The sequence below is a fragment of the Tinamus guttatus genome, unplaced genomic scaffold (genome assembly GCF_059628265.1).
Source record: "Tinamus guttatus ecotype Peru unplaced genomic scaffold, ASM5962826v1 Tinamus_guttatus_pri_ptg000150l, whole genome shotgun sequence".
NCBI classification, from domain to species: domain Eukaryota; kingdom Metazoa; phylum Chordata; class Aves; order Tinamiformes; family Tinamidae; genus Tinamus; species Tinamus guttatus.
In genome coordinates, this window is record NW_028288684.1 from 15666742 (window position 1) to 15916033 (window position 249292).

The window sequence follows — 249292 nt, forward strand, 5'->3', positions numbered from 1 at the left end:
ACTCGTTTGGGTTTTTCCTGGCATACGCTTGTTTTAATTGGGATAGTAACTGTCTATCAATCAATCAGGCTTATTTCCAGTTTACTGCAGTTTAGAGTGACTTTTTAGCAGAGTTTTTCTGTGTCAATTAAATTTCCTGTGATCATAGAACAAAATACAAGAATCCCACTTAACTTTAGCTACCTACAGGGTAAACATCTACATTTGATCTAGTCATTCTGGGCCCTGTTTCAGTAGAATGAAACGAGCACTTTTCGGGTATGAATTTTCTGACCCCTTTTAGACGTCTGCTTTACAAAGATAAGAACTGCACCCTAGAAGAGCTCCTGTCCCTCCACTGGCTGTGAAGGAGTTCTAGGCAACTAATTCAGATATAGATGTTTACAACAAGGATTTTTCCATGTGCTCAGATGATTCCTACCTTCTGTGTTTGTGCAGTATTCCTATCTTCTTTATTGACATCTGATTTTCATGAGTAATTACTAATTGGATTGAAGCCCCTTTGAAACATGGCCACAGCATTTAATTGCAAAACAATACAGTTAGGCATATGGATCGTTCATGCAGGAGGAATTTGCATCATACCCAATAATAGTAACAGGGGTAATAAACAAAGGCCGTAACTTCAAAGGTATTGCAGGTTGCAGAGAAAAAAAAATAGATGGGAACTGTAGAAAATCAGCACTTTTCCAAGAGGTAGTTCAGCATCTTCCTGAATTAGGGTCTCATAAATTAGGAAACGCAGAGATAAACCCAGAGATCATAACTTTGCAAAGGGACAGCTTGCAAGCTTGCAAGGGCAGAGGGAAAGCTCTTCCAATGAGCGCCATCGGAAGCAAGGAGCATTGGACATGCTTCATGCCTACGTGATGCTAAATGGCATGTTTGTTATGAAAGCCAGAGCTATGCAGTGCGGGACTTCCCGGGGGACAGCGATGCCTCCTGCCTCATCATGGACTCAACCTACAGCAAAATCCATCCATGTGGGCCACCCGCCTTGCGCGGCTCTCAGGATGAGACAGTTCCGCTCCGTGCACATTTACAGCTCCATAAACGACAACAATACTAACAATTTACTAACTTCTGGTAAAGACCGGCTTCTGGGGAATTGCTGATCCCTCTATTTCTATGGGAAATAAATCTCCCTGGAAGTTCTGCTCCACCGCTTTCTGAACACATGAAAGCGCTGCTGAAATTCCTAATTGCAAATTAGACTTTTGACAAGGGAAGGCAGAGCAGACAGATTGAAATAGCCTTAAAGTGCTTTTTTCCTCCTGATGGCAGAAGAGTTCATAATCCAGACAAATGAACTGATTGTAACAAACAGCATTAAGGCAGCGCTCCGCAATGTTGTGTCTGGCAGCTGGTGGCCAGACACTCCAACATACTTAGCCAATTAGCACAGTCCCCTGTGCAGGCCAAAATGCACATTAAGAGTCACTGAGATGTAATCTGGGACATTTTGTGGTCCACATGCAGCAGCTTAGCCAGGTGGGCCAGAAAAGAGAGAATCTTAGTGGATGAGTTAGCTGGGGCTGCAATAAACTCGAGTCTGCTGGAAGTCAGTCTTTGTGTATCTTATTGGCCAAACCATTCCAATTGTACCTGAACTGTGTTTTCCTGAATTTATAGCATTTCAAGGAGAGTTTATAGGCACTTTTTTTGTGATTATTGATGCCTTTCTACACTTTCACAAATAATAATTTTACTGCAACTTTCAGAATATTCTTTGTTCTCCTGACACCATAATAGCTGTACTTAGTGGAATAATTATTCTTGGTATTTGTGCAGTGCCTCCCGTCAGCTTCCATGACAAGTTCCAGACATTAATGAGTTACATGTTTAATTTTCAAACTCAGTTCAAGTGACACAAGACCATCATTAAAAAATGCAGGCCCTTACCTGTGTTCTCTCCCTACAGATTAAGGCACTTAATTCTAGGCATAGATATCTGAAAACAAGCTGTGAGATTTGAGAGAGAGCTGGGAAGAGACTACATATCTCATGACACTTAGTCATGTATCCTCATCAGAAGACTATTTGACACCTTACACCTCAACAATCTGTAAAAAAGAAACATTTTTACACTGATATAACATGGGAGCGTTGGCTTGCTAACACATTGGCAGTAGCATAGTGGAAAATCTGGGAAAATCAGAGCAGCATTTTCTCTCCCAGATTGCCTACTTGGTTGTGGAGATGGGCTGTCTTGGATTTCTCTCTGTCCTCATGGAAAGAACCCAGACTGCCAACAACATTGGTAAACTTAGACTGTCTATTCCATGAGTACATAAATTTAATTTCAGGCCCGGGATTAAGGTGCCTTATTTTTGAAGTACACTCATGATGCATCTAAACCCTCAGAAGATACTGCTGCCCAGTACTTACCTGGGCAGTGTGACTCCACTTGCTGAACATCTCAGAGTTATTAATAAATTATACTTTCACAGCAGATATGAGGAAGCAGCAGTAAAATGCAAGGCCTTTGCTGAAAGAGAGGAAAATAGGATCCTGAAATGTTAACTTCCTTGACTCTTAATGTATTTCTGCCTAACATCTTGAACTTAGAACATTTCACATTTCCTGTTAAATCAAAAGCATTCTACCTGATTTTAGATGTGTGCATTGGAGTAGACAAGTTCTTCTCTAGAAACTCCTTTATCTTTTTCCATCAACTAGAAAGGATATGCAGGCAGATCAACTCAGATGCTTAGAGTTAAGTGAAATAAATACCAGTTGTGGAGTAGGAGAGAGGCCACAGCACTGCTGCAGATGCAGTCACAGACAGGAGAGAATAAAAGTGTGAGAATCACAGGTCTGAGGAGAATTCCCCAAAGAAACACCCCAGAGTATTCCATCCAATTTACATACTGTACTATGCTGAGATAAGGGCAGAGGAAAAAAAGGCTCCAGTCACTTCGCACACCACTGAAAGGAGGAACTTCAAAGGTTTGGCTGGGCTTCTCAGCTGTGGAAACGATAAAATGATCTGATCACACTTTTTAAACAAAATAATGGGTCCAAAACAGATGAAGAGGCAGTGAGAAGTCAGGTTTGGGAGTTTGGAGATATTCGTTTAATTCAGAGCTCAATCACTTCACCAGAAATATCTTCATTAAAGCCATTAGTATTTTTATAGTTCTTTTGAACATGTATCTGCAAAGCGATATATTTTAGGTATGTTTCTAATTTACATTATAAGCTAGCTTTAATGCAGTAGAAGAAAAGATACAGCAAAGGATTTTTCCCCTTTATATAACAAAACAAGTTTACTGATGCTTTCCAGGTGTTTGCCTCTGGCTGAAGTCAAGACCATCCGAAATAATGGGTTAACTCCATGTGAGAGAATTGCTCGAGAAAGGGGAACTTAGAGAAAAATAGAGCCTAACAGAAGTTATGGCATTACAGAGGCTTGCTTGAGGTGAGAGACAGTTACCACTTCCAAGATGGTTGGTATATGTGGAATCTGCTTCTCCACGATTCCCTTGGCAACATAATCCACCCTCCTAGCACAGCTAATAAGAGTAAACGAAGAGTGGAGCAGAATGGAGACACCATGGCCAAACTTTGTTGGCTTCCCTGCGAAGAGGATAACCTAATGGTGCCGTGCAGACGAGTGAATGGAGGGTGGAGTGGAGCGAGGATACCACGGCCAAACTCTGTTGTAGTCCCTGCAGAGGTGGCAACCTGGTGGTGTCGTGCAGCTCATAAGCCACATAGTGTGACGTCTGGTGCTGGGCCAACAACGGTGGCAGATCAGTCCCTTCCAATGGACCTTGTGTAAACTTCTCCTCCTTCTAATCCCATTATAATACCAATACACAACCCCATCCCAGAAGATACCCGCTTCCAAGGAACGACCACTCCTCACTGAGCATGGTCTCTAGATTTTTGATTAATTCAGAAGACTTTTTTAAATCAATGAATAACGAAAGTGAGTATGACTAGAGTCACTCAAGCTCCACCTAAATGTAAAAGAAAATATATAAAACGTGAACTAAGGAGGGATACACTAGGAAGGAAGAATGGGACGGAAAGAACATAGTAAGAGAAACTAAGGAAGAAGGAAGAGGAGAGAGGGAAGATTCCATCGTAACTTCTGGATCAGTTGACAGGCTGAACCCCTTTCCTCCCCTCGGGCCAGGACACTGCCTGAGGAGACTCCTCAAGATTGAGAGCCCTCTCCCATCTTCCGGATGAGGGATGATTGCTCATTTGTACACCAGGCACTAGCTAAGAACCCCACACTGTAGTAGAGAATTTCCTATACTGACATCCAAAACCTGTTTTCAAATATTGCACTTGAATAAATTGTGCTATTCGTGAACCCGACCACTTGCTTGAAGGCAATTGGACCTACGGTCGACAGACAATGGGTGAATCTGACACTGCCAGAGTTGAGCTTATAGTTGAACACACTATTTGGGAACTCGATTCGCTCCTAGGAACGAGATCTGTCCAACGGTCGGCAGACTGTTGGTGAATCCAATACTGTCAGAGTTGGGTGTATAGCTAACACAGTATTTGGTATCTCTATTAAGAGATGAGTCCAGCCGCCCCCAGTCCCTCTAACCTTTGAGGATCGGCTGGAACGCAAGAGGATTCATCCCTTACCAAATTTGCCACCTCCACCAAACTGCAACACTCCATTAGAGCTAGCCTTCATTTCACAGACCAGCAAACCAACCATCCGACTGGACTAAATTAAACGGAGATGGGCATCTCTTCATCCTTGATATTTGTTTCTTTGTGTCTTCCCATTATCTTACATACATTATGAAAACTTTTTGTTGTTGCTGAAACAATTAAGACCAACTCATACTTTGCTGTGACTGAGGAGGGATTTTACCCTACGTTGATTCACAGTTCCTAATACCCAGTCCAGGACTATCACGTTCTATCCACTTTTAAATGGGAATAAAGCAGATTCTTCCATTTCCTGGACATCTGCATCTACAGTGTATTAATTACTACATTGCTTAAAATCATACATAGAAATCATTGTTATTCTCTGTGCAATAAGTTGTCTTACCAATACCTTAAATTCTTTCCTTTTCCTCCAAGAGTTTGGCTAATACTGAAATCTCATCAAGATTTGAGCATATGGACACCTCAACTCTAGGTACTGCCTTGCAAACTGATGATAAAATGTTTGTATGACTGATGGTCGTTTTATCCAGGAATTTATTCTTGAAGAGTCTGTGCACTGCAAGGCACAGGCTTAGACAAGGCAATGCCTGCGAATGCCTCTGGAGCTGGTTTCATACAGCAAGGTACCTGCTGTTCTTTCTAGTTCTTTCATATGCAGAGGTCAATACTTTTGTAGAGATTATCCTTTCAAATCAATGCCGATTGACTTATACTCAGATGGGTTTACTCAAAGCCTAATGGTATTTGAAGCTGTAGGGGGAATTTATGTAAGCAGGGAATCCCATGTTCAAAGTTAGCCACTGGTATACATCCAGGCTCTAGGAAAGCATTTTACAAGCTCTTTTACTGTCTGCATATCGTAAAGAATGATAGGGGATTAGCAACATGCTGCGACAGCCCCTTCAGCAGGACAGTGCCATTAATCTCCTGATAGACGACTAGGACAGTCTTGTGTTAGGTTCCTCTAAAGCAGGTCCCAGCAGGACCCTGCACAGCGTCAGCTATTCTGAAGGCACAGGACTGGGTCTCAGTCTGGAGTGTATTAACTCGTATTTACTCATAATACTTGTCATAGCTCCTCTGCAAGCTTTGCAGTGTGGTGACTGAAGATGTAGTCAAGCATGTAAGTACTTGATTAACCTTAAATACTTAAATAGATTTGTTGACATCAGTAAGGCTAGCTGTATACTTAGAATTAAGAAAGTACTTGTATGCTACACAGATCTGTTAATTATCATTAAATACATGCAATAGACAAACAGAAACAAACGTGATAAGACCACAGAAATATTGAAAAAAAAAAAAAAACTCCTGGAACAATAAAAGCAAATCTAATTTTTGGTGCATCTTTAAAGTATGTATTTCAACATTCAGCTAAGAGAATGTTTGATTTTTATAGCAGAACAGGACAGATTCAACCCACAAATTAGAAAAACATTTAACATGCTCCCAAAATGTGTGTTTCCTACAGAAAAATTGAAATTCTGTATTAAGCACATGCCAAATGTAAGTTACAGAATACTGAAAAATCATAAGGCAAGGAGGCAGGTGCTGTTGCCCTTCACATGGAACAGGAAAATCCATTTCTTCCAAATAAAAAAATTAAACCTCTCCTAGTTTGCACTGGTTTTTGTTGTGTTTTGCTTTGCTCCTGAGCAGGATCAGGATCCCTCGCTAGGATTTCTTGCCTGCTCCAGGGCACTTGGTGGGACACTGTGGGGCTGCAAAGCGAAATGAGGCCCCAGCCTTGCGGGCTCCTGCCTTCCCTGTTGGAGTCTCGGTTGGGGAAATCTGTTCAAATGCAGAGGCTAAAAGTCTCCAGATGTGCCTGGGGTGATGCCAAAGCAGAGGAACTCCTATTGTTAGGCTTTTGATTAATGCCATGTGCTGTGGCAGCAATGATTTGCAGTGCATTTGCATTATTTATTCTCCTTGAAAAGTAACAAGAAAGGGCAAGTTTGGCTTTTTGTTTCCTTATCCCTGTACTGACAACTGCAAATCATTTGCAGAATGGGGAAATTACAGGGGGAGGCAGGAAGGGAGGCTGAGAGGGAGAAGATGTGCAGTGCAATACAGCCTGCATGATTTGCAATTTAGATTTTGTCGTATTGATTACAGTGCAATCCAGGGGAAAGGAAAAAAAAATATAATAAAAAAGCAGTTGGCAGGTCTCCGACTTCAAATATTTCCAAGATGATTATACATTTTATTAATCAAGGTCAAAGTAACCTCATTTGGCCAGTGTTAATGAAAACATAGGGTATGTGTTAACTAAAAATCACTTCAGCAAGGAAAATTGAAATCCATTAGAAGCCGGAGGAGAGCAGTGTTCAGTGCGTGGAATTCAGGTGCCATCTAGTGGGTACATGTCACGCTACAGAATGACACGGTCCCCCTTGTCCCTTGGCCTTGCATCCCCCCCTCTCTTTCACCCAACAGCAGCTCAAGCTCAGGAAAGCTTTTAAATACCTTTAACTTCGGCTTAAGAAGTCAAGAGGATCTGTGCGTTACACAATTGCTTTGCTTTCCTGAACTGGGCTTAGAGTTGCCTGTGGCAGTGTATTAACCATTTAATGCATAAATATTTGCACAAAATTCTCTTTACTGATAGAAGCACTAAAGAGTGAAGGGGATTTTGCAATACAAAGTAAGAAGTGCTTTTTGGAAACCAAACAAAATTGATGTCATGAAAACTTCTGCTGGGCAACTGGAAAAAAATAAAGGAAAAAGTAATCTTGAAATGCAATATGTTGTGTAGTGAGGGCAAAGAATCACTACAAGTCATGGTACTTGGGATTATGGACAGAAATAGCAAATAAAAAGGCTGAATAAAGCCCCAGTGTATCCCGGTTTTGGTTCACAGCTTGAGCCGTGCCCTGCAAAGCGCCCTGCAGCGCGGGGCATCTTGCCACTAACTGCACAGGCTTTGGAGCTGACCCTGGCCCACCTCCATATCCAGCTTTCCCGAGGAAGCGTCTTCCACATCTGATGACCCTGTGAGATTATTTTTCACTTCCTTTGCTTCTGCATAGCACCAGAACCAATAAAAATCAACCCAGATTATTAGTCCCTGATTTTACAGAGACCAAATGCTACCTGGATCTCTGCAATAAGAGTTTCTGCTGGGGGAGCTCCCAACGCATGGCCCAAACTCAAGGCAGCAGGGACACAGTGCGTGGGCATTGCCGGGCTTCTGGGGCCCTGGGTTAGCCTGAACCCAAGACTAGTCCATAAATTCAGCACAGGTCTGCTCTTCAGGCCCCTGCTCCCTTGCTTTGATCTGCTACAGAGCAAAGCTACCCTGCAGTTTAAATTAATTTATTTCCTATTGCATCAGATTAAGAGCACACATATGGCCAATTCCTGTCCCTCCCTCTCTCTTTTTCTATCTCTCACAGTTTGAGATTTATGGTTTAACAACCAGCCTTTTTTTGTTGTTTTTGCTTCCTTTTCAGTGTTAGTTTGTCCTTAAAGGGAGAAATTCTTAAACATTTTGTAAACAAATCTTACTGGTAATATCTAAAAGAATTACATTTTCCCTGAAATGGGAACAAAAAAGTTAACTAAACTGGCATGGACTGATCAACCATTTTACTGGATAATTTTGAAAGGTGTGATTTCTAAGCAAATGTTTTTAGAGTATGTTTCCATTAACCGATAGATAGAACCAACATTACTCTGAAGTACAGGACAGGGTGTTTTCTTTTTCAAAAATGTTAAGCGAATATGTTGATTTTTTTTTTGAAAACCTTCAACTTGAGGAGGTAATTTTAAGAGTTGGTTTTGACAAACCTTTGGTTTCGGATAAAGCAATCTATTAAATAGCTTCCAAACCTCTTCACTTCTTACCTTAATTTCAGTACTGTTTTATTTTTTTTAATCGAATCAGAATAAAAGAGCAAACCCAGTGATTTAGCAATTTCTGAGATCATGTTTGGCAAATCTAGAAATATATCTCTGCCCCAAAATATGATTGCTACATAATCTATAGTAAGTACACAAGATAAAGATAAATCAGTACCTGGCAACTGATAAGGAAGGGTTATCATTAAATTATCCTAGAGTAACTGTTCTTTCTCCTTTCCTCAAAAACAATTTTTAAAAACCTTTAAGAGCCTATTTCAAAAGACTGCCATTATAAAATACAACTTTCCAAGCTAAAACTCTCTTCAAATTCCTTCTCTATAGCCAATAAAACTACATACACTTAAAAGATAAAGATACGTTATGTCAGCCGATAGAAAAGGGGCTTGTTCTGGATCATTCCTCTGTTAGAGGAGAAAGGCAGAAACAGCCTAGGCACTGACCTGCCAAGGTGCCTATGGGAGAGGACAGAGTCCTGAATTTTGAAGTTCATGGGAGCTCTGCTTCTAGTAAGGGGTCTCATGGGCCTGGGAATGGAACCTATGTATTTTGCTACATTGCTTTGAATCAAGCAACACGCACCCTCACCCTCCTCGAATTATGGGTAAGCATGCAAAGGAAGCACGTCTGCTTTCTCCCTTCTCATACTCCATTTTTTTCTTTGCTTCCCTCTCCATTTCCCAGCTTTGGACCTTTGGTTTTGGGTCGAGAGCGGCATCCTCTGCTGTACCATGGCCCTTCTGCTCCTCTGCTCTCCCTGTCACGTGGAAATTCATTGTTACCCTTCTCTTAGTCCAGGGCACATTTCCACATTTTGGTTTCTGTGTGTTTGTTCCCTTTGCTCTCACATGCAAAGGGAAGCTCCTTCTCCCTCAAAAGACCAAAAGAAGCTCAGAATCTCAGAAGCATTTAATTTTACTGAAATTAATGATAATGGAGTCCCTTAATAGGACTTTGGGCCAGATGCACAAGGATTTCAAGTTGGAAATCAAGTCCCCACATGTGACTTCAGTGTCCAGCCACATTAACTTCTAGTTTTAAAAGTCAAAATCAAAACAAATGTGGAATGTGGAGTTTTCTGAAAAACAGCTCAGCTGCTTCAAACTAGGTTCTTGGAATACATGTCTTCAAAATGAATGGGAAGTGTAAGAATATACTACATGAGAGTTCATAGGTAACATGATCATAACATGCTTAATTCCTTTTGCCTCCATAGGAAAACAAAATTATTCTTCCTACAGAACTAATTCACAGGTTGTTGTTTTTTTTTTTTTGAGGTGAAAGTATCTGCAATTCCATTACAAAGACATTCAATTACAGACAGAAAATACTAGTTTCATAACATGTGAACAGGCTCATGACCACCTTCATTGCTATCATCTACGTACCAGATATTTCCACTACATTCATTCCCAAACTTGGAGTGTAAGTGCCAAAATGCCATGAAGAAGTGAGTTGTTATTTGGAGGGAGATGAGGAGCACAAAAGAGTAGCGGTCTTGAAAATCATTGGCACTGGGGTTATACAGTTTGGGGAGATGTGGGGTGACGGGGGTCAAAGCAGAAGTCCTGGACTTTTCAGCTTCACAGAGTTTCCTTCATTGCCTTCCTCAACCATAGGAAACAGCCAGAAAAGCAGGCGACCATCCCACCAACAAACATCACCTGAATAGAAGTTAACACAGTGTTCAGGTACAGGATCAACTGCAGATATATAGGAGAGTACATTGCTGAATTTTGCTGCTTGTTTTAACATAGCATTGTCAGCTTGCCCAAGATAAATTCTCTACAGGTCTAATAGAAGAACAAAACTGCAGCCAGTTTAGAGCATAAATCTCTCCAGATGCAGGAAATGTTATCAGCTCTAATCATTTCATCGTGTTCAAATAGAGTAAGTGGTCACTCTGGGCTTGCCTAAATGTGTATATGAAGCAAGTTTATTGTGGATGAAATCACCTCTATAAGCACGGGAGTTTTCTACTGTATGTATTTAATTTCCTTTAGGAGCTTCTCACAATGCATTTTACTTCCTTTAGCTCTCCAGCTAAAATGCTCAGATGCCAGTGTTTCCTAGTCACCTGGTACTGACAGAGGGAGAAGGGCATGATTTAATAACTAAATGCTAGAGAAATATTGTCTTTTGCCAAAATAACATGAGATTCCAAAGTTCTCTGGCATTTGATTCAGGGTGTTTACAAAAATGTGGTTCTGTGACCTTTTCTTATTATAGTATCATAAATAACTGGATGTGTCCTTCTGTTCCTTTCAGTTTCTGTCCACCCTCTGCCTCTTGCTTGATCATTAAATTGTGCATCTTGGGGAACAGAGACTATGTTTTTGCAACGATCAGCTAACACTGCAGGGCTATGTCTGAACCAGTAGATGTTTCTCTAATACAAGTAATGAATACTCGGAGTAGTAAGAGATTTGGAAGTGGAATACCACTTCTGTGCATGCCCTGCAAAGAGTTAAGATCAATCCATTATGTTTTTGGTTATACTAACACAAAAGGAAAACCCAGATCCAGCAATTAAGCAATTACATTCTAATCTTCTAATGTCCTGTGTTATTCTCTTTATGGATAATATTGATACTGTACAAATGTGATGCTTGGAATTTAATATGTAATTTTAGCCTTCATTTTTACTAACTTTAAATGTTACTTGATTAAATCTAATGGAGCCAACAATTACTACTCTAAGAGAAGGGCAATCTCAAAATATAGAGTAACAGTGAAATAGGCAGCTAGTATGAGGTTAAAAATTCGTATCTTGCATGATTCCATTTTTTTCACATAGAGGAAATTCATAGTTGTTTATCAGGAGAAAAGACATAGTTGTTTATCAGAAGCAATCATGAAAGTCTTAAGAAAGATTTTCATGATTTTCATTGTTTAAATTTTAATTTCACAATTATTTATGTAGCTCTTCTTTCAACTTGTGTGGAAGAGATTTCTCTTCTGAAATAAGAAATTTGTTTAAATTTTGTGGGATTTTTTTTTAAAAAAGCAGCAATCATAGATATTTAACAAGCTTTTTAGTAAGTCCACTTATCCCAAAAAGGGTAATGTAAGAGACATTCAGCTAATGAAAATTAGAGCTGGCATTAGTTTTAAAGTCCAGCTACTGGCAATCATCCACAGCTAATAAAAGGAACATTCTCAGCAATTCCTATCAATAACTTCTTTTTCCTCTCACAATATCCACATATGCTTAAAGATTAGCCATGTCAATTCTTAAACATCTTGTGTAGCTAAAATATAAAATGGCACTTAATGAACTATGTGCCCCTAGATCTAAATGGGAAAATATGCCACAAATGCTTAGATAACATCAGAAATAGAAAAGTCATGGGAAAGGAACTTAGAAACTACATTAGCTTAAGAAATCTAAGATAAAATCTAACTGAGGCCTCTAAGGAGCACACGTCACAGAAGCCTTTCACATGAACAGTTTATTTCATCCCTTGGCATTTGAAGGCAATTCACATGTGGATTGCTTATTTACTAAGTGGCAAATTTTTCAAGACTTCACCTGGCTGAAAATGCTGGTGCTTTGCAGTAGATACTATTTGGGATTGTGTGGAAAGGTGGCAGAGATTAGGATATTTTATGAGCTGCATACTCTCCAAGGAAGGAGGTTACTCCTCAACTTACTGTCCTTTGCTTTTGATAGTTTCAAGAGAGAATTTCAAGACAGACCATTTCTGTAATGCACTTGCACCTGAGTCAGCAGTTTTCCCCTTGGCCAACATCTCTCTCTGAGTATCATGGGGATGGGCTTGTTTGATCTCAGAGGCTCTTTCTGGAGAGAAAGGATGAGTGTGCAATAAACAGAAGGGGAATCTTCATGTAGAAAGCGCAGTAAAGGAAGAACAACACTGCTCCATCTAGTCTGCACAAACTCTGTACCTCTACTGAGTATATGGAATGAGTATATTTTGGTAAGAAAACTCCAAGATTATAATGTGTAAGACAAAACTTGTGCTTCAGAAAATACTTTTTGATTACTCACCTCGTATCAGCATGCCTCTCTTATCTACAACTTGGTTCTGGAGACTTTTGGATATACTGATACATAACATTAATAGCAGTGTTTTGCCTACCTGTCACCTGTTCAAAAACACACACAGACAATTGATGTGTTGATTTTTCAGGGTACAGTTATGTGGGTATGAAGCCAGTGGAAGACTTGCCATAGCAGCAGCAACAGATTAAGACCCAAAACACATAATCCTTGCACCACTGTTGTGATATCTGTATCTCTTCTGGTGCCAAGGACCTGAATATAAATAATAATCTTAGAAAAAAAACTTGAAGAGGAAGAATCATTAGCCCTGAGATCAGACAGTCCTTTATTCTGACTTTGTTATTATGCAAATGAAGTTAATAGATTTTTAACCTTTATAACTATTATATGCAAATCACCAGCTCTTTACAAACAAGATTGTGTCATCTTCACTCCCTCACTTCAGAAAGAAATAAACAGTACAGTAAGAGATGAGATATAGCAATGTAATTTATTTGCATATACTTTAAAATTCTGTTTGTACATGCAGCTGAGGTTAACCACTCAGATATTCATGTCATTATAGTTTAAGTAGTTGCTTTACTTTTTTGTTTTTTTTTTCTCTCCTTTTTTTGTTTTTCTTTTCTGATGTGAAAACCATGAGCAAATTAGAAATGCAAAGAAGCACACAGAAAGCAAGCTTTTAATACTTGTTTATCAAGCCAGGCCAAAAACAAAGGGTAAGTTTACATTTGAAAGGCTTTGCTGGTAAAGAGATTGTGGTATAGCAGTATGGCAAAAAGTTAGTGCAGATGCAACTAACAAGATCAGATAAATGCTTTGGCCACTGCAGTTTATTCTCAGCATTCCTTGTTTCTTCTGCCCCAGGTTAAATAAACCAGACTAGGTGAAACGCACGTGCTTGAGGCAATGTTAATAGTATGGCTGTTCTGGTCACACATCACAGCTCCTCATATTCTTCCTGGCAAGAGTTCATATTGTAGCTAGAGATCCATTGCCAACCAATTATATATGGTTCACGACAGAGCAAACAACCCCCTCCAAAGTAAGCTGTCAAAGCAACATCGAAATGAAGGTAAGAATCTTAGAAGTGAAATAAAATACTGCTGCTCTCAGTGTACATAAATCCTGACCTTCACTGCACAATTCTTGCAGCTGCTAATAAGTTATGCTTTGAACTGCTCTTGCTCCAAACGCAGCGCATCAGTGTGGTCCAGCTACGGCCTGCGCTATCTAAACATCGCTGGCCTGTGAAGAGGACCTTCCCAGCACGGGAAAGGAATGCCGTGCTGGCACGCCGGCAGCCCATAAACGTCAAATCCTATTTGCTCTTCAGCCTCCTATCTCAACACAGGAGATCGTAATTCATACCCTCATGCGAGTGTGAAAGACCAGGCTGTTTCTTAAATCTTACTTTGTTGTAAATGAAATAAATGGAGTTATACTTAAGTGGAATTGGAGTAAAGCATAAGCAATCTTTAAACAAGAAGTGATATCGAGCTTAACTACATGCCGCATTTTACTCTGCTACTATGAGGCTGTATATACTTCAGGCTCTGATGATAAATGATTGCAACTTCCACACACAAATGGCAAATTAAAATACACATTTTATCCGTTGTCATATCACAGGAACAACAAGAGTCCTAAAAGCACTGCAGACAAGGTAAATAACACACATTTTCCAGCAGTTGTGATCTACCAAGCACACACAAAAAAATTTGTATATGGAACATGATTTCAGAATCTCAGGAGACCAGAAAGCTCTCAGTATCTCAAAAACAGATTAAATGTTAACTCCATTGGACCTTTTTTGTGTGAAATTCACTCTGTGAAATTCAACCCTGTAAAAAGAGCCAGAATAAGGATTAAGGACCTCATAAACTCCATTTAAATCTTTAAAAAGGCTTCTGTGCAAGACCGAATTCTACTCTCTGAGAAAAGTTGTACTATTAACAATACTATGTCAAAAATGCGTTTAGAGTCAGCCTGAAAATTAGTGGGGGGGAAAAAATTGAAATTGGGGTGAAAATTCTTTAAAATGTGCATGGAACTAGAATCCTAAAACAGTTTGTTCTGATGAATTATGATTATAACCATTAAGGTCTGTTCATCTGCTGCTACTGGCTAAAAAGCAGTAGTAAAAATTGCAAGAATCTGGTCAAGGTCAGTCAGCAGCTGTGGGGGCTTCTGGGCAAACTTAGCATTTTCAGGAATTTTCTCTAAAATTAGGAAAATTTCCCCTCCATTAAAGAACAACATGATGCAGAAATGGAAGGCAATAGCCAGTCTTCTGTAATGTTCTTTCCATGAAGTTGTCACTTGGATGTGTTAAACAAAAAATAAAAAAAAAGAGAGAGAGAGAGAAGGGGGAAAAAAAAGAATAAAAGAATGAAAGAAAGCACACAAGTAAGGCAGAGTCTTACTTGGGGCCTCCTTATGAGTCCTAGCAGCTCTTTCTGGTGATAAAACAGTTATAATCTATCGTCAGTTTATTTTATGTCAATTTAGTGCATGAGCTAAGTGGCCCAGGGAGGTGCAGGAAGAGATAGTTCTTACCGTTCCTTTGCTGGTGAGCAGTGAAAAGGACAGTCCCTCCTCAAGACCTGGGATAGTAAACTGGTTTGTGCCCACTGAAAATTGATATCAAAAACATCAGAGCTTGTTGTTACTCATTCCTCAGCTAAACGTCTTGGTGTCAAACTTACCAACTGGCCATTACTGCTCTGAGAAGCTGGTGGTATCCATCGGAGAGAAAGGGACAGCTCGGAGGCCGTGCCAGCTCGGAGGCCGTGCCAGCTCCAGGCTGCTTACTTTCCCTTTCAAGTCTGAAACATTTAGGGACACTCCTCTTAAATAAGAGCAACAATAAACAAACAAAATGAAACCCTTTGCTTTCTTTTTTCTTTCACTTTTTCCTCTTTTCTTCTCTTTCTTTTTTCTTTAGCTGGGGTAGATTCCATTAGTTATTACTTGTGCCTGAGCCAGTGTAATGCTGTAATACTCACTATGCCTGGAACCATAAAGGGTCTCCACATGCTGCAGCGGCACATTAAGCAGCTGCTGGAAAATGAGGGTTCAGAGATTTCTGATGTTTTCCTGAGGGAAAGGAGCCCCTAGCAAGGGTCTGCTTTATGTACAGGGTGTCCGTATAATCCTGCATGTCACCGGTTCCTTTCTAGAATAGTTCAAGCTTTAACGACACTGCTCCACACAAGAGCAGCAGCAGCCACCCAAGAGATCGGATGCAGAGCAGTATAGCAAATACTAAACAGTTAAGTAGCGAGCTACAGAAGTGGTTACAGAAGAGCAACTTCTTAGACCAAAATTTCCATTATGTTCAATTATTTGTTATCCAAAATCACAGAGATTGGGGAACTGGGATATACCAGTAAAACAGAAATCTCGATATGCAGACTGGCTGAGGTGACGTGGGTAACCGTGCTGCGGGTTTTGTAGCACCGTCAACTACGGGTTTTGCTTCCTGCCTTTTGTCACTAGGTGGCGACACGAGAAGCCAGAATGGCGGCGAGGGACAGCCGGGGCCGTCACCTTCCGCCATGGCTTGAGGAAACCTTAAATCCTGGAAAAACCCTGTTCCGTTTATTTACTTGGGAATTCACTTATTAGGCTTTAAATTTAAAGCGATTTAAAGAAATGCCCAGGACTACGAGCTCCATAATGCAGTATAACAACTCTGGAGGTATAACTGTTTTATTGCTTGCAACACAACCATTTTGGGGGGAATTCAACCCAACACCTGCATGAGCTCCTCCACACCTCCCTAGGCTCACGGGAGCGATGTGAAAGCCAAACACTGCTATGCTGCTAATATGAGATGGCACAGCCCTTCATTTCCAGGTGCACCTTCTCATTTTGATCTAATTACCACCTACCTCCTCTTTAAGAAGTTTGTGGAGAGTTTAAGGAGCATCAGCAGCACAACTAAGATCGCGGTGACCTCCACCATGGGGCACAAGACTGCAACCTGAAGAAGGCAGAGCAAAAGAAATGCAAATCCAACACATGGCTTCGTTGCTTTTAATTAGAAATGCATCTATAAAATATCACCGTAGCAGAATCCAGCCCCCTCCTGCTCAAGGGACGTTTCAAGAGGACACAGAAGAGTGAGTCATAGCAGCTACTAATAGCGATGCCTACACCGTCCTCCCTGCTCCCCTGTGCTCGCTGTCTTGGAAGTGACCCCGTAAGAAGCGCCTCGCTGGACGTGGCCCGTGCCTTTGCCCTACGCGGGACGGAGACTCAAAAGAGCAGGGGGCCGACGATAGCTTGTTGGGGAAGCAAGACTCGAACCGGCGACCCCGACATCTCCAGCGCCGCGCACGCGCACAGACAGCGATACCCCGTGACGATGGCGGCGCGCCAGCACTTCCGTAAACACGCGGGCCACGCTGAGTGACGGGAGACGCAGCCAATGGCGACCCGAGGGGCGCTGGGGGGCGGGGCCTTTCCGGCGGCCCGGGCGCTAGACGGCGGGAGCCGTTAACGGCCACGAAGTAACGGCCGCGGCGAGGGTTGGGGAGGGGGCTGCGGGGCGACGATGGTGGCAGTAGCCGGGATAGGAGACGGGTGGGGGGTTCTGTGCAAGGGCTCTCTGCCCAGCTCCCGCCTCGGTGTGGGCTTACGGTGTTGGAGGGGACGCCGGGGTCTTTAGCTGCGCTTCAGTCCTGGCTTCCCTGGTTCCTTCGGGCTGGGGGTGAGCCCCTGTTCGTGCTTATACATGTTGTATTGTTTATGCTGCTTATGTTGCTCCTATGCTTGCTTTGGAGAAGGTGTGTGCTCCCCTGAAATGATGTGTGTTCAGCTCTGCTTGGTGTTGGTTTCTGCATGTGCATTTTGGTGTTGTTAATAGGTGTTTGTAATAAAAAAATGCCATTGCACTTCTTTAGAATAGTATGATAAAATAAGTACCTTGGTTTACCCGCTTATTTATATTCTGGTTTATTGTCACAGCTTCCCAATGGAGATAAAGGCAGCCATCAAAAGATATGAAACAAGGAGGAAGACAGGAGGGGCAGAACCACCATCCAAGTCCCGAGTTGACTGGAGACGCACTAAGCGGGAGATCATCTTGCTGGGCAGCGATGAAGAGTCCTCGTTTACCTCTGATGCTGAAGGATCTGCCACATCGGAAGAGGATGTAGATGAAAAAGATGAGATTGTTGTGATTAGTAACCTTTCAGATCATGAAGAGAAAAGCCATAACGGAGCTGTAACAGAGGATGCTGAGGATGAGCACATCACGCCTGGGAAGCGTAAAAGGTCAAGCGCTTCCGTACTGTATGACAGTGATGAAAGTGAGGACAGTGATATCCTTGTTAGAAAAGTTTTTGCCAAACGCCACTGTATAATGGATGAAGATGAGAGTTCTCAAGAACAGCAACCTGATAAAACCTGCCATGTAGAAAACATTTCTACTAATAGGAAACAGCAAGTGTTAGCAAAATTGAAAGAACTTGCAAGACAAAGAGCTTCTCAGGCATCCTCTAGTAGTGGATCTTCTGAGGTCTGCATTTTATCTTTGAAATTCATTTGGTGAAATTACTGAACATGGGGGAAGAAGACTGATAGATATCAGACTCTGGAATTTATTTTTTTGATAATAAATTAGAAAAATTCTTAAAATATAGTGGAATTAATTATATTAAGCTGATAAGAAAGCTGTCTGCTGACACTATTAACCTAAGTTTAGTTTTCATTATTGGAGATTTAAGATTTTCCTTGTATTTGCTGTTCATTCAGGTGATTTAGGCATTCAGATATAGGTACTTGTCTTCCTACACAGTCAGAAAAGAAGCACAGTTTTAACATTACTTCTTCCTTTTTCCACTAAGAAGAGACATAGGAAAGGTAAGTAAGATACCTGTAGCTTAGAGATCTCAGGGTACTTTAATTCCTACAGATAGATAGAAGGTACATTGAGATGAGTGGTTTAAAGCTGAAAGTAGTACAGAATTGTGTAATTTGGAGTTCTGTTGTTTCTTGTTTATTAAACAAGTGGAAGGTCAAAAACCTTGTCTAGTGTATAAAGTGCAAGTGCTGAAAATAATTTACTTTTGAAATCCTTTCTTAAATTCAATCAGGATTCAAATGCTGAAGTAGAAGAGGAACCACTCTCTCCTTTGCCCGTCACATCAACAGAAGGTAGTGAAGCTGACAATGATAGCATGAAAGATTTTATAGATGATGATGAAGAAGAGGAAGATGATGATGACACTGATGACATAAGGAATGAAAAACAGCCACAACAGAAAGAACTAAATCAAATATCAAATCGCCAGTTGCTGGAATACTACGTCCCACACTGTAAGGTTAAAATAAGTGGCAATTCAGTATTTTTATGTCAGTTGTATTGCTGTAAAACATATATTGTAAATACAAAAATAACACTGTGTAGGAGGGTATGGTATCTTAAAAGCAGGAATTCCTGGAAAGCTTTAATTTGTCTTGGGAATAATCTGCTTTTCATAGTAAACTTTTACAGCTCTTATAAGCCTTATTAAGGAAGGTTATAATTTACTGTGGGAGAGGTGGAATGAGGAAGGGGATTGGACACCTATGTTATTTTTATTTCCTGCAGTTATTTGAACAATTTATTCTTTTAGTGTTTTTTTTGATTATAAAAAATTCTTATTGTGCATTCCTTCAGTTGAAAGGGCACGTGTGACTTTAGGACATGTTGAGATTCTTTTAAGATCATTCAGGTGAAAAGTACTATTCAAAAACAGGATCTTAAAGAAGGATTTAGGTGTTGTATATTAAAGCTGTTTTGAAATCATTTTTTAGAAGATTTGAAAAAAAGAAATAAATTATTTTACAGTATTTTTACCACTGCTAACATTTTTGGTCTGACTTCTTTGCTTTCTTTCCAGTAACACGCTGTAGTCATTATGTACACTTCCAAAGAATAGTAAAGGCCTTCCTCATAAATGCTATTGATGATACTTTTCTGAGCTCATTATATGGTAAGTATATTGCATAAGATAATATAATAGTGCAGGTAAAGTTATATAGACACAGGCAGTTACTCTTGGAAAAGATGTGCCTCATGTTTAGAGTATGGGATTGTGAGCTCAAAGTCCTGCAGTCCGTTCTTAGTTTTTCCTGTGTAACCTTGGGAACATCTGTCTGAAATGGGAAGAGTAATCCTGAAAACATATATGGAGTTGATGTTTTTAGCCCAGAGGTTACTCTGAGACTTAAGGAAGTGTTTCTGTGTTACTGAGCCATAGAGACAGTTCCAGGGTGAAGGAACAGGTAATTTCAAAGTAAGTATCTCAGCCTTGCAGAGTTCAGCTGATTTCTCAGAATGTCACGTGCCTCATAGCTTTTTCTGCGTAATTTAATGGAAAGTCAATAATTATAGTTACAAAGATTACTAGGTATCTCAATTTGTTGCTTCTGAACATTTGTACTTCAAGATAAAGGAAATAAATTTTAGCTACAGTCAGGCCTCCTTGGCTTATTCTTGCTGAGGAGGTGTTTTTGGCATTTGACCTAGGGATGCTGAATGACAACTTCACACATATCTTCAAAAGCTCTGCAGAGATGGGATTAGTGAGGGGACTGTTAGTGTCATAATCAGCTGAATGCCAAAGAGAAGTTTTGGTGTTAGAAGGAGTAAGAGGTAATAGAGAAACTGAAGTACACAGTACAGACTTAAACAGTTCAGTAGTAACAGTTTGTTCTTGGAGTTTAAAATGTCTTTTACCTAACACTACTCTTTCTTTCAGGTAGGTGTTTATTTTTGTTTCTTTCTTTCTTTTGTTTTACTGAGTGAAAACAAGTTATAAAGAGTAATAAATAAATTTATCTATAAAGTCTTCTGGCTAGATTTCTGTTATAATAGCTTTTTTTTCTATTTCAAATTGTATCTGCTATACAGATATAGTTACAAGTAGCTGTTTTTATATAGCAAGGCGGACCACACGCTGGTGATCCTTCTGGTTTTTGGTTCTTTGAAGACAGCAGTGCTAAAAGGCTAGGGAGGGCAACTGACTTAATATGCACATCTGCGCATGGACTGTCCAGAGCTTCAGCATATTGATAAGAATCAGCCTAAACCAGTGAAACCTACTTAACTCCTGGAGTCTAGCACATATTTGAGAGACAGTCATGGAGTAATGATAATTTAAGTCATCTTCATGCTCATCCCTTAAGTATTTATGGTGCCTAATTGTAGGCATCTAATAGTGCTGCTGAAGGTCAAACTTAGTCTCTGTGTTTCCTACACGTGAAGAAAGAGAAAAGAGTTGTCAAAATTTCTTCTGGAAAGCAACTTGGAGCAGTTCATTTTCATTGACTGCAACATCTTACCTTGTAAATTATAAATACCCTTTAGAAACTGGGGAAAATCCAAGATCATTTTTTTTTCTGTGTTTTTGAATGACGTTGAATGAATGGTAATGCATTTGGGACGTCAGCCTTTCAGTTTGACGTGATTGTAGAGTTTATTCATGTATACTTTTTGATACAGACTTTAAAATACATTAATTTATTAAAGATTCATGAATCATTTAAAGGAACCATTCAGTGACAAAATATTCAAGTCTTTCCTAGTTCCTCATATTTAGAATCATAATGTCCCTGAAAATGTTTTTGGAGAAACATGTGCAATTGAAGATGGCCAGCAAATCAGTAATGACTCTCACTGAACAGATGGAACAAGACAAAAGAAGTATGCCCAGGATATGTTAACCTCACTTCATTATCTGGATGATCGTTTCATTCAGCCTCGTCTTGAGAACTTAATATCTAGAAGTCGCTGGAAAGATCGGTATAAGGTAGGTAGCTTTTGCTTTAGTCACCCAACTGTATTCTACATTGTAGTGTTACTGATAGAGATTCCCATGCGCATCCCTGATTTTCAGTAAAGGTACAGTAATCATCATAATTATTCATCCTTTTTTTAAAAAAATAGACTCATTTCTCCTTATGTTATGTAACTTTTTCTTATAAATATCAGAAATATTTTTATCAGAACTATTCTATGTGATTATAATCACATAAGCATTCATGTAACTGAGATTCTTTTCTCTATTACCTGTCTGCTTCTCCTGCTAATTTCAAGAGAGGTATTTTCTGAGATATTTGTGACTTACCATTATAACAAAACTGCTCTCCCCCAGCCCTGCCCCCAAAAGATAAATCAATATATTATGCACAGTATATTATAATGAACCTTTTACAACCTCAGAAAAAAATCTGAAGACAATATACAGTAATCTACTCATTGTATGTGAATTCATAAATAGTGTTTTAGCTGTGGTGATCTAAGGATCACTCTAGTAATGCAATACCGCTGGGATAGAGATGTGTATTGATGTGAGATAGGCCAGCTGATAAAGTTGCCAAAAAGAGAAAGAAAGAAAAGAGAAAGAAATATGCGGGTGCAGGAACCGTTTTATAGTTCTGGAGAAGAACGAATAAATTACATGAAGTAGAACTGGCTGCAGTGTTGGAAAATGACAGAAAAACTATACATTTGCAACTGTATTCCGAAAGACTTTACATTGGATTCCCTCCGGTCTCTCTTGTACTAATTTCTTGGGAATGAAGCATACTTACCAGCTTGTTCATGCATTTGTCAGTCTTTAACTTCAGAGATTCTTTAATATTATTTGAAATTTATTTTTCAGGAGCGTGTAGATTGTTACCCAGATGCTCACATAATCATGAAAAATCCCCAGTATACGTCTTGTCAGGCCTGTGAGTTGAATCGGTACTGCAAGTTCGATGTGTTCCTCTCTGGAAAGCTTTATAATAGTAGAACTTTGGAAGCAGATGACTTCATGTCACATGACAAACAGGTAACTTTAGACAAGAGTCCTATGTAATTATTTTTAAACTTTGTTTAGAGTTACAGAAAATCATACAAAAAAGAAATCTTATCAACACATACATAAATATATAACGTTAGAACTACGGGTTAAGTTACTGTACTTCCTTGTCTGAATTCCTAATTAGTTTTGAAATTTGAGGACTATTTTGCAGTTTTGCAAAGTAGTCTTTGATTTGGCTAGGGAAGTAGGTTATGAAGGAAGTTCCTATGAAGCACAGAAGGAAAAATAGGGGTGTTTCCCTGCATTCCCTTTATCCTGTGGAGAAGAGATTGGCAGAAGTATCCTATAATAAACATAACATTTACAGTGACCTTTCTTTTTGCCTTCATGACAATGACTGGGGTGCTGTTTCCTCCTCACTCTTGCCACTTAATGTTAGTACTGGTACAGCAAATGTACTTGCACTACAGGGAGTACAAGTTGCCGCAAGTACATCCAGCTGTGAGCTGAACCTTATGATAAAATAAAGGGTTTCAAAAATGCGATGGTGCTCATTGATAGCTATTGCCTTCAAATCAAAATTGACATTGCCTCCATTTTTCTTCTGGTTCAAATCTTCACTTGGAGTCTCATGTAGGGAAAGTCCCTGCATAAACAGCATCCTGCACACATACATGGCTCAGCATGCTTGTCCTTTGGGGTGCATGAGGAGGCCGTCAGAAATACCTGTAGGCCAGGCCACCAGCACACATGAAGATCCACGTATTAAATTAAGTTCTAATGCAAGCACTCATGAGTTAATTCTAAAGTAGGATTTTTGTCAGAGAACATTAATAGGGGATGCGTGTTTTAGCATACAAAAGAAACTGAGTGATGCTCTAAACATGCCAGGCACTCTTGGTTTTCACCAAATGCATGAGAAATGCTGTGGCTTTTTTTTTTATCCTAAATAGATCCCACCTCCTTTTGCCAGGACTTTGATGCTTTAAATCAGGCATGATATTTGCTTTTTCTAAGTATCAGAAGGCCATTTCATTTAAATATCACTGCAAAGCCCTTCACCTTTGTGTATGCCTTAAGGCTTTCCCAGCAGGAGACTTGCATTGATCAGCTTTCAGAAGCATTGCAGAACGCTTTTCATTGCTGCATTATCAGAAAAATTTGTCTAGTTTGGAAGACATTTCCATTTAGATAATCTTGCATCCTTCTCTCATTCAGTTGTCTTTACCAGGACATTGTGAATTATTTTTTTCTGAATGAAAAACATCTTTCGGGTTGTTAGTTAATGTTGCAGTAGGCAGTCATTTAAGTTAAATGACCAGTCAGTTTTGTTCTGTTTCATAACTAAGACTTCTGAAAGTCTTGAATTTTAAGACCTTGGGTGTTTTTAAGATTTAGGGATCTTTATTTCAAATATAAAGCTATCAGTAGTTGTAATGATTATGTGTGCATATGGCCTTCCTAGTTAATGTAATTCATGACCTGTCATGATAAACTCAAAATACACACAACTTGTCTGGGATAAAATATTGCCACAATTGTATTCCAAGTTGTTATCCAAGTTATTAGTTCCTTTCCTTTTAAGTAGGTGAAATGCTGTGCTTTGTGAGTAACAATTTTGTGAGTGCAACTGAAGTTCTTCATAGGGTTTGCTGGGGAGGGAGATAGGCAGGGGGAAATGAAGTGTCAGCACAAGATGTATTTCCAACGTGTTTTGGAATGGAATATAATAGTACTTCTTAAGTAACAGTAAGGTGGAACTCGCCTTAACTGAAGCTCAGGCTTGTTTGCATCCTTGTAAATATTCCAGCTAAGAGATCTGAGGGACATCAGTGTGATTATCGTTATGAAATTATATGAGCCTCTGTGTAATCCTCATTTAGAAAAATATATGCCATCTATTTTCCTGAAGAAATTACAAAAACTTCTGAGCACTATTTGCTCAGTCTGTTCTGATGACTCTGCATGTGCGTGGAAATTAATAGAGCTAGGATATCCTAGTAAGGCATTTCCCCGTATCTTTTGCAGGAAATCAGTAAATCTTTAGGACGGGGAGGGCATAGTGGCCTTGAAATTTTGCTAGTACTGACGTTGCAGTACATTGTATACATTGTATACATGTGTACAGTCATGATTCTTTCTTGCATGAGGGTCTCTAATGTAGTTCATTAATTTATAAATTAGATTTTCATGGGGAAGATGTGCCCCACTTAAGCATAAATAGTAAGTGAAATATCATAAAAATTTAATCTTCACCCAATTTCCAGTCTAATCCCAGATAGAACAGCAACAATCCACTCCCTGATTTCCAAGTTTTGTCCCGCATAAAGCATTGGCTCTTTTGTACTTTGAAAAAGTCTTGAAATGTCCTGTTGAATTTCGAGGTAACTTGCTAATTCATTTTTATTCTCTCTGAGAAAATGAGCTTTACCCCACCATCTAGGGGGATGGTGTGCCAGCTAGGTGCATACTTAGCACTGAGGCTGTAGAATAGGCCCAGAGGAGGGAGCAACTCTGCACTAATACTTAGTACTGGTTTTCTTATGTGACGTTCATACTCCTGTAATGACCTGTAATTTAGCCAGCTAAATCTACTGTTCTCAAGTAATATTTGAAGTTCTGCTGGCAATGCATTGCTCAGCTTGCCCTTCCAATTGAGAAAAGGGAATAAAAAACAAAGGGGGTAAGTGGAGCTACATGAAACTGGCACTTTCAGAAAATAATTAACTGAAAAGGAAAACAGTTCAGCATTGACGGGTCAAACTGAATGGAAATACATGGCTGGACTCTTGCTATTTTATTTGAAAACACTCAAGAGAAGTAGATGGGGAGAGAGCAAAAACAGACCTCCACTCCTTTTTTTCTGCCTAAAGTTTTCCTTTTCTCTCATCTCTGAAGTGCTCTGCGTTGCCAGTAGGCCTGAAGAGAAGCAGCTGTTCCAGTTTTGCTTCGGTTTCCAATGGCCATTGTGAGCACAGCTGCTGATTCCAATCCCTCCATGCTCCGAGAGAACTGAGCAGTTCAGTTATAGGTGCCCGTGAACTGTTCGGTGCCTGTTTCACCTGTACTGTGGCCAGTGCTTTCTGTTCTTCGTTTTCTATGGCCCTTTATATCTCTCCTTAAAGGACATGAATTCAGTCGCTGCATTCTGTACTACTGTCAGGCTTTGCTCCTGCATTCCATATGAAGTGATTTAACACAACTTTGGCTGGTGCAGCCAGCTTGAGTAGATAAGTTAAGCATTAGGATACAGTCACTGAGAAATGCAAAGGGAAAAAATTAGAATGAGTACAGTACTGAGATTCTTTCCAAAGCTGCATTCTGAAATAGTGTTGTATTTTTAGACAATCTTTCTTGCTCTAAAAGCACAATGCATAATAAGATTATACAGTACTTGACTATTTTTCCTCTGGCACGTTTCCAATCTGGAAACTCTTTACACCTACTCCATAAATAAATGATGAAACTCATTGCCACAGAATACTTTGGAAGCCAGAAGTACAAGTGGGTCCCAAAACAGCTTAGACAGGTTCTTGGAGAAGCTTCTTCCTTGCTGTGGAACATGATAGCCAGAATGATACAGAATGTCTAACCACTGAGTGCAAGTAGTATCCTGATCCCTCTGTGTTTGCCCTGCCTCTTGTACTTATTTCCCCAAGTATCTCCTGGTGGCTATTTTCAAAGAGAACTGAGCCAGGCAGCCTTTGAGTCTGATGTAGAATGGTAGCTCCTATTTTAGGTCAAATAATGTTCCAAATATCACACCTCATTGCTTGGGATAGTTAAGTTCTCAAATGCTCTATGAAACATCACAGATCAGTTGTTGATTCTTTGATTATTTGGAATGGTACTTCTGGAAATATGAATAAATCAAGGTTATGCATTGGTTGATAGGTCTTGCACCTCCCAAGTACCTGTAGCGGCAATCATTAGCCTTAGCTTTTCAGTTTAGGTGCAAGTGTAAAACAGGGCTGCATTTAAACATACATGTATATAATCATTAGAGTTTTGCAATAGTAGCAACTTCTCATCTTAAGCCAGTTTAATAGCTATTTTTGTTTAAGTGAGTGTTTCTATTGACTTCAGTGATGCTACACCTGTTTGTATCAGCTAGCTACTGCTTGATAGCAGTATTTATAGTATATAAATAGCATATTTAAGAATTGGTCAGGGTTCCATAAACTTGTAATTGTTAAGAAAATAGATACTGCTAGTGCACAAGTAGGCCACGTGTTTGGGGTGACTGCTTACTGATGGAAACATTTGGTCATGCATAACAAGCTTGCAGAAAATTAAAATACATTGATTACAATGTAACCTGCTCATAGCTTAAAAGATTTCTTACCTGCTAGGCTTTATTGTATTGTATCGATGGGTTAATGTAGTAACCAGTGCACCTCTGGGCCATTTACAGGGGACGAATTCCTCTGCTCATTTGCCACTGTATGTACTTAAACTTCCTTTCTTGTGGAAATGGCACAAAATTTATTTATCTGAAATGCAAGGTGGCCTTTAAGTACTGATGAACTTTGACTCCATTTCCCTCCCCATATCCCCAGTTTCACATATTCTTAGAGAAGACTTAAGATTGCAGAAGATTCTTGTAACCAATATATTACTAAATATTTTAAGGTAAAGACTTATCATTGCATTATATCTTTCTATAAAATATGAGTTTAATATATGTCCAAACACTTGCCTGCATTTAAGGTATTCTGGATTAAGTACCTACTCTAATCCATGCTCTGATTGTGTATTTACATGTTCTTTTACCATTTCTTTATCTAGAAACACTGTTATGAAGCAAACTGTTAAATAGAACAGTTCCATCTTCTGCATAAAGGTTGTGGAATTAAAACTGATTAAAGACTGGGAGGTGCAGAAGCTTTGGTTTCTGCAGCGTTTTTGACTAACTGTACATCATAGGCTGTTACAGACTAACACTTGAATAAACTTGTGTTTTCATCTTTTATTTTTATTAAAGCAAGACTGTATATTATTTAGTCTACCAAATGCTTGAGTTGGTGCTTTATATCCCTGGTTTTACCTGTAAAAGTATTACACGTAAAACCAAAATTATCAAATAATTCCTCTTCCTCTGCCTTAAAGGTATGCTAGTTTTATAAAATGCTTGTTGTTGCTGCTGTTGTTACAAAACTGCACCAGGAGACTGCAAAGATGAAAGACTACCAGTTATAAACACAATCGTGTAGAGGTTCTGCAAGAAAACAGTGCTGATAAGCTGCCATTGCATTAACTTGCCAGCTGTCTGCTTTTTCAAAAATAGTTCTGCATGACGGTGAAAACATGCTCTTACTCTGCTTTGTATGCACATTGTGTCATTCTGTTTATTTCATTGTTCAAAAAATATCTTACTAGAGGGACTTTAGCCATTCTTGAGATTGCCAAGATAACCACTGTTCTAAGAAAACGATTTGTTCACTTTGGTCTAGGTTTTGAGGGTTGGCACAGTCTGTGCGGATCGCACAAGAGTTTATCATAATCTGAAGCACTTCAAGTACAAGTTGTATGTGGATTGCAGCTCTGTTGCCGAGCTCGATGGTGTTGAGGATGAGCCAGTCAAAGACACAGTGGAGCGACTTTTCAGCCACCTGGAAGGCAGCGGGTGGATTCGGAAGGTATGACCGAGTGTTTGATGTTACTGATTTGTTATTTGATCCTTTTGCAGCAGGTAGGTAATAGGAAAAAAAAATCTGAGATAAAATTTCTGTTTTTTTTTTAATCAATCGGTTTTGAATTGTTAGGTTTTAGTAATTCAGTTAAGCCATCCAGCTCTGCTGGCCTACTCTCTCAAACAGCAGCATGCCCCTATTTTCCCATAAAGTTTGTTGACTTATTAATGCAGCTGCGCAGTCTCTGGCTGTGGCAGGCAGGCTGCTGTCACATTTGAAAGCAGCAACACGACAGACACAACTTGTAACTCACAACGATCAGAAAAATTTAACATGAGGCACAGCAAGAATGTTTTGCTCTGCTGTTTACATTTGAGTGTTTTCACTTACTCAAAAACACTTCATGAACTACTTGAAGACAACATGGAATACAGTTGCACGTAGCAAACGTGCATGTATCTCTGCTTCCGAACTGTTGTTGGCATTGCTGTTTATGTTTCAAAGAAAAACCAATTCCATTATTAAGCCTACATAAACTAATCTGGGATTTATTTTATTTGCAGAGATATGATGATCTTGAAAACTACATGAGTGATGCAGATGATTTCCAAGAAGAGAAAATGGATTGAGTAGTCAGGCAGCCCTTTGGAAGAGGTTTTGTAAAAATTTGAAAGGGCCATTTTATCTTCATGCACAGTGTCCATGCTTGATCTTCAAGATTCCTTTTAGGCTGTATTGTGCATAAATCTGAATGTCTGTAAATTACCTTTTAAGAATATGCTGTATCTCTTTTTTTCTTTCAAATTTGCCAATAATAACTTGAAATTTTACTGAATCCCTTCTTCTTGTATTAATGCACATCACTAATTTTCCTCTTTTTGCTAAAAATAGCATCCAAATATCTTTATCTGTGAAATAAAACTTCTGGCTATTTATGTGGAGCTGCATTGCAGAGAAAGGAGATGCTGAGACCTCTTGAATTAGGAGTTTATAGTACCATAAAACATGCGACTTGCATCTCATTTTCTCTGTGCATGCTATAAATTTGCAATCAAGTCCGAGCATTTAGAATGATGGTTATGACCCAGAGGACCCAAGTGTAAACCCTGGTTTCCCGTTTAGGAATCAATATGGACTGTTGCAAGGCAACAGAGGAAATACCCTGCAGTCCTGAGCGCATTTGTGGCACAAATAGTCTCCTCTTTTCTAGAGAGCAGGTGATGAGTCACATGCTGAGCATCGTGCAGACCGAGTGTGGCTTAGCCATCCCCATGAACACTTGAGCCTAATGGGATGTCCCTAGTAAGCAGCTGGGGCACCTTACTAAGATTTAAACATCAAACATTCTGACAGTAACTTGCAATAAAGGAAGAATTAAGAGAATGGATTAATGTAGTCATGCAAGATAAGCAGGAAATCTTCCAGTGTATCTTGACAACAGGAAGTAGGAGTTACTCAGGATCGTGATGCCTGGCCTACCTGAGTTGAATGATTTCAGAATCAGAGTTCTGGATATCATGGAAGTAGCTTTTTGAAGAGTTACAAAGAGTTAAGTGATTCGTTTGTTTGTTATGTGCTGTACATAAAGGTAATTAGAACCTAGATGAAGATTCAGGGTAAAAGGGTTTTGAATACAGTCCAGGGCTCTTCTTACCTCCTGCTGTATGCACATACACATATTACACTTTCGTGGCTGAGCAACTTGCTAAAAGGGAAAATACTGTTAGCACTGTAGATTTTTAGAAATTGCTCTTTAAGAAGGAAAGCTAATGGAGTCTATTTGCTTACTGATTTGTCGAAAAGAACATTGTTTGCTGATGGGCTAGGCAGCTACTGCCAGATGTATTGTGTAAAGGTAAAATTCTGGTGATTTTTTTTTCTCAGATCTGTAATTTAGATTTGCCATTCACTATCACTGTGTCAACTTTCACTGTGAGAAATGAAATACTTCTATATTTTTAAGAGGTTGAAATTCAATAGTGGATTTTTAAGATACTAGGGTGCGATAACATTGTCTGTCCTCCTTTTTATTAAATGCAGATTTTTTTTTATTACATACATAAGGTTTTCAAGCAAGGATGAAAAATCACAGCAAACAGATTGAGTCCCGCTCTCATGTAAAATTACATTAAAGACATTATTTCCATACCTTTATGGTTAGATATGTAAATATCTTAGAACTTTATGTATACCTATCTCCCTGGTTACCAACGCTGTAAGTAACTCTGTTTTTTTCTTTCACCGTCTGCTTCAGGAATGTTGGTGGAAGCACATCCATCAACTGAAATGTACTTGGGAATCCGTCTTGAGCACATCATCCCTAGGACAGCCGGAGGCCATTCAGGGCCCCCTTCAGTCTCCATATCTCCATAATATACTACATCCTTGATGGCTTCCCTGGAGTAACTTTATTCTTGCAAATTAAAACTGTTTTGAAGTGATTGGGTAGCACATACTGGAGTACTCTCTCAGGCATTCCCATCTAGTCTTCACTTCTGTTACCTTACGTAGTTTCTGAAAATTCTAGTGGAATGTATGATGCCTATTTTCCAATTTTGCTGTTGCAATGAGTAGTCAATTTCTTACCTCACAGTGTATGAACTGATTACCACCAAATAAAAAAATAAAAATAAAAGGAAAGATTTGGATTGCTGAGTAGTAATAAGAGTGAGAATGCATACATTTTGCTTGAAAGTTAAAACCAGCAAATTATTCTCATGACTAATTGCACTCATTCCTAGATATATACCACAGCCCATACCATGTTTCTCATCTCTTAACCTCCTCTTTGTTCAACTAAACAGTCTAAGCTACTTCCTTATTTCATATTCCTGCATGCACTTTTTTTTTAGATGTCACTTTTTTTTTTTTTTTTTCCCTCAGCAGATTCACTAATTTTGTCTATGGCATCACTGCTTGAACTAAGAAGGTGCCCAGAATTGACATTCACTGATTTCTATTTCAGTAGGAAACTGATATTTGATCTGGCCTGGCAGAGCCGTGACACAATATTTGTCTGTATAAAGGCTCACCTATTTTGGTGTCCTTCTCACTGAGATTAAAGGAAGTGGTAATATTTTTGTGGCTGTTGCTTTACCTGAAGAGTTTGCACAAGACAGAATGTGCAGGATCGTTGCATCATTTTACGTTCGTGCCTGTAAACAATTTTTACATTTCCTGTTGCAAAGAGCCACATAAGAAAAGGTTTGATTTTCAAGGACTGGAAATATTAATCCTTTAGTGCAAAGAGGACTCCTACCTAATCAGGCTTTGGGGTCCAACAGCAGAAAAATATTTTCAATTTCCATTCTGTGGAAATATCTAGTGGTGAGAGAAGTCACAAACCTGATCAGTCTTTTGCACTTCCTTTTCTAAATGAGAGACTTAAGAGCTGGAGTGAGGTGATCTTGTGTTTGGTCTGATAGGATACTTCAAACTGTCCTTAGCGTTGATTTTTCAATTAGTGACTCTAATTAAGATAAAGTACCTGTCTTACTGGGACAATGAAGAGAGATCAGTATTTGGTTAGAATTGGAGCCGATGATAAATGACCATATTCAGAAATTAACTGTAGTTCTTGTAATGTTTAAGTAGTCTGCTCTAGTTTAGGTGCTCTAACCTGACACTATGATAATAATAAAATTCACCTAAAAAGGTGTGTGTGTGCAAGATCAGTCCTCCTAAGGTGAGGTTCTCCTGGGAGGAAAGGCCTTTTTCAGCTTGCAGTCCGTGTCCAGTCCATTACAAGAAGGGACTTTTCTCTCCTTGCTCTCCATTTTTTCTTTCCTTGTCCTTCATCACTGGATCAAGAAGCCACATGGCAATCTTGGCTAGTAGTAGCTTGCTGATAGCATCGTTTTTTAGAAAGTGAAGGCTTCTCCTGTTTCCCAAAAGCAGCTATTTCTAGTACTTCACCAGGCAGTTACAGGCAATTCTCATGCTTTGCTCTGCTAATTGGCAACTTGAATAAAGGCCTGTAGTTTTACCCTTTTTTAAGACTTTCTGAATAAACAGAGTGAGTGTGAAGCTAAACACATGTAAATGCAGTATCACTCCAAGAGAAATACCCAGCACAAAACAAATGCTGATTCCATTTTGAGAAATACCTATTTCTAGTCTCTGTTTAGAGGTGAGATAGAAGAATGTAACGATCTGCCCATCAGGAAAAATATGAGAAATATGTGAAGTAGTATTTAAAAAAGCTGTTAATACCTCCCTCATTGGATACACTTCCTTGAATAGTTTATGTGAATTTTTGTATTCTGGCAATGAATGCAAAATGAGTATTTGTATTCAGGCAATGAATGATACAAATGTGTGCATATATATTCATAAGGTATTTATATAATATATATCATGATTATATATATTTATATGTGCTGTTGTTTGTAAAGTAGGATGGAGACAGGTTTTTTAGACCTCTGCAGAGTTCATATTCTTAATTAAAAAACTGCTCTATGTCCAAGATTGTTTATGTTACAGTTTACACACAGCAGAAATGCATGCCCCTTATGTCCAAAAGTCGAAACAAAAAGTCTGGCTCAGGGTAGACAGACTCTTTACTCCAAAGTTAATCAGTTTACCAGGCAAACTGCGTGCTGTGCTCTAACGGCATGCTTTGCTGGGAACACCACAGGAAATACATATTTTTATCTCTCTGAAATACATGTATTTATATCTCTAGCATTCAGGAGTTTTCTCGACAAAACTTTAAAAACTGATGGATGGATTTACTGTATTTCCACCTTGGAAACATGGGGGGCAGTGTTTGCTGTATATTGTGCGGCCAGGGACTTGCAGTGGAGCTCCCCGAACAGCTGTTTGTAGCCCTGAAACTCGTATATTAAACCACAAAACACGAGATGCTGTTTGGCAAAAGTGAATATTAAAAGTCTAAAGTTGAAATTTTTGTTGTTGTTGATGATGTTTTGAAGGATCATTCTCCATGTTGTAGAAAAGCTCGTGAGGGAGAATTTGCACAGCTGCCCCAGTATCTTCAGGAGCAGCACTGCTGCTTTCATACTCCCGCAGCAAGTTTGAAACTCCCAGCCAAAATTTTACCTGCAATGCTCTTTATTATCCAGGAGATTCGTGTTATAGCCTCATGTACGTTCTGTGCCCGACCCTCTTAGCTGCAGTAGGGGACCTGAGCTACAAAGCATGAATAAAAGCCCTAGAGAGGTTTGAAGCAAAGGTAACTTTGTCTATTATTTTACAAACATTAAAAAACCACATTTTTTCCAGCCGTGCCAGCCCATTGTTCCCAGCAGATGCACACTGCTGTTATATACTAAATAATAACCCACTCTTTGCTTGTGCAAAGTTAAACAAAAAATCCCCTTTTCCTGTTGCAGCACCGGCTGCCCCTGAGCACAGCGCATCCACGAGCCTGGCTCCAGCAGCCCTCGTCCCCCGCGTGGGCGTGGGTGTCTTTGCGGGACCGGCTGCGCTGCTCTGCTCACAGCCGCGGTTCCTGGAAGCCCCCGCGCGGCTCTTGCACAATCCCCCTCTTCGTCATGTTGCAAGAGAGGAGGGAGGACATTTCCCCTGTGTCCAGCACCGCGTATCCTGCATGTGTTTTAGCGGAACTTGAAAGAACGTCTCGTTTCTTTATTAGCCTGCGAAAGACTTGTGTGTGCATAACTTTGGAAGAGGGTGAAAGTAAAGGGTTTCATTAGTTCCTACTCGTTCACTATGGCACACGCAGAGGATTCTGGCTGCTCCCACAGCAGAACTGAGAGGATGAGGTTTTGCATGCACCTTGTCCCGGGCTGCAGGACCGTGCACAGTTTACATGAGGAGTGGCCGCTTGCTTGGCTAGTTTACTTCCAAGCGGCTACTGGGAATTCGGTAATGCATGCGGTAACACAGCACCGCTTTACCAAAGCCGGCCGGACCCTGCCTATTTTGCAGCCCCCCTCCAAGCCGGCTGCTCCCAGACCCCCGCCCGCCGCTCTCCGGCTGCTCCGGGGCCGGGCGCCGCAGCCGATCGCCCCGCTCCGCCGGCCGCAGGGGAGCCCGGGCTCGCGGGACGCGCGGCCGCCGCGGGGCGGGGACGGCGGGGACGCGCTGCCAGCCCGGCGGCACCCACGAGCGGGGACATCCCGGGGCTCCCGCGCGGCCGCTGGGCGGCTCCGCGGCGACACCCGCCCCCGCGCCGCGCTGCGCACCGAGCAGCGGCCGCGGCGCCGGCCCGCGCACGGCATGTACAAAAGCACAAAGGAGCGAAGCGGCCGGACCGCTCCGCGCGCAAAACGCTGCAAGTTTGTAAGTGCGACTCTCCGCTTGTAATTACTCTCTGAAGAGGGGCTGGCTTGGCGTTCATTGTTTTTTTATTATTGTTTTCCCTCCCTCTGTGCTTCTCTTGGAACTGCAGCGGAGCCGCGCGGCGCTGCGCCCGCCGCCGGGGTGCAGGAGCCCGGGGCCGCGGCGCGGAGCGCGAGAGCCGGGAGCGCCGCGCGCGGGGACTGCGATGTAGCGGGAGGCAGCGAGCAGAGCGGCCGGCACGACAGGAGCGAGCACAAAGACTCAGCGCACCCCGGCCTCTCTATCTGCACATTTTCCGAAGACTTTCTTTCTTTTTTTTTTTTAAGAGAGAGAGAAAAAAGAAATCACCCAACCTGAGAGATTTTCGGCTCGCCGGGGCCGTCGGCGCCGAGCCCCCGAGCGCGGCCGCTCGTCTCCTCGCATAAATTTTCACTTGGAGGACCCCCCCGGAGTAAAGCACCTCAGAGCGCTGCCGAGCGCGGCTGCTGCGAGGCGCCGCTCGCTCCGTCCCCCGTGTCCCCCCCGCGGCGGCGGCGCCCTCTGGCCCGCGGCCCCCCGCGCCGCCCCCGCCCCGCCCGCCCGGCCCATGGCGGCGCGGAGCTAGCGGCGGCCGGACGGCCCCTTCCCGCAGCGGCCGCGCTCCCCCGGCGCCGCCGAGGCCCAATTGCCGCCGGGGGGCCGGGTGGGGGTGGGCTGGGGGCGAGGGGCCGCCCCGCCGGCAGCGCCCGGGCTCGGCGTCCCGCCGCCGCCGCCCGCCCCCTCCATGTGGCAGTGAGCGGCGGGCAGCGGCGCCAGCATGGGGGACACGGCGCCCCCGCAGGCCGCGGGGCTCGGCGCCGGGCTGCTGGGGGGCGGCGCGGCGGCGCCCCGCGTGCACAGCGCCATCGTGGAGCGGCTGCGGGCCCGCATCGCCGTGTGCCGCCAGCACCACCTCAGCTGCGAGGGGCGCTACGAGCGGGGCCGCGCCGAGAGCTCCGACCGCGAGCGCGAGAGCACCCTGCAGCTCCTGCACCTCGTGCAGCAGGGACAGGGCGCGCGCAAGGGCGCCAAGCAGCCCAAGGGCGCCGCCGCCGCCGGCGCCAGCGCGGCCGCCCCCCCGGACTATCACCAGCACCAGCTGCTCGGCAACGGCGGCCTCAACGGCGAGCAGGCGGCGGGGGAGCAGCGCGCCTCGGCCCTGCTGGCGGTGAGTGAGCGGCGGCGCCCCCTGGCGGCGGGCAGCGCGGGGCGGCAGCGCGCGCCGCCATGTCGTGCTGCCCCCGGCCGGCAGGGACGGAGGGAGGGAGGGAGGGAGGGAGGTGCCCTCGGCCGTCCTGGAGGCGCCGCTGCGTTGTCTGCCCCAGGGCTCCTCGAGGGGCGCCCGGGCGCTGGGGCCTCGACGGCGCGTGCCCGAGTGGGCAGCAAAAGTAGCCCCAAAGTGGTGAAAGCCACCTTGGCCTATGGTGCTGCCCGCCGTGACGGCAGCCCCTGGGTCTCCTGAACCCACCCGGGTTCACGTGTGAGGTGGAGGGTGCTGATAGACAGGAGGCTCTGTCTGGTCCCGTCTATATCATCAGTGAGCGCAGAGTTGGGGTGGCTGGGGCGGCGGCATTGCGGCCGGTGCCTGAGTGTGAGTTTTACAGGTGCCACCTGTGTGGTGCCACCACGGAGAGGTTTGTGCAGCGAACGTATGGGAGCTTCCTAGATACTGCCACTTTGCAAGTGATACGCTGGCCCTTCCTGCCTGGAAATCGCCCTGAACGTGTCATACGAGGCGAAGTCTTTCCTCTCGTTGCTCTGCGATGAGCAGCCCGTGTCCTGGGCTGTTGAGGCGTGTGTTACACCGCGTTTCCTCCCAACTCTGGAAACACATGCAACGTATTAGGAGGAGCGGCTGCCTCCCCGTAGGCCAGGGGCTGTTATTTGAATGGCTGGAAATAGATCGTTCCCCCCACTCTCCAAACATATCCTAATCTCTATTAATGCTTGATTTATTCCAAACTGGGACCTTGGTGGTTGCCCCGCTCTCTGTGCACGGGAATTCACTTCAGTGCGTGGAGCTGAGTTTGGGGCCACATTACTCAGCATCGTGCGCGAGGGCGATGATGTAAGCGCTAATGCGATAACATTGTGTCCAAAGGGAGTTTAGACGCTTCGACCTGACTCAGTGTTCAGATTAAATCTCTCCGTGTTTCTCATCGCAATCAAGAAAGACATTATCTTATTTTTCCAGCATGTGTTAATGAAAGGTTTTGTACTTCTCTTGAAAGAAGAAAGGGCTTTGGCATAATAGTGCACATCTCAGAAAACTCTACTTTCTCAAATCACCAAACAGGCGTGTGTGGGGCTGTTTTTCTTGTTTGTTTTTGTTTTTTCTTTTTTTACTAGTTGTTACTATTATTATGAAATAGCTGGAGGCAGCTGTTTGAAAGTGCTAAACGAAACAACTCCAAAGAAAATACTAAAAGATTTCTATCTAGAAATGCAGAGCGTTTGTCGTCGTTCCTGCAATAGTGTAAAAGGCTGTTAACCTGCTCCTTGCTGGAACACGCCGTGCATGGCTTTAATCCCGCGCTGCGCCTTGTGTTGCCTCCCCTAATAACCCCGAACATACGTGTCTCTGGTGGGAGCAGGCTCCCAAAAAGTATCAGTGCTTTTCTGCGCACTGTTGTGTGGTAATCCTGCTGACAAGGTACGTGACTTCCCTGAGCATGATGCTGGGAGCCCTGAACCATATTTTGACACAGCAGAAGTGCTGGCTCATGAAGCGGTATTGTAATGGTATCACTGTACATCACTGATCCTCCCACTCTGCGCTTGACACAGGCATCCTTCGCTTGCTGCTTTGGTAGGACTGCCTAATTTAGGAACAGAAAGGCAGCAGTTGAAAGCCGCCACTCTTCGTAATGGAAGAACAGGTGCCCCTCTATCAGTTGTTCTCTAGATGGTTACTGCAAATATTAGAAATGAAAAAAACGTCACATAGTGTCTGAGGGGGCAGAATTCAGATGGTGGAGAGTCACAAGCACAACATTTTGGTTCTGCTCTTTAAAGTTCAGAGAGCAGTGATGGTCTGCTGAGGTCTTGCTTAGTTCCAGCCATAGCTGGAGAAGAAATTTTCTCCATCAGTTGCCCTGAGGATGAAAGAGTGAGGGCAAGGCAGAGCAATGGTCCTGCGGTCCTGTGCGTTGGAAGGGTATAGGGTGGAGAGCCATCTCCAAGGCAGCAGAAATACTGCTCTGCGGGGCTTTTCCTAAGAGGAAGCCCAGCAGAAGCCTTATCTGCACCGATGTTTATTGCCCCAGTTTCAAACCCTTTCCTCTGAGCAGATGGCAGGTGTGAGGCGGGCAGGGTCTGGAGCGAGACACGGGTCTGAGCAGCAGTTGTGGGAGGTGGAGCTCGGCCACAGGGAAGCACAGGGCAGGAGCATTGGTGTGCGCCTTGTGCTGAGCGTGTGAGATTGACCCCTCCCTGGCTGCACAGGGGGATTGTAGAGCTCCACCTGCCTTGCTGTGGCTCCACCAGTTTCGCAAATCTCTGTAAAGATAAAAGTGAAGAAAGTCCTAACTCTCTCCTGGGTGTTCTGGCTCTCAGGATGCTCTCTGTTTTGCAAAACTCAGGGCTGTCTCCATTTCCTTTCCTGAAAATACTCAGGTCCTTTCCTTGGCACATGCCCCCATGCTTGTCACAAGCGTGTCTGTGGTGCTTAGTGGTGTGGGAGAGAGCATTTACTTAGCAGGATTGAGGAACAAATATTTGGCACTCAATAACATTTGAAACAATGTTCACCTGAAAATATCAGGGAGCTTAAAGTGATAGTATGACACTGTTGATACTGTGTTTTGGTGATTATCTGTTCTCACCTCATGGTGTAACACTGAAGAGTTGTTGGAAGAGAGAGTTCTTAGTGGGGTTTGGTTGGGCTTAATTTGGCAGTGCTAGTTTGATTTTTGAGAAAGCAGTTTTGGCAGCAGCATTTGCTAACTGGGAAATGGAAACCAGCCTTGTTATCCGCACCAATGGATGGGTGCAACTGTGAGAGAAATGTCTTCAGCACAGTGCTAGGAGAGCTTTTTTACTGTCTACCTGTCTGCCTGCATTCCCCCAGAGCTGACATTTGTTTATTTACTTTTTTTTTTGTTTGTTACATTTGTGGAGTGGAGTGGAACAGATAAAACATTCTGTTTTTGTTTGTACATACATATATATGTATATGTATGCCCTCCAGCACTTAGCTGTTTGTATTGTTGATGTTATATATAAACAGTTAGCTCTGGAGAGCATTCCTCAATGGCTTAAGCATTGAGCTTGGAATACCAGAATTCTTGCACTGCAGTTTTAAATCCCTGGTTGGCCGATTTATTCTTCATTCTCCTGACAGAGGCCAAGTACCGTCCATTGCTCCACGGGACTTTCCGTTCCACGGGCACTGCTGCCTTGCTCTGCTCAGGCTCCCTCATTGCCACCCTCAGCGTGGTGTCGTCCTGGCACTGTGTTAAGTGATGTGTGTCATCAGTCACGGTGACTCGTTCTCCTTCCACTTGCCTAGGAGGGAGCTGCACAGAATTTATCATTGTAAGGATTGTCATTATTGTCAGTATTTAGAAGAGTGACTGTGAAATCAGCTTGTTTGCCAGATGTGAAATGAAAAGGGAAAACAGTCCTATAAAGACAATATAGCTGAGGAAGAGGGAAATGGATTAATGCCTCCTACTTTCCTGAAATCTCATCCACATCAGTACAAATCTGCAAGAGCACAGTTTCAATGTGCTTGTCCCAGGTCCCCGAGGACATCCCTGGAAGACAACAGAATTGCTCAGCTGGTGCTGAGAGCCAAGTTTGACTTATAAAACCTTAAATTAGGTGGTTATTTTGCGCAGTCTTTTAAATGAACATGGAGGCCCTGACTTTGTTTTCTAATAAGTGTTTTTATGAACCACACTGCACTTGCTGAGGTTTGGCCTGTCCTGTGGGTGAATGTTAAAGATCCTCAAGTATTTTAAAACATAAGGATCGCCCTGCAGTATCTCTGGCCTGAATTTGCATTTTCGCCCTCTCCCAGACTCTTGCCTTGCTGGCTAGCTGGATGCCAGGGCACGCTGCAGAAGTAGCTGCATTTTTCTGGTTCTGGATGCAGGTAACTTCAGGAAGCTCTTGGGAGCGAAGTGGACACGGCCACCAGCTGTGGGGTGAAGTGATGCTGCGGTGCAGTGAGGCAGCAGCCGAGCTGGGATGGTGTCTTTGAACCAAGAACTGAACAAAGCTGGGTGCCGAAGCGATGAGCAGTTCTGCTTGTGAGGCAGAGGAGCTGCTCCCGCAGGAGCAGAGCCAACTTCTCATCAAGTCGGTTTGCGTAGCTGAGCCAGAAAAGGGCACGTTCCCTTTGTGGGCAGAAAAGCTTTGATTTGGTGTCAAGGGCACATTTGGCCTGCTGGGAATCAAATCGCTTGCCACCTCTGAAGCTTTTAAACCTCTGGATATATAATGAAAGTTTCCTCAGCTCTGAACCAGTCTAACAGACTGTTTCCCCCTTCAAAGCTTCTGTAAGCGGTGAGCAGTGGAGCAGCTTGTCCGCACAGAGCTGATGCTCCACGAGGCCAGCCCGTTGGTCTGAACTTCCCAACTACTGCGACATACCCTCCGCTACGGCCCTCACGCCGCTGCAGCGCTCAGCTGGGTCCCGTTCTGGCGCGCGGCGGCAAAACGATGCAGCTTCTGTCTCTTCTGTGCTGAGAAGTGTGACCCCAGCAAAAATGCTGGCTGCACTGTAGGGAAATCTGAACCTTAGAAAGGTTTGTCTGAGTCAGAGAGACTGCTTTGCCGAAACTTTGATTTCTCTCAGTATCATTACTTGTGCTGCCAGGTTAGATTACCCCCCCAAAAAAGAAAAAAAAATAGGTTTAGTTGTTTAAATAAAGACTGTAACCTTTCTCTTCTTCTCTTCCTAACTGCTGGTAACGGTATTTTCTAACAACAGACCATCTCCGGAGGTCGTCTTCCTTGTCAGTTTGTTGGCTTATAGAAATGAAACTTCACCCACAACTAGTTACTGGGAAAGAAAAGCTCTGTCCTTTGTCGCTTTGGTGTGTTCGGTAGGGTAGCATCTCCATGGCCTCATTTATCCTGCGCCTCAGGCTCCTTCTTTGATGGAACTGCAATCACCCACCCAGCAGAAGAGCTGGCAGCCTCGGGGATGATGCAGGTCCTCTCCTCAGCTCTGCCAGCACCTTCTGCCTGACCTTGGGCCTGTCTCCTGCAGTGTCTCTGTTTCCCCTCTGCAGTATATTGAGCTTTTCAGACAGCACCATCTCGAAGCCTGGCACATGGGATGCTGCGTTCAGCTCAGCTTTACATGGCAATGACTTTACACCATCCCTGCTGGGGAGTTCAATAAGATGACTGATATTTCACAGGGCACACAGTCTTTTACACAGTACATGGAAGAGCTTTAACCCCATGGCTGCTCCAGAGAGAATAAAAAGGGGCAAGATCCTTGCTCTTCCTTTAGTGTCCATATGTTGGGGTTCCCTTATAGGATTCCCTGGCGATGACATTCCTAGCATCAGCGAGATGAACTCAGGGGTTCAGGACAAGTCAGTGCTTTTCACAGGTCTGATTTTGTGGGTGTAAACCTGGGAAAGATCTTACCCATTTCTTGGTGCTACAGTCTGGAACAGCGCTGAGCAGTGAAAGAAGCAGTGGGCTTGGCTGCAGTCTCAGAAGAAGACTTGGTGCCAGCAGAGATTTGGATTTTTTTTTAACTTCACAGTATTGAAAGACAGATTTTTTCTTTTTCTCTTTTTTTTTTCTTTTTTTTTTCAGATGAAAGCGTAAACTATTTATGTCCTAGGCTTCCAATGAAAAGCTTCCCATAAGCACTTGAGAAGCAACATGTGAATTTGTCATACCTTGTCAAGCTACTCCAAAGTAGTATTAGATGCAGGTGATCAATCCATAATTGTACTGAAGTGCCAACACTAACACATAACACAAAATACCTGCAACTCTCAAGCAAAAGTTCTTAGATGAGCGCACTGCAAACTCAAAGCTAAGTGTTTCTACTGTGGCTCTAGGATCTGTTCAGCAGATTACCCCTGTTATTGCACTTCCATAAATCTCAGTTTCCTCTATGAAAAATACTATTTATCACCTTTGTAAAGTGCATTGAGATCTGGTGGAGTTTTATGGCTTAAAAGCCAGATTCATTATTGATGGAGCCTAAGGCAGGATATTTGAAAGTTTGTTTTGGCAAAGCTGCAGGCAGTGTGTATGAGTTGATGGATTCTTCTTATTTGACTTCTGTGTTTTGAGCCTTTGAGGTGCACTCAAACCACCTTTTCAGCCGTTGTCCCACAGGTCTCAATCCTGGAAGTACAAACCCAAACGAGTCTTTCACATGAGTCCCAGAGCTGCGGCTTCATGTGAGGCACCATTTAGCCCAAGATTCACAGTGAAAGGGTAGGAGGTGGCAGTGCCTCTTATTGCGCAGTGGAAAGGCTGCTCCCAACCTTTCAGTCATTATCATCAATGCATGTTTCACATTTTCTTGCTTCACTCGCTCTTCATTCTGCGTTAGCTTTGACTCACATCAGTCTCCTGCTTGAGCTGGCTGCATCTGAGCACTGCATGTACTTGATGCACCAGCAAACTGGGACCAAAAGTGGGACAGGAACTGAGAGCACAAACCCAAGTCACCTGCTCTGCGCTGGGGCTGCAGCTGCGTGCCCAGCACTAGCAGGTGGGAGCCACCATGTCCCCCCATGTGTTTCCTTTCATTTGCTGAGATGACTGTACTGTAGTGACAGAGAGAGGGCTGTGCCTATAGCTCAGGGTGGGAGGGAGGTGACACAGAGATATTTCTTGATTAAATAACGTACAGAAACACACAATTCCAATGCAGTCATTGAAAGATTATCAATCCTAAAAAAAAAAAAAAAAAAAGAACCCACCAGCCTGTGGGTTGACATACAGACATTCCCATTTCTCTGGAGAAATTTGTTTTGTTCAGAAGTGGCTCCTGGAGCTATTTTTATCTGTGTCACTCAGCCATCCTTCTGATGTGCATTGAAACCCAGCTGAATCGAGGTGCAGAGAAATTAGCACCAATTAGAAACCCTCACGAAAGTACTTTTGGCACAGTGGGGAAGCAGCTCTTGCAAAGCCATTTGCCTGCTGCTGGAGCCTGCTGCTTACATTGCTGCAGACTGGGGAATCTGGCTGTAACCCCCTCCTTGGTCAGGTCTTGTCCTGGCAGATGAGATCCCCAAGAAGATTCATCCTGGCTGCCCTGTTCTGAAACAAAACCCGCTATTGTGCACTGGCCATCTCAGTGGCACCCGGGCTTTATTGCAGAGCTCTTGAGGCACCTCCCTGGGTAGGTGTTACACAAACACCCATTGAGAACCCTGCCCATCCCTGCATACCTTAGGGCTGGAGAGACAAGATAGACAAAGAATGGAAGGAGGAACAGAAGCACGGAAAGGTCGAGCGTCTTGCCCAAGGTCAAACAGCAGGTCAGTGGCAGAGCTGGGAACAGAGCCCAGATTTCCTGACTCCTAGTCCAGCACTCTATTAATCATCCCTTTGCTTTGTGTTCTGAGGCCTGTTACTGTCCATAGGAAATGTGAGGAAGACTTTCCGACAGCTTCGAAGTTGCCTCTTAGTTTTGGAAACTATTGATCGTCGATGCACTATTGAGATAGAGAGGTCGTGTACTGGACAGATGCACCAGGGGATTCAGAACTGAAGTGCCGCAGGTATCGGTTCTGTCCCAGGAGACTAAGAAGCCATAATTAATAATCCCAAGAGGTTTATTTAAACTTAGATTCTTTTTTTAAGCCTTTTCCCCCTACATTGTTTACAAACTCGTTTGTTTTTATAGAGTTACTCATCACAGTTAAATTCCTACATTGGTGTTTACCTTCTGAATTATTTTTTCCTTGAAAATAAGTTACAACAGTTATTTAGTTAGTGGAGCTTTTCTTCTTCGTGGAATTTACCAATGAACTTAGGAAAGAGTAGGAAAAGCAGAAGCTTAACAGCTAGGAGACACCTTCTTATTCTTGTTCATATTTATTTTCATTCCTCCCCACATGATATATTCAGCTTTCAAAATCTTCGAATGGAATTATCTTGATCACAAAGTAAATTATACCTGTGAGGTTTTGTTCTCCTAAAACTTCTGACTCGAGGCAAAACTCTGGCTACAGTGGTAATGACTTACCAGGAGTCTCTTGTAAACAATAGTATAATCGCTTTCTTATAGTCATGGCAACAGTGTTTAAGCGGTGAGCTGCCTGAACACAATGTGCACCGTCTCCCCTGAATAGCAGTTGCAGCTCTGAAGTGTGTGCTGCTCATTTTCAGAGGGCTCTGGAATATAAATTATTCAGCAAAACAACATGGCTTTGGAAAAGGTCTTTTAAAATTGGTGTGTTTTACACTAGCTGAAGAAGAATGTTTATCCGTGCTGATAAGGCTGTGGTTAATTACTGCCCTGAAGAGCGCTCTTTGGGCCTGATCCAGCCCCCTGAACGCAGGGGGTCTGCATGGAAGCTGTGCAGCCTGTCAGCAGGTAGTGGCTCTGGTGACATTTGCCATCATCAAAGGTGGGGGGTAGAATGGCTCAGGAGGGTCCGTGCCCTGTGCGCGAAGTGAGAGGAGGAATTAGCGAACAAGGGGCTCATTGCAGCACCGCTGATCCCAGGCTTGGCCCGCGGGATCACCTGGATCCTGCTCACAGGCTTGGGGAGGTACCTCGGAAAGTGGATGGGCTTCATGGGAAGCTTCAGAGTCAGGTTGTTGTCTCTGATTTTTCTGTTTATTTTATTCTTTGCCGCTGTCTCATTCACTAGACCTGGAGGAAAGACCTTGTTGGCAGCAGTTGTTGCTTTGGGATGAGTCATTCCTCCAGATTTCAGAAATGCCACCCCAGTGACAGTTGGCAAAAATGCTGCATGGGCTGTTCAGTTAATGTTTTTCACTTTGGAAATCAGACTTTTTTTTTTTTTTTTGGGGGATTCTGTTGCTTTAGAAACCATCTTTAGACACTGTAATTGATTTTCCTTTTCTTTCTTCCCCTTCCACTTTCCCATTCCCTTCCCCTGTCCTCTCTTCCTCTAATCCCTTTCCCCTTCCCCACTCCTTTCCACACTGCTAAGGTATCCGAACATCCAAGTTTTCAAAATCTTGCTTACAATCAGATCAGCTCCTCCTGAAACAGTCTTTTGGGAATACTATGTACCTGGCATTGGGGAATCTTGGCCTAATGCAGGATCAAGGGCTTTATTTCCAGTGATTCTTCTAGTTTTTAGTCACTAGTTTTGCTTTCCAAATGATTGTTTTTACTTTGCTTCTCTGAAAGCTTTTGACTCCACATCCTTCCAAGCTGGATACACTTGGTCTTCAACATGGGGCTGCCTACCTCTATGGCCCAGGTCCCGGAAATAGTTATGCATGTGCTTAATTGTGCACACATGGGTAATCGCATTGAAATCAAGATGTGTAGAATTAAGCAAGTCTAGAAGTATTTGCAGGTTTTGGTCTTTGTTTAGCAAACAGGCCCCAGGCTGGCTGAAGCTCGCTGTGTACAACAGGGAGAAGCTGAATTCAGAAGTAAGTAGCATATTAATTATCAATTGACTTATTTCCTTAGCAAAGCTAATTCTGCACTTTTAAAAACTACTTTCCATTCTTCCTGCAAATCCAATTGCCCTTCCTTTCACACTCATTTTTCCTCCTCGCTGCACAACTCCCAGCAGACCCGAGCTGCCAGCCACACGATCCGTTTTCATAATGAGCTGAGTTCCTGTGTTTCTTTTTTCCTACCAACTTTGTGTATTACCATTACGGTTCCTAGGACAGATTTTGGCCAGCTTTTAGGGAGAAAGAGAGTCACAGTGTTTCAGACCTTCATTTCCAAGTGCAGTATTAAATATAATCCTTGTAATTATAGCACTGCCACTTGGACTCTGTAGTCCGGGCTATGTCAATATGTCATCAAAAGCTCTCTTTTTCAGGAGCTGGAACTCAGTTATGTTGATTGAATTGAAATTTGATGGCCAGCAGCTGCAAACACACTTTGCCCCCACCCCTCCTCCTCCCTGCTTTTTTTCCCTTTTACCACAAAATCCTTTCACTTGCCTCTGAAGTCGGGGAGTTGCAGAACAGAGATAATGGCCGATTCCAAGCTATGTTTTTCCACTCTTTGGGTATGTTTTGCCAGCCCTTCGAGGGCGCCCTGTGGGCACGGGCTGCACAGTGTGCGGTGTAGGAATGTCCCCAAACCGCGTGGCACCCCCGGAGCTGGATGGTACTGCGCAAGACTGCCGAGGAAGCTGATGGACCTGCCAGGGTGTTTGTGCTCCTGGGGCTCTCGAGGGAGCAGAGCCGGGAGCACCGCGCTCCTCCCGCGGCCGTGGTCGCTCTCCGAACAGACCTGCCTATTCACGGCAGCGAAGGCGTCGGGACCAGGGTAATTCCCAGCAGCAGTTTGTACTGAAGGTTTAACACAAGCTTTTTTTAGCCCTAGGGGATTGAGCAAGGGAAAAAAAAAAAAGAAAGAAAAACTGGCATCCAGCAGTTGTATAACATGATCCTGTCGGTTTTGGTACTTAAAAAACAAAACAAAACCGCAGCATTCATAACCTGAGATACCCAGGTTTTAAAAAGTGCCACTTGCCAATACACAGTAACTACTTTTCATAAGCCCTCTAGTCTGTGTATTTACAGGTGGACCAGAATAGCTCAGCAGAATTTAATCCAGTCTGTTGAGTAAACAGTATGTACTGTTAAAACTTTCTATATATACCACCCATATGTAAGGCCTTTGCCATCCATATGTACTGCACACGATATGTCTGAGGGGCCCTGTCAGAGGCAGGATGGCTAATGAAGTCAATAATTCCCTCTCTGTACACATCTCTGGATATGTAGTTAATGCTGTCCAGCCCCCGCGGGGTAGCTCTGCGTTTGCCTGCCCGTTGCACTGGCAGTTGACCAGAGCTGTCCGTTCTGTGGCTCCAGGCGCGCTCACAGGAGGAGCCGTGCTCGGGTCTCACAGGCTGCCAGCAAAGCGTAGCCTCTTCCACACGGTTCGGAAGGGCTCTTCACCTCAACCGCCTGCCTCTTTTGGTCACAGAAGTCACATTCGTCCCTTACACAGCAGTAACGCCCTGTCCGCCATCCCCCTCCTCTACTTCCCAGCCCTATTAGTCATCGTCCTCCTCTGCAGTCACCCCTCTCACCTGGCCTGTCCTCCTCCCTCTTCTCCTTTCATGCTCCTCACACCGCCTCGGGATGTTGTTTTTCTGACTTGGAAGAAAGGGCCAGAGGGCCAGGCTAGGAGAGGGGCTGAACACATGGCCCCCATATGTTCTCCTGAGCTTCCCTCACATTGCAGCTCTAGCTGTCTCCCTGTCTTTGCTTCAGCTGAAAACATAGTGACCAGGAGCATATTCTCCCTCCTCTTGTTGGCTTTCTAAGGAGAAGGCTGAAAGGTCCTTCCTCCTTGTTGCCCAAAACTCAGAGCACACAGCTCTGGGAGCAGCCATAGGACCCGTGTGCTTGTCCCTGCAGGCCACGGACACTCAAAATCGAGGTGTGTGATTGTGAGCACTTGGGTGCCAATTCACTTAAAGAATATTTATGAAGTTACACATATGCTTAGATGCCTTTCAGTTTTAGGGCTGCTTACCTTACCTGGAACCCTATATTGGAGAAAAAAAAGCCTTATTGGCCTGATTCTGCAAATCCTTGAGAATATACCAAACTTTGAGAACAGAAGTATGTCCTTTGCCTTGTATTTCAAAACCTTTTTAGGTAGGGCAGTGTGGTGAGCCACATGAAGGCCAACGTGCTCATTTCTTCCATTGCTTCTTATGTTCTGGGCTTCAAATCCACAGTGTCTCTCACCTTCAGATGCGTTTTGGTAATGCTGCTGGCTAATGCCACCACAATGTTCTGTAATGTAGTTGTGTTGCATGTTCTGTGCTGTTTATTAAGAGAAGTTACAGGTAAGTGGTGAAAAATTAAGTCTTAGAAAGGAAATGATCCTACAAAATCAGTAGTATTTCTATGTCTGTATGATGATGAGCAGTATGGTTGGACCCTAGGACCCACAGATTACTATGCTGCATGCAGCCTGTGATCAGTCTGAGAGCAAGATCAAATCTAGCGCAAGTCTTTTTAACTTAAAACATCTAGGCATCTAATCTTCACTGTATTCAATTGGAACCAGTGGGAACTGGGCACCTAATTGGGTTTTTGGATCTCAGCCTAAAATCTCTGGAGTGCTCTGGAAAATTTATCCCTGGGAATTTTCACTTGAGTCGAGAATATAGGCTGGAGGCATTTCTCACAAAAGAAAAAAAAAAAAAAACCCTCAACATGTGACATCAGTGGATAGTCAGAGTCATCAACCAGTGCCAGAGGTCAAAGTATTCCTTCTATTTACCTAAGAAGTAGTTACCCATTTACTGTCTCAAATGATGCTTGTAGTGCTAACATGGCATTTTGGTTTGCTGTACAGCAATAACACTATTTTTAAATGCCTTATATAAAGCCTGGCCTTGTTGTTTCTTTAAAAGGCCTGTTCCCTTCACTAGTTTTGTGGTCTAGGAAAAATCGTAAACTGTGTGAGTAAAAGACTGTCCAGTCTCTTCTCTTGCTGATGATCCAAGTGTTGCTCCCACATCGGAGGTTGGTTTATTGTTTTATCAGTGCCCTCTTCTGCTTTTCCTCTGTTTTGGCTTTTATACTTCTAATACATTACTGAAAATCGTACTTAAAAAGTGAAATAAATATTTTTATTATTTATTTAAATAATTTTTATTTAAAAAAAGAGAGACTTACCTTTACACAACTCTAGATATGCCACAGACAGGCAGATTCCACCCAGGAAATCCAGTGTTTATGGTGGACCTGGGTGTCCCAGTGTTTCTCTGGTGCTTGGGCCTCAGTGCGTCCCAGCACGTTGCATCCATCAGTCTTAGTGCAGTGTTAGAGCACAGTGCTGGGAGCTGAGGGCGGAAGCAGAGCTGAAGAGAAGGGATGAAATTTTGCTCTCCGTGCCTGAGCATCTCTTTTAGTACAAAAATACGACCTGTAACTGTGGGTATAAGACAGATTCTGAGTGCGACGCTCCTGTTGGCACCTGCTCCCTGCGAGCACTTCAGGGAGGCGCCCCGAGCCGCCGCCTCACGCGGGAGCCTGTGGCGACATGTTGGGATTTAGCTGTTTCTGAAGCAGCCTCTTAGGGTACAAGATTACAGGAGCAATGGACTTGAAAGCAAAACAAAGCTGAGTGTTGCGAGACACATTTAAGTCCTGCATCATAACCTGTGCAGTGCTGGTCGCAGCCTCCTGTAACTCCCTCTTATCTAATCTAACGTATCAGTAGCTCTACTGCATTTATTACCTTGCTATCAGGGAACGACAGGAAGCAGACTGAGGCCTTGGTAAAAGCACAGGGCAGAGAGGCAAAAACGAGGCTCGCTGCTGAGCAAAGGTTGAAAGAGCTGCATGAGCAGGGCAGGAGCACTGCGGGCGGCAGAGCTGCCCCTCTCATAGATCTTAGGGGATCTCCAGGCTTTTGGGTGGCCAGGAGCTGGCCGCAGAGCCTCTTTGGTGGAGACTGTCGAGCAGGGCCTGGGTTGTTAGAAGGTGTGTCTGAGGCATTCCCCAGCGAAGTTCAAACTGAAGGCCATAGATCTGTGTTAATGACACCCCCGATCATTCCTTCAGCAGTATCACTGATGACCACATTCTTCTGAGCAGCTCCCGCTGTTTCTGCACCCCTGGATTTTATTCAGTTTGTTACCATCAGTGTTCATTACCAGCTAGTTTCACTTGCGGGTCTCTGTTGCAGCCAACCTCCCTGCTGCCTCCCTCTTTAATTTATTTGTCTGCTCTTAACTCGCAAAAGCATTTCCACTAATCCCTCTTACATAGCACAGTTGTTGAAGCAAAGGACTGTTCAGTTACTTTCCATAAGAAACTCTCTTTGGGGGTAAATGCTGGGAATGGAGCAGTCCTTTTACAGCAAGAGATTCGTCACCCTGTTGGGACAGGCCAGCATGCGAGTGCTCAGATGTGTGATTACAAGGGCCCAGGAAAGCCCTCGGGCTTTTTTAAACAGGGCACTGTCCTGCTGGGTCAGCACCAGAACAAGCAGGGGATCAGCCTGAAGCCATCCTGAAATCTTCCTGCTTTTTTGTCCACACGGAAAGTCATGGATTTAGTCCACCTTAGAAGGAGGCACAGGCTGGTGCTGTCCCATCTCACAAGCAGCAGATGTATAATCATAGAAACTGTCCTGAAGAAAAGAAAAAAGCAAAGTTTAACAGTGATAGTGAGCGCAGAGATGTTAACCAGCATGAGAGGTAACTGGGGCTGTTGTGGCTGACAGCATGGGACACCTCTGAGGTGAAGTAGTCAGGGCTGCACCGTAAAGGAGAGCAGTGTCATGAAGAACTTTGTGTTCATTTTCCAGTGTGGACTAAGGGATTTCTTGGCTTGCATAGAAACACTAGGAGGATGGTTGAGAAAGCTCTGCAGCAGAGAGTATGGGTATATGGTACTGCAAAGTGAAAGGTCTGCTGTTCTGACAGAGAATGGTTTTGCAGGTAGAACAGTCCACGTATGTAAAGGAGAAAGTGAAACCCTTGGCTAGGGCAAGGGTTGTATATCTGATCTCACAATTTTCTTCTGATTAACACGAGTGAGAGTAAGAGGAGAACCCGTACTGATAGCAGCAAGGTTGAAATTTCATCTCGGGTTAACAAGCCATTTGATCTTTGCTGTTGTGGTCTCACTGCAATCCAGTGATCGCCCCAGGCTGAGGCATCCCCATAGGGCTCATATCCTGAGGCTGTCTGTGCCTCCTACCAGTGGATCTGTAGCCCTGGAGGCTCTTGTGTTGGTGCATCATGCAGTGCCTGGAGTCCTACAGGGAATTACAACCCTATAGTGTTGCTGTGACAAGTACTGGGGTTGTGGTAGGTTTCTAGTGGAGACGGTGCCCATGTAGCCATTGAAGGAAACAGGACCAGGGCTGGGGTGATATTTTTTTTTTTTTTTTAGTCCTTAAACGAAGGAAAAAACATATTGACAATATTTTTCACAGCAGAATTCTGCTTGAGTTTTGTTCAGGTCATCAGTACATAATCAAAGTAGCCTCCTTTGTGTCCCTGTTCATGTTAACAGAGCTACTTGTGTGCTAACCACTGTTTTGATGACCACCAAATTCTAGAGGTCAGAGACTTCTAGAATTAAATTTATGAGCTACATAGTGTGGGCTAAAGAACTGGCGTTTTAGGGTAGGAGCTGAGAGGCTCATTTCCTCCCTGGATGAGCCACAGAAAAATGCATAAAACACGCTGGCCAGCAGGTTGTATTTTGGTACCTGAACTGTGCAGATGTGACCAAGCAGCTGTGTGGAAGCAATGTTAAAATGGTTAAATGCCATCACCGTGGCCTCATTGCTCTGCAGGCATCATGTAAAGCAGAGCAGGTGTCAAAGTGAGTTAAGCCCAGTGTTAGTTAAGGGTGTTCAGCTCTGCATGAGCCGTCACAGCTTCTACCTGAGCCACATGTCTGTCTATCTTACTCTTTCCTAAGGTATCTACTAGGCACACTGAAGTCTCTAGCCTAGGTTAGGACTAGTTAATCTAGTGGAGGGCATGATTTAGAGCAGAACATCTGCTTTAACTTGAACTGAAACCTGTGCAACTGAAGTGCTGTAAGTGCCCCCAAGTGCTTCCCACAAGTTGTATTTGCACCTTTCCCCACGAAGGATGACCTCTCCCACAGCTTGTCCAGGGCTAAAGAGTCCTGGAGAACCTCAGGGCAAGGGACCATGGCCTGCAGTTCCTCAGTCCCACATGTGTCAGTGAGGAAAGGGCAGCAGTGACAGGATTTTGCTGTGAGAAGTCACATCCTCGGGTCCCTGACCCAGTGACAAAGGTTTGTACCTTCAGGCAGGCTCACTCTAAGGCCTGAAATCATAGAGTTATGTAATCCTCAATTTAAGCATGAATGCTTGACATATTATTTGCATTTTGAACTTTTACTGGAGAGTTCATTTTTCAGATGTTATAAAAATAGCTAAATCATTTTGTAAAGCCTGAAAGACATTCTTTTGCACCAGGAAATAAATTGGAAATGGCTGTTTTGGGGCCAATTTATCTTCAAAATTTTTATTTTGTCCGCAAGAAAGTAGTTGGCCTATGGCATATCTAGGCTACAAAGCTTTCTGTTTTAACAAGACCCATAAAAGTAAACCCGTGAAATCATAGTCCTAACAAATTGTAATACTACTTATGTCAGGAAATCTATATCCTCTCCTAAATTTACACTAGTAGAGAAGTGCCCATGCTTTTACTCACTTTGTCACTTACGTCTTCAAATCATCCATGGCAGGGTAGCTTTCCTTGCATGTCATGATAGGTCTGCAGTGGGATAGTAAACCTGTGGACATCTTTCAATCCTTTAAAAATTTTAGATACTCTAGAAGTTCTTCAGTGCAGATGATGCTTCTTTTGTAGCTGATGTAAGTCTAGTGGCAATCAAATTGCTTTTCTTCAGATTTTGCAGACCCATCAGAAGTAGTCATCAGACCCTCATGCATCTGCTTGAATCATAGAATCATAAAATCATTACAGTTGGAAAAGACCTTCGAGATCATCTAGTCCAACCATAAGGCCTTTAACACCATGCCTGCTAAACTGTGTCCCTAGGTCTCTCATCTACACATTTCGTGAAAACCACTGGTTTCTGGAAAACTGCTAATCCCACAGTTTAAATAAGATTTCGGACTTTGGGCCTTATTTTCTCTTGCCTTGTAGCTTGTGGGGTCTTATGTAAGTGAGAGGAAAATGCTACCAGTTGAGAGTGGTGATCTTCAGTCCTGCTCCTGTCCCGTATGAACACAGGTGTCAGGGTCACCAGTGCAGAGCAGCAGCAGGATCCAGCGTAACTGCTGTCTCCCGTCTGGGGCCATGAGCAGTGCACAGGGCTGGGGAATGATCTCATTTGCAGCACCTCCGTCTGCTGTTTTCCCCTCAGAGTCAGACCCTGCCTTAGCAGGACTACACCAATAAATACAATGAGAATCAGGCCATTAGACATAGTAGAGTGACACATGGTCCTCGTGGGGTAAGTAAGTGACTCACTGAGCATCACACTCATGCTTTGTAATACTGTTTGCACCCCTGGTCAGACTCAGCCCTGTTTTCATTTTTGGGCATTTTATGCCTCATCCACACAGCAATAGCCTTTTCTTTTGAGCAGAAGTACACTGAGAAGTGTTGAGTGTTTCAATGCGTTTCCCACCCTTTGATCTCCCGTTAAGAGGGTAACAGGATCGCAGGCACTGTCTCCTTTCATGGCCCATAATTAGCCCAGGTCCAGGGGCTGGGTGCAGCGCTGTCCTTCCCGGTGCTGGGAAGGGAGAAGCAGGGTTAGAGCGATTGTTTGCTGTGTTGGTGACTGCGGGGTTGCCATGGAAAAGCTGGAGACTGGAGGGGAGTTTGTGTTTTGTTGGGCAGCGAGCCAACCTACTCTGACTTATTACAACTGTGTGAGTGAGCGAGCCATGCACAACTTTATCCCTCTGTAGCAATTCCAAGGCAAGGAGAAGGAAAAAATAACAATAGGACCGCTTTAATGAGGAGGAGTGCAGTGCATTTTGCTATGTTGAATTGCAATAAGTACAGGAGATGCAAATAATCTTTCGCTATTCTGATTTTTTTTTCCTCTTTTTTGGCAAAATGTGTCCACTCTCTTCTAAGGACTGAATTCAGAGCAGTGCAAATAATGAGACCTCAAGTAATCCTCCTGGAAGCTAACAGGGCTATTTAATTGGCTGTATCTTGTACAGAAAGGAGCATTTAGAGTTCTGCAGAGCCCAAGTCCATTAAAGTCTTTGATCTGTTCCAGAAGCAGAAGTGGAAACAGACTATACTGTTTTCATTATCTATCCTGAATGAAGTGCAAAAAGTAAATATATAGTGTAAACAGGGGAAAAATGAATCAAGGCCCTGATCCAGCAAGCTCTTTCTGCGTACCTTACTTCCCATACTTTGAGTAGTGCCGTTATTCCCTAGAGGGGGAATTAATCCTGATGCAGGCTTTTTACAGAGTACTTTCCATGGACAATTGCTTCTCCCAAAGCAGTTTACTGAAGCAGCTGGTCCCAGTCCTCGCGCTTTAGAGAAGGCAGAAGTGAGGCTGCAGGGCTTGCCGTGCTCTCCAGGAGACGAGGACCAGCCTGAACCCTGGTTATCTGCTGCCTTCTCACCCACTCCCTGCCCCAGGGATAGTTTTCTGATCTTTTCCCCCCCCCTTTCTCCCCCTCACCCCCCTTTTTTTTAAATCAAGATTTCTTACCGGACTGTTCAGTATTGTAACAGATGCACCTAGGAATGCTATTTTAACATGAGCTGCTCAGGGAAAGGTGTTGCAAATGTTCATCATAAATTATCACCTCACAAAGTCTGTTTTCCAAAAGAACAGGGAAAGCAGAGCGACTTTCTTTAGGATTTGATTGGGGAACACACAGGGAAATCTTGGCTCTGTGGCAGTCAGTAACAAACTTACACTGCTTGCAGCCCTCCTATGATCTTACCCAGGGATGGATCCTGAAAAAAAACCTCTTGACAGTATGAGACTCCTTGTATGAATAACAGTCAGCAGCACCACATTTACTTTCAGAGGCAGAAGACCGCCTGGATATATTACACTCACTTCTGTTAGGCTGATTTGCAGTATTTTGTGGTTAAGCTGGTAAGTCTGAGAAGCTTGGGGCAGATTTTGCTGACCTGGGAGGGGACAGAAACTCCTATTGATTTCCCTGTGATTTAGATAAGGTCGAAAGATTAGATACCACCACAGGATCCAACTATGGTTTGTTGATGAACATTGCATTTAACAGGGTGTATCTTGGGAGCTGATTTTCCAGCTCTTTTGGTGGCTGTGATGTCTGAAGTTTACCTCTGCTGTAACAAGAAGTGGACAAACTGTGTTTAAAATATAATGGGGCATATCAATTGCTGTAAATAATTCACATTCAACAGAGCTATGATGGTTCATGTCAGCAGAGGTTTAAATAGTTACTGCTTTAAAGCTGATAGTTTGCTCAAAAGGATGCATTTAGCCTGCCCTTTTTTTTTTTTTTTTGATCTGTACTACTAGTTGTGTTGTGACTTTGCTGGGTCAGTGCAGAAATTCATGTCCTCCCCACAGAGTTCTCGTAGCTATGTGTTCAGGGACACTCCAGATTAATGAGATCTGCAACATCTTTAATCTTTCCTTGAAGCCTGCTGTGCTTGGGATGCAGCATGTGATGAAGACCAAAAGTGAGGGACACGACAAATATATTAATGCAGGAAACTGAAACTGCTCTGTGATTCATCCCTGTAGTGCAAATAACCCTTTCTATAACCTCAGCTTCCTGATTCTTGTGTGGATGGGACCACATTTGCTGCTAGTGCAAGCTAGTGCAGCACTGCAGACGCCAGCCAAGACTCCAGGAGATAATTTGTTCCAAATCTTTTCAGCAGTAAAAACAAGGGCACACACCAGATGTAGATATATCTAAATGCAGCGAGGTCTTATGAAATGAAGGGATTGTTTTTAAGAGTTGATGAGCATGAAGACTGCGCTTCTTATTGACACTTGGAGTCAATTCCATCACTCTCTTCCAAAGGAAAAGTTTCTACCGAGTGCACAGTGGAAGTATCCACAAAGATGTTTATCTTTGCAGGAGTCATCCTTAAACTGAACCACGTTCTGCTAACGTGTGCTCTCACATGCTGCTTACAAACCTCCATCCGAGTAATGACTGTTATTGTGCTTCCAAGACCCATAACATTTCCCAGCTCTGCCTCCACTGAGCAGTGAATAGCTGGTGTAAACTGCAGCGGCAGCTTCTGGAGTCACATGTGCAGTGGTGTCAGAGAAATCTGGGAAGTCAGCTTCCGGAGCTCCTGCTTTATTTTCCTTACTCAAGGGAAAAATCGTCTTAGTAGCTATTGAGCCGGGCCTAGCTAAGGAGATGTCCAGCAGCAGGGCTCGCTCTGCAGCCTTACACCGCTTCCAGGCCCCCGGGTGCTGGGATCAATGGTGTTTATGTTCTTCCGCAAGCAGCAGGGAATGGAAGCGGCAGAACGGGGGTGAGGTGGGCAGCGAGGGGAAGGAAAGCTCTGCGCTCACTCCCCCCTCTGACCCCAGAGGATTCCCTCTGTTTGCTTTGGGCTGGTCTGTGCTTCAGGGTAGTGGGCAGACAGGAAGCTGTAAACTCACTTCAAGCCTAACTGCGTCCTCGCTCTGATGCCTTTTTTATTGGGTGGCAATGGATAAAGCTTTCCCTGTGCACACTGAAGTCCTCTCAGTATGTTTTACTGAAGTCTTCTCACTGAAGTCTTACCTTTTACCAGGTAAAAGCATTTGAGACTAGCCAACCAAGAAGGAAAGATCATGGTGAGGCAGAGACTTGTTGCAGAACCTGTAATTAGTACCCGTGTGCCTGTATTACAGCACAGGGTATGGAGGTGAGGGATGAGGAGATAACAGTATTCCCCAGCCCCATCCCCCAGGCCCCTGCCACGACAAACAGCTGCTCTGAACATCTGCAAGTGCTCCCCATTCCCTCGGTTATCTCCATACCCCTGGCCCAGCATGGTAAGGGTATTTGGCATTACAGGAAGAAGACCCATGTGTAGACCAAAGCTCCATAGATCCTGCCACATGCTTTACTCAAGGTATTGCAAAAACACCTGTTGAATTCAGTGGGTGCTATGCCAGGCTCACAATTCTTTACACAGTGTTAAAGCAGGCCCCCAATTAGAAGAGCACGAGAGCACAACATTAAGTTTAATTCATCCAAAATATGTTTTAAGTTGTTCTGAAAGTTAAGCACATTGGAAGTGATTTATAAGCCCCCTTTGCTCTCTCCAGATGAGTGACTTTTTGTGAAAGGCTGGTGCAGGAGCTGTCTGAGGGCCTGGGCGCAGGGTGCTGAGCACAAGCACAGCACCCGCGCGTGCCCGGCGGCGCCTGCTGCATGGGGCAGCTCTGCAGAGCGAGGGCAGGAGGGGAGGGCAGCAGACCACTGCAGCTGCTTGGGCTTCCCTGGCGAAAATGGCCTTAAAAGGACCAATAGACTGAGTGGGAGCAGCACAAAAAATAATTGCATTATGCTGCTTCGCTTACAACCTGTCCCTTGTTCACAAGCCCATCCGTGACTCAAGTGCCCCGCTGTAGCTTGAGCATGTGACAGCTAATAAATCCATTTATTGCGAGGGCTGCTTGTTTCAGCTTCGGAACTGAAAGTTCATCTGCAGGTGCAGCGGGGCTGTATATAGAAGCCGAATGCAGATTTACAGCTGTTGTGGCTTACTCCAGCCTCTGCTACAACAAATCATTTTGTTAGGAGAGAGGCTCTGCTGTTGGCCAACCAAGACGTGGTCAGGAATTCGAAATGCTGCTTTGTTAGTTTAAAAGAAGACAGTGCCTGAGATGTTAGGGTGGGCGTTTTTTAAAGATTTAGTGAAATCTGTCATAAATCAAACGCTGATGGAAACTGAACAGAATGTGCCTTCTCTTCCACTGTCATTTGCTATCTTCTCCCTCTCAGTTGTGAGGGTGAAGAGCAGAGTTTTAACGTGTTCAGCTCCCAAGGCCAGCTATTACTTCCTCCTGTGATCCTGTTTGATTTTCTGAATATGATTCAGTCCATTTTCTGCAAGAGTTCGGTGCAGGCTGAGCCTTTTCTCTGAGCTTCGCTCTGCAAGACAAAAAAACATATTGCTTCACAGGCGAAGCAGGCCTGCACAATAGAAGACTTCCTTACAGCGAGGCGCTGCCAAGTCTGTGCTCAGCCCTGCATGGAGTCATGTTACTCCTCAGCAAGGTCACACAGGCCTAAAATAATCACCGATGTTTATCTTTCCCAGAGGATATTAAGCGCCCCCAAACACCAAGGCAAGAAAATATATTAATCAAAAAAAAAAAAGGGTTAAAAATAGAGTTTGTGCCTCAGTTATCAGTAGCAGAAGAGCATGGAGAGTGTTACAGCTTGTGATATAACATGTGAAGTGCTGAGTTACGGCAGCAGTGGGGAAGAGCATTTCCTTTTTTCCCTGATGATACAGGGAACATTTACTTCTGTGTTTACCTAGGCATGTTTTTGTTATGCTCTCTATTTACCTAGTCTGCATTTCTCATCGGTAATGTGCACCTTGGCTTTGGGCAAGAAGAACTGGGAAGCCTGGGCTTGCTCTTCTTGCACTCCCCTCATTGGAGGAAGAGGCTGAGGAAGCTCCACTAGGGCAGCACTGTGGCTGCCCGTGGCCTCTCCGGAGGGTGTTTGCTTGCCCCCCGCTCTCCACAGGCCTCCAGCGTTGGCGGGAAGCCGTGGGCATGAGAGGCGCTTCTCCCGGCTCCCCGTGTCGTGTCAGCGTCGCTGCCGGCTCTCGCTGCGCCTCGAGGCGCGCGCAGGCGCCTGCTCCCCACACGGTGCTGGCAGCCACCCCGCGGCCGGGGCCTTGTCCCCTCTGAGCGCCGGCCGGGGCCTCTCCCGCACCAGGCTGTGCGGCGTGAGCGCGTGGGCCGAGGGGGCAGGCGGCATCTGCTCGCGGTTCCTTCCACCTTTGCAACCTCCTCTCGTGCACCCAGGAGTGAATCCGATTTAAAACTTTGAGGCTGATGAGGAAAACACTCTCTGAAGCAAGACACCTCTTACCCTGCTGAAGCGCAGGTTCCTGTCAGGGTCAGTGCTAAGATGTTGTTCAGTGAGCTAGAAAAGTCCCAAGTGACAGAACTTCTCTTGGGGTGCTGCATGCCAGAGTCAGGCCATCTTTTTTTTGAGATTCAGCCTTGATTTCATTCCTGCTTCGTTTTCCTCGTTGCATTTCCATAACTGATATTCAGAAGGACTCAGCTCCCGTTTTCTTTTGCATGTACAAGACATAGGCAGACGTAGGTAGCTGAAGGAGGCTAGAAAGTGGGCCCTAAATTCATCGCCTTTCTGATTGTTTTTCACACCCTTTAAACGCTTGCAGGCTGTTACCATGCAGGTTCTCTTCCCCAGTTATTTCTTGCCAGACTATCTGAACAACTCCTCTGTTTTCCCCGAAAATCACTTCTTGTTCCCTGGGCAGAACTGTCCGTCTGGCCATGAGGAAGTTGCAAGAGGCAGAGAGAAGGTGGCTTTTGGCCACCCTCTTCCTGCCTTTCCAAGGAACAGCCCCAGCCCTCTCATCCCATCCTTAGCCCCAGTTTAACGTCACCTCAAGGGCTGCCTGAAGTCTACAGGGCTACAGCTGCATGTGCTGAGCCTCAGCAAACTCACTACAGTGAGTGTAGTGCAGTGTGATGAGGATCCCCTCCCAGGGAACCGGCACCAGGGATGGAGCCGCTGGAGCCTGCGTTGTCCTTCCCTCCTGCAGCCGCTTGTGCCGCTCCTCCCGGCGCAGCGGCGCCCGCGACGCCGCTCGTCAGCGCCTCGGATTAACGAACCCGAGCACTAATGGCCTCCGGTCACCGACGCTGTGTCATGGGCCTCATTTCCAAACAGCAATTATTTTCCCTTTGCAACAAGTTGCCGTATGGGTACCTGAATTAAATTTCAGTTTCTTACACTTTCCTGACTGCAGCTTTTTTTCTGCTTGCAATATTTTTTCTCTGTTCTCATTTCATGCGGTTTCTCCCATTCTCTATTAGCACTTGGCAATTTGATTCCTGAGCTGTTTATTCCTTCTTTCAGATCACTAATAAGTACTAAATAAAATCCAACTTAACACACTGGTTCATGGATTGCCTCGCGGGGCAGAACTCATTACATTTACGTGATCATTAGCCTTTGGTTATGAACCTTCAGCCAGTTTTCAAACCACATCACAGTGGCTCTAATCTGGCGCACTGAATTATTTCTCCTCTAAGATTTTATCCATTGATAATAGTGTGTTTTTGACAAAAAGGAAGCACTTGATTTACATGTACGCTGCCTGTTTTTTTAGTTTCCTTTTCCCTCTAGATATTTAGCTAGTTAATATGTCTTGACATTAGTTTTATTATTTAATGTGAAGACTGGCTCCATATAAAAGATTATAATTACTAGGATCACTCTAGGATTAAAAGTAGCACTGTGCCTGCTTTCCTTTGGTCTTTTGCTTCCTCCCTGCTTCCACTTGCCTTTTAAAGAAAAATTTCAGTCTGTGACCCAATTTACGGTGCTGCTGAGCAAGACAGTTGGAACTGTGTTTGGCTCCAGCACTAGAGGATTGAAGACAAGAGATGCTTTTTAAGGCGTGGTTTAGAGTTCTCCTTGAATATTACCTAAGTTCTCCCTGTCTGGAAGATGGGACTACTTTGTGATCATCCTGGTGACCTGGATTCCAGTTTTGGCCTTATAGATTACTTGCTCATCATGTCAGAGCTAACTGTTAGGCCTGTTCCTAGGTCTGAAGGAGACTGAAGTGCTGAGGAAGCCAGGGTTATAGTCTGAAGTGATATGTGTCTTCTAAGGTCCACGTACATCTTTAAGAACTTTCTTCCTTGTAAGTATGGACAGCCTTTGACTGAGCCTGATGCTGTTATGTGTCATCATACTGGACAGGAGTCACTTTGGGGAAGAACAAATGTTCTCCCGTTCTGCCCAGATGTGACACAGGTACTCATTTTTATAGAGAACTTGTACAAACATGAACAAAACATCCAGGGCAGCAAGGAGGAGAGGCTCTGGTCAAAAATATCTTTGTCTGCATCAGGAAAAAAATACAGGCCCATAATTCACACAGCTACGGCCAAGTTCTCATTGGCTTTAGACACCTCTTGCTAAAAACTGGCTGGAGACAGCAGTTCTCACGTAGCCCAAGGAGTCCAAGGAGAGACATATGACGCTATCAGTGACATTTTAGCATAGTGCTATTTTCTTGAGCACAGAAACAGTTTATATCTGAGCTGGATGTAAAACATGCTTTGTTGGTGGCTGCAGGCTTGTTTCTTTGCCACAATTAGGGAGTGACTCTGGGTTTGAATGGTGACATGAGAAAGCATGATCTCTCCTTGTTCCTTAATGAGGCAGGAGCCAATCACATCATAAAGTCTCACAGGTTCAACTTGGTAAGGACATCTTACTGCACATGAAGCTATTGAGTCCTCCAGTGCCCTCCACTGAAGGCATCTGCAGCAGAGCTGGTCATCTTGGATACCTTTATGGTCCTTGAAGAAAAAATAAGCACATCTTTGGTAGGATTAGTTCTAAGAACGTCCAAAATAGTTCAGATAAATTGTGAAATGCTTACTCTTTTGCATTAAATAAATAAATAAATAAGTGTGTAGGGTGAATAGCGCCTTCCTAGAGCTCTATAAATCGCTGAAATATGTCCTGCCCCTCAGTTTTTGCCAGAGGGAGAGAAAAACAAATAAGAGCATTTAAAATAGCGTAGAAGTAAATGAGAAGTAAATGAGATGAGGTATTCCTGTAGAATAGGTCAAATAGGCTCTGATACAACCCTTGAGCTTTACTCTCCATACTGGGAACAGGTCCGTGTATAGGGTTTGGACCCAGCCAGTATATGTCCTCCAAAGCACACGGGCTGTCACCTACCTGGGCTTGTCTAGCGGTTCAGTGTGCCACCAGGCTTGGCCAGGCAAGCTCTCTGACAGCCCAAGGGACAGGAGATGGCTCAGAGCCACTTACCCCTGCAGGAAGGACCACTGGAGACACCCTTATGGTGATGTGACCCACAGGCTCCAGGGCTCCTGAGCTGCTCACTCTCTGCTGGCCACAGGGAGTGGAGGCCCCCATAGGGATTGGTTTGCCTGAATACATGAGGCAGGGCCCAAGATTCCAATGGTTCAGGAGCCCAACCCTGCCTTATAAGCCATTCCCACAGCTGGGGTGGTAAAAGGAGCAGGATAGGTAGGAAACTCGCTGCCCTGTGGCTGTTCATGAGCTGATACCTGAGGTAGTAAGTACCTAATTCAGGTACTCGGTATCCGCCTGTTTTAGACCCCTCTGTCACCTGCCTTTCCTAAATTTCTGTGCAGAGGAGCATCCACCCTAAGAAACAACATCAAGACTTCTTCAGCTATCCCACTGCTCTTTTGTGGGCACTTCTTCAGAGCTAGCGTGTGTTCAGGAAGGCAGCCTTGCCTCCGCCTTCTCCAGCAACATGGCATGTCGGCGACCCAGGATTTATTGAGAGTGTCTTGGACTTGGGCCTTGAATGCCCTGGTGTCCCCGTGACAGCTGTAGGAAAAGGGCCATCAAGAGAGGTCTGCAGGGCGGCTCTTGCTGTAGATGACTGAAGTGGTCAGGAGTGCTGGTTGATTAGAAACAGATTAAGGAAAAGGTGCTTTTTCTTCAAAGAGAGTTTGTTTAGGTCCTTTGGAACATCTCAGTGTTTTTCTGTTCCCTGCCAGGTTTTTAATGGTAGTAGTAAAGTATCATAATAGCAGTGTTGCCAGCTCTGTATGTTTTTATCATGAGCCAGTGCTTGATATTTTGCTTGAAGTCCTGGCTTCTAGAAACATTGGATTATGTGAGAATCTCTCTGCTGATTAAAAAACGAACAACAAAATTTCTAGTACTTTTGGTGTCAAAATAATGTTTGAAACATGACCCTGATTATATCCTAAGAAATCCAAAACCATATTTGGAATTGATTTTTATGTGCATGATTTTAAGAGAACTATTTGATTTTTTTCTTTTGGAGAGGGGGCAATATGATTATGATTATGATGAAACTTATGATTTTTGAATGCTTGGGGAGTGGTGTTACTACATTGGGAATACTGTGGATGCTTAGACTAAATCTGCAGAGTGATTTCTGACATGAAGATCTTGAGAGAATTAAAGCAAAAAAACCCAGAAGTTTAAAAATTGTAAAAAGTGGAGGGAAGATCCTGCTTTAAAAATGTATTAAACACCCTTTTTTGTTCTGTCTGAAAAGCAAAAGCATTGAGCAGGTCTCTGTCCCTATATGTGAATTTTGATGCTCTTTGGTACATATGGAGAATACTCGAGTTGACTGTGACTTGAACTTGGCTGAAAGAATGAATCTTGGGTCACTTTGGGGGTTGGTCATTTCTTAAAGACTGTATAAGTACAACTATTAATAGCATAACTCCTTACCAGTTAGACTGCAGAGCTAACACTCCCCTGTCTGGGAAACAGGCATAGTGTAGATTGGTGCTGTAGGATGCAGTGATTCACGTTTACGTGCCTTAGTTCCGGCTGAGGCTGTGAGCTGGACGTTTGCCTTGGACTCCCACCTCTAGAAGCCTACGGGCAGCACAAAAGGGACCAGAAGACAAAGAGGTCACGTGTGACATGGATGGGGCTGGTCATGTTCAGGTGCAAAACAGTGGTTTTTGAGGGCAACCGTACCTGTCCTTTGTAAAGCATCGGTTTTCAGTTTGTGGATTTCAACAAAGGCAGATGATGACAGGAATACTGAACTAGCTCCCTCAGAGAGCCCTGTAGCCACACACAGTGCCAGCACCTGATAGAGGATGCCACTCCCTGCAATGCCAGTGTTTTTGCAGAACACCTGGTAAATCTGGCATTCCTGCCATGCACGCAAGGACTGTTGGAAGGTCTTCTGTCTTTTATTCACTGGGAAAATATCCTCACTTGAGCAGCCTCCCTTCAGAATTACCCATAAGACAGGGATAAGGAGCATTTCCCTCGCTGAGAGCTCTACAGGCCTTTCAGATTTATTTGGTGAGCCACACATTTATAAAAACATGTCTTGGGTGCTTGCCAGTAATAATGTGAAAAATCACACGTGGGCTATAGCTCTTCCAGAGGCCTAATATTTTTTCCTCCAGTGTAATCAAAAGATACTGGCTTAATCCAGGATCCAAACTGTGTCCCTGATTACTTAATTTGATGGTCTTAGCTGGATGGCCCCTAGTTAAATGAGGTTGGCAACACTGGTGCCTGGTGTGAAATTTGTTAAGATGCTGGAAACAACTGTATCTAGGGGGAGTTTGAACTATGTGTTTTCCCCTCTCATCCCTTTCTTTTTCTTTATTTCATTTTACCTTTGATACTTTGGATAAAAATTAGCGAAAGAGAAAAAAGCAGAAAGGCAAGACTGTTCGATGCAGAATCACATTTGGGATCCGTGTATTTTGCTGTGTTGCTAACGGATGCGTTTCTGGTTGCTTAGCACAGGGCAGAAGCAGCTTTGCTCTAACTGGGTGCCCGAAGACACAGGGTGACGGCGAGAGCCAGGGGTGGCACAAGCCACCTCCTCCTGCTCTGGGCCGAGGCAGCAGAAGGTGTGAGGAAGGAGGCCACCTTCCCCTCAACCCATGTGCACAGCTCAGGTCAAGGGGCCGGATGGGTTTCTCCCGCTGAGGTACCCAGCTCTGGGGTGAGCTTGGGTGCTGAGGTGACTGCACGGGCGCTCTCACAGCTGGTAGGTGGGAACCATCCGCTTCAACCACATTTTGTCTTTCTGTGAGTTGTGCACTAGTGGGGCCAGGTTGTGTCATGTGGGCTTGCTGAGGTCTGCAAAGGAACCGGTCCTTTTGCACCTTTGCTTCAGGAGGCATAAGCTTCTGCCTCCCCTGTCTGGGGGCTTATTGTCATCAGCTATATAGTTACCTCAAATATTTTTCATTGGGTTGAATTGGACAACAAATGCAAGAATTAGGAGTTAGGGCAAGGGTGTGCATGTATACATACCGATAGGGTATGATTGTGCTTCATTTTTTCAGAAAAGCAGGCAAATAAAGTTTTTCTGATAAAAGAGGAGTACAGGGCACACTAAGATCAGAAGAGCTTTGTGGTGGGACTTTCAGGTACCAAGGTGCACAGGTTCTTGATCCTGCCCTGCTCTGCACACTGTAATCAGTCAGAGCATGGGCTGTGACATGACTCCCCTACCGCTCATGGGAGGGAAATTTCCATCTGGATACCTTGTGCCCCTCTTGATGCCCAGGTCCCATGCGGAGTAAACCACAGATCTACTTTTTGACCGCCATGCTCTGTCCGGGAGGCTCTCCTTTTCCTTGAGTGTGTAAGCACCGGAGAAAACATAACCTGTATGTCACGTATGACATCAGACAACTCTTCCCAATCAAATTTGCATCCGGAGTACTTATTTAGCAAGAACACCGTTTCCACATTTGTTGCTGATGGCCAGTGTTGCTAGCAGAGCACTGTGTCCTTTCCATACCCAGGAAGGAAATTGTACCTGTACTTAGGCCTGCGGTTTGCCATTTTGCAGGAATGGAATCAACAGGCGGGAGCCTTTGCTGAATGTGGGCTAAAATTCAGGAGGACCAGCCACTGCTAAAGACTTAGGGCAGTAAGAGATACAGTCTTCAGTTTTCAAATAGGTGCCAGCATTCGTGAATAGTCCATATTACTTGTTTGTACTGATTTCTGTCTTGAGAATACTAAGAAAATCCTCAGTGGGGATCCTGCAGCAATCAGATAGGGAGAGTAGATTTCCATCCCATCCGAAGCAAAACATCCCTATCCAATCCATGTTCCTAAAATCACTCCTAGTTAGCAGGGCTTTCAAGCATATGTTTAAGGGAGTTTTTAAGACTTTGCAGCACAGAAATGCTCTTTGCTGAATCAGAGCCTGGATCCTTTAAGAGTGCTGCCTTTCTGTGTGAGACTCAGATTCAAAAATGTAAATGAGAAAAGTCTTTCTGTTGCTGCTTTTTTTGGAGAGATTCTCTTCCTACTCTGACATTTTTGGTAGCTAACTGACAATTAGCAGCTGAGGTGTTTATTGTTTATTATTCCCTGCTTTTTCTTTCTGTTGTAAGAATGATTCAAAGTTAAATCTTAAGGATCGTACCTCCTTGTTTACCAATGCTGATCGGTTTCTGCCTGGAATGGAAATGATTAAATCATATAAGAAAGGATCATGCTTGCTGCTTATTCTCTGGCATCATATATGGAAAAATATTGCAGTTAGTTGAATTGTCAAGTTGAAATTAGCCTTTAAAGGAAAACAAAACAGAAGGGAATTGTGCAAGTGGGTTCATTATCAGAACAAGAAGTGAGTGGTGAAGAGGGAGAGAAGACGACTGAGTTCATGTTCCTTCAGATAAATTTATCAGTCTTTATGGATGCATGAAAAGAAAATTATGGCTACCTATAAAGGTCTAATTAGGGCATCTAGTGTAAATTCTCTGCAGCTAATCTGGTACAGTTCATAAAAAGCTAACAATAAAAACATAATGATGTGTTGCATTAAATGGGCAATCTTCAGCAAATGGAGCTAAATTAAAAAAAGGTCTATTGGAAAAGTAGATTCTTTATAGGCCTTAAATTGAGGATAACTCATTAAATACACAGCATGTTCTTCTGTTTAGCCCAACAGTGACTAATGTATACTAGATGTGCATTCCTGGTAATGTTGTCGTCCTTGGGATAGTCCAGATTTCTGGTAAAACCGTGCAAGTCACCACGAGCACCTGGAGAACAGTTTCATTTTTAATCCTTCTCCACAAGTCAGAACTTCATCCTGTAACCCGTGTCCTGTGGGGCAGCATTTCTTGGTTCTAGCAATCCCAGTTAGGGCAATTTCTGTGACCAGAGCTTCACACATAAACCTAGAGAGGAGACATCTGAGTAGTTGGCAATGGTGTAAGTTAAAAATCTTGTATAAAACCTCAGTTCTAGCTGAAAGGAGAAATCCATCACCAGCCATTTGAGAAAGTTCACTGTAAAATGTCATCTCTCGGTAGCCTCCAAAGGCAAAGGCAGTGTGAACAGAAGGAAAATGCATTTATTCAAAGTGCTGTCCAAAAGCTAATTTTTCTCACTCATTCTTTGACCACACCATCATCTTTTCAGTCTCCATGATCGACTGCCCCTGCTCGCACCACACATAAGCTGCTGTCTTTACTTCAAGGTGTCTCATGTCAGTGCCTGTCTGCCCTGATCTCGCTGCCCTGAGTGCTCCGTGATGGCAACTGCCTTTGCCCAGTAACTGCATTTTCAGGAAAGTCTCTGTGTAGTTTTTGCGAAGTTTTAAAATGGTCCAAACAATAACTTACTTAATTTTCTCCCTTTACCATCAAACCTTCTGTAAAGCTCTCCCAGGCAGATGCTGACACCCCTGGGGCAGCCCAAGACCCCGTTGCGCTCTGGTCTCCTCCTCGTCCTTCCTCAGCTGCTCTTTGCAGCCTGCCTGCCTTCATCATCCTCACGAGAGGCTGTAAGGTAGCCAGGGAGGGACAATTTCTGAGAGGCTGCTGCTTCATGAGCAGCTTTCTTATCTGATAGCATAGTCTAAATAAGAAGTGGCAAATAATCCATAAAACAGCAGGAGTTGATGGGGGTGGGAAGGCTCTCAGGTGCGTAAGGGCTGCAGGTCCTGGGGCCTCTCTGCAGCTCTTGGGCTTCCACGGCGCTTCCTGGGATGCAGGTCTGTGCCACGGAGAGAAAGCAGCTCCATTCCTGCCTCTCTGAGCGCGACCAGGGCAAACAGGAAAAACTGCAAGGGCCCAGCATGCCGTCTGGGTGGTGTTCCCCGCCGGGCCTGTCACTGCGTGCAAAAATACAGCAATCAGCTAGCTACAAGGTGTAAAACTAGAGGTGAGTAGAGTCTTTCAAAAAGAAAGTAGCAGTTTTGTGCCTACGTTAACTAGCTCTTATCCTTTTCTCTGTAAAAGAAACAGACTTAGCAGTTCTGTTTACATCCCCGTCCCAGTAGGCCATTTTAGCAGAGGTCCCAGCCTCCCTGCTGTGACTGCCAACTTAAAGAATTTTTGCAGACGATTGGTCTAATTGGTTGTAAAATAAACTATTTCAAAGGCCTGGCACTTCTTACATGTGGCACTTCTGTGTCTAATGTGTTCTTGATGTATTTGCTGGTGGAGAAAAATGTTGCTGTACATGTGTGTGCTGGAAAGCTGTAAACTGTTTTTCCTTTTTTTGTTTCTGTTTGTCTTGGTTTGCAAATATTAAGCAGCCGTAGTTCTCAGTATGGACAAATGTGCTGCAAATGCCACTCAGCTGAGGAGAGCATAGCTGCTCTTCAATTATTAAAAGCATATGCAGGGGAACAAACTGCACAGCGAGTTTCAGAAGGAAGGTTTGCAGCAGATGCACGAGCCCTTGTGGGCAGAGGTTTAGGTAACAGAAATACTGATGTTTCAGAATACGTACAGCGAAATCCCCAGAGATGAGGAGGGCTCAAAGTTGGCACGATCATCAAAATACTACCCTGTATTTCCAAGAGGCTGTCTCTTAAATGCCATGGAGCCCAGTGCTTCCAGTGACTGCGTGACAGGAGTGGAGTTTCTTGTGTGTTTGGATTGGCCTGAAGACAGACTCTGTCCATACTGGTTGTGAATGAGTGTGATCTCTAGGTATTTTGATTTAGAGAGATTTTTCTCACCCTATGCGTATACTCCTGTAATGCTCTTCAAATCCTAGCGGAAATGCAGTTAATTCTGTGAACCTAGCACTTCTGCCAATACTAAGCTCTGGAAGAGGTGCAGAGATAAGGGAGAACGAGGGAGCAGCTGCATTGCCACCCTCAACCTCTGTGATTTCTTTTTAGCAGTCTCCTTGTGAGAAAGGAAAGGAATGAACTTTGAGAATAAACATCTGCCTCAAACCCAGCACTCCCAGCAGCCCAAATGGGCATCCTGGAGGCTATAACTTAAAATTTTAGCCATCAGTTGGGTTGTTCAGAACAGCTTCAGAGAGGGAGTCATACAGCCAGTTCTCTCAGCTCCCTGCGAAAATCCTGGCCAGAAACCCAGGAGATGCCCGTGGCTTCTGCAGAATCATCTGGAATTGGATGCCGGGCATCGCTTGCCCATCCCACCGTGTGTCCCCAGGAGCATTTGTCTTTCAGCAGAAAGCCCGCGGTGGAAGCGGGCAGCAGGCCGTCCTCCGGCTGCAAGGCACGCTCCGACCACACACTGGGATCAGGAACCTCCCGGCCGCGTACGCACGGGCACATCGACAGGCGCTGGGTGTCTCTGGGGGGGGACTGAGTGGTTTTGTTGTTTGTGGGAGTGAAAATAGTCAAGCGACCTCCTTCAGCCCTGAGTCGCGGAGGACGTGTTTAGGTTGGCTCCATGGCACAGCTCTATCTGCAGATTTCCTTACTTTTGTCAGCCTGGGTCACAACCTGCATGTTTAAATGTGCAGGAGGGACTGTTCATGTCCACGAGAGCCATTCGTAAGCCTTTTTCTTCTCTTGTCTTACCAAGTATTTAGAAAAGTAATGTAGTTTAAGGAAGGCCTAGCATCAGGATATTCAAATCCTCTGGCACGATCAAATGGATAAAGTAAATATTTCCATACCTTATTAATCAGGAGAGTCCCAGATCCTTGGCAGTTGACTCGGCAGTGACATTCCCTTCATGTGCCTCCTGCAAGAGGCTAATTCACACGTATGCGTGATCTTCAGGAAAGATTTCCAGCGTGTGTTTAGAGGCTTTCTGGAGAGCCTCAAATGTTTCCTTTTGCCAAAGGGACTGTGTGCTGCTCTCACACTGTGGAGCAGGAAGGTTCGTGGGGCTCTGCAGAGCTGCCCTTGCAGGAGGGAGCTCCCTTCCTTGAGGCTGGGCTTCTGCTTGCTGGGCGCTGGGCACGTCTCTTCTACACAGACCTGGGCCAGACCCACCTTCTGCCTCTGCTTCAGCCTTTCCAGAAGGGCTTCCAAACCCTTCCTCATTCCTGGGGCTGGAGCAGCCTTAGGGGCGCAATACAACCTTCATCCCAAGGTCTACAGAAAAGATTTCTTTCATGCATCATGCATTTTTCTAGAAACATTTCCAGACCCAGCCAGACCGCTTAGGCCCAAGGGGTTATATGGACATAATTTCATTTATTCAAGTCTCAGCGAGTATAACATTTTCAGCTCTTTATCCATTTTTGGGTGCCACTTGCACCAGGAATCTGTGGGGTCTTGAACATCAGTTTTGACATGAAATTAACCAGAATCAATAACAAGCAAGTAATAAAGGGGTCATCTTCAGGCAAGTGCAAGATGCACTTAGTCATGATTCAAACCACCTGCTAGCCAGGGCTAGCGTAATCCAGCACATGGTGTAGCCAGTGAAGAGAAACTGGAAAAGCGCACCAGTTGTGGTTGGTGGCTTATTAAAAATCCCAGCTCCTTTTAGGCATATTCTGGACAGCCTTAAGCTTGCTCCACTCGTGTTCTCGACCATCTAAACACCACCTGACCAAGATTGCAGGGTTTCTTAGTTCCCGTACAATGCCAGAATGTCCTATATGAACATGTCATATATTAATTGTCAGGATCCAGGCAGTGAAGAAAGTGAGCAACGTGAGCTCCTCTCTTGACCTTAGACGCCCCAGTGTGCTATATTAGACACCTAGAGTAGATGTTCTCCCCAAAATATTTACCAAAAATAAGTAGCCTTTTTAATGAGAACGTCATGTACAAATACCAGAAGCTGCTCGCCTTTCCCAGAGGAACCACTGGAAGCTGTTGACTGTGCTGGTCCACTTCCAGAACTGAACGAGAATTGGGCTGTGCAGTCCCATCCAATGCTGGTGCTCCCGCAGCCAGGTGGCCTGTGCGTGGTGCCGAGTCACGGCAGCTCTGCATGGGATGCTCCTATGCTCTCGCTTACCAGGCTTTGCCAGGGCTGTTCTGTCACAGACCAGAGCTATTCCAGCAAGCTGGGTTTTATTGTCTTACTTGCAGATTGTGTGGACTATTATTCACAGGGAAAATATTTATCTTGTTTTTCCCAATCTCATTTTCTTCACCTGCCAAATTGCCTCACCCTTTCCAACTCCTTCTAATGCCCATGAAGATCCCATTGTATCATTTTAGTCCATTCCGTCAGCTGAAGAATGTATTGGATTGGGCTGGTCTGGCTTTATTGCCAACTATGACAGCTTATTTAAATGTCTGCTAGTATCCTTGGGACACTATAATGCTCTAATCTTAACCCAAATGGCATCAGACTTCTGGCATGGTTCCACCATAGTCAATGTCATTATCAGCAAAAAGATTTACTCCATAATGACCAGCTTCATCTCGTTTCTGCACTGAGTTTATATATTCATGATAGCCAGTTCTAACAATACTCATTTGTTTGGTCAACTGACAGCCCCTGAAAGAAAATGATAAAATAAAAACTTCAGTCTTGTTTTAAAATATTTGACCCCACCATGGTGGTAGCAGAAAAAAAATGTGAAGTTTTCTTCAATGTGTTTTGCAGCTTCAGAAAACTGATAGTGACCAAATGTTAGGTTATTTTATTATTTTCTTTTTTAAATCTCCTGCTTTTTCATTATTTTAGTCGGTCTCATGCTCTCACAGTCCAATTCGTGCATTTAAAACCCTGTAGTTTTACAGTAATACATTTAATTAACTTTATAGCTTATTTTAAAACATCACTTTTACAAATTATGAATCTAGGCCAGCTGCCAGATATTAGCAATATATGGTTATTTCGTGATAAAAACTTGCTGTCATTGAAGAAGATTTATGGTTACAACAAGATACGAACTGATAGGAGTTTGAATCCAGCCCATGCAATAGCAGGATTTATGGGCAGTTTCCTCCTTTTAATCAGCGATTAGAGGAGGAATGTGCTGCATTTGAACCAGTCGGTGCGAACCACGTTTGTGGGAGCTCCTCATTTGAAGTGACTGGGATGAGTTACAACCTTCATCTAACGACTTCAGCCAATTCCCCTGGGAACTGAGCGAGGCTCTGTTGTCTGATCTTCCAAAACGTCTGCTCTAACATAGCTTGGAGCGGTGCCGGTCACAGCGCTCGGGGGGTCACAGCGGTACCGGTCACAGCGCTCAGGGGTGCTGAGCCCCCTTGGTACCCATTGGCTTTGACTCGAGTTGCTCAGCACCTCTGAGAAGTCAGGCCATGCAGACGTGAAAAAAATGAAATAAATGAAACCCAAACTAGCTCATGCATTGGTTACCTACATGCACAAAGCAAACTGGTTCTGGCCTCTCATGTTCCGGGTTTAGCTGCTGTTCTTGGAGCAGCTGGTGGGCTGGGAAGTGATGGGGCCTGAGCCAAGAAGTGGAGAGGAAGCCAAGAGATGTTCTGAGGGCAGAGTCCGCTTTCCCATTCCTTGTCTTGGGATAGAGGTATAGAAAAGCTGGGACCTGAGAGAGAGGTTGAACAGTGTAAATTAAACAGGACCCTGCACTGCAACACAGGGTCAATAGAGCAACAGAGCTCGAGAAGCAATAGAGCTTGAGAAGCTTGTGAAGCAAATGCCATAAATGAATGGGAGTGGAGCTTTGACTTGGTTATGGGAGAGAGACTTGATGAACACACTGAAAACACAAGGAGGTGAGATAACGATCGACCGAAATGGGGGCACGTTCTGGCCCGGCAGCTAAGCAGGACTCCAGCCGTGGCTTTAACGGAGCTCCGCAGCCAGGACAGAGGCTGAGGGAAGGACATCCCTGGGGGATGTGCGTGACGGGCAGGAGCTGGTGACATCTGTGCTCAGTGACACTCAGCTTTGTTGCATTCTCCTGAGTGAAGTTTGATGTTTTTTTGGCTGCTACAGAGATTTGCAGGGGAACATTCTGGAACCCTGTCTATCCCTTTGCTTCCCTCAGCTCTCCCCATCCCTTACTTGTGCCCCTGCCTCCATCTCCTGCTGCCAGCTTTGCGAGAGCGAAGTCTCCTGCGCTGCTCCCAGCAGGGCACATCCAGTCTCTGGACGGTCCGGTTGTCCAAGGTCTGCAGGGAACCACAAGGGGAAGCAAAGAAGGATTTTGATGGCAGGGAGAAGAGCAAGTGGTGGTAAGGGAGAGAAAAAAATGCATTTGAAAGACGGGAGAGGACCAGGAAGACGCAGCCACATGAAGAGAATATTTTGTCTTAAGCAATGTTTACCACAGTGCTCATTAGCTCCGAAGTATGACAGAGAGGAAATCTCTGAGCAGTGTTATAAACACATCTCCCAGGCCTGCTTATACACAGACACACACATAAACGGCTCAGGTTTCATTCCTGTGGATTATTATTATATCGCCGCAACCTTGAACTATATTTATAGTCATGTAAGCTGCCGAGCTGCAGACTTGCTCCTTGTTTTTTCCTGGTTACAGGGAGCACGGCCTGGAGGGGTGATCAGAGGTCTGCATTTCCATAGCTCTGACAAGGATCCCTTGTTATTTTTTAATATGAGTGATCTATCTCAGGCATTGACATTCAGATTTTTCTTTTGATTCGGGAGGTCCTCACCAGTTTTCGGTGCAGATGAGATTACTGCTATAAACCTCTCAGGAATGGCCTGGCTTTTCTCAGTTGCCCTGTACAAATGCACGGGAAGTAGTGCTCACCCCAGCAAGTGGGAAGCCCTTGATCCAGGGTGAGGCTCTCACCCTGCTACCATCATGCTCTGCCTTGAGCAGAGTCTCGTTTTGTAAAAGTTCATTTGAGGCCTAGGGACACCACAGAAAGCCATGACCCAGTATGACTTTATAGCCTTCCAGCTCCCTGTGCTTTCTCTATCACCAGCCCCTTAATCCCTGTTCTAGATCTCCCTCTAAATGAGAAGGCTGCAGAAGCCAGTTCTTCCTATGATCGTTTTTATCAGGCTTGTGACATGGGGTCATGCCGTTTTTATAAGTTCTCTTATCTCTGATGGCAACAGAAAAGCATTCACACAATTAGTTGATTACACACAGTTCTGTTCTGGGGGTGTTTTTTGATTTTTTATAGCTTTCTGATACAAATAATTTGCTCCTTTTAAATTTTCTTTCTCCTCAGCATTTGTTACATCCCTAACCTTAGGGGCTGCTCTGAAGTATAGAGGTCTTTCCTTTTTCAGCACATTCCTGTCCTCCACTGTATAAGTCCGCGAGCCAAAAGATGATGTGATGCTGGCAGGCGGCTTTTTATGTTGAAAGTGTGCATTGTGCTCAGGCTCCTTCCCCCGGAGTCCTCTTTGTGCGCTCTGTGCAATGATGAAATCACTGATCGTAACTCAGCAGCTAATTAGAATGATGATAACACCTTATCCTTGGCGGCTCGCCAGCTTCCAGCACTGCAGCGGCAGTCACGCCGTGGCGGGTAGGCCTGTTTCAACCACCGGGCTCTCGAGTCCCACGGCTACTCGAGGAGGGTAGGACTCGGCCCACCTCTCCTGCTTGTGTCCTCCCTCCTGTGCTGGGAACCCTGTGGCCGGTGCAGCTTGTCCCTGGTCCGTGGCACACGCAGGGATCGCAGCGGGATCACAGCGACGTTGCGCTGCTGTGAGAGGGAGCACCCTGGGGGATGCACAAGCCTCAGGCTCCTTCTAGGTCACGTCTTACAACATGTCCCCATGAAGTCTACGTTCTTGCACAGAGGGATTAGAAATCAGAGGGTGTCCCTCCCTGGGGCAGAGGAGAGCTTGGAAAGAGAAACACCGTGACTTCAGACCTACAAGTCCAATAAAATACCTTCTTCCTCCATTACAATTTCTTAAAAAAAAAAAAAAAAAAAAAACTTTTTGAGACAGTTTCTGATCACAATTTTGGGGGGTGGGAGGAGAGAGGGGAAGGTCCGAGTCACAATTTCTGAGCTCTCAGCTCTTCCATAATGCTTCATCACAAAGGTTCTTGAAGTGTTTCAGGGATATGACTGAATTAAATGTTACCACTTCCTCCTCAGGCCAGGAAAACCGTTGCTGAGTTCATTCACAAATGAAATGGAGAAGTTGTATGGGTCAGTTTTCTAGTTTGGATACTTCATGTTAGATACCAAAACCACCATAAAGTATCAAAATGTTTACAGTGCATTTATCTATCTTTCTGTTGTCACAGGAACAAAGAGTTAGCTGAAATAACTCTAGTTTAACCAGACTATGAGTGAAGTAAGTTGCTCACTTCTGACCTGGAAACTCCAGACACCTCCTCTGCTGTCCGCAGAAATGTCCCTGAAAGACTGTAGAGGAAGCAGCTCTGCTGGTGTTTTGTGCTAGAGAGAAGTCCTCCTGCAGTCCAAAGCAGAAACATCCTTGCTCTCTCCATCCTTCCCCCTGTCCACCGTGTCCAAGGCTATGGCAAAAGCATCTTTAGGGAGATGCTGGAGCCTGCCGGGCACCTCCTGCTCCACACACCTTTTCCTGGAGTCTTTCACTCCATCTGTGTCTTGGAGCTCCTGCATTGAAGGAGATGACCCAGGCCAGGAGCAGGACAAAGCAAAGTCTGGGTTTTGAAGTGCCAGGTAACCGAATTTCTTTGAGACAGCGATAAGCAAGAGATGTGTCGCAGGAGTCTTGTCTATCTGTCCTGTAAAACATCTGGATAAAGGAGGATTATCTGCATCCACACACACCACCTATGAGACTTGCCAAGCGATGTCTTGGATGTAGTGAGACTGGTGGGAATCCACACGAATCCGGTCCAAGTTCAGTGAGTTATGCTGTGCTTGTGCTGAGGACCAGAGACCTGTCCTCATCACATCAGGGGACATCAGGGATGGTGAACGCAGACCTGCTGAACCTCATCCAGGGCTGCCTGGGGGCGTTCCTGGAGCCGCCTGTGGGGTCAGCCTGGGCTGTGGAGCCATGGGGACCACCAGCTGAGCCGCTGCTCCCCAGAGAGAAGGTTCCGTTTGGGCACCTCCAGCTTCCCTGCCTGGACCTGCCCCAGCTCTTCCGGGGCACCTCTCAGAAGAGTGTGAAAATCTGTGCTCACTAACTGCAGAAGGAGCGTTCTGGGTCCGCAGGATGAGGCACAGACCGTGGCTGGTGTGCAAGACCTCCTGAAGCGGCTGCACGCTCCTCCTCTGGAGCAGCTCTGGCGGCAGCGGTGTGCAAACACGGGGCTGTGACAGTGGCACTTTAAAGGCACTGCAGGTATCCTCAGGGCTCTGGGTTAAAGACTGTTTTGCCTGTGTGTCCTGACTATCTGAGCAGAAAAGTTGGCTTAGCTTGTAAATGTGACTTCATAGAAACATGGCAAAAGACAGAGATACCTTAAGCCAGTAAATGTTTCCAGATGGGGGCATTTCTGGTGAACTTTTTACTCCTGCCTCTAAATGAGGCACTGTTAGCATTTTACAAAGATTGAACAGATTTGAGCATTAGGGTGAAGTGTAGTAGGATTCTTTCTTTTCCTTTCTGCCTTTTTCTTCTTTTTCTTTTTCTTTTTCTTTTTCTTTTTCTTTTTCTTTTTCTTTTTCTTTTTCTTTTTCTTTTTCTTTTTCTTTTTCTTTTTCTTTTTCTTTTTCTTTTTCTTTTTCTTTTTCTTTTTCTTTTTCTTTTTTTTTCTTCTTCTCTTTCTTTTCCTTTTTCTCTCCCTTTTACTTTTACTTTTTCTCTTTCATTTTCTCTTTCTTTTCCTTTTTCTCTTTCTTTTACTTTTTCTTTTTCTCTTCCTTTTTCTCTCTCTTTTACTTTTTCTTTTTCTCTTTCTCTTTCTTTTCCTTTTCCTTTTCTCTCTGTATTTTTTTCCCTTTCTTAAAGCAAGATAGATAAGAAAAGAGGGAGGGCAGTATTTCCTTACACTTCTTTAAAATATAGCTTAATATATTCTTAGAAGCCTGTAAGCAGAGGCAAAAGAGAGAGCAAGTTTTGACAGCAATAGCAATGAGCTAGTGGAACATCTTGAAAGGAACTAGTCTTGTCTTAGGAAATTAATAAGACATGTGGGTAATTGTTAAAAACCCCGAGAAAAGTGTTTGTGTTTCTCAAGTAAAGCAATACTGCAGGAGGAAGTTTACAAAAGCTAAGAGTAGTAGTATCCGTGACTGTAATCTGGTCTAGGAAATTATTAGTTCTAAGTATGCTGGAAGGAATTAAGACCAAACAAGGGTTTTTAGTTTAGAATCTGAGTCTTTGATGCTTTATGAGAGTAATTTTATTTCATCAAATGGGTCCAAGGGATAGGAACCGTGGTCCATAAATATCACCAATCCACATCATTAAAATACCCTCAATCTTTACTTTTTTCGTCCTTCTTTTGCAGTGCTAATATTCTTTGGACATTAGAGGCCTACAGCTGAATCAGCAGGGAGATTGATTTCTCCCTCTGCCTTTAGAAGAGAGAAAGAAGGTCCCTTTGGGTCAGGGTTAAGGGCTTGGAAGGGGCCTAATGGGAAAGTTCATCTCACAGCTGCCAGCGGTATATAGTACCAGGCGCATGGATAACAACAGGATGTGGGTTTTGAGCACTGTCAGCTCCTTCATGATATATTTCTTTTTAATTTTCTCCTTTTAAAATAATACACCAGCAAAGAACATTCTTTATTATCATAACAAAATCTCTGCTCCACTAACTCTGAGACGTTCCTAATTGTTTTCAATCTGTCAGGAGTGCTTTCTGTTTGCATTTCTGCAACCACTCAAGAGATTGCTGTAAAGAAAACAAACAAAAAAAACGGCCTGGGCTGACTCAGGGGCTGGGTAATGGGTTAGAGCACTTTCACCTCTCCCTCACTGCCTCTGAGCAGGAACCAAAAGCTCACTGGGTTGGTACCAACTCCTCTGCAGCGCTTGAGGAGCAGCTCGGCTACAGGCAGCTTCAGGCTGTTGTTAGCCTGTGAAAAGACCAAATAGACGCAGCCAAAGTCTGTGAGTGAAAATGAGATCTGATGGGGGTAAAAGATGTGAGGAAAAATAAAGCATTTACACCGATGTGGATATGGAAAATGAAGGGGAAGTGTCAGTGCAGCTCTTCCCTCTCTCACCATGTCACCAGGGCTATGGGTGACAAACAGCAGTGCTTGCACTTGCCTTTCCAGCAGGGGAAAATGCACCTGACGTAACTTTTCACACCGTTTCATAAAGTGATCTCATTAATGTGAAGGCAGGATGACTTCTGGGAACAGTCATACCCTGACCTGTGGATATGGATATAAGCAGGCACTGGGGAGCAGGCGCAGAGCCGCGTAACTGCGGCCTGTGCAGGAGCTGCAGCGGTGCCTGCCCGAGCGGCGCGGCGTGGGAGCCTGGCGCTGCGCGGAGCCCCTGCTGCCCCTCGCAGACATCTGCCCGGGAGTTTTCCCAGCATCATTCCCTGTGCGCTGGCTGCTGCCTCCTGCCGCAGAGCCCTCATCCTGTTTCCACTTTTGGTATTGCAGCAGGAGGGATGAGCCCCACTCCATGGGGAGGCTCCTTTGGATCCCAGGCTGTAAGAACAAGAGACACCTTGAAGAGTTGCAGAGCTAGGAAGAGGGCAAAGAGCTACCACATACAGCTACTGGGTTGGGCACTGAAGGCGGCATTCCCATTGCCTGCTGGAAGTGCTGGATTTATGCCATGTCAGTACCACTCCATTAGTTGAATAGTGACCTGTGGTCTATCTGCAGGTGGCTTGGATCTTCCCTTGAGCTTGGCACTGGCCCATAACCCTAGAGGAACCCAAACCCTGACCTGGTAGATACTGAAGGCAACAAGAAAAACAGAGGGGCTGTGGATCGAGTCCATGCAGAAGGAAGAGGGGAAGGAAAATGAAGACAGGACTGGGCACTTAGCCCCTCGGTCACGTCTTGGCACTGCCACCACGGGTTGCATGGGCCCATTTTCCCATGATGTTGGCCATCAGGGCTCCAGATGTCTCTGAGTACACAGGGAGCTGAAGAAGAGTCAGGGCTTGTTTTGCACACATGAACAAGAGAAGCAGAACCACAGGGACCCTCTATCCATATATTTGGAAGGCACGCGGCACCCTGGCATTTGCTGTACCCTGAGCTGCTGCCAGCTGGCGATCCCGAGAAGTCCTCACAAGAACTCACAAGACTGCAGCCACCCCTGGAGCAAGGTCTGGTTAAAGAGCAGGTCAGTACAGAGTACCCCAAGGCACGGGCCTGAGTCAGGCAGCCTTTAAATGATGGGTGGAAAGGCCTGTGCTGGAAATGCCACCTTGCTGGTTTGAGAGTTGGCTCATTTCTTGCTGTTGTCCTTCTCCAAGCACGCTTGGGGCACTCCGTGTGGCTTGCTTCGGCTGCGTGCCCCCCTGGAAAACAGAGGCATTTGTCTTTCATACCTTGCCCCATCAGAGAGATAGAGAAGATGATGCATAATAACCAGTTTACAGGGCTCATGGTTCCATGCATGAGAAACTTCAAAAGCTTCAGCTTGGAAGGACACAAAACATCTTTGGGAATCCCGCTTGGTCTTAGTACTTGAAGCTCGGAGTGAGAGAAAACATGAGGTTGCAATTCACCCTTGCTGCATGGGGATGGCCTAGGAGTGTTTTTGTGGGATGCACATGCTTTCCCACCTGTTTTGCACCAGGATAAGGGATTCTGCTCAAGGCAGCGCAGCAGCTAGGACTGTGCTTTCCCACAGGAAGCGCTGGACACAGAGATAAGCTCCTCCACATTAACACTCAGATAACAGCAAGTCTCTAGTAAGCAGGAACAGGAGGCACGGCAGCCGCAGGAGCCATGTGGGGGCTTTGGCTCATCTATGATTAAGAAGTGATACTGCTGCCCCTCTCACCTTCTTGGGAGAGGAGAGAGATCCCCTTGTCAGGAAGGTCTTTGCAACTTGGTCCTCGCAGCACTCCTTGACAGGCTCTGCTCTGTGCTGCAGCCTGACACACAGCACAGCTGCGGAGGGCAGAGCAGCAGATGAGCTCTGAAACAAAGCAGAAAGTGTGTTCTCATGCAAACCTCATTAATAATGGAGAGCGAGTGAGGAGAAATGCTAAATATAAATGATATTCCTTGTTTTGGGAGGAGAGGGAACATGCTGCACCACTGCAAAGAGGCAAAGGGAAGGACAAAGCCTCGCAGAGTTTAGGTTGCCCCCATAATACCCCAGAACTTAGGGTGTTACACAGTGATGCAAGATTTAACCAGGCAGTGGGATGACAGACATCACTAACAAATAAACAAAGGAATCCCTTGTAAATTGAGATTTTTACTGTCTCAGTCTCTCTCTTTTTTTTTTTTTTCTATTTCAGTTCATAATATGCGTTTTGTTTGTTTGTTACAGCTGACTCTCCAGAGAATGCAAATTCCTGCCAAAATGATAATGTGTTTTCTCAGGTTCAAGTGAATGGGTCTGTTCACGGAGACATGCTATCAGCAATGACTTTGGCCCAGCAAGTCACTCATTATTTTGGGCCACTGGGCTGTGTTCTGGCCCGGTGGCCCAATTAGGTGTTTTAAAGGTGCAGGTAGTTGTACATGGAGAGCATCGTGTTCCTCTGCCCATAAATCCCTGCCACAGCGTGATTATGAAAGACCTCCGAAGTTTGCAGTCCACACGTTCCTTCTCTTTTGTGCTCACCATTAATCTCAGAAATGCATACGAAATTGATTTCCTTTTCATGACATTGTTTTCAAATGACTCTTCTGTTTTCTTCTGCTTCGTTTTTGGCAATCTCAGTGGCTTTGGAGTTACAGGGAGTATAATTCCAAGCTTCTCGGAATGTTTCAGTGCTGAAGTTGCCAGCGCCTGCTCCCTCCCGCGTTGCCTCGGTCATGGGTGTACTGAGGAGGCCACAAATACCAGGGTGCTAAAACTCATTACCAGAATTATGGCTCCCAAACCATCATAAAATGAGATCTGTCAGGGTTTACGGAAGGAGAACCAAAAGCAGCACGTGGCACCTAACTCGGGCAGTCTTGCGGCGAGGGGTTTTACTACTAAATCTAGTGAGCGAACCCTGAAGGCTCGGTGGGTTTAATGCACTTGTCACCAGCAGAGCTCCCAAACACTAAAACTCTCCGTGCTCCCCGGAACTCTCCGACTCTGGTCGGCTGCGAGCAGCAAGATTACGAGCAGGGAGGGGGAAAAATGCAGCCACATTCCTTTCGCACTCCCACTCGCCTCTGAGGTTCTTCCACTTCCTTCCTATGGCTTTTTTTAGAACTGTAGTGTTTTTCTCACGTCCGGCAACAAAGGATGTTTTGTGCTGCTGCTGAGGTTGTTGGTTTCTTTCTATTTTTTTTCTCCTCTCTTTTAAACTTCAGATGCAGCTCTTGTGTTTGAAAATACTGCTCATGTTTGTGTGGGAGCACAGCTTCTTTTGCTGTCTGATACCTTCTAAGCCTGATCAAATGCTGGGAATTTGTTTGTTTGGTTAAATTCTCCCATCAGAGTCGACATTTGTATTTTCCTGGGACTGTCTTATTTACTTGTTAAAAGCCCCTGTGTTGCAATGCCAAAGGTAGAAGGAAATTCTGGAGCTTTCAGTGGTGTCTCTGTCCTGTTACTGAATAGGAAGTGGAATCGCTCTGGGATTGCTGTGGTGTAGCTGAGAGCAAAGCATGGTGCATAAACTGGCTAATATCAAACACATAGCTTGTAAACCCCCACGGCTCCTGTGGGTTTTCTAGTAAGAAATCCAAAGAGGGAAAGAGGAGGAGCTGAGCAGTCACAAAATCTCATCTCCAGCCTGTAGGTGCTAGAGTCAACTCCCCCTTTTGTGATGGAGTCACATCATGAAATCACAGTGGAGAAATGCATACAGGTTTACACCTTTGGGGTTTGATACATCCATGTCCCCTTTCACTATAGCTGGGTCATTGTCATGGTCATAAATTAGCTGTGGACATACATTTACATTACTCACTTTCAGGAAGTGAAACTCCAAACATCAGCCATCACTGTGTCAGGGACCCTGCATATTGGATATTCAGGCATTCAGTGTTTTCAATTTATTATAATTTGTAGGCAGCTAGATAAGGTGGGGGAAAAGCCCATAGGCAGCCTGGAATTGTGTCATAAATCTCTGAAAGCTCTAACATAATCTTTAAGCCTACCCTCAGATCCTCAGACAGGGAGCGTGAGTTACGCAGTGGGCCTGATGTTGACCTTTAGCTCAGCACTGTTGGTTTGGCTTCTGCGGGAGTCAGTGCATAATCATCTTGTAAAGAAAGTATTCAGCTCGGTGAAAAAGCAATGAACGGATCTGCAGTGCTCGCTTCATTTCAGAACTCAGGATGAAACTAGGAGAAAAGAGGGGCGCCTGCTTCTTCACTGCCTTATGTGAGAGTTCCTCCTGGTTTGTCTAAGTGTGGTAGCATTGGGTACCATGCACTCACACACAGGAGACTCCTTTACGCTGCATGTGCTGCATTCCTTAATTAAACTATATTCATGGCCAACTTAACTTGCTGGGTGTTTTTCTAGATTTCAATGCAATGCAAGTATTAGGTCTCTACAGTAGCGTCAGCAAAATTCAGGATCCTGTTGGAATTCATGCAGAGTTGGCTCTGATTAAGAAAAGTATTTAATTTTTCCTCTCATTGCGTTTCTGGATTCCTATCACTGCCGCCAGGATTTTATGCCCCAACTTATTGCAAAGGCCTTGCAGAGTGTTGGAGCTAACTCCGGCTGCCATGACCCCTTGGGTGTGCTCCAGAAAATCAGTGTTGCACACACGAATGAGGGGAGCACCTGCACAGACCCTGGATGTGCCCCTGCTTCTCTGGCAGCTCTGCTGTCACTCCGCCTCCTGGCTGCCCCTAGCTTTAGGTGGAGGCAGAAACGTCCGTACCAGCCTAGCTCTGAAGGATGGTGGTGCTCCGGGGATTCCTGCTGCAGCGCTTTTCGGCTCTTGCACGGTCTTGATGCCCCCCAACAGGGTCACCCCCTAGGTGACCCTGCGTGTTCAGGGGGGTTGGACTAGATGACCTCTAGAGGTCCCTTCCAACCTTAAGCATTCTATGATTCTGTGATTTCCCCCTTCCTCCTAGATTATGCCTCCCAGAAAGCAAAATATACAATGGCCACAGGCATCCTAGCCCAGCTTGCAACCTAGGACTGAGGCTGAAGAGTGGAGGTTGTTTCAGGCTAGGATGCCACGCAGTGAACTGGAAAGCCTTTTACCTGTTTTCTTCTGTCGCAAGGGCTGTGACTCTGGCAGAATCAAATACCCGGGGTGGTGATACCTTAAACAAGCACAGCTGTTTGCCAAAAGTGAGTCAGAGTCTTCCATCCGGTTTGGCTAACATGAGCTAGCAAACCTCAACCTTGTCCTTGGTGTAGGTACAGCCCTTAGGAACGCTCTTGGGAAGCAGCTTTAGCTAACAAAGGGGTGGGTAAGAGTACGACCAAGTTAACGGTGATGTCAGACGTCCACAGTGCGGCCGGGCCGACACTGCCACATGTCAGCAGAAGCTGGTTTTGTCCCTGCAGTTGGTCGTGTCATAACAGTTTGATGAAAAGTCTCAGCCAACTTTTCCATGCCCTGAATAGACTCATATCCCCGAGCTGTCAGCTGATGTTTTCCAAGGCAGCGAGCACCGCGCCTCGCGGCAGGAGGCCGTGGTGCCCGGCGCGAGCAGCCCCTGCGCTGGGCCGCACAGGGCAGCGCGGCCGCCGCGGCGCTCGCTCACACAGAGGAGCTCAGCGCTGTCAGCGCGGCCTGAGGAGACGCCTGCTAGAAACCACGTCTGCAGCCAGGCCACTTCGCTACTCAGGATAACGCCAAAAATAGGTAACGCTCGCTGGCGCTTCATCTTCGAGGAGAGAAATACCCTTAACTACTTGTCCAAATAGCAACTTGCAGTCAGAGCAAAACGGAGCGGGAGGCTGTGGCTGTGCTGGGGGCCTTTTCCTTGCTCCTGTGCCGCGTCCCATCACCGCAGCCCATAGCCACCCTGGACAGCAGGCACGTAGGGTGTGCTGGTAGCCTGGCATTGCTTTTGATATTGCTGTAGTGCTGTTGGTTTGCACTTATTTCCATGGCATTAGAAAAAAATGCAACTGAAATCTCCATCCTGTGATGCTGTTGCTTGCAATCCTTTTTCCAAGAGAAGTAGGTGTTGCACGTGCCCAATATCCCCGGCTGGCACCTGGCTGCTTCCCCAGTGCCAGACCTCATGCTGCATTTCCTGCTATCAAGAGGTTGATACCTTTATGGGAGTGTGGCACGATGTAAAGCTATGCACCTAAATTGTCCCTTGCGGTAAATGTGTCCTTTTCTGAGCAGAAAGGAGGTCTCCTGCTCCAGGCTGTCCCCATCCCTCTCTGTGGGAATGAAAAGATAAGCCAAACACAGCTACTGCGCAATAGGGGGGATCTCCGGAAAGTGGACACCTTGAGAAGTGGCGTATTGGCAGAAGTCGCTTAAGGGGGAGATTGTTGGCTCCCAAGATGAAGTAAACAACCTTAGAAGAAATGATAGTCTGTTCCACCAAATAATCCACCAAATTTCAGCTCCTTCATGCATGAGATTGCTGCACTTGACAGTCAAACAGGGACCCTTTCATACTTAAAAATAGAAAAAGCAATTAATTTTTGGAGTCAATATAAGCCCTGAGTTGGCCCAGTGGCACAGCAGTGTCTGTGCTGATCGGATGGCACAGGGGCTTTGCAGCACATGTGCCCCGGGGCTGTGGCTGCAGAGAGGCCCTGTGCTAGTGCAAAGCAGGATCACGGCTTGCGGCAGCTGGGCCTGCAGTAGCAAAAAGTGAGGGCAACCTGTGAAAGCCCCGAAATCGCTCAACTGAATCAGCATAACTATGCTTCAGTCAAAGGCCTTGCTCTGCGTTTACGTGTGCTCCTGTCAAAGTGCCCTCTTGGTTCTGATTCCCACTGCTGGCGCCCGCGCGCACAGGGACCTGGTGAGTCAGGGCCAGACCTTGGTTTCCTGCCTGGCGGTGCAAGTGCTGCCTGTGAGGTTACAGGGCTGGGTGTTTTGGGTCGGTGTGGGGTGAAGCAGTGCACGCCGAAGTGGGTTCATCTTTCTGTGTCTGCGTGTTTACCCATGTGAGACAGTGACAGAGCTTCTGGGTTGGCCAGATTTGCAGAAGGTGCTTGGCAGCATCTGTCCTGCGGTGGCTCTGAGCACGTTGGCCATCTGGCACTGAAACGAGGAATGCTCTGGCCGGGGAGCTCTCCATATCCTCCAGAAAAAGGAAAAATAGATATATATCTTTTTTTCTATAGACTCCAATTTTGACAATTTACTAGACAAAACCTGTTGTCTTCAGTGAGCACCGTAGCGAGACGATGAAATCCAGCCCCCCCCAGCACTCAGCTCTGCTGCAGGACACCCGTACCTGCCTGCCGGCCTGCGCCGCTACCACAGCGTGAGCCTGGGGCGAGTGACAGGAGAAGCGGGTCGAGCCGAGGAGGCTGCGGGCGGAAGAGGGGGTTGGTGCTCGGCCCGAGCAGAGGAGGAACCTTGGAAGTGCAGGCGCTGGGCGGCCGCCTCGGCCTAGCACAGACACCACACAGGACTTCCACTGCACTCGCAGTAAGGAAGGCCGTTCCTGGAGTGACCCGCTCGTCCTGACAGCAGCACAGTTTGCTTGAAATATGTACCCAGAAAAGTAAAAGAAGAAAGGAGGAACTTGTACGACAGGCCTGGGACCGGCTGGTCTCACTGCCTCCTCTCCCCTGCCCAAACTGGTAATTCACAGCAAAAGCGCGGTCCAGACGCTTGGCGGCTGCGCTTTTAACCGGATCAAAAGGGTAATTATGCAGGGTGGAATTCTCTGAGCACAAAACCCCGTGTAATCCTCCGGACATAAAGAGCGGGCTGTGTGTGTGTCGGCCGAAGGCGCAGGCCGGCCGCGCGGGCAGCAGCGGGACAGCCCGGCCGCCGCTTCCTCAGCCACCCGCGCCTATCGGGCTGCCAGGAGGATGCGGAGATCCTGTTTCCCTGCGTGCTGCGAGGATGAGGGGAGATTCCACTAAAAAGAGCTCTCGGCTCATTCATCCTGGAACGTGAACTTTATTTATAGAAGCATCAGCCACCCCCACCCCATGCCCTAGTAACAAGGAAGGGAGCTCCACAGTTTATACCGAGAAACACAGCAAGGTGATGGATTTCACCAGCAGATTTTTGGGTTTTTTTCTGAGTTTCTTTGCACAGGCTGCCCAGAGAGGTTGTGGAGTCTCCTTCTCTGGAGATCTTCCAAACCCACCTGGATGCCACCCTGTGCCCCGTGCTCTAAGTGTCACTTCTGGAGCAGGGGGTTGGACTAGATGATCTCTGGATCATCCAGATCTTCCAGCCTCAACCATTCTGTGACTCTGTGACTCTGTGCTCGTCCCATCTCAGCTCTGTGGATTGGACATCCAGAGCCTTGTGCAGCTGCTGTGGTGGTTTCTGTGCCTGCTCCTCGTCACTCAGTTGAGCAGCTGTCTCCAGAGGAGGGCTCTGCAAAGCCCCCCAGGTCATGGGTGAGGGGCCATGTTAGGCTGCAAGGTTGTAAGGAGCTGGGGTCCCTCCTCAATGTGCAAGAGATTTCTGCTCAGGACCTCGGCACCATGGGCTGCAGTTTGGCCTTGAAAACTGTGGAGTCGCAGGGCTTTTCTTCCACGTCACGGTCCTCCAAGTCCAAAGCTCTCATTGTGTGGGATTACTGCAGGGTGAATAGACTGATGCGCTCTGGCTAACCTGTCCTGCCTCCCTGGCCCGCAGAGGCTCATGGCCACTGGAAAGCCCTGGGGCTCATCGTGCCCGTTCCCTCCTGATGGCTCACCTGAGGTGAGCTCACCCTGCCTGGGTGCACGCCACCGACCATCCTGCTTCATCCCGCACGTATGGCCTCTCTCGTCCAGGCTATTCCACACCTGTCTGTGCACTCAGGCACCTAGGATGAGCTTCTGGGACCAAGATCACGCACGTAATTGAAGCCTTATATAATGATATGGAGTTTTGGGTTGGTCTTGAGCTAAGAAAGCCACCCTTTTCACTATGTCACCGCCTACAGTTGGCCTTATCCCCTCATTTCATCTGCTTGTCTTCATCTGGTCATTTCTTAAACTAGCCACTGGCTCAGATGAGTATCATTAAGATGCTGTTGATTGCTTGGTGGTCCTCAGTGTGCCGTCTTCATCCGTTTTTCTTATCTCTTTCTACTTGCAGCTGTGGATTATCTGGTTTGTTTTTGTTAATAGGAGACAGATGGGATTTGGGTGTCGAGTTGCAATTCTGAAGTGTAGGAGTTTCATAGCCTTTTTTAAAATGCATGGTATTAAAGATGATTTAAAATGAAATTACTTTCTGGCATTTAACAATTGGTGAAACAAAGTAGATATGCATGCTGGATAGAGAGGCTAGAAGTGGGTAATTTAGTGGTCTGAGCACTCAGCTCTGAACCCCAGGCTGAAATAATCACATCTGGTGCAAAAGGCCAGATTCCTTTGGGCTCTAAATCTCCTATATTTGCTCTGGCACCATTCAGGGTTCAGTCCAGTAGTCTGCATTGCCTCTTTCAATCAGGTGAAATACAGCGTGGGAACAGTAGGAAAAGAGAAATGCTGGTGGATAGGTACGTCCAGGACCTTGTGCTTTAGACAGATCATGTACTGTGGAGTTTTATTAAGTCAGTCTCTTGGGTGAGTCTTTAGAATTGAGCAAGAGGGGTTTCTGGAAGAGGGACCAAATGTGTTCTTCAACCTTACAGGACAGTTCTTTGCCCTGGCACAATCATATTGCTGAACCAGAGACTGTATTCTTGTATTTAATAATTCTAATGGACTCGCCCTCCAAAAATTTATCTAATTGCTTTTGTAAACTTTCGGCCTCTGCAGCAGTTGATGGCCACTGTTCAGTTTGCACTGGAGGAAAAGTACTTACTTTGGTTCCTTTGAAACTTCCTGCTTGCTAATTGCATGTACTGTCTGTTTTGGGGAAATGCAGGGTGGGAGAATCCAAGCTTGCTGGGTTGCAGGCAGGGCTGTGAGGTGCACACAACGGGGATGCTTCACCCCGTGCATTTACTGCCTGGTTCGACCTCCTGCTCTTACCACCATTTAATGAAGCATGGTCCTCTTCCCAGCAGCATCCAGGCTGCCAAGCCCCAGTGCCAGACCTCATGCTGCATTTGAGCAGGGGAGCCAGCAGGGACTTGGGCTCCTGGATGGTGCCTAGCTCTAGGTGACAGTCTTGTGGCCTGATGCACCAGACACGTTCTCATCTTGGTGTCTATCTATCTACTTAATAGTGCCCTGATCATTTTTGGAAATATGCACTCCACTTCTTACTGTGTCCAAGGGATGCCCTGTAAACCCTGGGAGTATTTTATCCTACAAAAATACCATCAGATTATACTGGCAAAGTCCTCCTGGTGTGGACATATCTAGCAAAGCTGCACTCATATTGTAAAACCGCTTTCCACGAGGAAAACAAGTTCTGCAGCTAGAAGCAAGGATTTGTCACTGCAATTGCACCCGTGCTAGAAACTGCTGGCTCAGGCCATGGCTGGAGGGAGCTCTTATCTCCCTGGTCTGGGAAAGCAGGTGAATAGCGAGGTGGCCAAGTTTGCTATTGACAGCAAGCCATTGAGAGTAATAAGGAAGAAAGTTGACTGCAAAAACTTGCAGAAGGAACTCGCTGTGGTTGAGAGTGAGGCAATAAAATAGCCAATGAGGTTAATATAGATAAATATGATGTACCCAACATGTGAAAAACTCTGAAGTTCAGGTGTCATTGATAGATTCTGCACTAGCCATTGCTATTCAGGAGCGAGCTCCTGGAGCTGTAACAGCTCTGTGAAAACAGCAGCCTGTTCTTCAGCAGCAGTGAAAAACAAATCCAGCGTCAAAAGCTATTGGGAAAAGAGAACAAAACAGCGCCGTGAGAATCCGTGATGCTCAGTTCCGCCTTTCCTTCTCAGAAAGGATATATTTGAAATTAAAAGGGAATTTGCAAGGAAATTCCAAGGTATGAGACAACCTCAGGATGACGGGAGCTTTCCAGTTAGAAAGAGGAATGCCTGAAAGATGTGGCAGGAGTCTTGAAAATTATGAATGCCCTAGAGCGAGGCGGCAGGAAACAATTTGGGCTCTTTCTTTCAATACAAGACCATGGGGACATCACGTAGAGCGAGGAAGCGCGGGGCTCGGGGCGCGCAGAGCGAGCGGCGCTTCCCGCGGTGCCTCGCGCGGCCGTTGAGCCCGCGCCACGCTGTGCATGCTAAAGACCTGCAAGTTAAAAAGCAATTAAACATATCACAGGGAGAAAAATCCGTCGACAGCTACTCAATGCAAACACTCCACCTCTGTCACAGGAAATTCCTGAGCTAAAATAGCTAGTGGAGAACAAAAAGGACTTATTTCTGTGAGTTTACCCCATTCCCATCCTCTTCATTGTGCACCTGCTGTCAGCACAAGCTGGAACCCAGGCACAGGACTAGATGAAACTTTGGACCTGCCCACTGCAGGAATTGTGGCCTTCTTGACAGGCATAACCCCCAGCTTATATCATTTTTCCTCGGACATAATGCTGGGATTGTGAGCTAAAACCATAATGTGGCAAGGAATCAAAGTGAGGTTATCCTGCAAGGAAATAAGAACTGTACTTCAAAAAAAGTAAATGCATTAAAATAAAAATAAGAAAAAAAAAAAAAAAAAAGCACGCACTGGAAAACTTGGGAATCAAAAAAGAAAGTCACTTGAGCTTTGGAAAAGTGTCATGTAGGTATCCCGAGGTGTTTTCAGCTCCTGTCTGTCCTCAGACGGCATCGTCCCATGCGTAGATAAATGACCAAATAGCCGAGGTCTGAGACCCCAGCGAAAGGAAGAGAGGGCAGCATGGAAGCTATCGCACATCCATAAAATAACCTGGAAGCGGGGCGGGGAGGTGGCGTGTTTCACTGAGAAACTGCGCGCTTTATCCGAGGGAAGGCTCCTCGAATGCTTGTTATTTTAACAAAGACTTTTTCTGTCGTGAACAAGAGAAGCAGATGTTTAAAAGACGGACAGGAAGTGGCTGTGACAAATGAAAGGATTTTTGATTGAATTCATGAGCTGTGTTTCCTGCCAGTAATTCATTCAACTCCAGGCTAGATCAAAACATAATATTATGGTTTAATCACTGTGCTTTTTAACACGAAGCCAGAATACACAAGTTCTTGATGCTGCAGGTAAAAACCCATTAGTATAGTTGGCTCAGGGGCTTTTTAAAATTCATTATTCATTGCTTTCTTCTTTCTTTTAAGCAGATAAGTTGTCTCTCAGCAAACACCTAAGAGCCTCCCGGGGCGCGGTGGGGCGCTTGCACCAGCGTGTGTGGGAAGGGCAAAGCGCTTCCCGGGAATGGCAGATGGAATAACCCTGTGCAGAAGAGCAGCGCGGCCTCGGCCAGGGCTGGACACAGCTCAGCTTCCTGCACGGCGCTGAGCATTACAGCAAGCTGGTTTTCCATGGGGGAAAAAAAAGGCCTGGCATAAGGATTTTTTTTCCCTCTGCAGAGAGAAAATCAGTGTTGAGTGTGTGCGGACAGGCGCACGTGTGTTAATTGGGATGCTTTCTGCCTCTTGCCCTTCCTCCTAATGAATTCTGTTTGTTTACGGCCTCAAGGAAAGCCTGTCACTAGAAATTTCCTTCTGAGTTTTCAGCTTGGAGATTTCACAACCGCAGAGCCATTGCAACACAGAGATAAACAAGCCGAGGGAGGCAGCTCTGGAGAATTGAGGCTTCTCTTTTTCACCATTTAGCGAAGTAAATAGTTACCAAATGTGCTGGGGGATAGAGAACTTCATCCCTATCTGCAGCAAGTATTTTAAAAGTGTTCTTTTTTTTTTTTTTTTTGCTAGCCAGAGAGCAGGAACAGGAGTTGTTTTGAACAGCTTGTAACACACCCCAAAAAGGGTCAAACCTTGGGTTAGGACTCCTGGGACACAGCGCAGGCTGTGTGGGAACTGCGGAAACCAAGAAGAGGGGTTGCCAAAGTTGCAAAAAGTGAAGTGTCCTGGATAGTCATAGTCCTGGATCTGTCCATTCCCAGGCAGTCTGTAGCAGTGACGGGATCTGTGCGGATCCCCCTGGCCAGGAGGAAGGGGAGGATGCCGAAAGCAGCTTCCTGCAGGGATGCATCAGGGATGCTCCACAGGTGACATGACTTGGGGTGTCTCCTCCACGTGCCTTGATCCTTGAATAAAGTGCAGTGTCCATGGACCTGCCGTGATAAGCAGGCAGTCTTTCTCACCTACATTTAATCCGCTGTAAAGGTTGTGCAAGAAACCGTCTCACTAGATAAATATCCCAGAGGAAACTGTGGGATCACGATTTCCAGCGTGCTCCGGGGTGATACAGATAAAAGGCTGTAACGTGGATAGCACAGGGAGCAATGCCAGGGCACGGAGTTTAGTTGCTGAGGGAAAAGTACAGCTTTGGAGAGCTCAGAACTTTTTACAAATTATTTGTGAGATGTAGCAAGTGGTTTTGGCCATGGAAAGGCAAAAAGAAAATATCCTGACATTTTCAAAATAATTGATTTTTTTTTAATTAGGAAACAAAATTTTGTTCTGAAATTTGTCTTAAATTGTAATTTCAAAGAGCAGTAAGATGAAATAATCCAAGGAAATAAAACTGCTTTATTTTAAGTTGAATGAAGTTTTCTTTCTGTTTGACCCAAATTGAATAGGATTTTTCATTTATTTGAAAGGAAAGCAAAAAAAGAGTGTGGACTATCAAAATCAAAAAAAACAGAGTTGTATAGTGAACAAAACATTAAAATTGTTTATGTTTTTCTGTTTGTCTGAGTGTGCAGTTTGGTTACTGACACCAGGAAACATCAGACATGGTTAATCTTTGGGGGTCAGATCCCAAAGTTGTGCAGGGAAGACACATAACGTGTTTAAGGAACATCTACAATAGAACAACTGAGCTGAGATTGAAACACAGGGAAACAAAATGCCCCTTCCCTCTGCTGAGTGTTGGAAAAGAGAGGTGAAACCTCCCCAGTTCCGCTGCCCACCTGCTACATGTGAGCGGGAGAGGACGTGGAGCAGCATCCGCTGGCTTGATTCTTCCCGGCTCCCGACCGTCCAGCATTTCCATCGTCAGGACTTTCGCCCGCCATGCAACTGCTCCTTGGTAAACATTTTACTTGTTAAATGTCAGTTGTTGCTTATAATTTAATTGCTCTGGAGTTTCAGCAAGCGGCTCCTCATTCACAGCAAATTGGCATTTTGTACATTCAAGACCGGGCTATTAACTGCACAATAGAGAGGCTGGATTTCTGTAAATATTGAGATTTGGTAATTATAACTTGGCAGCTATTAACATTCCCCTGCAGATAAGCACTTCAGCTGCTGAATCTGCTGTGGACAAAGCTCGTTCCGTGGGACACGTGTTACCAGCCCGTGGCAGAGGCTCTTGCTACCATATTCCATTAACACCGCGCTAGGGAGACGAGTGCTGATGCACCGCAGTGAAAACGTGCCCCAAAGTGCAGCAAATGGGCACCGAAGGCAGGGCCACGCCAGGGCAGAACCTAAGAAAATGAGAGTCAAATTCAAGAGCAGACAAAAACCACGCAGCTTGGCCTCCATGGCAGTCAGGATCAGAGAGGAAGAGGCATTCTTAGATCTTAACAAGGGAAATGATGGCTTCGGAGAAGTTCCCCCGGCTGCAGGAGGGCCCGGGTTTGCTCTGGTTGCCAGCAGGGTGTTAAATGGGCCAGCACCCACTGCTGCCTGACTTGTCCCCGCCGCGGCGGCCGCAGCGCCGTCCCTGGGGCTGCGTGACGTGTGGGGCTGCGTGACGTGTGGGGCTGCGTGACGTGTGGGGCTGCATGACGTGTGGGGCAGCGCTCCGCGGAACGGCGCCGTGACGCGCAGCGATTTGTGCGCTTCGCTGCGGGACGTGCTCGCCAGGAACAAAACGTGACCAACGTGTGTGAATGAGTGAAAGCGCTGCGGGGACAGCGAGGGGAAAAACGCCCAACGACTGTTTTCTAGCCATATGTGAACAGCGCTTCACCGCGTAGGGGTGGGGGTACCACAGTGTTGTCTGATAGCGGTGCTGCAGCAGAAGAAGCCCTCGCAGGTAGGGTTGCTGGGGCGCAATGGCCAGTGCACGTGGGCTTTAAGAATTAATTATTCTACAGACTGGTGTCAGTCTACGACCCTTCCCGCGTGTGCTCCATCACTGTCGTTAGTGAGGATGTCACGTACGTGACACACGACATTAAAACTGAGCTATCCAGTGGGTATAACGTGCCACAAAGAGCAAATGTATCCTTGAAGTCCTGTGATAAACCTGTGTGGAACTACTGTTTCCACAGCACTGTGGTTTGTAGGCAACAGTTCTAAAATCAACATGGGTATCCTTTGTATCAGCCTGGCAAGATTTCTCTGCTGTCTGCCTGCGTGTGCACACTGATTTCTAAAGGAAAAAGAGGCTGCATGTTTTCCAGAGTTTTTAAAATGCTCAGGAGTTTTTGGACAAAAGAGATTGCCTATCAAGTTCTGATACTGCTTTCATTGGGAAAGGCTTTTTGGTCAAAAAATGTTATTTCTGGTCACCCAGGGGGATGCACCAACCCAAAACACGGAAGGTACAAGTTCCTGCTCCAGCTTAGTAGATTCTGCCTCCTTCTGAGCACATGGCCGGGGTCGGAAGCTCCTGCAAGCAGGGCTTGGCTGCAGTTCCCTGTGCCAGGTTTGTTGGGATGGGAGTGTGCTCTCCAACACGTGCTTCCAGTTTCCAGTGGCCGACAAGAGGCTTTAGTTAACCATATGCACAGATGCTTGTATTAAACATATTAAAGTAATAGCCCCACAATCTCCAACATCAGACCTGCCAGACAGCAGCAATTTTAAGACACGTGCACTGTGCTGTTCTCGCACGGGATTTTTGTCAGAGCCATTTTCTGATCAGTCAAACCGTGTGAGTGTTTTTCTCATTCTGCTACTAAAGCAGCTTGTTACCTTTTTCTCATCTATTTGCATCATAGAGGAAAAGTAACTGGTGCATCTGGGCATTATTGCAGAAATAGCTCAACTGAAGCCTTCATGTGGTAGTTACAGCCTACACTGCGCCGAAGCCTCGTAGATACGTGTGTCCCTGAGCACGTGCCGTTGTCCCCTGGCCACTGGCCTTTTGGGGGAGGATGCAGTGTAATAAGCCAACCATGGGTGACCTGTGCTGTGTACGTGCAGTAACTACAAAGATCTAGAAACCTTCCCATCCCAGCGGAAAAACAGCTGCATGCCCCGGTGTAAAACGGACCGGCGGTTCGTTTTCCAAACGCCTTGTTTTTCCTGGGAATTCACTTAGCCTGTGTGTGACAACTTGCTTCTGGTCTTTTGCAGCTGCAAGGAGACACCAAACCGAAATAGCTCCTTTTCACTGTTTTGTTGGTGCTGTCTGCTAAATAGCAACACATGACGGCTGGTGCGCCGCAGAAGCCAGTAACCTAATGTGAAGCGTGACTGCAGGCTCCGGCAGCACCCGGCGCCGTCTGACGGAGGGCGAGAGAGGACAGGGAACCCGAGACCTCGGATGGCTCTGTGGGAGCGACGGGGCGCGTGTCTGTGGCGAGAACCGGCACCGTGAGCACCTCGGCGTCTCCCCGGGCAGGGCCGGCCGTCCTGCTGCAGCCTCGGCCTCGCGGGCAGCAGACGTGGGGGCCTCGTGGGCTGCGGGAACGGGGTGGCCTGTGGCTCTCCGAGCCCGCTGCCCTTCACCCCCACTGCGGAAGGGCCACACGAGGCCACGTCGGCACCTTCCGCATCGCGGGGATCACGAGAATTGAGAGCTCCAAGGCTAAGGAGCCTTGGAGCAGATTTCCAGCCAGGGAGGTCATCCCTTTGCCGTGGCAGTGCTGGAGCCCAGCAGGGCCATCAGACATCCACCCCTCCAAGCTCACACGGTACTCTTCTTCTCTCTATGCATGGTATTTTTCAGCTATTTCTATCTGAAAACTGCTCAATGTCCAGTCCCACAATGAGTTTCAGGGCAAGTCGCCCTGCTGGCAACTCATGGCTCTTCTATAGCTCCCGGTGTGTTGATTCCCAGGGCTCACCATGAGCAGAGTGGGGTTTTCCGGAGGTGAAGCTCATCCTCTGTGCTCCGTGCTATGCCGAACCCTGCAACTTCTTGAAATTCAGGTTCAAGCTCCAAATTCAAGAAGCTCCTCTGTATAATTCAGGATAGTGGCAGATTGTGTCTGATTCTACCTGATTCTACCTGTCTAAAGGAAGGAGAATAGAGGTGGTTCCCATGTACTTGTCCTACCTCTGATCAGTACTGAACAACAGATGACCAGTAATAGTGAAGGAGAGGCTCATAATGGTCTTACCCAGGATTTAGGGAAAATCCAAAATGGAAATTTAGTCATGGCAAAGGCAAAAGTTGCCTTTGTAGAAGGCAGCAGGAGGAGTGGTAGCCAGAGCAGTGTTAGCACTGTCCTTTGCAAGCACAACACCAGTTGAATATCCAACTTTATTTCCACGGCCACAGAGTCCCATTTCTGATTCTTTTCTTTCTTTTCAGATCAGGGAAAAACACGTCCTTTTGGGCTTGACTGAAATGGAGCGATCTGTTCATTTAGCTGCTGAGAAGGGAAATTAACTTCATTCTTATCCGTCTACCTTATTAGCGCAAATATTGCAGCAGCATTATCCCCTTGCACATACCCCCCTGTACAGTACAGCCTTTTAATTGTCTGGCTAATTGTTTGGCCTCCGCGCTGCCTATTTCCGATTGTCTAATTCTCATTAGAGTGCCAGCTGACATGAGTCCTCCAAAGCTTCTTTTAGCTGCTTTTAACCACTTCTGCTCTAATTTGGTGGTGCTGAAAGCACTTGCAGAAAGGCACGCAACAGTATGAAGCACAGCACAAATGTTTTTCTTCTCTAATGCATCCAGTGCTGTAAATCTTGGCCATAAAGAGATTAGATGCTGGTTGAAATGTGTGTCTCCCCACAGAGGCACTGTGCTGTTCTGAGTGTTCAGGCGTGTGTGAGGTACGTGGACTGAAAATCTCTTGATCTGAAATGTCTCCTTCTGAAACCAATGGGCTTTTTTTGCCTTGTGAATAAGGAATGAATCATGGTGGCAGGATGCAAGCCTTCAGCTAGAGAAAGGGTCACTCCATGTTACAGTATTTGTTGTTAATCCTTCATTAACCATTTCTGAGGACAATCTATCAAGCCTGAATGAGAAAAAAGTCCGGAGTTCACACTCTGATCTCCCTGGCCATGCAGGCTATTATGGCCATTTTGTTCGCTCCTGGATATTTCTGTACCCCTTTCAGAATTTGCCCTCATCCATAGCCACAGTCAGAATATTTTTCTATTGCCCAGCCCTTCAGTTATCTCCTTTGAACGGCCCTCAGGATCCTACTGCATCATCTGAGGCTCTCACAGAGCCTTGGCCAAAGCTTGTCTCATGTTGCCACCAATCTGGCCAAACACAAATAGGTGGGAAAGACCAGTAATTAAGTTGTATAAGGAGCATAACTGCTGTTCAATGTTAACTAGCTTGGTCCTGAGGAGGAAGGTTCTGAGGTTCCCATTCAATTTTTGCAGGAGTTGGTGGGGCAGGACTCCGTGAGAGTCATGTTCCCCACCACTGCCTCGCTGAGTGGGAGGTGAGAAAATGTGTCCTTGCAAGGTTATCTATCTGTGGTGTTTGCTAGCCTAAAACATAACAGGGGCTCAAAATGGGTTTTAAGATGTTTGAGGAACCTCAAAGCTTGGCAGGCTGAAGCCTGCCTTGCTCCACCAGCCCCTCCAAGGCTGCTCAGGAAGCAGATGGGCAGCGACCTGGGAGGCCCTGGCAGCCCCCCTGCCACCTCAGCATCCCAGACACCTGCACCTGAGACACCTCTCCCCCAATATCCACGGGACATTACATTTTAAACTTTAAATTTCGAAAGCATCACATTTAGGGATTTCCAAAGAAAACACCCTGAGATTGCAGTTTGGCAGAAAAAAAAAAAAAAAAAGCTTCATTCAAGGATTTTCGTCTTGATTCTTGGAGAAAAAGGTTGGGAGGAGTCAGGTATGGAGCTCATGAACTCCGGGATGTTCTCCCAGCCAGCCCAAGGACTCGTGTGCTGTGTTCTCCTCCCAAACATCACCGTCCCCCAAGACATGTTAACTGCCCATTACAACACTAGCTGCAGCCAAAGTTGTTAATTATATTTTTCTGCCAGCAAGGGCAACTAAACCATATGTCTGTCATATACAACTTCTGTTTATATCTTGTTCTAAGACTGTAGTAGCAAAATTTTACATCAACAATTTCTTCTTGTGTGAAAGATAAAAGGTGGAGGGAAAGAAGTCTCCCATCTTGCAGCTTGATGATCCTGTCCTAAAAACCGCTCCTGGAGACTACAGTCAGAGCAGTCATGGCTCAAACAGCAGTGCAGGCTGGCAACTCTTCTTCTCATGCAGGGATGGGTTATTTCCTAAGATTTTCAATACCATTTCCATGGCCCTGAAGGGCATCATATTCTAAGCATCCTTTTAAAAATACTTAATTTTGCCACATATTTCTCTTTCCTGCTTTCCTAGTTGCTAGAAGAGTATAGTGTTTTCTGCTGATCTTTCCCCTGTGTCATGGCAGAGGGTACCAACTTACTGGTGTCTCCGTCAGCTGTGAACACAGATGGAGTTTATGGTTCTATAGGTTGTAACTGTTTTAACAATATGGCAAATCTCAGCTGCAAAATCTCCCTTTAAGCTACTACTTCTCCCGGAACTGCCTACTTTGCAACGTCTGCTTCCCATGAAACAAGAATCCTAGATTTAGTGAGTTAATGCTTTTGTAGTGCTTGATGTTGATTGGACGCTTGCCTGAAGGTTATGCTTGCTTGGATCTTAACCCTCACGTGAGCCCCGTCCTTTCCCATCCTTACAGAGTCTGCATGCTCTACCACTCCCCGTATCCCACACAGAGGTGAGTTAAGAAGCCGCAGTGTCTGTTTACATTGTGCTTATTTCTTAGATTTGTGCCTGTATTTAAACTTCTGCCTAACCACTTTTAGGTCTCATAGCCCTTTTGACTTTTTTTACTTTACTTTTTGTAGATTTTTATTTTATTGGCTATAACTCAGTTCTCCAGTCTGTATTTTTCAAATATCACAAGTACAGGATAAATTTTTCTTCTTAGCCTGTCTTCCTAAGGAAACAATTCCTATCCAATCATGTTTCTTGTCTGTAATAACTTCTGGGCAATTCCAGCCAAATTTGATAGAGGGTTAAAGGCCTTCAACACATTAAGCTCCTGAGGCTTCCGTAAAAGTCTGTCTGCTTTGAGGAGAGAAGCAGAAAAAACACCTGCATTGAGGGAAAGGCAGCTGTCACTCAGATCTCTATGAGCTTGGGTAGTAGCAGACGACTGGCCAGCAGCAATCTGTGCCCCGAAACAGACCGGGAACATGGGAGGGAGGTGAACTGCTGGATGGCAGTAGGAACTGTGAGGACACTGGACACTTCTTTCAAGAAACTGGACTTCACCAGACCCTTGCTCATTAGATGACTTTTATTAAATAGAAAGGCTAAACAAAATTTTCCTTGATTTTGTCTTTTTCCCTGATTTTGTCATTTCTTTTTAAGCCTACACTTCTGAAAACAGGAGTCTAAGGTTAGAACAGTTTCCCCAAAAGTTTCTGAGACTCAAACTCCCAGCAGCTCTTACTGAAATTAATGGGAGCTGCTGCTGCTTCCAAAAATAAGAACATGTTGCCAGTTGTGCAGTTGCAGATATCTAAATATAAGCTATGGGTTTTAAGCCTACATCTATGTCTCAGCGCTTCAGAATAAGTGGCCTGATTTTTATAGCTACTGAACAGCCTGACTGAAGTCAAGGGACTTACCAGATATACAGATCTGACTGTATTTAGAAGTCAAGGAGGAGAAATTTAGGCCCACAGATTGGAGCACCCTTGCCTTATACCTGCGAGGAAGGGTTTTCAAAGCATTTGGCCTTGCCATACGTGATCTTATTGAAGTCGCTGGGATCCCGAGGGAAAGAGTTAAGGCAACACAAAGTACTTCAGAAGGCTCCCGTCTCAGCATGTACATCTGTGTTGGAGACAGATACTGGAATAAAAAATACTTTGCAGGTGCAACACAGCCAGATGAGCGTGGTGGAAGAAACCATAGATTTTAGATTCCTTGGGCTGGAGCAGTGGCACTCACCGCTTAATGCTACACACATACCAGGGGCTTTTTTGTATTTATTTTCCCCGGGTGCGTTGTTGTTTTAAGGAGAGGAAGCAAACACAGAGCTCTTGGCTTGCCGAGCAGCAGCAGGCCCTGCTCGCGCTTCGCTCGCCGACTCACAACCCGCTCCGTAGACTCGGGCGCCTGCCCGCGCCGGCCTCCGCTTCAATGGGGCTTTGTGCGCCGAGCAGCCTGCCATGGGCTGCCTTTAACCCCTTCCTAGGGTTTGTTTAGGCACGGAGTAAAGAAATGGGAGAGGTTAGAGGTTTTTCAAAAGGAAGCTGATCTTCACAGAATCACAGAATGGTTGAGGTTGGAAGGGACCTCTAGAGATCATCCAGTCCAACCCCCCCTGCTCCAGCAGGGACACCCAAAGCACGGGGCACAGGGTGGCATCCAGGTGGGTTTGGAAGATCTCCAGAGAAGGAGACTCCACAGCCTCCCTGGGCAGCCTGTTCCAGTGCTCTGTCACCCTCATGTCACCCTCATCTTAAGCATTAAAAAGCTGGGCCTACCGTAGCACCAGCCACCATGGCTGCCAGAGTAACGTGGGAGAAGTGCCACTGTGGCACTGGAGAAGGCAGGATTTATTTGATGGGAAGTAGGTGATTTATCACCTTTCGCTTGACAGCCACAGGATTAAACATCCTATCGAGTCGGAGGTGGCTGCCTGTAAGGAGATTTACCTGTTAATACACCCCCCGGAGTGAAACAGTCTGGATTTAATAAAGAAGGCAGATTTACCACAAGCAAATGAGAGGCTACAGAGGCCCACATGATTAAGTGGCAAAATGGAGGTGGAAACTGGGCGGAAATTAGGTGAAACACGAGGGAACGACAGCTCCAAAGTATGGACTGAAAAGCAGAAGAGGCTAAAACACCTGGATGAGAGCCTTGATAGGCTCTTAGGTGTTAAGTGGCAGCTGAAATATTGTTAAGATACCCTTATATAGCATTGACCTGGAGTCTTTGCTTGCCCTCCACTGGAAAAAGTGCCAAAACATTGCCAAAAGTTCCCAGTGCTATTTGTGGAAATAAGATAAAATTAAAGCCAGGTTTGGGGCAAGCAAAACCTGCTTGTTCCAGAGCTGTAAAACAGAAACCCTGGTTTGGATTAAAAACCCGTGGGATCTGCATCTTCTGAGCTCGTGATAGAGCAGCTCATGGACCAGGGTTCCCGCCCGTGGGTCTTGGTGCCTCGGTGAGCTGCTGGCAGCTCTCGGCGATGGCAGCGCTGTGCAGAGCTTGTGCTCTGTGTGTTTGTTTAAACCCGACAAAAAGTCAGGCCTTTAATCTGCAACAGTTTATTTGAACAGGCTTGGGAGACAAGGTTAGTGCTGTTGTTCAAAAACCCTGTAACTGAAAAGCATATGCTGAAGACTCATGGATGTATCTCCATCTCAATACTTGAAGATCTACATGTAAAACACTTGACGTAGGGAGATAAAACCATGTCCACACATCAAAGAGCTGATTTCAAGGTCAGATTCCCCAAAACGTACTCTGAAAAAATACCTGGAAGTTTATACAGACACAGAGCTCAAACAGAAGACCTTACATGGCAAGGCCCGCGTCCCGCATGGTTGTGTACCCGGGACTCTGCATGTGCAAGCTGGGAGAGACCTGTCCCTTAGCCGAGGTCGCGTGTGTGCAGGCTCAGAGAACACATCTCCTCCTTCCAGAGGAGGTGCTGTCTTCCAAAATCTGGCCTTAATTTTAGGCCAATTTACTGCGTCAGCCAAATGAACCTGCGAAACATATGGTGCAAATAACGTTCGCCTAAGTGGACTGCACAGCTCAGGTTTGATTTGTGACTTTTCCTCACATTCCCGTTCATGTGGGAGTCCGTGCTGGGCCCTAAACCGGAGCCCACGGAAGGCGTCTGCAGCTGCCTTTCATCACGGCCACGGCTGCAGACAGATTCCGGCGGCTGGGCCATCGCCGGGGCTACCGTGGAGCGCCCGGCACCGTGAGCGGCGCGGGAGCGGGACTCGGGCTCCGCTCGCGCCCCTCTGACACAGACATGGCAGCTCCCCGCAGAAATTGAGTCTGGGGAGAAGAGAAGAGAGAGAGAGATGGAGAGAGAAGGGAAAAAAAAAAAAACACGATGGAGATTTGGTAGTGGATTTTAAATCACATTTAGACACAAATCCTTCGAGTTCACAATTTCCATAGATTACTGGCATCTGTGGACCCCAGATAGCCTGTAATCACTAAGATTTTTCTAATCTTCCTATGGAAGGTTTTCAAAGGAAGTATTGAATTACACCAATTCTTAGCAGGGCTGGGTTTTAACTTGCGAGAAAGTGCTTTAAACCCAGATGCATACATTAGTGCCGGGGCTATGAAGTAAGGGTGTAAGGCTTGTAACTTCCACACATCCCGATGTGTAATTTGTTATCCGGACAATAAAACTTTGCAGGAGACACGTGCTCAGCTGCACCTAGCAGTGCATGTATTGCAAACATCAGGGTGTTCTGGTCATCTCCGGACCCTCTGTGCGCAGTGGTTAGAGTCGTTCCTCTGCTCCTCACCGCCTTCACGGTGAGCAGAGCTTCTTGCCGTTGCCCTCATTCCAGTCGCCCTTACATGAAGGTAAAGCAGAGTTGTTCCACTGAGCACTCTGGCTGGGTGTGGGAAGCCTGTGCGAGACGGAAATCCCCGCTTGCTGTATCTGGTTCATCATTGATACATTAAAATGAACGGAATTACACCAGGGATTATGCTGTCCCCATTTGGGTTTTTACGCCTGGTGACTCCTCGACTTTAAAGGGTATCAAATTTGCGCCTTCCATACGGGGTTGCACAGCTGAATGCTTTTGCTCCAGAGTGCAGGGATTAAATAGACAATTGAGGTTTCTCGGAGAGGATGCAGAAAATGTAGATCAAAACGAGAGGCCCCGAGACTGTCTGCAGTGCTGACAGGCCGTAGAATACGCGGTGCTCGTGCTGAGCGGCCCCGCAGCGCTCCGGCAACGTGGGGCTCTGCGAGCACCCAAGGGAGAGCCGGGCACAGCACGGAGAGCGCCCCTGGGAGCGCCTGCTGGCTCCGTGTGGGACCGGGAGCAATGATCGATGGCCCACGGCGGGCAGGGGGACAGTCCTGCCGCGGCAGGAGCCGTGCGCGGGGCCTCTGCCTTGCTCAGCCCTCCCTCTGCCATGGAGCCGGCCGGGGCAGCGCTTGCCCTTGCGTCGCGTTTCGACACTTGGGAAGCTTTAGGGGCCTGGCATGAAAACATGAAGGAATCCAAGGCAATGCTGCGTCTGCCCTGGGCAGAAAAGCGCTGGGAGGAGGGACCTGACCTTGAGGACAAATTCGTGTTGCACGGTGCTGTCTCCTGATCCAAATGGTCTGATTTGCCATATGTAAACGTGTCTGTTACCTGCTCAGAAACCAGTCACTATTTTTTTTTCTTCTTTCCTTTTTTTTTTTTTTTTTTTCATGACAATGCAAGTTTCGGCTTTGGGTTTACTTAGGGGAAAAAAAGCCTTTTTGGTTTCACTTGGTTTGGGGTTTTTGTTTGTTTTGGAATAGCACTGCTTCCCGGCAAGGGACCACAGAAATTCATTCTCCACAGCTGTGTGAAAGCCAAGCTGTGCAGGGAAAACCTGTTCCAAGCACTTGCTGGTGTTCATGCTGGCCCTGCTTTACATAGTGGAACAGGCACAGCAGTTACATCGGACAGTGACAGTGGCTTGTTGCATCAGTGAGACACGGTTTAGGAAGCTGAGTTTATTTTCTTCTACTGTGTGCAAGGTTAACAAGGTGACACCATCACTCTGGCCCATACTAGATTCCCCAAGGTGCCGCAGACCTGGGCTTGGGCATCTTCTCCATCCTCCTGCCTTTAGGATGTGGGTGTCTGTGTTTGCATGAACACAGGAAGGCGGTTGTTGCTTGAGATGTGAGTGGGTCAGGCCTCGTTCTCCTCTGTGCCCCAAGGAAAGCTTGGGCTGCCTTTGTGTGCAGTTAGCTCTCTCTACTGTCAAAATACTTTGTCTTACGTGAGCTGGGTTTGAAGCAATGCAAACTGCCTACTGGCACATAGGTCCTGCTTTAACCAACTTGCCAAAACTTACAGGAAGGGTTAAGCCTTTCTGTATTAAGTCTGTGTAACATGCCTGTGTTCCTGCTTGGCTGAAGCCATGAAGCCAACTTCTGCCCACAGGTTGCCCTTTTACCTGGGAATCATAGAAGTGACCTCACAGCACTGATGTAGGGCATGGAACCTCCTCGAAAAGCAGTCAGAAGTTTGAGGACATGTTGCACATCCCATTTCCTTCAGGTGGGACCAGACTGGAGGTCTGGGAGGGAGCTCAGGACCTCTGACAGTCGAACCACCAGTTGTCCTATGGAAAAGCATCCTGCTGCATTTCTTGCCATCTTCTTGGTATGTGGCTTCTTCACTAACGTCTTCGTATCAGCCTCTCCAAGAACACCAGACAGACCTAAGCAGGCAGGAACCCATATGCTTGTCCAGATTGTTTGTGTAGCTTGAGGGCACACGCTCTCCAGGACACGTTTTTAGAGAGTAACTTCTGTCTCACAGGCTGGATTCCTTCGCTAATATCTCCCTGCTCTGTGGATCTTCTCCTTTTCACCTCCTCTCTGTTTTCTCCTTGCTGTCAGTGGATCAGCAGGACTCAGAACTTGAGCTGGATCTCATCCACTCAGTTTGGAGAGACACAGGGCTCTCCACATCTGTGTGTGCTGTCCAAAACCACTCTTCAGCTATAGAAAAGAAACATGGAAGAGCAGCCTATGTACATGCAACAATACATGCAGCAAGGATAGCAGCAGGACTGATAGAGCTGCCCATGATGTCATGGGTTTGTACAGACCTTTGTCTCTCAGCTCAGACTAGATTCATGACTTAAATGAGTGCTTTATGTTGATTTACTGGAGATTCACTTACAAATACAATAGGACCATGAAATATGGGTATCCTCAAGGAGATTATTCTTCAGAGAGGGTTTGTTTTCTCCATCTCTTACCTTTCTGAGCTTAAACCCAATGATTTAGTATCTGAGAACTAGCAGGGGATGACAGTGCTCCTGATTTTTCCCTGACATACGCTATGGTGAATTAATAATAATTCTGTGGAAAGTAGTGAAATGGTAATAAGCAGGATAAATCTTGGTGAATAAGCAATGTCTGAATGCAAGTCCCATTTATTTTTCATAGCACTTAGGCAAAAACTTATTGTGCACGGCAATTTTTACTTGAATCTAGTTGGAGAGATGCTGCTTCTGTGGTCAGAGTTGGGCCTAAACTGTTCTGCCTGAAGCCACAGCACCTTAGCTGAGGTGTGGAGTTCTCCATATGCACACATGTTTTTAGCCTGGAGCCAATGTAAAGTACTTTTAGATTTACTTTAACCCCCATTAATTACTGGCTAAACTAGGACAAATTACCTTGCTGCAGGCTTCTGATACGTGCAAGGTGAGTCACCATGCCTCAGCTGATGACATGCTTAGAAGGATTCATCTCTAGATCATGATCCCAAACACAGTGTGCAAATTCCTCCTTTACTCAGTGGAGATGTAGGCAATACAGTGATGAAGCCCAGGTTACTGCCAGCTGTCTGAAAGCCTTTTCCTATACTGGATTAGGGTTCTGTTAACCTGTCTCACAAGTTGTTGTGCCTGTTAGAGCCTGCGCAAAATCTGAGTTATTCATTTGTGGTGCATAGAGTGGTGCTTAACTTCCACTGGGGATATTTATTCAGCAAGTCTCTGTATAGCTTAGATAAGGATATCAAAGTACTCTGAGATCTTCAGATGCAAAGTACCGTGTTAGGACGCGCTCTTAACTTCTGTATGAGCTGTTTTTGAAGGCTGCCTGCTCACAGTGCTGTGTGGCTTTGGGGCCAAGACTGCAAGATGCTGAGCAGCCTTCATTGACTCACTGGCCAGAATGAATCAGACATACTGGAAGAATGCAGCATTTCATAAGATTATACCCATACTGGTCTGTTGTCTATTTACTGTCATTATCCTGTCCTAGAGAGACTTAATTTTGTGTCATAGGAATAGAACTGCTAGGATCCTTCATTTACAGACAAAGTGTGGAGACCGAGAGACCCAGCACCACAAAAGGATTTGAAGCCCTTGCTCTAAGCAAAATCAAGGAGTCACAGGCATAAGAACCATCGCAGATCTGAGTCAGAGACATTAGGGCTACATCTATATTAGTAAAGCAAACATGGGAAAGGAACTTACCAAGGCACTGGAGCATGACTGTCTGTACAAAAGTGATTATCTGTTTGAAAGGCCCATGGCCAATTTCTGTCTCAGAACAACTCAAACTGTCCCCAAATATTTCCCAGATACAGTCCAGCCATGTATGTAGGTCAGGGGCATTCCCAACAGACAATGTGAATGTATGTTCAAACCCTATTTTGGGTGTGTTGTTGGCATCAAGACGAGAGAAAATCCCAGGGATGTTCAATTTTCCTGTATTTTCTTCTTACGGTATGTGGCTCACCTGTGAAGTCACACAAAGAGTTGGGATAGAGCTAGAAATGAGATGAGACCTCCTGCCTTCTAAGTCTTCACGGTAACAGCAGTTTAGTGCAGTCACAGTCAGCTGAAACAAGAGCAAACAAGGGGCTGGAGAAAGCCGTGGTACCACCTCACCATGGAGAGAAGTGCAGGGCAGTCGTGGGCAACGTGGTGTGGATCCATGTTGGTGTGTACCCAGCTTACCTCCCCGTATTACTGCGTCTGCCGTAGAGGACTGGCTGCCAGTTATTATTCTGTGTGAAGAAAATCCCTGGGAAGCTCGCATGGAAAGGGTGATATTTGACCTCTTCCATGTATTATTTTTCTAATAGAGAATTATCATTTTGTTTAGTGCTGTACAGCCCTGGTGGACACAGACTTTCCCATAGGCTCAGCTTCAGTGATGGGGGATCATTTTCTGAGCCTGCCATTTCCAGTGCACACACAATTCATAAAATTTCCCGTTTTAATATGGAGAAATTCAAATAAAAACCCTTAAAGGAGAAAAGCACGGTCCATCTCCAAAGAACTGTGCCATGTCCTTCCATTCAGTGGCTAATGATGGAGTGCCTTAAACCTCATCCCTTGGTATCATTTGGATCCCTGACAGCTCCACTCTCTCATGGGATGAGTAAATATCAGTCTGTTCCCAGGAAGATTAACTGGTAAAATGATGGAGGAAAAAAAGGAAAAAAAAAAAAAAAAAGCTTTTCAGCATGCTGCACTTAGACTGCCCTCCAAACTTCCTTTAGACTCTGCCTGGCTTTGTTTTTAAGGTACTTTAATTTGCTTATGTTCACAAGATCTTGAAGTGATTTTTTAAAAAGGCCCATTTTTCCTCTCCAAAGCAGCTAATTTAAGATGGGATTTAGCACTTTGATTAAAATGCTTTAGTCTGCTGTGGAAAGAAGCTGTTAAAACTACTATCTATTATAAACGCTGCTCGGAACAGCACAGAGTGCATCTTGCCTGAGTTAAGTCAGAGCCCTCTGTATTTGAGTGTTGAAGAAGTGTGGAGCAGCAGGAAGGGATTAAAGCAATCCCGGCCCAGAGCGACCCCATGAACTTCAGTAAGGGCAGATTTCTACTCAGCATCACTTAGAAGGGGAGTTCATTTTAGACATGAGAAATGTGGATATTTAGCTTGGATACTTACTAGAGTCCCGCTACAGTCAGCGGAGAGAGTCAGGCTTGTGCAGAAAGCCACCGTCCTGGCCACTCACCCTTGGACGGGTGGTATTTGCCTTGGGAAATATCCCCATCTTCCCCTCCGCTGCAGGTCAGCAGCCTGGGGAAAAGGTGGTGTTTGCCCTCCCACACTGCTGCCCGCAGGGCTCTTCAGCTGCGGAAGAGGGAACTGCACAGGCAGGAGGACAAGGTGCAAAGCTCAACGCAGGCCTCTCTCAAGGCTTCTTTGGCGTCGGAGGCTTCCAAGAGGCTGCTCGTCCCTGTGCCACAGCTGGGTCTGCCTCTCCCTGGCTCCTCTCCATGCTGGAGCGCTGGCTGGCGTGTCCCACGCTGTGGCCGAGGGAGGCTGTGGCTGGTCACAGGGAGCCTTCTCGGGGACCTCCTGGTTTCTTGGCCGGCCTGGGGTGGTCTCCGCAGCTCTCCACTGGTGTGGTCCCTCACGGCCTCTCCTACACGTTCAAACATCGGGCACTTGGGCTGCCTTTTGCCCTTGGCTCTAAGGCTCAGTTCACTGCTGCTGGTGCTATGGAGACCTGAAGCACCAGGGAACCAAAGGGCGTCATTGCACTTGGCTTTCCTTTTATATTGCTGCAGCGTGCAGCAAAAGCTCAGGATCCAGCCTTGTAGACTGAGATTTTTAACTGTGTTGCACTGAAGATGGATTAAAATAGACATTTAGAATATAGTGCAGTGATTTACAGCATCTGACTCTCTACAGGCTTCTGAGATTCAGTTTATATAACAGATGCTCTACATACGCAGGCTAATCCCTGCCATTGACACTGGCTGAGGACTGTTTATTTCATTACCCAAACATGATCATGTCAGGCTCCCACTTCCCCTGGTCTTTTTATCCAAGGAATACAAAGCACTCTGCTAATGTTAATGAGTTAATCAGTGTGGCACCACTCTATAAGAGCAGGTTTGCCCAAACATAAAGCAAGTTCTTAGGAGAACCTAAAAAACCTACCCACGTTCAGGCTGTATGAGCTGGGGTTGAATTAGAAATCTCATCATCTACCTTGCCCTGAGTTCTTAGGAACTGCCTCACCTAAACTGATACAACTGCACACACAAAAATGGCTCTGTGGATTTCTTTCCGTCTTTCTGTCTTTCTGTCTTTTGTTTTTGCTTTTTAGTGTAGTGCTACTACTGTTTGGGGGATCATTTTTCATCTAATAGGTCAGGACTTTGCAGTTGTAGCTAGCTGGGGCCTGGCTCCCTAAGCACCAAGCTGAGTCATTTCTTCTCGGGTTTCTGCTCAGGGTGACACGCGTAGTTTTGCTTTTGAGATACGTAAACCACTTAGAGATTCAGGCGATGCTGGGCTTTGAGGGCAGTGGAGAGGAAAAAGGGGGCTTGGGCTTTCACTTAGGATCTAAGCTTTGGGTCAGGTAGGAAATGAATTTTATGGTTTCAGGAAATTCATGGGTGTGAGAAGGGGAGGTTCTGGGATTAAGCGTGCACTTCGTGCTCATTAAGTGGAGCACGCACATCTGCTGTTCAGAGCGGGCAGGGACATGGTTGCCAACATCTTGCTTCCTTTCTTGCTTGTGTTTCTTCAGTGCAGCGGATGGCTTAAAATTGCACATTGAAAACCCAAGCCCACGCTAAGCAGAGCGCTCCCTGCTCATGGCGAAGGTATTTAACGCAGGTTGGGAGGAAGCTCCGCACACAGGAGGCTTTCCCGACCCGCCGTGCGGGCGCGGGACGGCAGGCGCCCTCCTGGCAGCCCTTACGGTGCCTGTTGTAGCTCGCTCCTTCCCACTGCTGCAGCAGAGATGGAGTGTTGCAAAACCAAGGGCACATCCTACAGCTGCAAGGAGTATTCCGCCCGCTGGGCACCCGTGCACCGCTCTGGCAAAACACTTAAGCATGTGCTTAAGTGTAGTGTGTAAGTTTATCGGCCTCAGTATTGCCGCTCAGCTAGAACCACGGAAGATAGGACTGGAAAGGACCTCAAGCTTCAACTCCAGCTATTCTCATCTTGCCTCAAGGCTGGATCAGCACCCTGTAAATCAGGTGTCGGTGCAGCCTGTTCCTGCAAACCTCCAGTAGTGAGATTCCTCGTGCTCCAAAGGCAGCTCGTTCGAGGGTACTTAGTGCTAAGCACATGTTTCAGTCCTTTGGTGGCTTGGGACCAAATTCAAATAAATTATAGGATATTACATTTCAGAGAGTAATTTTATGAGTGGTTTTACTGATTCGTTTATTTCACATGGAAACATGGCTCTTAGCACTGGTGGTTCAGAGCTGTTCAATTTTAGGGGTGTTTTTTCCGGGTATCCTGCATTTACCTTTAGCAAAAGGCACGGCGGATGACAGAAAAAGCAGCATTAATATCTGAAGTGCTTATGACACACATAAGTATAAGCTTTATAATAAGGTCTTGCCGTGTCTGGTAGTTTTACTGCAGCAACTTCCTGGACTGCACTCAGAAATTAAGTAAATTTGAGGTAGTTGAAAAAACGATGGGTGTGTTCAGTAAGAGGGAATCTAATGGTTTTCAGTAATTCTTTCATGCACTATATGCAATTATTTTGCAAGAGAGCTGGTTACATGCCGAAGGTAGAAAATGCCCTTTTAGGCAGAAAGGGGCTTCATTTACTTCAAGTGAATCACATTTTCTGTTATCCTGCTGTATTGCATTGTTCTGTAATGCACATGGGCACTATTCGGCACAAAAAATTGCAATATTCACGAGGAGAATTCTTTGCACTGAGTTAGGCTGGGAGCTCATTGCTGCTCAGAGCCGCAGGAGGGAGGCTGTGACGCCTCCCGGCAGGACGCAGGCAGCCGCAGCTCCACGTTTGTCCCAGGGCCGCTCCGTGGCGGAGCAAAGCCGAATCTCTGCCCGTCCCCTCCCTTGCTGGGCTGCAGCAGAGCCGGCAGCGCCCGCCAGCAGCAGCGACTTGGTGGTTGCACCGTGATGAGCCCAGATAGCGCCTCTAGTCTGGGCACCCCGCTCTGGCCTGGTCTGCACACTGTGGGATACAGGCCTAGCCCTTGCGTGCCCACAGGTGCCCCCCACACTGACACTCCAGACTGCCTTCTCCATGCCTGGCTCGCAGGCCTGGCAGGAGGCGGTGTGGAGGCCGCCAGCGCGGACAGGCTGGGCCTGGTCCGCCCCATCCTGTCTTTCCCGCTGGCAAGGGCACTCCTGCCCCTGCTGAGCACAGAAACGGGTCTGACACGCGTGGCGGGGCCCGGGCAGCCGGGGTTTGTCCTGGTTCAGGCTGCAGTGCTTAGGCACCCCCGGAGAGCTCTGCTCTCCAGATCTGTGTATCTTATCATACTTTTTGCCATCTCTTGACCATCCTTTTGACTCCCTTCCTCTGCACCACACTCCTCCTAAATAAACAGCCTGCCCCTGATGGATTTCCCTCACTGGTCTCAGTTTTGCTGCAGCTGTACCGGGATCTGTTGTTCGCCTGGGCTCTAACACTTGCGCCCATTGGCTGAATGCTTGTCATGTCTTTCTTTCATCCCTATCACATCTACGGGGATTCGGGCACTTACTAATACATAAAAAACAGCTTTGCATGCCTTGAACAAGGACTTAACCAAGACAAGCACCATTTGCAGGAGGGAGAAGCTGGACAGCAAAATTCAGCCCAGGTTGTAAAATTGCTGCAAACTGGTAGCCAAAGGGTGCAAATCCCTGCCAGCTCCTCCTGACCCCGAGAGAAGCTGGAGGCCAGAGCAGTCCACGCGTGCTGGCGTAGGGACTGGCAGTGTCCCTAAGCGCGCTCCTAGGAGGAGACCAGGCTTTTGGGTGCTCCCCGAGGGACACTGAGCCTCGTGTGCATGAGCGGGCTTCCAACAGCCCTCCTAGCTACAAGCTCAGCAGAAATGAGCATCATATCACAGCGTGAAAGGGGCAGTGTCCCCCCTCGCACATGCCCCATGTCCTTTTGCACCGAGGCAGAGCAGGCAGCAGAAGTCTGGAAATCGCACTGATAGAAAGGCTGCAAGCCAAGGTAGATCATGGAGCCATTGCTTGATGCACCAAGCCAAGCTTTGCTCAACTCGGGATTTGTCATAGCCTCTAGAAAATGACTCATTTATTTTTTCCACTCCTTTAAAGAACTCACTGGAGTACATTCCTGCAGCTCGTTTTGGCCAGATTTTTCCCAAGATTGTTTACAGGTCATTTTTTGGCTTGCTGCACGCTTTGGTAAACTGTGATGTCGTTTTGGGCAGCGGCAGGTGAAATACTGAGGAGGGCAAAAAACGAGCACTTGTGGAGGAGCTCTCTGCAGCCTTGTTGCTTAGGCAGGCATGTGGTACGTCTAAAAATAACAGCTAATGGAATGGGGAGCCAGCAAGATCTGTTGATTTATAATGGCTTTTTCCTGGTTTATTGCTTGAGTGCCCTGCCCACTGAAATTTGACATTGCCGCCAGACTGCCATTAGATAATAAGCAAACGCTCTCCTCTTCGCTCGCGTGTAGCCCTCCGAATTTCTTGGCATGGCCGCTCATTTCATGGCCGTTCTCCTCTAATATCATCCGGGAGAATTAGAAAGATGACTTCTGAACTAATTAAAGCATCTTGTTCCCTTCCGACGATAGTTAAATTGCGGATAGCTGTATGGGAGATGCACATACAGACACAACACAGAGCTAACAAATGCACTTCGGCTGGATTTGCATTTCATTTTAGATTTGAGTTTTTGTCATTGGTTTGTGTCAAAAAACACAAAGATACTAAAATGTAGGTGTCCAGACTTTCTTCCTTTCCCATTTCAGAATTAATCCTTGAGTTGTCTTCAGAAAGAATTTTGTCACTGGTAAAACAGAAACATGTGAGTCTATTGATCTCTTTGTATATTTTTATTTTTAAAGGCGCAGAAGATCATACAATGCGAAAGTAATATTTATACGGTTTGTAGAAAATAAATCTATTTTATCACTGCAATAAAAAAGGAGCCAGATGTTTAGGGGAGCACGTTTCATATGGAAGAGGCTTAAAGTTGTGGAACTTGCTAAAACCATGCAAAGCTGCAATTATGGAGAAAACAGGAAGACAGCTTCCTCCCTGAACGTACACCATTTCCCAGGGAGGAAGCAGGGCTTTTTTTCCGTGCTCTTTGTTGATTTTGAAGCAGAGAGACAACTATTAAGTCATGACCAAAAAAGGCTTATGCTACCCATGACATCAGTGGTAAAACCAGCCCCCTTCCCTCCTCGCAGCAACTCTAACTGCATTTTTGAGAGACTTCTGCTTCCCCTGTAAAAAGGTGGAAGATGCATTAGTATCTTTGTTTTATGCCCAATATTAATGTCAGGATACTAGCACTGAGTGTATTTCCAGCTTCCCAGAAAGCTGAGGTGCCAACAAAATTCCCATGGAACAAAACAGTTCTCACCGGTGCCTTGTTAATTAGTATATTTTATTTCACTTCAAGACCCAAATCCTTGCTGTGCTGAGCTGTGTCCAGCCATGTCCCCAAGTGTCCCGCGCTGCTGCCTGACTTGGGTGGGAGTCTGCCTTTAATCTGGTGATGGGGAATCATTCAGGAGCGCAGAGAGTTTATTGCCTAAAGTGTGGCTTCACATGGGCAAAAATGCATATGTAACCCACAGAGGTCATGTATTTGTATTTAACGGGGGGCGAAGGATGCCTGTAGGTGTTGCAGGAGAGCAGAGGCGGTGCCCTGTCCTTCCAAGGAGCTGTGAGCTCCTCCACCAAGCTCTTGTAGCGAGAGCAAGGTTGGCTGGTGAGGGACCCTGTTGTCAGCACTTGCGGCTTAATGCTAAAGCCCACAGAATTTGTATTCAATCCCTAAGGTAATACAATGACAAGCTAAGACTTTGAATTCTCAAAATGCACTAAATACTTTGTAGTGCATTAAACACATAGGTGATGCTGTGCCTTTATCTGACTTCTGTTATTCTCGTTAGTCTCCTGTTATCTAATCAGAGGATGCCATGGGTAGGTGTGATCCGCAAAGGACGTCTGCTTTTTAAAAATCCTAACTACATAAACTGGGATTGGCACTTGCACTTACAGATGATTTCTGTGAGTGTAGATGTAGGTTTTGAGCAGAGAAAGGATGCCAAGTATGACCTAAACTTTGTGCAGCTATATCCCAGGAGGCTAATAAGGATCCCACGTGGGTTGTCTTGCAGCTACCTCTCATGTTTTTGCATATTTTTGTGACTTTGGGGACTGAATTCTTTGCCTTATGAGTGCTTGCAGTTGCCCGTGCATTTCCTGTCCTGCATTCCAGCTTGGCAATTCTGACTACACATTTGGAAGAGGAAAAAATTTCCCGGTTTATATCCCATGTGCAAATGTGCATGTGTGCATATATGTAGACTGAATTGCAGACATTTCTTAAGATTTCTGCATCACAATTTCAAGGCTCACATCTTGGGCAAAAGTCATATTTGCCAATTATTTGTTCCACAGATTCTTTCCTTTGGACCTTTCAACCCTGCCCTTCACTCGTCCAGGGCCTCCTGTGTTTCCTGGGCTCCCCATGGGAGCCATGGCCTGACCGAGAAGGCCCCTAACGCACAACACGAGTGGGGAGAAAGGGAGAGAGGTGTTTCCTGAGGCTTGGAGGGACCGACATGCAGTTGGTGAGAGTAATGTGACCACAGCAGAGAGAAGCAGATGGGTGAAAACAATACAAGCCTGAAAAGGTACAATGGTATTTTTTGAATGATGCAGTCGCGAGGGGAGGCGTCGCTTCAAGAGTCTCCAGCAGTGGCATCTGACTTTCTTCTGTCCTCCACCTGGGACAGACACACACAGGGAAGTCTCCTGAGATACACAAAGCTCTTACAGTTCACCTGAAATCTTTGGGCTCCCTGTAGGTGGGTCTGGGCAATAGTAACCACAAAGGTGAAACGGGCTGATCCAAGAGGCCTTGCAAGCGGTCGTTGCAGGAAAGGCTGCTGTGTTTGTGGCCTGGAAAGGGGCCAGCAGGAAGTGTCATCAACCTCAACTCAATTTAACGAAGAACGTTTTTTGTTTCTAACTCCTTTTATCGCACCAAACCAGTTAGTTTCCTGGGATTTGGAATGAGTGCGGCAGCCCTGTATTGTAAGTTTTGACAGTCCTTTTAGTACCCTCTAACAGGCTTAAGAGATAGGCCTGCAAAGCAACCCATACGACATCCTCTGGAGCACAGGGCTTCAAAGCAAAAAGATTCCCCCTTTCCCTCCTCCCGCTCCCCTCTCAAAATGCAGCACTTGGATGACTTTAGCATTATAGATTTTGCAGTTGCAAGGGATAAAAAATGCTTAAACTTAAAATGAAGCAAGCAATATTTTCAAGATCAACCAAATGTTTTGTGAAACAGTGAAAGGAAAAGGTTTAACATCTTTAGAATCAAGAAGTTCAAAACTGTGAAGTTTCCCAGTGGGAAAACTCATTTATAAGATGCTCACCTGTACTCCTTCCTGTGTGGCTTAGTTCTCAATACTGTGCAACAGAAGCAAATTCCTTCTGAGCTTTCCTTTTCTTGCCCCACCATCTCTGCCTTCCCCAGGCTACATTATGAATCCGTAATGTAGCTTAGCAGATAGATATTCATATTTTAAGTTTATGTATTATAAAATATTACCATCTTAACTAGCCAAATTTTGCTGATAGTATTTATCAAATTGGCTGTGCATGGAATTGGAATTCAAAAATAAATTCAGAAGACCATGATGCTGATTTGCATGTTATGAGTTGAATGTGCCTGATATTTCAGGAAAATAGTGTCAAAACTAATGAATAAATTAAAGTTGATTGATGCATTAAACAATAGGAGCACTACCTTTAGGAACTGAACGGAACATTGTTTTAGGCCATCTTGTCCTTCAGTTCAGAGCTAGTGGATCTTATCCTTTTGCATGTAGTTTTTATGCCTAGATTAGAGAGGAAAACTTGCCCTATGTTGTTTTATTCTGAAGTAGGTGCTTTAAGTGAACTAATTATTGAATGGAACTTAACTGAAGAAACAGAGAGGAAGAAGAAGTGTTTTCTGCACCTGCAGAACAAGTTGCAGCTGTCAAAAGCTAATTCAGCACTTCAGCAAATTCTTGTTCCAGGTGCCTAGCCAGTAATTTCCCCTAATTCTGTTGTTTTGCTTCTTAAAAATATCAGTAACAACATGGACTGCTTTACTGTATTTTGAGAAATAATTAAATTTTTAATTGAATTTTTGAAGTATCCAGAAGCCTCCTGACTATGATATATAGATATAGATAAAATGAAAAAACAAAATTCACAAATGTCATTTGTTTTATTGGAGAGAATTCAGATGACAGTTTGCAGAACATGCCCCTCACTACCTAATCTAAAAGTGACTCCTAAATGCAGATTTTTCTTTGCATTTTTTTAGTAAGAAATCATGAACCCACCTGCACAAGACAACATCCAGCATGGTTCACCTCACTGTACACGGGAATATCCCTAGAGGTAACAAGTAAAAGATCCATCTCATGTGGTGGTCTGTGACTAGCAATGCCCAGTAATAGACATTTAGAGAAAAGTGAAAGAAATTCACACCCGGCAGATGGTCCTGCTTCTCAATACTCACCAACTTACCAAGACCAGACGCAGTCACCACTGAAACAGTCCTCTATGAACTTGTCCATTCACTCCTTGAACCCACTTCTGCTTTTGGCAGTAAGTTGTCATTCAGTTATGTACACAGTTTGATTTATGAGCAAGATGACCAAAATGGTGCAAAATAAACATGGCAAATTTCTGCTTTTCACAATGTTATTAAGAGATTTTGGATGTCAGTGAAGGATTTGCGTTAATTTCAGTGGGGGTCATAACATGATCTGAGGATGGCATTTGACTGTGAGGAAGGCTGTGTATCTGTGCCAGGAACCTTTGGTCATTTTGAAATCTTTTTATCAGTAATGCCCTTCTCTGAGTCTGATGGTGAATTTTCCAGCATTATTCCTGTTCTAGCTGGTGCATCAAGCACAGAGAGTACAAACGGAAGGACTGAGGAGCCGAATTTCCCTCTTTATGTATGGAAGAATTACAGCAAAGGAAAACTCTTATTCCCCTGTGCTATGAAACCTAGAGTCTACAGAGCAGCTCAAAGCACAAAATTTGGACCACAGTCTAAAATTTCCTCAAATCCAAACTTTAAGCAAAGCTTTTGGTTTAGGTTTACGTTCTACATCTGGGTCTCTTGCTCCAAGTACTGTCAACACCATCCCCAGTAAGCAAAAGGCAAGGAGCTGAGGATCGCCCGGCATTTGTAGCACAGTTAATTACTCACATAACACATAATGACTTCCTGACATTCAGCAAGAAGGCCAAATGTAGCGAGTACAACAACTAGACTCTCCTTAACTGCAGCTGAAAGAGGAAGGGAGGAATGCGTCTTCCTCCCTCAGCTTGTTGGAAAAAAAAAAAGTTTTGTGCATGGAATCGGAGCTGTGGGACGGAGAACAAACGAGATCAAATATGGAATCAAGAAATTACATTTGATCCATTTTTTCCAAAGCGTCCTGCTGAATTAGGACTCAGCTTGCACGCCTGAGTCTCTAATCACCTGGTGTGACACCTGCCTGGGGACAGCCTATTGCCCTTGCAGTGGAGCCCAGGGATCAGCAACAAGGGGAAAGTGCTGCATATCCTGGTTTTACCTCGGTGTGATGTCAGGAGAGGCAGTGGTGTTCACTCAGAGAGCTTGGAAGCACTCCTAGAGCTTCGCTGATGCCCTTTGGCACTCCCGTGCCACGTTCAGCAGCGTTGAAATTACACAACTGCTCAGAAGTTCCTGGGAAGGACAGAAGAGGCAGTTGGACAGGCAAGTAGCAGAGTTACATAAACTATTCCAGTGAGAGACAGGCTGAAGAAGTGATTTTTGAATGTTTTTGACTTAGGTACATAAACTGGCTGTGCATGAGAACCAGCAGGAGTAAATTTAAAGCTGCTAATGTGAGGGTAAAAGGTAAGACGAAGAATTCTTGTACCCAAAGAAGTCCTTGGTTGTTATGGGAAAGTCCCTGGTTCTTATGGGAAAAAGACTCATCGCTTTGAGCAAAGGAAGGTCAGTCGCAGAAAAAGGGAGTACCTTTTGTTAAAGAATTACTGCTCTTTCTGCTGAAGGGAAGAATGTATTTTTCTAAAAGGTCAAATAATTGGCCTTTGCAGTTATATATCAGTGAACATCGGGGGTAGTTATGGAATGGGGTTTCATGTTGGCCTGCCCAGATTTTCTTGAAGACCTTTATTTTTTTTTAGTAGCTAAGGAAAATAAGTTTTGCAGCCCAGGAACAGCTCAACAGTTCCTTTCCGACAGTACAAAAAATGCACTGAAATCAGTGGGGGTTCTGGCTGAGAGAGGAGCAGAATTCCTTTGTGAGCTTCTTAGCCCCGTACAACCCCCGGCGTATAACGTGCTGCAAATCTGTGCTCGGGGAGTCGAGGGCATGGAGGGGACTCCATGCTTCACGTGCAGATCCTGGACCACGGGGGGTGGGACGTGATGGTCTGCACAGACTAATGATCTTTCCCGTGCTCTGGAAGCCTGTTCTCACACTGGTGCCCCACAGTTTTTCCCACTGCACCTACTCGGGAGTGTCGGTTGGCACCAGAGTGGAGGGGTCGCCTGTAAATTCAGATTTATGCAGATTTAACAACCATGGAAGGATACAGTGATTTCAAGCGCTGTCGCACACCGACCGCAAAGAGCAGCTCTGCCCATGGCCTGCATGGGGAAGGGATGGAGTCCAACCCCATGTTGCTCTTGGCGTTGAGCCCATGTACGGGGAGCGGCGAGAACTTATCCCACATTTAATATCTTAAATGTTACAGGCAGTGTTACAGCGCAGTCAACATCGATTGGAAAAGGAGGAAGACAGCTGAAGAAAAGGCGCATTGACAGTAAGCGCTGCGAGCCCTCGCTGGGGCTTACGGAGAGGAATTCCCTCCGTTTTTGGCCAGGTGGAGGGAGTTTCAGCACCATAAGAGCCCCCATGCAAACGTCTGCGCTGCGCACGCTGTAGGATGCAAGGATGTGGCTGAATTCCAAGAGGAGTTTGCTTTGTGGCTGTCGATACAGCCCCTTGATTCATTGCTGGGTTTCTTTCTTTCTTTCTTTCTTGACTTGTTGTTTGAAACACATGTGCAAACTGGCCAGAGTTTTGCTTTTCGTACTGTTCAAGGATCATCAGAACACAAAGTGCTGTCTCATGAGTTTTGCCGACCCAACTGCCTTCCAGAAAGTTGCTCACATCTGATTTTGTTTCCTCTGCCCACTCTCTGTAGACAACCAAGTTTCCAGTGTCATTTGCCTCCTACGCACGCTCATTAACCCATTTCCCTCCACCTCCAATCCTACAATGCCCAATTTATCCAATTAATGGTAGGAAATAAGTGGGGTTTTCATGACAAGGGTGTGAAGTTCCGTCTGACACTTTGGATCTTTCCAGAGAACAATGCTCCCTCAATAATTATGTTCAGATGACCATTAAGTCAGTGCTGCCACAGTCCTCCCTTCAGTTTTAATGAATATAATAAACAGGAATGAACCTCTGCTATCTGCAGCTGCTGCCATTGTCTGTGAACTTTGTGTTGCTTCGAATAAGTTTATTTTAGCTTTAAACCTTTTTCAAACAATGTACAGCATGAGGGTGAAAAAAAAAGTTCCTTGGTGCCTGTTTTGTCAGCTCTCTCCTTATCCAGATGTTTTTGGCATGAGAAATCCTATAGTGCAATTAAAATGAAGTCTCATTTCCAGGCGTGTTTTGGGAGCAGGACCCCAGTAAAGTCACAGGGGTCTGAAAGTGCTCTGAAAGTCATATTCTGGAGCTCAAAGTCTCTCCTCGGTCGTATCACCAAATCCCAGCTCAGACAGAGGCCGTGTATCAGTGTAACTGAGTGCAGGCTTTGCAGTTCCACTCAGACAAGGAGAAAATCCTGGCCTGACAGTCTCCTTGTTTGGGGAAATCTCTTAAGCTTTTTAAAATGTCCATCTATCCCAATAATGCTTAGCACCTAGGAGCCTTCCTCTGAAGGTTTCAGAGCACTTTATGCACATTTTCAGCACTAGGAATATAAATCCATGAGGCTGCGATCCTGAGAGTCATGGAGCCATGGTGCCTGTTCCTTGCTCTAACCACTAACATTTACCTGACAGCACATTACAGATGGACAAATATTTATTCTCATCTCATCAGAACTGATTCTTACCTTGTGTAAGAACTTACCCTTTGATTTATTTTATTAATTATTCAGACAGAAGCAGTGCTGTATATACTATCTTTAGTCACCATAGGGAAGTTCAGTTGTTCTTCCCTAGATGTTTTGTTATGGATGTGGGCATCTGTGGGAGTTCTAAAAAGTTCTGAACGCTGGAAACATTTATTTTAACATTATTATTATGTACATACAGCTTTTTCAGCCCTATGATTGTGTCAGCAAATAAAATTTAAAAGCCAAATTTAGGAACTTAGAACTTGCTGAAGAAATTCACTTGGGGCTAAAAGTTGGCTTTTCAGGCAGTTCTGTGGGAGTTAGCCAATCTCTTTGAATTTCTTGTCTTTTATTGGCTTTGAGTCACAATGTTATTGAAACACGAGTTTCCCATTTTCTATTTAAAACCTGATCTGTTGTCTTCCCACCCATAAAATAAGGCAGCACTAATTGTTAATGTTTGATAGAGTAGTAGTTATCTGTTTCTTATTCACGGGTAGAAGGTTGGTCAGCAGCAGACTGACTAACTGAACAACAAAATCCACACTGCACAGTCTTACTTAGTTTTTTTTTGCCTCATTAACATGTCTGATAACTCTTTGCTGTGGGAGTTTTTTATATCATTTCCTCAGTGCTGGTCAAAAACATGGTAGGGCACTTTGGGAATGTATTAATTGGCAGAAGGGACACTATGTATGCAAAGCATTGTCACTAACTGTTTTTGTCTTGCACATGCACAGCTGATAAAAATCCAAGTGGTTTCACCTACAAATGAAAGTCTTAGTTTATTTTACTCTTATTTGGTTGATTTACATTTTTTTCCTGTTTTTATATCTAAAGTGCTCAAGATACTCTGTAGCTTCTTTCACCAGAAGTGTTTCAAGGGTAAAATTAAGTCTCACAACAGCCCTGGGTGGCAGATTTTCAAATCACCAGTTTTAATGAAAAATACGCTGGTATTATATACCATAAGTAGGTAGCTGTGTTTGCATTAGCTATGTTTACATTACTGCAGGACTGCACATTGGTTTATACTAAAGTACTTTGAAAACCTCATACTTTTTTTTGTTGTTTAGAGCTGACATCAAAGCAGGTTCTGGTTGGCAGTCTATAAGGTTTTTCATTTTCCCATCATGGAACTGTTTGAAATATCTTTGGATTTTGATGAAGAGGTGTTCAGAGGGGATTCGGTCCTCTTGTGGTTTCTGGGAAATTTCAGGTTTATCCCCAAAATCCCTTTGATAGTTTCTGCCAGAATATGCCCTTCTTTTTCCTTTCCATACAACCCAGCCTACCTAGGTCTGAAGCTCAGGGATGGTCTCCTCTCGAGGAAACCCTCAGCTGTTTGCTCAGGGAACCGAGGGCACATCTGCACACTCTTGTGCTTTCACGGGGATCCATGAAAACAGATTTTGGGTTGCGTCAGCTCTGTAGCTGGCAAGGGTTGTTCCTAGGGCTCGAACTCTTGCTTACCGTGGCACAAGCTTTTATTGACCCAAAATGGAATCTCTCATGGGGAAAGTCTGTGTTTTGGGAATAGGCCTTTGGCGAGCGTCAGCAGCAAGGGCAAGATGCGCAGGGCTGGAGGCAGCCCAAACCTGCTGAAGGACAAGGGAGCCCAGGAAAGCTCCTGGATCCCACCAAGCCTATGGGGAAGGCTCCAAAAATGTAGCCAATAGTGAAACACCATGGAGCAACCCCTAGTCCCAGAGGGAACTCTTCCTTCTGCTTTAGTCTTTTGCTTAAAGAAAAAGAAACCCTCGGGGTAGTGACTTTTCAGCACTAGCCGACCTGCTCTTTCTGGACTGTATTACCAGAACCTAACATACTGGGATCAATACCCTGATGGCATTTTCTGATTCTATTGAAAAATGTACCCCCTCGGTTGTCTCTTCCCAAGCTGAAAATCCTTAGCCTTATTCCTTCCTTTTTTGTCCCCCCCTTGTTGCCCTTCCTTACATCCATGTCTCAATATTGATCCTTTTTGGTCCTCTCCATCCCCCAGCTCCTTCCCTCATGGAGCGAGGGAAGGAACGACTTCCTGCAACATGTTACTCTCCAAAAGTAATTCCTGACTGTGTTTCTGTCAATCTGGTGGATATTTCACACACCGTCTTCTCTTGTAGTTAGGAGAGGGAAATAATTTAGAACAGCTTAGCCTGTTAACACAGTTAAATCATCATGACTTAAGGCTGCTCGCTGTTGCCCATCACCTCCTGCCTGGGCACCTCAGCTCTCCTCCTGGTACCAACTTGGGCAGTGCAACTGGTTCAAGCATTGGCGCAGGGAGCTCAGAGAGGCTGTCTGAGGTAGATGATGAAAACTCAACTTCAAAATGGGCTGCTTCGGTGAAGCATTTACCCGTGGCTATTTCCTGAGATTTTAGAAGAAGGCGGCCAGCAGTATTTGGTACCCACTAATTAGATGCAGTTTGAACTATGTTGTGGTAATGTAGTGAAAATCTGGCCCCTGCTGTGACATCTGCAGTCAGACAAATGACATCACCCAGCCTCTGGTCAAAGCCTCTGTTTTCAGCTAAAACACTGTAAGGGCTTTTCAAAAACACAGATATGTATGAAAGAGTGATTCCTATTTCTTCCGTCAGGTGTTTAAAACAGAGCTGAGAAATGAATCCTTTTTTTTCCCCACAAATATGACCTTACGGACTTTATTTATTTATATGATTGCTTTAAAAAGCAAGACACTGCTAATTCTGTTGAGGCATTCCATGCTTAAAAATGCACAAGAAACTTCCCTGTAAAAATTACCAGATGCAAAGATATGATAGTTCTTTGCTCTAGGGCACATGAGCTCTTCTTCCTAATGTACATGTTAATTAAATACACCAACATAAACCTTGCATTTATTATATTATGATAGAAAGCAAGGTAATATCAGGTTCACAGGTTGGTATTTTTTTTATGATGCCCTTTTCAAAAGCATAACTTAAATGATCTCAGCTTCTTACACTCCTAAAAGGAACAGCATGTGCTGAAAAGAAGATAGGACTCGGGAATTTTGCAGCATTATCAGAGGAAGTGGAATAACCCTCCTCACCATCCAGGCTTAGATAAATCCATCCATGAGGGTTTAGGACTAAAAAATTGTCAAAAGGCTGAGAAATTGTGACAACCAAATGGATGTCGAATTTTAGAGTGAAATCACACATTCCGTGAATTAGAGATCTATAAATAGTTTTTTAAGGCCTCAAGAATTATTAAAAGATAGTTCAGCATCTGATTATGCGATTCTTCAAGAAATCCCAACTGATAAATGGCTTGTTTTGGACCACAGGGCAGAATCAGAGGCAATACATTTCACAGATGTGTCATCACCCTTTGTAAACGCGTTAGCAGAGGGCACTGCCTTGCGGGCGGCCGTCGGTGCCTGGCGAGGGTGGCGCATGGCGGGGCCTCCACACGGAGCCGCGCAGTCTGCTGCCTCACCACACGCTGCCTCACAGCGCCGGCTCCCGCAGCCCTGCTCCCCGGTGCGCTGGATAGACGGTGGCTCTCACAGAAACCCCTATCACCCTGCCCTGTAGAAGGCTCCCCACTTCTCCTACCAGTAGTCCTAATCCCTTCCTTACACAGCAAGCCTGGCGCGTCTCACTGCAGATCCCATGGAGCACGTTCAAGCATTGTTCCGAGCTGGAAGCTGCCTCCAATTAACCCAGCTGCACCTCCTTATTAGGAGCGGAGAATCAACTGCAGTTAGGCGTGACGCTAACCACAACACTCCCATCTGCCATCAGCCAGAGAATTTGGTGTGTCCTAGCCACTTTGGCTCAACAGCCAACTGGACTCCCCTTCAACAAGATTTAACCTCCTCCAGGCTAGCTCTGGGAGCAGGTTTTGTTTCCTAAAGGTGTAAAGAGCAATTTGGATTTAGAGGCTTGTAGCAAAATCTTGATGACACCAAGGCAATCTAGGTACCCAACCAAGACCTTTTTTAAAGACCAAGTGCACTGAAGCCTGTCACCAAAATACAAGAGTTCAGCACCTCTTTGGGTGCTCTGGTACAACCCAGAGTTCTCCCATTTGCATTGCAGCTTCCCATATCTTTTTGAAGTCCACTGCTATGTGCCTGATGGTTGCTATTCTTGACTCCTATCCAACTTAGCAGAAATCGTTGGGGAACAGTATCTAAGAGGCAAGCTGAGTACAGCCACCTCTTCTGGCACTAAGACTGAACCCAGCTTAGTCTGTGCACCAGCACCACCAACTCCAGGGCAGCTGAACCCAGTGGGCTGGGAGCAGGGGCTGGCTGAGCGGCATGTACAATACTGCTGCTCCAGAGGTTAAGTTTTTGACCCAGGGGGTATGCAGGCAGCTGGCTGTGCTGAATTACCGCTGCACACATCACCAGATATAGGAGTCAAAGCTGGAAGCCCCTTTGCAAACAAGACCTCAGCTTCCACAGCACTCGGTGGTTTTTATAATGTCAAACTCAGACCACTTGGCTGGGGCTCAGAAGAGAGGCCTCCTGCTCATCACACATGTACTTGCTTCCTCCGGGGGCATCGCCAGAGCACTCCCAGTATGTGCTCCCTGTCCCAGCTAACGTGCATGGCTCACTTGCTGGAAAACTCATCTCGGAGACAGCAAAAACCTGCTGGCGGGGCACTTGCGGGAAAATAACTCATGCTGTGTGCCTCCAGCAGGCATCTGGCTACATAGGACTGGCCTCTTTAAAGGAAATAAACCATAGAAGCAGCTTTTAACCTAGGGGTTCCTTGCCTAGAAGGGTCACATCATACCTGTGCAATCCACTACTGGCTCCTGTGGCCAAGGTTTATCTTTTGCAGGCACCATGTCCTGTCCCGGGAAAGGGACCATCAGCAGCGCAGAGGTAACTGCAGACCGGGTGTTCAGGCAGGGCTCAGCATCCCTCTCTGCACAGAGAAGCTGGAAAGCACATGAAAACGAATTACTCAGATTTTCCCATCTGTGCACATGTGCTTAGCTGGTGTTAAATTATCAGTGTAAAGGCCTAGTAGCTTGGTAATGTACACACACAGAAAGATTCCCACAGATTTTCCCTTCTTTTTTTTTTCTTTTTTTTTATTGAAGCCAGCTGAGTAAATTCATAGGAAGTTGTAACAGGACAAGTGAAATGTATACCCACATTCCCTGGGAATCCAAATGCCTTTAACACATACTGTATTTCATGTGAAATTTATTTTAGAAGACACCAGAACAACATAACTTTTTCATCGCTGTGTTTTAAAGCTATCGCTTTTGAAGAAAATAAGGTGACATGAAGAAAAAAAAAAACTTAAAAATCCCAGAACTTGATACTCTCCTCCCACACTCTAAGGGAAGAGATTAACTTCTCACTTTTTCTGGGTCACTTTCAAATTTATTACTAATTACAGAATAACTTTAAAATGTAGCCCCAATTTAAACTACTGTGAGTGTAAAGCAGCTGGAATGACTTAATTTACTTTGGAGTTCAGTGATGTCTTGTACTAATTCTCTATTTAGTCTCAAAAATCATTGCAATCACTTTTCACTTAAATAAAAAAAATATTTCTGTCTGTGGAAGGAAAGCACCAGCTGAGTATCGTGGGATCTGGGGCCATTTCTTGAGGGGCAGGGAGGAAAAACTGCTGTGTGCTGCTGGGCTGTGTGCCCGCAACACTGCTGGCTCCGTCCACCCTGGCCATGGCAGATGGTCTTTGGGGTATCGCCCTGGTTGTAACTAACTAACTCATCCGTGGTGGCTTAGAGGAGCCAGCTGTGACTCTGGTCCTGCGCATGTATCTGCTGGTTGCCCATATGTGGATCCATGAAACTGTAATGTCCTCAGATCCATCAGTGTGGGCCTAGTAGTTGGTCCGTGCTGATCTGTGCGGTTACTTGGGAAGTTTGGTAGTTGGCTGTGGTTTGCTGCTTCAGGCATTTGTGAGTCTTCGGTTCCACACCAGCATTTGCCCAGTTTCTACCCCTCCTCTGCTGTCTTTTTGTTCAGCCTTATAAAAATCTGGGAGCCAGACCTCCCGCTTGCTCGAGTCCCAGACTGATTTATGCTATCCGAGGGATCTGAAGGTCTCGGCAGTCAGTTCCCCATTTGTAAAATAAACTGAGCTGAGCTTAATGAGATTCTTTGAGATGACTTTGGTGAGCTCTGCGTCAGGCACAATAACGCATCGCCCACAGGAACGACACGATGGGCTGTCTGTGCTCTGCTCGGCTGGGTGCTGTGGCCTGCGCAAGCACAAAGATGAAGTAGTAATAACTGATGTGAGGAAGAATTGTGGAAATAGCATCTCTTTGCAGCCAGCACTGCCTGATCTTACCTTGTTTTTGTAAAGTGGATAAAAGCTCAGGAGGGATGAGCCTTATCCTTCTATCGGAAGTAATTGCTGTGACCTAAAGAAGGATGCGATTCTGGGTTTTCGAGAAACAGTTTCTGTATTGACTCTGAAATTAGGTGATTTATTACTCAAACTAGACGATAAATACATGATAACTGAGGACGCTATTTAATACTGTAGAAGCTGCTTCTGCAAAATTTTGCTCACGAATCACTGTGCTGACTTCTGTGGAATTTCTTGCATGAGTAACCTCTGCAGGGCTGGCTTCCACATGTTTAGCAGGGTGCCACATTTGCTCAAGTGCACGTACAATGGAAGGAAATGTCCCTCTTTGCACAGAAAGCTAGATCAGTTCACCAGTTGTCATTGGACTGCAGGCCTCTCTCAGGTGAACTGGAGCAAGGACAAACTTGAGCAGTGCTAAGAGTTCAGGCTTTGAGGTCTGGAGGTACTCAGCAAACATAGCTTTTGTTGGCGGGTTCGGTAAACACAGATCTGACCCCTCCTCCCACACCTTGTCCTTCATCAGTGCTATTGCTTAATGTGAAGCCTGATTTTGAAATCGCCACTTTCTTCCAAATGAGCTCAGTCCCAGCAGGCTGGTCATCGCATATGTATCCAGCAAGGATTCCCTGCTGCCTTTTGTTTAACTCCCTAAAAAAAAATCCACACATTATAATCAAGGAAAAATTACAGTGGTATGCAGACTTTTTATCTGTAAAGTAACCATGTTTCTTTGCAGTAGCTGAGGTTCATTTCTGGAGGCTAAGATATGTTGTTTATGATTCTAGTAAGAGTCCGAGTTGCCAGGAAGATCTGCCTCTTATATTTGCTCTCTCATACTCTAAGGCAGTGAGTTTTCACAAGGACCATGGGGAATTAAGCCTCCAGATCTAGCAAAGACTCCCATGCTTAAGTCATTAAGCAGAGCGTGGGGTTTCTGCACATGGTCACACTCACAGCCCTGTGGAGAAAAAGCATTTTCTGTTCTCTAGAAAAAGTCTTGCTCACTTGGGCAAACTGTGGTGGTCGCTGGCATTGGATGGATTCCTTGTGCAGGGAAGAGATGAGCACATGGATGAGAAACCAGGTCTTTGGTAATCAGATTTTCTAGTAGTAGGATTAATGCTCTTCTCCTTGGTTTTACCCCTATGCCAGCTCTTTCCATAACGCCCATTCCCTGCTCTTCCCACACTCGCTCCTAGCAGGTTGTTCTGCACTCTATTTCCTGGGGCCAAGCAGGACTTTAATGCCTGGTGAGGGGACTCGGTCCCAGGCTGATGAGAAGAAAATGCCAGAAATAGTAGCTTCTGCTGGAATTTGCTGATTCCACAAAGCTGAGATTTCTCGTGGAGACTCTTGGATTTCAGCGGAGCTCTGAGGGAGCGTGGTGGCCTCCTGCCTTCTCCCCTTTCATCCCCTGCTTTGTCAGCATCCTGGACAGAGCTGGGGCTCCAGGGCTATCTGAGGCCATGACTCCAGGCCAGCTTCCTAGCCAGCCCGCACGCCCTTTCCTGGAGCTGCTGGAAAAGTGCAGCCTTCCCTTCCAAATCCCTCATGGAACCCAATGTCCCAAGACCAAATCCCGCCCCCGGGCTGTCCGCACCTCTCCACACATCACAGAGCGCGAGGGCCTGTCAGCTCCTCTGTGCGGCTCGGCCCAGCGCTCAGCAACTCCCCTCAGTTGCGGGGCAGGCGATGCGTGCTCGTCCCACAGCTCTCGCTGCTTCTTCATCCCGCACCTCCTGCTGCTTGTGGAAACCCCTCCACAGGCCATTTTGTGGAATATCTGGGAATATCTGTGGCTGCAGCCACTCCACTCCCTGCCTCTCCAGCTTGGAAGAAACAAGTGTTGTGGGTCCCAGAAACATTTCCCTCCTCCCTTCTTCAACCATCCCTTTGAGTGAGGCAAGATGATCAAGCATTAGAGGGCAGCTGTAAAAAACAGGCTGAATAACGTCAAGCTTGGGAGTTACTGATTTTTTTCCTTTCTTAAAGGGGTCACCGATCCCTCTATCTGCATTCGCATCCCTGGGAGAAGCCATCTGGGATGGCCGAGATCCCCAGCAAGGAGCGGTGCCCGGTCGCTGGCGCCGGGAGCCGCGCGTGCAGCGTTTGCTCTTGGTGCGTTGCTTTTCAAACAGCACTTGCTTCCCTCTGCCAAACACTAGCAACAGAGAAGGTCACGGGGCTGATTATATTGGCTACATACAGGCAGCATTCGAGCTTCCCAGCAGAGCGCTGTCAGGGCAGTTCAGGCCTGACCAGGACTCCCCTGAGCTAAATCTGTCATTTATGCTTAGTTTTCTATCCATGAAAAATATTTACTAGGGTTTGAGTTAAAGTTGCCAGATAAAGCCATTGTTCTATCCAATAGCCTTGTAGTTCACAGAGCTTCCTGGGATGCAAACCGAGATATTTGTCCTAAAACATTCATGGCATTCGGTAAAACAAAATCTCCCTAGAACTGCAGAGAAGCAGAAATCCTCAGGTGCTCCCTGTCTAGTTTAATAACATCATCACGGAGGTTTCTTGGCTTGTCTTGTTCCTGAAGTGAAACATGCCAAAATACTAATGACAAGGGATTTTTAAAGAGTCAGTGATTTGTTACACTGAAAACTGGACAAGGGAGGAAGACGACAGTTTTGGAAAGCTCATGCAGACTGCCAGCCTCCCTCCAGGTTTTAGCTGAGACCTTGTAAAAATGGACTGTCAAGGTTATCAACATGTGGACAATAAACAGCTCAGGAATGCAAGGTTTTGTGGGGAAGATAGAGCTCTAAAATGTTTGCAGGGAAGGCCCTGGAGGAGGCTAGGTTTTAAACCTTCCGAAGATTAGCAACCATAGCAATATTTATTATTTACATGTAGCTACCAACCCACCTTATTTTACAAAGGAGAAATCATTTATCAAGAATTTGAATGAATGAAACAATGAAACAAAAACTCACTTATAGATGGCTCCGATCAAAGACTCACAAAACATTGCATTTCTGAGGACACTGCCTAAATCTGGCCTAGGACCATGGCAGTGCAGTTGAAATCTGTGACTATGTTTGTCTAAAGGTTTTAATAATCTCTGGTGAGACTTGCTGGCATGGTGAGATGTTATTCTATGATGGGGGGAGGTTGCCTGGAGCAGGCTCCACAGAAGGGGGCATCTTCTCCCACAGCCCCAGTGCACAGCCCTGATGCCCCTGCTGAGGGTGAGCTCGGTCTATACTACCAGACTTAAAGGAGGATGGCCAAAGCACCGCTCCATATTCCTGTCCATCAGCTGGTGCAATGATGGTCACCTCCAGGAAAAGGGTGAGGTGAAAAAGATACTCTTTCCTTACATAGCCACAGCAAGATTCATGAGAGCCCATCTAGCAAGCTGTCAGTGCCAGAGGTTCATGGTATAAATAGGACCATGGAGAATTCTAGCTTGAAAACATTTTATTTCAACCGTTACAAGCCTATGCTTTGTCTATCAAAACCACTTTAAGAACATATAGAGAGTTAGGTTTCTTTCTTCTTTTTTCTTTCCTTTCTTTTGCCCTGTGACATGTTTGTACTGAGATCACCTTCTAGGCATCTTGTATTAAAATATATGTGACAAGCACCAGATCCACTTTCATGCAGCTGTGCAGTATGTTATTTTTCATGCTAATGCACTATTACAATTCTACTGAATACAGTTATCTAGAGATGAAATTCACCACATCTTCATTGTGTTCTTTGGCTATCAGGTCAAGAGCGACAGGCAGGACAAAGTGAAGCTCGTGTGTCAGCTGTTCATGTTGCCTTCATAAAACATGGTCGTCATATTCAGGGAGGAACTTTTGCCCCATCTGACCTAATGATTATTGTTTTCCTGTTAGCACATCTGACCACTTCATCAAGATTTAAGACTAAGCAAACTCTTATTACATGAGAAAGAGTCACTGCCTGCCACCAGGAGATGATTTAATGTTATGTGATATACAACCTTACTCTATGCCCCCCTACTGTTTTCCATACAAAAATCATTCTCCAACTTGCTTTGCTGTCAGGTTTCACCTAGGAGAAAATTTGAGACACTGACTACAGCAATGACAGCAACCAGAAGTAATGATTAAAGGCCTCCTTGTGCCTGATAGTGGTGGGGGAAACAGGCTTATGAAAGCACATTTAGATTGCGCTTACCCCACACTCAGGAGCTGAGTTCTGCCTCAGAACATGTGCATGTAGTATCCATGAGACCTGCATGTGTAAGTCACTAAACCAGCCCCAAATCAAGAGTTGTGCCATTGAAACAGGTATAATATAAAACTGTATGGCTGCAATTTGAAAGATTTCAACTGTGATAACAATTTGGCATGTCTAAAGCAAAATTCATTTAGTCCTGCCTACAGTAAAGTGCAGTTAGCCCCTTTTGCAGGAGGGAGAAATGTCAGAAATCCCTTTCTTAATAGTAGTTACACAGTCCAGCTTCATGCAAAAGAAAATACTGGCTTCAGTCAAGTAACAGGTACCAGTGCACTCTTCCAAATAGCTTTTAGAAAGGCACAGGAAGCTTTTAGTGTTGCAAAAAGGAATCAGAGCATCAACATAAAAGCATTTCAGCCTGTCACCCATATGTCAAATCCGTCTTATAACTGCAGGTTTCATTACTGCTGTCTGAGGTAAGACCTGCCACCATGTCTGGTGTCCTTCCTCTATCGTCGGCTGCTTAGCTTCTCCGTGTATGAACCAAAGCTGGATTCCATTGAGGCGAGAGATTTGAAATTATATTCACAGATTGTGACCTTTGAAGAGGAATCATTACTCTCTAAGGTTTGCCCCTTCCCCACTTACAGACCTTTCATGGAAAAGAATATCTTCACATTTTCTCCACCTTCTGCAGGAGAAAATTCATCTTCCATTGCTTGCACTGCTGAGGAGTTGCTTTGTTATTTTTCAGGTATCAGGGGATACGTTTGCATCTTGTTCTTTTCTTGATCTCTCATGGCTTAACAGTGATAAACACAGACAGTGACAACTATTCTATGACTTCTGAATATGCTAGAAGATGCCTTGTAAGTTTATTTACTTGATAAAAAATCATGTCTTATCCATTAGTTAATTATTTGAGAATGTCACAATAATAAACTTCGGCTTCTTAACCTTTTCCAAAAATGATGCCAAGACCAAATCCTGAGGCTGCTTTCTAGCTACTGATTAGTAGCTATAAATCTGACCTTTTCTTTCTGTACAGAAAACAGAGATGGTTATACAGCTCCCCATACGGTTACAGTCAGTTTGATTACAGCTGCACCTTTCTTTCTAAGTAACTCTAGTCCTTGGGTTTCATTTTCTGTCGTCGTCTTTTTTTTTTTTTTTCTTTGAAGAAAGATGTGGACCTGAGCTAGATTTTGAAAATTTCAAAACGTCAATATTACTCACAAATTTTGGGGGAAGGATACTTGTTTTCCTGAACTTTCCTGAACAATTGCATGTTCATTGCTGTCCTATCTGGCCACCTTTCTGCAGTGTGTTGTAAAAGAGGCTTGTGCCTCATCTGTTGTGTCAGCCTCTTCTGGAAAAAGAGTGTGTCACTAATTGAGAATTTGGGTGGCAGTTTAACTGTGTGTTTATTAAAAGGCACAAGCCAATATGAGCATTAAACATCCTTCCAAGATTAGTTTGAAGAATTATGACTTGCATATGGACCAGAAAAAAGTGGTGAAGTGAGTAATATTCCCTAATTCCTGGGAGAGTGTACAGCATTGTATGGACTGGAGCTGGAGTACGCTCTCGTCTGGCTCAGCTGAGCTGCTGTGAGGAGCTCTGTCTTGCTTGTCAGGAGGGTTCAGTTTCACTGCGGACCCACACTCCACGCAAAGCTGCTCTGCCAGGTAGAGCTGGCAGCAACAACTGCTGTGAAGAGCTTTGTTTATTGCATCGTTGTGCTCTAATGGTTACTCAGCCTCAAAATTTTGTGTTCTTCAAGAGTGATGGGGTTTGGGACTGTCATTCAAAATTTGTTAGAATAAGTGATGTCATTTTCATGCCAGTTTAGCTGATGCCAATGAGGATGTTCCAAGAATTGTTGCATGTCTTGTGTGTTTTACAACATAAAGGTGATCTCTTTACATTATTATCCCCCTGCCATGGTTTCAGAAACACTGTCTTCTTTCTAAGGTGTTCAGAATCATCTGCTTAGCATTGAGCTGATAACAGCACTTGGAGGTTGCCTGGAAATTAACTCTTTTGGGGTTAATGTTTAGCACACAGGTTGCCTTGTCAAAGCCTCTTCTCAGACACAGTGGCTTTGGTACAGCGTGTCTTGGCAGACCTTGGCAAAGAAGCTGAAAGATCAGAGCCTGGCCCAGCCGCTGCCCTTCTCAGAGGCTGAGTTTTACAAAAGTTCAGGTGCTGCCAGAAAAAGCTGTGCAGAGGCTGAAGTATCGCCCGCTTCCAGCTCTTTGCTAACCCCTCTCCCACGATTACTGACCCAGCACTGCCAGTGCTAAGAGCTCCCCGCAGTTAATAAGTGCTTCCTAATGTTCCTTTCTGCTAGCTCTGTGGTGAAGATGCGAGTTTATAGATGGGGGAAAAAAGAAAAGCTGGTGGCAGCATCTTGAAACTACTGCTAGCATTTGCTAAGTGCATGTGACTCAAAGCCTTCTGGCTCTTAAATCGCATACAGCGAGTTAGCACGATTTCTGAAATGCTGAGCTGCCCCCACGGACATCAGTGGAAATTCACAGTTTGCATTTTTCTGTACTAAAACAAATGACAAGAGCCTTGTCTCTAAGTGCAGCAAATACGGAATTACTCACCAATTTTCACAATGCAATTGCTTCTCAGTTAATCAAATCTCCTGGAAAGGCTTTGGGTAGTTCTTCTACAGCTATAGCTAATGAAGTCACTTGTGTGTTATCAATAGCTTTTGGTCCGTAACGCATTTTGACAGCGAGTAGGGTCTCAGATGCTCTGTGGGGTGAAGGAAGCTTGTGACCTGCCTTTGGAGTTTGGAGCTAAAACACTCCTGTACTGCGGGAGTGACAGAGCGAGTCCCCGTTGTATTTGTGTACAAGCAAAAAGTCCTTAAAGAGAGTGCTCTGCCGCAGAGGAAGTCAGTGAAGTTCTCCCTGGAACGTGAGTAATGAATCTTGGCTGGGATGAGCAGCTTGGAGCCACAGTTCTGCAAAAATTGCAAATCCCCCAGGGAAGCACTGTAGCATGGAGGCCTGCAAGTAATGGATTACAATAATCCCGCCAGGAAGCGATAATGGCATGCATAAATATTTGCCTTAGTTGATTGCAAATTATGTCAGTTACCCTCCTTCCTAAAAGATGTTTGTCACTGTCACGAGCCGTTAGCATTCTCTAAATGCTTTACCAGCCCCGGTGTCACTCAAAGTGAGGACTTCATCCCTACCAAACACCATCAAAGCGCCTGAACGGGAGCAGGATTTTTTCCTAGTATTTTTAGTCTGTTGCCTAAAAACAAAACCCCGCGGTTTTGAACTTCCTGAACGAAAGTGAGCATGGGGTGAAATCCTAGCCCCATGGAAGGCAGTGTCCCGCTGGAAGTTTAAATAAGCTTCATTCCCTAATGAAAAAAGGGCTGGATTCTGCTGTCCTGCGCGTGGCCACCCCATGCCTGAAGCGCTGTGGCCCCGCAGAGCCCCGCAGAACACAGGGCCTGCCCCGTGGCTGGGCTCGAGCCGGGCTCCCGGCGGCACCCGCACGTTCCCGGGGGAGCCCCGTCAAGCCGGGCTAGCTCGCAGCCTTTCACATCCCGCGGATTCCAGGAGGGATTAAGTCCTCACTGTCAGTCTGGTGAAGCAAGCTGAAACTCAGCTGAAGTTTTAAAGAGGAAAAGAAAAGAGATCCAGCCGTCTTCAGCAGAGGGAGCAGACGAGGAGAGAAAGGGATTTAGAACAGAAGCGCAGCTAGGAATCAATGGGGCTTTTATGGCATTCCTCCTCATTTATCTATAAATCCCATTCTCTCAGCTCTTTAGGCCTTATCTTCACACAGAAGCTGAATTAGTTTTATTTTGTAAACCAATTTAGGAAAGCTGGTGCAAAGCCCTGTGTAGACACTCATATTTTGGGTTAAGAGTTTCTGTAGAGGTTTAGCTGGCACCTGAAACAAAACAGCAGTGAGAGTGGTACCATTTGGGCTTATCTGGAGGGAAGATAAAGTGAGATAACTAAAATGTGAATTTAAAGTGTCTGAGGCAAAACCTATTAAACCCCTGGGAGGATGCTTTTATTCAGACATAAAGGAGTCTTTAGTTTGCTTGATTCATTCCTAAAGCAAATTACAGTTACTCTATTTCTGAATCAAACCTTCCATATAAGGGTTTAATGTGCTTTAACTAATCTACTTTAAATTCACATCTGTAATTTGGCTTAGTTTCCTGTGTATACAAACCTTTTGTGTGTAGTCCAGGCCTGATCTGTTGGAGGAGGAACAAGAAGACAAGGAAATTTCCTCACTACGCTATGTGATAATAAGTTCTAAATTTCTCAATTAAAGAAAAAAATGAAATAAAAGGGCCAGGTTGCTCTAGAGTGTCAGTTAGATAAATTCTTGCAACCCTCCCAATTTACACGTCTTGAAGAGTCCCCCCTTTGCCTGTGGTTTGCATTTCTCTTTGCACGTATTCCCCGGAGGGCCTGGTTTGGGGTGCCTTCCCTCCCTCGCTGTAGCTTGGGGTTTTCACAGACAAGATCTGCAGTCCCGACAGCAGAAACACCTTTGTGATCTATTCTCTGTCCTCGGAAATCTCAGCAAAGGGTTTCTTGTCCTCTCCCAACCCCAGCTGTGCTACCTCAGGCCAGTTTTGCCACGAGCTGTGAAGTGCTGGCCCTGGCTTGCGACCTGCCTCGTGCTCCTGCGAGCGCTTCATTTCCAGCTCCTCAGAGCTGCTGGCGGCGGCTCGCGGCGCTTGTGCTCTGTGAACTTTCGCTTTCACCACGTTCTCAATGACAGGATGTGGTTTTCTGTGCAAATGTAAGTGAGAGGAGGATCTGGACCCATAGGTTTTTTGCCCACTTTTAAATACTCCAGGGTCTTTGGCTGGTATAGGTTTTATGGTATTTTTGTTGCTGTTGTCTGTGCTGCTGCTGAGGTGATGACTGAAAGCTCATCAGGATGTTCCCTGCTCCCTAGGGATTAACCCATCCGTCCTGAGAAATGTGCACTTACCAAGGCTTCCTCTCTGTGACGCCGATTATTGGAAAGTCTTACAGGAAAAGGTGCAAACAAACAAACTAAATAACCCTCGGGGTAGGCGATTCTGAAAGAACTTGCCATGAGGAACCTTGCACTGAATGTGTTAACATGAACCCGCATTTGTTCATTCTCTGGTGTCACAGTAGAATTAAGCAAAATTCAGCTTGCTGAGGCAATTGCTGTGGAATATTCCACACAGGGAAATACCAGGACTTGATTCTGTCCTTTGTTACAGCTTAGGAGAATGAGAAGTAAACAGTAAGAAACAAAATAAGGTATGAGGAGGCAATCCAACATTTGGTATTCTTCTCATTCCAAGTGAACTTTACATTTTTTACGTTTTAAAAATTTTACATTTTCCTTTATATATAAATATATGTATGTATGTATAAACAAGTAGATTGTGTTTTTCCACTACTCTCTCCTCTCTTTCTTTCTCTCTGTTTTGGGTTTCCATGACATATTGTCATGGGGGTAATCTGAACACTTTAAGCGATGGAAATAACACATATCGCTGGTGACCGGCTTCCTCTTTGAACAGTTATTGTTGATTTTTTACATTTTTGGAGATGCTTGTTTTTATGGCCGATGGCTGCACCCCTATCATGCGGTATAGAAGAGTGACATGTGTTTGTGGCTCTGATGTCCCAGAGAGACCATCCCACAGAGTTGCTCCATCCCACACCAAAGCCTGTACCTGGCATGGACGGACCTTACCTTTGCTATGGGCATCTGCATTGGGCACAGCAGTGACATTTTGGGGATTCTGGTCCATGTTATTCAAACACCTTATCTTAATGGTTGACCCATTGATTTTGACTTGCTGGTCTCTTTAAAAGCTTGCAGCATGTTTCCTTTTCTGTCTCTTATCCCTGACTCGGAATTTGATGTTGTGCCCCGTGACATCACCAATAACTTGTTTTGGTAGTATATGTACTTATTCCTCTAAAATTTTTCAAGCAGATATTCTGCAAAGACAGTCACCGTTTTACTCCCAAAGCAGTGCAACAGGGCACTGCAGCAGGGAGAATCACCAATATCCATGGAGTTAGGTGTAAGTCCATGGGGGAGAGGCGCCTGCCTGCTGTCAACGAAGTACCATGGGGTTTCCACACAAGATTGCAAGATAGGTATATGTCTGTTAAGAAAGTTTGATGAGTGCAGATATGGGTGAGTCAGCACTGAAAGACTCTGTTAAATCAAAGTTCGTGTCAAAACCTTTGAAATGCAGATAGCTTCTCAGGGAAGAACACTGATAAAAATATATACATGAAACCTTTGCAGCACGCAAAGAGATTGTGCCAGTTTATGTCACTGTCCTGGACTATATTGGACAGGTAATTTTGGCCACTGCTTGACAGTGCCAGTCCACGGCACATCCCTTTCCAAGTGGAGTTGGACAGCCTCAGTGTTTTACCTTAGGATCCCCACTCCACTGCTAAAACATTGGAGGAAATCCTTGTGCTCCAGTCTCTGTTTCCCTGGCGCAGAAATGGGGCTGAGATGTTGGGTCTGCGAGATGGGTTTCATGTTCCGAGAGAAGGTTCCTGCTGCTTGGCCGCTGCGTGGGACTCACTCCCATGGAGATCTGGGGAGCATCAACGAGCAGCGTTTGCCAAAAGGGAGCTGGGGACAGCCCTGCTGTGGCTGATTTAACACCTGCACGTTCCCAGAGCTGGCAGTCAAGGGCTGCATGGCCTGGAGCGGGGGAGAACGTCTATTTTTTGTTGCCAAACTTGTAAGCGCAAATAGATTTGGGGGTTTTGCTTTGCTTTGCCCAGACATTCTGTAGTTAACTTTCCTGCTTGCCACGCAGATCATGACCTTTTCAGCCTCTAATTAAATACAAGTGATACAAAATACAGATTGGGCAGGATTTGCAGGTGCTGTAAGTCAGGATAAACCCGTAAAGCCAATGATTAGGCCCATCATATGTGTAAAGAAATAGTCAAATATGTTCTTATCAGGAAAGATGACCTAAAGTGTCATGATTCACTAGGATATTATTTCCACTGCAATCATTTATAGTTAAACCACTATCACCAAGTTAGAGTAACATGAGTGTAAAATAGTTTTCTTTGCATTGTCCTGTCGAACTGTAATGATATCTTAAGTGCACATACATCATGGGTTGAACCAAAAGAGCAGTCTTTTCATGTGATCTTTAGTCAAGATAATTTTGCAACATCCCAGTCTTTGTATTGCGATATTTTAATTACTATTTACTTTCCTTAATTACTGTTTTCCTTGCTAATTCTAAATACACATTTCCGCTCTATCTCAAGGTTTTGAGGTGTTTTCCAAATAGTCCGGTATCAAGGAACATTTACAGGCTTGTATTTAGACTTCCTCTGCTTTACTGAAACCTGCACAGCTCCAAGGCCAAAGCTTTGGCTGTGTCTTGTACGTAGTTAGTTGATTTTTTTTTAAGGTATAAGCTAATCTTATAGGAAATAAGTCTGTGATAAAAATGAAAATCTTATCAGAAACATATGTTTGGATTTGGTTGAAAGATGAAGAAGAACAATTTGAAGCTAATAAATGAAACTTCTTCTTGTCTTTATTTTTCCTTTTTTTTCCTTCAATTCTCTTTGCTCTTTTTTTTTTTTCTTCTGCCATCTTACCTCTATAAAATTCAGTGAGATGAAACTTTTAAGGACCAAAAGCCTTTCTATTTCATTTTGGAAATGAAACGGAAAGCAGTTAGGAGGTTTCATTTTCCTTTTGCAATAAAAGACAACAATCCATATATCAGATATTTTTGAGCAAAAGTTTTTTTTTTTTTTTTTTTTTTTTAAAAAAGACAGTTTATGTACTCCCAATGAAATAATTCACTGCTCCATGAAATTAGAGTGTTCTATTCTCCTGGAAGTTACAAAAATCAGTCTTGAATCTCACATTCATAAATACTACAGGTAGCAGTCTGGACAAGACAAAGGATGCATTAACGCAGTTAATTTCCATCACAGTGGGTAAGGTGGAGGCGTATGGAGGATATGAGTTGTGCAGGGCATTAAGAACACGGACAAGAAATGTGAACTCCGATTACTATTTCCTAGAAAGGAATTACAGAAAACATGCTACTGCTGGGATTCAGGATGACTCAGTTGCCTCACTTATTACATTAGCTGATCTCCATTAATGGGAGATACTTTGGTACGAGGCAGAGAACTGTGTGGATTTTGAGTGCGGACCCTCTTTCCTACAAGAGCTGTCTAAGTACAATCCTCACCTACATGTGAGCTATTAACTTCTCATCGCCCCTCCTTATCTTGTCAGTTGAAGAGCCACGGCATTGCAATGGCTCTCAAGTTACAGATAAGATTTCACCACTTAGAAAATGCATACATTTGTCAGGAATATCATGGAGGTGAGATACCAACAGGGTACTAATGGCCCTAGTTCTGTAATATTTTGCAGGATATCTTCTATTTGAAAACCCAAGGCACGTAAAACGAAGGACACCTTCAACACTGTGCCTAGTGAGGAAGAACTGCACTTGTTGAAGTGTATGAAGTGAGATGGAGAAGGGTAGTGTTGGTGGGGCTCTGACGAGCAGAAATGCAAGCGGCCAGGCTATGTCTGCATTGGCAGGCAGCGTGGTAGGACAGGAGGGCTCTGAAGGGTAAAGCAGTAGGTCCCATGGGCCTTCTGCCTACCTTCAGCTGTTCTGGGGCATTTTAGATGTGCCTCTCCAGTGCCTTTTGAGTTTGTTTCACTGAAAAGGACCTGGTCTATGTGCTCTGGGACCACTGCATGATGTGAAATAAACTGTGCGCAGTGGGACAAGTGCTTCAGAAGCACTCACCTAACCTGAACTAGAACGGTGATATCAGTGTCCCCTCCTTTCACAGAAAACTCTGCAGGTCGGTGGGCAGCAGCAGAGCAGAGCAATCCGCTGGGGCTTCCAGATTCCCAACCTGACAGCTCCCTCCCAAGTCTTTCGTTGCCTTCCAGGGAAAAAAGCTGCTTCATATCATTCAGACAATACTGACCAGCATCCTCACTTGTTGCACGTGTTGTTAACGGTGCTGTAACAGTGCACTGGGGAATGACGGACCGCTTTCAGGACAAGTGGAGCTTGAGTCAGCTTTGCTGATACTGTAGCACTGAGCCCAAGCTTTGAAGGATGGGCTTGGAAAGGTCTTGATGGTAAACTTTCTCACAAGATTTATCACCAACTTTGCCTCTTGTCCCAGCTGGAAATTCTGCGAGAACATCTTATCTGGGCGTGCTTTGTCACTCTCAGTTTTCAAATAGAAACAGAAAGAGGGAAAACATTTATTCCAACATTAGAGAGTTTCAAAAAATAGTCCATTAAATTGGATCATGAAACAAAACGAAAATTCAGGGGCTTTTGTTTTATTAGAATTGACTCACCCAATATTCTACAGAATGGCATCTGAAAGTTGCAGAAATAAAAGAGAGCAAAGCAGTCTCTGTCAGCTAGCTTCTCTCCTTGCTGTATCAGTTATTTGTTACAGTACGCTGTCTTGAATTTTGTCTAGTATTTTGTCAGTCTAGTTCTACCTCTAACCAGGGAGTCTTCATCTGCTTCCCAGAGAGACAACAGTGCAGCTTCCAGATTCCAGTGTAGATTCCAGGTAATACTCTATTTCCAAGGCGTTTTTATTAGCTGGACACCTTTATTCAGTCCCCAGGCAGCCTGTACACGGTTAACTCCCAGTGCTTCCCCATGCACTGGTCCTTCCATCAGCCTGATCACTTTTTCGGTTTCCTTGCGAGCTTCGCTAAGTCCCTGGTGCTGAGGCCCTCGGCACGCAGCGTGGCCTCCCACACGCTCACGTTAGAGCCGTTTATGAGCATGTCATAAACGGGAATTTAGCTTTAGATATAAGTAAAGTCTTGAGTGACCTTAAAGGTGCACTTCCAATACTGATCCTGCTAAGGGCAACTATTAATTTCCAGCCTGGTATCTTGCGTATTGTTCTCCTATAGTTTCCCTTTAGCCTTTTAACAGTAGCCCTCAATTATCCACAGATCGTATATGATGAATAAAAGGCTCCTCTCTTCACCCTAACCGCGGGCTCTGTAAGCCTAAGCTGGAGTCTCGCAATGAAGCTGGGACCTTTTTTGCCTACACATCATTCCCATGAATCCTATTTCAGCCTGAACTCTACTATCAATACAATTAAAGTGAATTTGAGCTGGCGTGTAAAGTTTTCAAAAGTGCTTACATGACCTTAGAGGCTGAGTCTTATTTTCAGAAGTGTCTTGGTATGCTCAGGAACCTAAGCAAATTGATTCTCTATTAAATTTGTGCTCCCTTAAGATTTAAGTGCTTTTGAAAATGGAAGTTAGGGCTCCTTAGGCACTTCAGGCATTTCTGACGAGATTGCTGATGTTATTTAAGCAGAAATGTATCAGCCCTCATTTGGCACAGGAGCAATGGGAAAGTCCCACGTTAGTTTTTCAGACTGCAGTTTGAGTTTATGGGGGAAATGCTCCAAACGCTTATCCTGGAAACTAACAAAAGTTGATCTTGAAAGCAGGGAGAGGGAATAAATCTGAAACTCTTGAGTTCTGTCTTAAATATAGTCTCACTCGTCATGGCTGAGACACACTCTGCTGGAAGTGCAGCTGCTGTAAATCACCATTCGGGGACAGTTGCTCAAACTGAAGAAGTGACAGGATGTAGTAACAAATAAAATACTCCATTATACTAGAGCACATTTTACTTGAATTTCTGGTATTTTTACTAGATAAAGCAACATGTTTTTGCTGTAATGGGCTACTTCTCTTTGTGGTTCCTAAATTATAAATATTTATATTAAATATGAAGTCCTTAAAATATGGAAAAAAATACATAGGCATGAAATAGCAGTGTTCCTAGTGATTTACTCCTGTTTGCCTCGGGTTTTGCCTGGGAATATTATTGTGTCCTGAAACTGAGGTCAAGAGAGGTTTCTACCCCCAAGATTTACAGTATGTCAACTAAAAAGACTCTGTTCCTCAATCAAAACAGATTTTTTAAAAAATTTCTTTCTGTACCTCTATCATGTTTACTATGATTCTTCATGGTCTATCAGAAATATATTCAGGTATATCTCATCTGAGAATGTCATTCGCAAATAGGTATTGACACGCTGCTGGATGAACCACAAAAACTGCACTGGGAACAACCATTAGCCCAGCTGGGGAGATGAATCTCCTGCAAGAAGCTGGCGATTCCCTTCGAATTAGAACAGAGTTCATCGGTGCTGTGAGTGATTATGTTTGAGGGAGATTCACATGCGAACTTGAGCTGCGCAGTATCTGACACTCCTCGAGAAAAGCAGCGAGTCCTTCAGCAACCCAGCCATATGAAGAACTACATCATTTTAAACATATTTTGTTTCCTTTTGCCTCAGATTTTTAATTACGCTCTCGTCCCTGATATCAGCTCAGACATATGGAGAGCGAGTCGCAGAGGTCTAGAGCAGCAACGGTGCAGAGCCTGGAAGGAGTGCGCGCTGCCTTACTTTTGTAGTCAGTGATCAATTCATTGAAGCGATGGTTCAAAACGAGAAACTTATTTTTAGATTTCTCTCTCTGCTTGCTTAAACACGGTTCTGATCTCATGGGGCAGCATCTTTGGCTGTGGCTGAGAGCTGGTGGGACTGCGGGAGCTGGAGCACTTCACTGATATCCTGTCTGGGAGGGGATGAGAGGGGATGACGGCAGGAATGCAGTGGGGCACCAGCCACGGGGGAACTTGTCCTCCAGCCTTTGGGGTCTGTATGCTTGAGATCCACACGCTTGGGCAGTGTGGAGGAGCCAGCTGCTCGCTTGTGCCGTCGGCATCGTCGGACTCTTCACCAATGCACATACCTTGTGCCGAGTGGTGCTCGGTGTGGTTTTGTAATTAGGCATATTTAACTGTGCCTGGTTTTACTGCTGTAGGAAGAATCTCATTTGTCAGCAGTTTTAAGCTTTGCCAAATAAAGGCTATTGGCAAACTGCATTGAGCGCTCTGATAATAACCCAACTTTAGAAAACACACACCCTGCTGTGCTGTATTCAAGTCATGGTGCTGTTGAAATTAAAAGGGGAGACAATGCATGCTTTCAAAAACTAGAGGTTCTTTGTATTCTAATAAAAGCCTAAATTAATGTTTTAAAAGGTTATTGCTATTTTTTACCAGTTAGCTGGCACTGTGTATAAATCGTATTTAGGCAAGGTCCTACATTATTTCACTGTTTTTCACACATCAGCCAGTATCATACTGCCATGGATAATCAGTTCCTGAAATTCATTAGTCCAAGCCCTTAAATCCCTTTTGTTTAGTTTTAATAGTAGGGTATTTCTGCATGTGTGTGGAATCTAATATATGATGTACTTTCTGACAACACCAACAGGGACCACAAATATTTCTTACATAACCTAAAGGACATATGTTTGGCTTATGGCAAAAATAACCTCATCATTGCTGTATTTCAGGTTGAGGTGTCCATGTGAGGTCCTTTTATAAGAGCAGAGTAATAGGAACTACGTATAATTTAATCTCGTTGGGTTTTAATACATTTCCTTCAGCTTTTAAAGAGTGCTCTAGGAAATGGAAAAACACACAGCCACCTATGAAATTCTGTGACACTGATGCAGTCAGGCTATAAAGCATTCTTTGCATCTTAATTGCATTTTATACAGCCGTATAACCTTGTGTAATTCTTAGCTCCACAATCCCGAGCTCCAGGTCCTGCTCTGGCAGCCGAGGCGGCTCGCGGCGGCCGTGTGGGCAGCGCCGAGGAGCTCCACGCGCTGCCCTTTGCAGACAAACAATTTGTCCTGTCCCGGTCTCTCGAAATCCTCGTCTGGACTCGCGTCGGCAACGGTCGCGATGTGACTGGTGGCCTCTCGAAGGGCAGAGCTGCTCTGTGGAGCGCTGGCTGCCTGAACGACTTGTTCGGTTTGACTCGTGCCTGACTCCGACTCACCCTTCAGGCAGCAGCAGCAGAGGAAGCACCGCCACGGTGCGAGCTCGCCAGCACTGATGCTGCCGTGTTTGGCTTCCTATCCATTCAGAACACTTTTGAGCTCTTGTAGTGCTGAAGTTCGGTGGTAGTTTTTGCTTTGGAGGCAATTTCCACAAAATATGTTCTTTTCAATGAATTGCCATTTCTGCAAGGGAAAAAAATCTTCTGCGCCAAGGCTTTCTAACTACTCATATCTTGTCCCACAATTTTTTGGAACCCCATGGGTTAATTTCCATTAGTTTCCACTGAACCTCATGGGTTAATCTGCATTAAAGTCAATAGGACCACCCTCTGCAGGAGGGACTTTTACAGCCTTTTTTAGAGAACAAAAATAAAGAGGAGCTGACTTTGGCCCAAAGGGATTAATTGGTGCCTTTATTTCATTAGATTATTTAAAGCAAAGATCTCATTAAACTTTTATTGGAATAATGTTAGGCAAGGTCTACAAACTGCAGTTGCTGAGAAGAAATGAGAGGTCAGCAGATTACCAGATGATAACAAAAAACAGTGTTAAATTCTAAGAGAATGGGAGTGAAGGGAGAATAAAAGTGCACACTGGAGATTTGGGACCTTTCGGTTCTCCATTTTTCAATTTTTCTGGATATGTAGGCACTGATTCACCACGTGGTCTGTGTAATATCTGTTGAGATGAGGAGACTTTCAGGAGCTGAGGGCTCACAAAGCTCGAGTGTCAAAATCAGATGAGGTTACTCTTGTGGTTGATCGCTGAAGCTGCTTGGCTCTCTCTGGCCTAATTAGCTGCAGTGTCAGCGATGATTTATGTTCCCTTACTTCACCCTCTTGAAACGTCTCCATGTGCTCGTGCAGCAATAATGGATTGCTCTTGGCACCCCAAAGTGACTGCATGCACGTTGGGGTGAGACCAGGACAATGTGGCAGCACAGAAGAGAGGGCAGAATAAACTGGAACTTCTCGTGCTTTGTGTGCCTCACAGCCTTCACACTCCTAAAACTGTCTCTTGGTATTTATTTTGTACTAGACATTCAATTAGAGAGCATGTAAGTTGGTTTAGCCTAAGGAAGGGATGAATGAATGGTGGTGGCCTGTTTATTCTTGGATAGTTTGGGTCCAACCTCCATGCTGCCTGGACCTGGGTACAACATTCTTTGGACTAAGCGGGGTCCCACTCCATGCACACGACCTTCTGGGCTCTCTGTTGCCATCAGAGGACAGTCCCACAACACAGCTCTGTACAGTCAGATGAAAATGCAGCCTGCACTGATGCAGGAGGACACGTCAGCCAGAGGACACTGCTGGCAGCTGAGGTGCCTGGGTTTCTGTCCCCATCCCACCACACACAGCTGCATAGTGAGGTCGCTCCTCTTCTCCTTACCTTCCTTCCAAAGGGAGTCCAGGAAAAAACACCAGTGCCCTGGGAGGGTCATGCACAGCAGTATGACCACTTTCAGCGGCTGATAAATCAGAATCATTTCCCAGCATAACCACAACCGAAGACGACTGGTCTCCTACCCTTACTGGCTAGAAACAGGACCTGGCCAGCTAGTCCTCCGAGGCTTTACCAGCTCCCTCCCTTACGGCTTAGCCATCCTATGGATTCTTCTATAAAGCCTCCTGATTTCTGCAGCCACCAGCCCTCTGCGCACCAGCCAGAGCCATGCTGTGATTCTTAGCCAGGGGAATACTCCTATTTCTGTTTGCTTTTCTGTGTTCTTGCATTGCACTGCAAATGCTGATGGTGGTTTTTCCCTCAAGATTATAAATACTAACAAAAGCACACTGAAATCATCCAGCTCTTACAAGTTAGCACTTCTTGGCCATTTTTTTTTTCTGTAAGTTAGGTTAGAATCAGCACTTGAAATTTGGCAACTGCTAAAGACCTGTGTAGTATCACTGGAAAAGGAATAAAGTAGTCATCAAGAAAGGCAGGAAAATCTGACCTCTATCAACCAACACCTCTCTGCAGCCTGTAAGTGCAGAGTGCTCAGACTCTTGATTAAGTTACCGCAACTTAAATAATTATGGTTTTCTGAATACCAGTGGTAACTGTCCATATGTCCATGCTCCATTCATGACAGATAAGTGACTTAGCAGAATCTCTATCATTGAAAAATACAACTAAGTTTAAGATAAGTTGAATTATATCCTATTTGCTAGGGTCTGGGAGTACATGCAGGCACAAAGACACAGCAGCTCTTACAGAGAGTTACCATGACTGAGCTGAGACACCAACATGCCAAGCTATGCGAGCTGAATTGTGAGTCTGAACTCATATGCATTTATTCTACTGGAGAAGAACCAGCACAGCTGAAATGGGTTTCACTACATTGAAAAAGCTAGTCCTGAATATAATTGTGGCATCTCATAGCTCGGTTTGTTTATTTTATCAGAGATAAGGACGAGGACCAACTTTGTCAGTCTGTAGGTTCCTGCATGAGATACAGGAGATGGATAAGCAAGCCCTTCAGTCACACAGACAAAACTAGAAGAGGCTTTAATGTCTGGAAGCTGAAGTTAGACAAATCAGTCTACAGATTAGGTGCCGTTGTTTTTAACAGTGAAGAAAATAACTGGCCCCTGGAGCACCTAATCAGTTAAAATAGGAATATATTGAGAGAAGCCCATATGGCGCTTACTGTGCAGGGAGTCAGCTTGGATAGCTAATGGTGTCTGTATATACGTAAATATTGACCTTTATGAATCAACCAGTGAATGTGTATTGACAGAGGGTCAGACTCTTAGTTGAATTATAATGAAGTGCAACTCCATTAACTTTAGCTGCTCTGTCTCACGTATCTAGCTCTCTCTCTCCCATGGTTATTTACAGTTTGGGTCTTCAGGGACCGACTTGTTTATGCTGCTGTCTTTTAAAAATGATCCTGTCTTTGATTTTGGTCCTGCTTAACCTGGAGTGAAGCAGTGGAATTTGCAAGCTAACACACAGTGTGTTCTCAGAAACATGTATGCGTGGTGATTAGCTGTATGGAAGGCTCACACAGTTCACTCGAAAAGCTTTTTTTTTCTACCAGTCCATTGTGCATGATCAGTATTTGCCTCTCTTCCAGGATTTTGCATTATGCAAGGAAATAGTAGAAGCCATTTTTAATAAGTTTGAATAAATACAAGTGTTCAAGCTTTGGATTTTATGCTGGAAGGTTTTTACCCAGAACTTGAGACAGCCCAGCACAAGGAGTGGGAATGGTTTGGCCCAAAGCTCCTGCACATTTGCTATTGCAGTGCACTGCACTGGTAAACCATTATTTGCACAAGGCCCATGGGCAGAACTTCATTTTCCAAGCAGAAGGTGAACTAACAGTTCTTGCCTTGCTCGTCCAGATTGGGGGACTGTTGGAGGGCTCTGCACACTGTGGAGCAGACAGGCGAAGGGCAGCTCTGACATTTCCCTCTGCTCCTTTTTCCCTTGGTTAAGGAAGCACAGTGTTCAGGAGGCAGTTCCTGAGTGTTGCCAACTTCAGTCATTCTGAAATCATGAACTGGACCTGCAAAATCATTTGTCCCAAATCTAAAAAGTATTAGGGCTGCTTGTTACATTTTTAGCTCTGTATCTTGCATCCCAGACTGTAAGAGTTTTGGGTGCCTTCATTTCCTGTTTTACAAATTAAACAGGTTGTAGTTTCACAGTGAGTGGCAGTTTCATCAACTTCTGCATTTGGCCCAATTGGTAGCAATTAGGAACACATCCATAGGTTGCAGCTTCATCTTGGTCCCTTAGCTGTAGTTTTGGTCCCAGGCCTGGCTTGTGGAATGTTTAGGTTTATAACCAGTCTATAGAGATTGTAAAGAGACATCTTGTGTAGAGTTAATGCACTTTCTAGAATGTTTCAGTCAGTCAGAATTTCAAAGACAGTAAAAAGCCCTACTTAGTGTGTTCATAAATAGCATTAGAATTGCCATTTTGCCATTTTGCTATTATGAATCATTAGACACAAGTAATGCAATGCCCATTAGATCATCTAATTCTGCTCCCAATCCATGTCAGATTGTTCGCTACAAATATTTTCCTCGTATGAGGTCTCGCGCTCAGTTTACTACGCAGTAGAATTTCCACTGCTTCCCTTGGAAGAGAGTGGATCAAGAATACTAGGAAACATCAAATCACATCGAATAGGTCATTCCAGACTGTAAATAAACAAGGCTAAAAATACTTTGAGGAGCATGGACGGTGGAAAACTTCCACTTCCAAAAAACCAAGAAAACAGATATTCTAAGAGAACCTTGTATATCCTTGTACCGGCATGGTTTTTTCTTTGTCAGAGACTTTTATATGAAATACAGAGGAGAAGGAATACACTAGAAGCTCACAATAGTGGTTTCTCTTGCAGAGCTGGAAGATTAAGCAGATGTGTAGTTCTGCTGCTTGTTTACATGTCATCCTCCCTTATTGGCAAATAATTACAAGCAGAATCAAATGATATATATCTGCTGTGCTGAACTCCGCTGCTCCGATTTAGTTACACTAAGCATGGATGTTTGGAGTCGGAGTTTTAAAACTGCCAGGCGCCAAATGGCATGCTTCATATTAGCCTGCAGTTCTGTACCCAATTTGCATTCAGTTATGCAAATTAAACATTTGACTTGAGTAATCACACACAAATCAGCATGTCTGATCATTTGCACACATGCTTATTCACTTCATTTGCTCAAATAAAATATACACTCAAGCTGTGCAGGCAGCTTAGTCCCTAACCATTCTGGTAACCAATCTCAGTCTCTCTGTGTTTCTACTGATAATGTTGTTTTTTAATAGGGCATCTTCAAGCAGTTAGTGATACAGACACCCTTGACCAAAATCACCACCATGTATTTTTGCATGGCTTTAGATGTACTTTAGATGTGTTTAGCCAATGATGTATGTGAGTTTGCCTGAATATACATGAAAAGTTGAATACATGCACATTTCCTAAAGCTGGCCTTCAGCTGAGTTCCTGGTGGTGGCTCGTTAGAAGTAGGTAGGAAAAAATTACCTTTAGGTCTAGTTACGTATGCTTGCAGAACCTAACGGGATTTGGACAGTTTAAGCAAAAAATGCATCTACACATACACTAGCTAGAAATTGAAAATTTTAACATTTTCCTGCAGTAAAAGAAATAATAAATATAATAACTTATATGCATAAGTAATGATCCCATATTCCATCTGTCAGCAGCATTCCTCCTTTCCATGAGGTTGCAATAATATGGATTGCTATCTGACAAAAGAAGATCAGCTTTTGGAAGAAAAGTGAAATTATTTAGGGAAATGAAGCAGAAAGGGGGAGTTCAAAATATTTCAAACACATTCAGTTCTTCTGAGTAAACTGCCTGCACAGGCCCAGGAAACTGCCTTGATCTGCTAGTGCTCAACGAACATCTCATCTGTGAAAAATGGACTTGATAACCAAAGTCGTTTGAAAATATAATAATGTTGTTATTTCTTTGTATGCAAAATTGGAATATAACCAGTTCCTGTAAGTTAAATAAATATGCAGGTTAGAAATTAATACAAAAGAAAAATCCAAATAAAATATTATCATTCTTCTGAGGTGAAGAAATTACGATACAAGACACAGCAAATGTGTCACCGTAGGGACATATCGCTACCATCCATGCGGGTGACGCAGTGCCTGGGCAGCCTGGCCACGTGGGGACCTCTGAAGCTCTCTGGAGGCTCCTGGCCATAGGTAGGACATTTCTTAACCGCATGTAAAATTCTACACGCCTGGGGATGGCTCAAGTACTTAAACTGAAAGGACCCCCGTACCAAGTTACATGAAGCCGAAGTCCATCTGGAAGTGTGGCAGGGCTGAGAGTGCTGCTTCTCCATCTGACCTAGAATCCAACTGGGGGAAAGTCTAGAAGCCTTTGGCACCCAAGGAAAAGGCCTCTCCAGCATCAGCAATGTCGGGGAGGCTCCGCACTGAGAATTTTGTGGAGAAGCTGGAATGAATGACAGCTTCTGTGGGGATGAAATGTGATAATCTTAGGCTCTAACTTTGCAGCCAACATGTTGGGGATTCAAGGTCTTTTTGTGGCATATTAAGCATAGGAAACAGATCAGCTCGCAGTGCTGCTGCTGCAAAGAGGTGATTCCTCTGCCTTGGCCATAAGGCCTCATCCAAAGCTGGCTAAATTGATCAGGAAACTCTCACTGACTTCACTTTTGTAGAAATCCTGAACCTTCACTTTTCAAAACCTGGGAATACAGCTAGGAATAGGAGCATAAATATGCGTTTTAAAATGCCCTGTCCCGCACTATAAAGTGCACTATAGTGCTATCCTACCCCATCTTGGTATGTTTTTAAAAGCTGGCACAGCTTTTTGTTCCATTGATAGGTTAGGATTCTGCCTGTTGCAGCCAAACGAGTTGCTCCGCTTCCTCAGTTTTAGTGAAGAAAAATAATCTTTATCTTGTTTGTGCTTTTATTTAAAGGAAAGTTTTATCTTGTCAATATATAGTGGTTGGAGAAAATAAAATTGTTTCTTAGATCTCCCATTCCCTGCTTCCAGTTCAGGATTACACAATTACAACTAAATCATTTGGTGTTCTCAAAACTGAGAGTTAAATCACACTGGGAGTAAAAACTGAGCCCCGCTGGGATTTCCGATAATAACATGTCCATCAGTTTGAATAGATCTCACCCAAGGGAAATAACATTCCAGCTTATTTGGAAAGACATAGATGTCCAAGTTATCTCTTCGACATCAAGACTGTCGCATCCTGAACTCGGCCTCTGATCCGTGCAGGTCTTGCTTCTGAACGATGTGTGCTTGTGTTTTCTAGCTGTTCGTTTCAGCAATGCGATGAGTTAATCTGGGCTCAGTCAAGAGAAAAAGAGTTTGGAAGCTTTCTTTTAGATTGTATGTATGTGAATCGCAGAATCACAGAGTGGTTGAGGTTGGGTGGGACCTCTAGAGATCGTCTAGTGCAAGCCCCATGCTCAAGCAGGGACACCTAGAGCATGTGTGCTAAGGCGAGCTAAAAGGAGCCTCTGTGCCTGCCTTGGGACACTTCTAAGGCCGTATGTTTTACACAGCAGTGCCCAAAAGTAGGCATGGAAGGCCCTATTTTAGTATCTTCAACCTTTCGAAGCCACCTATTTGATTCTGTTGTTCCAAAAGTTGGGACACTTTGTCTCCATCAGAAGCCATTTCTTATAGGCACCCATCTAACTCAGAGACCCAAAATGAGTGAAGGACCCAAATGAGTTGGTTCCCTCAACGGCAAAAACAAATATCCACTAACTGGCTTCTTTGTCTGCAGGAACAGATCCCTTCACAGCATGTGTTAGTGTTTGTTAGTGCTATATTGCACCAATACCAGATTCCACCAGGCGAAAGACCCATTTCCATAGCTCCTATATGAACATATAAAAATGCCATTTGCAGGCCAGAAGGCAAGAAACTGAAAAAAAAAAAATCTTGTATTCCTTTCTGTTGTATTTTCTAAATGTTCAGTCTGAGATTGGAAGTAGTCTGAAACAAACAGAGCTAGCAAAAAAAAAATCATATATGCACACAGATGTTGTGATTTAAGAATTCAGAGTCATCATAAATTAAGAAAATGAGAGGCTAGGCCAGTTAAGACCTTAATCTATTTAATTGGTGGTTTTATGGAAGTTGTTCCTTTCCTTTGACTGTCCCTGTTGTCCTTCTCCGTACTTTTCTCATTCTCTTATGTTCTTTGGGAGATAGCGGGCTGGATTTAGCAGTGGCAGCACGATGTTTCTTTGCATTGGTCTCCTTCTCCTTTCTAATAACTCGTGGCTCTTGGCTTGCTCTCCTGACCACTTCTGAGCACTGACATGGTGTTTACAGCACCGCCTGTTCTGACCTTGGGGTCTCATTCCCCCATTACTGTATATGAAATAAGGACTGTTCGCCGTGTGCTTGACTTCGTATTTGTCTGTATTGAATTTCATCTGCTGTTTTATCACCTAGTGCCTGGAAACCTCCCTTTGCTGTGCAAACCAATATTGTATGCTTATCCGTGCGTTCTGCATTTTAACCAACAATGTGAAGAATTTCCTTCTTGCCCCACAACAATTTCTTTAGTTTCTTTAAAAATCTTTGGCAACTGACCTTGCTGAGCACCCTTTGGCACACGTTTTCCATTAAGCTGTGGGAAGTGAATTCTCCTTGTTCGTACGCGTGCTCTCTCCTTCAGAAAACCATACAAGAGTTGGGAAGTACAATTTTCCTTTACAAAAGTTGAGCTGACTCTCTCCAGTATGTCATATTTGTCCAGGTGTCACTTAATGCTATCCTTTAGGTTTTCTTCTTTTACATATTTTGCCTGGTATAAACATTTTCCCAAGAACTTTTTTAAATATTGGTGCCATATCTGTCATCTTCCAGCTTGCTGATGGCAGGATCAGCCAAAAGCTGCACACTACAGTTTGTACTTCAATTAAGATAAAACTAGAAAAATATGGATATGTCCCCTGGAAAAGAGTTATTTTTGAAGGATTCTGATTTATTAGGCATTTTAGTTTCCTGCTAACACCAGCCCATAACATTTAGTGGTTAACTGCTGAGGTATCGTTCGCAGTTTGACACATTTCACGATAAAGGGCACTTTGCCAGGCTGACCTCTGATGAAGGCACTGGCAAGCTTGGAAGGAAATGATGAACTCAAAAAGGGACAGTAAACTTGAAACAAAGCTAAATAAAAGCTAGCATAAAATAGAAAACTTGGAAAGACGCAAAATGCAACACTCAGTTTGATTTTGAGTCATTCTCATCATTTTTCCATTTCAAAAACGTCGTTCTTCTCAGCGAAAGCACAACTTTGCTGTAAATGTTTCTGCCACTGTTAGAAGGGAGTTTGTAGGAAAGCAGCATGTTCAGCAGTATCTATTACTCATCATGGATGTTGCATATTTAAACTGACGTAGGACTGTGCTACAAAGGCTGGAAACATTAAATAACATGCAAGTCTGCATTTCCTTGTGAACATGATTGCCTGACCTCTACAACAGATGCAATTTTCCAAGATTTTCTTAACAAAAGCAGTGATATTAGTTTACTGCATTGTGTAAATGTATTCAAGCTTTGGCACTAGCGTGTACACAGCATTCCCTTTTGTTCCCGTGCAGTTTGAGCCTTTACTTAAGCCACACTATTTTAGATCCAAAAGGAATGGCACAAACTACATGTTCCACCAGATCAACCACACAGATCAATCAGACTAATACAGAATTGCAGTTCCTTATTCTAAGAATACATGTTGGTGTGCAGTCACGTGGCTGGGCCAGCTCCTCTTTTGGACTGTTGTTTATGAAGGAAGGCTGCTATAAGGTCATACGACTAGCATCCCCACGGGACAGTAAATAGCATTGCAGACTGTATACTGTTAATTATTAAACATGTCTTCAGATGAGTGTTTTGAACGGAACTGTCTCATCTTTCACAGATAAATAGTGAAGATGACTCAAAAGCTTTTATGCTCCACATCATCCAAGGTAATTTACCTCTTGTAATGGAGACAGTAAAGAAGGAGAGAGTAAAAAGAAGCCTGACTTGGTACAGATTTGAGTCCTTTGTCCCTTGCCATTCCCTGTTGTTATCAACCAGTGCACAGCCAGCTCCTTCCATATCCTGCAATATGCTCGCCAGGCAAAAGACATCAGATACCAGCTAGGGTAATTTGTAAACATGCCAGTTGGGTGGCCTGTCTCTGCCAGACAAATAGGCTGGATTGTCCCAATGCTCCCTTCTCTGTGCCCCAGATTGGGTTTCCTCGTCTTCCCAGCCACTGATTTTCACACAGTGTGCAAAAACTTTGTTTCGCTGAGATTTCTGCCAGTCTGTCAAATCTGCTAGGAATTGGTCTAGCATTGTTAGGGCAAGGAGGGAAAAGCTGCAAAGACCTTGAGCAAGCAGAGCTCAAATGGCACAGTGCGCTTCCACGCCAACTGTCCCTGGGAATCAAATGTCCTCTATATTAATCGCCCAGGTAGGAACATGCTGCTTTTATATAACTGAATTGAATATATAGCTGAATATTAGCTGAATTTATCCTGCAAAGATTCCTTGAAGACAAACTGCCTCACATGTGAGCTGCTCCTTAGAACCTGAGGCCATGAAGACCTCAGAATTGTCCAAATTATAGGATATGGAGCTGGGATGATTTAAGGGTTAAGTCCCTCTGAAAAGTGAGATGTTGGATCCCATAGTAGACTGATGTTTATGCAGGAGCAAAAGAGCATCTGAGATAAAGAAAACAGGCAGCAGAGGCTGTTCAGAGAGTAGGGAACAGTGCTGAAAATCTGCAGTCCTTCCAGGTGTGTGGGTATCTCGCTGCCTCTACAATGAAAACAGAGAATTAACCATTCTAGGCCTGCCATGCTTTATTCTTTTGCCTAATTCATTCCCCTTTCTTCTTTAGTTCTATGAGGTGTCTCTGGGGAGCTCTTTCTCCATTGTTTTCAGTTCCCTTAATATTCCTCTGTCTAAATTATTCAGTATCTTTCTCACTCTCCTAATTCTCTCAGATGGGTCATTGCCTCTTCTAAAACCTTTACATTGTTCCTTTCCTCCCTTGTCCAGCCTTCTCTCTTCTGCTTGCTTTTCTTTCATTTAATTTCCTTCTTTCCTTCCCCATCTCCCTGTTGTCCCTGAATTCATGCTTTTTAAAAATGTGCGTCAATCATGTTGGTCAGAAAAGAAAGTGGAGGCAAACAGGACTAGTGAGTAGGTACCTTGTAATCCAGCCTGTGGTCTTTCAGGAGAACAGGTGCTAAATTTTGGTACTTAATCCGCATTGATTTCGAGTAGAATTTAGGGACCTAAATTGCTCTGAGTATCCTTTCCCAGGTCAGCATTATTATCTGCCCCATATCACTTCCACTTAGAAGGCCCAACAGCGAGGTCCAACAACAAAAATTAAGCCATTAATGACAGAACTGGCCAGTGAATGTGAGCATGATCTCATCATCTACTGCCTAACTAAGCAGCAGTCATGTTGATTGACAGGGATGTTTTATGCTTCAAACCATGATGAAAAGGTGTTGGGAAAAGAAACTGAGAGGAGAAAAGGACAGAGCAATTTGCAAACCTAGACACTCTGGCGATGTAGGACTGCCAGTTTGTGGGTTGCCCAAATTCACCAAGCTCTCAGGACAATTAAGTCTCCAGTACATTCATCTTCCTTTTACCCTCTGCAACATTACTGCAGGGAGAACTGAAGAAAACTGTGATTAGAAACACAGATTTTCCAGCTCCTTTTGTAGTAATGACCCACTTAGCAAATGATACAATCAGGGTATTTACTCTTTTTTTTGCTGCTTCCAGTAAAGGATGTTCAAAAGCAAAATGCCCATTCATTGAACTTCCCAGTGCCCAACTCACCCAGCACAAAGCGGCTAATCTTGTCCCCAGCAATCCTATTTGTTCAGGTGCAAAGCTAGTGCCCGCTGTAGCTACCAATCTAAATACAGATGTGGGACCTGAAAAGGAAAAAAGAAGACAATTTCTGACAAGCCATAGTGAGCCCAAGCAAGCTTCAAGCAAATTAATTGTGGAACAACACAGTGTACAATTTTGGCCTCCTAAAATGGAACATATTCCTTATAAAATGGGCATGCTGTGCAGCACTCTGACATTTCCAAGTGAAACAATAGGACCACTAGAATGGAAAGTCTGCAGGAACGGCAGACAAGGAAAGGAAGTTTAGGTTGAACAAAGGTTTTGTTCATTTTTACAGCCCCTACAGGAAAGGCAGCGCAGTACAGAAGCTGTTAATGATGGGCTGGATTGGATGGTCGAGCCCAGTGCCAAGATCTAAATGTGTTTTTACTCCAACCTCCTCCCCAGCTGTCCAGTTACCCCACAGAATTCCCAGCTGGTGTGAACCCGGGGGGCTTCTTGGACCAGCTTGGGAAGGATGGGGCAGTCCTGTCTGCACTCGCGCTCCTCGTTCTCGCTTGATAGACGCAACCCTCTCGCATGAAGCAGCAGAGCATTAAGCGCTGCCTGCACAACCAGCAAGTTGACCTAAACTCTTGGGCTCTAGGAAGTAGCTGTGCTCTGCTGAGGGCTTGCGCAGGTAACTATGGTAACTCTCCTTCTCCGTTAGGCTTTGAACGAACTGTTCTTAAGTGAAAACAGTTTCAGCCTTCCATTGCTGTTTAATAAATAATCTGCCAGCGGAGGAGAATTCAGGCTCGGAAAAGCTGTGCTTCCTTTCAGCTAGGCATTACTGTGAGCAGGGAAATGCAAAAGTAAAACTCAGCAAGCCACTTTGCAAAATTTCCATGACATGACTTTGTTCCTGCAGCGTGTAAACAGATCACTCACGCACACCCCCACGGCTCCGCGCGGGGTGCAGGACTCGGCGACGCGCTCCTCGGCGCTGCCTTCTGAGCCGGTAGACGCAGAACTGCAGCTCGTGATCTGCTTTTGCTGCTAATCTCTCTGTTGTACTCGAAGTCATTTCTAAGCGGTATGTCATCACTTTAGGTCTACATGAGCAAGATGAGACGTTTCTTTGTATTAGGTTCAGATGGAAAGAAAGGGAGAGCCACTGAGTGGCGTGTTCTGAGATTTGTCATTTGGGACTAACAGAGCGAGATTCAACCTGCGTGGTTCTGTGATATGTCAAAGTGCATCAGGGTCAGAGCATAACACTGCACAGTTCCTGAGTGGGAATGATGTTTACAGGCTTTTCTTTTGCAAGTTCGAGTTCTGCCAGGGACATTACATGAGAACTTACAATTTGTTCTTTATAACTAAGAGCCGTTTTGAACGGTGGCCAGGCAGCTTGGGCCAGGTTCTTCTTTTAGACTCTGATGCAGCAAAGTTCTTCAGCAAGTAGCAGCCTTGGGGCCTGATAGGAGTTTTCCGTTGACCTCGGTAGGATTTGGTTTAATGGGACATCTCATAGGCCTGGCATTGGCTGCCTTGGAAGCCTCGGTTCTCCTGCCCCTCTGCAGTGGGGTGAAGGGGAGCTGGCAGAAGCAGCAAGGCCTTGCCATGGGAGCTTGTCCAAGTGCTGTGAACTCTAATCAAGACATCACTATTCCATTTTGCACATGGCTGTATGACCTTTCATTCATAGGTGTAGAAAAAATAATAGAATAAAAGTGTTGATGGATAGGTCAATGAAAGGTTCAGGGGGAGAGGGGGGCTCTGTTACTTGGACCTTTTCCATGAAGAGGGAGTAGATATTACAGATGTTTAATGAGGACACATCTAAGCATTTTGAAATTTCACTTCAGCCTAGTTTCCTGCCCTGCAAGAAGAGCCCTCAGCCCACCTGTGACCTCCTTGTCCTCTGGTCGAGGACACGCTCAGTGCAGGGAAGGCAGAAGTGCTGAGGACCACAGCAGGCCCTCGCTTCCACCACTGCCATCTCACTGTGCGAGCGCGGTCCACGCTTGCCTGCCAACACGCACCGGGCTCTGCCAGCACAAACAGTGGCAGAGGGCCACGGGGCTGCAGCTCCGTTTGGGAAGAGAGAAACAGTACAGGATCAGTTTGGTCCAGAAGGAGCATGGAAGTAGCCAAAGGGGAGTTGTCACCAAGGTGAAGAGAGGACCTGCCGAAACAAAACCCAAGTGAAGGGGACGTCTAAGGAAGCCATGTGCTACCTACTCAAAACCCCCAAACTATTACTCAGAAGAGGTCCTCTGCCCCATCCCATCTGTGTTTGCCAAGGACAGGCCAGATCCTGCATGCAACATTAGAGACAGCAGGTCCATAGACACTGCCTGGTTCTCTATGAGGCTGGGACGCAAAGTAATTAAAAATAACTTCTTTTGTCACTACCCAAATAACTCAGAAGGGCTGAATGACTGTAATCCTATTTGGCTTTTTGTCATTCTAAGTGTTGCTATTACCAGGCTGCAGTTTTGTGATTTGTGGGGAGCAAATTCCCCTCCAAAGGGTCAGGCCAGAAGAAAGCCCTGGTGCCCAGGGCCTGGCCCAGGTCCCCTCCAGCTGGGACACAACAGCTGGGTGCTGCTGTGGGGCTGGGGCCACCTTCCACCATGAGACCTGCCTGCGACAAAGAGGTAAAGATTTATCGCTGCTTTTATCAGCGTTTGGGCACAGCGGATCTTTTTAGGTGAGATAAAGTTTCCTTTTTAAAAAAAAAAAAGAAAAAGAGAGGAAGGAAAGGGGAAGAGATTCAGAGCCTAAGAATCCTAACACTTAGGTGTCTTAATTAAAGGTAAACTTTTGCTTTGGGACGCCTGTGGTTAGAGCTGCAGGCAGAGACCTGACAGAGAGAAAAAAAGGAAAAAAGGCTCTTTTTTTTTTTTTTTTGCCAAGCATTCAGTTTGGCCTCAGTCTGAAATGGCTTTGAAACTGCAGACACCTTCATGTAAATGTTCTTAATAAAAAAAAAATCCACTGCAGGACATTTGTAATCCCTCTGATTTAGATGTTTTAATAATGTGTGAGTTTATCTTGGAACATGGTGGCTGACCTGGAATTAGAAATATGACTCTGCCAACAGAAGACTAAGATCTCAGACAGAAGACTTAAAATAATAGTATAATATGTATGTGTTCATACACTCACACACATATATACATGTGCTGTATAAACACATTTATAAAATAGTCACAAACTCTCTTTAAAAAATATTTTGACCCAATTAAAGCTACAGGTAATACTTGATTGGGTTAGACACTACAGACTAGTATCCATGATATATTCATTTCTTATGCTGCTGGAATTAATTGGGTATTTCAACTTAATTATCTTAGTCAATAGCACTTTCAGTGAAGTGTCTTAAGTGTTCATTGAATTTACTGTAAATTTAATAAGGCAGCGGTTGCATATTAAAGCTCTTAAGCATCTGGATGGGCTGCAAAGTCCATCTCTTGGGTAACTGGGGCCTGATCCAAGACACACTGATGTCTTTCTGTTGATTTCCAATCTGGACACCGGCTCCTTGGGGAGAAGGGAGATGTGCTGCAGAGAGTGAAGTCAAACGCCCTTGGCTGTGAGCTTCCTAGCTGGCGTGTGCAAGAGAGAATTTTTGAAGATGCCATTCTTTTCTGCAGACACCTTCATAAAGCCGCAATGGCAGGAAGAATGATCCATGACTCAGGGCTTGGTGATTGTTTATTATGGGGCTGATCCCTTTGGTTATGATTTAAAGTGAAATTTCAGGAGGTTCATCACAGCCTGGGAAGGGAGGCCAGGAGCAGGGTCACACCTAGAAGAAAAGTAAAACAAACACATCAGTCTCTGAAGCCTCCTGCAACTGAGTGACATATTTTGCCCCTACTACAAAGTCTGTCAGAGCTGGTGATCCTCCCTACACCTCCTATGAGTCATTGTCATGCCTTGGGTCAGAAAGCCAGTCTACAGGTTTCAGATCACTAACATGCTGGGGACCACAAAGAGGCAACTAGCACGTATGACTGGTGTCTCTCCTCAGATTTGGGAGGACTTCTTAAATGGCAGAATGAACAGTTTAGGTTGTGTGATACGACATAATGCCTGTGATAGCAGAGGCCTAGACGTTCTGGCCAGAGGACCTCTCCACCCTGTATTCCTGCACCATCCTTACTTGCTACAAAGGCTTTACCACTCGTGAAGCACCACAGTGTCGAGATTGCAAATATTTTATAGACACGCTACTGCCTAAAAATACAGGCAGGCACCCAGGGCGGGTTCCAAAAACAGCTGTTTCAGAGTGGTCCAGAAAGACATCTACCAAAATCCTCTAATGACATAGAGCCTCATGACACAGACCACATGGCTTGGAGGAATGAGAAGAACTGGGGACAGAAGAGGTGGCTGTAGGCAGAGGATAATGAGCCAGGCACCACAGCTCTGCTGTGGGATGGGCAGGAGGAGAGTGCAGTGAGAAGTCCTGGAGAAGCCCAACAGTGTGGGCCATGGTAGCCCCCATTGCTTGCTTATTTCTCAGGGTGGGCTGGCAGTTGAGATCCTTGGGAGGGTCCTGGACTCATCTTAATTATTAACATCTCTGTTGCCATGTAAAAGGTAGGTTTTGGTAACCAAGCAAAGGAGTATCTTGGAAAAGCACAGTGCATCCTGCAGCGAGACATGCAGCATCCAAGCCTCGGTGTGCTGGTGCACAGGCAGCCTCGTGCCTCCCGGTAGCACAGTCCCATACCCCAGGCTGCTCTTAAAAATAAAGCAGGATCCAGCGTATGGACCAAAAGTCGAGGGAATTTCTTCTGTAAAAAGTAGGCAAAAGGCAGCAGGGGATGAATAAGCTACCTGACAGCTGGCAGACGTGCAGGCTGTCTGCCATAGATGGTAATAGAGGCATGGCAACATTATGGCATCTAAAGTCAGAAAAGCAATAAAATACTTTTAACCTCTGCTATCCAGGAAAACAGATCGGGACTTCTGCTGCTCTTGGTATAGAGGAGTCTCCACAATGCCTGGAGCAGACAACCGCTCCAGAGAGCTCTGCTGAGCCGTGTGTGGGAATGAGGGCTAGGAGAACCTGGGTTCGTTCTGTATTTGTACTAATTATGCATCCAGTTTGAAAAATTTTGTTACTGTTGTTGTTCTAATGATATGGTTATCGCTGCTGCTATTTTCTTAACGCACGGAGGGAGCCTGGACAGCCGCTCTTTATTTCTTATGTGAATGCAAGCTGTGCTTAGATTTTTGTGGAGATCAGACACCAGACACATTCCTGCATTCTTGTCCGATGTTCAATATTTTTCCATGAGTCAAGGAGAACAAGAATGGGCATATTGTGCAAATGCAAAACTCTGCCTTTTTAAACTGACACGACGGATTTCAGCCCTGCCTCTTTGTCTCTCTCCTCAGAGCAGGGGCTTTTCAGCCTGCCAGATTCTGTTACTTGCTATCTTTGAAAACAGAGGGAGGGAAAAGTCAGCCCTTGTTAATTCACAGTCCCAGCCACCTAAGCTGCTGTATGCTGGGGGACTGCTTTTTTTGCTCCTCGCAGACAGCGAAGAGCTGTTGCTTTCCTGCCAGCTCCGTTGTGTTCTCTTAGTAGAAGACTGCGGCACTAGAGGCACTTCAAACAGAAGTACAGAGCCTGTTGCAATAAGCCATCCAACAAAAGTTCCTGCTGGAATCCACCCTTCCAGTAAGTGCTGCTTCCTAATCCAGATTTCAGGCTTCAGGACTGGTTCATAATAGCACATTGATACAGGTCAGGGTAGCTGCATCGGTTTACAGCAACAGAAAAATTGGCTCACACTTATGTCAGGCGTCTGTGCAGATTCACAGAGAAGGACATTTATGCAGGCAAATATTAGCATATACAGGGTCCATGGAATTTGAATTCCACTTAGGGAGAGTGGCAAAGCACTTTTCTACCTCTGTTTTTCGAAGTGCTTGTGAGAGTTGCCTGATTGATGAGGCCTAAAGACTTAACTCATCCGTGCCTGCCAGAGCAGTAACTGCCCTGGAGACCATCTACTCCGATGTACTCCACATCCCAAGGAAAACTGCGCGACCTGCCTTTCCAAGGGATTTCGTTAAATACTGGCCACAGTGGAGCTAATTCTGTGTGCAAAATCAGATTTTTTTTTCTAGATAGAGATCACTTAGACCTTTTGCAGATATATTAACTGGCCATAATATGTTTTTTTCCACACAATAAATGGAAATAAGCATATAGCTAACAGAGCAGGGCTAGTCTAGGTAACGTGCAGTCAGAGTGTCCCTGAAGTGCTGTGATAATCCTCACTTTCTGATCAGGCTTTCAGCGAGGGGGAAGTTGGTGAGTGCCTTCTGTGCACATTTGACCCAGAGCTTCCTTGCCAAAGCTCATGAAAGAAAGGGGAGCACACAAAGGAGGGAAGGAACTAATTAGCAGCAAGAATGAGGTAGTCGTTTGTCCACCAGCAACATATCTTCTACCTCCAGAGTTTCATATATGGCAGTTTGCTGTGCAGCCCTTTGTGTCTAGTTGCACTTTACTAACGCTGTAAAGGTGAAAGGTTTTACATTAATTATTAAAATGAAAAATGTTTTTTTTTTCAGATTGATGCTTTCTAAAATATATTAGGTTCTTCATTTCAACACCTAAATAAATGCCTGCTTTTCAGAGGTGCTGAGCACGCATCCATGTCTTTTGGAATTTGGCTGGAAAACAGGGCTCGTTGTTAACGTGTTTGACAGTGTCTAAATGCTTGAAGAGTGTTTTTCTGAAAAATACATAGAGATGAAATCCTTGTCACAGAACCTGCTCTCTCAAGTGGAGTGAGACAAAGCCCAGTGAAGTCACTTTGTAGATGTGGATATATATCAACAGACTTTAGATCAAGCTTAAAGAAAGATATCATTTACCAAACCTGCTTATCTGATGCAAAATTGATTTTGCTTGGTCAACCCTTTGATTGTTTATATCAATTAGAGCTACTGACCTGATGCTTTCCCTGAAGGGTTCTGCATAAAAAGAGAGATTGGCATTTCTCATGTGCATTGTCATTTATGTTTTTCATCTCCTCCTCCTCCCTTCCTAGATGCAATCTGGAGGCAAGTCAGATTTAACTATTTGCTCCATGCACGTTACATTCAAAGCTTTTCAGTTAGGTATTGCTGGACAACCAGGTTTGACTTAGGGGTGCCCAACAAAAGAATGAGATGCAGTGAACAGCAGCTCCCAAAAAGTTACCAACTAGAGACATATAAGGAAAAAAATGAAAAATTAGAACAGGGACCAGAGAGGCTGTGAAGTATCCAGCCTTAGAGGTATTCAAAACCTGCTTGGACAAAACTCTGAGCGACTGCAACCCGATGTAACGTTGAAGCTATCTCTACTTTCAGCACAGTTTGGACCATGTCCTGAGTGATGTCCTGAGGTCCCTTCATGCCTACATCATTTTATGATTCTAAAAGTCTTCTAAGGAACTCTCTGCTAAGGACCTTGTCACAATACTTTTGTTTCTGTGAATAACATAGAAAATAGACAAGAATCAAGTGAGCTCTCTTTTTGTACTATTAGTGGTCTGCAGAGATGGAATTTAGGAGACCCGGCTATATAAAGCAAAGGGTTTCTACTGCACGACTCTTGGTGTGGGGGTTGTTTCCAGGGGCACATATGGACATCTGCGGAGCAGCTGAACAGATCTGCTTCCGCCCACCTTCAGTGCGTCATCAAGGTGTAGGCTAAAACGGTGATGCAACACCAAAGCTCTGTTGTAGTCAAGGGACCCTTCAGAGGACATGAGAGGAAGATGACTCAACTGAGTCATTTGTACAGCGCAGCCAAAGGAACGCTGTTTCTTGTGACTGTCGCGGTACCTGTGCCAAGTCTTGCAGCAGTGCGCTCCTTTGTCACAAGAGCTGTGTCAGGAAGGAGATGCTATTCCACTCAGCTGCTGCTGAATAGGCCATTTTTTCCTTTTGAAGTCCAAAGCTAGAAATTCACTGTATATGTGGGCCTTAGGAGGCCAGTTGTGGAGGGCTGAGAATGGCTGTTATGTTTTAGAGGCCTAGAAATGCTAATTTTTCAATGTTGTTCCTATTTACAAGAATCTACCCCACATACAATTGATACATTTATGAAATAAAGTACATAGAAAACATCAAGTATAATGAATCCATTTCTGTCCCCAAAACACCTGGAAGTGTTCTAGCATCCCTTGGGAGTTGTTTGGGGGTGCAGCCTTACCCAGAACTAGCTGAGTCAGCTTCCTCAGCTGCTTAGTGTCCCACTGTGTCTCAGTGGGACTCAGTGACGAGTCTGAGACCACTGATCCCTGTGAAGAAAGTATAGTTGGGGTGAAGGCTTTCACTGCAAAGGCTCTTAGGAGATGGGAAGGCTGCAGAGCCGTAGCCGCTGCAGCAGCGCTTCATCACAGAAGGCCAGGAGGCCTTGCTCTCCTCTCCTTTCTGTACCTCTCCTCAATCCATGTGAGGAACACCGGTGCTCAGGGCGCTGTCTGGAGACACTCCAGCTGTCTCCTGCAGACAGGCAAAGCGCCCCCTTGTCCCTTCCCTGTAACACACATAGTCATCACCTATTTTTCCTACCTATCCAGTGACCAATATAACACTGTTTCAGTTATCAAAAATCATCAAATAATATGATGACAGCATCTGGTCCAGAGCTGCATGAACACTGTTACAGCAGCATGTCTGTGAAATGCCCAGTAGTGACCACTGGCCTTTGCATATAAAAACCTCTGGGTTTACATTTGTCAGGCATTCGTTTCCCACCCCACTTCCACAGGTCAAGAACCCTTGCTTTTGTCAAAGCAAGAACTTTTTGCAAAAGCCAAGCTTTTGCTAATGTTATGTGCTGTTAAATGTTTTCTTTCCAAATATGTGAGAGAATGAAAGGCAGAAAACTTGTGTTTGCTTTCTTCAAAGCCCTCTCCATTCATTTGACAAGTAGCAAACATCTTTCACTTCCCATCTGCACTCCTCTTGTCATGTCTCACCTTCCTTTTAAGCAGCATCCTGTAACCTGTCTTGTACCTGTTTGTTTGTTTGTATGTTTGTTTATTTGTTCTTCCTTGAAAGTGTCCTTTTCTTACCCCGACTACTCCTGGTCCCTTCTGTCCACACTGACTTTCTTCCTGCTCCTGGATCATTCCTTGCTAAGTGGTTAATTCTTTCCAAATATTTTTATTTACCTTCTCTGGCCATTTTCTTGTTTTTATATTCTTTCAAAGTTCTCTTAAAATATTATCAAGACACTACTCAAAGAAAGGCCAGCTGATGGAAAATCCACTGAGTGACAACATGTTCAAGAGAATAAGGCACTCAGGGTTCCCATAATCTACTAATGATGTCTCACTGTCTCAAACTGCTTTTTATGATTCATTGCTATTTTGTGATTCTAGTTGTGTTTTCAGACTAAAATGGAAATTCAGAAGTTAATAGTAATATGATAGTAGGTGATAAGGCTTCCATTTTTGCAGTTTTCTTTGAGACTTCTAAAGTATAGGAACTGCAGGTGTTACAAAACAAGACCTTTTCTAATCCTTTGTGGCAGCTCATCAGTAGTAATGAAAAATATTTCAGGGAAGGATACACAGTTGCTAGGTCTGCAAGTACCAACCACCTCTTTTTCCTTCTTGCCTCTTGCTTCCCTAGCCACCATTATTCTTAAGCCAACTACTATTAACTGTAGACTGATTTGGATGTTTATCATTTCACATCCCCTTCTCAATATTTTGTTATCACCACCTATCATAAGTCTTCATCTTCCCATTTCCAAACAAATGTCCAGTCCCTCTTTGAATCTTGCTGAGCTCTGGATCTCTGCCATGTAGTTCCACAGACTCTACTGGTGTTGAAAGAAAAAGGTTATTCTTTGATTGGGATTGAATTTACTGCTGTTCAAATTTACTAAATATCATCTTGATCTGTAGTTAGGAGACAAACAGAAGATCCTGGGGTTTATTCTTTAGATTTACTTCTATAAAATTCTGTTTTATATGTCCCTTCCATTGTCTAGTCTCTTCATAGAATAATCCTTTATGCTCTTAAATCATTGTTGTCTCCAAAATACAGTAATGTTTTTGCCTGTTCTGCTTGTACAGGTCAAATTCTTGTTCAGGGGCATTTGGCTGGTCTTGTCATTGCTGGTTTAAACTCAAGTATTTGAAAATGTGTATTTAGTACTGCTATTAACTTCAGTCCTTCTTAACAGGGTGAATGTGCATGCTGGGGAGACAGAGGACCATACAGGCCCAACTAAGTCATCAAACAAGGGAATGCAGCTCACCCGAATTCCTCTCTAGATGTGCTCTTTTACCACAGGTCCTAATTTAGGACTTGGTCCTAAGTTTCACTTCTCCATCAGAGATTTTGTCAAAGGATCAGGATTCCTTCCCCCTAACAAGAAGACATTTTTTTTGTAGCTGTCTTAGCTGTTGTTGACTTAGCCCAAGGAGTGGTGGAAGGCACTTCTTCAAGCTGGCCTATCTTGACCTGTCTGCTTGAGCCTGTTTGATACTGAAAGCATGACTAGGTTATATGTTGAAGGGATAGATCTTTTTTTCTAGTCGACAAGCGATGACTGTATCTCCTGTGAACTGTAACTCACCCTGCAGAAGACCCCAAGGCCAAACAGTTGGCGTTAGTGTCCTGTGTGACTCATGTTGATTTGCAGGAAGAGCAAAACAGTCTAAATATTTCCTTGTTTTCCAAGGGTTGGATGTCTGCTGTCTTCCTCTGTTGACTGAACATTTGAAACATAGTGCTGCAGAGGAGATGGTGCTTAGACAGGTAATAAAAACCCACGTGTGGGCATGGATGTGTGCTGTAATGAAGCTACAAAAGCCTCTGCACAGCGAGCTCGGAAGGGATGCTGGGCAGAAAACTAAGACCAGACTGCACTCAGCAGTCTTTCCTTAGGTGAAATCTGCTATGCCATTGATCTCTAAAAGGCAAATCAAATAACAGCAGCCACATTTTTACGGATTAGGAGCTTCCTGTGCAAGACAGTATGTGTTTTTAATACTTTAAGCTGACTTATGAAACTGGTAAACAATGTGGAGGGTGGTGTTGGATGACCTCTTTTACATGCCTGATCATCCTGTCAACATTTATAATGCATTTGATATTTCCTCCTCATCAGCACAGGATCAGTTAAGCAGTCGCATTTCCCAAAGCTCAGGTTGCATTATGCTTTGTTCCACATTTCATGGTAATAAACGTTGACATAAATTTCTGTAGTTTTCACATAAAGTGATTGTTAATTTATTCATGGTTGAAAAGGATCTAAAAAAAAGGAGAAAAGAGATTTCTCTAGAAGACAAATACACAGCTTGCAGGATAAGAAATATAGATCTTTCATGCCTATTTGTTTTGCACACGGTAATGACTGTTACATTATGATTAGCAATCTTGACCTAGTTAAAGTGCTATTGTTTCTCTGTGTTCCTATTCTTCTAAAAGACTGTGGCTAGACATGGTATTTTATAATCCATCAGATGTAAAATCTGCATAAAAAATATAATTATTGTGCTTCAGCAACTTGGACCAAAGCCCTGATGTTATATTTCTAGGCAGCACACTGTGAATAATATAGATACATTTTTAGGTTGGTCTGTTCATTTGGCAAGATATGCTGTTTTTCCATAAGCCAAGGTAAATTGTGGGATTTCTAACATACTGATTACTATTCCAATCTTGTTCTCCTGCTAATGAGAATTAAGTGGATACTCTTCAGCCAAGCAACATCCTTATTTGTTACTACAATTTCAGATTTAGTGGCACCTATTACAGTAAACAAGGAGAAAAACTTGTATTACCTCTTAGTCACCCTTACTGACAGCGGTGTTTATGCTTAAGGAGCAACCAGAACACGATGCCTTGCAGAGACACCAAGTCTCTGCCCCAAAGCGCAAGGAGGGAGGTGGGAAGGTTGGGGTTGTGCAGAACAAAATCTGAACGACAGCCCCAAGCCACCCTGGCTCCACACGAGCCTCCGAGCAGGCAGCTTTTGGGACCACAGAGAAGAGACACCTGGAGCTGATTCTATGCAAAGCAGCTGGGGCAGGAAACAGCACTTCCTACCCTTGCGTAATGCAGGGCCCTGCTGTGACCAGAGCCCGTACCTGCACAGCTCATGGACCTCACCACCTCTTCGTGCTGCTCTCCATTGCTTGCTAAGTCTAGGGCTTCGGTCCCGTATGAAAAAGTAATGTTTTTTCCAAGATCAGCTTCCTCCAGCAGATTGGACTTGCTGAACTCGCAGTGCTAAAATCTCTCTGAAGGCAAGTGTTTCACTTGGGTTTTCAGCTGCATCAGGTGGAAGTTGCAAATCGAAACAAAAGATTAAAAATAAATATCCTTGGCTTTGTGTTCAGTGCAGCAGAGCCAGGCTGGGGTGCCTCCTGCCCTTACTCAGAGTAAGAGCCTGCTAATTAAATCTTCAGAAAAAACAGGAGAGCAAAGCAGCTGCTGCTGTAGCTCCGAGTCACACAGCTCTGCTCTGTGGACAGGGAAGAGTGGGAACTGCCAAAGCCGGCAGATGATTTCAGTAGCTGTGTGGAAGGGATGGTGGTGGGAAGCTCTGTTGCTTGCACCCAACCAAGCTATAAGCGTGTCTGTAGCAAGAAATGACCTGTGAGGAGGCACATGCAATTGCAGCTTTGGGAGAGGGGAAGCATCAAGTCTAGATTTTTAGACCAGGAGAGAGATGTCCAGGACAGAGGCAAGGCTGTACTCAAGGACCAAACCCATGCAGAGAGGTGTCCCTGGCATGGCTCGATTCCTGGTCCTGGAGCAGGTGGCGTGGCAGGAGGTGGACAGCGAGAGTGGAAACCACTGTCTGATCAACAAGAGCCGCCGTCATCCAGGTTCGGCCCCTGCTGCTTTGGGTGGCTCCGTGGGAGCAGGTCTGGCTAGGCCTGCCCTGCCTGCAGCTCAGGCCTTCCACGGTGCTTTCAGAGCATAAATAAGAAGCAGCATTCAGCATGTTTTCCTCCTTTGGAACAAAATCCTTTTTTTTTCCTCCTTTTTTTTTTTTTTGGAAACTTTCATAGTTTGCATATTTTGGGTATTTTTCATATAATTCCTTTGCCTCTTCCCCTCCCCAGGCACATGAAGGATTTTGTTTACAGTGCAGCCATAGATACAATCAGCACACATTGTGAGAAAGTCTCGGAAGTCCAAAAGGGACCTTTTAAACTGAATTTGATGGCTGCTTTTATAGTATAAGCATAAAATCCAAAGCATTTCTTCTTTTTTTAACATCAGGAGTGTTCCTCCGCGTGAATTGCTACAGCAGGGCCCACCTCGCAGGCAAAGCTTGAGAAGTGATTTGGGTTTAAGCTGCCGCACTCTGCAGCTCAGGCTGCTGCAATGCATAGCCCGGCATCGCCTCCTTCTACATCCTCAGCTCATTGGAGACTTGAAACTCTGGCCCTCTGATATTTCCCCTTAATGCAAGAAATAAAGCAACTTCTAAGTGAAGTCCAATAGAGGAAGCACACAAAAATAAGATTTTCAGTGATACTGACACAAAATAGTCCTTTATCTTTTGCCCCAGTGGCAGCCAAATTCTTTCCTTGGCCATATAGTCCCTGTGGAAATCTGCAAAGGTAACTGTTAGAGGTGGGACAGAGAACTGATAAAAATATTTTTAATTTTGGAAATGAGTGTGGGAGGGGAATCCTAAATTTCTCATTGACAAATCGTGCTCTTGCAGGGAAAAAATGAAAAGAAAAAGAAAAGAAAAGAAAAGAAAAGAAAAGAAAAGAAAAGAAAAGAAAAGAAAAGAAAAGAAAAGAAAAGAAAAAAGTTTCTTTCCATTTTCTGAAAAAAAGCTTTTGAAAAAGGAAAACTTAAATAATCCTTAGCAAAATCATCTAGCTTTACATTCAGTAAAAAAAAAAAAAAGACCAAAAAGGAAGGTGAAGTAAATGAGCTGGAGTTTTGCCAAAAAAGATAAATGGTTTGATAGCAGGTTTTGATGAGCCCAGGTTATTGGCTTGGTGAACTCCTGCTGATTTGCACTGGTGTTGGGGGCCCTAGCGAAGAGGCTGTCTCTCTTAACTCCCTTTTAAGATTCAGAATAAGTCTTCAATAGGAATTAACTGTCCTTTGGCGCAGGACTTAGCATCACACTGTGCCATTTAAACCTGTCCTCTCTGGAGCGCTGCTCTCCGTTGCTAACGCCCCGGAGCAGTTTGTGCAGCAGCAGCCCCGCGATGTCCCACTAACGGGATCTCCGCGGTTTCAGATTAGTTAGATGAACTTCAGCAAAGCGATGCATCCAGCACTTCCCCGCTCTCAGTGCATGAGTGCGTGCTGACTCACAGAAGCCTCTTTATCAGAAGGTCTTACAGTGATGCAGCCTGCCAGGAAAAGCATGTATTCTTTGACGGTTCATAAAGCTCTGCCTACCTCCTGCGGGTCGGAGCTGTGCACGGAGGACTTCTTCCTCTCCTGGTTACTGTCGTGTCACACATTTCCCATCACAGGTAGAGTCTTTCAGTATTACACAGTTCAAGTGGCACAAGTCCCTTTGAGCTAAGGAAAGTGCCCGTGTGTAACGTGGAACCTGTGCTCTACATTTACTGACCCAGATCAATCCTGGCTTGCAAATTTGGAATAGATGGAGCTTGAAATCTGGCAAGCTCTTTTCTTCCCCTCTGAAGAGGGTATGCTTTGCCTGGGGAAGAGGACTTTGAATGCTGAAAAAGTTACCAGCAGCTTAAAAATATGCTAGAAAGCTGTAGAGATTTGAGCGATCAAACCCTATTCAGTTCCCTCCTGAAGATAAAGTGGGCACAATATGCAGATGCCACTGCCTTGTACAAGGCCAGTTTTAGATGAAAGAGCAAGTCAGACAGGCTCATGGGTGTTGCTCGTCTCACTGGAACGAACACAGACCAGTCCACCAGCAACCACCCGTGCATCTGCCACTGTGTCGGCAGAGGCAGGGAGAGGAGACTCCATCGCTGTGCGCTGCTCACATCCTTCCCATGGGCTCTCCTCCCCATCCCTGCCTAGTGAGGAGATAAGGGCCTAGCTAGCAACCTCCATGAAGTCCTCTGCGAGGCTCATGCACATTTACAGCTCTGCTCTTCGTGCATCTTTCTTTTTAAGATGGAGATATCTACTGACCAAGGTGTTGTCAGTGTTCAGAAGCCAGTGTTTGCAAGGAGCAATGCAAAATGCAATGCAAGGAGTAATGCAAAAAGTCAGAACTTGTTGCTTCTTCATAAATCCACAGTGCTCTTTTTGGTGGGCTTTTTAGCAGAGTACAAGTAGTGAAAGTGCCCCAGTCCTCCAGTCCATGTTCTAGACCCAGCATCAGCATCGGAGGGTGGCAGGGAAGGAGTGCGGGAAGAGTCTTGGCCACGGGAAGGTCGAGACCTTGGTGTTTACACTGCCTCTGCTGCTGACTGGGCATGACATTATATAATAAGTTTGTGCCTCACCCATCTCTGCTTGCAGTTAGTTAAAATACAGTTAGTTCAGATGCAGAAGTAAAATAGCTACCATGCACAATGTTGTGTGACATCTGCATTTTTAATTTCATCAGAAAACCTCATGCAGATGCTTTGGAAATGTGAAGACATTTTAAACAGCTCCCTCTGATTCAAAATGTCAACCAAAAGCAAAATCAGCTCAGAAAGGCATATTAACCACACAGAACGCATACATGCAGAGGATATATATTATTCATTACCTGTTCAGCCTTGCTGTCAGCAGCATATCTGAAAGCCAAATGTGCTGCGAATTGGTGTATTCTCATGATTGGGGACTTCCCCATTTCCCAGGAAGATGAATTTGGGGGCATGAGAATGACTTCTAATAAACACAGTGATAGCAGCGATGATGGTAAACGGAAGTGCAGCTTACCTTTTCCTCCCTCCTCCCCCGAAGGAAAGTACAGTGACTCATGTGTCAGAAGGAACACGCTAACCAAAAGACAGTCCATGCAGTTTGTAAATGTCCACTAAAAAACCCTCCCCTGGGACAGCTAATGACAATTAGTCACTCTTGAAGGCACAGGGTCTGTGGGCTTCTACAGATCGGCAGCAACAGGTTCGTCATTTAAAACGAAAACATGAGTCTCTAATATGAAAGGTACCCTGGAAACTGCATTTGAGATACGAGATGAGTTTTTCTGTCCCTGAGAAATGATAAGCCTTTGCTCTGAGGGGGAAAATCAGTAACCTACTGATGCAATGGAATGCATCAGTATTAGTGCATGGTTGTGGACTGAGGAAATACATACTTGCTTATCAAGCCCTTCTCAAGCAACTTGCAGGTATTCGCTCTAGAATGAAAGTGTTTACACATGGAGTTACCCTGGAAGAGCTCTCATATATACATATGTACATATATATATATATATATATATATGTGTGTGTAGAGGGAGAGAGAGGGACATGCCTGAAGGACATAGTTCATAACTGACAGTCATATGCCTGTGGACTTCTCTACATGAAACAACGTAATATAAATAATGTGATTTTGAGGTCTCATAAATCACCACAAATCACCCTTCTTCCCATAATATGAAACCTGGCATCCTCTAACATTTCCTCTGCTCCGCCACATTGTCCCAAGATCCCGTAATCGCAGCAGGCACGGATTCCTCAGTGATACCCCCAGGTGCTGTCAGGTGGTGGGGCCCCGTTGCCTCCTCAGTCCGGGCAGTGCCGCACGAGTGAGTAAAAGGCAGCAGAGGAGCAGGATTTCCTGTTGGAGTTTCCTGACACTGCTCACGACTGGGTGCAGCTGAAACAGCAACAGTGCGTGTGTATTTAACCAGATCTGCATTCGTGTGCATTTGCTATGCCTAGTTTGGGGCATGAGTCTTTCATGTAGAGGGCTAAAGATATGACAGGTGTGTTTGTTTTTAGGTGATTTTTTTTTATGAACTATGCTTTTGAAATTCAAAGTGACTTTACTGGAGGGTATATGAACGGAGTCCAATTTTTCCAGCTCCCGGAACTGCGCCGTTGTTTTCTGTGGGCAGGAGGAATCTGCGGGCACAACCGTGGTGGGTGAGTCTGCACAGGATGGACAGGGCTGTGAGCCTGAGTAGACCCACAAGGCTGTGAGTAGATGAAAGTATCACTGTAAATATTCAGGGAAAAGGAAATAGAGTTATGTTTTTCAGGGTAGTGCTGCATATACTATATGTTTCATAGCAGATGTTTCAGAATTGAAACAATTAGGGCCTAATGTATTAATAGATGTATCTGGAAAATAACCCAGCAGTATATCATGGATGAGCTGATACCAGCTGATATGGCTCCAGTGGATTCTTTTCAAGATTTGAACATACTTTTACTGATCTCCAGCCAGTATAAACCTTGATGAGAGCAGGATGCCTAGATCTCATGCATATCTTTGCAACTTCTCTTACAATCTTTGGACTGTACAGTCAAAAATGGCCTTTTGAATCAGATCCCAAAATCACTGAAGTGGTTCCTGTAGCACGGATAGGTACAAGGGCAGATTTCATGACTTCATTAGCCTTCAATGTCTTGAAAATACTTTAGATCCATTTCTGGTGCACTTAGATGGGAGGGTGATATGTCCTAGGCTTTGCCAGCTATGGGTACAACCACCTGCATGGGCAGGGAAAAGGGGACCCTTGAGCTATGATCAACAGTAGTCAGTCAGTGCTGCCATAAAAATGTTGTCCCGTAGCCACTGCGGCAAGGATGGTGGTGGTGGGGAGATTAGAATGAGATGTCTTGTTACCACATGTCTCATTACAGCTTTGTTCAGTTCCATTGACACTGGTTCATTGACTTGTTCTACCTCAAATAGCTTTCTATACTGTATTAACTTGCTTATTAACTTTTTTGCTGCCATTCAGAGGGACTGATACAGGATGGAGAGTTAGGCAGAGAGGAAACTCATGAGGTTCAACAAGGACAAGTGCATGGTCCTGCACCTGGGCAGGAATGACCCCAGGTACCAGTACAGATTAGGAGTTGACCTGCTGGAAAGTAGCTCTGCAGAGAGGGATTTGGGAGTCCTGGTTGACAAGTTATGCGTGAGGCAGCAATGTGCCCTCGTGGCCAAGAAGGCCAGTGGGATCCTGGCCTGCATGAGGAGGAGCGTTGCCAGCAGGTCAAGGGAGGGGATCCTGCCCCTCTCCTCAGCTCTGGTGAGGCCGCACCTGGAGTATTGAGTGCAGTTCTGGGCTCCCCAGGACAAGAGGAATATTGAGCTTCTAGAGAGGGTGCAGCGGAGAGCAACGAAGATGATTAAGGGACTGGAGCATCTATCGTGTGAGGAAAGACTAAGCGAGCTGGGCCTGTTTAGTCTGGAGAAGAGAAGACTGAGAGGAGATTTGATCAACATGTTCAAGTACCTGAGGGATAAATAGGGAGGACCGGGCCAGGCTCTTCTCCAGTGACAAGACATGGGGTAATGGGTGTAAGTTGAAACACAAGAAGTTCCACCTCCCTGTGAGGAAGAACTTCTTTCCTGTGAGGACGACAGAGCACTGGAACAGGCTGCCCAGAGAGGTTGTGGAGTCTCCTTCTTTGGAGATCTTCAAAACCCACTTGGACGCAGTCCTGTGCCACGTGCTCTAGGTGACCCTGTGTGTGCAGGGAGGTTGGACTAGATGATCTCTAGAGGTCCATTCCGACCTCAACCACGCTGTGATTTTGTGAATTTGCCAGTTCCTTCCATAAGCATCAAATAGCTTGGCTCTTCAGAGTCATCTAATGATTTTCTCTCTACTTCTTTCAGCTCCAAGGCTCCTTGAAGAGAAAGTTGGTGGTCAATCTGTCACCTGTCAACAACAAGAGGCCCAATGGTGTTTCAGAGAGCTCTTTCCTTGACATTAAGAGGATAAGAGTGGGTGATAATCTCTCAATGGGACAAGGTGGACATCATGTTAACAATTGCCAAAGCCAGTCAATGTCAGGAACTATGCCTATGGGGCAAGGAACACAAAGAAAGGCTAGCAACCTAGCAAATAATACACATCCTAGTGGGAATGGTATATTTAATATGGCTTTGAAAGAGGTAAAAAAAGAACCAGGAGAAACCATGTCCTGCAGCAAACATTTAGATGGCCAGCTGTCCCATGAGAACGTGTTCCCTAACAGATATGGGGAAGACTCAGGGGAGCAAATGATGGATCCAGAGCTTCAGGAACTATTTAATGAACTGACTAACATATCAGTGCCACCAATGAGTGATCTTGAGCTGGAAAATATGATAAATGCCACCATAAAACAAGACGAGCCATTCAACATTGACCTTGGGCAGCAGAACCAGAGGGGCCCTGTGAGACCTCTGCAGATGGAGAAGATGGTTATAAAGAGTGAATATGCACCAGGCATGAATCAGGCACCTGTGGGCTCCCCACAGATGAGGCCTTCTTCTACAGGTCCAGCCTTCACTATGGCCACCGCTGCCATGTCCACCTCCTCACCCATCCCTTCTGTGCCTCAGACTCAAACACAAGTATCACAGGTTTCTTCTGTGTCCAGTCGGCCATTGCCTAACTGGCAAGAGGTGTCTCATGCACAGCAGCTCAAACAGATAGCAGCCAACCGGCAGCAGCATGCCTTGATTCAGCAGCAACAGCAGCAGCAAAACCAGACAGCCAATTGGTCCACCTTGTCTCCATCTGGACCTTCTCCTGGACCCTTTGTGCAGGAGAAAATCCCCAGTCCTTCCTTTCGTCAGCAGCAGTTCAGCCCACAAAACTCAGCAATGCTCGGGGTACCAGTGAATGGAAATCAGTCAAAAGGGATGAACAACTATGTTTATAAAACAACAGCTCCCCAGAGCAATCCCATGGACATAATCATGCAACAGAAGCCTCAGGACCTCAACAGAAACTTTATCAACAGTGCTCAGCCACCACTAGAGCAGCATCATGGCAACACAAAGCCTTTATTTCATTTTAACTCAGAGCAAACAAACCAGCAGATGCCTTCGGTTTTGGGTTCCCAAAGCAAACCTACCCTTCTGCACTACACGCAGCAGACCCAGAGCTCAGCCCCAGTACAACAGCCGCAGCAACAGCCACAACAACAACCACAGCCACAACCTTCTCAGCCTCTCCCAAACCAACCTCTTCAAAGACCACCCAATGTACCCCTAGCCATGCAGCAAAAAATGATGCTTCAGAAAATGCAGCAAAGCCAGCAAATCTCAGGTTTGCAGTATCCAGTCTCTCAGCAGCATAGACAGGTAAGACAAGTTTCTCCTCATTTGTAATAGAATCATTCCAGTGTGGAAGCAGAAATGTTTTTCCTCCAGGAAATGTGCAGTTGTGGCAAATAATGACCATCTTGGGATATGCTTCTTCAGGGCTGGTGATGCCATGTTTAGAAAGTACTTTGTCATAGTTGGTGGTGACATATTTAGTGTTTTTTGAGGTTTATCATGAATGCACACTAAAAAGAATCTAAAGAAAGGCATGTCCACAACACTGTTTTTTCTTTAGCCAGTGGAAGGAATATGCTACCACAGGAAGGTGAGATAATAGGGCAAAGATAAGATTATTTTGCAATCTTATCTAAATTTTCTATCTTACAAAATTTTAGGCTGTTTTGAATGGCAAAATTTTAACATATTCTTGTATAATCTAAGGTTGTGTATTTTACACCATTAATTTCTATGCCATCATTTTCCTTAGGGAGGCAAGGTTAGGAAATTATGCTTTTAGGTATCTTTTGACTCACATGACAAAAATACCGTTTTCACATTTGTTATCTGTTTGGCAAAGAAAAACTAAGACTTATCTATGAGCTTCATAAACACTCATCACTTCTGGGAATATTCTGTGGACAAAATACATGCTTAGATATGAAGGTGAAGGCTGTCACAGATGCATCTACAGTTATGTAACACGTGGCCAGTGCCCACGGTTTCATCATGAGACACAGTGCTCTGCCATGGTGGTTGTAGCTCAGTTATGCTACAGAAGGTCACTAGTGTGTCCACATCCTAAGTTTCAGACCTCCCAATTGAAGGTGAGATATGTAATCTCTCTGTAACGCAAGAACTCAGAAACTAGAAAAAATGTGAAAAAAAAAGAATGGAAGAAAAAAAGAATAGTATATTTTATCCTGTTTAAGCTAATCTTGAAACTTTTGGTGGGGCTTTGTTCAAATCATTTGATGGCATAGAATGACAATAGAGGTATACAGATCATTCCTGAATTTCGTTTATATCAAAAAGAACTACTGAAACTACTGAAAAATGAAACCCTAAATCTTCCCCTGAAAAGCAACATTGTGAATGAGTCATTCAGAGCTGGATTTTCTTGGCCAAACTGGGCGAACAACATAAAGTCTTTAAAAACATAAAGTAAATATAGTTGTACACATGGAAACCTTTCTCTGTTTAACTATTTTAGATTCCCTGATTAACTAACCGTAGATCTCTCCAACAAATAATTCCTTTTTCAGAGATCTCAGCAGGTGCCACATTTAGGCAGTTTGGGTGAGGAGGGGTTGCTGTGTGGGAAGGGGCTGCAGAACAAGCAGCCGTGGGAAGCAAGCAGAGCCTTACTGTTTCACAGGAGGCCTTTCTGGCTATTCCTTACTCTTCTGGGGCCACTGTGTACTGTCTTCTTAGGAGCATTTCCCCCATTTGCTTAGTAGACTGGCAGGCAGATGTATTTTAGCAGTTCCTTCAGCCATAGTGAAGCTTCCAGCAATCTGTCAGCACAGGAGAGACAGGCAGAACTTCTGCAAACTACTGTTTTTCTGAAAAATATGCAAGGTCACATTCTGGAAGGCAATAAAAACACTGCTTGAGGCAGTGTCAGTTCCATGCTCTGTGGAACTCTTGCACTGCAGCTCAGGGAGGTGAGCCACCAAGATGGTACTTGGCAACATGGCCACGGTAGTACTTGCAATATTTATTGAGAGTGTAGTGGGATCTCTCACCTGTGCAGCCACACGATTTTTTGGATCTTAGGACCTTAGGTGAGATTCTTAGGAAACTTCCCCTAAATGAACTTTGCTGAGTGCCAAACTTCAGATATTACACAAAGGAGGGACTTCTGCCTATCATCATGGACTTCAAGTAGCTTTCCAGAGTCACCCACCATCTCACACCACTTCCCAGTTCAGTCTGCAGGATGTGGCTATCCTGACCCACAGCATAGCTGTGAAGCTTGAAAGCTTGTAGACAGAGATTACAGGGATTTTGCAGCAAAAGCACTGTTGTTATGCTTTCTAGAAAGGTAACTGGATTTTTTAAGATCCTTACCAGCTGCTCCAGAGTTCTGCTGAAATGTAGGAAATCAGGCAAGTCTCTCAGTAGTGTGCCGTAGCCGCAGGAACAATATTTAGTAATATAGATGGTCTGTAAATTGCAAGATTTTGGATTGATTTGAACATGATTATTCACCTGGCCACATTTATGAATTCTGTGAACTCTATTAATAGAGTCTACCTATGCGGCTGCAGGAGCATGTCCAACTTCTAGTCAGGGCTTGCATGTCCACCTTGTAAGTATCTTCACCTTGGCACTTGGAGCACCAGGGAGGGCAGCATTTGCCATGGTAATGGAAATCCTGAGAGTCTCAGGAAGTCTGAGAGGTGTGCAAAAGTCTGTTATATCTGCAGTCCTGGCTTCACCAAGACACCTGCCAAGATCCATCCTAATGAAAAACTCCTATAATCTAATTTATATAGGCACTGAACCCACATTCAAGTTACAACGTGGATATCATTTCAAATTGGTTTCTGATATGTTCACTTTGCAATGAGGGTACATGTAAAATCTGTGAAGTAGAGTCAGGTTCTGATGATTCTCCTGTTTCATCCCACCCTTACCAAACTTGCAGGTTCTGACCGCTTCACTTCCCACTTGCCTCCAATTCTGTCAAGTCCACATGTACAAAATATCTATATATGAGATCAGCCCTGTCCCACCTGACTTGCTCCCCTCTTAGTCACCTCAGATAACAGCCTTACCTGGTGTCTGAATATCAAAGTTCATCTGAATTTTGAGGAACCTCAGATGAAATATGGATGTGGCACGATTTGGAGAAAAATCCAGACCTTGCACTAATCTGAGATGCCATCAAGGAGAATGGCTAGTGCAGTCAACTGAACAGGGTATCCTATTTTAGCTAGGTTTTGGTACACTGCTCTATGATATGGCTATTAGCCAGGCATTATTAGTGCCCCAAGTACAGAGCTCTCTTCCTCATAGATCCACTCTGAATGCTAAATTAGTCCTTAACATTGTCATGCCAATAACAATAACTAAGGGCAAAGTAAGCTAATAGGTCAATAGGTCAAGACTTGCTCATTTCAGCAATGAGGACATCACAACATCACCTTCTTTAACCTGCACCCTCTTCTTTCCTAGAGCATAGGAATAACCCCAGACACCAGTACAGGCTGGGGACTGACCTTCTGGAGAGCAGCTCTGCAGAGAGGGACCTGGGTGTCATGGTGGATGACAAGTTGACCAAGAGGCAGCAGTGTGCCCTCGTGGCCAAGAAGGCCAATGGGATCCTGGGGTGCATTAAGAAGAGCGTCTCCAGCAGGTCGAGGGAGGTGATCCTGCCCCTCTACTCAGCCCTAGTGAGGCCGCATCTGGAGTATTGTGTCCAGTTCTGGGCTCCACAGTACAAGAGGGATGTGGAGCTGCTGGAGAGAGTCCAGCGCAGGGCCACAAGGATGATCAGGGGCCTGGAACATCTGCCCTACGAGGAGAGGCTGAGGGAGCTGGGCCTGTTCAGCCTGGAGAAGAGAAGGCTGAGAGGGGATCTGATCAGTGTCTATAAGTACCTCAAGGGAGGGAATGCAGAGGATGGTGCTGGCCTCTTTTCACTGGTGGCCACCAACAGAACTAAGGGTAATGGCCACAAACTGAAGTACCAAAAGTTCCGCATGAACTTAAGGAAAAATTTTTTAACAGTGAGGGTGACAGAGCCCTGGAACAGGCTGCCCAGAGAGGTTGTGGAGTCTCCTTCTCTGGAGATCTTCCAAACCTGCTTGGACGCAGTCCTGTGCCACGTGCTCTGGGTGACCCTGCGTGTGCAAGGGGGTTGGACTAGATGACCTCTAGAGGTGCCTTCCAACCTTAGCATTCTATGATTCTATGATCCTACAGTCTCCTACCTCTGAGGAGTTCTGCTCATCATTAACAGTGATACATGATTAATTACCAGCATTTACTAATTAACCTCATGATTAATATTTATTTTACTCATGCCCTGTTTTTTTTCATGAGGAATCTGGATTTGATTCTGCTAGATATCGCTAAACTCCTTCTCAGATCCCAGATTCATCTGGAATACAAGGACCATTTAAGAGCAGGCTGGAATGCTTTGTCTATAAAATCACATTTTTAGATGAACAAGCCCACTCTCAGGATTTCTATTCCTTAAGCTTTAAGATAGCCAAAAAGCATTTGAACTTGACTGTGTTTATGAGTCCAGGATTGCTAAATGAAAATGTAGGACTTATAATTTTTCTGCTTGTCACAATCACTTTGTATCAAATTGGAGGGAGTTTGTAGTGGGATTTGCTAATTAGATGTCTTTTGCCTGTAGGGAAAAATCATAAAAATGATGGAAATCATCTTGGCTTCCTGGAAGAAGGTTGAATTGAATGAGGGTTCTGTTCGCTTCTGGGTTTTATTCTTCATTGTTGTGGGCAAGATTAACCTTTCCATTGTCTCCCAGAATGCAACATATGCAGAGTCACAGAAAAATTCTTACAACTTCAGTATTCTCTTTGTTTAGAACCTCCAAATTCTGCTCTGTTCAAATGAGGTTTTCAGTGCAGAACCTGAGAATTTGTGACTGTGTGTGAGGAGAAGCCTGAAGTCTAACTTTCTCTCCTCAGAGAAACATAATACAGTCAATGAAAGATGATTCTGAAGTAAGACAAGGTTTTTGAAAAAAAAAATGGTGGTTTTGACTAGCATAAGAAATTCTGCACATATTTTAAAAGCGTTTGATCAGCCATGTGACTTGCTCAATATGATTCATCAGCCTTCTATCAAGGAGAAGTCAGAAAAAGAAATGCCAGTATCTACCAAATAAAATATTATTCATCCCCTTCTGTTTTTGACCTAAAGCCAAATTAAACTCAGAGGTTTCAAGCTGACTTTCTCTACACATTTTTTTATCCAAATTCATTCACACAAGGGAGGGGAGAAAAGAAGGCTGAGCTTATGAGAGCAGGAACCCTAATGGTTTGAGGCCCCATATCTAGTTCATGTAGACATCTGTCCATGGGCCACAAAAGCCATATTTAGTCTCAGTTTTGGGAATCAGCATAAGGGAAGGGAATCATGAGAACTTCAGCCCCCCCCACTTTGCCTGAACAGCCAGTGGTCCCTGGTTTAAAGCACTGCTGTAGTATCTGTAGTAACAAACAACTGTGTTTCCCTGTACGGAGTTCAGGGCCTTGTCTATCCTTGTTCTTTCCTAATCTGTTTGAGGATGGGATCATCTCTCCTTTTTTATTTCCTCTCTCTATTTTTTTTTCTCCCGAAGAATCCACGAATGTGACACAATTAGTTGCAATTTGGGGCATTTTTGCCCTTACTTGCCCTGATTGGGACATGCCCTAGATCATTTTCTTCACCAGGTACTAACAGGCTCCTTAAAAATCTAACCAGTCTTTCTCCCTGCTGAGCTCTGAGCAATCCCTTCCCCAGTACTATCTCCAGGCACAAATATCCCACACTTGGCTCTTGCTTCATGCGCTCCCATAGCAAGGCTTGATGCTTGCAGCATGTGGCGGATGCTTCACAACTAAGTGAAGCAGCGTGTCCACGTGTGGCCACACAGCTGGAGAGAGGTGGTGGGGCAGCACTGCCCTACGCATGAGCCACTGCACGGGGCTCGTGCTCAGAGGAGATCCAGCCCCCTCCATTACATCAGCCCTTTCAGATGCCCAGAAAAAATCAGAGCTTAACTGATATATATGCATCACTCTTAATATCTCCAAGGGATACAGATGGTAGTTCAGCTAACCTGGCAACTCTGCGAAAATGCTGAAACAGATTCTCATCTTACCCAGGGTAATTTCATTTATTTCAGTAGGAAGTAAGTGGACTTGCAGCAGCATAGTAAGCAGCAGGATATGGTATTTTACCTTTTTTTTTTAAAGCACAGGTTGCATTCAGTTTTTATAAAAAACATATGTTAAACTGTCAGGTGGTTAATGTGCCACACAAGGAAGAAGCATGAGGAACAAAATTGTTAACGGCTTCTTTGAAAGCGCAGCTAGCAAGACTCTTGTTATCTTTCACTGCTGAGTGATAGCTTACATTTCTAATTCAATCCCTAAAATTTCTCAAAGAAAATGTGGCTGCCTTGAATGATTCACATGAAAACAGCATTTTTGTACACCACTGTGTTTAACACTAAAGCAGAAAAGATCCCATTTTGGTGAGGCAACCTCTATGTTTTCAGGCGTGAAGGAATTATTTTGCAAATACTTGTGAGGGAAAGAGAAAACCTAGAGTGACTTGTAGTAATTGGTACAAACCAAGATTAAAATTTGACTTAGATCACAAATAACAACGATTCCAGACCTTTGGAATCTGTAATAATAGAAACTGTTCCATAGTGTAAGAAAATAGCAATGTGACCTTTCTTTCAACGCTCACTATAAAAATAATATTTGGATGACAGCTTTTCTTGATAGCTCCATTTTGGTTGCATTCCTTCATGCAGTAGGTTCTGTTTTAAATGTTCTGACTAAAAGTATGAATATGTCCCAATAACTGCCATCAGTTGCATGATTATAGATGATTTACAAACATGAAATCAAAGAAAAAAATGTCATAAGTTCATGTACTGTTATGGTGAATAGTAGTCTTGGTTTCTTGGTCATGACTTATGCCATTCATGTTCGGTTTGCTAAATGAAATATATAGACAATCATACTGTGGACATTCAGCTCCCTGCACACGTTGTAATTCAGAGGCTTAGAGACATGACCACTTCTGTGGAATTTCCTAAACTTTTTGCATACAAGTAATTACACTAGTAGAATAGTAGAGTATTAGCTACTTAGGTCAAACCCCTCCCTGCTCAAGATTTGGGGATATGTAGATAGTCTCTGTTTTCCCATTTGGGTGCTTTTTGAAGATACTTCTGTGATACAAAACACCATTTCAGTTGTGTGGATATGTGCTGAGCTAAGACCAGTTAACTTGAAGGCTTATTTATTATTAATTTGTATTGTGAGATTTCCTGGAAGATCCACTGGCAGAGCAAAATGTCATTCTGTGAAGAACTGCACAGACTTGGATTAGAAATGTCTCTGGTCTCAAAGGGACAATGCTGAGCCAGCTTCTGTGAGAATCAAGGTAAAGATGAGCTTTACAGAGGCCTTTGAAGAACATTGGTTTCCACTCACCAGGGCTAGAAAAGTTGGCTTCAGAGGTGCAGTGTTCAGGAGGCACTTCATAAGCCAGTAAGTTAGCTTGGCCATGAGGAAGCAACCTGTTGGAGACAGGATGGTCAGTAAGAGTGCTAACTGCTTCAGCCATCTGATTGTACTTCACTGGCACCACTAAGCAAGAGACCTTGGGTAAGGAAGCAGAGGGACAGACAAAGTGCCTGATGCATATGTATGACAATGTGGTCTCAAGGGGGAAGGGAGAGGTGAGATGGGCAGTGCTGATGGCTGAATTTACAGTTTTGGGGTAGTGGGGTAAAGTAGCAAGTCATCATCAAAGACAGGATATGAGCTTGCATTTATAGGATTAACCAGAACAGTGGTGCAAAAGGACAAGTTTGGGACAGAAAACTGAACATGTAATGCTGACTAGGAGGTAGGGATGTTTCCTTTTGAGTTCTCTGCTGTTGCCTTTCTGTAGTCTTGGGCAAGTCAGTCTGCCTTAACCTGTGGTCTTGACTCTAAAACTGGGCTGTCCATGATGGCTTCTTACCTGGGTGCAGTGAGGATTACCAGTACTGCTCTGTGAGCCTCTGAGGGCAGAGTTGAGGCCTGAGTCAACTTCCTGCAGGGATTTTGGAAAGGCAGCCTGGAAAAACAATATAATTCCACAGTCATTTGGACCTGGCACGGTAAAAAGCCCTTTCCTGTAAGTTTTTGCTTGTTTGTAGGCAATTTATGAATACCTCAAGAAGTCAAGGAACAACAAAAAAAAAAAATTAACAAGCCCTACCTCTCATTTTCTCTTCCTACAGTCTTTCTATTATTTTAAACCTAAATCCCTGAAGTCCTTAAGAACAAACCCCAATAATTTCTCTCTCCAGGGATTCAAAATGAAAGAATACTTTAATGACAAATACTTGTTCCTTCATTCAGCCAGTTTTACTACTGGTGTTTTTATGGTAAGAATCTGCCCCAGGCTACAGATGACTGTTAATAAGACAGTAACAGACATAGTAATGTTACTTTAATAAGAGTTTTCATGGGTGAATTTACCATTTATATCTGATGCTGATCCAGAAAATTGGCCAGATGCTCCCACAGAACTAGTCCAGAACCATCTGCCTGCTTCATTTGCTGCATGCCTGTTTCTGATAATGTACACACACAGTATAAGAGACAGCTTTTGCCTTGAAAAATTTATAATTCAAATAAGCAAAAGCTTGAGAGGAAGGGAATGTTATTTTTTTATATATGTTACTATTTTATATATTGTTATATATTTTGGGAAGGAAAGAAGGAAAATCTCATCCACAGCCATTACAACCAATTCATTAGAGATATTGGATAAGGACATAAGTACATACTTGCCATCACGAGAAATCTTCTAAGTCTGGATTGAACCAAACTCAACTGTTGGCCTCAGAGTGGGTGTATCCCAGGATTGTGCTTGAATTTGTCGCCCTCGCTCTGCTCATTTCAACCTGGCTGCTGTCTGCTCCAGAGACTTTCATTTGAGAGCCTTCTTGATCAACTTCTCACCTATGGCGCCTACCACACTTAGCCTTAACACCCTTAGCCCCCCAGAACCTCTAGAGCGCCATGAATTGTTGGTACCTCTTACCCCATTCATACCTCTAAATTGAAGGCAAACAGGACATTTGGGTGCACCCACCAGCTTGCTAACACACAACACACCTGTGCTTGTGTGTTTATGCACTGGCTTTATCTTAGGTTGCACCTGGTCACCTTGTACATGGTAAAGAGTTTAGATCTCGAGGGCATCCTCACACCACGCTTTAAAGGTAGAGCAGTTCAACCCCACGGAGTTGTGTTGTCTCCAAGCGGGTCTTGTCACTTCTCAGTCTCCTTTCATAAGGCTCAGTTATATCAGGCTCCAGCTAGAAATCAGAGGGTGGCTGAGTTGAAACACAGGAAGTTCCGTCTCCATGTGAGGAAGAACTTCTTTCCTGTGAGGGTGACAGAGTCCTGGAACAGGCTGCCCAGAGAGGTTGTGGAGTCTCCTTTCCTGGAGATTCCAAACCCACCTGGATGCCACCCTGTGCCCCGTGCTCTGGGTGTCCCTGCTGGAGCAGAGGGGTTGGACTAGATGATGTCTAGAGGCCCCTTCCAACCTCAGCCGTTCTGCCTCAAATAGTTCTTTCCCCAAGAAAGCCAAACAGCTTTCATGGACCCTTTAAGAGCAGTATTTAGCCCTGACATAGCTGTGAAGACGTATTAGTTGGGTGATTTTCCCATTTCATGGGAAGAGTTGATGGGTTATCTATCTGGCTTGTCCACATTGTATTGTCAGTCAGTAGAAAACACATAAATAAGGTAACAGAAGGAATATTCACTACACTCCTTCATAGCAGTTATCTGTATTCAGTGTTAAAGCCCTAAGCGTCATATGTAGCCCATGAGGAAAGCGCAGTTCAGTGTGCGCACATGCATGAGGAGCAAACTTCTTGCATAAAGCTCTCAGTTCCCATTACACCAGCTGTGCTGCCATGTCTGAGATAAATTCACAGATTCGAATTACTGTGGATTGCACTGTGTGACAGTATGTCAAAGGAAGTCCTGACTGAGGCCTTCAACTTGACATTGCCCAGAGCTGTAAGCAAGGGGCAATGCATGGCTGGACTTCTTCCAGGGCAGAGTGGGAGAATGTGCGTCACACAGCTGTGCTCCGTGCCTCCCTGGGGCATCCTGACTCCTTCCTGCTGGTTGGATAAGGACCCAGCACTCGGCAGCCCTACTGATGAGCATGGACTACTCACTGCTCCCTTGAACCGGACTGCTGAGAAATCTCACCCAAAGTGCAGCAAGCAGCAGCCACACTGCTGAGAGCAGAGAGGGAGCAGAAAGTTTAGTATAAGAGAAGAGGTGCCAGGCTGGAATATATCCAGAGGAGGAAGGATGTGATAGAGGTAGACAGAGTCTGGGAGAAGAGGTGGTAAAGAATAAAATGTAGGAGAGATGAGGGTCTGAAGACAGGAGGAGGTTTAGGAGACAACAGTAATACAGAGTGCAGGTTAGGACTGGGTGAGGTTGAATAAGAACATTGTGTGTATATGTATGTGCATATATACTTCTGTGTGTCTATGCACATAAACACATATATAGCCCTTGCAAAGGAGGAGGGGAAAAATGCTAACCCCCCAAAAAGCAACCGCTTCTCAATCCCGTAAGTGAAATATGTGAAGGGACATGAAAGTCTTGGAAATGCAGCCTTCCAGATCTATGTTACTCAGAGTCCTTGAATATGTAACTCAAAGGATATGCTAAATATTTAGCCTACACTGTTGATCCTGCCAGTCTCTGTCAGTCAGGGAAATAGAATCACCAGTATATTTTGCCCCCTGGAAAAAAATAACACATCCTGTTCTCTGCTCTTCTTCCTTCAGGGGAACCTGCAGTCCTTCCACGAACCCCAGGCTGGAAGTATAACTTTATATATTTAATAACCAAAATGTAGTTTCTTCTTGTTTTACATAAGTTGCTCATTGAGTCATATGAGGAAGAAAGATGTGGACTATGTGCTCCTCTACGGCCTTCATAAAAAGCTGTGTAGTCCACCTCAGCAGATAAGTTTCCCATGCTCGATTGGTACCAAAATACATGTGATGACTAAATCCAAAAGGCAGGTGGCCTTGATACCTCCAATTTGGTTCTCATCCTGCATTGAGTAAGGAAATACCCATGCAAGACCTATAGTTGATGTATGCCTGTTCTCAGCATTGCTCAGAAACCCTATAAGGGATTGAACCAGCCTTCTTCCTCCACTACAAATTCCAAGATATGAAAAAAAGAAAAGGTGTTTCTGGGGAGCCAGTTTATTCTGCAACCTGTAACAGGGAGAGGTACTCTGAGGTCTTTTCTTAGTTCTGTGAAGATGGGCTAGATTTGCTCACAGTCTTTTGTTTTTCCAGTCCTTTCTATAATTTGCAGTGGTTGCAAGCTGGGCCACAGCCTCGCTCCAAGTGAATGATGAATGACTGAAGGATTTAGTGCTTTGGTTCTGGTATAGAAGACCATCCAACTTTATCCATTGCAGAGCTAGACTTCTGCAAATGACTGTAAGCTGCAATCCCAGCTAACACAGGCTTTCCTGGGATAACTCCAGTCTTGTCTGGTTTTAGCTGGAATGGAAAAGATATAAAAAAGAAAGAATGGCTTTTTTTTTTCACTGGAACTACTAAAAGACATGAGAAGACATGGGGATTAGCAGAAGAATTAAGAACTTCACAATCTAAGTGCAAAACAGAGTGGGAGGAGGAATGATGGGAGTCAGTTCTGGCTATCCATCCTTAATACAAAACTGTCTGCTCTTTCCCAGGCTATACTTCACTGTCATATACTTGCAAATTCACTCCAGGAATGAAAACAGACTAACTTTAAGTTTGTTCCCAAAGCTGCAAATTTGTCCCTGCTGGGTGTTAATTTAACTGCTTCCAGGGCACCAGGATGTCTACTAGTGTTCGCTTTTCTTTCTTTCTTCTTTTTTTTTCACACATCTGGTCCTGTGAAAACTTCCAAGGCATCACACAGAAGCGTGATGAATTGACCACTTTTAACCCTTTCTGTAGCATGCCAAATAAGATGTGCATCAAGCTCGCTCTCCTTCTCAAGCTTCCTCCTCCTATAGCAAGGTCTACCTGCCTTAAAATCATAGAATCCTTAAGGCTGGAAGGGACCTTTAGAGATCATCTAGTCCAACCCCCCTGCACACGCAAGGTCTCCTAAAGCAAGTGGCACAGGACTGCATCCAAGCAGGCCTTGAAATCTTAGATTCTCAAACTTGCCCCGCATCCTCAGCCTACTCACCAGAAGCCTAACTTCACTCTTGTGGATCTTTTGACCATTTCACAGGATGGTAATTGAGGCTTTCTTCAGCTCAATCATTCTCTGTTTTTTTTTGTTCTGTGAACAAACTTGACCAACCAGTAATAATCAAACTTCAAAAAATTTCCAGCAGGAAGAGGCACATTTGGAGGAGGGACTTTTTTTTTTCAAAATATTTCTTTTTTTCTCTTGCTTTCATCTGGTGTTACCACTTCCTAGCAGGGAGGACATTCAGTACAGCAGTTTTGCTCACATTATGGCAAGTGATGGCCTTTTCCTGTTGATTTTCTATTGTTTCATTTGTTCATTAATGGCTGCATTAACTCTTTATATGCTGCACTGGCTGAACCACAGTTCAAATCCAGTAGATTCAAAATGATTGGTCTCTTGTTTCCAGTCATGACTGTGGTATTTTATCTTATTTTTGCTACTCTGCCTTCTATTGAATGACTCACTTGTGTTAACAGTTCACTTGTTTCACTAACATATACCTATCAATAGCATAAATACTACCTTTTTCACGTTTGGCTGGGATTTTTCAAAAAAACACAAAGATATTTGGCACCTTAATTTCTCTTCCATTTGCCACATGCACAGTCTTTGATTTGACATCTTCTCTTCTTCATGTAGGCTCTCAGTCCTGGATTTTATTTTTAAAAGAAGCAAATAACCCTCGCTCCACAAATTACAGGCCTCTGATAAACATGAGATCTACTTCATAGGTTAAGTACAGCCGTGTTACCAAAGTCTTGTTTCTTATTCCAAATGCTGTCGGGGCAGCCTTTTTTTCAGAAGCTGCACTTTTCTGTGGGCCCAGGCCAGCCTGCAGGGGGGCCTCTGTGAAGTGTGGGAGCAGTTCTTCAAAATGGTTTTCCATAGCCATATGTATGCTGCACTAAAAACATCTTTTAGGATTTTTAATCCTGGCCGAAGTGCTTTCTGGATTGTTGGACTCGCCACCTGAACATACTAATGAAATTTGGTCTGTGGTTTGTGGAGATGCAATCATCTCACTATTAAGTCTGAGCTTTTTAAAGCTGCATAATAAGACTTGTATGTCCATAGCCAAATTATTTATGCAGATCCAGAGAAAGTCCAAAAAATATACAGCTTTAACATTTCCACCCCTAGTTCATTCTGACAAGTTTTCCAATCAGTGCACCTAGTAACCATCTTTGAAACTGGCCATAAATAAATTTAGACTGGAAATTAACAGCACATTTCCAGCAATTGGAGAAATTATTTTCTGGAATTAGTAAGGAAGGTAGCCTTGGCCTCAAACCTGAATGGTTTTTTGATAAAATTTAGAATAAATTTGAGATGATGTGTGATAACAAGGCATTAGACTAAAATATGGGATCTTCTTCTACTCTTCTGCTTTCATAGGACAGAGTACTCTTGCCATGACCTCGTGTGGCTCTTCTTTGAAGAAACAGCATGGGGAGCTGTGTAGGCCACCAGTGATCACAGCTGAGTAAATGACATAGCGAGGGAGGCTGCATGGACTTTCAGACATTTAGATGTTGCATTCAGTTAAATATATATTGGCTACTCTTTCTGTCAGTTCTGGTGGTATATTTTTTCAATCTTACAAAGAATCCAAAGTGAACCAAAGCCCAAAAGTTATTTGGTATATGAATTGTATATAAAAATGCATATGGATCCTTAATTAAAGTCAAGCTGCAGAAAAAAATAAATAAAAAGGCTGAAAGGCCAGTAAGATCACAGTGCTTTGTACCAGTGCATAGAGAAACATTTGGACTGTTTGTTTTGAGCACAATGTTAATGAATTATTTTAATCATCTTCATTACAGTCTTTCAAGCAGAGGAGACTACTATGTAAAACCAAGCCAAACAAAAATAACATAGAAAACCCAGAGGCAATGATGAGGTTACTAATTAGATAACTTTGTCTTGATATTTGCATTTCAGCCTATGGATCTGAACTCTCGGGGCAAGAAGAGAGCAAATGGCCACTGCCCTGGGTCCGCTAGAATGACATTTTCAAGGTGCCTCTTGGTCTCTTGCATTCCCCTGGCTTAACAGGGTGAGAAAACCCTCATGGCAGCCTTGATTGGGTTCCTCCCAAATCTTTCTTATATCTCCCTGGTCTTCATGTGGCAGCAAAACAATGCCAGAGCTGAGATTATGCTACAAATGTTACCAAATTGTAGGAATTACATAGAAGGCACATATTTTATGTTGTCTTAGTTTCATAACTTCTACCACTACTGTCTCAACACTACCACTCGTGTGTAACATCTGGTTTAGCTTTTCTTATTGCACTTTTGTAACTATGTACCAAATGCAAATTTTTAATCCTAGCTGCTAATTCATCTATACTGCTTCTGTAGCATGAGTAGTTTTTAACCATTCTTTAAAGATTAAAAAATGGAGAAAGTGAGACCAACCTTTTTTTTAGCACAGCTAATCAAGTTAAAACAAAAAAAATAGTTCATCTAAATAGGTGCTCTGATATATATTGGTTGCATTGAGAAGAGATGTAATAGTGCAATCCTTCTAGAAAACAGTTCATTCATTTAGATGTCTAAGTACAGCTGTAATTTTAGTCTCACAAAAAAAAGGATGGTTTGATTTAGAATTAGTATAAACTTTGAAGTTTCTTTAAATTTTTCAAATGAAAATTGTTTTACCTAGCAGTCCAATCAAAATTCATATAGGAAAAGGTTCCTACGAATGTTAGTGGACATTTTCAGCCTTTTTAAAGACATTTTTTATTTCATCACCCAAAGTGGTCAGAATTTCATTTCATTAATATTTATATCTATAAAGCAGTTTAAGAATTCACAGGTTTACTCTTCACGCTGAGCAAGCCTGCACGTGTCAATACTCATGAGTGATCGGAATGGGTTCGTGTTTGCTGCATAGCTTCCTAACACTTCACAGAACGCCAAACAGCTGTAAGCATTTTTCAAATGTAGATCACAGGAGAAATTGATTTCACACCATGACTTCTACATTTTCATCTCAGCTACTTTATATATGTCCATGTATGCAGAGGTAAATACATTTTCATGTATGACTTGATGTGAAGGGCAGCCTTGTACTACTGCAATGGTTAGACAAAATACTGTTCCTGACTGGTATTTTGCATAAGCAGCATTAACTAAAGGTACATTTTAAAATTGTAAATTTCAGAATAATACTTAAAAGATTAGGCAAATCAGCTGTGTTCATCCACATTAAATCTAAACTCTCTTTTCTTGTCCATCAGTTCAGACGGACAAGACAAGACACTAAGGTCCTGTGAGAAATAGAGTGCAAGGGGGTAAAAAGAAACAAATGAAGTCTACATCCCTGAAATACACTTACTGCGTTTGCTCAAAAAGGCAAAGTGAATGCTAGGAACTACTCAGGTGACCTGTGGGGAGCACATATGTATGCATATGTAAATATATACATACATACAGCGTAATACTGCTGTACAGTTAGTGGGTTTGCATCCTGAATAGTACCTGCAATCTACTCACCCATCTCCTATCAGGTGTGGAAGGGAAGAAGTAGTGTCTTAAAATTAATCTCAGACTCTTCAGACAACTAGAAGGAGATAGGAGAGGATAAATCATGGATGATTTGAGGAAGGTGAATAAGGAAGAATTAATCACTGTTTCTCCTAACATGAAACTAGAAGGCACGTAATGAAGTCAAAAGGCATCAAAACGAACAGGAGACCCTGCTGTTTCTGATAGGCACAGTGCTCGGCAGCAGTGAGTCCCTTGGTAAGTGCTCCCAGGTGTTGGGTTTAAGAAGATGCCTCTTGTTCCCAACACGTGAGAGAACTTCTTGTGGAAGTCACTGCTGCAGAGCATTGTTTAGGCATGGATGCATCAACAAGGGATGGGGCAAGTTCAGAAGATGTGTTTGCCCCTGTGGCACCCAACACTGTGATCTGGAGGCAAACTCTCCTTCCAAAAATCCTTAAATTGTGGAAGATATATGAGAAGAAGTAGTAGCCTATGGAGGGTCTGTTACTATAATCTATATCTGAATCTCCTCTTGGTTGTTTTAAAGATAGATTTGCTCAAAGAGTCAGATTCTTTGGCCTGGTCACTCCACTTCTTCCAATGTTCTCCTGAAAGAAATATACTCAGAAATTAATTTTTGAATACGTGTACATGCAGTTTCCTGGCCTTGCTGAAGAATATTTCTCTCCACATCACTAACTCCATTACATACTGGCAGGAAGACCAAACCCTGGGCTGTTACCACTGTAGCACACAGTTCTGTCTGCAGCCACAGTAGTGAAAAGGATTAGTGAAGTGTAGTAGCAAAAAAGATTAGTGAAGAGTAGTAGCAAAAGATTTTTAATACAGGAAAGACCAGAAAGGGTGTCTGCTTTGGGGGAGCTCAGCTTAGCTTTGTCTCCATTGCTGAAATTTAGGATCCTGTGGCCTACTTGCCCCTCACTGCAGCAGGGTTTTTCCAATGTCTCCATTTTTTTCAATGATCTCTGGTTTTGCTCCAGGAGCCCTGGGCCAGTCAGAATGGATCGAGCATTCGCCTTTCAGCTGCAAGAGTGGGCACAAGGACGTAATTGTGAGCTGTGCCTGCTGAAAACAGGGGTTTTGAAGGTGGCAACACTACGAGGGGGGACTGAGCACCTCCCAGCAATTCCTGCTGCAATACATGCGCCTGTTGTGGCTGCCTTCTAGGTGAGCTTAATGACCACTTTCATGTGATGGCAGAAACATCCTGAGGAACACCAGCAGTGGAAGGGAAATGATGATTTTCAGCCATTTATAACCGATCCAAACTGGAATGGCATTTCATGGAGAAGCCAAAAGCAATAGCGTTAAGCTACTAGACTAGCTGACTTCCAAAGGCTTCCTGCAAACAATGGAGGAAATGAGATTTCCAAAATAATTATTGCAAAATTCTTTTCAAATAGTGTGTGTAAAGCCCCCTTAGCACTGATGCCTGATTTTCCTATTAGGATTCCTGCTTTTGAGGAGTAGTAGAGTGATCTGTAGAAACTGTGACAGTGATGCTAGTTTACTCCTTCCTGCTATTGCAAGTTCCTAGGCAAAAGCTTTGGATCTGATTCTTATTGGAGCTAAGATCATTTTGCATCATAAGGACCATAGAAAATAGCATTTAATAGAAGCAGAATTTAATTACTAATTCAGGTCTATTTGGTGTAACAGGGACTTGATGTGAATAAAAATCAGGGTTTAGGTGTTCCAAGGGCTCCTTAAAAGGGAGAAAACAATGTGCAAAGTAAACTCAGTTATTAATTCAAGAGCAGTGCGAGCAGCAGTGGCACTGAAGAAACCCGATATATCCATCAATCAACACTGTGGAGCCCTGTTTGTTTGCATTAGTTAGAGTGTGATGAATAGGTCCTCTGTGTAAAACGTTCAGCTACGCTGCGAGAGGGTAATAAATTATGTTTGTTAATTTTATATGCCATATGTATAAAAATCGCTAAAATTTGTTAATACACTGTAAGGGTGACAGAAACCTCTGGTCCTGCAGGAACCTTAGCTCAGTGCTGTTCCATGTCCACGAGCGAAGGCCCTTCTGGTGTTCCCTGGGTTTCAGGGAATATGATATGCACTGACTGGAGGGAGAGTTTCACCTGCAGTTCTTTCTGTCATGCAATTACGCCGTTGTGTGATTCGGTTCACATTTTTACACCCCCTTTTGTGCAAGTCAAGGCCAAGTGAAGGTGAGTTCAGCCTCAATCATGCAACTGTACAAACTGCAGTTGTTTTTTAGAAATCCTTCCTCCCCAGATAAGCCGGTTTCTGTTGTCTGGTGTATGCTCTGAAACACTACAAAGTCGGTAATGACTAAACAGCACAGACAGAAGTATGTAAGAGTATTTTTTAAAGCATCGTCTCAGAGGAGAAGGAGAGCTTGAGAAACTGCATGGCTTTCCAGAAGCTTGCTTTACGGCAGCGTTTGTTTCTCAAGTCAGGGCAGCGAGGAAATGAGTCTAATGCATGAGAATGTTGCCATGTTATTAAACGGTGGTGTAAAAGCCGTGCATGCTTTCATGGGAATGAGGGCCTGTGCCAAAACTGAGATGCCTAAGTTCTCCCGCGGGAATGCATCCGAGCTTGAGAGGAACAGAGGAAGTTGCTGTGAAGCAGAAAAGATTGGGGATTTGTGTCAGTGTGTGTTTGCAAGGAAAACTGCGCCTTTGCCTGCCTGTGTAACGGGTGTTGCGTGGCCACAGGGACCACGCAGCACCCGCGTCCTCGTGCGCCGCGCGGCGCCCCGACTGCTCCCCACGTCCAGCACCTCCTGCTTTAACACCTGGGTGCAAACCCAGGGCACTGGCACGGCTGCCGGGGCCGGCACGCACGAGGCAGTAACGTAGAGCAAATTGGCTGGACCCTGCCGGAAAAAAGCCAGGAAGGCTTCACTGCTGGCAGCAGATGCCAGCACTGGGCCCCTACAACCAGTCTCTGCATTAGAAATGAATGTAAAAATAAAAGTAGCTTTTGTTTGACTTGTTAAATACAAATCATTTCAAACCCCCATCAGCAAAAAGTAATTTTTTCTTCCGTAGCTATTTTTATTTTATCGGAAAAGAGGAGAGCTCATTAACTCTAGAGTTTTGAACTGTAGTTTAATAGAATGCAGGCTAATACAGTTCATTAAAATACGCGTGTTTGATGTTGGAGGTAATGTTTGCACAAATCCCCAGGGAGATGATATTGTTGAGCTAAAATGGTGTTTTTCACAGCCAAATGGCATAATCTCATTACCAAAGTTTTGTGATCAAGATGAAAGGTTCACTTAGTAATTGCAGGGGATAAACACTTATTTTTTTCTCTACATTTGCCCTTATTACTCACACATAACATATTCAATAAGGATTGTTGCATTTTCTTCATTTCTCTTGCTCACCTTCCTTACCACCCACTTTGTTTATGATTCACCAATAATTTCTATGGACCGGATGTAAAGAAGAAAGCAAATTTCTGTTAGCCTGTTATTCTGTTTGCTTATTGCAGGAAAAAAAATCATTAAGAGATGCATTTGTTAGCATGTAGCCTGGAGATGCACAATTTGCTCAGATGGGACAAAATTTTCTTATTCTGAAATTCTTTCTTTTCCCCTGATTTTCCTGCAGTGTCTAAGTGCAGCACACTCTCTTCTAATTGGTGACCCCACATACATGTTCAAGGAAAGATGCAGAGCCCGTGCAGCAAATGGAAACTCTGCTTTTCTTGGTTCCCGTCAGAGCCTTGGAAATACCCATCTGTGGACTCCCAAGCATCTGATCTCATGCTGAAAACATGGTTTGAGAGATTTGAAGGGGGAAGAGCACATGTGCTTGGAAAGTATAGCACTGGTAGGCATTCCTCTGGCCACGGGGTCTTTGGAGTGGGGCAGGAGTCCCTACCTCGCTCACAGACTATGAGAAAAATTCTTTTTTGCCCTTAGTTCAAGTATTTCTGTAACAGCAATTGGGACAGCCCTTAGGCTCTTGCGAAGAATTTTGAAATGCAACAGCAATGCAGTCGAATTATTAGACCCCAGTGTGATCTGGTGGGTATTGAGCATATCTGGATCTACTGACAGGCTTGGTTCAGAATGCAAGACAAATTGCACTGTGCTTTTTTGTGCTGCTTCATGGCTAGCAAGACACATTTGTCTATGAGGCCTTTAAATCAGGACCTTATAACATTCCCCTGTCCCAAATGAATATATGCTCTTTGGGGGTGAGCAATGTGTTAATCTTTTCTAATTTAGCTATCCTGTATCTATTGCATTCACAAACATAATTACAACAGGACTGTTTCTTCTCCCATAGATGCAGATGGCATAAGGCCAGCTGCAGCTGCATCATTTGCAGCACAGTGATCATGTATTTTGGGAAAAATTAAAGGCCTTAAGTTCATGGAAGACACACAAAAGGGAGGTGTTGGTTATCTGAGGAGTGGGAGTAGAATGAGGCCTGAAATAATTGGGTTCTCTCTCTTTTGCAATGTGATCCCCTCTTCATCATGAAAATTCATAATTTTCATGCTTTTTTAAAGAAAAATCATCATGAAGGTAAATTTGATTCGCTTTTAGAGTCGATAGCCACTAGAGATGTGAGAAAAATTCAGACACAAAAACTCTCCACCTAATGGAAAATTTCATTTTTTTCCTGGAGAAAAGGCATATTTCCTTTCTTCCTCCGAGAGCCCTTTTTCATCTTGGCAATAGCTGCAAACTCCAAGCTTCACGTAAGCGATCCACACTTGTTGCTGTCATGATTTAAAGTCGTGGCTCGGGGACATGCCTGACTAACTCCTCGTTGATGCTGCCATAGGGACTGTGTCAAAGGACAGTAAATTAGCCATAGAAATCACTGTTCCTCAGCTCTAAGGTGGCCTGGACAGCTGTGCCAGGTGTTGGTGGCACGGCAGTGCCAGCTTAGGAGGAAGTATTTCCTGCCATCCCTTCTCTTTCCCACCGTTGGCAGCACTGGATGAACCCTGGTGTGGATACATCCATGCTGACAGAAGGGCGTTATCACCAGCTCCGTTCATGCCATCCAGTCGTGTCAGGACTCATGTCAGGACTCCTGTCCTGGGCTCCTGTCCCAGCCAAGGGCTCCTGTCAACATACAGTGCGTCCCCACCAGGGACGTATCTGCTGTGATGGGAACTTTGTGGTGTGGACAAGCCTGGTCTCCTCTCACTATCCTAGAGGATCTTGAGAGCATTAGCTGTTTGGATTCACCCTCTTAAGAGAGGTTTTTACGGAGCAGAGGGATTTGAAGGTGCCGTAGCTCAAACCCAGCCACAACTGACAAGGACTGTTTTTAAGATGCCCCCCCCCACAGTTTGCTGTGGTCCGACAAGGTGCAATGAGCCATCTTCTCCATGCCAGCCAGACCTACCATGTGTCCCTCACAACTCTGTGCGGCGCGTGTCCCTTCCATCCCACCAGCCCCTGGGGAGCTAATGATGGAATGGCTCTGTGTGAGCACCATTGCGTCTTGAAGGGCTGCAAAAAATACAGGTTCAGCCAGGCGGTTTCCAGCAAAGGTGCTCAGGCAAACTGGAGGGTAGGCCTTAAAAGTTCTGAGCTTCACAGATGCAAATGGCTTGATTTTAGGTCAGCCAACATGCACCTGCCATGCCCACCTTTTCCAAAGGCTCTGGAGCCAAAAGCGCGAAACGGAGGCTATCAAAAAGTGGATCCAGAGCTGCTCGAGGCCGTTATCCCCAGCTGGATGCAGAGTAGTCACAGTTTCAAAGGGCAGATGAACGATCTCCTGTAATGGAGAACTGCTGCAGAGGCGCCAGCAGCAGACTGCTTGTCACTGCTTGAGCTCTCAGCACAGACCTCAGCAAAGGCTTTTCGGGGAGGAGTTTGGGTTATTAGAGGATTCCTTCAGCTAAGAAGGCTGACTGGAAGCTTGAAGTTGAAACACAGTTTGATTCCAGGTCGCTATCAACACCTGCAGTCACCCCTGGAAGGAGGAATGGTGGTATTCTTTCTAGTTAGGAGCAAATCTAGCAAAAAAAAAAAAAAAAACAGGAAGAAGAAAGTAGGGAAAACAAAGGAGCAGTAGAATAAAAGAAATATCTACCTTGTCTAAATTTCCATTTGCCTTCAAGGCTCCTGTTTTTTTTTTTTTTTTTTTTTTTTTTAGGAAAGTATCTAAAATAACCTTTGTAGTGCATATAGTGCTATTTCTAGTGTATATAGTGCTATTGCAATACTCATTTGAGGTCAAACCTTCACTGGCTATGGCCAGAAAGGAGGGGAGTGAAAAAGATACCTTCTTACTCAGCTGATCAGTCCCCGGGGTGCATTCTGAGTCATATCTGCGTATTTTGCTGACAGAAATGAGTTTTTACTCTTTCCCCCCACTCCTATTAGCAATGCAGAGCAGAAACAGCTAGGAGAGGACTGAGTAGATCATACTCTGGCTCTCAGATCATCAACAGAATACTTAACTACTTATTTATTAAAATGATGAGGCACAGGCTAGGAGCACAGTTGGACTTTCAGGCCTCAGACAGAGTTTGCAGTCCTGGCAGCTAGAGGACACAAATGACTGATTTTGCAATGGAAAGAAAACCTGAGCTCAACCTTCTGGGAATCCATGTTCACAGCAGATACTGCACAAAGGAGGGGCCATGTAAAACCCCACAAATAGATCAACAGATACCATGGGAGAAAAAGAAAAAAAAAAAAGTGGGACAAGTCCATACTTGGTAAATCTGATCTGTTTTCTTTTTGTAGTCTCAGATGGGCAGAGGCAAAGCTGAATTGGGAAGGCAATGGGACACAGCAGAAGGCTATGTAGAAGCTGGGCTTTCTTGGTGTCCTGGGTGTACATTCACCACATCCGGCATAGATGGGACTTGGTATGTGGGGTTGCCCTTCTCCTTCTTCCTGAGAACATCTGCATAGCTGGATCCAAGCCATGCAAGGAATCTGACAAATGCTAATGGAACAGGTTGGTTGCTGGAGGAGATATGTGCCAAGAGATCCCTTCAGTCTCCTGTGTGGGCTTTGACTCTCCTTCAGTCTCCTGTGTGGGCTTTGACTCTACATGGACAATTAATCAAACTAAGGAGCAAATGCTCTAGTCTGTTTCCCAAAGGATGGGGAAGTTTCCCAAGAAGACTGGTAAAATTAGGTTAATGGCAATGTGTTATCATGGGGTTGTGGTAATTTATCATATCCAGAGCAGAAGATACCAAATCGCACTGCATCATTAGCAACACTATTTGTCCCTCACCAAACCAATTAAATTTACTGGGGGATAGGTGCCATCTTACCCGAACCTTACGCCTATACTTCTCTGTCTAACTCTATTATTTCAGCTTTCCATAAATACTGCATATATGGATGAATACTCATGCCAGTAGGTTTTTTTCCCCTCCAGTTTCTGTAGTTCACATGCATGCTATGAGCACATATTTACATTCACTAGGAAGCACTCCCGATGGAGGCTGCTCTAGAGCCTCTAGAGCGTGCGGCCAGCATATAGGGGAGGTGAAACCACCAGGCCACAGTGAAACGCCTTGCCCTGGAGGCAAAGTAGGGCTGGAGACAAAAAGCATTCATCGTTTCCTGTCACTAGTGCTGTCTCGGCAGACCTCTGGCAGAAGAGCTATGGAACATGGGAGAGCTCATGCTGTACGTTGATCTAACAGTTTGAGCAAAGAGGTTCCCTGGGCCTCCTTGAAGCATCACGTAGAGGCAGACCTCCTCATTTCAGATCTGTAGCATGAGCTAGATGATAGAGACAAGAGCAATCAATAGAACATCGGTTTTCGTTGCGGAGCAAGTGACTTTTAAAGAAGGCAAACAGCCACATAGCCTTATCCCAGACAAATCTACTCTTTGGATAGGTCCCCTGAAGGATAAGATTTGCTTTATGAATTATTATATTTACTTTAACTTAACAATGTATTGAAATAAATGCAATGGAATCTGCAGTATTATCCTATGGACCCACTGGATTCAATGGGAATCCTTCCAGTGATTTCAGTGGCTTTGGCTCTATAAAATAATTTCTCTGGTTGTATCCATTTATTTTATTGTATTAGGGGTTCTTGGCTTATGGAAAAAAATTCAGTTGCTTTCCTAATGATTTCATTAAAACTAATTATAGAATTAAAACATTTACAAATGATGTTTCAGCGAAGGACTTGGTTCTACCACCAAAACGAAAGAAACACCAATGAAGCCTGAGTGTTCTCAATGTTTATCATATTTTGAGACAACTTTTAATATGTACCAGAAATAGGGGTAGAATTCTTCCCTAGAGGAACTAGAATTTGAAATTTCTCTCCATACTTCATGTGCCTTTCAAAGTGCTTGGACTGGATATAGACAAACATCAAGAACAAAACGCTCAATACAAAGCCATGCTGAAGTATTGATGTCTTCCCAAAACACTGATGATTTGAAAACAGTATGCTTGACCCTTTCAAAATGTGCATCCTCACTCCTAAGACAGTAACATTATTTTTTTGTAGCAGTCCAAAATCTGGCAAGACACCTCTTGTGCTCACATCACTGACTCATGGGTCAGTGCACATAAGCTGGAAGCTTGCGATATGATGTCTTCCTGCTAATATTTGTACATTTGCCTAATTTTACTCAAAGGAACAATCTAACTACAATCAGAATTATCAGGTTCACGATATAACTACAAGTAATGATTGGGGCTTATTATTTCACATTCCTATTGTGAAAGCAGATAAAGGTGAACCACGTCACAGAATTGTTGTCCTCAGAGCATTGAAATATAAAGTAAATAGCAATCTGTGTACTTAAATTTGTACATATTCTGTGACTCATAGATAAGCTCTGTTGTTTCATTGTGCTATTTAATTTTTGCATAATAACCAGAACTATTCATGCATATATTGTTTTAGTGCAAGGTGATGCAAAAGCACTTTTGCTACCTGTCCCAGCAGAGCTGTTAGTACGTTCTACATATGCTAAGCTGCACGATGAGTGCTGTTTGGTTTGAAAGATTGCTCTTCACAAGCTTATTTGCTGTTCAGCCATATATCAGGATTGATATTTTTCAGATTTAAAAAATTACATCTGTAGCCTGGCCCCTAAGCTGGTGTTTAGTAACTGCTGAAGCATAGGTCTCTGTTGGTTCTTCTGCAGCGAGCAGAGATGGGAGTCTGCAATGCAAGATAAAACCACTTTATTAAAACCAACTTTGAGGTGGCATGAAGTTGAGGGGACAATAACTTTTTGAAGAGCACCAACTCAGTCCCTTGCAACCATCTGCCTGTGGCTTGATCAAACACTCTTGGGTGCCTCTTCCTTGCCCTGGTATTGCAAGGCCCTCTCTGGCATCTGCGTGTACACCAAGTTACAGGAAAGAGCTTGGATGACTTCACTTGTTCATCCTCATTTTGTACTCCTGCTTTTAGTGCAAGGAGTGGTCCCAGGTGTTCTGCTGCATGTAGTGTTTTGCATCTTTCAGTACAGACTTTTCCTCTTTCATACTTTTCACTGTGCTGAGGAGTAAGAGTCTTCCTGAGCCGTACATGCATAAGCCAAACTGTGTCACGCTTTGAGGGCTGAGTCTTAGAGGAAACATTCCCAGTAAGACCTATTTCCTATATTTCATCTCTTCTTAAGTATTCTTTAAATGCTACATTGATTGTGAAGCATTAATACAGGGAGGAATATTTTTTTACTTCATGAGGTTTCTTGTAAGCTTGATTCCCTGTCTTTTCTGCAAATATTTTATTCTTCTTTCTCCCTTCTCATTTTAAGTAGCAATATGCTACTTATCCTGAATATAGTTATTTTCAGGCCAAAAGAAATGTTTTTTTTTTCCCTTCTCCCAGGCCTGTGGCCAGGACAAGTGAGTTCAGAAATTCACTACCAAGCATCAGACACAAAGTCCCAGCAGGGACAAGTCCACAACCTGCTTCAGAATTCAGCCCAAGGTCTATCTTGGGCCGGGATGTCTTTCCCCAGTTGTAGATGTTACTTCAGAGAAAGCGCTGCTCTTCTCTTTTACTGTTAAAGAAAGAAAACTGGTGAATTATTTTCCATAAGGTTTGTTTTATTACTTATCTTGCTGCCAGGACATGATTCTTAATGAAGCACACAGCTTCTATCGTGTTTTCGGGTATTTTGGGAGGTGATGGGACCCCTCAGAGTTGCTAGGTCTCTGTCATTGCCCTCAAGCTAGAAATGCAGGAAAGAAAAGAAAGGATTAAAATTCTGTACAAAGGTCAGAGGAAGCTTCCAGCCTGCAACTTGAAACCACTGGCATAGAGTTGCAGCACTTCATATTTCTGCTGGGCAGGGATCCTGCTGGCGGGATCAGAGGAAAAGAAGTTCCTCTGAATCGCACGAGTGAATGCACTGATATATACACAAAATTACACATAGGTATGTGTAGACACAAATGCGTATTTCTTATATGTGTTTTTATGCATGTACATATGTGTAAGCAGAGGTAGAAATCTTTAGGGGCAGTTTTCATATGAAAGCCTTGCTTACTACTGGGTGATTAGAAAGGATAATAATAACAATAAAAAACCCTCAAATGGGGATTAAATCCTCAAGAGAAGAAGTGCTCCATTTATTGGAACCTTGCTTATCTTGCACAGAGTAAGGGGATTATGTGATTGCTTTTGTGTTCTGAATGATTGTGGCTAGACAGTTTCTGACATAATAGACTTGCCTACTGAAATAGAAACATTACTGTTATATGGATTTGCAGCTGGCTGCAGAAACGCATTTATCTGAACAGAAAAGTCCCTTGTATCTCAGGGAGACGCTTGCTGTGAATGTGGAAGGCGAGCCTTTTGAGGAAGACATACACAGCCTTTTGTTGCAGCTTGGGAAATGCCCGTAGCCTCTGGAGATCCCAGAATCACAGAACAGTTGGGGTTGGAAGGGACCTCTAGACATCATCTAGTCCAACCCCCCTGCTCCAGCAGGGACACCCAGAGCACGGGGCACAGGGTGGCATCCAGGTGGGTTTGGAAGATCTCCAGAGAAGGAGACTCCACAACCTCCCTGGGCAGCCTGTGCCAGGGCTCTGTCACCCTCACAGGAAAGTTCTTCCTCACATGGAGATGGAACTTCCTGTGTTTCAGCTTGTACCCATTACCCCTTGTCCTGTCACTGGCCATCACCAAGAAGAGTTTGGCCTCATCCTCCCTGCATTCACCCCTCAGATACTTGTACACGTTGATCACTTGTACGCATTGATCTCAGCCTTCTCTTCTTCATGTGGGCACTGTGCAGAAGGGGCCGGGGTTTGTAAGCCCTTTTGAACTGAAAATGCAACCCAGCACTTGCAGACCAGGGGCTGAATTTATAAGAAAAACTGGCTTTTGGGACACGTTGCTGACTAATGTGATAGCACCAGGAGAGGAGCTTGATTCACAGAGGAACTCAGTTTGGTTTGCAAATACTTCTGTGCTGGAGTTCCCACCTCTTCTGACATGCAAAGCAACTCGTTTGTGCAAAGCCTCATCAGCTGCAGATGCTGCTTGGAGAATTTGGGCTCCAGAGCTCATCACGCAGATTTCCCATATTTTGTGCTCTGCTAATTCAGACTTTAAAGGTGCCTGTTGTCCTGCAGATCTACTGGCCTGTGTTTTTGGCCATTAGCACACTGGTTGGAAGGGGTCAGGCCTGGTTTGCCCTGATGCAGTGATCACAAAGGAGCTCTGCAGGATGAGGGATGACTTTATAGGAACACGAGAGAATATGTGCACCATTTTGCAGCTGAGGGCAGGAAGTGCCCTGCTAAAGGTCACAGAGGAAGCCTGTGGCAGGCAGAGCAGAGTTCAGTCCCTCTCACTCTGCATCCCCTGCATTTTCTTTAGGTCTCTTCTTTCCCCTTTTCCATATGCCAGCAAAACCCATGTGAAGGCAGAGGTGCTCCCATCTAGCCATGGGAGCCACGAGCAGGGGTGCTCGTCCATTGGAGCATCCCTGGGGCATGGCAGCCCAAAGCCACATGAGCACCTGAGAGGGACAGTGAAGGGTTAAAGTGTTCGGCCTTCATGGCCACATCAGAACTACTCTGGCTTCCTGTTTTCATTCATCTCTGGCCACTTCCACCAACACACCCGCTCCCACCCCTTCCCATAACCTGGCTACTTTGGGGAAGGCTTTAACTTTCTGTGGTGTTTTCTAACTTTCTTTTCTTTTTTTTTAATTAGATTATGTCATTTTTAAATCATTGCACTTCTAAAAATGACAATAAACTTTACACTTTCGTGCTGTAAAACAGGCCAGTGCTGTCACTAGTCGGATTTATTTTGTGGATTTATGGCCCCGTGTCTTATGTGATGCAATTCTTTCAAATGAAAAATCATCACAACTGAGCCTGTAGCACAAAGAGACGATTTAAGAGGAGCGAGAATAATTAAGGCTGCCCCTTGCAAGCCCAGCACAAAGGCGTTTCTTAGAGCAGACTGTGCGGCTGGTGAATAGGCAGAAGGGGATCTTAGTTTTCCTGGACTGAAATCCGCCGTGGTCTCCACCACATCTGTGAGTGAAGGCGAGCCTGCGTCTGTGGATTTTCACTGGAGCCTGGGGAAAAACAGGACTGCCTTTTTCGGGACAGTTTCCTCCCGGAGCCGCGCCGCTCTTGCTGAGCTTGTCTCCGGTGGGAGATGCAGGATGCAGCCGTGTGGACGTGCATCGTCCCCTTTCCCTCATTAACACACCAAGTGCTTGCCGAGGGCCCACATACTTGCATAAATACCAGTGAGGACTTCGGTTTGCTCCGACGCGTGATCCCGCTCTCAGCTGCTGCTGTCTCACTTTGGAGACTCGTGGAATTTGGCATCCCATGGATTTGGAGGCTACTGCTAGAGTCTCCTGTTTGAGCTGCTCCGGAAAGCAGGAAACATGCTGGTGCCAGCGCCAGGACAGGAGTCTTGTCTGTGTCCCATAAACAGCTCAGACACAGAGCTCTTTAAAACTTGCTGTTGGGTTGGATTTGAAATTACTGCTCCCTCCCTGTCCCCAGGCCAGGCCGTGAGGAGCTGGCCCAAGTCTCACTCGTGCTGAGAGATGGGGTTCAGGGACATGTGGTGCTTCTGCTCCATGAGATGGGACTTGCGGAGGCCTCAGGAACCACATGCAGGCATGTCAGAGCCAAAATAATAACTTAGATGATTTCTGAAGTCCATAACAAGACAGTTTTCCCAAAATTCAGGGGATTTAAAACTGCTGCTTTAAATGAACCACTGTAGATGTTTGGAAATAGGCATGTGTTGCATTAGCAGCTCTCACAGATAAGCTATTCCCTCTGGGAAGGGAATTCACATCCAAAAAGTTAAACGAAGTGACCACGTCAGCCAAACGATGGGGTAGTAAATTCAAAAGCACTTGGCACTAGTTTATCTGCCCCTCTTGAAATAAAAAGTGACCGATGATTGCAACAGGAAGAGATGCTGCCTGAAAGCTTTTGTAAAATCTCGCTCATTTAAAAATGTGAGTGAACAAAATACCAGCAAGCACATTGTGGAGAACCAATTTTTATTTACACAAGATTTTGCACTAAGTGATGTTTTTTTCCTCATCGGCTTCTGGCATGTCTTTGTCTGCCTTTCCAAGAGGGAGGCTTCAGATTATAAAAGCCTTAGGTCAACTTGTGGCTGAAAGCGCTCTAAAATGATCGTCTTTGGAGCACTGTGAATACAAGTGGTGCAATTTAATAATGATAATAAATGTACCAAATTTGAGAAATGTGCTAGTGCTAATCATATTTCAGATGAGCAGGCTTTTTTCAGCCTTAATGCAGAAAAAAAATGTATCTTTCAAGTGGCACCTCCTGCTACTATCCTTTATGTGATTTGTTGGGTTTTTTTTACCAACAAATGTACTTTTTGTTATGTACTTTTTAAATCCAGTTATGAATGTGACTAACTGGTATTCTCAGCACTCTGTATTGAAGGAGACTATCTTATCAGAAGTTAATACTGAGAAAGTGACTCATTTACTCTACATATTTACTCTCTTTTTCTTTTTGTAACACATGCATGCAGATTCCTGATATGCAGATAATTGCATTGTTTGATTTTGTTTGGAATCATGTTTTTAAACTTTGGCCTGGGTTCATGAGGAATTCTCTGTAAGCATTTCATGGTTAAGTTGTGATGGTTAATTGTATTTGGTCACACTGGCCCAGGAATATCATTTCTATTTGTTTATTTGATAACCGTAACAGCTAAGTTTAAAGAGATGAGTTCCGGACTCCCGCGGTATCCTGGTTTTCACTGGTCAGGGAGCAGCGCCTCGTTACACAGCTGGGGACCTGAGCATCAACCATGGCCTCTCTTGGAGACAGAACAGAGCTAGGCTTGGCAGTGTGCGCTTCCATGAAGAGACAGAGTCCTCAGCTTTTCCTTCAGTGCATCAAGTCAATATGTCCTTCAGATGATTGTCCCATCCCTCCCAAGGCTTCCTTCTAAACACATTTTCCATTTTGTGTTGTCACATCTCCTCCAACCTTTACGGGTGCAGCCCATCACTTTAAATGTAGACCCAAACCTTTATGCTGCTCCCAACCTCCTTCTCCAGACCTTCCCTCCTCAGGCCTGAGTCCTCAATGTCAAGATGTCAAGTCCTCGGCATCAGTTGATGTTCAGCTCCACATGAACCCACACCTGATGGAGCAGGTTCTGGCAGTACCTTCAGACTGTAGTTGCCTGGGAGGCAGTTTGAGGTGGTAGCTCCACTGGTCACTGCTGTAACCAGCTGGTTTGTGCATGGTGAGATGGCAGGACACAGTGACAAGCAGTTCCTTACAGTGTTTATAACTAAGACCTGCCTCGGTGGGCATGCTTTGGGCAAAGATATGGGTAGTTCAGGGAAAATCTTGAGGCTTCCACAGAAGGGTTATGTCTCCAAGAGCATGTGTGATTGAAGCGAGTCTGTTGGGAGCCCTGGCCAGGAAGAGACATTGTGCAGGTCTCACCATACAAGCTGTAGCACACACTCCTGACTTGGCTGCACACGTTGCCTGTCCCATTTGCTGTCATCCTGTTTTGTTCACACAACCTACAAAGGAATTGAGCTGTGTGGAGCATCTGGAGGTGGACTCTCAGGTTGTGCAGGGCAGGCAGTGCTGGTGTGGTGGCTGTGTTGGTCAAAGCATGGTGCAGATCATGCTTATGTAAGTTCCCAAACTGTTGGGACGAAGGTGGTGTTAATGTTGGGTGTCACTCAGTCATGCTTGTATCATTCTTAGAGGTGAAATGAGAAGACAATATGCAGCCACATGGGAGGACACCAGGGACCACCCACCTACCCCACATAATCATACCATACCCTACCTGGCTGAGGTCTGCCTCTGCTTCAGCTCTTCAGCTCTTGCTTAAGAAGGGAAGACCTGGAATTTGTAGCTCAGCTTCGTTGCTTGTGTTACCATTGCTCCCACATTCCATTTAAGAGCTCCTGCCCAAGTAGATGCAAAAGATCTTCACTCTTCAGCTATCTTCCTTTGAGCTGACCTGTGCCTAAACAGTGATCCTTCTGTAGCAGGGGAAAAAAAATCCTGTCAGAACATTGAGAGATACGTATCAGTTCAAGCTGCAGCATGAACATGCAATAGATTAATTCCTGTTTGGGTTTGCCTTTAGTGTCTCTCCTACACGGACAGAATGTAAATTTGGTTGTTTTAGAAGAAAACGATGGCATTGTCTGTCTCTGGGCACACGGTGTACTTGGATAGAAGTTAGGGCGAGGTGCCATCTGCTGGAAAGCTTGGACATTGTCCGAAGGAGAAGCTCTCAGAAGCAGCTGTGCTCAGATGATACGAGGATTAAATGACCACTCAGTAGCCGTTGGGAGCAAATCGCTGGGAGCAAATTCCAAAGGGCTGCCCAGCGGGAAGTGCGCTGGGCCCTGCCTGGCCTCGCAGTCCGTGTGGCTCTTTGGGACTGGGGCGGCTGTGACAGAGCGCGGGAATGAGGTCAACTGGGAGATCTAGGGCAGTCAGCAGGAGCGACATAAAGCAGCATGAAAGGTTAAAAAACTCGGAAATGCAACTGGGAGGGAAAACGAGCGTGCAGAAGCCTTGGGAGGGAAAGCAGCTCGGAGCAGGAGCAGCAGTAACAGCAATTGTCGTCAATGGGCACTGATTAGCCTGAGTCTAAGGCAGCAAAATATTAAACTTACTAATTCTACTAACACCTAAGTTAAGCACTTATGCAAATGTGTAAGTGGTAAAGATAAAATGAAACCCAACACAGGAAACAACATATCAAGAATATTTTTTTCTTAATCCTCTGTTTCTCATTACTGCACCTCTCTGCAACCAAATGTGTTTTCAGCGCATCTTTCAAACCTGCAAGGTGGTGGTAGAGGAGCAGGTAGAACTTAGCGCCTTTTTCATTTCTCCCCAGTGTGTGATTGCACTAAATGTGTTTTTAATTGCTTTTTACCACTTTGATTTTTTATTTTGTTGTTGTTCACATCAGAAAACCACAAGGTAGGCATTAGATACAGTTTATCAGGAAGTAGCTGGGACTGTGCCTGCTTATTAAAAAAGAAAAAGTAAACTGGCATAACACACATGGGAGCGAACTGGAATATGATTCATCAGCTCACAGTCGTGAGAAGTTCTGTGTGAACCGGAGTGGGGTGAGTTGACAGCAACAAAGACAACTAAGACACAGGAAAAGAGAAGTGACACCTCGTGGCATATATTGACAGGAATAGCTCATAGTAATGACTTGAAAAACTCTAGTGAATTGTAGGATTCAGTCTTTAAAGCTCTCCAAAGATCTGTAGGAGTTAAGATATAGTGATGAAGAACTGTAATGGGCAACTATATAGGTAGCTGGGTAAACAGATGTTCAGAGGCCAGGGAACCTACCACGTATTTAAAGAATAAGCTTTGTATGGGCTATTTCCTCTGAAAGTGCAGATATTTTCTCACTTCCTAGAATCCAGAAGCCGGCCACTGGTGAATTTGCAGTTTGCCGGGGCTCTTCTTAGGCTGGTCTCCACGAGGGGTCACTCCATGAAGCAGCTCACCCTGGCACATGGGGACTTTCCCCCCTACTCCCCTGGTTGATGTGAGACCCACTTCTCGAGGAGGAAGCCGTGCGATTGGAAACATCATTGCCGGAGGCTCTCAAAATCAAGGAGAAGGCTGTAATTCAGGGGTCTCCACATGTCCTGAATTTAGCTATGTCTGAAAAGGTTTCTTTGTGCTGGTTCAAGATTTGAACACCATAGAAGAAAATACCACCACAGAAATTATAAGTCGGAATGCAGTACTACAACAAATCCAATTAAACTAGCATAATGTTAATAACAACAGCATTAATAATAGTAGCCAGACAAAGAGGGGAGACTGTGAATTCTTCTGCTTGAGGAATTCTGCATTTACTCAGAGCCCATGTGCAACATTGCCGTTCACAGTGCTTCCTCTCTCTCCTAGTGAAAAATAAGGTACACTATCCATCTACAGAGTGCCAAATAACATGTGAGTCAGTCCTAGCACTCCGGAATCATAGCCAGAATGCCAAGGGAGTTGTTGAGCAGCTGGCTTCTTATTAACATAAAACTTGATAGCTTTTTGCAAATATGTACAAGCAAATGTTTTGTTTACTTTTAATGTGTTTGAACACGCACACTGCCAAAAAGCTAAATACCTCCAACAAAGCTTGGTATTAATTCCTTCCTGTCTTCATTTGGTTCCTTATAGATTTGGCAGGAGAAGGCATTTGCAAGAGTTAGGACAAAATGAAAAGTAAGCAAAATCTTATTGTCAAACTTGAAAACTTTAAAGAAATAATGAAAGCAGTGGACATTTAGAACTCAAAAACTAGTGCTTTTTTCTGAAGTTGAAACAAAAAAAGGGGGGAAAGGTTCTGAAATACCTTCATTTGCTGTTGAAATACCTTCATTTGCTGTCTAAAACAATTGCTCCGGGCAGGAAACTTGGCACTTGAGACATTTATTAAATCAATTCACAGGGATCTGTTTTCAACAAATGAGATAAATGTCAAGATGAAGTTTTTAGGCATTCACAATACATCACATTTTCCTTCCTCTAGAAGGCAGAACAAAAATGTGCACAAATAAAATTACTTACATATGTAAAAATTGCATTCGGTTTAAATAATCTTTTCTTACTGCTTGGATATATCAGCAGTGTATCAAAGCTTAATATAATCTTTTAAGAGAATGAGTATTTGAGAATGTGTTCATCCTCTCTACTTCTTATTGCTAACCTAAATCAAAGCCAGCATGTGAAAACATATTTATCTGGATAGCATCTTTATTTTGGTCACTATGGTTCTCGGTGCTTTCTATGTGTATATGGAAGTGCACTTTCAGGCATGGCAAATTAATAATAATCTTTTACAAACCTCTTGCTCTCATCCGTTTAGCTACCTCTGTCTTTCCTTTTCTCACTCTTTGATCTCTCATCATGTGCTTTTCAAACCGCTTGTTCAAACTGTTCTGGAAATATCTGTTCCTCTGCTGCTGACTCGTTGTTTGCACCGTGCAGTGCAGTGCTGCTCGATGCAATCGTTAGGGCAGACAGGAGGCAGGACCTGACTCAGAGACAAGGGCTCAGTGTTCTCATCTGCAGCCTTCAAACTTCCATTGCCAGCTTGTCGTGAGGTTTTCAGTGCTTGAGTTCTTTACATTTTAATTGAAATACGGCCATAGTCTCAGTTGCTCATAGTCCACTTTCTCAGAGAAAACTGACAGAGAACATGCAAGTTGAGAAAATGCTAAAATACTTCTAGATCTTTTGAGGTCATACATGGGGATAATGCTGATCCCCCAGTGCTGACTCTCTTCTCTAAAGATCCCAGTGTAACCAAGGGAAAGGAGACAGCTTTATTCCCGATTTTTCATAGAGTTCTACCTGATTATTTGGTCTTCACCATACAGTACAGGGAGGGTACAAACAACAAGGAAAGTGCCAGGGGAACTTTCTAATCCAAAACTCCAAGGTTCGTAATCCTTACTCAAGCTAGGGGAGGCTATTGTCATAGTCCCTTGGTATTTAAGCTCTCCAAACCACTGAGTCACTGGGCCTACTCATCTGAGTCATTAGGAAAGGGAGGGAGTGCTGCAGTAGCACAGAGGACTTTAGCAAAGGGCAGTTTTCAAGGAATATGCCATGGACAAATCCTCTGCCATCTAAATGTGAAGTTCATAACTCATCAGAGTCTCAAGAGAGAATCAGGGAGAACTTGTCAGGTGGGAGGTGAAAAGCAGTGATGATCACAACAGATGAGATGATTCCTGGCTTCTCCAGAGGATATTCAGCCAGTTTTCCCTCCCTGCTTCATATGATTCACTTTCTGCTACCCCAGTATTACTGATGGGGATCTCAAAAGACTAAATAAGGAATGAAAAGAAAGTTTATTCATTGCTGGGTTGAAGCCTAAGTCAGAGACAGCACAACTCTAGGAGAAGTCATGAGAGAGGAAAAGTATAGTTCTGATAGCTTGCATTACTGGTTACAGAGTTTGGCTGAGCCTTTTAGCTAACCCTTCTGAATGAGCTGTCTAGCAATGGACAGAGTTTCATGGCCACTCAGATGTCTGTGCTGGACCGTTTACCTTGCTCTCAGGTAAAGCAGTGTTCGTTTGTTCTTGTAATGCTATTGAAACATGGATTGCTGTCATTTTTAAGACAAAAATGAGGGAGGTCTTAGAAAATGTCTCAGGAAGTTTCCTCCTTGTGCAACTGAATCCTTTCTTTGGAAGATTCATTTCCCCAAAAGGCAAAGTCTGTTTTCCAAATCTTCCTGTATCTCTTACAAACCTATACCTGCTCAATCTCTACCTCTTCCTCTCAATCTAATGATGCTCCAGCTTGACATATCTACAAAGAAAGATATGTCAAGAAAGAAGCCCTTACCAGTCTTTACATCTTCAGAGGTTATGGAGATGATTCTAATTCAGTCCAGTCCATATCTTTCTTGCAGAGATATAGGTATCTATGTGTTCTTGGTTTGGTCCTGAGAAGTTTGCAGAACAGGTTATGATAATGACGATTTCTAGATGGTCCTTCCATTTTTCTCAAAATGTGCATGCGAGAGTAAGGAAACTCAATATTTCAGAAGCGGTAGCTTTACTTCTCCCCAAGGAATAAACATAAGGCCTGTCTCCGTTGTCAGCTCATTAGCCCACATCTTGGCTTCACTATGTTCTTCACAGACCAATCACTCAGACATCTCTTCCAAGTCTACAGGGTGGCATCTTCTTCTATTAAGGTATTAATTTTCCTAGAAATGTGGAGACTCTGAAGTAGCACCATCCTCTCAAATCTTAGTCCTTTTTCACTTCTTCTCAAGAGGAGTCCCTACTTTTCCCTTTTTTAGATTTTAGGAAGAAATTCTATTATTTCCTTCCTTGCTAGAAAGCCTTAAAGGCTCTTTCCTAGGAGGATAGGAATAGCACAGGGACACCTCTCTGAAGAGAAATTTCTCCAGACCAGTTGCCAACTGGTTGGAAGGGAAATGATATTTGTATTATGAGAACTGTTCCATGGTATACGTCTTTCCAAACCTCATTTTGAAGAGTTAAGGATTACATACCAGTTTTCTCTGGTCATGGAGCACATGTAGAATTTAGCTCACATGTAGAATTGTTACAGCACCTCTAAACAGTGGAATGTAGGATATTGGGATCTTGGAATTTTATCTGTGATTCTTGGTCTATTGCTTACAGAAAGCACTGCCAAGAAGGTAATTTAGCAGTGTCAATGTAGATGGGGATTTAGGTGAGTCTTCGCAGAGATGCAGATTTTGCTCTCCATGTTGGCTGAAATGACTTCCACTTCCTTTCTCTTCTCTTAGATAAATAATTAGATGGTGAATGCTTTTAACTAAGGAAGATCAGAATGACAATGGACTTACTTAGAGAGAAAGTCTGATCAATGGTGTGAGGATAAGTGGTCAGGTTGTTAATATAAGAGTTTTATCAGTGGGATTAATGCCAGAACCTTTGCTCTTCAACAGACACATAGATCTGGAAAAGGGCATGAGTGGCAGAATGAGTTTGCTCATAAAACAAAGTATTCAAACCAAGTTAGAAAAAGTTGAGAAAAGTTTTTTGAAGACTGAGTGACTGTATGATGAAATCGTGAATGTCTGTAAACACAGAGTTATGCACATGGTTAAAAAAAACAAACCTGTGTATACATACAAAATCATGATCTTTTGGTTTAGCTATCACTTCTCTGGGGAAAGATCTTGTGTTATTGTGAGTCATTCTCTGAAAACACCAGAATCAACAACTGTCAGAAAGGCAAATAGAAGGCACGAAATATTAAAGAGGGAACGGAAAGCAGACTACAAAACATCATTATGCCACTGTTTAAACCTGTGATTCACCCACATTTTGACTGCTATATGCCATTCTGCTCTCACTGAAAGAGGAACGTAGAAAGGTAGCAAAGATGATCAAGGAGGCCTCATAGAGGTATATGGATATGAATGACATTCACTGGTTCTCTCAACACAAGAGCTAGGTGGCATCTCTCAAAAATACTGAACATCAAGTCTAAAACAAACAAGGGAAAACTATTTTTTCATAAAACAGACTCTTAAAACATGCAAGTTGCTGCCTCAGGATGCTATGGAGATCAGAATGCAAAAGGGTTAAAAATTCATAGGCTGGACAGTTAATGACAACTGGGTTTCCTGGCCACACCAGCTCTGAAGCAACCTCCAGCTTAGCTTGGCAGTCGTTAGGGAGATGTGCAAGGGAAGAATCACTTTCCATGTGCTCTGCTCCTTATGCTCCAAGCATTTGCTGCTAGTCGCTGCTGGAAATAGGACACTCAGGTAACCAGAGCATCGCTCTGATGCTTTTTGCTAGTTCTTACATTGTTTTATTATGGATAGGAGAAAGCTGTTACAACCAATTATAAGTTATTTGGGAAGCTTGCATTTGATCTTGTTGTATTGCTAGTTTATTGCTAATTTTTGCACAGTATTAAGGACAGCAGGGAAACTGCAAGGCCAAACTTTCTGCTGAGGCATCAGTTACGATGAAGAGAAATAAGCCAGGGTTTTGCTTGTGGGCAGAAGTTTCCCAGAATACACTGGCCGTTGGCTGTCCTCCCAAGCACATCGGCTCTCTGGTCCGGCGCAAGAACAAACCTAGGCAGTGTTTTCTAAGCAGGATCAAATTCCTCAAAGTGGGTCTGAGTCAAAAGCATCTGCCAGCCTAGTATTGTGCCCAAAGCCTAAGGGTTGTAGAAACTCTACTACACAGTAGTAAGGGAGTCTGATGGGGACACTTAATGAAGGTATTTCAGCTTCATAAAGTTGTCAGCTACCTATTAGCAATGCAGAGAAGTATAGAAATTACAGTGTTGCCAATGTAATTGTTGGTATGTGTTACCTGTCATCGCTAGTAACAGTCAAGCAGTTTGCCTGTCCTTTGTTAAGAATTATCATGAATAATTGTTTGTCACATTGAAACTACTAATAAAAACCTGACGAATTTTGTATGGTTACTAGTGCTTTCAAAACTGTGATCTCAGCTGAGAATTTCAGATACACCATTGTTATCTGTTCTTATAATTAGCATTATTTTAGCACCAGTAATATATGATCATATTTTTAGTTAGGAACCTTGGTTCCCACTGGGATCCCACTTTGGTACCCCTGTATCACAGCACTGCGAGGACTTGCCTTACAGGCACAGCACTGTCTGTGTGGACATCGCACCCCTGATGGGAGGAGACGGGCCGTGCTCCGTGGGGCTTTCACTGACCGGCTGGTTCGGACTTGGGCGAGAGCTGTGTTGCTGCCCAACCCCGCATCCTGCAGGAGTGCCTCTGATGCTGGGGGACACAGTTTCCTGAAGGGCAGGTTTGTCCCCTGCATGAGGTGCAGGCATCTTAGTGGGTGGCACTGCACTTGAGAGTGGCAGTGGAGAAGCCGGGAGTGTCTGAGAAGCTAATCCACATGCTGGAAATAGTGTGCTGGAAGCATTAGCTCTGCCTAAACAAATTGCTCAGAGCTACTGCCGCGTCTCTGCAAGCTCTGTTAAAAATGGGAAGGGATTAAGAGCTCTTGCCAACAAACTTGAGAACTGACTTTGTCTTGTCTGTGGAAAAGTGTCTTACGCCGTAGGTGAGAATTTAGCTACGAATATCCTGAGTAGGAGCCAGCTTGGAGCATGATCCTAATTTACTGTAACTCTTGCTACATTCTGTGGCTGATCATTATCATGCTGAACAAAATGTTTTGAAAGTGTTTTTATAGGGCTGAGTGACTTATTCAATAATTTATACCATTTTGGAGGGATTAGAGGATGAATTTAAGCAATCAAATAATGTCATTATGGCTCAATGACTACATTCATTATCAGGAAAAAAAAATCAGTTGTAATTATACTCAGAAAGACAAAGACCCTTTATTCAGCAGTTCCCCCAAGAACAATGATATCAAAGATGCTAATGGGTCCCTCAGCTGTAGAGAGGCCTGTCCTTCTTTGTTAGGAAGGAGAGTATCAGCTGCCATCTGCTCATCTGTGTAACTGTGGTGCCATTTATGCCACATATTTGCAGTGGGCCGTGCCTTTCAACCTCTGTCCTGCGCAGCGGCATGCGATGCGTCTGTGCGCAGCGCTGTGCAAACTGTCACGGAAACGGAGCAGGAACCCATGGCCTGCTGTGGCTGGGGGGAATCTGGCCTCTAATCTTAGCAGACGCAGAGTCTCTCGCTGCTCAGGGAGCAAGGGAAAAGCACAGTCCTTGCTGTGACTCTCTGGAGACCTTTACTCACAGCAGATTGAAAGGTGTCAGTCTGGCACTTAGAAATTTTTAATGGTTCTTCACTTTTGTTTGCTTCTGTTCGTCTGCACCAATAGTTATCCTGGCCAAGGGGCTGCTGGTATCTCCAGGTGGAAGTGCCTTCCTCTGCTAGGCTGAGCACGCTGCTCGTTTGCCGTGGACCTAATTTGTGTCCAGTGCTGGCAGGCTAGCAGTGTAACCCAAAGCTTTCATATTCTCCTTAGAGGTATCCAGTGAAATGATGAAATCCTGCTCCCTTGACCTCTGAGCTGGCTTTTCAAACCAGCTTTTAGCAGCTTAGGAAGACTTAACTCAGAGAGGAAAATCAGGTCATGCAATGTTTGTGGAGAAAAACTAGATAAGTCTGATTTGAGCAAGGGAGGAAAATACGTTAGCTCATCCCCTATCCCTGCATAATGACTGTACACATAAGATGGGCATTAGTTAGAGTCGTTCTGCCAGAAACCCTCAGGAGGAGCATGCCAAAAGCAAACATGTCTCCATGAGGGTGTTTGGATTTGGAATTCTCTGCACATCACTTCTTTATTTATACTACCAGCCACAGACCACAAAACAAAAGCTCATATTGAAAATAGAAGTAATGAAAAAAGAGCACATTTGTTTTAATGTATTAAAGCATGTAAGTTACTACTAAGGCCCACCCTTGAAAAAAAGTTTTATTGTAGGCATTCCCTGAGTGCCATTTGGTGTAATTTGACTTCTCTCACATACAGTTATTTTCATCCAAGGTGCCACCTGGCTGCTCCATGACTGCGTCTCAGTCCTCCCGGATTAAACGTACTCACAGTGACCCTGAACTGACAGCCAGTGAAGCCCGGAAATCTCAATATTATGCAGAAAGAAACACTGCCCTTTCCTCTAGCTATGCTTTCACAACCCAAGCTCTGAAGCAAGCCGGGTTCCTGTATTTCCACACTTGGGTGCCAGTATCAGAGTTTCTGCAGCCTAAATGAAGCTATTAATGACACCTTTTCTTCCTATTAATGTGTTGATGTTTTCAAAAATAGAAGGAACTTAAATTTATTTATTTTATGTTGGTAACAGAATGAGTATATTGGGCCCTTCTGCTTGGTAATGGCATTGGTTGTACAGGGTTTGTAGGAATCAAAGCTGGAAAAAAGTATATTTTGGCCCAAATTCACCAAAATTCTGGTCTATCTTACTCCTTTGTAGGGTCTCAGAGTCTCACTGGTTTTCAGCCATCTCATCCCAAACAGAATAAACTTCAGTTCCTCCATACAGCTGGGGAAAGGGATTATACTGCAAATATGCAAAAAGTCTTTTTGTGGACATGCTGAAACTGTGGAAAAGGATATTATAAATGTGATTGTAAAGAACTGTCTTGATTGCAGTGATACCCTCACTGATACCAGTCTGAGGAAATTAAGAAACCTAAATACCTTTCTGGATCATGGCCTTGATTGCTACCATTGGCGTATGCGTAAGCAGGGCAAGAAGGTGCCATTTTACCTTGCCTTTTGTTTTTAAGGCAAGGCCAGACCTTTCTAGTCAGTGACATCATATTGTATTAGCCCTTTCTATTAAGGCTTGAATGAAGGATTGACATTCAGAATTTTGCATGCGAAGGTAGCACCATAAAATGGCCCTTCCCTACATTTCATTTGCTGTGTTTTGTCAAGGTCTGCAGTACTTTTCTGCATCCCTTGTCCTGCTTCCCTGCAAGTGTGTCTCAGTAGTTAAGAACCTGTCTTCATGACAAAGCCCAAGGATTTTTCCCAAGAGTCTACATTGGGCTGACAGTAGACTTGTTTCACTTGGCCTATGGAATTTTTTATTCATATTTCTTAGTGTAAGGTGACAGTTGTCTTAACATACAGCATCTTGTCCATGCTTCTTTTCCCATTCAGCAGAACACCAGCACCTCCACATGCAACACATGCGGTTGGACTAGGTGATCTCTAGAGGTTCCTTCCAGCCTCAACCATTCTGTATGTGATTCTGTGATCTATTTTAAAGTGCAATCTAGACCAGTTACCCTCAGGATAGTCACCTAATCTCCATGACCAGCCAAAGCCTGGGAGACTAAAGTAGACACCTAAATTTATAATGACTGTGAGATGAAATGAATCTTGTTTCAGGCTCCTGAATGGGACAATGCCTTTCCAATGCATGCCTAGGAAGACAGGGACTAGTGGGTCTAGGTATTAAAATTGCTGTCTGCATCACTCAGCACTGTGAATTTAAATGCAATAGTAGTTGCGACACCTAATTATCCGTGTACAGTAGGTGGTCCAAATAGGAGTGCACAGCAGAGCAGCAGATGTGCGTTGCTGCTGTCAGATTAGATTGAGATTAGATAAAGATTAATTAACACTTTATTTTTGTTAGATTCAACTCCTATTAGTCACACTAAAATTATTACAGAAAAGCACAAGCAGAAATCAAGAGGCAAAGTTAAAATTCTTTATTGTTAAAATCAAGGAAGCATTTTTATGATTACTTATGGTTACTAACAAGACCTTATTAATAAGGTATTATTCCCTAAATTTGTAACATCTTTGGTCTGGAGAGCAAGACGACCTTCAGAAGAGCTCTTCAGAGCTCCAAGGAACTGTTTCTTAAACCTTCCTTCCCTAGCTCTGTACATCCCAAGCCACCTAATGTATGTAATCATATACATCAACCTCACATGTTCAACATATATTTATGGTAGGTTATGTCACTGGTTGAAAATCACATTGTTTTCCCTCATTTCAAATCTGTATTTATAATATGAATAGGATTACAGTCTTTTAGAGATGTTTTTTCAAGATTCATATTAACTTTAACATAATTTATCAAGATCCATATGGCCAAACAAGCTTTACCTCATAAATGTTACATCAGAACACCTTTCCACACAGCATCAAACTATTCTCAAACATCATCAAACATATTTTTGAAACCCACAGTTCTGCATTTCACAAAGTGTTTTAGTTCGTTTAGTGCAGCTGGCTAGTCCTTGTGTTCTCCCTTTTGCTTTCTTTGCTTGTATATACAAAAGCTGTTAAGTGGTTAAGCTGGGTGTTTCTCCTTCAATGTTTAGCCTTAGTTGTGTGATCCAATATATAATAACAGGCATCGCAAACGCCTCTGAAAGACCCTTTACTGGATGGTTTCCTTCTCAGCAGCAAGGCAGCAAGGGAGATGCACCTTTTGCCCTGAAATGTCAGATAACAGTAAATGAAGTTGTTTGTTAGTTTATCTGTTCAGTAAACTGTGTGAACCTGACCATCAAATGGTGACCATCTTCATTCTCAAATCTATTTCCTGTCATGTTCATCCATTATATTCGATCTCTCCAAATTGTTGGAGAAAAGCAGAGTAATGTCATATTGCAAAGGTATTTCTTTATTAATTGCTCCTTAAGATAATACTATTTACATATTTTTAGCCTGTGCTGGAAGAGTAAGGAGCAGTGGGCTGGTCCCAGAAACACAGGAGCCGTGGGCAGCGCGGTGGAAGAGCTCCTCCCCACTGGCATTAAAGGCTGGGTTTAAGTTCAAGAAAGGCTCTAAGTTCCAGAAAGTAGAGTTGACAGTGAAGTTTCCTTCATTTGCATTTTTGCTGACACATGCAACAAGCCCACAGGGACCTCTTGGGATAGAGCAGCAGGAACACAGAGAAATGAAACAAAACAGCTCCTGCCACATTAGCAGCAGCAAAGAGAACCTACTGCTGCCAGATGTACTCTGAGAGCTCAGCAGCAGTCATGGTAACTTAGTTAAGAAGTAGTGTTAGACCAAGGGTGAGAGAAAAAGAGAGGTCAGATCAAGTCACAGCACAATTTCCATCTCAGTGCAAAGATGGAGCAGAACCTTAATGCCTCTACTGAGGCCATGCCCAGTAAAAAGTTGTTTCCACCTCAGCAAAGCTGAAGGATGATCTGGCAGAGTGTAGGCCAGTCAACCAAGAGACCTTTAGTCCTTGCACTACAGGGTACTGGCCCTCAAATGTCTGAAGCTCAACAACATATTTGAGGATAATTTGTGAACGCAGAAAAATGCATCTGTACTTTCCCCTGCTCAGTAAAACTGGTTCACCTGTGGGGTTTTTCTGTTTGCTTGTTTGATTGCCTTTTTTTTTTTTTTTTTTTTTAAGCATATGAGTAGATCTGAAACCAGGGATGCAATACAGGTCTTAACTGCTCTTATAGAGGAGCCTGAATGAGTAGAAGAAGCCCAAGAGGATTTTCCCATGCCCCTGAGCCACGCTTATCTGATAGCTGGAATACAACACATGGTGAATAGTCTGTTATTCTTTCCCATCCCGCAAGATTTGCACAGTAAATAGCTTCAGTAAGTGCCTGAAGTAGATTTTGTTTGACTTCACTTGATTTAAGGAAGGCTTTCCTCAGTTAATTGCTCCCAGGTACGTTGTCCAAGGCAGAACTAGTCCCTAGTGGTTTGAACTATTCAGAAGTCTGCAGCTGGCTCCATTTCATCTATGTAAAGGCTGGAGATTAAGAACTTTTTTTTTTTTTGAGCTCACTGAAGTGCCAGGGACTCCTTGAAGGACCTGTAGCATTATGTAGGGGTCCATAAGAAGCTCAGCACTGCTGCAGCCCAATTACTCCAATAATCAACTGCAGTCGTTTAGATAAACCTTTGTGCATCAGTCTGAAGGGTGAACTCATCCTCCTGAGAAATACTTTCTCCAGTGATGCTATCTATCAAGGCAGTGGGGCAGTAGATAAACTCCTGTGATGTGGGCTCTTGCCTTATAAATAGGTAAAACTCTGCATGGCTCAACTCAGAAGTGGATGAGCTCCATCCAGCTGTGTTATGCCCCAGAGAGTAATATTCAGAGATGCTAGAACACCTGGTAAAAGCACATGATTTTCCTGTGTCTTGGGTTCATAATGAAAAATGAGGCAAATGGCAGAAGTGCTCTTCAGGAAACCTGCTATTTTCGTATTTTCATGAAACTATCGTAGGCACAAACAAATTAAGGATAGGTAGATCTGTCAGGTCCTCAGGCTGCTGTGACCATTGGCATCATTTTATTACACTCATCAAAACAGTGGCAGAGGATGATAGCAGCCTAAGCTTTATGCTAATTCCCTTAAATAAAGCAGTCATCGAATTAAGTTGTTTAATAATACTGATAGCAGTCATTATAAAAGAAGGAGAAGGCCCTGTGGTAGGAAGAGGGAAGACTGCACAGTTTGGGTTGTGTGTGACTTATTCAAAACTGAGTAGATGGGCAGTCATACTTGCCACATTGCATCTCCTGTCCACTTACATCAGTGCCAGGGGCTTTCACAATGGAGAAAAAATTTGTTCCCATCTCTGTGCCCACTGGCATTTGATCTCCAGTCCCGATACTGAGTTCTGGTAGCATCAGTCATTGACCCACAACGGGCAACTGGAAACAGAGTCCAATCTCGCCAGTTACTACCTGAGGGTTTAATCAGTACGTGGTGGTGCAGGTCACACACATTTCCACATGTTGATTTTTGGTATTCATCATTGTTTTCCATCGGAGTTCAGAGCTGCTAGGTTAGAAAGTCGATCCAAGGAGGTTCTGGTTTAAAGATGCTCATGTTCTTGCTGAGCATTCTCAGCAGGAGGGCTTTGATGTGTGTCTCTGTCTGTTATGAATTGTATTGAAGTGCTTAGTCCCCACAGTGTGGTTTTTCAGTTGTTTTGTTCTTTGGGTCTCTTCATTATTTTTTCTTTCTTCATTAAACATTTCATTCGGGTTGCCTGCTCCCTCTTAGCCTTCCATGGTAAAACAGGCATTTGGAGCCTTGTGTCATCCTTGTTTTGCTTTGCTTTGTTTTATTGCTTGAGGAAGAGTTTCATACTGTTTTGTCATCTTCTGTTGTCACTGTTATTTAGAAATGACAGAAATGCATTTACGCTGTCAGACAATTATTGGGGAGAGTGAGTTCTGTATGAGGAAGGATGTGGCTGGTACAAAGAAAGCCTAGCTAAATACTAATGGGAAGAGCTAAAAGAAACTAGACAATAGTGTGAAAATCAAGAAAATAAAAAATACAGTAATTTCCTATAGATTTTTTTTTAATGCTCACAATCAAGAAGAAAAGGCACAGATTGTATTGATTCCATTTCCACTAGGTCTCTTATAAAGCAGTTGTTTTGCAAGTCCTGCATGACTATCTACCTGATCTTATGGTGACAACACTGGGCAGGTGCAGGTCTGGAGGAAGTTCAGCTTCCTCATAAGCTGAATGTCCCTCAGTGTAGCTTATCTCTGAGAATAAATACAGCCTTTGAGAATGAATCCTCCATGCTTAACTAGCTCACGTGGTTCTGTTCCATGCAATCTCAGCAGCTCAGGTCTCCACAAGCTTGGGGAGCTCCAGACCACATTGCCATTCATATGCCCTTGGTTTATTGGGAGGTCAGACTCTCTGCAGAGGGAAAACATGAAAGATGAGACATGAGGATGAGATGCCAAAAAAGACATAATCTCACCTGATATATGCGAGACTTCATGGTCATAGTTTAGCACTGCTCTGTAAACTTGACAGTTAAACATCAGCACTTAAGTGCGAAAGTGCCACCTATTACTCATGTCATGCAGCACTTTATCTTACAGGACCCTATTTTTGATCGTTTAAAATTTTTCTAAGCTCAAAAGTGGGCTGAAAAGTTCCATACTCCATATCAACCTCAGGCTACCTAATTCTGGGGAAAGATGATAAACATATGGCAATGAGACAGGAACATTAAGGTGGGTAAAGTATGCCTATCCCCAGATAATATATATACACACTACAGATGCAGCCAGACAATCACGAGCACTTAATTCAATCAGTTTAGGAAGCTTTCACTGCCTCAGCTGGAAATTACCACTCCTTAGCAGAGGAACAGAGCCTGCAGCATGCACATATCTTGTCCTGAGTACCATGTGCAACAGGTCGGCTCACACCAGCTCTTGTTCTTGCTGGAGGAATGTTGGGGTTTTAAATCTCCCTAATTTGATTGTCTGAGATTGCATGATGATAAGCTTGGCTTCTTGGAAGGTGGATATTGTAGTAGGTAGTATGTAGGTGCATACTACAACTACTATGAGTGATAATGCTGAAGGAGAAACAAATCATCACTATGTGTCTAATCTTGTTTAAAAAAAAAATTAAAAAAACTAATAGAAGTGTTTATCATTCATGCTTATTGATACAGTTATTTCTATATAAATTAGAGGACATCAGACGTTTAAAAACCAGAGCTCTGCACAACCCTCAGGAGAGTCTTTGCCCACTTACACTATCAAAAGGTCTCTGTGGGTGTCCATCTGCGCCCATTAAGACTCTTGCTGAGGACGCATAAGCAGAGGTTGTGCGGACAGATGGGGAACCACTGTGCCATGGTGAATGGACCTGGGAGGAAATTTTAGCCACATTGAAGTCAGCTGGAGTTTTGCCTCCAAATTCCTTGGAGCCAACATGCCTTTTCAGCTGTAGACGTTTCCCAATCACCTTCTCTGCCGAGCTTTCAACATGCACGTGTTATTTTCATTACCTATAAACAAAATCTTTCCAAAATGGAGACATGCATGTGTACAGTATGTCGGAAGATCTCATTAAAAGTTCATCATGGTACATGTGGTAAAATGCGAATAATCCATCCTCGAAGTCTCTAGGAAATTTTCTAACGTGAGCAAACCCCAGTGAGGCGGTTTTAGGACTGATGCAGCACTCAGACATGGGCTTGTTACTTTGCAGCAGGCACACATGGATGTGGGCCTGGGGTAGCGCAGTCAGGAAACACGCCAGACCGGCACTGCAGGAGACCACAGGCCTCATGCACACGTGGCAACGGGCTAGGAACCACTTAACGGTTAATCACGGCCACCCTTTGCTTTCGTTGAAGACGTGGCTGCGGCACGAGGCTGGTAGTGAGGCCCTGTTCCTCCATCTCGTGCTGTGTGGTGTGCCATGCTCTGAGCTGAGCCTTGGTCCGGGCAAGAAGCAGCTCGGCACAAGTCTGACTCGTGCCAGTCAGTATAAGAAGGCCTGCTAGCGGTTATGGGACCTTGCAGCCCGCTGGAGTTGTAGGCCTAAGTAGCCTCCTCCTTCGACAGGGCTATGGCAAGGTGACAAACAAATCACTATGGGCAGAAAAACAGAAATTGTGCAGAATGAAATCACTGAGGAGTCAAAAAAGAGAAAAGCTTCACTTTTGCTTTCTTGCTGTCCTGTGGTACTCAATGCGAGAGGACTTCTCCTTGGCCGGTCCACAGGGGATGGGAAGGAAGGTTAGACCTGTCTAACCATGATAGATGATAGATGATAAAAAGGCTTAAGATAGCAATGTTGAATTTCCTGTTCTGCCCTGCTGCCTAGGACATAGCTGCATGGGGAATACTGTATCCCATGAAGCCATCTACAGCAGCTTGGAGCGATCTGGGGTGGCTAGAAAGCAATATAGGAGCCAAATCCCTTGCAGGCAAATAGAGCTGGTTTCCTAGCAGGAATTGTTCGCACAGACACATTCCCAGACTGAGAGACATCCGCGCAGCTTGTCGACAACTGGTTGTCCCACATAACAGGAGAAAGTGCTATTCTTGAGCATAGTTCAGGGATTGCCCTAACTTTTACCATGGCAGACATTTGGCCATTAAAAAGCCTGGTGGCCCCAGGGCTCTCCCAGGGCAGAGCTGCAGCCAGTGGATAAGCTGACCGGGGTTTCTCTGCCTGTTGTGCATCTGTTGCAGCAGTGGTTTCCCTCTAAATCTAGCACGTCAACAGGACAGCCCTACCTGTGAGGGTGCAGCAATGAGGCACATACTCCCTACAGTGATATCTTCTCCAGATTAAGAGCATCTGAGCATTTTCCTCTTCGTTGAGCTCTGCTGCCCAGTTTGTTGGAGGAGTAACAGCACATTTGTGTCTTTTTCCTGATTGGATGAAGGCACGAGGATCTCTGGCAAACAGGCTGGCCTTGTGAGATTGCAAATGCTAGTATCCACAATTCCTCGTGTATGTGTCTTGGACTGTTCCTCCGTGTATGTCTCTTGGTTGGTCATGGTTGATTTTTAATTTTTTTTTCCCTGAGAGCTCGAATGTTCAGAGAAGGAAAAGGCAGGAGATGGTCCCATGTGACTATGCCAAATTCTTACAAACTCTCCACAAAATTACTGATGGGAAATATTTTGCACTCTTCACCCAGATGTATCTCAGTTTATTAGACACAAAAAGAAGAGGGATCTTTCAATTTTCAGCTCTTCTAAATGCCAGAAAATCATTTTTGTCTTAATCTTGGTTTACTGAGATGCTTATATATACGCATGAATGTGAATCTGTTAGAAGCCATGAAACTACTTTCTAGCAGAGTACTAGGAGAAATTCAACCTGTAACAGTACCTTCTGCATGACCATGACTTGAGAGGTTGTTAAGTCACTCTATACAACATCCTCGAGGAGTGATTCACTAGTGCCTGGCTGTTCAAGGAGTGTTCACACTCACTCTTCCACACTTCTTCCTTAGCTGTGGCTGTGAACATTTAAAAGTAGCAGTGTAAGAGAATGTTCCTATCACCTGATTTGAGCTCCTAACTTAGTCGCCTAAATTCGGCATCTACTGCCTAATTACATATCCCAGTCCCTCTGCAGAAACAGCTCCAGAAGGGTTTAGAGGGTATCTGATTCAAGCGTCTAGTTAGAGACCGAAGATTAGAGGAGACTCACTTTATGCTGCATGGTTTCAGATGTGCAAAAAGATTGAATGAGTGTGAGGTGGTCAGCAAGATACTCCCACTGAGGTGAACAAGCAACAAGGCAAGGGAGAATATCTCTGCCTCGCCTCTGTTATTTCTCCCTCCTGCTCTGATATGCAAGTCAGGGCCTCCACGGTTGCAAATCAGCATAACTTCAGGAGCTCTCTGGGGCTCTCGCAGTGTACACTGGCAGTCCAGTCACAAGTGGGAGTTATTTCCAAAAACAGAAATAAAAAAAGATATTCTTGCTATAGCTAAAAAAATTCTTACTATACAGGCACTCTGCCAGTGTCTTGCTGTAATTTTGTTCTCTTGTCCAAAGCACAGAGCACAGACATGATTTCACTGCTAGAAATCACATGGAAGCCCCAGAGTAACGCAGAAATGAGAGTTTGTGCTTCCTACATTGCATCAGAGGCAGCAGTAAAGGGTGGCTGAAGATGGGCCTGATTCAGCCTGCTGTTGCTTCACCGGAGTATCCAACGTTGCGTTTACAAGAGCAATGTAGGCTCTTCTGAATTAAGGATGGTAATACTGAGCCCACAGGGTTTCACTGGATGCTGAGCTTCACTGGGGATGGCCAGATGGGAACCCTGGTCCATATGGGGGCTGAGACTGCACATGGGACACATTAGTGGGTCACTACGGGACTGGGAATCACGGCCAGCCTTGCGCCATCCTAAAACTGCTGTCCTCCACCACCTGTGAGCTGCTCCTTGCAGTCACCATCCTCCTCCTGCTCCTCCTTGCAGCTCTTGGAGCCAAGGTTCCTCTCAGCCAAAGGAAAAGCGAGAAGGCTGCCTGTCCCTGATCTAAGAGGAGGAAACCCAGAGAGGAGCCTTGATCCCTGCCATCCTCGCTCTAAGTAGCCTTTTATGCTGACTAATGCAACTGAATCAACCTGATAATGAGTGTGAACAAAACGCACAGGTTTAGCTAGCAAATGCACAAAAATTTACCTAGTTTTTTTGCCCTGGAAAGTGCTGGGGAAGCAGCTTTTAGTAAGCCACACATCAGCTACTGAGCAGGTGCCAGTGAACACCTCTGAAGGCCTTTACTTTTTCCCCCACACTTTTAATTCTATGTTTCTTTAGACCAGAACTAATGTAAAAGAAGAGTGAAAGAGCTGTCACTCCAGACGTGACCCTGAAACCAGAATGAGCTGCCCTATAGTGAAACAGAAAGGCGGAAAAAATCTCCCCCCTTTTGACAGAAAAGCTGCAACAACCAGGAGCCCACTCTGCCACAGAAGTGCCAGCTCTCCTACCTGGGAAGCAAGCAGCCTCTGTGGACGTCGAGGCTTAGCAAAAAAAATGATCATGGTTTCCCTTCTGTCCCACCAAAATTCAAGGCATTTCCAGGAGAAAGAGGCTAATGGTTTGCACATATCTTTCCAGCCAAGTGTCCATAAACTACTCCTGCGCTATGATTTCAGAAGCGAAAGTTTGCAAAATTTTGTAAGGGGGTCCTGACAAGCTACGAAGAAAAAGAGGGAGAGGAAGAGGAAGAAGAAAGACTCACATTCTCAGTGACAGAGTGGCCCTGTCAGCTCATCACTATGCACAAATCCCTCATTCTTGCCATGCACTGCTGCTACTGCTGCAATGTAGAACTGGCAATCACGAAAATTCCCTCTTTCCTTGGTGAGTTTGTCTGTAAACACGACAAAAGTGTTGGCTTGCTCAGAGCCTGCCCACTTGCTTACCAGCTCGGTAGAGGATCTGCTCAAGGATGATGCACAAGAGGGCACAGACTATTCAGTCAGTGGGTCAGACTATTTTCTTGCACAACGGGCAGGTCACCAAGGTGAGCCAAACTTCAGGCACCCCAGGGAAAGGCCTGGAAGGGCCCCAGGCCTTGGACTTGAGGCAACGGACTTGATGTTTGGCCACCTCCAAACTCACCAGCAGCGTCTGCAGCTTAAATGAGCTACGGTTGCACATGTGAAGAAGGGATGTATGAGCCCCCACTTAGGCAGGGGAGAGCACCCTGTGAAACATCTGTGTTAGCCTTACAGAGAACATGGTTTTTCTACCTGTCAGCATTTCTGCCACAAATTGTTATTTGGAGCTCTACACAAATCCCCTTGGCCATCCTCAACCCTCCAACATGCCTGGCCCTGGGTCACATAGTTATTTTTAATCTCCATTTTGAAATGGGAATAGATGTGTCTGAAATCTGTGTGATATCCACTCTGCAGATGAACAAAACAGAAATCCAGACCTGGAATTTCTGCATGATGTAGGCCTGTAACATGATACTGGGTTTTGTGGTTTATGGAGATTGGATGGGAGATGGGAAGAGAAGGGAAGGGAAGGGAAGGAAGAGAAAGAGGGAGAAGGGAGAAGGGAGAAGGGAGAGGAGAGGAGAGGAGGGGAGGGGAGAGGAGAGGAGAGGAGAGGAGAGGAGAGGAGAGGAGAGGAGAGGAGAGGAGAGGAGAGGAGAGGAGAGGAGAGGAGAGGAGAGGAGAGGAGAGGAGAGGAGAGGAGAGGAGAGGAGAGCTATAACACAGACTTGCCTTCCAACATGTGGATGTTGAAGAGTATGTTTGGACTCAACGCAGGGACAGCGTCCCATGTCCCAGGCAGCAGTGCAATGCGTGCGCCTCCTGATTTATAGTGGTGCAAGTGAGGGGTGAGAGGAAGGCTCAATAGCACCAGTTCATGGAGGGTCAAACTGCCGTGAAGTTAATCCACTGATTTATTAGGGAACCCGTCTTCCTTCTCCTTGCACATAGCTGCCTATGCAAGATCAGCAGCGGAACAAGTAACACATCATAGATTCAGAGGCTCACACTGTCATTTCATGAATAGCAAGAAAGGACCAAAAGCAAAAAAATAAACTGGCTCCAAGTTTCTGATTTATACTGTTTTCTTGGAGCCTTTTTGCCAAGCAGCTAGTGTTTTGTGCCAATTGCTATTACAGAAAAGCTTTCTTCGGTAGATATAAGGAATGGACACTGCCCAGTTTATCTTAAAATAAAATCTCTCCCCACAGCTTATGTAGTTTGTCAGGGAGAGAGAAAAGTTTGAGCTTTGTTTTTGTTTTGTTTTATTATTTTTATTTTTATTCTGGACTGTGAAAATACATTTGGGGGAGCCTGCATTATGTGTGCAAAAACACAACAGATGAATTCTATTAATGGATGTAACATGTGGCTGGGTTCAAGCTAGAGTGTCATTTGAATATAGAAGTCAAAGCCAATTTATTGTAACATATTTTTCTTTTCAAAATATTTTAAGAAAGACAAAAAAGTTTGCGCAACATTTTGGCAAGCAGGTCTGTTGAGAGGAGGTATTTTCTGTCTTGCAGCTAACATAAGGGCTGAAAAATGTGGCAATGCCGAGAAATCCTGGATTCCTTCTGGAACTGAAAGAAAGTGTAGAGGATATAATTGTGTAAGAGCCCAATAAATTTTCAAGGGTGGATTTGTAACACTGCCTTGGGGGTTGCAGGTGGCTCCAGAATAAAGTTACATTTTTGATTTCATGAAGAGATGTCAAATACTTTATCTATGTAGTTATGCACTCATGCAGCCTCAACTGAAAGCTGGAATAATATGGAATTATTATTCCATAACATTCATTGTGTTCCTTCCATGCCAGATGGTATAAAGATAAGTTGGATTAGGTTGACGTTTTTATGTTATTTAGTATGTGTCGAGGGGGTGGTTATTTGGGTGCTGAATGCAGTAAGCAAAAGCTAAGACGCAAAAATGAGCTTCCATTAAGTTTTCAAAGGCGTGGGCATTAGTTGGTCTTCAGGAAGTGGGTTGGTTTGGTTTTGCCAGTCATTATATTGTTGATGAGTCTTTTTTTTTCCCCCCGAATGACATGGAAGGCCATGGCCATGGGGCACAGCTTTACCTACTTAGTAGATCAAACCCTGGAACTACACCTGACTTACTGAAAAACATGCAGCACCAAACTGCAGCTTTTGTGGATTTGTGTGTTGTGGAGCGAATATGTTGCTGGATATAAGGTCATGCAAAATCAAGTTGCTTGGTTCCTAGAGTAATTGCAACAAAGTGCAGTCAGAAATCTGATGTTTCTCCCAACTGTTATGAAGTCTCCATTGCCTTCTATTTGCTTTAGGGCTATGCAGCTAAGGAATACCTGACTATGAAGTGACCAAAAATAGTTTGAAGATTTATGTGTGGTGGCAGAGGGATTAAGAAAGGTCTTTCCCTCCTTCGGTAGAGGTCCAAGCACCAAACACCAAGGGAACAAGTAGAGATAAAATGTATTGTTGCCAAGAGAAACCATGGGTAAAAGAAAATGAATCCATGTTCATCCTGTAGCTCATGGCCTGGAGTTGCCAAGTCTTTCCCCACTACCTCCTGAGCTGCCTTTTTGCCATCCCTTGCTCATGAAGCTGAGCACTGCAAAGAGGAAGCAGATTTAGACCCGTAGCAAGGACCTGGTAGCACCCAAAAACCCACTTCAAAGCCCTCATAGAATCATAGAATGGTTAAGGTTGGAAGGCACCTCTAGAGGTCATCTAATCCAACCCCCCTGCATACGCAGGGTCACCTAGAGCACGTGGCACAGGACTGTGTCCAAGCGGGTTTTGAAGATCTCCAGAGAAGGAGACTCAACAACCTCTCTGGGCAGCCTGTTCCAGTGCTCTGTCACCCTCACTGTTATGAAATTTTTCCTTAAGTTTCTGTGGAACTTTTGGTGCTTTAGTTTGTGGCCGTTTCCTCTAGTTCTATTGGTGGCCACCAGTGAAAAGAGGCCAGCACCATCCTCCTCACTGCCTCCCTTGAGGTACTTATAGACACTGATTAGATCCCCTCTCAGCCTTCTCTTCTCCAGGCTGAACAGGCCCAGCTCCCTCAGCCTCTCCTCATAGGGCAGATGTTCCAGGCCCCTGATCATCCCTGTAGCCCTGCGCTGGACTCTCTCCAGCAGCTCCACATCCCTCTTGTTCTGTGGAGCCCAGAACTGGACACAATACTCCAGATGTGACCTCACCAGGGCTGAGTAGAGGGGCAGGATCACCTCCCTCCACCTGCTGGAGACGCTCTTCTTAATGCCCCCCAGGATCCCATTGGCCTTCTTGGCCACGAGGGCACACTGCTGCCTCATGGTCAACTTGTCATCCACCATGACACCCAGGTCTTTCTCTGCAGAGCTGCTCTCCAGAAGGTCGGTCCCCAGCCTGTACTGGTGTCTGGGGTTATATCTCCCCAGGTGCAGAACCTTGCACTTGGCCTTGTTGAATTTCATGAGGTTTTTCAGCACCCAGTTGTCCAGTCTGTCCAGGTCCCTCTGGATGGCAGCGCAGCCTTCTGGGGTATCAGCTACTCCTCCCAGTTTTGTATCAATTACATTACTCTCCAATTACATATTTGTACTTCCAAAAAAGTGGCTAACCTCTAAGCCTATTTAGTCCTGCAGCTAAAGAGAGAGCATTTTAGCTCCAGGGCGTACCACATCTCTCTGAAATCACTCTTGTGAGGCAGGTGATGGGACAAATGAAAATGGTATCACTCACTCCCCTGTAAAGTAACAAGTTACCACTTCTGTATTTTCTAACAATGGATGGCACTTCTGGCAATGAGTCTGTAAAAAATCTCCTGTTGCTGCTCACCAGATGGTAAGAACCAGAGGCAAACTTTGTTCCCCTCAGACAGACTGCCATACAACACAGGGAAGTTTCCTGAAAGATCCCATGGCAGCCCACTTACTTCCTTTAACATTTCCCAAGCTCCTGGTACAACACTGAGGTTTTCCACCAGAACCACGTGCAAGTTTTCATGTTCTTCTATAAGTGATAAAGTTACTCAATGTCCTTCTTGTTTTATCAAGGTCTTTGTATCAGTCACTTGTCCTGGGAGTGTGTCCTGTGTCCTATGAGCTAATTGCATAAAAAGGATTGTTTCCTTTATTTGATGATTATTACTGTTTTCAGCCTCACAAGCCATTTCTTCTGTTTCAGGATCAACACTCTGTGGTAGGCCAGGGAGCTGGCCCCACTCCAAGTTCCAGTTCTTGCTCAAATCCAAACACTGGAAGTGGTTACATGAACTCATCCCAGCAATCAATGTTGAATCAGCAACTGATGGAAAAGAAACAGGCTCTGCAGCGGCAAATGATGGAGCAAAAACAACTCCTTCTGCAGCAACAGATGTTAGCAGAAGCAGTAAGTTCTCTAATTCCATATTTTGCATGATTTTTGTAGAAACACCAGAAAGGAAAGCCAAGATGGGAAGAAATCTGCCCAAACTTGTAGGTCATTTTAGCAATGCATAGACCTTCTAGAGTTTTGGGGCACTTTGTTGAGCCCTTGTTCAGTTTGCATGAAACAAGGAAAGTATCTGATCTACTGTGGTTTTGTTATGACAAGAGTCTAGCAACACACGTATTTACTTCTAGTCATGAGCGTTTTCCATGGTGTTCCTTGTAAGGTACACCAAGGTACACTAGCACACTACTTTGCTACACTACTTTGACCACAGAGGAAATCTGACTTCCAGGTTATGTGTTGCTAGGACTGCAAAGTCGAGCAGATTCCTCTTATATGAGGTTAAAGACAACTTCTGGATAATGTCACAACAGGAACTTCTGGAGTCTGACATTTATTTGCTTTGGAGAAGAGGGGAGAGACAGTGACAAGATGCATGGAGGTTTTCAGAATGAAAGTCTTTAACGAAGAGGTCTTTTGGGGAGATTATTTGCCTAATAGCTCTGGATGGACGTGAATTAACTAAACTCTGACTTTTTAGTGCGAAATACAAGTATGTTGCAGTAAGGGGTGAAGCCTGCACAGTAATTGTGCAGTAAGCTCAATTTGGGAGACACATGCGCACCAGGAATGACTTAGTGATGAGTGAGGCAGTCAAGCCTGTATCCACACTTTCCTGTCATGGGCCATGCATCCTGAGCAGTTGCAGCTTACAGGTGAGCAGCAATTCTCCAAATGCATAGTCACCGTCTGTAGGAACAGGGGAAGTTTCACCCCACACACATGCTGATGAGAGATTCGCCACTGACTCCAGTGACTTCAGTTTCAAGATTTTCATGAAGACAAGGCTGTTTGTTAGATTTTGATTCAAGGACTTCAGTTTTTGTCTTCCCTTCACCAGAAATGTGGCCAGATAGTAACTGTCTTTCTCAGATCTCTTTTCCCGCTGCCCTCTTCTCCAAGAGTCATTGCTAACCCCTTTCTGTGGCAGCTCCTCCACTGGAGGAGGAAGGAGAAAGGGAGGAGATGGGATGGCTGGGATAAAGCACATGTAGTCGAAATCCCCTTTGCCAGCTGTGCACATTGACACAATGAGAGGTTAACATGCACGAAATGGCTGATGAACCATTACACAGCCAGAGGGCAGGTGGGGACCTTGCTGGCCACACCTGCAACCCTGCGACCCAAGTTGCTTCCCCAGCGTGTTAGGATTGTGCCTGGATATTTGCTGAACATTGCTGCTCCCTGTCTCCTCGGAAAGCAAACCCCAGGGAAAGGGAGGGAGGCATGAGGAGCCATCAGACCCCTCTGCCTGGTACATTAGCAAGCACAGACACAGGGTACACTTTCTGCTGCAGTGTAGACATGACCAGTATTCTCAAGGGCTGATCAAGTTCTCAGTGATTTTTAAAAAGTTAGACTGGACTCCAACACAATATAACCAGCAGATTCCCATGCAATCTTCAGTGCATGATGGCACAGATTCATAGATGCCACTGAAGTCTTCTCCTGTGGACCAGGCAGGGTGAAAGGACATGTCAACTCTGTACATTCTGGAAAGTGCAAGACACAGGCAAAACACAGGGCTAGGAAAGCATTAAAGAAAAGCAAATTAATATATTTCTGCTCTAATCCTCTAGGAGAAAATTACTCCACAAGATCAGCTAAACAGACACTTGACACGACCGCCACCAGATTATAAAGACCAAAGAAGGAATGTGGTCAACATGCAACAAACCAACCAATATTCTGGTAAGTGTCCATGTCCTGGATGAAACTACATTCTTTCCTTCTAGGTGGAAGATGTTCCAGAAGAGCCAGCGATTCATGGATCCCCTGATAACAAGTGCTTGGTTTTCTTTGCATCCATTTAAATCAATACAGAGGTATTTTAAGTAAAACTCACTTTAAAGTGGGTTTAAAATGCTTACATTCCGTCTGGGAGCTTTTTGCTTTTGTAAATATCGGTGCAAGAAAGAAACAGAGAATGTTTCCTGGTGACTTCCAAGCCTTCTGGAAACCTTCCCAAAGGACCTTGGGCTTCTTCTCCCTCGTCTAGCTGCTGCTGTCCTGTGCTGTTTACATTACTGTCCTGCCACTACTGAAAAATGCTGATATATGGTTGGGGAACCAGCTGGTCATTCATCAAGGCTGATGCTGCCCATCCCAGGCACCAAGGGGATGTACCAGCATGGCCCATGTTCCCCAGGCACGGAGAAGGAGGAGGACAGCACCCACCCATTCCAATGCCTGGGGCAGATGTGCATGCAAATACTTGATACAGGCTACATGAGCAGGCAGCCTCTCTCCATCCAGATGTTTCTCACGTGTACCAACTTGGTACCTGTTGCTTCAGAGACTGAGAGAGATCCTTCAAATGGCAGCTCACGTGTGCTGTCCTACATGAGGACCCTCATCCTACTTGCTGTGTAGCCTGCAAAATACCATCACAGGCAACCACTGTGATAGTCTGAGCTTTCAGTTTTACAGTGTGTCACAGTGCAGCCTCAGTGCAGCTCTAGGAGCATTTAAAGGGAGCAATCAATGGGGGAAAGTTCCTGGTTTAGGCCAGAAGTAGCAGGGCAGACGATAATTCCTGACACTCCAGGGCAAGTCCTGTGTGGGAGTCCCAGAGCCCTCTCCTCCTTGCAGAGCCCAGTTTGGGGTGTACAGAGCTGCCTTCTTGGCTGTTTGCCCTTCTGGTTATCTGCAAGCTCCTCTGAGAACAGAAACAGAGTAAGGAAAAGATGTTGGGGGAAAGGTGGGATGCTGCAAATACTGCAGAGTATCTGCATACTTCAATACAAAAATGATCCTTTGTCTTCCAGTGATTTTGGTATGCAATACAGTGAGGAAAAAAAATGGGATTTGTTTTTTTCATAATCGCCTTATCTAAGGCTCTGAGTTTCTCCTGCCTCTCCCAGGCAGTGTTCTGCACTGCTTCGCCTTTTACAGGCCGCGCCAGTGAGGAGCTTGTTGCAGTTTGGAGACTGCTGCTCTCTAACGGGCCTCAGTGCTCATCACCTTCAGGAAATCTGCACAAGTATCACTGATGCCAGCTGAATACCATGTACTGAGGGCGATGCCAGAGCACAGAAAGCCAGTTTGCTGACTTGCTACCTCCTGTGATAAATTAAAATATATGGTTTAACGACTGGTAGCTCCGGGAAATCCTGTGATTTGGTGTGTGATTTAGAGGTTGATTCCTGGAATCAAATGATTAACTGAGATTCTTGGCTTTTACTTAAGAACAAGGCATTTCTAGCTGGAGAGAGAAGGTGGCAACATGACTACACCCCATCTGTGAAAGGCTCCAAAACAAGTAGATGGACAATGTTATGTTGCTCCTGTTGATGTTCTAAATCTGAAGGACTCTCTGTCAATCTCCTGCTATTTGGAGCCCCATCTCCTGGGTTTGAAGCACATGGGGTTGGCAGTACTGGCCCATTCAAATCTCAGACCCCCACTGAGGGTGAGCCCAGGGAGAAGAGCAGCTTTTCTGGCTAGCCAGGGAGAAAGGGCTGCTCTGGGAGCCAGCAGCAAAGTCACCAGATGGAGCAATCAGGAAACTCTTGCATAAGGGAGTAACAGCAGGGAATCCATTCCCTTTTTCTGGGAATAGCTCTGTTCAGATCAGGGAAGAAGAGAAAAAAAAGTTAAATAAAATATCATGGGGCCTGGAAACACATGGTTAAACATTTTATTCCCATGTGGTTTTCCCTGTGGTGCCATGTTGCAGCAATAAGCCCTTAAGAGGACGGCAGGTGAATTGGGCAGCAAGGGCGTTTCTCAGAATCGCCATAGCCCAGGGTGTCCAGCTGCTGTACGCAGCACGGCCGTGGAAGAAATTCCTTCCCATCTGGAAGAAATCAGAACGGAAAATATTTGTGTTAAAAATAAAAGGATAAAAATAGCAGTACAAAGAAAGAGGAAACTTTGTCTTTTGCACAATATGTACAACCCACGTCCTGACTGACTGTGCTCATTAAAGAGCATTTGCACAAGGAGGGAGATATTGCGCCCCCGGGGGTGGCTTTGTCCTGGGGCAAGGGAAGCTCTTCCACAAACGGCCGGACTAGCTCGGCCGGAGAGAGACCGAGTTCTCCCCCAGATTGTTGTTGCTGATCTTTTGAAATGCCACTGAAACCCGACTAGCAAACCCAGAGATGAGGTTACTCCTGACGTCATCCACTCGCATTGATTTTCCCCTTTTCCTCTCCAAAGCTCCACACAGCAAGGTCTCTCCCAGCCTACTGCACCGTCAGGGGGAAAACCAGGTGGGCCCTTCACAACATCTCCTGTCCCAGGGACTGCCCAACTCCAGCACTGAATTTAAATGCTTAAATTAAGATAGTCTCACTAGATTATTAAGTGTCTTCCGATTGGAGTAATTTTCTGGATGAGCCTGTCTTCCAGAATAAAACTAGCTTCTTAATTTAGGTATCTATGTCTAACTGATTTGGAATAAGAAACTCTACTTCTAGGGCCACTGTCAGGATTAATAATAAATTGGGAGGAGACTATTTTTAGACATTTAGGTTAAAAGGAATTCTGTGCATCCATGCTGAATGGATGTATAAATGCATAAAAATAATGCAGAAAAGGTAGAAATATATAATTTTTTGCAGTCTGAGGGAAGTGCTAGAGGTTTGGTGAAATTCCAATAAGAACAGTATATTAAACAGCTGCTACTAAACATAGACTTTTAAAATATGTATGTGCCTGATTTGTATTCAAGAGTTTTCAAAGAACAGGCTGAGGAGTTCTCCAAATTGTTAATATGTAAGGGATTTTTTTTAGTGTTGAAACTGCAAGGAAGAAAGTTAATGCCATGACAAAAATTTAAAAAGTAAATAGGTAATTGCAGCCCTAATGACCTAATGCTGAGCTCAGCAAAAGTACATAGGACTGTTATACCCTGATTAATAAAGAATGAAAGAAGGGGCTACAATTAATGTCAGACAGAAGGCTGATGAAAAATACACCTAATATTTTTTTTAATTAACCATACCTTTGGCTTATAAAGCTAATAATTATTCAGGTAATGGTCTTTAAGTCATCTGACTTCCTACCATATGATCTTTTTATTAAGCAGAGTGATAGAGTTAACATGGCACATAGAGAAACAGCTGAGAGGTCTCCAGACATCACTGCAAACCCGGTGTGTGATTATGATCAAAAACAAACACAGTCTGAGATAGGGAAGGCAGAACAAGAAAAATAAAATGCTTGTTTTACATCCATGCTGGAATTGTGCAAGAGCTGTTTAAGTACTGTGGCTAGCTGTGATGTACAGCCTTTAAATCAAATGCTGAAAATTGGGCAAGTTTTAAAAAGAGCTATAAGACTGATTGAAGGACTGGAAGAAAATGCTGTAAACTGAGATGAGTGTTTTCAGAGGTCACAGCCTTAGTCACAATCATTAAATACTTGCATAGTAAGTAGAAAATGATGATGGACCAAGTAGTAAAAGTAATCAAGCAGACTAATAGATAATAAGATTTACTGATGAAGTCAGAACTAGACAAATTCAGTGTAGACTTGATGTATATGAGAAAGATCAAACCCCAACAGTGCCCATGTCCCACAATTGCTAGTAGCTGATACGCAGGAAATGCAAAGCTCCAAGGTTGTATATAGCTATTCCCCCACCAGATATCTCTGGGAGAGGCTTGGGGAATTCCTGAAAAGTGGCAGTATCTTTGCTGTAACCCATAGGATAATTTTGCTCATACTTACAGAATAGTGTCAGCGATCCGTCCTCGTGTTGAACACTTTGTGCTGTTTTCTGCTTTGCAGGAGGTTCACCTGCTGTGAGCATGAGCTCCAACATGTCCTTATCAAACCCCATTTCTACTCATAGCATCATGCCCCAGAGCTCCAGCCTCATGTCCACGGCTGCCGGGACACGAATGCCTTCCGTCCCCGCAGCGCGGGGCATGGGCTGCTACGGGAACCCTCCCTGCAACCAAGCAAGCGCGTACAACGTGACTTCAGGAATGAACCAAATGCAACCACACAGAAACCAAAACCAAGTCCTGCCCAGTCAGAGTAACACCCTGATGTCTCGACAGCAAACCATGACGCAGGGAAACAACGTAGCAGCTTTTGGGACTGGGTCAGTGGTCAACTCACAGCAAGTCAGGCCCAGTTTGAACCATGGAGCCACAGGGATCCCCACACAAAGACCGGCCAACGTGATGATCACGGCTACTGCCGCTGCTCAGAACTGGGCCTCACAAGAAGCTGCAGTGAAGCAGCAGGACACGCTGAAACCCGCAGGGGTCCGTTTCCCCACAGGGACGCCATACCCCAACCAGGCCTTGCAGCGTGCCATGGGCAACCAGCATTTTCCTCAGCGTGCATTGGCACCTCCCAATCAACTAACAGCAGGAGTTCAAATGAGGCCTCCTCTAAACCAAATGCACCAGACTCTGAATGGACAATCTGCTGGCTCACTACGAGGTCTAAGCATAAGACCTAACCAGCTAAGAGGACAAACTGTGCCTACCTTGAATCAGCCAGAAACAAGTATGACACCTCCATCCTCTCTGCCATCAACCAATTTCACATCTACTAACCAAAACTCTCGGGCTTACCAAGGAACTGACCATGGTAATGACCTCGGGTTTGACTTTCTGAACCAGCAAGGTGACAGTATAGGGCCTGCGCTCAACAGTGACTCAGATTTTATAGATTCTTTACTGAAAACGGAACCTGGTAATGATGACTGGATGAAAGACATCAACCTTGATGAAATTTTGGGGAACCACTCATAAGTGACAGTACCAAGGGTGAAACAGATAAAGAGGCAGTAAGGACATTATATTTCTCTTTAGATGCCAACAGTCTGCTTTATTAATTTACACTCCAGTAATTGAGCTGTCCTTTAAAACACCCCATAGAGCTATTTCCCCATTTGAAGAGTTGCTCTAAGAACAAAATTGAAGTCTCCCCCAGTGAAACAATAGTGTAAATGACATTCATACCTGTCACAAAGGAGTGAGAATGTGTGAAGGGTCCGTTCCCCACACTGGTGCCCAGCAAACGCATCAGCTCTTCTCATGAGGGATGTTTGCAAGTGCATACAGCTTCCCACACATGCAAGACCCCAGCGAGTGGTGTGGGTTGTGAACTACCATTTCTCTCAGGACCAAGCAGTCCAGAGCTCTTCAATCACTGTGTTCGCAGCCCTTGACCACTTTGGGACTCAGTCCTGACAGGATCAGACCGTGTGTATATCTCAGTGTATTACAAAAACTGTTTACTTCTCTGTAGTGCAAACTCTCATTTACTTTTTTGTTGATTTTGTTTTAAACTCTCTTTATTTTGTAGCTCACAAGAGGGTAAGAGGTTCCATCCAAGAAAAGAAGAAAATAGATTCTGTAACAGACATCCAGTGTGTAACTGGGTGTGCTGTAGTTTTTGCTTTTTCCCTTTTGTTAGTGCTTGCCACGAGTGACAGAGGAGGCTATTTTCTTGTCCGTAGTGCAATCACTCTGGGCATCGAGGGAAGCAGGAGATGAATTATTCCAAAGCTCAAGAGCCTCACTGCAGTAACTGTAAAGGACAATTTGAATGAGAAAGATGCTCAGAATTCAGCCCTCACAGATTACTTTTCCAAGCCAGCTTAGAGGAGGGCAAATACATGAAGTAACTCAAGTAAGCCACAATACCTATCCCCCATTTTCATCCTAACCCATGGTAAATGGTTCATCTTGTTCCTCTTCTATCAAACAGATTAATCCTTGCAGAAATGCCAGCACATCTTTATCTGGGGAGAGACTTCCATTCTGATTGCACAGCATTTTTTCCATCGCCCTTGCCATTGCTCTCCCTTGCCATAGTGGGGAGTTGAAAGAGGTCTGATGATGGCCCAGATCCCCACAGTGTGCTTCAGGCAGAGTATGGGAGTACTGCCACAGAAGGCAAGACAGAGCAGTCATAGCCACCTGTGTTACTCACAGTAGGAAGCTTTACTCAGTCATATCTGTACTTGTAAATGAAATAGTTTCTGGGAACATTCCTGGATGCTGGAACTCAGTCATGTGTTCTGGGGACATCTTGGTTAACATTGCCTTGAGCATTTCCGTGTGTCGCTAGGGAGCTAACATGGGCCGAGGACTATTGTCATAGATCGTTCGCAGCCAACTTGCCTTGGAGGTTAACAGAACAGAATAATAAGGATACAGGTTTTTCCTTGCCATTTGGCCTCAGTGCCAGAGAATAGTCTTGTCCATATTAAATTTACTCATACAGATTTTGTCAGTAAGGCTCTTAGAAGGTGGTCTTATGTCACTATAAAGCAGTTGCACAGTGAGTCTGACAGGCGCGTTCACAGATGGGAACAGATCTTGCAAGTCAAAAGAAAATACTATTCTTTAAAATGATGTGGTGAGACATGTTTCACAACCTCCCCTGAATTAGCTGAGACTAGATGTGGCAAAGGAATACAAAGCTTACTTTCACATGCCTCGCCAAAAGGCATTGCTCTACCCAGTAGGAAGTGCTTTATTCAACCTTGTTAGTGGTAGTGGAATGAGTTGACTACTTGACAATAGCCTCTGTACTTTTCTGACCTATTTCTCAAGAGAGTTTTTAATACGACTTTTCCAGTCATTTCACCCTGTCTTTTCTTGTGGGCACATTTTTTTCCTAATGCTCCAAGAAACATGGTCTCACACATACACAAGCACCATCAGCTACAGGAAAGGTGTAGCACGTGCATTTGGCTAGATCTGCCAGTTGAGGCAGACTGAATCCACGGTGCTCTTCATTCCCAGACATGTTTTTCACAAGACAAATGAGCAAGCCCACAGAAGAGGCCCTTCTGCACCAGCTAAGATTGTTACATGCTTCTGCAGTGCATAACATGGTGGCTCAGCTGCCCGGAAAGCTCTCTCTTCTCCCAGTTTAGACTGGAGTGCTTGTTCCTTTTGAACCATTGGTTCCAGTACCAATAAGGAAAGGAAGAATTTTCCAAGTCTTTAAACAGGTTTGCATCTTGAGTCACTGCCCCCCTCTCCCCCACCTAAGAAAGGAATGATACAGAAGCAGCCTAACAAACAATGCCCCTATAAATTGTGCAAAAGTAGATTAAAATACTATCTACATGAGCTTGAAGAGTAGGGAAGTTCAGTTCTTCTGTCTTGCAAAAACAGGCACACACAGTCTATGAACAGGTCAGCATGGATTGCCTAAGATCTCGCATGAACAGACAACTGCTGTGTTACTAAAGCTGAGGCTCAGTTGGTCTCATCATGAGCAATGAACACTGAAGCCCGGTAACTTCAGCAGCTACTCTCACAGGCCATTGAAAAAGCCACTACTGTTTTCTGTAGTAAGACCAGATTGTTTTTGAGTGTCCAGACCCTCAAATGATGTAAAAAAATTTGTTCAGCTGAGAAGCTGGTCCCAAGACTTGAAGATACCAGTCACTGCTGGATTCAATGCTGAGCTTTGTTCCATTGGCCTCAGCCTGCAGTGGACAAGACACTGGGATCATAAATTAATTCTGTTTCAAGTAAATTCAATGACATAAAGGCCATCTGCAGTCCTGTAATGATATACCTGATGCATTTGAAATCGTGACCTTGTGAAAGACTCTTGCAACTAAAACTTGAATCCAGTATCATTTCTTCAGAAACACTTACATTTAACAAATTGTCTTTTTTTTTTTCTCTTTCTTTTGCAATGGCTAAGTGCACTACCCTTATAGTCTATTTTTCATCATTGACCGGGCACTCTTCACAGTATTGGGTTGTAAATATAAAGAATTACTTGTTTTGTAAACTTTTGTAAAAAAATCAAAAAACAAAAAAGTAATAATATTTTGGTAGGAATAATAAAAATCATATTATTTGGGTTATATTTATACATATGTGAAATAAATATACTATCAAAAAGTTGTATTTTATACAAAAAGTCAATGGTTACCTTTTGTATTCTATATACAAAATTTTGAATGATATGATTGTTTATTTTTATCTGCAGACTTCAACTTTGGATTTTGGGGACGGGCAGAATGGGATCGTTGTTAAATAGTGGGGCCTGACCCCAAGCTCACTGAAACCAATGGAGTCTTTCCATTGCCTTCATAGGGCTTTGAATCAAGCCTTTAAATCGACTTCAGATATGTTTAAAATCTGAAGCTGTCTGGAAACCTCAACGTTAAAACATTCCAGGTTTCAATTTTTTCCCTGAAAAAGGCTATTATTATTATTATTGTTATTATTATTGTAACTCTTGGGAGGCAGGTGGGACCTATGTAACTGTCATGTCCTTGTTGCATGTATGTCTGCTTTATATTTTCCTCATATTATAAACCAGTGTTTCTCTATACAGACTGAAAGGAAAAGTTGCTGTACAGAAATGTTTGTGTTTATGCATTTTTACATGTGGCTGTATATACCTCCTAGTACTATGCAGTGACACTTATTTGACTCCATTTATTTTTCACCTAAACATGAATAGTATGTTTTTCAGTAGCTATCAAAACTCTGCCAAGTAAATCAATCAAAATTATCCCAAGTGTCTTTTTTTTTTCTTAATATGAACTGTATAATTAATGCCTACTTAGTCAACTGCTTGTTTATTTGAGTTAATTAAAATTGCAGTGCTATTTCGGGAGGGAGTGAAGAGAACGTGCATCTGAGAACTCTTGGGAACCTGATCTCCTTCTTTGTGAGTGAGCTGGGGGTTTCTCTTGACTGAAGCAAAAGTTTCATCCCCAATGAGGGCTAGCAAATAACACAGGAGCATTTTAGCTCACGGTGAATTGGCTAGTATGGTCTTACATCACAGCAAGTTACTTAAAACCTCCTAAACCATGCTGCTATGATGAGGTCCTAAATGCCTGCAAACACGTGCCATTCCTATATGACACAATCTAAGATTTTAATAGCTATCTTCAAGCCATTTCCCAGCAATATGAAGCATAACTGGCATGTTGCCTTTGACAGATACGACATCTTTTCTCTCAGCGCTTTCTGCTGAGGTCTGCTGCTTCCTGGCTCAAGTTTTAATTCAGGGGTGCTCACCACACCTAGGTGAGGTTTAAAGCAGCTCCCCTGGGATCATGCTGTGGCCAGAGCGGAAAGCTGGGCACCCCCAGAGGGATCCCTTAGGCCTCGTCCTGTCCCACTTCATGCGCTGGGAAATCTGCTTCGCTCTCTCACCTCGCTCAGGCCCCCAAAAGAGGCTAGAAAGGAGGCAAAGGGCTTCCCCTCCTTCCCTCAGCGGCCACCTGCCGCTACATGTCACTTCAGCCTCAAGAAATCGCAGCATGTACAGGATCACAGTGTGCTGCGGGTGGCTTCACACAAGTATTATCCCTGCCCAGCTATTTTTAGCCAGCTGGCTCCGGGGCAGTGATTTCTGGTTCCTCGAGAGGTGTTCCTCGCTAGCTGCCCTCTCTGTCATCTCCAAGTGGGTGGCCCTTCCCTGCCCCACGAACCGAGTGGCAACGGGTGTCAGAGGGAGGACACTTGGAAGGGACAGGCATATTCACAGGCCCGCTGCGCTATCTTCAGCTGTGGCAAGCAGGAGGAGCCTCTCTGCACCTCACTGGCTTCTTTGCTGCTTGATGTGCAGGGCTAAAACTGCCCGTTGTGCTCAGGGACCCCACGAAGAGCATCCCCTCTTGCAGCCCCCTTGCACACTGGACAGGAGAAGAGGCAGTTGAGCATCCCCAGCACAGTGACGCACTCCCACAGAGCCGTACGGCCTGCGCAGCCAGGGCCAAGGCTGCAGCATGGAGGGACCATGGCCCTGCTGCCAGGGTCAGATTTGCTACACACTTTTGGGCACCAGTATTGCTGTCTCCTCACTTCAGCTCCTGCAGTGCAGGTGACAAGCAGTGAGCCAGGCAGCGAGGGCCTCTTCCTACTCAAGCACAGAAAATAGGGCACAGTTTTACTCATCAGTACAACTGTATTTCTAAAATAGGTCAAGAGACTCATGCCCTAAAGATGCTTCCTCGTCTACCCTGTGAAGGCAGCCAGACAGCTACTTCAGAGGCAGATGGCTACCCTGTAGACATCTGTTTGCTCACATTAAGCAACCCTGGAGAAAGAAGCAGTAGCAGGCTACACAGAGGGCAGAAGTCTACTTGTGCTATTTTGCACAGCGTGCTACTTCCACCCAGCCTTGCTGAGCCAAGCCAGGCTGCAGAGCACACTGCAGAGATGCTCCCTTGGGAGGCAGCGTTTGTGCCTCTTGCCCCTATGCCCAGGCTAGTCCATTAGCAAAGACAGGACCCATGGGGCTAGGGAAGCCTCAGGCAAAGCCGCTGTCTACCTAAAGAAGCTATGTCTATATTAGTCAGTTGAGCAACAGCCAGGGATTCCTCCCAGGCCCTGGAACACAGTTGTCTGTACTGCCGGACTGTGAGTCCCTGGTAGTGCTTGGCTTCAGGCCAGCGACCAGGCTCCCAAATAATCCCACGCGCACAGCCAAGAACCTTTCTCAACAGGTACTTTGGATGCAGGGTAAGAGAGATCAATAGCAGAGACATGAGTCCTCCTGCACCATGTGGCCTCAACATCCCCAGGCACGTTTGATTGGCCCAGGAAGGTGTAGCTAGTGAGAACACATGGAGGGAGCAGGAAACACTGACGACATTTAACTTTTTTCCTGCCTGGCCAGATATATCCCAGCAGGAACTACAACAGACTCGGCGTGAGGGCTGACCTTTCCCATTGCATCTAAATCACTTGGCAGGAAGTGGCAGCAGATGATCTGCACAGCTAGGAACACTGCTCCCTCCTATGGCAGCACAGCCATGCAGCAGCAGCAGGAGAAGCAAGGAAATACCTGGCAAGGGATCCTGCTACAGTAAAACACTCGCATCATCCTAATTTTAAAATGATCTCATTCTGGGTACATGCAGACCATTCTGATGCAGACCCTTCCACAAGATTTCAAATCCTTATACAGTACCTGTCAAACTGAAATGCAAAATTCAGTTTATTTTTACATCCAACTCACAAAATTCTTTTGAACTAGCTCAGACAGAAATTATTGGTTTAATAGGGAGCTCACAGGATGATTTTTAAACAATATAATATGCAACAGCTCAGACAAAGTGAAAGAAGCCTGTTTGGACTCAAAATCCATGTGAGAAACAGACAGACAAACAACCCCAACACATGCATTTGCCAATCTTGCATTTTCATTACAAGGAACTCACATAGGCAAGCTGGACTTAAATCATTATTTTCTCAACAATGATTCAGCCTCTTCTGTGCTGACTAGCAACTATAGTGCATTCCTGTTGAACATGCATCGACACTTGTATTGTCACTACATGACTGACAGTGGGACAACAGAGATGCACAAGGTACATTTTTTTGGAGTGCTGCCTGTGATGTTTTCATTATGGCTGGCTGGTCTACCTTGTTCTATAGGATAGTTACTCTATCCCATATCATAGAATCATAGAATCATAGAATGCTTAGGGTTGGAAGGCACCTCTAGAGATCATCTAGCCCAACCCCCCTGCACACGCAGGGTCACCTAGAGCACAGGGCACAGGACTGCATCCAAGCGGGTTTTGAAGATCTCCAGAGAAGGAGACTCCACAACCTCTCTGGGCAGCCTGTTCCAGTGCTCTGTCACCCTCACTGTTATGAAATTTTTCCTTAAGTTCCTGTGGAACTTTTGGTGCTTCAGTCTGTGGCAATTACCCCTAGTTCTGTCAGTGGCCACCAGTGAAAAGAGGCCAGCACCATCCTCCTCACTGCCTCCCTTGAGGTACTTGTAGACACTGATTAGATCCCCTCTCAGCCTTCTCTTCTCCAGGCTGAACAAGCCCAGCTCCCTCAGCCTCTCCTCATAGGGCAGATGTTCCAGGCCCCTGATCATCCTTGTAGCCCTGCGCTGGACTCTCTCCAGCAGCTCCACATCCCTCTTGTACTGTGGGGCCCAGAACTGGACACAATACTCCAGATGTGGCCTCACCAGGGCTGAGTAGAGGGGCAGGATCACCTCCCTTGACCTGCTGGAGATGCTCTTCTTAACGCACCCCAGGATCCCATTGACATTCTTGGCCACAAGAGCACACTGCTGCCTCTTGGTCAACTTGTCATCCACAATGACACCCAGGTCTTTCGCTGCAGAGCTGGAGAAGGTCAGTCTCCAGCCTCTACTGGTGTCTGGGGTTATTCCTCCCCAGGTGCAGGACCTTGCACTTGGCCTTGTTGAATTTCATGAGGTTTTTCACCGCCCAGTTGTCCAGTCTGTCCAGGTCCCTCTGGATGGCAGCGCAGCACTCTGGGGTATCAGCTACTCCTCCCAGTTTCGTGTCATCAGCAAACTTGCTGAGGGAGCACTCTGTGCCTTCATCCAGGTCATTGATGAATAAATTGAACAGGACCGGACCAAGGACTGACCCCTGGGGGACCCCGCTAGCTACAGGCCTCCAACTAGACTCTGTACTGCTGATCACCACCTTCTGAGCTCTGCCATCTAGTCAAGTCCTAATCCACCTCACTGTGCACTCATCTATCCCACACTTCCGGAGCTTGCCCAGGAGGATGTTGTGAGGGACGGTGTCAAAAGCCTTGGTGAAGTCGAGATAGACGACATCCACCGCTCTCCCCTCGTCTATCCAGCCGGTCATTTCATTATAGAAGGCTATCAGGTTAGTCAAGCAAGATTTCCCCTTGGTGAATCCATGCTGACTACTCTTGAGCACCTTCTTGTCCTCCATGTGCCTGGAGACAACGGCCAGCATGAGCCGTTCCATCACTTTTCCGGGGACGGAGGTGAGGCTGACTGGCCTGTAGTTGCCTGGGTCCTCCTCCTTGCCTTTTTTGAAGACTGGTGTGACATTGGCCTTCTTCCAGTCCTCCAGCATGTCCCTCATTCTCCAGGATCTTTCAAAGATGATGGAGAGCGGCTTAGCTATGACATCCGCCAGCTCCTGCAGCACTCTGGGGTGCATCCCATCAGGGCCCATGGATTTGTGGGTATCGAGGTTCCTTAGGTGCTCTCTGACCCAATCTTCCTCTACCCAGAGCAAGTCTTCCTCTTTCCAGGCTCCTTCTCTTGTCCCTAGGGTCTGGGACTCTAAAGGGCTGCCCTTGGTAAACACCAAAGCAAAGGCGGCATTCAGCACCTCTGCTTTTTCTGTGTTACTTGTAACCAGGGTGCCCATCCTGTTCGCCAGCTGACCCACATTTTCCCTGATTGCTGTTAATATATGTGAAGAAGTTTTTCTTGTGATTTTTAACATCCCTTGCCAGACTGCGTTCCAGACCTGCCTTAGCTTTCCTTGCCGCATCTCTGCATTCCCTGACTACATTCCTGTATTTCTCCCAGGGGGCCTGTGCTTTTTTCCACATTCTGTATACTGCCTTCTTGTGCTTGAGCATTGCCACAAGCTCCTTGCTCATCCACGCAGGTCGCCTGCCCCCTCTGCCTGACTTCTTACACACAGGGATGCACTGTTGCTGGGCGCGGAGGAAGGACTGCTTGAAAACTAACCAGCTCTCTTGGGCCCCCCTGCCTTCAATAGCTCTAGCCCATGGGATTCTTCCAAGGAGGTCTCTGAAGAGGCTGAAGTTGGCCCTCCCAAAGTCCATGGTTGCAAGGCTACTTACAGCCCTGCCTCCTCCTTGTTGGATCCTGAACTCCACCAACTCATGGTCACTGCAGCCGAGGCTACCCCCCACCTTCACATCTCCTACAAGTCCCTCTCTGTTTGTTAGCACGAGGTCCAGTAGCCCACCCCTCCTCGTCGGCTCCTCCACAACCTGTGTCAAAAAGTTATTGTCGACGCTCTGCAGGAACCTCCAGGACTGTTTGTGCCTGGCTGTGTTGTCCTTCCAGTTGATGTCTGGGTAGTTGAAGTCCCCCATGAGAACCAGGGCCTGTGACTGTGAGGCAACATCCAGCTGACTATAGAAGGCCTCATCAACCTCCTCGTCTTGGTCAGGTGGCCTGTAGCAGACACCCACCACAGTGTCTCCCACATTAGCCTGCCCTCTAATCCTTACCCACAAGCTCTCAACTCGCTCATCCTCGACTCCCAGGTTGAGCTCCATGCATTCCAGTTGCTCTCTCACATAAAGAGCAACTCCACCACCTCGCCTTCCCAGCCTGTCCTTCCTGAAGAGCACATAACTTTCCATGGCAGCGTTCCAGTCGTGTGAGCTATCCCACCACGTCTGTGTGATTCCAATGAGACCATGACGCTGGGACCGCACACAGATCTCCAGTTCGTCCTGCTTATTCCCCATGCTTCGTGCATTGGTGTACAGGCGTTTCAGGGAAGTAATTGAGCCTGCAGGGTCCCCAGGAAGGGTGAAAGAGGACCCTCTGTAATCATATCCTATCCTCACTTCCCCACTACCATGCTCCTGCTAGATGCCATCTGACTTTGGCTGTGTGGTACTGATTGCCCTGCCTGAGTGACACTCCCCTTCCCCCTTCTTGTCTCATATGCCCATGAACATTAGAAAAATCCTGTTACACAATTAAGTTTTTGGGTGAAATATTCACTGAAGATGCATCCATGAGGTTCCTGTTACAGTCAACAGACCTAATCGAGAAATCTATTGCTCAATATTGATTTGACATCAAAGAAGAAAGAAGAAAGTCAAGTTTTCAAGTTTCTCTCAGAAAATGAATGTGATTTCCATCAATACCAGGCATCTAACTTTCTCTAGGGAAGACATATTTGAGGCCTCAGTTGTTTGTGGATCTTTAAAATCATTTTAGAAGGAATTTGTTACGTTTTCCAAAAGCATAGTTAAGAAATGTGTTAGAATGCGCAGGTATATTATTGTACTCATCAAATTCACCAGGACCTTTAAGGTAAATAATGAAGAATGTTTCAGAATATAAGCATTGGCCAAAACACTCTTTGTTAATCTGTGTGTGAACACCAATGGTGACCGATTATTCTCTTTTTTTAATTCCTTTTTCAAGTAAGGACCACACTTTTTTTGTTCCGTGTCATTCATCCTCCAATAGGAGTTCTGGCTAGCACAAGGTTATTACTCAGAGTCAGAACTCTATCCTAAATTATATCTGCTGCAAAGGAAGCTGTCCCATTCTCTCCTGTGTTTTATGCATGTAAGGATTTACTTAGTGGGAGCATTAAATGTATTAGCCTTGATCTGCTGGAGAATCAAATTTACAGAATATATAGCAGAGAGAAGAACCACATGCGTGTTCACAGAAGGCTGATCACAGCTGCAGGGCTACATGGTAGTCGCAATCACATTTAAGCAGCAAGCTAACTGCAGTAGTACAGCTAAAATCAGCATTTCATGCATAACTCTCACTCAAAGCCAGACTTTCCTTCCATTTAAGAACCAAATCTAACAGTCAAAGGAGTTCCCTTATATTTGCACTGAATCTTTATATTATGTGCCACAATACTTTTGATTTTGTGGAAATTACTATAGTAAAACGATCACATGCTAATCTTACTCATTAATTTACCTTCCAACCCCAAAGACTTAGTGTAGTCTGTTTTATAGTATAATCTGCTGGCTTCTTATACACAAATGCCAACAGACCATCTGCACATACTGAGGAGTTTAACTCCTGCTTATGTAAAATATCTGCAAATTTACAGAGGCTTACAGAGGAACTTTCAAATGCAGGGAAGACAGTCCTTTCAAACAGTAAATTGTTTAAAAAATTTACAACCCTGAAGAACATTTTATTGCTTTTCTAGATTTAATATAGTTATAGGTTCTTGCAACTGACTAAAGTGCACAATATGTGTGAACCCCTAGAAATTTCCTTTTCTTAAATCTTTTTTTTTTGTTTAAGTCTCAGTGGTCTGCTTTGGTTTTCTTTCTCATTTTCCTTTATTTTAATAGACTCCTTTTTATATATGTTGCTGTACCTCCAAAACCTCTTACTATTAGGTGGATTTTAGCTTTCAGTAACTGAGGGTGTGTATTAAAGGGAAATTTCCCAATGACCATCAGCATTGTGACATGGTATAGCTGTGCATTTGGATGTGAGATTAGCTCTAGAATTGCTACTTTATATTAAGATATGCAAGCAGATTATGCTTATGCCAGGCTTTTATAGCCCTTGATAAAATGCAAGGTTTTCAAAAAGGAGCCCAAAGTCAGGCTTCTATGAGCCATGATGATCAAAATGGTATTTTTTGGTCCTGTCTATTTTTGGCCTCATAGTTGGTTGTAAGATTTTCAATAACAAGATGTACTTCATACAGAACAACTGATGCAAATAATCAAAAGCGTGGAAAACATATAGGAAAGAACTGAGGTTGTCTAACTTAAAGAACGGAATGTTTCAGTAAGTATAAGATGAAGCGTGTTTAAATAGATAAAACATTGCTACCAGGAGGAAGGGCATTACCTCTTTGTACAAGACAAGAAATAATGGGTTCAGGGTAGACATCAGCCCAAAGGTTTAACAGGAAGACAGGAATAGACTGTCTGATGAGGATATGGAGTCTGAAGGTCTTTAAGACCTGCTTAGGCACATACCTGTTAGAAATGATACTGGTAAAGTATGTCATGCCTTTGACCAGTGGCATAGACTAAACATCCTCCTGAAGCCTCACAGAATCACAGAAAAAAAAAAAGGCTATGGAAAACAAGGGGAAAGATTTCACACTGAGAAGAGGATAATAATCAGTAACGACAGTCCTGCGGGATTTAAGTTAATGAATACTTACAAATTCAAAAAAGCATCATTCCCCGTTCTGCAATGCCGCCATTTAGAGCACTCTCTGCTCTCATATCACAAAAACCCTGCAGGAGGCCTGAGAGATGTTTGTCCCAACTGTCTTGCCTGCCTGCTCAGTCTTTCTCCTGGGGAGTGAAGTTAAGGAAATCTTCCATTTGAGCTTCTTCCCTGAAGAAAACAGTTTTTATTCTATGGTTGCCTTTTTGTGTTAAAGTTACCAAGGCACACTGAGTAATCACTGGAATGATCAGAAGGTCATAGAGATGCCCAAATCCAGCCCTGGGCATGTCTAAGTTGATGTCTTTGTTTGCTTCACAAAACCAGAGTAGTTTGTGTGAGGATTAGGTATCGGCAATTCAACCCAGATGATTGCTTTATTATGGAAAAAGCTGCTTCTCCACGGAGCCCAGCAAGAAGCCACCATGCGAGGAAGTCTCAAGTGCTTCTGTTCTGTCCCCATGGAAGCAGCAAGCTTTAAAGGAAGAGGCAGAAAAAGATGTACAGCTGCCAAGGAGACAGGCTTACAAGTGTGTGAATGCCATGTGCCTGTATGGATATCTAAAGGATTAGGGGAGAATTAAATGTTTGGCTTATCTTTGCTGTTCAGCTCAGCTTCAAAGCTGGAGGATGATATTACAGAAGATATTTCCCCTTTTTAAATACTAGTGGGCTACTAAAACAATAGCTAGAAAATGCACTCATAATATACAGGTATATGTACAAATGTATTGGGCAATTCTTATCAGATTGGTGAAGAACATGCTATCCAGAAGCATGAGGTGGTGATATAAAGCCCACAGTTTTAGATATCAGTGTATAGTCCCCAGCATGGACACAAAGTCAGCTCAAAATTCCTTTCTGAGAAACAGATGAAAGGCATCCTGACTGCTGGACTGCTGATCTCAACGTACCCTAACACACAAGGCTGCAGGTGAGATGACCAGCAGTAGGTGGCACTTCTTTTTCCTAGGAGTGGTTCTTTCTTGTTCGGTCAAAATGGGCAGTCCTGGGCAGTCACCAGTTCAGCTACTGCTGTTAAATCGGTTTTGTACACAGAGTCAGAGCTCTTATATTTCTCAAAATGGTGAACGGGCCTCACCATTGCTTTCTCATAACATTTTAAGAGTCCTGAGACACAACTAGAGTTGATGAGATCCTCAGGTCTGCAGGTGCTTCCTGGGCTGAAGGCTCTGTTAAGGATTCAAGTAAATGCAGTGCCATAGCTTGCAAAGAAAGGAATGCACAAGATGCACAAGATATTTCTCAGGTAGGCTGTGGATTACTGTGCAGCTCTCCTCTCTGATATAGCTTTACAAGGAATGCCAGTGGAAAATAGATCAGAAAAAGAAAACATGAAATCAGACTTTTGCTGAACTGAGAAACTCACAGCCCCTGGAACAAGGTTAAAGGAGCGTTAAGATGCCTTGGCATGTTCCTGATCCCCAAAGTCCCCAAAGTTATGATCTAAGGAATGCAGAGTAGCCCACAATTGTGCCTAGCTTAGACCACTTTGGGGACTTTATCTAAGTCATAGCAATTTCTGTTAGGTCAAAACTTTGCCTGGGGCAGCCATAGTCCTCTCTGCTGTGGCCGCACTTCTGAGCTGGGCCTTTCTGTCTCCAGCACCATCTTCTCTCCAAAATACATCTGGGCCAGGGCTTCTGAAAGCATCTTTACACGGCAGGATAACAGCTGTTTTCTTCATGAGAGAAATCTCTTTCACTCAAACTTGGGGGTTTTATGGTTCCTTTTCACTGCTCTTATTCATTATATTCATTGTATTATTCATTATAGAGCAAAGGTGAAAAAAAACCTTATTGTATCTTTCCCCTCTCCTGCCCTAGTCTCTTTCTGAAAAGTTATCACCAAAATGGTTATTTTAGACTAGCAGCAATTGACATTATCCCCAGAGAACTAAGGCTACTTCTTTGTAAGAGCAAATATTCCCTCTGGGCAAATGCAGTGCAGACTGCCTCAGCTGCCCATCACCTACCACAGCTGCACTATTTGCGACTTCACAGGCCCAGCAATGAGGAAAGTAACTTTCTTCAACTTCGCTACAGCTACAGTGTAAGCTGCAACTGCTTTTGTTAGGTTTAATCAGGGCAGGAATGTGTTCTACAGAGTATTATCAAAATATTTTGACAATACTAGTAGATGTTCAAGTTATTAAGCAACATATTAACACAGCCAAAGGTCTTCCTTCAAATCTTGTCCATGTAGAATTGTTTGAATGAAATAAGGGAATTTCTTCCTCTCCTTTTCTATCTAAACATGAATAAATGTATCTCTCGCAGGGGAAGCTGCTCCATCCTATCTTTAGGTTACCTAGTCCTTCCTTTTACAAGGGATTCTCATGACATTTTGAGGAGAGTTCATCCCTCTATTTTTTTGGAAGCAAGTGTTTGATATTCAGTGCAGGAAATGCCCTCAAGGTAAAGATGCATCTTTGCCCTGAGAAATTCCATTCTGCCTTGGTCGAGACATTTAATGTTAAATCTCTGTTTTTTCACTTTTCTCAATTTCCTTACCCTGGAAAAAATGTTGGCAACTTGCCAGAACGACGGAAGCATCCGAGGGAGCTGTGAGGAGCAGTCTGGCAG

General features: G+C 44.5%; 2 protein-coding genes across 2 annotated transcripts; both read left to right on the plus strand.

Annotated features, from left to right (window-relative positions):
* Positions 1 to 17039: 17039 nt before the first annotated feature.
* Positions 17040 to 28773, plus strand: CCDC82 (coiled-coil domain containing 82). Its single transcript, XM_010217034.2, has 8 exons — positions 17040 to 17058; positions 17516 to 18068; positions 18646 to 18868; positions 19435 to 19527; positions 21221 to 21345; positions 22201 to 22371; positions 27798 to 27983; positions 28541 to 28773. Exons 2-8 carry the CDS (start codon positions 17523 to 17525, stop codon positions 28604 to 28606), a joined length of 1410 nt encoding a protein of 469 aa, XP_010215336.2. The 5' UTR covers positions 17040 to 17058; positions 17516 to 17522; the 3' UTR covers positions 28607 to 28773.
* Positions 28774 to 35040: 6267 nt separating this feature from the next.
* On the plus strand, positions 35041 to 235010 carry MAML2 (mastermind like transcriptional coactivator 2). Its single transcript, XM_088522318.1, has 5 exons — positions 35041 to 35430; positions 171436 to 172893; positions 227763 to 227966; positions 229649 to 229760; positions 233808 to 235010. Exons 1-5 carry the CDS (start codon positions 35041 to 35043, stop codon positions 234785 to 234787), a joined length of 3144 nt encoding a protein of 1047 aa, XP_088378444.1. The 3' UTR covers positions 234788 to 235010.
* The last annotated feature ends 14282 nt before the right edge of the window (positions 235011 to 249292 follow it).

What these genes read in the sequence shown, in the direction of transcription:
- CCDC82 (XM_010217034.2), top strand. Translation starts at nt 17,523, where the DNA reads ATGGAGATAAAGGCAGCCATCAAAAGATATGAAACAAGGAGGAAGACA. An exon ending in CTAGTAGTGGATCTTCTGAG is followed by an intron (nt 18,069 to 18,645) that starts GTCTGCATTTTA and finishes AAATTCAATCAG; the next exon opens with GATTCAAATGCTGAAGTAGA. An exon ending in GCAGCGGGTGGATTCGGAAG is followed by an intron (nt 27,984 to 28,540) that starts GTATGACCGAGT and finishes TTTTATTTGCAG; the next exon opens with AGATATGATGATCTTGAAAA.
- MAML2 (XM_088522318.1), top strand. Translation starts at nt 35,041, where the DNA reads ATGGGGGACACGGCGCCCCCGCAGGCCGCGGGGCTCGGCGCCGGGCTG. An exon ending in GCGCCTCGGCCCTGCTGGCG is followed by an intron (nt 35,431 to 171,435) that starts GTGAGTGAGCGG and finishes TACTTCTTTCAG; the next exon opens with CTCCAAGGCTCCTTGAAGAG. An exon ending in TCTCTCAGCAGCATAGACAG is followed by an intron (nt 172,894 to 227,762) that starts GTAAGACAAGTT and finishes CTTCTGTTTCAG; the next exon opens with GATCAACACTCTGTGGTAGG.